Source organism: Leptodactylus fuscus, chromosome 6 (assembly GCF_031893055.1).
Source record: "Leptodactylus fuscus isolate aLepFus1 chromosome 6, aLepFus1.hap2, whole genome shotgun sequence".
NCBI lineage: Eukaryota > Metazoa > Chordata > Amphibia > Anura > Leptodactylidae > Leptodactylus > Leptodactylus fuscus.
The window spans coordinates 23,684,084-23,945,584 of NC_134270.1; the positions used below are offsets into that span (position 1 = coordinate 23,684,084).

Consider the following 261,501-nt stretch of genomic DNA (forward strand, 5'->3'; position numbering starts at 1 on the left):
TACACCACCATACCTGTATATAACACCCTTAGTGCCTGTATATACTATCTCTCTCTGTATATATATATATATATATATATATATATATATATATATATATATATATATATCAGCTCCTGTCTCAGTATACACCACATACCTGTATATAACACCCTCAGTGCCTGTATATACTATCTCTTTGTGTCTATACGGTATATACCAGCTCCTGTCTCAGTATACACCACATATCTGTATAGAACACCCTCAGTGCCTGTATATACTATCTCTATATATAACAGCTCCTGTCTCAGTATACACCACCATACCTGTATATAACAGCCCTCTCAGTGCCCGTTACATGGTTTCTTCCGGTTTAGTTTCGGGTGTCCCAGTGACCCTGCAGTGGGCGGGGCGGTTGCTTCAGCTACGCACAGGGGGCGTGGTTACTCAGCGGCTTGTGCGCCTCTGCGGCTACGTCACTGCACATGATGGCGGGAGAGCGGAGCGTGAGAGACGGAAGGGAGGGGGTGAGGAGGACAACATGGGGCTGACTGAGGGCACAGAGGGGGGGCTGAGCAACACACGGTATAGACTGGCAAATCAGTATACAGTATATAGACTGTCCCGCTGCTGCCTCACTGAGTCCTCTATGTGGTAACTAGCATAGGGGCGGACACAGGCTAAGCACAGCCTGAGGGAGCCGGGGATGAGTGAGGGGACTGAGGGGAGGATAATGGGAGGGAGTGATGGATGAGCCTGACTGGTGGGGCTGAGCCTGACTGAGGGGTGACAGGGGCCTGGGGTGAATGAGAACTGACAAAGTGAAAGCAGGGCCGGCTGAGGGGTGACAGGGGATTGACTGGCAGACATTAGGAGGTCTTGTGTGACCCCGGGGGGGGGGGTGTGACTGGAGCTGACCAGGGACTGTGTTAGACATGGCCGTGATGGACTGAGGAACACCTGACACTGGGTTCACACCAGCACCTGAACTCCATTTTCAGGTTTCCGTCTTCCGGATGCAGAAGACGGAAACCTGTCCGGCCGTGTGCGTTTTCTGCTCTCCGCGGCTAAACCGTTTTTTGTTTTTTTTTTAACCGGACACAAAGTCCTGCATGTCCGACTCTGTGCCCGGTTTAAAAAAAAAACGGTTTTGCCGCGGAGAGCAGAAAACGCTCACCGCCGCTCACAGCCGAAGACTTTTCAAGCCCATTCAAATGAATGGGCCTGAAACATGCCGGCAGGTTTCTGTACCCTGCCCCTGTTTTGTGCAGGAAACGGAAACCTGCAGAACGGAGACCGGGCGCAGATGTGAAACGAGTCCTGAAATTGACTACCAAATAATCAAGTGCACAGAGACCCCACCCCCATTCCTTTCCCTCCTGTGCTCTATCCCAGGACTCAGTTCACACATAGTACCGCATAGAGAATATTTCACCAATGAAAGGTAAATAAATAAGTTTTATATGTAAAGCTGTGGCCAAAAACGCACAATAAAACTGTCGGCCTGGTTCGGATCTGTATTTGGTAATACGCTCGGGGAGTCTGCATGGGTGGGACCCCCCCGAACAGACTACCAAACGCAGTGTGCAGTGAAAGCACATGGACCCCATAGACTATAATGGGTTCCGTGTGTTTACCACGCGGTTTCTGCACGAGTCGTGTGGACAGGAAAGTAGAGAGTGAAGAAGTATTTTCTGTCTGCGAGTTCCATGCAGACACCGCACGGAAAGCACACGGACCCTGTTATAGTCTATGAGGTCCGTGTGCTTTCATAAGCTCACCACTTGTCAATGTGTTCGGTAGTCCATTCGAGGGGGTCCCAATGCGGACTCCCCGAACTCAGCTATGAACCAGATGTAGTAAAGGTGTAAGCACACAATTGCAGGTGTGAACACAGTCTGAGGGACTAGAGGAGACGCTGAGTCAGAGCGCTGAGAGTGACGGGACGGTGTTAATGTTCAGTGAATGGACTACAACGCAGGAGGAATTGACTATCTGGATAGATAAGGTGGGGGTGTTACTTTCTTAGTTTAGGGTTCCCCCCAGCTCTTTCTACATTGGTTTCTTCTATGGTCTTCTGCAGGCGGATATGGTGGAATTACCTGAGTGGAGCAACGCTATCCTGATGGGTAAGGCGTGAGGGTTAGTGATATAATGTGCCTGTATTATGTGAGTAGTATTTATTCCAGCCTACAGTCCCATGCACATGCTGGGGGTTGCAGGCTATAAAGCGCTGTTCACATGACTGCTTAGCATGCATGTTAGCTATGTATACCTTGGTCATGCGCCTCTGATTTATCATATGACATGGGGTCACATGTTCCTCACAGATGCCTGTCTGTATGAACAAGACTGCCGGACCCCACATGAAGAATGTTCTGGAGACCAGGAAGATGGGGAGAGCGACGTCTCAGAGGCCTCGTATGAAGCCTGGGTGGTGGGCCGCAGCCTTTACTGGAGAGACCACCCAGAGGACGAGACAGACGTCACTCACTCCATCCCAATGAGCAATCGGGAGCCGGAGGATTGGGACGCAGAATTAATGGAAGATGAGAACCCCTATGGTAAATAGTGAAGGTCCTGCATGTACACCCCCACAACAAAGCATGATGGGAATCCGAAGAAGAAAAATATATGGCAGGAACTACTGCTCAGGAACAACAGCTCTCAGTAGTGCAGCCTCAGGGTTTGGTCCTGTAGTGATGCCCCCTATATGCAGCAGTGTGGGTGGTAGTGGATGAAGCCCCCTGTATGTCTGTGGGGGTAGAAATGGATGACACCCCTTGTATGTGGTAGTGGGGTGAGGGGATGAATTAATAGATGTTGCCCTCTGTATATAACAGTGGGGGTGGGAGGCAATAATTGATGACGCCTCTCTATGTGACGGGAGGTGGGGTGAGATGTTTGATCCCCTACACTGCTCCTCTTTCTGACTGTCTCTTTTTTTGTTTGTAGATGCAGATGATCTGGTGGGCTTGTGTGACCTGATCAGTAGTATCGGGGGCTCCCAGTGGGGGAGTGAGGATTCCTATGAGCCTAGTTTACATCACGCCCCATCTATAGAGTGGAGCAGGGAGGATATATCCAGCACGGGTCACATTGTGGTCGGGCAATTTGAAGATGCCGAGCAGTGACAATGAATGTAGAATGGACTGAAAGTATTGCTCCAAGCTTAGTGCTGCCCCCTGGAGGACTTTGCCTGCCACTCAGTAATGCCTGACTTGACTGATCATGTCACTTCTGTCTGTTAGTCTTCCTATGGGTCTGAGTGAATGTCACCCCATCAGCAGGCACTCTAATAAACTGCGTGTTACTCGTACATGTAGACGTGGGGTCGTCTTCTTATGGTAAATCCTTCTGTATATGCCATGACGGTATCAGTACTGTATACAATGTGCCCATGTTATATCAGTTCCCTGTGTGCTCTCAGAATGGGCTTGTCCTGGAGAAATCTGTTTTTCTAAAATAGTGCCACATTTGTCACATGGGCTGTGTGTGGTATTGCAGCTTTCCTCCATTCAACTGTATGGGAATGAGGACAACACCAGACACAGTCCATGGAAACACAGCAGACCCCTATATCCTGGATCCAGTGATGTGCCATATTGTCCTGTAAACCCCACAAAGCCACTTCCTGAGCCTGTAGGGACAGCCCACCTCTGACATGTCTGTAGCCTGGCGTGTCTGTACAGGAGAATTCAGTCTGTAGTTGACGTGTCTGTGTTTAAGAGACTGCCTGTGTTCCTCACGTATAGACGTGTCCGCTGCAGGTCATATCTTACATACAGACACTGTCGTTTATAAGGCGACTATAGGAGCGCTCAAGCTTCTGGTTATAGCCAACATCAGCTATGATCTGCCATGAGTGGTCCCTCATATAGGAATATGGCAGATACATCTGTAGGTGTATGACAGCTGGCAGGTGCGTCTATACATGGGGGTGGCTGTCAGCGGGATATGTCTGTACATGGAGGACAATCTGCGGCTGACAGGTCTACATGTGGACTGCCTGTGGTTGAAGTGGCCATGTGTGAGAAACCGCCTGTGGCAGACCTGTCTGCATGTAGGTGATGTGACCATATGTTATGGTCTGTCTGTGAATGACATGCCTGAGACAAAATCTGTGGTTGAAGTGTCTGTACATGAGGGACAGGCTGCGGCGGATGCGTCTGTGAAGTATAGCATGCGACTGCTGCATCTATTACAGAGGGCGGTCACACGGCTGTAAGAGATGATCATCGGCTAATGTGTCTGATTTATTTGGGGTATTGTATTATCTGGTTATAATCGCAGTAATTCACACACATTGGAAACACATATAGAAGCAGAAGAGGCTCCTGTAGTCAACCTATAAACTACAGCAGCAGGAGGTGTCTGTCATAACTCCGCCCCCTTTTATTACATGCACTGACCGATCCCTGTTCACTTACACATTTATATTGCCTTATAACCAACTTTTTTATTATTGTATGATTACCTCTTATGTGTTATTACACTTGTAGCGGATACAGACCCACAGTGTGTCACTGATCGGCTTGGAAGCAGTTCACCCTGAATGGGATCTAGACTTCAATGCAGGAAACACTAGATTGCTACCTCTTGAAGTAGTTTTCGTGCAATGACAGCTGACCCTGGCAGGTTGAGGTGTGGTACCAAAGGGACAGACAGAGATGTGGACAGGCTAAGGTCAGGACAGGCATAGATGTGGTCAGTTGACAGGCTAAGTTCAAGACAGGCAGAGATGTGGACAGGTTAAGGTCAGGACAGGCAGAGATGTGGACAGGCTAAAGTCAGGATAGGCAGAGATGTGGTCAGTTGACATACTAAGTTCAAGACAGGCAGAGATGTGTACAGGCTAAGGTCAGGACAGGCAGAGATGTGGACAGGCTAAGGTCAGGACAGGCAGAATGTGGACAGGCTAAGGTCAGGACAGTCAGAAATGTGGACAGGCTAAGGTCAGAACAGGCAGAGAAGAGGACAGGCAGAGATGTGGTCAGTGGACAGGCTAACGTCAGGACAGGCAGAAATGTGGACAGGCTAAGGGCAGGATAGGCAGAGTTGTGGACAGGCTAGAGTCAGGATAGGCAGAGATGTGGTCAGTTGACAGGCTAAGGCCAGGACAGGCAGAGATGTGGACAGGCTAAGGTCAGGACAGGCAGAGATGTGGTCAGTTGACAGGCTAAGGTTAGGGCAGGCAGAGTTTGTCAAAACTATAGCAGATACATATACCGAGCATGTATTGCTCAGGCACCTTCTCTTATTATTATTTCTTCTACATTATTATGAACATTTACTTACCAGAATGTTTGTTGTCTGAAGTCAGCATAGAAGGGGTTAAGTTCTAATGGACAAAATGTAGGCTGACCCGCCTGTAAATGACTCTGAGACAGTAACCACAGGCATTTTTATGCAGCAATGAACCCAAATCTTATAGTTGCTGCCCTTGGACTAGAGGGAACAACATTTTGGCAAGTAAATATACATTTTCCTGGATGTTTCCCACAACACCGAAGGGAATTTCAAAGTAGTAAACTTAAGGTTGGGAATTATGCTGAGCCCATCGCAGAAGGTGAACCTATAGAGGATAATGCTTCAGGATGGTCCTAGACTGGACCGTGCCACTGCCTTCTAGATTTCATCAAGTGATATACACTCCTCCATGCTTCCTCTGCTGCCCTAAAATGGCTTTCAGAGGCTACTTCTGGGTTATATACCTCTGGGTGAGAGATTGTTGACTGCTAGACATGTCTTTACAAGGCACTCAGACATTTTGCCCAGTTAATAGACTTGGGAGGGGGGCACAATGTTGTACTGAGATAAGCAGGATGGTCATTTTGACGAATTGCCCGAATTGCATTTTTTCTGCAGGATAATGCTCACTCCCACACACAAGGGTTTCCCAGGTAAGATATATGCCGAGCAGTTAGGGTTCTATTGAAATATCATTGAGACATCCACTAAAAATTGCATTAAAAATTGTTCTTCTCAACCAGGATGACTAGTATAGAAAACTGACTGAAAATGTGGCCTGGGTCTGTATGAGAGGTTTCACTGTATATTGCGGGCAGTTGTGGATATATTTGGGTATATAACGGACAGCGAAGAATATATCAAAGTTAGTGTTGGACAGTGAAGAATATATTAAGGTATATACTGAACTGTTGGGATATATTGAGGTATATGCTGGGTATTTGGGGACATATATGATTGACAGTGGGGGATATAGTGAGGTATATTCTGGATAATGGGATACATATACACACACACATACAATGTACAGTTGGACATATAGTGAGAAATATCCTGCACAGTGGTGGAAACATTGAGGTATATGCTGGACAGTAAGAGGTATAGTGATGTATATGCTGGATACTTGGGTATATATTGAGATATATGCTGGATTGTGGGGGAATATGTTGAGGCATTCTTCTGGATAGTGAAGGATATAATGATGTATATGCTGGAGCCATATACAGTATATAGTGAGGATATATAGAACTATATACTGGATAGTGAATTATATACTGAAGTACATGGAGGACACTGGGTGATATATTGTGTTGTATGCTGGATAGTGGAGGATATAATGATGTATATGCTGGAGGCATATACAGTATATACAGCGCCGCACCTCCCATGAGGCGACCTGAAGCTACCGCTTCAGGCGGCGCTATGCCAGGGCCACGGGGAGGGCGGCAAGCTGTCCTGGACTGGCTTAGGGTCACCGTCACTGAGTGGTGGATTGGGGAGGCCGCTGAAGCAGCGCTGCTCCAGCGGCCGCCCCTCAGGCAGAGAGCAAGTCCTCTCCATGCCTGCTCTCTGTCTGCTAAAGATGCTCGCTCTGCTCGGCCCCGCCACCTCCGTGCGGCCCCGCCCCCTCCCGCTCCCGGGGGGAAGGGGGGGCAGCTTTCTGACGTCTGCTTCAGGCGGCAGAAAGCCATGGTTCACCCCTGAGTATATAGTGAGGATATATAGAACTATATACTGGATAGTGAATGATATACTGAGGACACTGGGTGATATATTGTGTTATATGCTGGATAGTGGGGGATATATAGAAGTATATGCTGGGTAGTGAGAAATATAGTGTGACATATGTTGTACGGTTGGGGCTATAGAAAGATATGTGGTGGACAGTGGAGTAAGTTATTGTAAAATATTTACTTAACATTGGGGGATGTAGGAAGGTATATGCTGGATAGTGGGAGCTATAATAAAATATATGCAGGATATAATATAGGGGAGTTTTAGTGAAACTTACTGTGCAGTGGGGGTTGTAGTGAGGGAGAGGTTAGATACAGTGACCTATCACCAGCAATAAAATAAAGCATGGTTATACTGAAGGTGACAGATAGGAGGCGCTCTCTGCAATATTGGTGAGGTGATTGTGTTATTAGTGAGGTGATTCTCGGGTTAATCTCTCCCTCTCTCGGTTTATAATCTCTCCCTAACATTTATGTACTTAAAATATCTCTCCATGTATCAGGCACGGACGGGGATCGAACCCGTGATCTTCGGTTTACGAGACCGACGCCTTACCACTTGGCCACCGCGCCTCCCTGACCGATAAAAAAGTAAGGGGTATGCGGGCTGCGGGACAGATACGGTGCGCGGCTATACTATACGGAGACTGGATATAATGTATAGGAGAGAACCTCTATCCTGGATGTGTGGGATACGGAGAGCGAGGATATACTATACGGAGACCGGATATAATGTACAGGGGAGTCCTGCTATATATTGGATAGGTTGGGTATGGGGGAAAGGCTGCAATATACGAAGGTTGTACATCATGTGCAGGGGACTCCTATATACTGGCTATGTGAGGTATGGGGTCAATGCTCTAATATACAGAGGCTGTATATAATAATGTACAGGAACGTCCTTCTATATACTGGATATGGGGAGCAAGTCCATAATATATGGAGACTGGATATAATATATAGGGCAATCCTACAATATACAGGATATGTGGAATATGGAGCGCGAGACTGTGATATATGGAGATTGGATACAATGTAAGGGAGAGTCCTGCTATATACTGGCTGTGTGGGTTATGGGGTAATATATTGAGGCTGTATATAATGTACAGGAGAGTCCTGCTATATATGGATATATGGGATATTGGGCAAGGCTGTAATATACAGAGGTTGTATATAATGTACAGGAGAGTCCTGCTATATACTGGATGTGGGGTGCGAGGCTGTAATATACAGAGGCTAGATATAATATACAGGAAATCCTATAATATACTGCCTATGGGGTGTGTGATAGAGGTCATAATATACAGGGGAGTGTTGTATTAAATAAGATGGGTTAGTACACCAGATACCCCACTACCAATAGGGGGTGATAGTGGTTATAAAGTACAGTTATGTGCTGCAGTATATAGATTAGGGGTAATGGTATATATAGGGTTCGCTCTCAGTCGCGGCTCATGTATTGTATACAAGTGATCTGTCTATTACACGTTTATAATATTACTAATACTTAAAATCTCCCTCTAAAATCTCAGGCACAGACGGGGATCGAACCCGCGATCTTCGGTTTACGAGACCGACGCCTTACCACTTGGCCACCGCGCCACTACGACCGGCGAAGACGTGAGGTGTATGCGGGCTACAATATACGGAGACTAGATATAATGTACAGGAGAGCCCTGCTATATACTGGATATATGGGGGATACTGGGAGTGAGACTTATATACGGAGACTGGAAAGTCCTGCTATATACTGGATAGGTTGGGTATGGGGGCAAGGCTGCAATATACAAAGGTTGTATATAACGTACAGGGGACTCCTATATACTGGCTATGTGAGGTATGGGGTCAATGCTCTAATATACAGAGGTTGTATATAATAATGTACAGGAGAGTCCTGCTATATACTTGATATGGGGAACAAGATTGTAATATACAGATGCTAGATACATTGTACAGGAGAGTCCTGCTATATATTGGTTATGTAGGGTATGGGGTCGATTCTCTAATATACAGAGGTTGTATATAATGTACAGTAGATTCCTTCTATATACTGAATATGTGGGATATGGAGAATGGGGCTGTGATATATGGAGATTGTAAGGGAGAGTCCTGCTATATACTGGCTGTGTGGGTTATGGGGTAAGGCTGTAATATATTGAGGCTGTATATAATGTACAGGAGAGTCCTGCTATATACTGGATATGTAGGATATTCGGAAAGGCTGTAATATACAGAGACTGGATATAATGTACAGGAAAGTTCTGCTATATACTGGATATGGGGTGTGAGGCTGTAATATACACAGGGTAGACATAATATACAGGAAAATCCTATAATATACTGCCTATCGGGTATGTTATAAGGGTCATAAAATACAGGGAGTGTTGTATTACACTAGATGGGGTAGTACACTAGCTACCCCCATACTGTCTAGGGGTGATAGTGGTTATAAGGTACAGTTATGTTTTATATATTATTATATAGTTTATAGGTATCACGAATCATGTATCCATTATACGTTTACAATATTTACATTTTTAAAAATCTCTCCCTAAAATCTCAGGCACAGACGGGGATCGAACCCGCGATCTTCGGTTTACGAGACCGACGCCTTACCACTTGGCCACTGCGCCTTCCTGTGAGCTGTAGAGAGTGGGCGGCGTCGCCTCACGTGTCAGTGCGTCTGCCATATATGGAGAAGGTTCCGGTCTGTAAGTGTGAGGGGCGGGGCTTATTCGTTCGTAACTTTCCTGTGTGATTGATATGTGTATTGTATATATGGCGTGTGATAGCAATGATGTATATATATATATATATATATATATATATATATATATATATATATATATATATATATATGTGTGTGTGTGTGTGTTTGTGTGTGTGTGTGTATACAATATGTCATAGCAATGATGTATAGTGATGATGATATATATATATATATATATATATATATATATATATATATATATATATATATATATATGTGTTATATACAGTATGTGATAGTACTGATGTGTAAGTTACCTGATAATACCTGCGCTGACTATTATTACATAGGGGGCGAATAAACCATCTCTAAGGACACTACACTGGAATTCTACCCTGCTTCTTATACTATATATATATATATATATATATGGTCTGTATGAGATACAGATACAGCAGTGATAGTACTGATGTGTCACCTGATAATGCCTGCGCTGACCATTATTACATAGAAGTGCTGCTTCTTATACTGTATATATGGTATATATGGTCTGTATGATATATATATATATATATATATATATATATATATATATATATACAGTATCTCACTAGTCAGTGCCCCTCATATTTCTGTAATTATGCCATTGTATATTTCCACGTGACAGCGCCCTGATACAATGGACAGTAGTCGGTGTACGGTTTGTGTAGCTCTCGGCACACGGCCAATAATGTCTGAACCCCTGGCAACAAAAGTGAGTGCACCTCTAAGAGAAGCTGGACAGATTGTGCCTCAGGTGTCCTTATTTTCTAGCACTGCCTGAACCCTCTCAGACATGGAGGTCACTTGAGCGTCACCGGCTGTCACTGGCATCCTCTCCCTCTCCTCCAGGATGACATCACGAGGCTGCGGGATAGTGAAGACCTTGCGCCCCTCCACCTCCACCCTTGAGGATACCCCACAGATGCTCCATAGGGTTTAGGTCTGGAGACTTGCTTGGCCAAGCAGCCCCAAACTATGGCACTCCCTTCACCATGCCTGACTGTAGCCAGGACACACTTTGTACCACCATACACAACTCCCCGTGACTCCCCGCTGACCAGCTGTATGAGGGGGCTATGGCGCCTGTGTATATCACACGCTGTCTGTTTATAGTGACCGTGTGATGTCACTCCAGCCTTATCACATAGACGTGTATAGGACCAGGCTGTAGTTACATGACATGGCCACTATGAGATGAATAACACTGTAAACAGAGGAGGGGTCCCAGCGCCTACACAGGTACCATGGTTCATTTAATCAGCTGATCCTGGGGGCAGGGCCGGCGTCAGCGCACGGCATAGTCGGGCAAGTGCCGGGGCCCCAGAGCCTCTGGGGGCCCCCCGGCACTTGCCCGCCCTAGTACTTGCCTGTCCCGATTTCAGCTCATCGGCGTCCGACGGACGCGATGAGCTGAATAAATAGGCGTTTAAAGCAGGAGCTGTGAGCTCAGCTCCTGCTTTAAAGCTGCGGCCCGGCTTGCGTGTGTAGGCGCGATGACGTCATCACATCGCGCCTACACACGCACGCCGGGCCGCAGCTTTAAAGCAGGAGCTGAGCTCACAGCTCCTGCTTTAATCGCCTATGTGAATGGAGTGAGAGAGCGGAGAGAGGAGCGTCGGGGAACGATGGAAGGTGAGTGTAAGTGTTTGTTTTGTATTAAATATTAAGGTGGAACATAATGAAGGGGGCCCATGAAACTGGGGGGCAAATGAAGGGGAGGGAACGGCATGACACTGGGGAAGATGAAGGGGGTGGGGAGAGAACGGCATGAAACTGGGGACAGAGATGGAGGGGGCCCAATGAAACTGGAGGGGGGGGGCAAATGAAGGGGAGGGGGGAACGGCATGACACTGGGGAAGATGAAGGGGGTGGGGATGGATGGGGCCCAATGAAACTGGGGGGCAAATGAAGGGGAGGGGGGAACGGTATGACACTGGGGAAGATGAAGGGGGTGGGGAGAGAATGGCATGAAACTGGGGACAGAGATGGAGGGGGCCCAATGAAACTGGGGGGCAATTGAAGGGGAGGGGGGGGAATGGCATGACACTGGGGAAGATGAAGGGGGTGGGGATGGAGGGGGCCCAATGAAACTGGGGGAAAATGAAGGGGAGGGGGGAATGGCATGACACTGGGGAAGATGGAGGGGGCCCAATGAAACTGGGGGGCAAATGAAGGGGAGGGGGGGGAATGGCATGACACTGGGGAAGATGAAGGGGGTGGGGAGAGAACGGCATGAAACTGGGGACAGAGATGGAGGGGGCCCAATGAAACTGGGGGGCAAATGAAGGGGAGGGGGGAGAACGGCATGACACTGGGGCAGATGGGGGGTGGAACAGCATGCCACTGGGGCAAACACGGGGGACATGAAACTGTGGGCAGATGAAGGGGGAGAACGTGATGAAACTGGGGACAGAGATAGAGGGGGGGGACATGAAACTGGGGCAGAGGAAGGGTGTATATGAAACTGGGGGAGAGATGGAGGGGGGGCAGATAATTTACGGGTGACTGTAGGAGGATTATACTGTGTGGGAGCACATGATAAATGAATGAGAATGGGCAGAGTCAACATAAAAGTGGGTGGTGCCATTTTGCCCCTCTTTCCACTCTTTAAAAATTGGGAGGTATAGCGTTGGTGACGCCACACTCCTGCGTGACATCACTCGCTTCATCTGCAACGCACAGTGTCTCGACTCCCCCGCCTCCTTTACAAGGGGGCCCACTGAGCCTCTGTCGCCCAAGGGCCCATAAAAACCTGGAGCCAGCCTTGCCTGGGGGTCTCGAGTATTGGTACCCCAATATTTTTTTTTCCCTTTTAACTAGGAAACACCTGGGACATTATTAATAAGGGGAATTATTTATGGGGTGCACATGGAAGTTATTAATGTAAAGATGCACTTGGGGTATTATTTATTATGGGGTGATATATTGTATAATTGGGGGAGCAGCAGGATGGGTGTGCAGGGGAGGACAATACGGGTCGGGTGCCTGGAAAAGTGAGAAGGCAAAGATGTCTGTGCTGCAAACTTTACAGAGACTGGAAGAAATGGCAACGGCCATCCAGACGGAAGAGAAATGGATGGAAATGTGAGCGGCTAGTCAGAGGAGCCACCTGGAAGTCACTAAATGTTACTGCCATGTATCCACTTACGGTATTTCCGGCGTATAAGACGACCCCCAACTTTTCCAGTTAAAATATAGAGTTTGGGATATACTCGCCGTATAAGACTACCCCTTTTCCAACGCACTTCATGCGGTACCCAGTATACAACAACTAGCCAATCACAGCAAGCGATGTACCTTACCGGCGATTGGCTGGTTGTTGTATGCAAATTCTGCTTGGTTTGGTCAGCTCTCCCTGCCTCCCAGCCTTCCCTGTCTCCAAGACTTATCAGAGCGGTAGCGTATCCCTCTGGCCCGCCCTTGTATCCTACTACCCCTACCTCATTCTCAGGAGCAAGATCTGAGAGCAGTGGCATAACAAATGTCTTTTGGGCCTGGGTGCAAACTTTGCTCATCTACAATCTGGACTATGCTGCACTACAACCTTTCACCAATTTTTCTCCTCCGTCCAAATCCAGGGAGATTAGCTACAGTGCCATGGGTTGTAAACTTCTTGATTATGTTTTACACCATGGACCAAAGAACATCAAGATCCCTGGAGATGGAATGTCAACCTTGAGATTGTTGATAGTTTTCCACAATTTTGGTTTTCTAGTCCTCAGGCAGTTCTCTTCTCCATTGCTTAGTGATTGAGTCAACTTCTCTCCTTTTTATCTGGTTTTAGGTGTGATTTTTATATTGCCCACACCTGTTACTTGCCACAGGTTAGTTTGAATGAGCATCATATGCTTGAAACAAAGTTATTTACCCACAATTTTGAAAGGTGCCAACTATTTTCTCTGGCAAATCTTTGGGTTTTGTGTGAAATTAAGTCCAATTTGCCCTTTTTTCTCAGTTTCTTTTTTACACACAAAGGAAATAAACGTGCGTATAACAAAACATGTGTAACTGCAATTATTAATTTTCTGGGATAAGTTCAGTGGAGGCCAACACTTACAATCATGACTATATATGTACGGTGCACTGACCATCATTACATAGGAGTATATAAACCATCTCTAAGGATACGCCGGAGTGCTGCGCTGCTTCTTTTGAGGTTAATGTTGAGCTGCAGTACCAGCGCCTGACCACTATTCAGGGACTGCAGTCTACTGCATTCAGATCAATGCACTGTAAGGGCCCCTTCACACGGCGTAAGCGCGCCGCTCATTTAGACACGTATGCACGTGTCCGAGTGCAGTGCTTCAAAACAGAGCCCATTGATTTCAATGGGAAGCGCGCGTATATGCCGATATACGCGCGCTGATTCGAACGGCTGATCCGAACAGTGTTCGCTCATCTCTAGTGGTCATGTATATATTATATAGGAACTCTGTCATATTGTACCTAGAACTGTATTACAGGAGGTCAGGTGGGTGAATGTTGTCTTGTCCCTCAACCTACCGGAGAAATGAACCAAGGTCATCAGATTGTGCTAGATGTGCACCCAAAATTATGGTCTTCCAAGCTGTAGTCATCTCATGTGTGTGACATAGGACAATACCCTCAGAGTAACCATTGTCGATTTTTAAGGCCCCATTTGGTCTTCCCGAATGGTTGTGGAGATAACCTTAGATATCCTCAGAAGCCTTTTAGAAATGTTATGATCGGATATATGAAGATAATTGTGGCCTCCACCATCAACAGGCTGAAGCCTCCATTCTCCAGTGGACCATTCCCAGCAGCCATGATAGGAGGTCTTCACCTTATCGACACCTGCAGAACTTATCTGGAGATGGACACCGCTTCATATTATCCTATCTGAGGTGATAATTTTAGGGTCCCTTAGATTATTAGCTCTCACTTACCAGGATAACCCGTGACCTGACATGATGACCCTTATTTCTAAAGAACAGAAGCTTTCTACCATACTGTCATATACAGCCAGGGCAGATACCACTAGCAGTCTATCTTTAGTGTCACATCAGTGCTGGACAGCTCCCCCTACAGACCCCTATCTTTGGTGCTTCCCAAGGACCAGGCCATATATTATGACCATTCTGTCCCCATCTCTGTCTCTTATAGGACTAGGGAAAGGCATGCGCCTCCTAGTGAGACTTTCATTTGGGGGAGACCTTGCGAAGGCAACTTTGAGTATTGAAGGTGGCATCAAGTATGGACACTATAGTGGCAGCCGTATTGGCTGTCACCTTACTACTCTAAGACTGATATCATCACTTAAAGGGACACTATCACTGCTGTGTTGAAGAGGAGTTGTCACTTCCGGCCCCTACTAGTGTTACCAGTAATGGGGCAGAAGACAGTGTTATGTTGTGGGAGGAGTTGCCCTTTAAGAACTCAGACAAGACTCATCTGGTAGACTACAGACACAAAAAGACAAAACGGTGATGATCATGTAATTTATTTACGGTCATGGCTCGTACACATGGCAGCTGCATAGCGTTGGCACCATCCGCTGCTCAATCCTTTTTTTTTTTTTTCTTACGTCTTAAGATTTTTTCCACAATTTTCTTCAGATCATTAATTAAAAAAATAAATAAGTGGCGTCCACATCCGAGCACTGGAGACGTACAATATCTGTACAAAGCAGTAACAAAATAATCGGGGTGACCCTGTGCGCCCCGACATCATACAACATAGAAGCTCATCATATGTGACATCAAACTGGACCGCTAAAAAGATGGCAGCTGCGCTGCTCTTAAATTATTCACGTGGCACAAAGTGTACAAATCGCTGTGTATTTACACCTATTTACAGTGATCAGAGATGGCGCCGAGTCACCAGGGCGGGCTTAAAGGCACAGCGCCATCAAGAAGCAAGGTCGCTCAAGTAAAATTCGCTTTACATTCAGTATCTAAAACATACTGCCCCCTATAGGTTGTATACGTGTGGTGTGAGCCCCTCTAGTGGTGACTATGTGCATTAGTGAGGGGGCGGGGGACCCCCATATTTCTTACCACATCAGTGCAGAGTGATACAGTACAGAGACCCCCCGTAAACATCTGGAAATCCGTGGTGGAGGGCAGGGCCCCCTTACTATATGTAACAGTGGGGGTGGACAGCACCCTCTTACTATATGCAATAACCGTATACCCCGGGGTAAGACGCCCAGGTGAGCGCAGCGCTATGTGCAGGTCACTGGCTCTGCGGACACCTCAAATCGTTATCAATTACATGGTACCGCGATGGATGGGAACGAGATTTGCAATTTTCAGCACAATTTTCCACAGAAGAATCATCCTGAGCACTGCAGATATCTCAGGTGTGGCTCCAGGCTCAGGGGGCCACAAGACGTCTTCTAGGGAATCCTGCCATATGGGCTGTGCAGTGCAGAGTGGGCTGCAGTTGCCATCTTGTATCATTGCAGTAATGGAGTCCTGACGAGTGAAGTCTCCAGTGAGTCCGGTCACACGCTCCGCTTCTGCAGCGCTCACATTTTCCAGTTTAATCCAGTTCTGCTGTAGCAGCATCAAGTCTTAAGATAAAAGGGAAGAGGAGGAGGAAGAAGGTCCAGAGGAAGGCCCATAGAAAAGAGTCAGAGTCTAGGAGTGGCTGGTCAGTGCTTGATCTCCAGGATGGACGGGTTGTGGTCCAGGATGGCCAGGATAATCTTATCCATGTACTGGCGCAGGCGAAGGTTAATCTCCTCCTGCTCCTTTAAGGCTTCCATCAGCTACAAGGAAAGCAGCAAGAAAATGCATAAGTATAAAAGCACTACAACTACCAGCAGTCCACTACAATTATTTCCACGACTGCCACCATCACTACTAATACCGCCATCACCACTACTGCAACTAGTATAACCACATCTACTAGAACCATCATCACTGTCACCACTACTACCTTCACCATCATCACTACTAATACTGCCATCACCAGTACTGCAACTAGTATAAGAACATCTACTAGAACCATCATCATCATCGCTACAACGACTGCCATACCCATCAATAACACTACTACACCAACCATCGTCATTACCATAATCACTGCTATAATTACTGGCACTACCACCACCACCACTGCCCTCATCACCACCCCCATAGTTACTGAAGATGAAGGCTCCACAGTTGCCAGGGCCCCTGCTGCTGTCTCCATGCGACCTCTCACCTCATCCTTGGAGGCGGTGTCGATCTCTGCGGCCAGGGACTGAGCCTTGGTCTGGGTGGAGAAGAGGTTCTTGGCCTCGTACAGACTGAGGCTCAGGATTTGCCCGTTCAGGTCGTCATTCTGGTCCCTTAGCTTCTGGTTATCCTGGAGGAAAAGAAGAGGGAAAGCTGGTAATGAGACCACAGAAGCCATGCTCTAGTCACATGTAGAGCTGTACTCAAAATTCTACATCTGTCTCTTAGAGATGAGCGAGTACTGTTCGGATAAGCCGATCCAAACAGCACGCTCGCATAGAAATGAATGGATGTAGCCGACACGCGGGGGGGTTAAGCGGCCGGCCGCCATCAAAGCGGAAGTACCAGGTGCATCCATTCATTTCTATGGAACGTGCTGTTCAGATCGGCTGATGCGAACAGTACTCGCTCATCTCTACAGTCATGGCCAAAAGTTTTGAGAATGACACAAATCTTCTATTGTCACATGATCTCCTGCCCTCTGGTTTTTGTGTGTTTGTCAGATGTTTTTATCACATACAGAAATATAATTGCAATCATATTATGAGTAACAAAAGCTTATATTGACAGTTAGAATGAGTTAATGCAGCGTTGCAATATTTGCTGTGTTGACCCTTCTTCTTCAGGACCTCTGCAATTCTCCCTGGCATGCTCTCAATCAACTTCTGGACCAAATCCTGACTGATAGCAGTCCATTCTTGCACAATCAATGCCTGCATTTTGTCAGAATTTGTAGGTTTTTGTTTGTCCACCCGTCTCTTGATGATTGACCACAAGTTCTCAATGGGATTAAGATCTGGGGAGTTTCCAGGCCATGGCCCCAAAATCTCTATGTTTTGTTCCCTGAGCCATTTAGTTCTCACCTTTGCTTTATGGCAAGGTGCTCCATCATGCTGGAAAAGGCATTGTTGATCGCCAAACTGCTCTTGGACGGTTGGGAGAAGTTGATCTTGGAGGACATTCTGGTCCCATTCTTTATTCATGGCTGTGTTTTTAGGCAAGACTGTGAGAGAGCCGATTCCCTTGGCTGAGAAGCAACCCCACACATGAATGGTTTCAAGATGCTTTACAGTTGGCATGAGACAAGACTGGTGGTAGCGCTCACCTCGTCTTCTCCGAATAAGCTGTTTTCCAGATGTCCCAAACAATCTAAAAGGGGATTCATTAGAGAAAATGACTTTACCCCAGTCCTCAGCAGTCCACTCCCTGTACCTTTTGCAGAATATCAGTCTGTCCCTGATGTTTTTTCTGGAGAGAAGTGGCTTCTTTGCTGCCCTCCTTGAGACCAGGCCTTGCTCCAAGAGTCTCCGCCTCACAGTGCGTGCAGATGCACTCACACCTGCCTGCTGCCATTTCTGAGCAAGCTCTGCACTGCTGGTAGCCCGATCCCGCAGCTGAAACACTTTTAAGAGACGGTCCTGGCGCTTGCTGGTCTTTCTTGGGCGCCCTGGAGCCTTTTTGCCAACAATGGAACCTCTCTCCTTGAAGTTCTTGATGATGCGATAGATTGTTGACTGAGGGGTAATCTTTCTAGCTGCGATACTCTTCCCTGTCAGGCCATTTTTGTGCAGTGCAATGATGACTGCACGTGTTTCTTTAGAGATAACCATGGTTAACAGAAGAGAAACAATGATGCCAAGCACCAGCCTCCTCTTAGTGTCCAGTGGTGTCATTCTTACTTAATCATAACAGATTGATCTCCAGCCCTGTCCTCATCAACACCCACACCTGTGTTAATGGAGCAATCACTGAAACAATGTTAGCTGGTCCTTTTAAGGCAGGGCTGCAATGATGTTGAAATGTGTTTTGGGGGATAAAGTTCATTTTCTAGGCAAATATTGACTTTGCAAGTAATTGCTGTTAAGCTGATCACTCTTTATAACATTCTGGAGTATATGCAAATTGCTATTAGAAAAACTGAAGCAGTAGACTTTGTAAAAATTAATATTTGTATCATGCTCAAAACTTTTGGCCATGACTGTACTGTCTCATACTCCAATCACACACAAAGCTGTCTTCACAATCCTGGAAGAGGTCTACTGCTCCATGTACCTTGCCAGCTGCATTTATAATTCAGTATGATGTGTTCTGTGACCTGTAAGATGGCAGCTATGACCAGTATGTCATCTGCTACCTGCCTGCAGGGACTTTTCTCACCTGTTTGAGGCGCCTGATCTCCTGCTCCAGCTCTGATTCTCGGGTTTTGGCATTAAACTCATAGAGTCCGGTAGATGAGCTACGCCCTCGGCCAGATCGCTCACAGTCTAGGCGATAAATCTGCAGATGTTCCAATTCCTTACGTAAATCTTCAATGAGCTGAAAGAGAGGTAAGAAGGTGAGGATCTGCAGTACGTACATGAGGAGGCAGGCACAGCGCCCCATGTGGCCACATGACACGCACCTCCTGGGTGGCCTCCCGCTCCTGCTGGAACTTCTGGCGGTTCTGTCGTAGTTTGTCCATCATTTTCTTGTACAGATCCATCTCATCTTTAAGGCGCAGACTAGTGTCCTCCAGCTTATCCGACATCCGCTGCCGCTCCTGAGCACGGAGAGAAGAAGATCAGGGACACGGCATATACACATGTAGTATACAATAGACACGGTACATATATACACTCACCGGCCACTTTATTAGGTACACCTGTCCAACTGCTCGTTAACACTTAATTTCTAATCAGCCAATCACATGGCGGCAACTCAGTGCATTTAGGCATGTAGACATGGTCAAGACAATCTCCTGCAGTTCAAACCGAGCATCAGTATGGGGAAGAAAGGTGATTTGAGTGCCTTTGAACGTGGCATGGTTGTTGGTGCCAGAAGGGCTGGTCTGAGTATTTCAGAAACTGCTGATCTACTGGGATGTGGTGGAACGGGAGATTCGCATCATGGATGTGCAGCCGACAAATCTGCGGCAACTGTGTGATGCCATCATGTCAATATGGACCAAAATCTCTGAGGAATGCTTCCAGCACCTTGTTGAATCTATGCCACGAAGAATTGAGGCAGTTCTGAAGGCAAAAGGGGGTCCAACCCGTTACTAGCATGGTGTACCTAATAAAGTGGCCGGTGAGTGTATGTACTATACACATCACATATAATAGACATGGTACATACTATACATAGTACATACCTATATGCCGTCACAAACAAATGTACTATACATCACAAACAATAGCCAATTTATATACAGTACAAGGTGCACAAATATACCGTATACTGTACACATCAACTATACAGATCACATACATATAGAATCGTAACAGTGCCGCACCTCCCATGAGGCGACCTGAAGCGAGCGCTTCAGGCGGCACTATGCCAGGGCCTCAGGGAGGGCGGCATTTTTGCTAACCTAAGCCAGTCCAGGACAAGCTGTCCTGGACTGGCTTATCACCGAGCGGTGGTTTGGGGAGGCCACTGGAGCAGCGCTGCTCCGGCAGCCTCCCCTCACGCTCAGGCAGAGAGCAGGCAGTCTCCGGGACTACTCTCTGCCGGCGAACGGGGCTAAGCCCCGCCCCTCCACCCGGCCACGCCCCCGATCCACGCCTCCAATCTACCAGCCACGCCCCCGATCCACCCGGTCACGCCTCCAATCTACCAGCCACGCCCCCGATCCACCCGGTCACGCCCCCTCCTCCCGGCCCCGGGGGGGGGGGGGCGGCTTTCTGCAGTTAGCTCGGGCGGCGAAAGGGGAAGGTTCACCCCTGATCGTACAGATCAGATATAATATTCAGGTCACATTCTAGATATCACAAACTGTGCACACATGACACATGTGGAATTACACCCATGACATGTACAACATATAAAATATATACTATTATGTGTCACATATACATACGTTACATATACAGTATACTTTACATGTCACATACTACTGGTCACATATACAGAACCCACATAGAATACACATCACATATACCTCACACACATAGTACACAAATAAAATACATATCACACACACATCAGCTATATAGTACACATATAGAATACATATCACACACATCAGATATACAGTACACATAGAATACATATATACACACACAGATATACAGTACACATATAGAATACATATCACACACATCAGATATACAGTACACATAGAATACATATATACACACACAGATATACAGTACACATATAGAATACATATCACACACATCAGATATACAGTACACATATAGAATACATATCACACACACACAGATATACAGTACACATATAGAATACATATCACTCACATCAGATATACAGTACACATAGAATACATATATACACACACACAGATATACAGTACACATATAGAATACATATCACACACATCAGATATACAGTACACATATAGAATACATATCACACACACACAGATATACAGTACACATATAGAATACATATCACACACATCAGATATACAGTACACATATAGCATACATATACACACGCACATTATATGTCCAGTATATATAGGCCTCACCTCATCCATTTTCTCGGTGTGCGACTTCAGTCTGGTTATGGATGTCAGTAAGTCATCGTTCTCCTCCTCCAGCTCCTGAACCCTGAGAATTAGACAGGGGACCCCATCAGTTGCCGCTCCCCCTGAACCCCCTCCCTGCAGTCCTAACACCCCCTGTAATCTACCTGACAGCTATGCTCTCACACCAGATAACCAGGTGTCAGACTCCACCACATCATGTATTTCTCCCCACACCAGGGTTATTTGCCAGAGACACGCAGTCATGTGACCAGTAGCCCCCCCCCCCCCTCCCATCCTCAGGGATTTCGGCAGGTCAGGTCCTCACTGTATAATCTGTACATTGTGGTCACTCTACTTACTAATCCCTCTGTCAGTCTGGGATGAGGCCAGTCGGTCCACTAGGGTGACTGCACGTGGGGTTAATCTGCTCCTACAGGTTATTCCAGTAGGGTCTGCATATCAGCAGAGAGACATAGGCTGGAGGAGAAGAGTCCTAGACGTTGCCTCATGTTAGTGGGCTTGTGTCCCCTTGTACGATAAACCTGTAATGTAGGACCTAAGCTGAGGAGTCTTCTAGTGTCTGGAGACATACCTAGCATTCAGCAGCTCCATCTCAACGTTCTTCTCCTTCTCAAGGCGGCTGTAGGTATCTCTGTGACGCTTCAGCTCATCGTCCAGGATCTGCTCCGACCTCATCTCTTGGTCCTTCAACATTTCCTCCAGCTCATGGACCCTAAACACACAGAATGGGGGGTGGTCACCGTCTATACCTTATAACATACATGCTGGGGGGGTGTGGTATAAGGGAAGGAGGGTATATACAGGTAATATATGTGCAACAGTGATCTATCCACAAGGAGCGTAGCATGCGGCCGGTGTATTCACGGCGAGGGCAGCGTACATGAAAGGCTGGATAAAAGTGATACATATAGACTGGCAGGTTGGATACAGGCGATATATATAGACCAGTGGGGGGACACAGGTGGTCCTTATCGACCGTCAGTATCTGTGGTCAACCCCTCACCTCAGCACCAGCTGCGTATTCTCCAGCCTCAGTTTACTCTTGACGTCTCCGCTCGTCTGGTTGTCATTCTCCAGTTCTGTCACCTTCTTCTCCAAGAAACTGACCTGTGGCAATAAGGAACAGAAGGAATAAGTCACCAGCAGGGTGGAGACTGTCACACTAACCCCCGATCACTGTCTGGTCATGTGATCACCTTCTCAGTGATGTCATTGTCACAGGAGTCTATGCTGTCACGGAACAAGTCCTCGGTGCTGCCATTACTGCTGCTCAGGTTACTGGTGTTCATCAGCTGCCTGCAAAAGACAGTCATTTTATTGAGACTGCACCCCAAAACCAGCACCCCTCACCTCATGGACCCTAATACTCTCTATATCACCCAGCAATCCCTTTTATCCGTTACTACATTACCAGACACTACATCGTCCAGCGCCCGCTATGCTGTGACTACTTGTAGGGCCAGTCAGCTGCACACGAGCCGGACATTAATAATGTGCTCTGATATCTGGACATCACATTTACCTGCCAAATGCCGTGCTGGAGATCTTCCTGTTGGGGCTGTAGAAACAAACAAAAAACAAATCAAAAAAATAATCAATGTGCTGCTACTTTTCTCATTGTTAACTCTTGTAATGCTGAACACCAGATCACAACTCATTAGAGGCTTCTGGTCGCTCTGGTCTTTCAAGAGAGAACTGGCCAACATCATGGAGCCAGAGGAACATCCCCTACAGCATGGGTGGTGCCCCAGCTCAGGATGGCTCCATGCCCTTCCCCATGAATAAACCTACTGACCCCTCCCCCCCTTATCAAACAAGAGAGTGAAGAGACACAAGGACCCCTATACATGACACAACCTCAAAGGTCACACCGCTATTCTTCTCCTCTATATGGCACACACCAAGGTCACACCGCTCTTCTCTATATGGCACACACCAAGGTCTCACCGCTCTTCTCTATATGGCACACACCAAGGTCTCACCGCTCTTCTCTATATGGCACACACCAAGGTCACACCGCTCTTCTCTATATGGCACACACCAAGGTCTCACCGCTCTTCTCTATATGGCACACACCAAGGTCACACCGCTCTTCTCTATATGGCACACACCAAGGTCTCACCGCTCTTCTCTATATGGCACACACCAAGGTCACACCGCTCTTCTCTATATGGCACACACCAAGGTCTCACCGCTCTTCTCTATATGGCACACACCAAGGTCTCACCGCTCTTCTTCTCTACATGGCACACACCAAGGTCTCACCGCTCTTCTTCTCTACATGGCACACACCAAGGTCTCACGGCTCTTCTTCTCTATATGGCACACACCAAGGTCTCACCGCTCTTCTCTATATGGCACACAGCAAGGTCACACCGCTCTTCTCTATATGGCACACACCAAGGTCACACTGCTCTTCTCTATATGGCACACACCAAGGTCTCACCGCTCTTCTCTATATGGCACACACCAAGGTCACACTGCTCTTCTCTATATGGCACACACCAAGGTCTCACCGCTCTTCTCTATATGGCACACACCAAGGTCACACCGCTCTTCTCTATATGGCACACACCAAGGTCTCACCGCTCTTCTCTATATGGCACACACCAAGGTCTCACCGCTCTTCTCTATATGGCACACAGCAAGGTCACACCGCTCTTCTCTATATGGCACACACCAAGGTCTCACAGTTCTTCTTCTCTACATGGCACACACCAAGGTCTCACCGCTCTTCTCTATATGGCACACACCAAGGTCACACCGCTCTTCTCTATATGGCACACAGCAAGGTCACACCGCTCTTCTCTATATGGCACACACCAAGGTCACACCGCTCTTCTCTATATGGCACACAGCAAGGTCACACCGCTCTTCTCTATATGGCACACACCAAGGTCACACCGCTCTTCTCTATATGGCGCACACCAAGGTCACACCGCTCTTCTCTATATGGCACACACCAAGGTCACACCGCTCTTCTCTATATGGCACACACCAAGGTCTCACCGCTCTTCTCTATATGGCGCACACCAAGATCACACCGCTCTTCTCTATATGGCACCCAGCATGGTCTCATCGCTCTTCTCTATATGGCACACACCAAGGTCTCACCGCTCTTCTCTATATGGCACACACCAAGGTCTCACCGCTCTTCTCTATATGGCACACAGCAAGGTCACACCGCTCTTCTCTATATGGCACACACCAAGGTCACACCGCTCTTCTCTACATGGCACACACCAAGGTCACACCGCTCTTCTCTATATGGCACACACCAAGGTCACACCGCTCTTCTCTACATGGCACACAACAAGGTCACACCGCTCTTCTCTATATGGCGCACACCAAGGTCACACTTGCTCTTCTCCTCTACACAGTATAGGTGGACATGTACAAGATCTGGGCCCCCCTGACCTAATTTGCGGTAGTCTATAATCAGAACCTGAGGGCGACCCATCTCATATTTCACTACTTGTAGACCATTCGGCAGGTAACTTCCAGGAATTATCCATGAACAAATGTCACACAAGTCACCTGTTGGCCTTGAGGTTCTTGAGCCGGGCCTCCAGGTCATTGAGGAGAGTGATCTTCTTGGAGCACTGAGTGCAGTACATGTCTAGTAACTCGCTGTTGTACAGGTGTCGCATCTTACGTGGCGTCTGCCCAGCACTGTGTGGAAATATGGGGTCAGAGGGTGACATGGGTGGAGACGGGGCAACCAGAAGCTACATGACACAGAGGGACGCCTACCTGGACGAAACAGAGGAGCCCAGGTCGGAGAAGGCATTGGTCCTGCTCTCATCATCTGGGCAGGGGCTGCTTGGGGTGTAATCAACGTCATCACCTTCACCATAGTCCTCAAACTGCTCCTCATTGCTGATCAGGGAGGCGGTGGAGTGGCTGGAGAAGTCCGACGAGGCCGAGGGATGGAGAAGGTTCCTAGAGAGATAGAAGAACGACATTAGTATAGACTGGAAATAACTAGTCATATTTCCAAGGACAGTTGAAGGTCACGCCCAGAACATCTTCCCCTCAGTCATTGGCCCTGTGGCAACTGCACTAGACAGGACTATGGTACTAAATTCACTTACTGGTCTCCAGGGAGGTAGAGCGCCCCCAGATCCTTGCCATCCCCCTGACATTCATCAGAGGCCTCAGAACTCTGGGGGCTCTCAATGGCACTGTCCAGGTCAGATTCATGGTGGGCACTTTGCTGGCCGAGGGTTAGACCGTCCTCATCCGGGAAGAGCTCAGAGTCGCTGTAGGTTCCTTCTGTGTCCACAAACATCCCATGTGTGAGGTCAGAGCTCTGCAACCACAAAGAGGAAGATGATCATGTCTACGCGGCTCCTGACCTGGCGCACAGGGAAATACTGTCTGCTGAGCTGTGTATCTAATCCTACCATGTGTGATACTGTCTGCTGAGCAATGTATCTAATCCCATCATGTGTGATACTGCCTGCTGAGCTGTGTATCTAATTCTATCCTGTATGATACTGTCTGCTGAGCTGTGTATCTAATCCTACCATGTGTGATACTGTCTGCTGAGCAATGTATCTAATCCCATCATGTGTGATACTGTCTGCTGAGCTGTGTATCTAATTCTATCCTGTATGATACTGTCTGCTGAGCTGTGTATCTAATCCTACCATGTGTGATACTGTCTGCTGAGTGATGTATCTAATCCTATCATGTGTGATACTGTCTGCTGAGCTGTGTATCTAATCCTATCATGTGTGACACTGTCTGCTGAGCGGTGTATCTAATCCCATCATGTGTGATACTGTCTGCTGAGCTGTGTATCTAATCCTATCCTGTGTGATACTGTCTGCTGAGCTGTGTATCTAATCCTGTCATGTGTGATACTGTCTGCTGAGCTGTGTATCTAATCCTACCATGTGTGATACTGTCTGCTGCACTGTGTATCTAATCCCATCATGTGTGATACTGTCTGCTGAGCTGTGTATCTAATCCTATCCTGTGTGATACTGTCTGCTGAGCTGTGTATCTAATCCTATCCTGTGTGATACTGTCTGCTGAGCTGTGTATCTAATCCTATCCTGTGTGATACTGTCTGCTGAGCTGTGTATCTAATCCTACCATGTGTGATACTGTCTGCTGAGCTGTGTATCTAATCCCATCATGTGTGATACTGTCTGCTGAGCTGTGTATCTAATCCCATCATGTGTGATACTGTCTGCTGAGCTGTGTAACTAATCCTATCCTGTGTGATACTGTCTGCTGAGCTGTGTATCTAATCCTATCCTGTGTGATACTGTCTGCTGAGCTGTGTATCTAATCCTACCATGTGTGATACTGTCTGCTGAGCTGTGTATCTAATCCTATCATGTGTGATACTGTCTGCTGAGCTGTGTATCTAATCCTATCATGTGTGATACTGTCTGCTGAGCTGTGTATCTAATCCTACCACTATATATATATATATATATATATATATATATATATATATATATATATATATAGTGATCCGTATTTCTGCACCCCCTATAGTAAACCCCCCAAATCTATATGTATACCCATTCCCCAGTGGACACAGCGTTCAGTCTGCAGTGTACGCTCCAGGATTTCCATCACTGCAGTCATGTAGCAGTCGGGGCAGTGTATATATATATATATATATATATATATATATATATCTGTATACACACATTCACAAAAATAAATCCCGCCCCCCGATAGAAGTGTCAGATTGCTGGTAAACTCGTCCTGCAGTTTTGCCTCTGGCAGATAGGTCTCGGATTACAGATGTGATCGGGCTTCGGCATAAAAGTGCTTCCTCTGCTGTGTGGTAAAGGCTCCTGGATGCTACTTTTGGGTAGTGTACCTCTCGTCGAGAGATCTTGACTGCTGGAAATTCCTTTCCATGTTCCCGAGGGGCGAGTCATTGGCCTGAGAAGAGCAGGATGGTCATTTTGATGAATAGCCGCCATCTTGGCCAATCTGACCCCGCTGTTAGGAGGTTTTTGGGCAGTGGTTACGTGAGGGGGTGAACACATGGTGAACAGGCTCTGGACAGCTCAGACAGACGCCCGTAGAGAAGATCATTTGATTCGCTGACAAGAACAAAAAGTTCCCAATTTCCTTGTTCACCATCCAGATTTAGGTGGCGCCTTCATTATACGCCCTGCCCGTGCCAGGTGCTCAGCAGAAAAAAAATTTGGCATCATTGTGCCTACTACGTGTTGTGACAGTGTGTCAGCCATTATTGCTTTAGTTTGCAGTGGTGTCATCCTTAGAGATGTAGCCAGTATCTTTTGGGGTTCAGACGACGCTTAGGTTGGAGTATCGAGGTCTCGTGGTGACGCTTCAATCCTGCCCTCGCCGTGGAGCGACACTGTCCCATGTTGTCCCTCATGGCAGGGCGGACAGCTGGCATCTACAGCAGGCTCTGGATAGTGAGGTAACAGCTGCTGAGGAATGGCAGTAACAGGACAACTTGGCAGGACACAGGAGGTCAATGATTTGGAGTGAGGAGAGGTGGCACCAAGGAGGAGAGGGGCCGGGGGGCTGAAGAGCCCGGGGAGAGGTCATAGGGGATCTTGTGTCAGCCTGATGGCCGAGGTCACTGTAGCAGAGTTCTTACTACCTCAGGAGATGAAGCAGAAGGTACCAAGGGGCAGCAGAGCCTTACACAGCAACGTGGGTCACATGATGACCAAAGGGGAGCTGACAGCCCCCCATCTCTAGTTGGGAGGTCAATTATGACTCTGAAGCCGTGGACATGGAGGAAGAGGAGGAAAACACTGGAGAAACCCGAAAGGACACAAATATGGAGCGCACACTGGAGCCTACACATGAGAAGAGGAAGCAGGTGCCCAAAGTGAAGCCTTACTGGATGGTGGGCCTGTTAGCCACGTTAGGATACCTGGAGCAGCCAGTGATAGAGCGCCCCCCTGGGGCTCAGAGTATGTAGGTGTAGGGAGGACCTGTTGGTTGGGCCAGGAAGTGCCCAATGCAGTAGCCGGCACATAGTATCACATATACACAACGGGCCAGGCACCCGGGTGACTATACAGAATATATAGTGAGTGCACCAAGTGATTACACAACATAACAATTATCTGGGTAATTCTACGCTATATACCAAGTATCTGAGTATATCCAGTATCTGGGATGTTATATGCAATGTATCCAGTATCTGGGATCTTATATGGAGTGTATCCAGTATCTGGGATGTTATATGCAGTGTATCCAGTATCTGGGATGTTATATGCAGTGTATCCAGTATCTGGGATGTTATATGCAGTGTATCCAGTATCTGGGATGTTATATGCAATATATCCAGTATCTGGGATCTTATATGGAGTGTATCCAGTATCTGGGATGTTATATGCAATGTATCCAGTATCTGGGATGTTATATGCAATGTATCCAGTATCTGGGATCTTATATGGAGTGTATCCAGTATCTGGGATGTTATATGCAGTGTATCCAGTATCTGGGATGTTATATGCAGTGTATCCAGTATCTGGGATGTTATATGCAATGTATCCAGTATCTGGGATCTTATATGGAGTGTATCCAGTATCTGGGATGTTATATGCAATGTATCCAGTATCTGGGATGTTATATGCAATGTATCCAGTATCTGGGATCTTATATGGAGTGTATCCAGTATCTGGGATGTTATATGCAATGTATCCAGTATCTGGGATGTTATATGCAATGTATCCAGTATCTGGGATCTTATATGGAGTGTATCCAGTATCTGGGATGTTATATGCAGTGTATCCAGTATCTGGGATGTTATATGCAGTGTATCCAGTATCTGGGATGTTATATGCAATGTATCCAGTATCTGGGATCTTATATGGAGTGTATCCAGTATCTGGGATGTTATATGCAATGTATCCAGTATCTGGGATGTTATATGCAATGTATCCAGTATCTGGGATCTTATATGGAGTGTATCCAGTATCTGGGATCTTATATGGAGTGTATCCAGTATCTGGGATGTTATACGCAGTGTATCCAGTATCTGGGATGTTATATGCAATGTATCCAGTATCTGGGATGTTATACGCAATGTATCCAGTATCTGTACGACTAACCTGAATGTATCAAGGACCCGGGTTACTGTATACCACATAACAAGTATCCGGGTAATTACACACTATATACCAAGTGTCATCATACACAACGTACCCAGTACCCGGGCGACTATACACAACGTACCCGGACGAATATACAAAATGTACCCAGCACCCAGGCGAATATAGACAACGTACCCAGCATCCGTGCAACTATACACAACGTACCCAGTACCCGGGCGAATATACACAACATACACAGTAGCCGGGCGACTATACACATCATACACAGTACCCGGGTGACTATACACAGTACACACAGTAGCTGGGCGTTTCTATATACAACACACACAGTACCCGGGTGACTGTGACTATACACAGAACACACAGCAGCCGGGTGACTATACACAGCACACACAGTAGCCGGGTGTTTCTATACACAGTACCCGGGTGACTATACACAACATACACAGTACCCGGGTGACTATACACAGCACACACAGTAGCCGTGTGACTATACACAGCACACACAGTAGCCGGGTGTTTCTATACACAGTACCCGGGTGACTATACACAACATACACAGTACCCGGGTGACTATACACAGCACACACAGTAGCCGGGTGTTTCTATACACAGTAGCCGTGTGACTATACACAGTAGCCGGGTGACTATACACAGTATACACAGTAGCCGGGTGACTATATACAGTAGCCGGGTGACTATACACAGTATACACAGTAGCCGGGTTACTATATACAGCACACACAGTAGCCGGGTGTTTCCACAGCAGTTGTCCTGGAGACTGGCCGGGGTATTAGCACTCCTGCAGTGTATGATGAGCACTAGGGGGCACACTCCGGGCCGGGGCTCTTACCTTGGGGTGGCGGGGGCCTGCAGCATACATTGGCGGCGGGCACAGGACACGATCAGCCGCCTGCAGCCTCTTTGTATTGGAATCTCCAGCCGGACCACCCCGAACACACTGCAGCCGGGCCCCGCCCCCTGTTACCTAGAGACAGCAGAGGAGGCGCCGCCTCACCAGCATGATGTCATCAGCAGTGAGGGGGAGGAGGGGGGAGAGGAGAGTTTCGGTTACTGCCCCCCCCCCCTCTCACAGCAGCGTCACCAAACACAGCACCTTAAAGGGGCCACACACAGCCTGCTGCTATCTAATCCCTGTATCCTACACCCTAACATGGCCTATATACCCCAGGGCTGACAATCTGATCCTTGTATCCTACACCCTGTGTATATATCATATATATATGATCTATATACCATAGAGCTGACAATCTAATCCCTGTATCCTACACCCTAACATGGCCTATGAACCCCAGGGCTGACAATCTAATCTCTGTATTCCACACCCTGTGTATATACAGACTATACATGATCTATATACCATAGAGCTGACAATCTAATCCTTGTATCCTACACCCTAACATGGCCTATATACCCCAGGGCTGACAATCTAATCCTTGTATCCTACACCCTGTGTATATACAGCATATACATGATCTATATACCATAGAGCTGACAATCTAATCCTTGTATCCTACACCCTGTGTATATACAGCATATACATGATCTATATACCATAGAGCTGACAATCTAATCCCTGTATCCTACACCCTGTGTATATACAGCATATACGTGATCTATATACCATAGAGCTGACAATCTAATCCTTGTATCCTACACCCTGTGTATATACAGCATATACGTGATCTATATACCATAGAGCTGACAATCTAATCCCTGTATCCTACACCCTGTGTATATACAGCATATACGTGATCTATATACCATAGAGCTGACAATCTAATCCTTGTATCCTACACCCTGTGTATATACAGCATATACATGATCTATATACCATAGAGCTGACAATCTAATCCTTGTATCCTACACCCTGTGTATATACAGCATATACATGACCTATATACTCCATGGCTGACAATATAATCCTTGTATCCTACACCCTGTGTATATACAGCATATACATGACCTATATACTCCAGGGCTGACAATATAATCCTTGTATCCTACACCCTGTGTATATACAGCATATACGTGATCTATATACCATAGAGCTGACAATCTAATCCTTGTATCCTATACCCTGTGTATATACAGCATATACGTGATCTATATACCATAGAGCTGACAATCTAATCCTTGTATCCTACACCCTGTGTATATACAGCATATACATGACCATTATACTCCAGGGCTGACACTCTAATCCCTGTATCCCACACCCTGTGTATATACCGTATATACATGATCTATATACAGCAGAGCTGACAATCTAATTTCTGTATACTACGTCCTGTGTATATACAGCATATACATTATATTTATACCACAGAGCTGACAATATAATCCTTGTATCTGACGTCCTTTGTATATTCAGCATATACATGATCTATATACAACAGAGCTGACAATCTAATCTCTGTATACTACGTCCCGTGTATATACAGTGTATACGTTATAATTATACCACAGAGCTGACAATCTAATCTTTGTATCCAATGTCCTGTGTATATATAGCATATACATGAGCTACAGTGTTGGCCAAAAGTATTGGCCCCCCTGCAATTCTGTCAGATAATACTCGTGTCCTTCCAGATAATGATTACAAGCACAAACTCTTTGGTAATATCTTCATTTATTTTGCTTGTAATGAAAAAAACACAAAAGAGAATGAAAAAAAAGTCACATCATTGATCATTTTACACAAAACTCCAAAAATGGTCTGGACAGAAGTATTGGCCCCCTCAGCCTAATACTTGGTAGCACAACCTTTAGACACAATAACTGCGCACAACCGCTTCCGGTAACCAGCAATGAGTTTCTTACAAGGCTCTGCTGGAATCTTAGACCATTCTTCTTTGGCAAACTGCTCCAGGTCCCTGAGATGTGAAGGAGGCCTTCTCCAAACTGCCACCAAGAGATCTCTCCCCCTCCCCCACAGGTGTTCTATGGGATTCAGGGCTGGACTCATTGCTGCCACTTTACAAGTCTCCAGTGCTTTCTCTCACCACCATTTTCTAGTGCTGACCTGAAGTGTGTTTTGGGTCATTGTCCTGCTGGAAGACCCCTGACCTCTGAGGGAGACCCAGCTTTCTCACACTGGGCCCTACATTATGCTGCACAATGTGTTGGTAGTCTTCAGACTTCATAATGCCATGCACACGGTCAAGCAATCCAGTGCCAGAGGCAGCAAAGCAACCCCAAATTATCAGGGAGCCTCCGCCATGTCTGACTGTAGGGACCGTGTTCTTTTCTTTGAAGGCCTCTTTTTTTTCCTGTAAACTCTATGTTGAGGCCTTTTCCTACTTTTGTCTCATCTGACCAGAGAACTTTCTTTCAGAACGGTTTTGGCTTTCTCAGGTAAGTTTTGGCAAACTCCAGCCTGGCTTATGTCTCTGGGTAAGAAGTGGGGTCTTCCTGGGTCTCCTACCATACAGTCCCTTCTCATTCAGACACTGACGGATAGTACGGGGTGACACTGTTGTACCCTCGGACTGCAGGGCAGCTTGAACTTGTTTGGATGTTAGTCGAGGTTCTTTATCCACCATCCGCACAATCTTGCGTTGAAATCTCTCATCAATTTTTCTTTTCCGTCCACATCTAGGGAGGTTAGCCACAGTGCCATGGGCTTTACACTTCTTGATGACACTGCGCACAATAGACAGTCAGATAGACTGTCTAGATAGACAGGTCTTTGGAGATGGACTTGTAGCCTTGAGATTGCTCATGCTTCCTCACAGTTTTGCTTCTCAAGTCCTCAGACAGTTCTTTGGTCTTCTTTCTTTTCTCCATGCTCAATGTGGTACACACAAGGACACAGGACAGAGGTTGAGTCAACTTTAATCCATTTCAACTGGCTGCAAGTGTGATTTAGTTATTGCCACCACCTGTTAGGTGCCTCAGGTAAGTAACAGGTGCTGTTAATTACACAAATTAGAGAAGCATCACATGATTTTTCAAACAGTGCCAATACTTTTGTCCACCCCCTTTTTTATGTTTGCTGTGGAATTATATCCAATTTGGCTTTTTGACAATTCTTTTTGTGGTTTTCCATTGAAGACAAATCAAATGAAGATATTACCAAAGAAATTGTGATTGCAATCATTTTCTGGAAGAAACTGAGTATTATCTGACAGAATTGCAGGGGGGCCAATACTTTTGGCCAACACTGTATATACCTCAGAGCTGGCAATCTAATTCTGTATCCTACGTCCTGTGTATATGCAGCAGATACATGCTCTATATACCATAGAGCTGACAATCTAATCCCTGTATCTTACACCCTGTATATATACAGAATGATCTATACCCGCAATATCACAATCACCACCATCATCATCACCGCCATTCACCAGTCAGTCTCTCAGCATTCTGATACCCTTTACCACCTGCCCCTTCTACCACCTGCCCCTTCTACCACCTGCCCCTTCTACCACCTGCCAACATCTTCACCCCCATTCACCGATCAGCCTCCTGCCACCTGCCCCTCTTTTCATTCTTCCCCCAGCACTACTGCTGATAATGGCTGGAGTCACAGGGTTTACTCAGCTGAATGGTGGTGAGGGATGGCCTGTGTCTAATTCCTTCCCCCCAAAAGCTGACCCCCATTTGGACATCTGTCCCCTCTTAACATCTGCCCCTTCTAACACTTATCTCCTACCCCTAACATCAGCCTTCTCCCGACGCTTGTTGCCTCCTAATACCTACCCCATCCTGACACCTGCTCCCTTCTTACACCCCCCATATATTATATTGTATTATATTATACATCCCCCCCCATATATTATATTATAGAGCGCCCCCCATATATTATATTGAGTCATTACGAACAGAGGGAACTTTTCCAAGTGTTTCTTTCTGGTAATATTGATGCTTATGGCTTACAGCCAAGGAAAACCCAAAAGTCATTATCTCAGAAAATTAGAATATTATATAAGACCAACTGTAAAATAATGTTTTAACACAGAAATGTCGGCCAAATGAAACATCTGTCCAGTAACTCCCCTCAGTACTTGGTGGGGGCTCCTAGTACACGAATGACGGCATCAATGTGGCCTGGAGGGATCGGCCTGTGGCCCTGCAGAGCTCGTGTTATGGAAGCCCAGCTTGTGTGATAGCAGCCTTCAGCTCGTCTGCATTGTTGGGTCTGGGGTCTCTCATAGATTCTCTATGGGGTTAAGGTCGGGCCAGTTTGCTGGACAATCTCACACAGTGATACTGTGGTACTTGGTACTTTTGGCAGTGTGAACAGGGGCCAAGTCCTGTTGGAAAATAAAAATTCCATCTCCAAAAAGCTTGTGGGCAGAGGGAAGCCTGAAGTGCTCTAGAATCTCCTGGTAGAGGCTGCGCTGACTTTGGTCTTGATAAATCACAGTGGGCCAACACCAGCAGATGACATGGCTCCCCAAACCATCAGTGATAGCAGCTTGGATTGTGTACAGCGGCCGCTCCGCTCTCCCTCCAGACTCAAACTAATGACCACTGAGTAACAGTCCAGCTCTTTCTCTCCTTGGCCTAGGTAAGATGCTTCTGGCGTTGTCTATTAGTCATGAGTGGGTGGACACATGGAGGTGACACTTGTAGCTCATGTCCCGGATACGTCTGTGTGTGGTGACTCTTGCAGCACTGACTCCAGCAGCGGTCCACTCCTTGTGAATCTCTCCTATGTTTTTGAATGGCCTTTTCTTACCAATCCTATCACGCCTGCGGTTATCTCGGTTTCTTTTGCACCTTTTTCTACCATACTTTTTCCTTCCACTCAACTTTCCATTAATATACACCTGCCCCCTACCTACGATCTGCCCCCTACCTACGATCTGCCGCCTACCTAACAACTGCCCCTCATAACACCTCTACCCTCTTAATTCCTCCTTCTCTGCTGTCTCATACAGCTGATCTGCGGGGGTCCCAGTTGTTGGACTTGGGTCTAATATCAATGGTTTACGCTAAGGATAGCCCCTTTAAGTTAGGATGGGTTAGGCTACACACACATGACCATGGGCATCAGTCGGATCCGTGGGGTGGGAAAATGGCATAGACGGCACATGGATTATATTTGTGTGCCACCTGCGCCTCCATGGTCCCATTCATTGCCGTCAGTGAGTCCAGTCCAGGCCAGATTTCATAGGCCGTGTCCTAAGTTTTCCCCCAAGCTCACAGTGTGCTACCTGTGAAAAAATTGGCTAATACACTAACCGTGCACACGTGTGTATGAGCCTTAGTCTGTATTCAGTAACAGCAAGCAGTGACCGTGTCCTATCGCCTCCATGTAACATAAAGACTGAGGTGCCATGCTAGGTATGGGCAGTGCACAGTACTACTTCTCCTGTAGACTTAGGCAGTTAACAGTACTACCTCTCCTGTAGGCTTAGATAGTGCACATCTTTGTACTGGTTCTTGTCCTGGTGATGAATCTGTAGTCTGGGTCCTCCCCCTCCTCCTGCCTTGTCATCCTATCCTATCCTACAATTAATTAATTAATTAATTAAACATTTAATTTAATTTTAATTTTTGGGATGTTTGTTCCTCAATCACACATAAACGGCTGAATGGATTTGGATGAAATTTGGCACATAGATAGATTGTAACCTGGATTAACACATAGGTGACTTTTATCCCGGTAAATGACATGGCTTCACAACTGTTATGAATTTATGTTCATATACTATATTACACTGCACCTGCAGCAGCTTATCTCAGCCAGGTCTGTTATCCCTCTATGTAAACACTCAGCTAACCCTCAGTCCATTCTGTACATGTCTTTGCATATTATCTGATCTGCTCCAGGCAACATGCTGACACACTGGATGGGAAAACACCTTTAATCCAAATTGGCAGTTTGCCAATTTGGAAAAAGAAAATCTAATTTGTTGCAAACAACGAGAGCTATGAAGGTAGCCAGAAATCACAGAGTTCCCCTCAAGCGGAGCCGCCAACAACACGCTCATTATATGGTGTCCCAGCGAACTGCTGAGATGCCGCAACAATCACAGGCACGGTGCAAGAAACAAGTTCAGCGGCAGGCCAGCTTCACGGTTGCCAAAATGCCGAAGCAAGCGGTTGATCAACACCAACAACACGCTCATTATATGGCATCCCAGCGAGCTTCCGAAATGCCGGAACAATCACAGGGACAGCGTGAAGAACAAGTTCAGCAGCAGGACAGCTTGAGAGCTGCCGAATGCCGGAGCAGGAAAACCATTGACGGCAGCAATTTGCTGAATATAGGCGGATCATGGACACCAACAACACGCAGATGAAGTCGCAGGCAGAGGCTAGTGTCTTTATAAAATTCTGAGGTTTTGACTTTGTGTTCTTGTTATTCACATCTCACTCGATGATTGCCGAGTGCCATATCTATTAACCATTTGCTGTGTGTCTGGTAGTTCACTGGAGTGGGCCTGGTTAGGGCTGTGTCAGCAGTTTTCCTCCTCCAGTACATGCAGTGTTTGGGGTTGAGCTGGGGAGTGAACCCCAACTTACCTGATAGTAGTAGCCATCGTAGCGGGGCGAGTAGGGTGGAAACTTTCTGCTGTTAACCTGGAGGATGCCCTTCAAGAGCTCATTACACCCTGACATGAGAGAGCGAGAGAAGAGGCCATCAGGGAAAGCACAGAAAAAATCCATCATTATTATCATCCCCCATCACCATCATCACCAACATCATGACTATCATCATCTCCTCATCACCCCCATCATCAATATCATCATCCCCATCTTTATAAACACCACCACCATCATCATCAGCATCATGATCACTACCATCACCACCATTACTACCATTATCATCACCACCAGCCTTGTTATCACCAACATCATCTTCATTCCCATCATCATCCTCATCATCACCACTACCATCATCATCGAGCAGCCTCAGAATAGAGGGGTTGACAGTCCTTTGTGCTGTGAGGTTTCCTTTAGAAGGGTTAGAGGAAGCCTCAGTAGTCACTGGCCCTTATGGGGTTATGTGTTGGCCATATATGATATCTGAATAGTAAAGTGAGGGAGTCGTGTCCCCCCCCCCCCCCCCCCCGACTCCAACTCCCCCCCAAACACACTTTACTAGCTTTGGCAATGCCAAATATCTATTCGGACGTGCCAATAAAGCCTGTTTGATTTGATTTGATTTGGGAGTCAGTGAGGAGCACTATTGGGATGGGGGGTCTAGAGGTAGAACTGTCACTGTCTTAGAGTACTAGGATTGAGGGCAATGAACACAATATTGAGCAGCGATCAGTCACATGACACATAGTATTACCTTTCATGGCCAGCACCCCCTGACAGAAGTCCTTAAAGTTTATCCGTCCCAGGTCCTGGGGGTCCAAATATTTAACCAGCTTTCCCACCTGAGAAGAAAACGCTAAATTGTAAAGAGGGAACAGAACACCCTAATACTGTAACAATATATGGAGATTATATAGCACCCCGATATTGTAACATTATATGGAGATTATATAGCACCCCGATATTGTAACATTATAGGGAGATTATATAGCACCCCAATACTGTAATATTATAAGGAGATTACAGGACACCTCAATACTATAACATTATAAGGAGATTACAGGACACCCCAATACTGTAACATTATATGGAGATTATATGACACCCCAATACTGTAACATTATATGGAGATTATATGGCACCCCAATACTGTAACATTAGAATAATAATAATAATTAATAATACATTTTATTTATATAGCACCAACATATTGTAGGGTTCAAATACAGACAGATACATTACAAAGAAAATCATTTCACACAATGGGACTGAGGGCTCACAAGAGCTTACAATCTATGAGGTAGAGGGGGTGACACAAGAGGTAGCAGGGGCAGCATTGTAATAGAAGGAGATTACAGGACACCCCAATACTGTAACATTATAAGGAGATTATAGAACAAGCTGTAAGGTTGCACTATAGAAGGAGCAGGCAGTAGGATATGAGATATATGTGACCTCTGCTTATATATAGCCACATATAGGGATGAGATACTGTACAATCCTCACACTAAAACTGCAGCACCAAGAAGAACAAGCTGTAAGGTTATGGAAATGGAGGTGTCGCTAAGGCTAGATTTACACGATGGTTCCGTGTGTTCCCCAGATTCAGGCCCAGAGCAGGACTTGTAGTATCTTAGTCTCTATGTCAGCCCTGTTCAGTGTTGTGTGTCTGATGACCAGTTCATCAGTCTTCAAGGCCTACCAGTGCACCCTTTATTTATGACATGTGGGTGTATTGTGCACCCCCCGAGTGATCTGCAGGATAGCCTTGATACAGAGCAGGTTTACACAGGGTCGGCGTCAGCGCACGGCGTAGTCGGGCAAGTGCTGGGGCCCACAGAGCCTCTGGGGGCCCCCGGCACTTGCCCGCCCTAGCACTTGCCTGTCCCGATTTCAGCTCATCGGCGTCCGACGGACGCCGATGAGCTGAATACATAGGCGATTAAAGCAGGAGCTGTGACAGCTCAGCTCCTGCTTTAACGCTGCGGCGTGTGTAGGCGCGATGTGATGACGTCACATCATGCCTACAACTATGTGAATGGCGTGAGAGCATAGAGAGGAGCGGCGGGGGAGCGATGGAAGGTGAGTGTGTTTGTTTTTTGTGTAAAACATTAAGGTGGAACATAATGAAGGGGGCCAATGAAACTGGGGGGCATATCAAGGGGAGGAGGGGAACGGCATGACACTGGGGCAAAGAAGGGGGGGGGAACGGCATGACAATGGGGGCAGAGACAAGGGGACATGAAACTTTGGGCAGATGAAGGGGGGAGAACGGCATGAAACTGGGGACAGAGATGGAGGGGGGACATGAAACTGGGGGCAGAGGAGGGGTGTATATGAAACTGGGGGAGAGATGGAGGTGGGGCATATAATTTACTGGTGACTGTAGGAGGATTATACTGTGTGGGAGCACACGAAAAATTAATGAGAATGGGCGGAGTCAACATAAAAGCAGGCACAGCTAAATTTGCTGCGGCGCACAGAGCGTGCCGCACATTTTATCCCTCTTTCTACTCTTCAAAAGTTGGGAGGTATGGCGTTGGTGACGCCACACTCCTGTGTGACGTCAATCACTTCATCTGCGACGTGCAGTGTCCCGACTCCCCCGCCTCCTCCACAAGGGGGCCCACTGAGGCTCTATCGCCCAAGGGCCCTTAAAAACCTGGCACCAGCCCTGGGTTTACATATTGCCACATCCATATGTCAGATTTCTCTTCTTGTCCATATTAATGCCTTTACTTTAGGTTTAATGTCTTGTCACTCTCAGGCCGAAGCTCCAGATCTTTAGTGCTAAATCTACCAGTAATAATAATGATGGAGTTTTGGCTCTTCTGAGCCGTCTTCTTCATGGCATCTTTTTGCGGTACGCTTCTTGGCGTTCTAGTATCGGATCATTTGCTCAACTACAAAATCTTGTAGAAAAACTCTCAGAAAAGTGGAAGATGTACAAGCCTCAAAGGTGGGACCAGCTTCATATTGATGCTTGTGGAATAAAGGGATTATCCATTTTATAATATTGATCAATATTAGGTATGGGATGATCCAACACTGTAGCACTGCCCTTAGACTTCCATAATAAGGTGCTGCAGTACCTACAAGCCCGGCAGCCATGGTGAATCTCTGCAAGGATGGACCATCTGATTGGAAGAATGGCGCATAGTAATCCACTCTGTACAGCAGGTGAAATGGGATATCACATCTCAAGCCTAGGGTGGCACAAACCATCAGAAGGCATTCACATAACATTGGGCTACGAGCCAAACATCCAGTTACAGGGGCTCCAAAGTCTATCATGGTGCACAGCAGGAAAACAATGGGGTTGGAATGGAGGTCCATCCTCTTCAGCCATGAGTCCTGCTTTAGCCTTGGATTGATTTGGAGACCACGTGGGCAATGCTATGAAGTAGGAAATCTCATATAGGTTGACACTGTTGTACCCTCGGACTGCAGGGCAGCTTGAACTTGTTTGGATGTTAGTCGAGGTCTTTGGAGATGGACTTGTAGCCTTGAGATTGCTCATGCTTCCTCACAATTTTGCTTCTCAAGTCTTCAGACAGTTCTTTGGTCTTCTTTCTTTTCTCCATGCTCAATGTGGTCACACAAGGACACAGGACAGAGGTTGAGTCAAATTTAATCCATTTCAACTGGCTGCAAGTGTGATTTAGTTATTGTCACCACCTGTTAGGTGCCTCAGGTAAGTAACAGGTGCTGTTACTTAAACAAATTAGAGAAGCATCACATGATTTTTCAAACAGTGCCAATACTTTTGTCCACCCCTTTTTTATGTTTGGTGTGGAATTATATCCAGTTTGACTTTTTGACAATTCTTTTTGTGGTTTTCCATTGAAGACAAATTAAATGAAGATAATAATACCAAAGAATTTGTGATTGCAATCATTTTCTGGAATAAAATGAGTATTGTCTGACAGAATTGCAGGGGTGCCAATACTTTTGGCCAACACTGTATATCTGGTACACTAACAGCTCAGTATTACGTTGATCTGATGGTAGAACCAGCGGTATGGTCATTTTGTGTAGCTTGTGTGGCCTAAATGTGCTACCACGGCCTGTAGGGTCTCCGTTTTTGGTCTCTCGACGTTATTGGTCGGCCATTGCAAAGGGAGCCGCCAATCCTGATGATTTGTGTGCCCAAGTGCCTTCAGCGTGGCAGAACATTGCTCAAAGATCCATTAATAACCTCAGAGCTAACAAGCCAAGGCGTGCAGGTCCGGGAATTTCTGCGTCTGGTTCTCATAGTCGGTACATTGAGATGTTTTGAATATTTTGTCGCATTTCTATCATTTCTGTCATTACCATATCTGTCCATCTTGGGATTTCCAGAATTCAAGACTTTTCCTTCTTGGTGTTGCAATTTCGATGTTGAGTGTTGGTGACCTCGGCTTGTAGTCAGCCACGTACAGGAATGGTATATATGTGACTAGGGATGAGAGAGCTATTTTGGGGTATATAATCTGAGGCCTAGTAGAGGCGCTCCTGAGCTCTGCTGTGATGTCCAGTTTTCTTTCTCGGGTGTCCCCATTGTCTTCCAGAGACGTCATGATAATTTCTTTAAAGTGTCATGATGTCAACGCACCCCTCCATGTGACCCCTGGGGCCCAATCAAAGACTTCACCAAGGCCAGGGCCGCTCACATCACAGAGGAGGCAATAAAACATCCAGGAAAGACCACTGACCACCACAGCCCAGCAATGGAGAGGTGAGAAACGTTGAGGATGAGCTGTTTTTTATTTTTCGGCACCTTCCCTGGGCCTCCAACTACTCCACTATGGAGACTGAAGAGACCCCAAAGAACAATAGTAGCATTTCCCATTCAGAAACCTTCAGGTGAACCTCACAGATATTCAGGAGACAAATCTTGTGAAGTTTGACCATCACTCTATGTAACCTCCAATTGCAGATAGCCATGTACAGGAATAAGATACTGTATATGTGACCTCCACTTAGAGACAGCCACATATAGGAATGAAATGTATGTGACATTCCCCCTATTTCTTCCATTGCTGCATTTTTGATATTCATTTGCCAAGTGGAGATGATTCTGGTGTTGGACAGGGGTCAGTATGGACGCTTTGACCAGTCTATGACAACACCACCTATATACACAATCTGTGATGTCCTGTGTGTACGGACACCTTATATCATAGTCAGCAGGGTACAGGGGTCAGTATGGACGCTATGACGGTCCTGTGACTACCTCATATACACAAGCTGTGATGTCCTGTGTGTACGGACACCGTATATTATAGTCAGCAGTGTACAGGGGTCAGTATGGACGCTTTGACCAGTCTATGACACCATCACCTATATACACAAGCTGTGATGTCCTGTGTGTACGGACACTGTATATCATAGTCAGAAGGGTACAGGGGTCAGTATGGACACTTGACAGGTCTGTGACTACCCCATATACACAAGTGATGTCCTGTGTGTACAGACACCGTATATTATAGTCAGCAGGGTACAGGGGTCAGTATGGACGTTATGACGGTCCTGTGACTACCCCATATACACAAGCTGTGATGCCGTGTGTGTACCGACACTATCTATTAGTCAGCAGTGGACAGGGGTCAGCATGGACATTATGACGGTCCTGTGACTACCCCATATACACAAGCTGTGATGTCCTGTGTGTACGGACACTGTATATTATAGTCAGCAGTGGACAGGGGTCAGCATGGATGCTATGACGGTCCTGTGACTACCCCACCTATATACAAAAGCTACAATTTGCTGTGTGTAGTGACATGACAAAGAGACAATGGCGGCACAAGAGGGACCTACCCAATATTACGTAGGTGGTTTTAATATTATGGATGATCAGTGTATATATAGATATAGGGAGGGGGTGGGTACATGTTTCTATTAATATCCACCCCTCCCCCACCTCAGCCTTCTTCAGTAATAAATCAACCTGTAGGACAATAGATGTAACTACAATCCCCAATCATTGCTGAGCCTTGTAGTTCTGTTACAGCTGAACATGACGTAGATCAGTCCATGGACCATTTCTGAGCTGTTCACCGTCAGTGACAGGCGAGGATGCCGGGGGGGGGGGGGGGGAGTGATATGGTGCGAGGGATGCGGGATGTAAGGGTTAATTACATATGATGATAAGACAAGGGGGGGGGGGGCGACATATATTCTATCCATTAATTATTTTCTCACCTCATCTCCTTGAGCAAACTGCTGCCCCAGATCCACAAAATCCTCCACCCTGATGAAGCCATCAGCATCCTCATCACAGACATCAAAGACCTCACGCAGCTTGTGGAGCAACTGCTGGACATGACCCTGCGCCTCCGGCTGGATGCTGTCCATCAGGGAGACTACAGAGAGCAGAGGCTGCCAGCTGCTGCCGCCATCTCCATCCCCTCAATAATACAATGACAGAGGAGGGGGCCGCGGAGAGAGAGAAGGAGGGAGGGGAGAGAGAGAGAGAGAGAAGGAGGGAGGGAGAAGACAGGCAGAAGAAGGGAGCAGAGAGAGAGAGAGAAGGAGGGAGGGAGAAGACAGGCATAAGAAGGGAGCAGAGAGAGAGAGAGAGAGAGAGAGAGAGAAGGAGGGAGGGAGAAGGAGGGAGCAGAGAGAGAGAGGGAAGCAGAAGAAGGGATAGAAGAAATGGACCAGTCTCCAAGGAGATAGGCAAAAACCAGCGCTTACCCAATTGCACAGGTAGAAAAGGCAATTTTATTGAGCACGACGCGTTTCAGGCTTCACAGCCCTTTCTCAAGTGCAAGACAATCTTTAAAAAACATATATATTCAAACAATAAAACCATGTTTACAGAAACAATAAAAAAATATACATATACCAAAGCATGTATAGAATGTAAACGGAGCATATAATGAAATTGATGAGCAACCCAAAGTTGTAATGATAAATGTTAATTTCCAATTTATACTTTTAGTCTATAAAAAGATTTTATGAATTTATTTGTCCAATAATTTATGGGCTCATTGTTCTTTTTATAAACTAAAAGTATAAATTGGAAATTAACATTTATGATTACAACTTTGGGTTGCTCATCAATTTCATTCATAAAGTCGAACCTGCTTATATTTTGTGGAATAATAATTTTATCAATTCATTAATCTATCGGGCTATTAATTTAATCTATCGGGCTATTGATACACTATCTTACAAATAAATGCTCAGTTTCCATTCTATACCTGCTTTGATATATGTATACTTTTTATTGTTTCTGTAAACACGGTTTTATTCTTTGAATATATATGTTTTTTAAAGATAGTCTTGCACTTGAGAAAGGGCTGTGAGGCCCGGAACGCGTCGCGCTCAATAAAATTGCCTTTTGTACCTGTCCAATTGGGTGAGTGCTGGTTTTTGCCTATCTCCATGGAGGCTGGTCCATTTCTTCTATCTGTTCGGACGTCCCTGTACCGCTGCCCTTCTTCACCTTATTGATTGTTACTTCCATTGGTTGTTGTGTCTCACACAACCTGATCAGGTGAGCAGTCACCTGTTGTCCATGCTTGTCCTTTCATATACTGAAAGTATTACACCAGGAACGGCTCGGTGCCCTGTTCTTCTCTCTTTTGAGGCAGAAGAAGGGAGGAGAGCGCGAGCGAGAGTGAGAAGAAGGGAGCAGAGAGAGAGAAGAAATACACCCAGGATTTTTCACTCTGGCTGTATTTAGAGTACAGCAGAATAGTGACTGCACTATGAGACTACACACACCAGGCGGCGCCCAGACATTTTGCCCCTTATCAGCCAGATACAGAACATTTATGTAAATTATACCTTTATTTCCAATTTCACATAAAATCTGTCCATGCATCACCACATCATGTGATACATTTGCGGCTGTAGCGCCAACCAGTGGCTATCTACATGATGATCCACAGCAAAGCGTCCTGGAGCCCGATGGTGGAAGGAGTTGGTGACTACCTGTAATCACGTCTGCTTCATGATCATTTTCAACATCTGCAGCGAGGTCAATGGCTGATCAGCTGGAACCTGAAGGATGAGAACAAAGCCCCCTGCTGGTCATATGTTGTAACTAATGTCTATAGAGGAGAATGTTGCTCCTGCTTGATACACAACAGAATTGCAAACTAGGGAGGAGGACACTGCCCCTGCTGGTCATACAATGTAACAAGTGTGTACAGAGGAAGACTCTGCCCCTGCTGGTCACACACTGCAACTCTTATGTATAGAAGAGGACGCTATCTCTGCTGGTCACACACTGTAACTATTGTCTATGGTGGAGTATGCTGCCTCTCCCCACTGGTCACATGATGTAACTGTTATCTATAGAGGAGGAGGACACTGTCTCTGCTGGTCGCATACTTTAGTTCCTGTCTTTAGAGGAGAGCACTGCTTTTGCTGATCACATACTATAACTGAGGTTTAGAGAGAAGGATGGTGACCCTACTGGTCACACATGGTAACTGCTGCTGGCCTCACACTGTAAAGAAGGAAACTGCCCTTGCTGATCACACAGTATAACTGCAGACTAGGGAGGAGGACACTGTCCCTCCCTGTTGGACATGCCCTTTAACTGCTGTGCTTACAGGAGGACACTGCCCCTGCTGGTCACATACTGTTACTGCTCTCTATAGAGGAAGATGCTGTCCCTGCTGGTCACACACTGTAACTACTGTATACGAAGGAGTACGCCGTTTCTGTAGGTCCAACACTGTAACTCTTGTCTATAGAGGAGGATATTGCTTCTGCTGCTCACACACTATAGAGGATGATATAAAGGATGTTACAGATGTGGCAGTAGCACCACATAACCAGCGATCTCGGCAGCGCCTGCACTCACCATGTGTCCTGCCTTCAGGATCCAGTAGAAGCTGAAATTCTCCCAAATCTTGTAGAAGGCCGCCGTCTCCTCCTCATCTAGACGCAGAGGCTTCCAGCGCAGGTTCCTGAACTCATCAAGTTTCTTCCATTGTAATTGTTTCACCCAAGTCTCTTGCCCTAAAAAAGAGGCATGAGGTACAGCAAACATCGGACACTGATGTGTAATGGCCATAGTGCTGGTCACTCACCCACTGTGTCCACGATGAGGTCCAGCTGGCCATTATACACCGTGACGTTGATCCCAGCAGACAGCAAGGCATCCACCACGTCTACCACAGGCTTCATGAAGTCACCAGCCATGTTGGTAAAGACTTGTCCTGCCTGACCTGGAGGAGAGAAGAAGAGTAGCCTGGCCGATGGCTCTCCTAGCGCTCCCTACAGGCAGACACTTACCTCCCCAGCGCACAGAGTCCGGGATGATCTTCAGCTTGGCTCTGATTGGTCCATTCATAAGCTCATCTAGAATATCATTGTGCAGGGGTTGAACGTGACGCAGGAACAATCGCCCTGTGTACAGCAGAGTGAGAAACGTCAGGTTACAAACCTTACAGCCCAAATATCTGGAAGGGTCTAGAACATCCCGAGATTTCTGGTGCAAGAACAGAATACCATAATCACAGAGGAGACAAACAGAGGAAACAGGGGCATGGGGATCATTCCTCCTCCCCCTGTCAAATGTGTGCCCCTAACAGACTGTTCACAGGGTGGGTGACACCTCCCCCCAGCCATGTGGTCTCACCGATATAAGGACTCTTGAATTTTGCCACATTTTTCGCAGCATCTCTGGTCATCAGTGACTCCTTGGTCAGGATATTGTAGAAGTTCACACCATCTGTGTTCTGACATCAGAGGAAAATATTTTCTGTGGTTATAATCACAGCAAGGACAGAAAATACGGAACTCCCCCCCCCATACTGCCACACCTCCAGAGGAGGAGCCGACAAAAAGGGAGGAGCTGAGACTACTGTGACACCAAATATACACAAGAGATTCGTACACCTTATATACTACAGTAACTGACTACCAGCCTATAGCTCTGAAATGTTGCCAAAGCCCTGCCCCCCTTATACTACATTACAGCTATTCATCTATTACTACTGACAACCAGTCTGTATATCATGTCTGAGAGGTTGTCACAATCCCGCCCCCTGTTACCGATATCACATATATATATAGCAATATAATAACATTGTGATCAGACACGACATCCACCACCACAATTCATCCATTATTATTGACAACCAGCCTATGGATCACATCTGAGAGGTTGTCACAGCCCCGTCCCCTAGTGGACCTACTCAGTACTGCCTCTGACTCACCTTCTCAATCACGTCCTCAGTCTGGGACCACAATTCGGTGGCTAGTGTGAACTGTCCTTTACTGAGGGCATCCTGGACAGCGTCGGCCACTGCCTGGACCTCCTTTAACCCACTTTCATCCAGAAGAGACTAGAGAACATTAGAGATAATGCATGACTAGTAACCACAGCACTAGAATAGATGACATGGACCCCATATGACGAGGGTGATTGGAGCCATGTTACAATATAGATCTACTTACAATGCTGTACAGGTACGGTCCCCAGGACAGAACGGAGTCTGTAAAAGAAAACAGAGATCACTATTGTCTCCTGCATGGTACTGACTTAGATGAGCCCCAACCATCCCCTCAGCACCCATACACTGGAGAGCAAAAGGCTCCTTTACACACGCACTATGTGTTCTCCAATTACCCACCGATGGGAGAAATCCACGAGTCACCCAGAGCCACTCCTCCAAGGGTGCACTTAATACTTCCCGCCGTGATGGCCTACAGGTGGAGAGACAAAGACCACCATCAGATCCAGGAGAAGAAGGAGGAGGAGGGACAATGACTTCATGAGATACAGGAAGAGAGGAAGTAGAGACAATGACATCATCAGAGACAGGAGGAGAAGGAGGAGGGACAATGACATCATCAGATAAAGGAGGAGAGGGAGTAGAGACAATGACATCATCTGATACACAAGGATGAGAAGTAGAGACAATGACCTCATCAGATACAGGAGGAGAGGGAGGAGAGACAATGACATCATCAGATACAGGAGGAGAGGGAGGAGAGACAATGACATCATCAGATACAGGAGCAGAGGGAGTAGAGACAATGACATCATCAGATACACAAGGATGAGAAGTAGAGACAATGACATCATCAGATACAGGAGGAGAGGAAGTAGAGACAATGACCTCATCAGATACAGGAGGAGAGGGAGGAGAGACAATGACATCATCAGATACAGGAGGAGAGGGAGGAGAGACAATGACATCATCAGATACAGGAGGAGAGGGAGTAGAGACAATGACATCATCAGATACACAAGGATGAGAAGTAGAGACAATGACATCATCAGATACAGGAGGAGAGGAAGTAGAGACAATGACCTCATCAGATACAGGAGGAGAGGGAGGAGAGACAATGACATCATCAGATACAGGAGCAGAGGGAGTAGAGACAATGACATCATCAGATACAGGAGCAGAGGGAGTAGAGACAATGACATCATCAGATACAGGAGCAGAGGGAGTAGAGACAATGACATCATCATATCCAGAAGAAGGAGGGACAATGACAGCAGACACAGGAGGAGTAGGGGCAATGACATCATCATATACTTCTTACCTTGTGTAGTGCCAGTGCTATAGCAGCCGCCATTTTGCCTCCATAAGACTCTGAGAAGATGTAGAATGGGATTTTCTGTGGAAAGAAGAACGTCAGCAGCTGCGGTCTACACTGACAGTGCGGTGCAGTATGTGCAGCGTACGTGGACACTCACCTGGAATTCTGGTTTGGCGTTGAAGAAAACGTTCAGAAGAACCAGCATATCACTGGCCACTGTGTCTACATCCTTGGCGAATGCCTCGCTGTTGGTGGTGTAACTGTATCCGGTTCCCACAGGATTGTCCACAAATAGGAGGCTGGCCAACTGAGTCTACCAGATAAGAGCAGGGGAGCAATGTGACCAAAACTCCAGTCATATCCAAAGGAGTAGCAGTAGCAGCTCTGGATGTGACTGGAGTATAACACTAGGTGTACCAGGAGAATTGTGCAGGCAGATCTGGATGTGACACCTCTGCTGACACTAACAGTCACCGACATCAGAGCGCCACCTAAAGAACACATTAATGCTATACGCACCCAGCTGCTCTTCCTGGGAATGAGCTTCGTGTCCCGGGGACCAATCTCTTCAAAGTTTCCAAATCCACAGCCGGAGGCTCCAGGACCCCCCTAAGAAAGCGGAAGAGAAGGAAGGAAGGAAGGAAGGAAGGAAGGAAGGAAGAAGAACAAAGGAAAGAAAGATGGAAGGAAAGAGCAGAAGAATAAAAGGAAATGTGGAGAGAAGGAAGGAAAGGGGAGATGGAATGAAAGAGGAGGAAAAGGTGGAGATATCAAACAGGAGGGAGAGAAAAAGGAAGGAAGGAAGGAAGGAAGGAAGGAAGGAAGGAAGGAAGGAAGGAAGGAAGGAAGGAAGGAAGGAAGGAAGGAAGGAAGGAAGGAAGGAAGGAAGGAAGGAAGGAAGGAAGGAAGAAAAAGGGAGATGTAAGGGAAAAAAAAAAAAAAGCAGGAGAGAGGAAGGGGGAGGAAGAAAAAGGGAAGGAAAGAAATAGAGGAATGAAGGAAAGTAGGGATGAAAGGAGGAAGAAAGAAGAGGGGAGTAAGGAAAGACAAAGGTGGAAAAGATGAAAGGGGGAAAGAAGAGGAAAATGAGGATTATTATACTGGTAATTTGGTTGCTCTACACCATTAGTGGCTCTCATAGACTGTACAACATCTTCACAAAATAACGCAAATGAACCAAAGTCCCGTCCTCCGGTGAATATAATTACTGGTCCAAAGTCATACAAGAAGAAAATATGGTTGGTCAACTTACAGGTGGTCATTTCAAAGAAGAAACAGAATACACAGCATGTGCAGCAATAAAGGCACCCCTAATTAATACTTGGTTGCACCCCCCCTAATTAATACTTGGTTGTGCCCTCCTAATTAATACTTGATTGCACCCCCCTAATTAATACATGATTGCGCCCTCCTAATTAATACTTGGTTGCACCCCCCTAATTAATACTTGGTTGCGCCCCCTTTGGCATTGCTGACAGGCTCCATCAGTTTCTTGTAGCCATCTAGAAGTTTCCTGCACTTCTTATCTGGTATTTTCTCTTCCTTTTCAAGCTCTTGAATGTTTTCAGGGTTCCCTATTTAAGCGCACCACAAAGATGTTCAATGGGATTGAGGTCAGGACTCATTGATGGTCCATTTTTTATTTCTCCACCATTCCTGGGTATTTTGGATGTGTATTTCGGGTCATGGTCTTGCTGGAGGACCCACGATCTTTCTTACACTGGGCAGTGACAGACTGTTCCACGTTGGTCTTCAGGTCTTTGGATGTTTGACCTGATGTTTTTTCCACCATTCACACCAACCTTTGAAGACATCTCTCATCAATGTTCCTGTTTCCACCATCAAAGGAGGTTCTTGACGGTTCCATGCTTGGCAAACTTCTTAATAACATTGCGCACTGTTGAAACTGGAATACCAAGATCTTTGGAGATGGCCCGATACTCTTTAGAAGTCTTGTGTTTGCTAATAATAGCAGTCCTGATGTCCTTAGACACTTCCTTTGTCTTCACCATTGTGACTAAGGAACAGGCTTTAAACACTTAAGTCATCGTTCATTGGCTAATTCATGTCACATGAGCACTGACAATTTATCAGAAGTGATTCTCATTTACCAGGGTCAATCCAAGCTTTCCCAGGATCATATGAAGGTTTAGGTTTTTTTTATTTTTCACTCCCATTGTTTTTTTGTTTTAAATTGTTGTCTATTGTTTGATTTTTTAGTATTTAACACAAGTGCTCGAAACAAAAAAGCTGTTTCACTTGATTCTTTTTTTTCAGAAGATATTCCACATCATTTACTTAATCTTCATGGGTGTCAATACCGAGAAGCAGGACTGTGGGTGGCAAGGCAGTGGGGTAGAGAGGAGTGTCAGAGCTTGAGGCCAGTGGGTGGAACATGATGTCACAGGTAAGGTCATGGCTGGAGGACAGTGGGTGCAACATGATGTCAGGGGGTGAGAGGTCAGGGTTGGAGGACAGTGGATGCAGCATAATGTCAGGGGGTGAGAGGTCAGGGTTGGAGGACAGTGGGTGCAGCATGATGTCGGGGGGGGGGGAGAAGAGGTCAGGGCTGGAGGACAGTGGGTGGAGAATATCAGGGGTGAAATATCATGGGATGAGGACAGTGGGTGGAATATGATGTAAGGGGTGAAAGGCTAGTGGGTGGAGCCTGGTGTTGGGAGTTCAGAGAGTGGGGGACAGTGGGTAGAGTGTTATGTCAGCTGGTAGGGGATGAAGTATACTGGGTGAAGCATGATGTCAGGGGTGAAAGGTCAGGTAATGAAGGTGTACCAACCTGCAGCCACATGATCAGTGGCACCTCAGTGTAGTTCTTGGTGGGGTGATCAGCATAGTAAAGCCACCAGAACATGTGGGCATCCTTCCTGACCGTCACATAGTCCCAGTCTTGCTTGGAGTCACTCACCTCTACCGCCCGACCTAAAACAGGACACAGTGACATAAGGACCATGCCATTTGACCAGTATATGGGGGTATCTGTACTCCGGGAGGTATAGTCGCTATCTTCACTCTCCTGGCTCAAAGTAACGCAACAAAAACGTGCTATAAACATAGTCTAAACAGCGTAGGGATATATCAGATGTATCAACCAGAATCAGACACTGAGACACATCTGGTGTATTGTCCGACCACTGGGCTAACTATTAGTAAGTCTGGGCTCATAGCTATCTATCTATCTATCTATCTATCTATCTATCTATCTATCTATCTCCTATCTATCTATCTATCTATCTCACATCCATATCTATTTATCTATCTTCTGCCTCCTATCTAGGTCATATCTATCTACTCTATCAGCTGTATCTATGTCCTACCTATTTATATTATATATATTCACACAGTGAATCTTGATGGAAGTCCTAGCTATGCCTCTGTACGCTGCAGTGTTGTAGTGAGGATGCAGGTCTTCTGGAATAAGTCCACCATGCGATAGTTACTTTTATAGATCAGCATTGTTTATTCCATGCTCCATCATGGCTCCCTGTCTAACAACTTCTCCCCCTCCACTCAGCTCCTGCTCCATTACTACCTCACTGTTACTAGGCAGACAAAGCAGAATAAGTAAGCAGAACAGAACATACTTATAAGAACATCACATACCCTATATAGCAGGGGTGCTCACACTTTTTCAGCATGCGAGCTACTGATAAAATGACAAAGACAAAATGATCTACGACCCACTGCTGTGTGGGTGGGGCCTGGGCCGCAGCATTGTCAGCCCCGCCTAGTTTCCGTGTCAGACTGGGGAGCGCGTCATCCCCCGGAGCTGCTGCTTCTGTCCCATGTGGAGCAGAGGGAAGAGGTCTGCGCTCTTGGCCTGTTTCTGGAATGAACGCTTCTGGCTGCCACAGAACATCACCTGGGCGGACCTGGCGGACATAGGCTGACATCTATTTTTTTTTATGTTACGCGATCGACCGGTAGATCGTGATCGACGTATTGGGTACCCCTGCTATGTAGTGTAAAGGGGCATCTGTACTCACCCCAAGCAGGTGAAGACAAGGGGCATCTACTGGGCAGGCAGTCAGGGGGTATCTGTGCACACCCCAGGCAGGAGACAATTACTCAGGGAGGAGGGGGTCTCAGTACTCACCTCCAGCTTTGGGCTGGTAATTAGGGGTTTCCATACTCAACCCAGGTGGAGGTTTGGTATTCAGGGGTTCCAGTACTCACCCCTGGCAGTGGGCTGGTAATTAGGGGGGTCTCAGTACTCACCCCTGGCAGTGGGCTGGTAATTAGGGGGGTCTCAGTACTCACCCCTGGCAGTGGGCTGGTAATTAGGGGGGTCTCAGTACTCACCCGTGGCAATGGGCTGGTAATTAGGGGGGTCTCAGTACTCACCCAGGACAGGGGACAGAGGGGTCAGGGAGTCTTGGCACTTAGGACAGGGGGTGAGCAGAGTTTGGAGGTCTCAGTACCCACCCCTGGCAGTGGACTGGTAATTAGGGGGGTCTCAGTACCCACCCCTGGCAGTGGACTGGTAATTAGGGGGGTCTCAGTACTCACCCCTGGCAGTGGACTGGTAATTAGGGGGGTCTCAGTACTCACCCGTGGCAATGGGCTGTTAATTAGGGGGGGTCTCAGTACTCACCCAGGACAGGGGACAGAGGGGTCAGGGAGTCTTGGCACTTAGGGGTGAGCAGAGTTTGGAGGTCTCAGTACCCACCCCTGGCAGTGGGCTGGTAATTAGGGGGGTCTCAGTACTCACCCCTGGCAGTGGGCTGGTAATTAGGGGGGGTCTCAGTACTCACCCCTGGCAGTGGGCTGGTAATTAGGGGGGTCTCAGTACTCACCCCTGGCAGTGGGCTGGTATTTAGGGATGGGGGGGGGGGGGGGTCTCAGTACTCACCCCAGGAGAGGGCTATGAGGGCAGCAGTAACAATTCCTATCAGGGTCCCCGTTGCAGTCATGTCGGGCTCCTCGGGTCATGTGATGATCAATCACGAGCTCGGAGTTTTCCTCCCTGGGTCACGTGACTGCTCTGCCATCACCTGACCAGGGTCACCCGGCAACAGCGCCGCTTAGTGACATCAGTAGAGTGCGCGGGAAGATGGCGGCGGCGCCGGGCAGTGGTGGGGAGATCCGGGTGAAGCTCATGTTTGACTATCCGCCGCCCGTCGTCCCGCAGAGCCGCCAGCTGTGGTTCATGCTGGACACCGGGCTGTGCCGGGCCGTCACTGACGTCAGCGCCATCATCCAGGAGCGCTTCTACTACAGCCGCCGGGGGGCGCTCTCCCTCTACCTGGACGGATGTCTGCTGCCCCCTGGGGAGAGCGTGCGCCTCATCCGCGACAACGATGCCATCAGGTACGCGGCACGCCATCAGGGGGCGCTGTAGTTACACGTGAGTGCACGTTATGGCATGATCCTGTGGATGGCTTCCATATTGCCTCATGCCCCTGGTTGTTTGCGGTTTGTAATACTGACCCATTCATTTCTGGGGCCCCATGCACACAGCTGTAGATTATACAGATCCAGTGGGGGCCACAGAAATATGGAGCAGCCGGTATACCGCCTAGTCTAATGATGGTATACTACTATGCTAGTGTGCGTGATGTCTGGGCGGGCCCCCATGGGCTGATCTTGACCTCTGGCGGGGCCCCATGGGCTGATCTTGACCTCTGGCAGGGCCCCCATGGGCTGATCTTGACCTCTGGCAGGGCCCCCATGGGCTGATCTTGACCTCTGGCGGGGCCCCCATGGGCTGATCTTGACCTCTGGCGGGGCCCCCATGGGCTGATCTTGACCTCTGGCGGGGCCCCATGGGCTGATCTTGACCTCTGGCAGGGCCCCCATGGGCTGATCTTGACCTCTGGCAGGGCCCCCATGGGCTGATCTTGACCTCTGGCGGGGCCCCCATGGGCTGATCTTGACCTCTGGCGGGGCCCCCATGGGCTGATCTTGACCTCTAGGCGGGCCCCCATGGGCTGATCTTGACCTCTGGCGGGGCCCCATGGGCTGATCTTGACCTCTGGCGGGCCCCCTACAGGCAGGCACTGATCTGTAGCTTCTTCTCTTTACAGTGTGAAATGGGAAGAGAGTGGTGGTCCGCATGACAGTCCACCCTGGGGGCCCAGGAAGAAGGTGGCAGAGGAGGACTGTGGAGATTTCAGGAACAACATCAAGGAGGTCCACACAGAGGCCACTGAGAAGAGCAAGAAGAAACGGGACAAGAGGAATCGGCCCCTGGAGGAAGAGGTGGTCAATGAAGGGCCCAAGAGGAAGAAGAAAGATGTGACCCCAGAGAGTGAGGAACATGAGGTCAGCCAGCGACCCAAGAAGAAGAAGAAAAAGGAGAAGAAGAAGGAGGTGACTTCAGAGGAGGAGGCCAGTGAGCAGCCCAGGAGGAGGGTGACCCTGAAGGAAGACGAGGTCAGCAAGAGGTCAAAGAAGAAGGGGGTGACCCCAATGGATGAGGTTAAGGAGCGGCCTAAGAAGGGGAAGTTGAGGGACCCGCAGCGTGTCTCTGAGCAGTCAGCAAAAGCTTCAGAACAAAGTCCCAAAAACAATAAGATCTCCAAGGACCCGGGGACCAAGAAGCCTCAACTCCAGAAGGAGGCTCCTCCCCCGCTCAGCTCCTCCAGGAAGGAGACATCATCATCATCCAGCTCTGACCAGGAGGATACAGAGAGGAGCAGGAGGGAGGAGCCCGGACCTCCCACGAGGATGCAGCAGCGGGACGGCTCCTCCAGCCCAGATACTCTCATCATAAAGAAACCGCTAACGGCCGGCCTCTCCCCTCCTGTGTATAATGGACGTGTGGCCAGAGGGGGCGCTCAGCACAGATCTCCACTGAAGTCTGCAGGGCGGGGTGTTAGCAGAGGACGGGGCATACCAAACCTTCCATGGAGGGGGAGGGGATTCCGAGGCCAGGGAGAGGCGCAGCTCCAAAATAACTTCTTCTATAACTACAGCCCTGAAACCTTAAAAGAGCAGCATCTGAATGAAGACGTGAGCAACGTATCTGTGCTGATCCAGGTGAGGACCTGCCCACTGCCACATGCATCGGTAGTGATCTGGGGGGCTCAGTATAATTGGGTCGTCTGCAGCCCACACTGGAACCCAGGACAACCTGTCTATCATCTGTAGCAAGATCCACCTTCTCTATAGTGGTACATCCCTCTGTATCTTTACTAGTTATGCTGTTTATCGCTCTTCACTATATAATGGTACACCCCATGAGTGATCACTGGTTATATATTACCCCCTCCCCCACTCCTGAGGAGCCTCCTGTAATATCACTGGTTATATATAAATCCCCCATTATGTAATGGTACCTATCATTGTAACATATCCCCTCCCTCCCAATGTAATGGTACATTCCAATTACGTAATATACACTTTAGGGCCCAGGTTGGTCATCTATTATGGCCCCCGGTATGTGGGTGATTTATGATCATTTTGATCTTTTTCTTTTTTTTTCCAAGAATCCTCCAGAACTTCCGAAAAAAGACTACAGCGCTCTCCCACTCCTTGCTGCGCCGCCACAGCCTGGGAAAATCATAGCGTTTAAAGTAAGCTGTGACCCCTGAGTCTGGGGGTACGGGTGACTCCCACACTGCCAGAAATCCTATCAGCATGGATATATCTGTTTCTGGGAAAGTTTGGTGGTAACGACTGTCACAGCTGCATGGGGGTTGTCACCCAGCTTTCCTAGGGATCAGCTGTGTTAGGCTAGGGATACATCTGCGCTGGAGTCTCTGTTGGAGATCCCGCTTATAATCGGCAGAGAGAAAAGTCCTCAGTATATAAACGTCAGAAACATGATGAACCGCCATTATAGTCTATGGAGTCCGTGGTTAACCGTTGTCTTAGCGGTCCGGCTCTCCGTTGTTTGGGTTCCCCCAGCACAGGTGTGAAGCTAGCGGTATGTGAAGACACATTGGGTTCACTCTTATATTGCATGTTCTTTATTCCTGGTAAAGATGAGTGGCAGTCACTGTGTCAGCCATATTGGTAATCGCCCAATATAACAGAAGAGGGGGATGCTGATGGTTCCTGGGGTGTTACGGGGAAAATGTGGGTAATGTACAATGGGCGGCGATGATAACCATCTTCTGTTCTTGCAGCTGCTGGAGCTGACGGAGAATTATACCCCGGAGGTGTCTGACTACAAGGTACAGAAGAGAGTCCACTATATGTGACTGCTTATACAGTATAGACTCCGTCCCTCACAGTATATATAATATATACCTGTATTATTGTCTCCCGACAGGAGGGTCAGATCCTGAGCTACGATCCGGTCACTCAGCAGGTTGAGGTGGAAGTCCTGTCACAGCCAAAGAGTGAGTACAGGTTGTTCCCTGTGTCAGTTTCCCTTTGTGATGTCTACCTGGGGTAGGTGCGTTGCCATTTCCTCTGACTGTTTCCCTGTAGGGTAGTGTGATGTGCCCTGTAGCACTTTTGCTTGGCCAGGTGGGTTGATATCCTACTGAGCGGGTGCGTTGGACTTTCCTGGACGGGTATCCTGTCTCCTGGCACTGATTTATAATTTTGTTCCCTTAGAGAAGGAGCCCGGGAAGTTTGACCTGATCTATGAGGGAGAAGATGGGACGGACATTGTGGAATATGCTGTACCCCAGGAGTGTAAGGTGTGGAAGATAGGGTTGATGTCGCTAGTCTAAGAGGAGGAGGGGCTCCATGTCTGGGAGGTGTACTAGAGCAGTATATGGAGGGGGGGGGGGGTGTATGCATGGGTGGTGTAATGGGGATGTATGGCAGGGAGGTGTAGTAGAGCTGTGTGTGTGGGATGTATAGCTGAGAGGTGTAGCAGAGCTGTGTGTGTGGGATGTATAGCTGGGAGGTGTAGCTGAGCTGTGTGTGTGGGATGTATAGCTGGGAGGTGTAGCTGAGCTGTGTGTGTGGGATGTATAGCTGGGAGGTGTAGCTGAGCTGTGTGTGTGGGATGTATAGCTGGGAGGTGTAGCTGAGCTGTGTGTGTGGGATGTATAGCTGGGAGGTGTAGCTGAGCTGTGTGTGTGGGATGTATAGCTGGGAGGTGTAGCTGAGCTGTGCGTGTGGGATGTATAGCTGGGAGGTGTAGTAGAGCTGTGCGTGTGGGATGTATAGCTGGGAGGTGTAGCTGAGCTGTGTGTGTGGGATGTATAGCTGGGAGGTGTAGCTGAGCTGTGTGTGTGGGATGTATAGCTGGGAGGTGTAGTAGAGCTGTGCGTGTGGGATGTATAGCTGGGAGGTGTAGCTGAGCTGTGTGTGTGGGATGTATAGCTGGGAGGTGTAGCTGAGCTGTGTGTGTGGGATGTATAGCTGGGAGGTGTAGTAGAGCTGTGCGTGTGGGATGTATAGCTGGGAGGTGTAGCTGAGCTGTGTGTGTGGGATGTATAGCTGGGAGGTGTAGTAGAGCTGTGCGTGTGGGATGTATAGCTGGGAGGTGTAGCTGAGCTGTGTGTGTGGGATGTATAGCTGGGAGGTGTAGTAGAGCTGTGCGTGTGGGATGTATAGCTGGGAGGTGTAGCTGAGCTGTGTGTGTGGGATGTATAGCTGGGAGGTGTAGCTGAGCTGTGTGTGGGGGATGTATAGCTGGGAGGTGTAGCTGAGCTGTGTGTGGGGGATGTATAGCTGGGAGGTGTAGTAGAGCTGTGTGTGGGGGATGTATAGCTGGGAGGTGTAGTAGAGCTGTGTGTGGGGGATGTATAGCTGGGAGGTGTAGTAGAGCTGTGTGTGTGGGATGTATAGCTGGGGGTGTAGTAGAGCAGTGGGGATGTATAGCTGAGAGGTATAGCCGAGCAGTGGGGATGTATGGCTGGGGGTGTAGTAGAGCAGTGGGGATGTAACTTTGTGTATTATAAGATATTACATGCTCATTAATATTGTGTCCGTAGATCTCACAGGCCTGGAGCTCACTCATTGAACCAAGACTGGTGACAGAACATGGACCCCAACTACATGTGGCAGCAGGCCTCTGAATTGCCATAGTGACTATGGTGGACATGCTATTAAGCTTCTCCCAATGGGAGAATTTTCTATGGTCCTCGATGCTCCCGGGGAACAAGGGTTTTATTAGAAGAAATGTAATAAATGTGACTTTGTTAGAAGGTCTTGTCTCCTGTGTGAGGGGAATGGAGGGAGGGGGAGGGGTAATTTATCAGTGTCATGAGGGGTGGTATAAGGAAAAATATATCTTTGTACCGTATGAGCCAGTGGATATGAAATATAAAGATTGAGAGGCTTCAGTTCCTTTTTAATGGCTAACAAAAATGATGACAGATTGCAAGCTTTCCAGACTACTGGGTCTGCCTGATGGAAGAGATCTAGTAGTCTCAAAAGCTTGCAATCTATCATCATTTTTGTTAGCCATTAAAAAAATCATAGTAGTTAAAGGGGTATTCCCATCACACTTGTTCACCAACCTGCAGGCTCTGTGCTCTTCACTTCCTGGTTTTCTCAGTACATTGGTGGGTGGGGTTTCACTTGCTCTGCTATGTTTGCAGTCAGTAATGAGGGATTGGTTGTAAATGAATAACCACAGTATGAAGCTGATGTAGAGGCTGATGTAGCAGAGCTGGATTTGAGTCGGTTTGTAATACATACAGAGGTAATGGACTCCCTATCTCAGCCCATATCAGCCAAATTCAATTAAACTGAGTGATAAGTGGGAGATAAGAGCTCAGAAATCCCGGAGCTCTCACCTCCCCCCCTCCTCTATCTGAGGAGCTCTGTTGCTTGTCTGTGGCAAAGACATACACAGCTCAGAGCTGCTCCCAGCACTCAGCCCCCCCCCGAGAGCAGGCAGATACATCACTTGGGAACTGAGCAGATAAGCTCAGAAAGGGCCCCGTGGTCATAGAAACCATTGTAAACAATGAAGTGAATAAATGAAGATAGCGGCCAAACAAAGCAGTTGTGATGAAGCAATGTATTTAGAAAAAGTCTTATATTCACATAAACTAGCAGTATAGATAGGATCCTTGTTATGGGACAACCCCTTTAAGGACAGCTGAAATTCTAGTCTAGTGGAGTCCAGGCATGGAGGGGTCATATAACACAAGACACATGAAGAGGTCTAGTTGTGTGACCCCTGCATTCTCCTCTATCCTAACATTACCATGCTCAGTATTTATTTTACTGATATAGCGCTTTAGAGATATTGTCAGTACAGTCCTATATATGGAGCTTACAATATACAGTATATTCCCTATCAGTATGTCTTTGGAGTGTGTGTGTGTGTGTGTGTGTGTGTGTGGGGGGAAACCGGAGGAAGCTCTCACAGACACTAGATGATATTATACAGTCATGGCCAAAAGTTTTGAGAATGACACATCTTATATTTTCACATGATCTGCTGCCCTCTGGTTTTTCTGTGTGTTTGTCAGATGTTTTTATCACATACAGAAATAGAATTGCAATCATATTATGAGTAATAAAAGCTTATATTGACAGTTAGAATGAGTTAATGCAGCGTTGCAATATTTGCAGTGTTGACCCTTCTTCTTCAGGACCTCTGCAATTCTCCCTGGCATGCTCTCAATCAACTTCTGGACCAAATCCTGACTGATAGCAGTCCATTCTTGCACAATCAATGCTTGCATTTTGTCAGAATTTGTAGGTTTTTGTTTGTCCACCCGTCTCTTGATGATTGACCACAAGTTCTCAATGGGATTAAGATCTGGGGAGTTTCCAGGCCATGGACCCAAAATCTCTATGTTTTGTTCCCTGAGCCATTTAGTTATCACCTTTGCTTTATGGCAAGGTGCTCCATCATGCTGGAAAAGGCATTGTTGATCGCCAAACTGCTCTTGGACGGTTGGGAGAAGTTGATCTTGGAGGACATTCTGGTACCATTCTTTATTCATGGCTGTGTTCTTAGGCAAGACTGTGAGAGAGCCGATTCCCTTGGCTGAGAAGCCACCCCACACATGAATGGTTTCAGGATGCTTTACAGTTGGCATGAGACAAGACTGGTGGTAGCGCTCACCTCGTCTTCTCCGAATAAGCTGTTTTCCAGATGTCCCAAACAATCGAAAAGGGGATTCATCAGAGAAAATGACTTTACCCCAGTCCTCAGCAGTCCACTCCCTGTACCTTTTGCAGAATATCAGTCTGTCCCTGATGTTTTTTCTGGAGAGAAGTGGCTTCTTTGCTGCCCTCCTTGAGACCAGGCCTTGCTCCAAGAGTCTCCGCCTCACAGTGTGTGCAGATGTATTCACACCTGCCTGCTGCCATTCCTGAGCAAGCTCTGCACTGCTGGTAGCCCGATCCCGCAGCTGAAACACTTTTAAGAGACGGTCCTGGCGCTTGCTGGTCTTTCTGGGGCGCCCTGGAGCCTTTTTGCCAACAATGAAACCTCTCTCCTTGAAGTTCTTGATGATGCGATAGATTGTTGACTGAGGTGCAATCTTTCTAGCTGCGATACTCTTCCCTGTCAGGCCATTTTTGTGCAGTGCAATGATGACTGCACGGGTTTCTTTAGAGATAACCATGGTTAACAGAAGAGAAACAATGATGCTAAGCACCAGCCTCCTTTTAAAGTGTCCAGTGGTGTCATTCTTACTTAATCATGACAGATTGATCTCCAGCCGTGTCCTCATCAACACCCACACCTGTGTTAATGGAGCAATCACTGAAACTATGTTAGCTGGTCCTTTTAAGGCAGGGCTGCAATGATGTTGAAATGTGTTTTGGGGGATAAAGTTCATTTTCTAGGCAAATATTGACTTTGCAAGTAATTGCTGTTAAGCTGATCACTCTTTATAACATTCTGGAGTTTATGCAAATTGCCATTAGGAAAACTGAAGCAGTAGACTTTGTAAAAATTAATATCTGTATCATTCTCAAAACTTTTGGACATGACTGTACAGATGAGTTTCTGTAGTAGCATATCATAAATAGTATATCGTACAGGCTATGTTTTAGAAAAGATATGATATTGGTTGATATAATACAGATGATATAATAGATGATATTCAGTATCGCATCTTGCAGTAACAAGTCATCTACAATATTGTACATAGTGTCAAATTGTCAAAATTATATAAAAGATATGATACAGATTGATATCTGATTATACTGTCATCCATATTACATCATACGGTATTCTATCACTTACATATGTTGTAACTTCTCCATAATGTATCAGCTGGTATCATATTATCCAAACTACAAGCCCCAAAAATTGGTTGTTGGACGGGGTGAAGCTTTCTCTATGTGATGTAATGCTGATATATGGAGGTGACTGCAATATTACAGCTAAACGAGAAGTTTATTTTGGAAAACTGTACAATTGAGTGTAGGCACTAGGACCCTGATGGGCACCAAGGAAGTGTTGTAATCTGGTGGAGACATTCCTAGGAAACTCGCTGTGTGGGGGGGGGTGAGCATTATCCTGCTGAAATATACTGTACTCTGCCCTGCCATGAGAGACAACACATGTGACTGCAGGGTGTCCTATACATGTCACTGAGTGATAGAGTCCCTTGTATCACTACTAGGGGTGACCGACTGTCATGTGATGGCTGAACAGATCACCATGAGGCCACCATAATCCAACCCAACTTGTATCCCAAACAGAAACTGGATTCATCATATAGTTCCATTTCTTGGCAGCGCAGCGTCCTCGATTGCATCACCACTGCAGATGAAGGCGTTGGGGTTTGGCAGGCAGAGACAGGGATGTGTAATGAAGGTGTCTCCTGTGTATGGATAAGAAAACTGGGAGCTGCGTGTCAGCAGATCAAATATGAGCAGTCCAGAGCCTGTTCACTGTGTGCGCCTTCAACCACTGCCCCAACTCCCTGTGTTAGGACACCCTATAGGGGCGCAGTTCATCAAAATGACCCTCCTGCTTCTCCCTCTCTGTCCAATGCGGCTCCTCCTCTCAAAAGTCTGTCAACTGGGCAAAATGTCTTCAAGTCTGTCAGAGAAACATGTACAGCAGTCAGCGCTCTCTCACCAAGAGGTACACTACCCAAAAGTAACCTTTTATAGGGCAGCGGATAAAGCACTATTGTATTGTGGTAAGAGCCAGCACCTTTCCAGATTACACCGGTTACCATGTACACATCTGCCTGAGACATAAATAAGTGCAGGACCAGTTTTACAGCAATCCGACATTTCTGTCTGGGGCGGGAGTCAGTGAGTGTGTAATCCGCTATGCTAGTATCCAGTAACGTCACCCATATTCTATTCAGATCGTAACATTCATGTTCTCATTTGGGTATATAATATCAGGTGATAGGTTATCATCATATGGGGCACAAGTACTGTGAGATCAAATTCCTGTAAGAGAAGCAGCACAGAGGATTACAGCAGTCAGTTGTCATTCACTGCGTCCTCTCCATTATCTAGCTGTCTCTTCCTTCCTAAGTGATCTCTTTCTTACCTCTTGAAAGGTCTATTCCTCTAGTCTAAACCATCTATGTTGATCTGTGTCAAGGGCAGGCAGTGGCTGATCTAATTAGTGTCCTAGTCGTTCGTTAGGTGGATTCCGACTGAGATTCCCATTGAAATGAATGAGATGGAAAATACTCCCTCTCATCAGTATGGAAGTGGCTGCTGAATTTGATGCAGAATTTGTCAAATTCCACAAGAAAATCTGCCTGTGGAATATGATCCTTACCCAATATAGGCAAATACATTGGCACGCTTCTCCAAATTGGTGTAGTAGAGCAGTGGGGATGTAACTTTGTGTATTATAAGATATTACATGCTCATTAATATTGTGTCCGTAGATCTCACAGGCCTGGAGCTCACTCATTGAACCAAGACTGGTGACAGAACATGGACCCCAACTACATGTGGCAGCAGGCCTCTGAATTGCCATAGTGACTATGGTGGACATGCTATTAAGCTTCTCCCAATGGGAGAATTTTCTATGGTCCTCGATGCTCCCGGGGAACAAGGGTTTTATTAGAAGAAATGTAATAAATGTGACTTTGTTAGAAGGTCTTGTCTCCTGTGTGAGGGGAATGGAGGGAGGGGGAGGGGTAATTTATCAGTGTCATGAGGGGTGGTATAAGGAAAAATATATCTTTGTACCGTATGAGCCAGTGGATATGAAATATAAAGATTGAGAGGCTTCAGTTCCTTTTTAATGGCTAACAAAAATGATGACAGATTGCAAGCTTTCCAGACTACTGGGTCTGCCTGATGGAAGAGATCTAGTAGTCTCAAAAGCTTGCAATCTATCATCATTTTTGTTAGCCATTAAAAAAATCATAGTAGTTAAAGGGGTATTCCCATCACACTTGTTCACCAACCTGCAGGCTCTGTGCTCTTCACTTCCTGGTTTTCTCAGTACATTGGTGGGTGGGGTTTCACTTGCTCTGCTATGTTTGCAGTCAGTAATGAGGGATTGGTTGTAAATGAATAACCACAGTATGAAGCTGATGTAGAGGCTGATGTAGCAGAGCTGGATTTGAGTCGGTTTGTAATACATACAGAGGTAATGGACTCCCTATCTCAGCCCATATCAGCCAAATTCAATTAAACTGAGTGATAAGTGGGAGATAAGAGCTCAGAAATCCCGGAGCTCTCACCTCCCCCCCTCCTCTATCTGAGGAGCTCTGTTGCTTGTCTGTGGCAAAGACATACACAGCTCAGAGCTGCTCCCAGCACTCAGCCCCCCCCCGAGAGCAGGCAGATACATCACTTGGGAACTGAGCAGATAAGCTCAGAAAGGGCCCCGTGGTCATAGAAACCATTGTAAACAATGAAGTGAATAAATGAAGATAGCGGCCAAACAAAGCAGTTGTGATGAAGCAATGTATTTAGAAAAAGTCTTATATTCACATAAACTAGCAGTATAGATAGGATCCTTGTTATGGGACAACCCCTTTAAGGACAGCTGAAATTCTAGTCTAGTGGAGTCCAGGCATGGAGGGGTCATATAACACAAGACACATGAAGAGGTCTAGTTGTGTGACCCCTGCATTCTCCTCTATCCTAACATTACCATGCTCAGTATTTATTTTACTGATATAGCGCTTTAGAGATATTGTCAGTACAGTCCTATATATGGAGCTTACAATATACAGTATATTCCCTATCAGTATGTCTTTGGAGTGTGTGTGTGTGTGTGTGTGTGTGTGGGGGGGGAAACCGGAGGAAGCTCTCACAGACACTAGATGATATTATACAGTCATGGCCAAAAGTTTTGAGAATGACACATCTTATATTTTCACATGATCTGCTGCCCTCTGGTTTTTCTGTGTGTTTGTCAGATGTTTTTATCACATACAGAAATAGAATTGCAATCATATTATGAGTAATAAAAGCTTATATTGACAGTTAGAATGAGTTAATGCAGCGTTGCAATATTTGCAGTGTTGACCCTTCTTCTTCAGGACCTCTGCAATTCTCCCTGGCATGCTCTCAATCAACTTCTGGACCAAATCCTGACTGATAGCAGTCCATTCTTGCACAATCAATGCTTGCATTTTGTCAGAATTTGTAGGTTTTTGTTTGTCCACCCGTCTCTTGATGATTGACCACAAGTTCTCAATGGGATTAAGATCTGGGGAGTTTCCAGGCCATGGACCCAAAATCTCTATGTTTTGTTCCCTGAGCCATTTAGTTATCACCTTTGCTTTATGGCAAGGTGCTCCATCATGCTGGAAAAGGCATTGTTGATCGCCAAACTGCTCTTGGACGGTTGGGAGAAGTTGATCTTGGAGGACATTCTGGTACCATTCTTTATTCATGGCTGTGTTCTTAGGCAAGACTGTGAGAGAGCCGATTCCCTTGGCTGAGAAGCCACCCCACACATGAATGGTTTCAGGATGCTTTACAGTTGGCATGAGACAAGACTGGTGGTAGCGCTCACCTCGTCTTCTCCGAATAAGCTGTTTTCCAGATGTCCCAAACAATCGAAAAGGGGATTCATCAGAGAAAATGACTTTACCCCAGTCCTCAGCAGTCCACTCCCTGTACCTTTTGCAGAATATCAGTCTGTCCCTGATGTTTTTTCTGGAGAGAAGTGGCTTCTTTGCTGCCCTCCTTGAGACCAGGCCTTGCTCCAAGAGTCTCCGCCTCACAGTGTGTGCAGATGTATTCACACCTGCCTGCTGCCATTCCTGAGCAAGCTCTGCACTGCTGGTAGCCCGATCCCACAGCTGAAACACTTTTAAGAGACGGTCCTGGCGCTTGCTGGTCTTTCTGGGGCGCCCTGGAGCCTTTTTGCCAACAATGAAACCTCTCTCCTTGAAGTTCTTGATGATGCGATAGATTGTTGACTGAGGTGCAATCTTTCTAGCTGCGATACTCTTCCCTGTCAGGCCATTTTTGTGCAGTGCAATGATGACTGCACGGGTTTCTTTAGAGATAACCATGGTTAACAGAAGAGAAACAATGATGCTAAGCACCAGCCTCCTTTTAAAGTGTCCAGTGGTGTCATTCTTACTTAATCATGACAGATTGATCTCCAGCCGTGTCCTCATCAACACCCACACCTGTGTTAATGGAGCAATCACTGAAACTATGTTAGCTGGTCCTTTTAAGGCAGGGCTGCAATGATGTTGAAATGTGTTTTGGGGGATAAAGTTCATTTTCTAGGCAAATATTGACTTTGCAAGTAATTGCTGTTAAGCTGATCACTCTTTATAACATTCTGGAGTTTATGCAAATTGCCATTAGGAAAACTGAAGCAGTAGACTTTGTAAAAATTAATATCTGTATCATTCTCAAAACTTTTGGACATGACTGTACAGATGAGTTTCTGTAGTAGCATATCATAAATAGTATATCGTACAGGCTATGTTTTAGAAAAGATATGATATTGGTTGATATAATACAGATGATATAATAGATGATATTCAGTATCGCATCTTGCAGTAACAAGTCATCTACAATATTGTACATAGTGTCAAATTGTCAAAATTATATAAAAGATATGATACAGATTGATATCTGATTATACTGTCATCCATATTACATCATACGGTATTCTATCACTTACATATGTTGTAACTTCTCCATAATGTATCAGCTGGTATCATATTATCCAAACTACAAGCCCCAAAAATTGGTTGTTGGACGGGGTGAAGCTTTCTCTATGTGATGTAATGCTGATATATGGAGGTGACTGCAATATTACAGCTAAACGAGAAGTTTATTTTGGAAAACTGTACAATTGAGTGTAGGCACTAGGACCCTGATGGGCACCAAGGAAGTGTTGTAATCTGGTGGAGACATTCCTAGGAAACTCGCTGTGTGGGGGGGGGGGTGAGCATTATCCTGCTGAAATATACTGTACTCTGCCCTGCCATGAGAGACAACACATGTGACTGCAGGGTGTCCTATACATGTCACTGAGTGATAGAGTCCCTTGTATCACTACTAGGGGTGACCGACTGTCATGTGATGGCTGAACAGATCACCATGAGGCCACCATAATCCAACCCAACTTGTATCCCAAACAGAAACTGGATTCATCATATAGTTCCATTTCTTGGCAGCGCAGCGTCCTCGATTGCATCACCACTGCAGATGAAGGCGTTGGGGTTTGGCAGGCAGAGACAGGGATGTGTAATGAAGGTGTCTCCTGTGTATGGATAAGAAAACTGGGAGCTGCGTGTCAGCAGATCAAATATGAGCAGTCCAGAGCCTGTTCACTGTGTGCGCCTTCAACCACTGCCCCAACTCCCTGTGTTAGGACACCCTATAGGGGCGCAGTTCATCAAAATGACCCTCCTGCTTCTCCCTCTCTGTCCAATGCGGCTCCTCCTCTCAAAAGTCTGTCAACTGGGCAAAATGTCTTCAAGTCTGTCAGAGAAACATGTACAGCAGTCAGCGCTCTCTCACCAAGAGGTACACTACCCAAAAGTAACCTTTTATAGGGCAGCGGATAAAGCACTATTGTATTGTGGTAAGAGCCAGCACCTTTCCAGATTACACCGGTTACCATGTACACATCTGCCTGAGACATAAATAAGTGCAGGACCAGTTTTACAGCAATCCGACATTTCTGTCTGGGGCGGGAGTCAGTGAGTGTGTAATCCGCTATGCTAGTATCCAGTAACGTCACCCATATTCTATTCAGATCGTAACATTCATGTTCTCATTTGGGTATATAATATCAGGTGATAGGTTATCATCATATGGGGCACAAGTACTGTGAGATCAAATTCCTGTAAGAGAAGCAGCACAGAGGATTACAGCAGTCAGTTGTCATTCACTGCGTCCTCTCCATTATCTAGCTGTCTCTTCCTTCCTAAGTGATCTCTTTCTTACCTCTTGAAAGGTCTATTCCTCTAGTCTAAACCATCTATGTTGATCTGTGTCAAGGGCAGGCAGTGGCTGATCTAATTAGTGTCCTAGTCGTTCGTTAGGTGGATTCCGACTGAGATTCCCATTGAAATGAATGAGATGGAAAATACTCCCTCTCATCAGTATGGAAGTGGCTGCTGAATTTGATGCAGAATTTGTCAAATTCCACAAGAAAATCTGCCTGTGGAATATGATCCTTACCCAATATAGGCAAATACATTGGCACGCTTCTCCAAATTGGTGTAGTAGAGCAGTGGGGATGTAACTTTGTGTATTATAAGATATTACATGCTCATTAATATTGTGTCCGTAGATCTCACAGGCCTGGAGCTCACTCATTGAACCAAGACTGGTGACAGAACATGGACCCCAACTACATGTGGCAGCAGGCCTCTGAATTGCCATAGTGACTATGGTGGACATGCTATTAAGCTTCTCCCAATGGGAGAATTTTCTATGGTCCTCGATGCTCCCGGGGAACAAGGGTTTTATTAGAAGAAATGTAATAAATGTGACTTTGTTAGAAGGTCTTGTCTCCTGTGTGAGGGGAATGGAGGGAGGGGGAGGGGTAATTTATCAGTGTCATGAGGGGTGGTATAAGGAAAAATATATCTTTGTACCGTATGAGCCAGTGGATATGAAATATAAAGATTGAGAGGCTTCAGTTCCTTTTTAATGGCTAACAAAAATGATGACAGATTGCAAGCTTTCCAGACTACTGGGTCTGCCTGATGGAAGAGATCTAGTAGTCTCAAAAGCTTGCAATCTATCATCATTTTTGTTAGCCATTAAAAAAATCATAGTAGTTAAAGGGGTATTCCCATCACACTTGTTCACCAACCTGCAGGCTCTGTGCTCTTCACTTCCTGGTTTTCTCAGTACATTGGTGGGTGGGGTTTCACTTGCTCTGCTATGTTTGCAGTCAGTAATGAGGGATTGGTTGTAAATGAATAACCACAGTATGAAGCTGATGTAGAGGCTGATGTAGCAGAGCTGGATTTGAGTCGGTTTGTAATACATACAGAGGTAATGGACTCCCTATCTCAGCCCATATCAGCCAAATTCAATTAAACTGAGTGATAAGTGGGAGATAAGAGCTCAGAAATCCCGGAGCTCTCACCTCCCCCCCTCCTCTATCTGAGGAGCTCTGTTGCTTGTCTGTGGCAAAGACATACACAGCTCAGAGCTGCTCCCAGCACTCAGCCCCCCCCCGAGAGCAGGCAGATACATCACTTGGGAACTGAGCAGATAAGCTCAGAAAGGGCCCCGTGGTCATAGAAACCATTGTAAACAATGAAGTGAATAAATGAAGATAGCGGCCAAACAAAGCAGTTGTGATGAAGCAATGTATTTAGAAAAAGTCTTATATTCACATAAACTAGCAGTATAGATAGGATCCTTGTTATGGGACAACCCCTTTAAGGACAGCTGAAATTCTAGTCTAGTGGAGTCCAGGCATGGAGGGGTCATATAACACAAGACACATGAAGAGGTCTAGTTGTGTGACCCCTGCATTCTCCTCTATCCTAACATTACCATGCTCAGTATTTATTTTACTGATATAGCGCTTTAGAGATATTGTCAGTACAGTCCTATATATGGAGCTTACAATATACAGTATATTCCCTATCAGTATGTCTTTGGAGTGTGTGTGTGTGTGTGTGTGTGTGTGTGTGTGTGTGGGGGGAAACCGGAGGAAGCTCTCACAGACACTAGATGATATTATACAGTCATGGCCAAAAGTTTTGAGAATGACACATCTTATATTTTCACATGATCTGCTGCCCTCTGGTTTTTCTGTGTGTTTGTCAGATGTTTTTATCACATACAGAAATAGAATTGCAATCATATTATGAGTAATAAAAGCTTATATTGACAGTTAGAATGAGTTAATGCAGCGTTGCAATATTTGCAGTGTTGACCCTTCTTCTTCAGGACCTCTGCAATTCTCCCTGGCATGCTCTCAATCAACTTCTGGACCAAATCCTGACTGATAGCAGTCCATTCTTGCACAATCAATGCTTGCATTTTGTCAGAATTTGTAGGTTTTTGTTTGTCCACCCGTCTCTTGATGATTGACCACAAGTTCTCAATGGGATTAAGATCTGGGGAGTTTCCAGGCCATGGACCCAAAATCTCTATGTTTTGTTCCCTGAGCCATTTAGTTATCACCTTTGCTTTATGGCAAGGTGCTCCATCATGCTGGAAAAGGCATTGTTGATCGCCAAACTGCTCTTGGACGGTTGGGAGAAGTTGATCTTGGAGGACATTCTGGTACCATTCTTTATTCATGGCTGTGTTCTTAGGCAAGACTGTGAGAGAGCCGATTCCCTTGGCTGAGAAGCCACCCCACACATGAATGGTTTCAGGATGCTTTACAGTTGGCATGAGACAAGACTGGTGGTAGCGCTCACCTCGTCTTCTCCGAATAAGCTGTTTTCCAGATGTCCCAAACAATCGAAAAGGGGATTCATCAGAGAAAATGACTTTACCCCAGTCCTCAGCAGTCCACTCCCTGTACCTTTTGCAGAATATCAGTCTGTCCCTGATGTTTTTTCTGGAGAGAAGTGGCTTCTTTGCTGCCCTCCTTGAGACCAGGCCTTGCTCCAAGAGTCTCCGCCTCACAGTGTGTGCAGATGTATTCACACCTGCCTGCTGCCATTCCTGAGCAAGCTCTGCACTGCTGGTAGCCCGATCCCGCAGCTGAAACACTTTTAAGAGACGGTCCTGGCGCTTGCTGGTCTTTCTGGGGCGCCCTGGAGCCTTTTTGCCAACAATGAAACCTCTCTCCTTGAAGTTCTTGATGATGCGATAGATTGTTGACTGAGGTGCAATCTTTCTAGCTGCGATACTCTTCCCTGTCAGGCCATTTTTGTGCAGTGCAATGATGACTGCACGGGTTTCTTTAGAGATAACCATGGTTAACAGAAGAGAAACAATGATGCTAAGCACCAGCCTCCTTTTAAAGTGTCCAGTGGTGTCATTCTTACTTAATCATGACAGATTGATCTCCAGCCGTGTCCTCATCAACACCCACACCTGTGTTAATGGAGCAATCACTGAAACTATGTTAGCTGGTCCTTTTAAGGCAGGGCTGCAATGATGTTGAAATGTGTTTTGGGGGATAAAGTTCATTTTCTAGGCAAATATTGACTTTGCAAGTAATTGCTGTTAAGCTGATCACTCTTTATAACATTCTGGAGTTTATGCAAATTGCCATTAGGAAAACTGAAGCAGTAGACTTTGTAAAAATTAATATCTGTATCATTCTCAAAACTTTTGGACATGACTGTACAGATGAGTTTCTGTAGTAGCATATCATAAATAGTATATCGTACAGGCTATGTTTTAGAAAAGATATGATATTGGTTGATATAATACAGATGATATAATAGATGATATTCAGTATCGCATCTTGCAGTAACAAGTCATCTACAATATTGTACATAGTGTCAAATTGTCAAAATTATATAAAAGATATGATACAGATTGATATCTGATTATACTGTCATCCATATTACATCATACGGTATTCTATCACTTACATATGTTGTAACTTCTCCATAATGTATCAGCTGGTATCATATTATCCAAACTACAAGCCCCAAAAATTGGTTGTTGGACGGGGTGAAGCTTTCTCTATGTGATGTAATGCTGATATATGGAGGTGACTGCAATATTACAGCTAAACGAGAAGTTTATTTTGGAAAACTGTACAATTGAGTGTAGGCACTAGGACCCTGATGGGCACCAAGGAAGTGTTGTAATCTGGTGGAGACATTCCTAGGAAACTCGCTGTGTGGGGGGGGGGTGAGCATTATCCTGCTGAAATATACTGTACTCTGCCCTGCCATGAGAGACAACACATGTGACTGCAGGGTGTCCTATACATGTCACTGAGTGATAGAGTCCCTTGTATCACTACTAGGGGTGACCGACTGTCATGTGATGGCTGAACAGATCACCATGAGGCCACCATAATCCAACCCAACTTGTATCCCAAACAGAAACTGGATTCATCATATAGTTCCATTTCTTGGCAGCGCAGCGTCCTCGATTGCATCACCACTGCAGATGAAGGCGTTGGGGTTTGGCAGGCAGAGACAGGGATGTGTAATGAAGGTGTCTCCTGTGTATGGATAAGAAAACTGGGAGCTGCGTGTCAGCAGATCAAATATGAGCAGTCCAGAGCCTGTTCACTGTGTGCGCCTTCAACCACTGCCCCAACTCCCTGTGTTAGGACACCCTATAGGGGCGCAGTTCATCAAAATGACCCTCCTGCTTCTCCCTCTCTGTCCAATGCGGCTCCTCCTCTCAAAAGTCTGTCAACTGGGCAAAATGTCTTCAAGTCTGTCAGAGAAACATGTACAGCAGTCAGCGCTCTCTCACCAAGAGGTACACTACCCAAAAGTAACCTTTTATAGGGCAGCGGATAAAGCACTATTGTATTGTGGTAAGAGCCAGCACCTTTCCAGATTACACCGGTTACCATGTACACATCTGCCTGAGACATAAATAAGTGCAGGACCAGTTTTACAGCAATCCGACATTTCTGTCTGGGGCGGGAGTCAGTGAGTGTGTAATCCGCTATGCTAGTATCCAGTAACGTCACCCATATTCTATTCAGATCGTAACATTCATGTTCTCATTTGGGTATATAATATCAGGTGATAGGTTATCATCATATGGGGCACAAGTACTGTGAGATCAAATTCCTGTAAGAGAAGCAGCACAGAGGATTACAGCAGTCAGTTGTCATTCACTGCGTCCTCTCCATTATCTAGCTGTCTCTTCCTTCCTAAGTGATCTCTTTCTTACCTCTTGAAAGGTCTATTCCTCTAGTCTAAACCATCTATGTTGATCTGTGTCAAGGGCAGGCAGTGGCTGATCTAATTAGTGTCCTAGTCGTTCGTTAGGTGGATTCCGACTGAGATTCCCATTGAAATGAATGAGATGGAAAATACTCCCTCTCATCAGTATGGAAGTGGCTGCTGAATTTGATGCAGAATTTGTCAAATTCCACAAGAAAATCTGCCTGTGGAATATGATCCTTACCCAATATAGGCAAATACATTGGCACGCTTCTCCAAATTGTCAGTGTCAAAATCGGTGTCAGTTTTTGCAAGCAGAAAAAAATATTTTTAGATTCCTGAAGCAAATTATTTTCTGCTTGACAAATTCAACGTCAAATTCCTCCTTGTGAGCAACCCCCTATCTCTACTGAACTGTGTCTTTCTATGTTGTCTCCTGCAATCTCTGCTGGGCCATTTCTTCTATCTCTGTTGTGTTTTCTCTTTCTCTCTCTGCTTGGCTGATCCCGAACTTCTCTTTTCTGCATTGTCTTTCCCTGTTCTGCCGTTCATTCTCTGTCCTCCCCTGTCCTCTTCTACTTTCTCTGTCTTTCCCTGTTCTGTCCTCCTTTCTCTTCTTTCTCTGTCCTCCTATATTCTAAACTTTTTTTTTCTCTCCTGTCCTTCTATTTCTATCTTCCCCTGTTCTGTCCTGTTCTTTTTCCGTCCTCCTCTCCTCTGTTCATTCTGTCCTCCCCTATTCTGTCTCTGGCCTCCCCTGTACTGTCTCTGGCCTCCCCTGTTGTGTCTCTGGCCTCCCCTGCTCTGTCTCTGGCCTCCCCTGTTCTGTCTCTGTTCTCCCCTGTCCTGTCTCTGGCCTCCCCTGTCCTGTCTCTGTCCTCCCCTGTTCTGTCTCTGTCCTCCCCTGTCCTGTCTCTGTCCTCCCCTGTACTGTCCTCTTCTGTCTCTGTCCTCCCCTGTTCTGTCTCTGTCCTCCCCTGTCCTGTCTCTGTCCTCCCCTGTTCTGTCTCTGTCCTCCCCTGTACTGTCCTCTTCTGTCTCTGTCCTCCCCTGCTCTGTCTCTGGCCTCCCGTCCTGTCTCTGGCCTCCCCTGCTCTGTCTCTGGCCTCCCCTGCTCTGTCTGTGTCCTCCCCTGTCCTGTCTCTGTCCTCCCCTGTACTGTCTCTGTCCTCCCCTGTTCTGTCTCTGTCCTCCCCTGTACTGTCCTCTTCTGTCTCTGTCCTCCCCTGTCCTGTCTCTGTCCTCCCCTGTCCTGTCTCTGTCCTCCCCTGTCCTGTCTCTGGCCTCCCCTGTCCTGTCTCTGTCCTCCCCTGTCCTGTCTCTGTCCTCCCCTGTTCTGTGTCTGTCCTCCCCTGTACGGTCTCTGTCCTCCCCTGTCCTGTCTCTGTCCTCCCCTGTCTCTGTCCTCCCCTGTCCTGTCTCTGTCCTCCCCTGTCCTGTCTCTGTCCTCCCCTGTCCTGTCTCTGTCCTCCCCTGTCCTGTCTCTGTCCTCCCCTGTCCTGTCTCTGTCCTCCCCTGTTCTGTCTCTGTCCTCCCCTGTACTGTCCTCTTCTGTCTCTGTCCTCCCCTGTTCTGTCTCTGTCCTCCCCTATACTGTCCTCTTCTGTCTCTGTCCTCCCCTGTCCTGTCTCTGGCCTCCCCTGCTCTGTCTCTGGCCTCCCGTCCTGTCTCTGGCCTCCCCTGCTCTGTCTCTGTCCTCCCCTGTCTCTGTCCTCCCCTGTACTGTCTCTGTCCTCCCCTGTTCTGTCTCTGTCCTCCCCTGTACTGTCCTCTTCTGTCTCTGTCCTCCCCTGTCCTGTCTCTGTCCTCCCCTGTCCTGTCTCTGTCCTCCCCTGTTCTGTGTCTGTCCTCCCCTGTCCTGTCTCTGGCCTCCCCTGTCCTGTCTCTGTCCTCCCCTGTTCTGTGTCTGTCCTCCCCTGTACGGTCTCTGTCCTCCCCTGTCCTGTCTCTGTCCTCCCCTGTCCTGTCTCTGTCCTCCCCTGTTCTGTGTCTGTCCTCCCCTGTCCTGTCTCTGGCCTCCCCTGTCCTGTCTCTGTCCTCCCCTGTTCTGTGTCTGTCCTCCCCTGTACGGTCTCTGTCCTCCCCTGTCCTGTCTCTGTCCTCCCCTGTCCTGTCTCTGTCCTCCCCTGTCCTGTCTCTGTCCTCCCCTGTCCTGTCTCTGTCCTCCCCTGTCCTGTCTTCCCCTGTCCTGTCGCTGTCCTCCCCTGTACTGTCCTCTTCTGTCTCTGTCCTCCCCTGTTCTGTCTCTGTCCTCCCCTGTACTGTCCTCTTCTGTCTCTGTCCTCCCCTGTCCTGTCTCTGGCCTCCCCTGCTCTGTCTCTGGACTCCCGTCCTGTCTCTGGCCTCCCCTGTACTGTCTCTGTCCTCCCCTGTTCTGTCTCTGTCCTCCCCTGTACTGTCCTCTTCTGTCTCTGTCCTCCCCTGTACTGTCTCTGTCCTCCCCTGTCCTGTCTCTGTCCTCCCCTGTCCTGTCTCCGTCCTCCCCTGTCCTGTCTCTGTCCTCCCCTGTCCTGTCTCCGTCCTCCCCTGTCCTGTCTCCGTCCTCCCCTGTTCTGTCTCTGTCCTCCCCTGTACTGTCCTCTTCTGTCTCTGGCCTCCCCTGTCCTGTCTCTGGCCTCCCCTGCTCTGTCTCTGGCCTCCCGTCCTGTCTCTGGCCTCCCCTGCTCTGTCTCTGTCCTCCCCTGTCTCTGTCCTCCCCTGTACTGTCTCTGTCCTCCCCTGTTCTGTCTCTGTCCTCCCCTGTACTGTCCTCTTCTGTCTCTGTCCTCCCCTGTCCTGTCTCTGTCCTCCCCTGTCCTGTCTCTGTCCTCTCCTGTCCTGTGTCTGTCCTCCCCTGTCCTGTCTCTGGCCTCCCCTGTCCTGTCTCTGTCCTCCCCTGTCCTGTCTCTGTCCTCCCCTGTCCTGTGTCTGTCCTCCCCTGTCCTGTCTCTGTCCTCCCCTGTCCTGTCTCTGTCCTCCCCTGTCCTGTCTCTGTCCTCCCCTGTTCTGTCTCTGTCCTCCCCTGTACTGTCCTCTTCTGTCTCTGTCCTCCCCTGTTCTGTCTCTGTCCTCCCCTATACTGTCCTCTTCTGTCTCTGTCCTCCCCTGTCCTGTCTCTGGCCTCCCCTGCTCTGTCTCTGGCCTCCCGTCCTGTCTCTGGCCTCCCCTGCTCTGTCTCTGTCCTCCCCTGTCTCTGTCCTCCCCTGTACTGTCTCTGTCCTCCCCTGTTCTGTCTCTGTCCTCCCCTGTACTGTCCTCTTCTGTCTCTGTCCTCCCCTGTCCTGTCTCTGTCCTCCCCTGTCCTGTCTCTGTCCTCCCCTGTTCTGTGTCTGTCCTCCCCTGTCCTGTCTCTGGCCTCCCCTGTCCTGTCTCTGTCCTCCCCTGTTCTGTGTCTGTCCTCCCCTGTACGGTCTCTGTCCTCCCCTGTCCTGTCTCTGTCCTCCCCTGTCCTGTCTCTGTCCTCCCCTGTTCTGTGTCTGTCCTCCCCTGTCCTGTCTCTGGCCTCCCCTGTCCTGTCTCTGTCCTCCCCTGTTCTGTGTCTGTCCTCCCCTGTACGGTCTCTGTCCTCCCCTGTCCTGTCTCTGTCCTCCCCTGTCCTGTCTCTGTCCTCCCCTGTCCTGTCTCTGTCCTCCCCTGTCCTGTCTCTGTCCTCCCCTGTCCTGTCTTCCCCTGTCCTGTCGCTGTCCTCCCCTGTACTGTCCTCTTCTGTCTCTGTCCTCCCCTGTTCTGTCTCTGTCCTCCCCTGTACTGTCCTCTTCTGTCTCTGTCCTCCCCTGTCCTGTCTCTGGCCTCCCCTGCTCTGTCTCTGGACTCCCGTCCTGTCTCTGGCCTCCCCTGTACTGTCTCTGTCCTCCCCTGTTCTGTCTCTGTCCTCCCCTGTACTGTCCTCTTCTGTCTCTGTCCTCCCCTGTACTGTCTCTGTCCTCCCCTGTCCTGTCTCTGTCCTCCCCTGTCCTGTCTCCGTCCTCCCCTGTCCTGTCTCTGTCCTCCCCTGTCCTGTCTCCGTCCTCCCCTGTCCTGTCTCCGTCCTCCCCTGTTCTGTCTCTGTCCTCCCCTGTACTGTCCTCTTCTGTCTCTGGCCTCCCCTGTCCTGTCTCTGGCCTCCCCTGCTCTGTCTCTGGCCTCCCGTCCTGTCTCTGGCCTCCCCTGCTCTGTCTCTGTCCTCCCCTGTCTCTGTCCTCCCCTGTACTGTCTCTGTCCTCCCCTGTTCTGTCTCTGTCCTCCCCTGTACTGTCCTCTTCTGTCTCTGTCCTCCCCTGTCCTGTCTCTGTCCTCCCCTGTCCTGTCTCTGTCCTCCTCTGTCCTGTGTCTGTCCTCCCCTGTCCTGTCTCTGGCCTCCCCTGTCCTGTCTCTGTCCTCCCCTGTCCTGTCTCTGTCCTCCCCTGTCCTGTGTCTGTCCTCCCCTGTCCTGTGTCTGTCCTCCCCTGTCCTGTCTCTGTCCTCCCCTGTCCTGTCTCTGTCCTCCCCTGTCCTGTCTCTGTCCTCCCCTGTCCTGTCTCTGTCCTCCCCTGTCCTGTCTCTGTCCTCCCCTGTCCTGTCTCTGTCTTCCCCTGTCCTGTCTCCGTCCTCCCCTGTCCCCGTCCTCCCCTGTCCTGTCTCCGTCCTCCCCTGTCCTGTCTCTGTCCTCCCCTGTCCTGTGTCTGTCCTCCCCTGTCCTGTGTCTGTCCTCCCCTGTCCTGTCTCTGTCCTCCCCTGTCCTGTCTCTGTCCTCCCCTGTCCTGTCTCTGTCCTCCCCTGTCCTGTCTCTGTCCTCCCCTGTCCTGTCTCTGTCCTCCCCTGTCCTGTCTCTGTCCTCCCCTGTCCTGTCTCTGTCTTCCCCTGTCCTGTCTCCGTCCTCCCCTGTCCCCGTCCTCCCCTGTCCTGTCTCCGTCCTCCCCTGTCCTGTCTCCGTCCTCCCCTGTCCTGTCTCCGTCCTCCCCTGTCCTGTCTCCGTCCTCCCCTGTCCTGTCTCCGTCCTCCTCTTCGCTATTCTGCCGGTAGATGTTGGGATAGAGGGTCAGTTCAGGTGCTGCCGGCCGTGATGTGGATCCAGTAGGTGGCGCTGCCTCCTATGACTGTTAGTATGAGGCACTACCTGCAGTATCCACATCATGCGAGGCGGGTTAGGGTTGTATATAGGGCAGTTATATATGGGGCAGTTACATATAAGGCAGATATATACAGTATAGGGCAGTTAAATATAAGGCATATATATATGGGGCAGTTACATATAGGGCAGTTACATATAGGGCACATATATATGGGGCAGTTACATATAAGGCAGATATATACAGAGCAGTTATATATAGGGCAGTTACATATAGAGCAGATATATATGGGGCAGATACATATAGGGCATATATATATATGGGGCAGTTATATATAGGGCAGTTAGCCAGTTATATACGGGGAAGATATATATAGGGCAGATATATATGAGGCAGTTACATATAGGGCAGTTACAGATAAGGCAGATATATACAGAGCAGTTATATATAGGGCAGTTACATATAGAGCAGCTATATATGGGGCAGATATATATAGGGCAGTTAGCCAGTTGTATACGGGGAAGATATATACAGGGCAGTTATATATAGGGCAGTTAGCCAGTTATATATAGGACAGTTATATATAGGGAAGTTATATATGAGACAGTTATATATAGGGCAGTTACATATAGGGCAGTTAGCCAGTTATATATGGGGCAGATATATAGAGGGCAGTTATACATAGGGCAGTTACATATAGGGCAAATATATATGGGACATATATATATACAGGGCAGTTATATATAGGGCAGTTAGCCAGTTATATATGGGGCAGATATATACAGGGCAGTTACATATAGGGAAGTTATATATAGGGCAGTTACATACAGGGCAGTTACATATGGGGCAGTTACATATAGGGCAGATATATATGGGGCAGATATATACAGGGCAGTTATAGTATATAGGGCAGTTACATATAGGGCAGTTACATATAGGGAAGTTATATATGGGGCAGTTACATATAAGGCAGATATATATAGAGCAGTTATATAAGAGCAGATATATATAGGGCAGTTACATATAAGGCAGATATATACAGGGCAGTTATATACAGGGCAGTTAGCCAGTTATATATGGGGCAGTTACATATAAGGCAGATATATATATAGGGCAGTTACATATGGGGCAGATATATACAGGCCAGGCCAGTTATATACGGGGCAGTTACATACAGGGCAGTTATATATAGGGCAATTAGCCAGTTATATATGGGGCAGTTATATATAGGGCAGATATATATGGGGCAGTTATATACAGGCCAGGCCAGTTATATACGGGGCAGTTATATATGGGGCAGTTACATATAAGGCAGATATATATATAGGGCAGATATATATGGGGCAGTTATATACAGGCCAGGCCAGTTATATACGGGGCAGTTATATATACAGGGCAGTTACATATAAGGCAGATATATACAGGCCAGTTATATACGGGGCACTTACAGTAGAGAATTACGTCTGCCCTCCGGTTGTGTTGGCAGTGACGGGCAGGTGGGCGGGGCTTAGCTCACACTCTCGGGGCCTCGGCAGCGCCACCTGCCGGCTCTCGGCTTCTCCTCCCACTTTTATGAGTCACAGAGTAAGAAACGAAACTTTGGCCGCCCGCCCCGGTGTGTCTCGTTGTCTGCATTAGCGGCTCTCATTAGTGCGGGCGATGTCCATCATGGCGCAGTCCCTGGCTGACATGGCGGAGGAGTTGACCTGTTCCATCTGCCTGAGTCTCTTCACCACGCCGGTCACTCTGCCCTGTGGCCACAACTTCTGCTCGCAGTGCCTGGACCTGAGCTGGAAGGGGCAGGAGGGCTCGTACAGCTGCCCGCAGTGCCGCTATGTCTTCTCCAGTAAGCCCGAGCTCATGAAAAACACCCTGCTCAGTAACCTGGTGAGCCAGGTGGTGGCGGCCCGGGGGAATGGTGAGGAGCCGGACCAGGCAGCGGCGGAGGACCGAGAGGACGAGGACGAGGAGGAGGAGATCCCGGACAGGAGCGCCGTGCTGTGTGACAGCTGCAGGAAGGTGGCGGCCTCCAAGACCTGCCTCACCTGTATGGCGTCCTTCTGCCAGGAGCACCTGATGCCTCACCTGCAGAGCCCGGCCTTCCTGGACCACCTGCTGAGCCAACCCCTGGGCGACCTGCAGCAGAGGAAGTGCCCGGAGCATGGCAAGCTGATGGACCAGTACTGCTGCGACCATGGCCAGTGCCTGTGCTGCTACTGTGCCCTGAGCCACAAGACCTGCAAGACGTACACCCTGCAGGAGGCCAAGCAACTCAAGGAGGTGAGCGCCACACACAGGGCAGGTGCCGTATTCTCTCCTGGGGGTGTCGGACCCCCCTATATATATACGTGTATGTCAGACCCCTCAATCTTCTATGATAAATCTCACCAGTGTGGCAAATCTCTTGTGACACTTGCCACCCTTAAGTCCAACCATAAAGCCTCGGGCTCACCAGTCACCGCTTCTTCCCATGATCTTCTATCTGGCCCATGTATGCCACATTCGCCAAAACATCCAGTTCTCCTCTGGGCCAGCCAGAACACTTTCCGGGCCAGCGATGCTGTCTGCACCTACCCGGCCTCTGACCATACCAGCATCGTCCAACAAATGTGTGAAATCCTCTGTGATCAGTCTGGAGCTTTCCTGGCTCTTGTATGTCATGTCCGTGGCCACGTTAAGGCTCCACCACTTCCCAAGTGACTCCTATAGGCGCACAACATTCTGCAAGTCGCCGTATATTCTAGGTCTTTCCCGCTTATGACATTTCGGGTGTACTTTGTAGTTCTAATATTTTGGGGACTGTCTATTGCTTTGATTTTTTTTTTTTTTTTTTTTTTTTTTTTTTTTTTATTCAAATTTTTATCAGAGACAAAACAGTGAAAAAATGGCGGTTTGGCACTTTTGACCTTTCTTCCTGCTGCGGCGTTTATCATACAGGAAAAATATTTTTACAGATTTGTAGAGCGGGCGTTTTCGGACACAGGGATACCTAACATGTAGGTGCTTCACAGTATTTAACTACTTTTATATGTGTTTTAAGGAAAGGGGATGATTTGAATTTTTTTTTTTTATTATATATATAATATTATATATAATTACATTTATTTATTTATTTTTTTTTTGTATTTATTAGACCCCCTAGGGGGTCTTGAACCCCAGGGCGTCTGAACACTAATGCAATGCATTACAATGCTAGTGCATTGCAAAAAATCGTCACTTCTTTTGCAGGCTGCATAGAGCACTGCAGATAGACCGGGGCGCCTTCACAAGGCTCCCGGCTGTCGTGCCAACGTGACGTCAATCACCGACAAAATCACAAGCTGTCGGGAAAATGGTGCCTCGGTCAGCTTTGACCGAGGCGCCGGAGGGGTTAATGCTCCTGATCGGTGAGAGTAAGGACTGGGGGCGTTAGCACTGGGTCTCTACTGTGTAAATCAGTAGACACCCCGCAGATATGGTTGCCGCTCGACTCCCAGGTGGCCGCCATAATTAAACACCTGGCGTTGGATCTCAGGAAGGGATTAAAGGGGTTGCTACTATTCAGGTGGCCATCTAGTGGATAGGTCATCAGTATCAATTCTCTTCAGGTCCTGGACAAATCCTTTAACACTTATTTCAACACTAGATAAAATGAACAAGCTCAGCTCTTAATCCAGGGTTAAGGAATCCCATGTATGCCCCTGGCCTCAGACACGTCCTCCAGATCCTAGGATTTCCATGGTCACATGTACCATTTGCCTAAATTCTTCTGTCTGTGACAGAGCAGAAAACACTGGAGAAGTCGGCATAAAGAGTGAAACTATCTGACAGGCCTAAATGCAGTATATCCACCAGTGCCCTCACCTTCTCCCATGTGCCGACATATCGCGGGCATCTACGATATCCCTAACAGTATACATTTTAGGGATTCGCGAACAGATTTGGATCCAACTGGATTTAACCCTAATTTTCCAAAATTTTCTGAAACTTGGGACCTCACCTATGAAACTCTCTCTTCAGACCCCAGAGTATAAGTGAAGGCCCAGGGTAGGATCATGAATATAACACCCTGTTATACTCGCCTCACCTCACCGCTCCTGGGCGTTCTCGCAGTATCTGACAGTCCCCCGATGTCTTTTTCCAGCCTCTGGATGACATCACGCACCCCGGGGTCACCACTAATGCCTGTAATTGGGCTTCAGCCATTGCGGGAAGAGACCCCCAGAGTACAGTAATACACTTCTGGTTCATGTTGAACATGTTTGTTGCAAAACGAATCAAAGGGCTGAACCTCACAAATATTCGTTGAAAACCCAATCTTGTGAAGTTCGCCCATCTCTAATAGAGTGTGTAGCCTGCATGGGTGTCAGTCACATGACCTTTGTCCCTGGGTAAGGCATGTCTGTCACATCCTGGTATATTATTCTATTTATCAATGTCTCTTTTGAATATGGAATATGCAAATAAGATCTCCCTGGTAGAAAAGAGGAACTTGCTCTAGCGCCACCTTCTGGAAGGAAGTTATCTATAGATCAATACTGATTTCAGAGGCAAAACTTGAAGCCTGTGGGCCCCAATAGAACCCCTTGTGGTATTTATATAGGTAAGGAACTTTTGAGGCCCCCCCCCCCCTTCAGTGCCCAATAGCAACTGATACCTCTAAACCTGTAATGGCTTCGCCCTTGCCTATGAATTGTGGATAAGGAATATGTAAATAAATCCTCTTGGTGGAAAAGCGGAACTTGTTCTAGCGCCATCTTTTGGGAGGTGGTACCCTAGAGATCAATGCCGGATTTTCCAAAGGCCTAGTGATTTTTACGCCCAGATTATGCCACTAGGTTTCTGGAAAACAGGCATTAATCGATAAGTCTTCCTTGTATATTACTTACCCAGAATTCTCAGCAGGGCATACATTGTCTAATATGTCCCTGTACACCTAATGTTGGCCTCTTTGAGGTGATGTCTCCTGAATGAGATATAGCGCCCCTTCTGACCATTTCATATACAATATTCTAACACCTTCCAGCCTTATATTTTTGGCCATTCCATTCTGCTTTCATCTTCTCCACACTACTTCCTCTTTCAGGCACATGGTCCTAGATATCATGAGGAGAAGAGGAGCGCGCACGCTAGATATCATGAGGAGAAGAGGAGCGCGCACGCTAGATATCATGAGGAGAAGAGGAGCGCGCACGCTAGATATCATGAGGAGAAGAGGAGCGCGCACGCTAGATATCGTGGGGAGGAGGAGCGCGCACGCTAGATATCGTGGGGAGGAGGAGCGCGCACGCTAGATATCGTGGGGAGGAGGAGCGCGCACGCTAGATATCGTGGGGAGGAGGAGCGCGCACGCTAGATATCGTGGGGAGGAGGAGCGCGCACGCTAGATATCGTGGGGAGGAGGAGCGCGCACGCTAGATATCGTGGGGAGGAGGAGCGCGCACGCTAGATATCGTGGGGAGGAGAGAAGTGATCTGAGGTCTTCCTGCTTCTTATCTGCAGATGAATGCAGCAGGTCTTCAGCAGACATTACTAGCTTACGCCTAAATAATAGAGCAGGAATCTAAAACCTTCCTGCTACTCGACTATTCAACTACTTCGGTATCCTAAGATAAAAGGGGACATGCAGCCATTTCCCTGCCGGATTGTCACGGCACCCCTGGGAGGTCTCCACAGTACCCTGGTTAGAAATCGCTGACTTAGAGGATAGGAGATGCGCGTGCGAACACACACACACACACACACACACACACACACACACACACACACTCTCTGTGTAGAAGAAAAGGTGCACACATCTGTATTCTCACAATTTGATCACTTTCTTTCCAGCTGCATTATACAAACTTGCTGAGATCTGTAAACCAGAAGATCGAGAAGGCGCTGAGCACAGCAGAGGAGGTGCAGTGTGAGCAGAAGCGTGTTCTGGTGAGTGCACAGATCCTCAGGGGCGGAGCCAACCACTGCATGCCAACCCACTCCTCACATAATCTACTCTTATCTATTCAGGAAACTACCAAGAAGAAAAAGGAGCTTCTGGAGGCCGAGTATGAAGAGATCAAGAGCCTGATCGATGAAGAGCGGTGCAGGGCCATGGCAAAGATCGAGGAGGAAGAAAAGAAAGTCACTGGAAAATTCAACTTCACACAAAGTGTCCTGAGTAAGAAGCGTCAAGAGTATGAGAAAATGCGCAATAGGGTGCAGAGCCTCCTCCAGGAGCAGGACGACCTCCAATTCTTGAAGGTGAGAACTTAAACCTCATCCATACTGGAGCTACAGCTGTATAAATAGTGCAGCTCTGGAATATTATACAGGATGTAAAACAGAAGTAACATATGTACACAGTGACTGTACCAGCAGAATAGTGAGCGCAGCTCTGGAGTATAATACAGGTTGTAACTCAGGATCAGTACAGGATAAGTAATGTATGTACACAGTGACTGTACCAGCAGAATAGTGAGCGCAGCTCTGGAGTATAATACAGGATGTAACTCAGGATCAGTACAGGATAATTAATGTATGTACACAGTGACTGTACCAGCAGAATAGTGAGCGCAGCTCTGGAGTATAATACAGAAGACGTAATAATTTATTCTATAGGTGACCTGTATTGAGGGTCAGGGGTGACTGTGTTTTATCATGTCTTCCATCCATGCAGAGAGCGTCTAAGCTGAAGGATACTACCTCCAAGGAACCATACAAGCCAAAGACAGAATTTGATGACAAATTGCTGCAAGGCATCTATAAGTCTGCTGTGGCCCTCAAAGAGACTGTTAAGTCCAGGATTGGTCAGATAGGTAAGAGCACCTCTGAGATGTCTGGGGCATGCTGGGAGTTGTAGTCTCACCAGCTGACTCCTGATAATGTCATTTCTGCCTCACACAGCAGGAACTCCAGAATGGAGATCCCAGACCTCACCAAAGTCACCAGGAGCAGAGCCGGTGGTGGAATCAGGTAGGATGAGCCGGAGCCCGGCACGTAACACTCTCCATATCAGCATTACCTGAAGCTTGTGGTGGGAGGATACTTTCATGTGCACATCACTTTTTACCCAGTCTATTACCCTCATCTCTTAAACTTGTGTCTAGAGGGATGTAAATTTGGGAATATGGGGTCAGGGCCAGCAGATTTCTGTTGTATAAGATCCAGAGAGGAATCTGCTTTATGTATTACAGAGGAGGCTAGCGACTGGTGGAGACCCACATCACCTAATCCTGGAAAATCAGGGGAGAAGCCCCAGACCAAGAGTAAGTCATCTCATGGGAGTCTTATAATAAACCCTATAATAGTTAATCTCCTTATAATAGTATGGGTGAGGGGTCTTGTATTACACCAGTGTATTATATGGGCTGCCATCACCTTATAATAGTACAGTAAGGGGAAGGGGCTCGTGGTTGCACTGCACTGCTGATGTACAGATCATAAAGACTCAGAGACCGGCCATATTGTCTTTCAGTTAAACCCAAGATAAAGAAAACGCCGAACACGCCACCGGCAGCTGCCAGTGCGCCAAAGCCTGAAGGTATGTACTTCTTTCTATACATAGTAGGGTTAGATGGTGGTAGTGAAAAGATGGGAGGTATAGATGGTGGTGGGCAGCAGATAGTTTGGAGGTATAGGTGATAGTGGGCATGTGGTGGTAGCAGATAAAAGGTATACAGGGCGGTGGTGAATAGGTAGTTACAGCAGATAGGAGGTATACATGACAGTGGGGGGCAGGTAATGGCAACAGATAGGAGGCGTAGATGTCAGTGACAGCAGAAAGCGGGTACAGATGGTGGTGGACACGTGATGGCGGTATCTCTGACATCTTGCACATCTTTGTCTTTATTTTACAGAAAGGCCACAGAGGTCGCCACGATCAAAATCAGTCACAAACATCCCAGACTCCAGGGAACAGCTCATTATGCGTAAGAGAATCTGTGCTGAATAAGTCGCATCCCAGATCCTACCCCCAAGGATCAGACAATAAGTGTATTAACCATGTGCAGGGGGAGAGGCGTAATAATAACCATGGGAAAGGTGGATGCGTAATAACCATGGGAAGGGTAGACGCGTAACAATAACCATGGTGAGGGTAGATGCGTAATAATAACCATGTGAGGGGAGAGGTGTAATAATAACTATGTGAGGGGAGAGGTGTAATAATAACCATGGGAGAGGTGTAATAATAACTATGTACAGAGGGAGAGGTGTAATAACCATGGGAGGGGAGAGGCGTAATAATAACCATGTGAGGGGAGAGGTGTAATAATAACTATGTGAGGGGAGAGGTGTAATAATAACCATGGGAGAGGTGTAATAATAACTATGTACAGAGGGAGAGGTGTAATAACCATGGGAGGGGAGAGGCGTAATAATAACCATGGGAGAGGTGTAATAATAACTATGTACAGAGGGAGAGGCGTAATAATAACCATGTGCAGGGGGAGAGGTGTAATAAGAGAGGAGATGTAATGATGATATAACAGTATTCACAGAGGGGATATGGAATGATATAATGGTATTCACTGGACAGATATGTAATAATGATATAGCGGTATGAAGGCGGGGTTACATCATTTGTGCGTTTAGTTCTCCAATCTGATGAGCTCCATTGTTGTCCTCAGATGCTGTGAGACTGACTGCGGACCCCAGCACTGTCCACAAGAAGATTGTCCTCTCTGACATGTTCACCAGATTATCGGTCAGCGACTTGCCTCAGAACTACAAGGAGAGTCCGCAGAGGTTTATCAGCTGCTCCCAGCTCCTCTGCTCCCAGGGCTTCTCACAAGGCGTCCATTACTGGGAGATCCTAAAAGAAGGCGGGAACTTCAGCGGGTTGGGTGTGGCCTACCAGAGTATCGCCCGCACTGGAACGGAGAGTCGTCTCGGCCGCAACAAGGTGTCCTGGTGCATCGAATGGTGTAATGGGAAGCTGCAGGCCTGGCACGATGACAAACAGACCGACCTCACCACCCCCAACACCAACAAGTACGGGGTGCTGCTGAACTGTGACCAAGGCTTCATCACTTTCTATTGCATTGGGAAAAGGTTCAGTGAAATTTATAAATTTCGGGCCAAGTTTACGGAGCCGGTGTACCCGGCCTTCTGGATGTTCTCCAATAAGACCGTCCTGGTCCTTAATGCATTCCCGACAGAGGCCACTTTCACCAAGTGACGTGGTCCTCCAGTGGGGAGGAGGGCGTTAGAGAGGGTTTAATGCATCTCCACAGAATGCTGTTTATGAACCACTCTAGTCACATCCAGAGCTGCATCCAGCACCAAGATGTTTTCTTGGGGTGTTTTTATGTGATTCTTATCTCTTTTGTGATTAATGTATTCCTAAATGTATCCCTCACCTCAAGGCAAACGTAATCCCATAATCCTCTTCACCATCAGGGTACGCCATCGTTTTAGTGAGGGTTGTAATTTTTTTTTGATGTCTCATCCAGGATATCCTGGATCTTGAATATTGTGTTCAGGGTCTTGGCCTTGTTACGATTCCTGCCACCATATTGTTTATTGGCCTCCATTTGTCAGTGGCAGATCCTGCAGATCTTTGGCTCTGGAATCTTTTGGATCCGATGCTTGGATACTAATCCATACCAAGCGGGGTCATGGGCAGGGGTCTGCATGACTGATACATTGGGGAGGATGTATTAACCCATTACTCCAGTTTTCTGGTATAAGTGGGTGATAATGTGATGCATCTCTGGCCCTTTTTTGGGTCAAAGATGGACTATACCCCCCGTATTTGCCACTTTCTGCAGATATGGATCGAGCAGGGCGTATTTGCCGCATTGTGGCCCTCCTCATGGTTGTGTCCGGAGCCCCGATGTCACTGTGGTCGGCATCTTGGCCTCTCTGGTAATTGGTTGTACGTTATCTCAGGCTTCAGTGTTCCTCTATTGTACGATGGATGATATGGGCTCTGAGCCGGCAGGACTCTGGTCTATATATACAGTCGCTCCTGGTTGTCTGAGACAGGCTTCCTTCTTATATTTGGAGGTTAGGGGGCTTCCTCTCCAGTTGCTCTAGGTTAGATTTATTGATTTCTCTTACTTTGTCCATGATGGAAGTGCTGCAGTTCTCATCTTGGCCATTAGGTGTCAGGACTGTAGTCAACATTGGTCAAAAAAGTAGCCCTTTACAGCATGTAGTAAAAACTAGTAACCGAGGGTAACAGACAGACTGAGAGCTCTGGTGTATGACATGGGCATAGAGAAGGCCATGTCAGGTAATGTACTAAACACTGAGCTTTCTGGAGAGGCCTGGTGACATCACACTGAGGGGGAGGAGCTATGTGGACAGATCTGGTGACATCACAGCGAGGAGGAGGAGTTATGGTGATCACCTTGAGGATAGGGCCGGAGTGTGCTTAGGGTGGGATTGGTGGTCATGACCTAGGTGGTCCGGTCACCTGCAGTGACTATTTGTGCCCATATCCCCTATCTTTAGGTTTGGGGGTTCAGGACCGAGTGGTGTGGTCGCTGGGTGTGAGCTTGTATTATAGCATTTACTCCCGGGGTCCCCACTATAGTAACACTAATGTCTGCCGAGACCCCTGAGATGGGGCTGAAGCCGCTGAGCTCTGTGTGGACCTGTACAGGGGGGTCTTATAGACTCCATGCTATATTTAAACATGGGGTCTTCTTGCTGCAAATCCTCTGTTGTGCTGTGATTGCAAGGATTTCTCCTATTATGATGTTTTAGAATAAATCCAGGACCTTCATGTAATAACAGAAGGTAGCAGTGACCTGTTGTGCAGCAGGGGCCGCCCATGTGATAACTGTCATGTGACACAAAGGGGGCTGCCTAGTTAGTGTAACGATCTGACATTATGGCGGCCAACCGTGTTATTGTCATGTAACAGAGCAGGATTGCCTGTGTGATAACATTGTCATGTAACCAACAAGGTCATGCATGTTATTGTTATGTGACACGGGAAGGGCCAACCATTGTGTATGATTGCCCATGTTGTATCACTCCCATGTGATATCATTTTTTTTGTGACACAGTGAGGGCTTCCCATGTTACATCCTTGTCATATGACGCAACAAGTGCCAGACATGTTATCATTTTCATGTGGTACAAAGGGGCTGTTCATGTTGTATTATTGTCATGTGACTGTTCATGTCATATCATTATGTGATGCAGCAAGGACCACCCATATGACATTGAGGACCATCCATGTGATATCATAGTTATGTGACACAATGGGTGCTGTTCAGGTCACATCATTGTCATGTGACTCCACAGGGGCCACCCATGTCATATCATTATTTGGAGGCATGGCGATGACCATCCATGTGATATTATGTGACACAGCTAGGGCTACCCTTGTTATATCACTGTCCTATGACACAATGGGGCTGTTCATATCAACATTGTCATGTGACACGGCAGGGGCCACCCATATGATATTGTCATGTGACACAGTGAAGGCTACCCATGTTATATCCCTGTCAATTGACACATGTTATATTATTGGGACACAGCGAGGGCCACCCATGTGATATCTTTGTCATGTGACAGTTCACTGAGGACGTCCGTCCCTGATCTAGACCAGTAATGAACGCTGTGTGTGGTGTCTGATACTTGTCATTCATCATCCCATAAACTGTAGATCATCATCTTATTCATTACACATAATCTGTAGTCATCATCCATTATATTTCACATGCATCATCTAGAATCCTCATCTATAATCATCCATATTCATCATAAATCTGCAATCATCTTCCATATTCATTATACACTTCTATATCATCTATATTCATCAGATCTATAATCATCTTTCATATTCATCTTACATCTATGATCATAGTCATCATCCATTTTCATTATACACCATCTATAATCACCATCCATTACACATTTTCATGCACAGCCTTGTGATATGAGTAGTTTGGAGTTCTCTGACCATCAGGTAGAGCAGGATATGTGAGGTAATTGGGGTGATTAGTATGAATTCGTATGTTAATGTTTTGGGGGGAGGGGGGTTACGAGGGGCTGGGGTTATATTGAATTGTATTTCCTGCATGTCTGCAAAATAAATTAAAATAAAGTATCCCTTGTTGTGAAGATCCCTTACTGCGTCAATCACCATGTCCACACGGGGGCAGCGCCGTCAAACGCCCCCTTCTGAGTTTTTCCTTTAAGCTGATGGCAGATGTGTGTATGTGTGTGTGTGGGGTGGGGGGTGACAACCATCTGATTGGTACGAGTTGTACACTTTTTCAGAGGGTATATCAAAATAAAGAAGTGACAGGATACAGTGTTGGCCAAAAGTATTGGCCCCCCTGCAATTCTGTCAGATAATACTCTTGTTCTTCCAGAAAATGATTGCAATCACAAATTCTTTGGTATTATTATCTTCATTTAATTTGTCTTCAATGGAAAACCACAAAAAGAATTGTCAAAAAGCTAAATTGGATATAATTCCACAGCAAACATAAAAAAGGGGGTGGACAAAAGTATTGGCACTGTTTGAAAAATCATGTGATGCTTCTCTAATTTGTGTAATTAACAGCACCTGTTACTTACCTGAGGCACCTAACAGGTGGTGGCAATAACTAAATCACACTTGCAGCCAGTTGAAATGGATTAAAGTTGACTCAACCTGTGTCCTTGTGTGCACCACATTGAGCATGGAGAAAAGAAAGAAGACCAAAGAACTGTCTGAGGACTTGAGAAGCAAAATTGTGAGGAAGCATGAGCAATCTCAAGGCTACAAGTCCATCTCCAAAGACCTGAATGTTCCTGTGTCTACCGTGCGCAGTGTCATCAAGAAGTGTAAAGCCCATGGCACTGTGGCTAACCTCCCAGGGGTGCCAATACTTTTGGCCAACACTGTATAATTTATTTATAAAAAAACAAAAAAAAAACCTGACATAAAATGGCAATTTGTTTCGGCAGAATAACTGCAGCTTGAATGTATGGTCATGGCCAAAAGTTTTGTGACTGACACAAACCTTTTAGGGTTAGTTCACATGGACTTTATTTGGCAACAGCTTTTGAGGCGGAATCCGCCTCAAAATCCACTGCCAAAAACTGCTTCCATTGACTTCAATAGAAGCTGCTTGCGTTTTTTTTTGTTTTTGTTTTTTTTTCTTCCATCTAGCTAGTAGTGGGGAAAAAAGCGATATGCCCTATCTTGCGCGTAATTTTGCTGCAGCTGCAAAATTACGCGCGTTATATGATCATAACCTGCATTGAAATCAATGGGATCTTTTTTGAGCACGCAAACTCTGACACGTGTATACGTGCCAGATTGCGCGCCAGTTTATTCAGTGTGAACTAGCCCTATAGCTGTAAGCACTGTTTGTAGCTGTGAGTGTAGATTAGAGCACAGTGTGTAGCAGTGAATAGTACAGTGTGCAGCTGTGAGTATAGTTCAGAGTACAGTGTTGCGCTGCGAGTACTGTTTGTATCAATGAGTGTAGTTCATATTACAGTGTGTAGCTGTGAGTAATTCAGAGTACAATGTGTAGCTGTGAGTGCAGTTCAGAGTTCAGTGAGTACTGTTCGTACCGTACTTGTAAGTACACCTGTGAGTGGCTCCTCACACCCTGGAGTATAGTAAGTGGATCCCCAGGGAAGGTACAGAAACTTGATAAACACTTATACTCACTTCCCTCACCTTTCCAGGGCTCTCCCACCACTGAGACCTGTGACTTGTAATAAAGAGCTATGATGTCAATGCACCCCATGTAATCACTGAGGCCACATCATGTGTGATACCGTCTGCTGTATCCAATCCTATTATGTGTGATACTGTCTGCTGTATCCAATCCTATTATGTGTGATACTGTCTGCTGTATCTAATCCTATTATGTGTGAGACCGTATTTATTTCCTATCATATTGGATAGTATCTAATCGTGTCATGTGTGACAGATACAGTGTCATAGGGGTGGGCAGCACTACACTCCTCATCATGTGATGGTACAGTCACTTACCTGTACACCCTGTTGGGTGGAGTATTCCTGGTGGATTGATGGCCTGGTCACCTCCCAATTCACTCTCTTCACGCTGCACTTGGTTCAACATTCACGCTATTGCCATATCTTCCTCCTCTCCTAGGGGAGATCACCTAGCTTTCCACACACCCTGAATGGCAGACATATGTAATCACTGCAATGTTTGTGAGTCAGTGTTCACTGCAGTTCTGACATTCTATTCTTGAAGCAGGAAGCTCAGGATGAACAGAACTTTAGTCTCCTAGTGTGGCTGTGCCAGGAGTCTCTGACATGTAATGCGCCCCCTACAGGCAGCTGGAGCATTGGGTGCCCTCCGCCAGGACTCCCCACATCAGTGCAGAAGACATGTAGACCTCAGAATCACTCAGGATTTGGGCTTGTATTTCTGGTCAGAAGGGTCAATGAATTGGGACCTTACTGTGCTGTGACCTGTGGAGGACTCGTGTACTCAGACTGTGGGGACACCGTGGCAGGGGTCTCCTGTGCAGGAAGCTTGCAAGGTGTCGGGGGTAATAGTACACAGCACACAGAGAGTTAATTATCTGTTTATTACAATTATCCAGAATATTCCAGAAACATCTCATCAATAGAAGTGATCAATGACAGCAGATGACCTGCACCCCCTGGTGTCTGATATCTGGTACTACAGCCTCTCCCGATCCATTCACAGTCTCATCCTGTGCTCAGGTGTTGGCAGTGGCAGTATAGGTGGTCAGTAAAGAGGAAACGCTGTATCTAATCCTGTCATGTGTGATACTGTCTGCTGAGCTGTGTATCTAATCCTATCATGTGTGATACTGTCTGCTGAGCTGCTGTATCTAATCCTATCATGTGTGATACTGTCTGCTGAGCTGTGTATCTAATTCTATCATGTATGATACTATCTGCTGAGCTGTGTATCTAATCCTATCCTGTGTGATACTGTCTGTAGATTTGTGTATCTAATCCTATCATGTGAGATCTGTCTGCGGTATCTAAGTCTATTATGTGTAATACTGTCTGTTGTATCTAATCCTATCATGTCTGCAGAGTTGTGTATCTAATCCTATTGTGTATGATACTGTTTGCTGTATCTAATCCGATCATGTGTGAGATACTGCCTGTGGAATAGACAGATGTTCTGAGCCCCCTGGTGTTTGATATCCGGTACTACAGTTTGGGACATTTCACCCCTCCCCCACCCATGGATATTCTCCTGTTATTCTCCAGGTGTGCATGGCGGCACTATAGCCGGTCAGTCAGCCATTGGCGCTCCTAGCCCTTGACGCGCACCCAGGATTTATAAACACTGAAGGCCACATGTAGGGGCTCGATGAAGGTGACAGTAAATGTGTGTAAGTGTCTTATCGGCTCGCGGAGCTCATAGAAGGAGAGCTGGCCAGCTTCATAGTCCAGGTAGATCCCGAGTACATGGCAGGACACACTGTGAGGTAACTGCACCCACTTACCATCATGTATCACCGAATACTGGACATTATCGTATCGCCGTAAACACCATGACTTGTTATTATCTCCGATCCATGACTGGCGCCCCTTGCGGTCTATACTTGGGTAACACATCCCCATAAACCAGACTCCTGTCTCGCTTGTCTCCACCTCCCAAAAATGTCTCCCTGAGGTGAAGCTCCTGGTGCTGAGGACCTGATCATACTGGAATCTTCCGGCCTTTTCTGGGTGATTCTGGTCAATGTGTGACCAGGACGCAGCTTTTAGGTCCCCAGATATGTGGATGTCATTCCCAGCTGTGTTTACGTCCAGTAACAGATCTCCCTGCATATTGATCCCCTTCTTTATGATGTCCATGATGTCACATAGTCCGGTGTGTAAAGTCACTGAGATCAGCCCCTCATCCATAGTGGTCCCTCTATAGATCTGTCTGTCACGCTGGTCCCTGGCGTCGGCCACTCCTTCCTCTAGGTCACAGAAGTCTTCTCTCTCAGATTCTTGTTCCTGTATGACAAAGAGAGGATCTGTCTTGGTACACAGCTCTTCCAAATAAGAAATCCTCTGAGACAGCTCGTCCTTCTGGAGCTCCAGTTGCTGGATTAGCTTAGAGACTGAGAGTGACAGCTGCTCCTCCTGCCTGGAGATTTCACTGAGGACTCTCTTCTCCAGGGCATCCAGCTGTCTCCTGATGTCTCTGAACAAGGCAGTCACTCTGTCCCTCACATCACTCGTCTTTTCTTCTGCTTCTCCCGTACGACTATGCAGAGTTTGGATTTTCTTCTCCATATCTACGTTCCGCGAGTTGAGCTTTTTCAGGTCACTTTCCAGTCTTTTTTTCTTTCTTCCAGAGACTTCCTCCAATGTCTCCACTCGATGTCCTCTGTGATCTCCAAAGAGAATGCAGGACACACAGACGCAGGTGGCATCGGCAGGGCAGTAATACTCCAGGATCTTCTTGTGGACAGTACATTTGCGGTTGCGTAGGGCAGTGGTGGGCTCGATCAGCACGTGTTCTGGCGACTTGCTGTGGACGCTCAGGTGGGTGTCACAGAGAGACGCTTCACACATGACACATGACTTGACAGCTGGGACGGAGGAGTGAACGCAGTATGTGCAGGTGATGGCGCTGCTGTGTCTCCCCACGTCCTGGATTCTCCACTCCTGAACAGTGCGCTCTCCTGCTCTACAGTCATGATGTGTGTGGACTCCCTTCTGCTTATCCAGTACACAGTCGATACACACCCAGCAGAAGTTGTGCTCGCATTTTAAGGTCGAAGTGTCTGTGCTTGTGTTCTGGCAATTAGGGCAGGTAAGAGTTTCGGTGGGATCAGCAGACGCCATCACGGTGAACGGGTCGTCGTAGCTGACTGAACCGCTTACAAGCTGTATCTGTTCTCAAAAGTCGATCAATTGGACTTTAGATCTTTGCGCAAGTACAGGCGAGCTCCACCTATAGTATCTGTTGGTACATTCGTGTTGTCCATGGATACAGATAAGGTCAAGAACATTTGAGATATTATCAGTTCCGGGAGGAACTTCCAGCCATAAAGGTACCTCATGACCGTGTCACAGCCAAGCACTTACTGACTGTAATAGTGTGCGAGTGTGAAGAAGTGAAGGGGTTAATGTCCCTTACCTGGAGACACAAATATTTATTAGGTTTCCAGCTCAATAGTTACATAAGAGGCGTAACCTGTACTCAGCCAAAGTTCACCGCCAACCACCGCTTCTTAAAGGGGAAGTAATCAATAATAATCTGACAAACAGTCAGCCTGAAGAAATCGACACACCCAACAGACTTAATCCCTTTAAGATCAAGGTGTGTGATCTAGAGGAGAAAACGCTGCATTTCACGGTGACCAGTAATAAAAATTGTTATTGTCCCGCACAGCAGTGAGATCCCCCTACTGCCCCTCCAGCACCCACCGACATCAGTAGCTACTAGAGATGAGAGAGGGTCTGCTCACACAAAGTTTTTTGGCAGCGTATTTTGACAAGGAATCCGCTGCCAAAAACGGCTCGTATCGACTTCAATGCTAGTAGCGGAAAAAAGAAGCGAACTGCCCCGGAACATACCCTGAACAAGCTGCTGTGTTATACAATTTCCAAAATCTCTCTGGTCCTGCCAAACCAGTATGGCTAACCAAGAATCATTATTATAGTCTGGGGTCTCTCCAGACACATATAACAATGAGAGGTCCACAGGAGGTGTGGGGATATAATGAAGGCTAATACTCACTTTCTCTCATCTCTCCAAGTGCCCTGATGTTGGTGCACCCCATGTGACCACTGTGGCCCAATTACAGGCTTCACCTGTACCTGGGAACTGTGAAGTCACAGAAGAGGCCAGAAAAGGACCATTGAAGAGCATAGCAGAATAACAGAAAGATGTCTTCTGTACCTACAGGCATCCTCTGTACACATAACTATTGGTGCTCCTGCACCCTCAAGGAGGCGGGAGAAGAAAGAATATCCAGGAAAGAAAAAAGGTTGGGGGAATAAAAGTGGTCTCTCTCAGTCAGCTACCTGGTACCCTCAGAGTCTCATAAGGCCTCAGTAGTTTTGCGAGCCTTGGAACATTATCCATGGGGTCCAGGCTGAGATAAAGGAGTCATGTGTATTGCGCATGCCGACCGGCCACAAGAAAATGGTGGCTTACAATACTGTGTAAGCGGCCATTTTCCTGTGGCCATTCGCAGTCGGCTTTGCCCTAGGCCCGAGCTCTAGAAGTTTGAAGCCAACCCCAAGAGGAAGACCAGTTCCTGAAGAAGATGGAGGCGGCGCTGGAGAGTTCTCTGGCAGCATTGGGGATGCCCCCAGTGCTGTTTGAGCGCTAGGGCCCGCCCCCAGTGCTGCAAGAGAATTCATTTGCATACCGGCGAAAGTCGGGATTTCTATGGAATGGCGGCGTGGTGAAGACATCTAAAGGTAGGAGACAAATAGCCTTTCTTAAAGGTATTCCTACGTGTTAGGGACAAAAAATTTGATTTTAATGATTGGATCCCTTTAACATAGAAAGCCATCCACAACCTGTCCCCTCCATATATCTCTGACCTAATCTCCCACTACCTGCCCACACGTAACCTCAGATCCTCCAATGACCTCCTACTCCGCTCTGCTCTCATCCGCTCCTCACACAACCGTCTCCAAAATTTCTCCCGTGCATCCCCCATATTCTGGAACTCCTTACCACGACACATAAGACTGACCCCCACAATCACAGGATTCAAGAAGGCCCTGAAGACTCATCCATTCAGGAAGGCCTACAACCTCTAATAACACTACTGACACCTCACCACCATCTGAACCACGTCCGCTTCCCCTTCAGCCCTCCAGGGAGCCCTTTGTGTCCCATATCACATTACTGACGCTGAACAGCGTGAGGACATCGCTGACAGCAACATGATATGAGATGCACGGGACCCCCTGTAGGGCTGAAGTGGAAGTAAAGGCGGCCGTGTGCAGGAAGAGGGATCACTAAATAGGACGATGGTTCTGTGCCAAGAGTATTTGTTGCGCGAACCTAGTGAGATTCTTCTCATGAAGATTGCCTTGCAGTTTCTTTCGGACTTACTCTTCAGTCCCCCGAGTATAAGGCACAGGGAAGGTGACAAACATAAAACCAGTGTTACTCAGCTCTCCTGGGCTCTGATGTTACTCCTTTCAGTCTTCAGGCTTCTTTAGTGACATCATGTGAGTAAGGCTGTTGTCACAATGCATAATGACGAAGGGTTAACTCACATCTGTGACATCACTGAAAAGGGCCGAGGACAGCAGGAAATCACACTGGAGCCCCAAACTATAATAATAGTTCGTGAGAGGTGAACCCCAAAAATTTGGGTGTTTTCCAAAACCAAAATGTTTGCAATTATAGTGTGAGGCGGGGTCACTATAGGACATTATACTGTATGGGACCAGTGTGGGACATTATACTGTGTATAGGGGCCACTATAGGACATTATACTCTGTGGGGCCACCATGGGACATTATACTGTGTATAGGGGCCACTATAGGACATTATACTCTGTGGGGCCACTATGGGACATTATACTGTGTAAAGGGGCCACTATAGGACATTATACTGTATGGGGACAGTATACTGTGTATAGGGGCCACTATAGGACATACTGTAGGGGGCGGTACGGGACAGTATACTGTGTGGAGGCCACTTTGGGGCATTATACTGTGTTAAGGGGCAGTGGTGTAAGTACCACGGTAGCGGCTGCCACAGAGACTGCGACCTTAGTGGGGTGGAACATAAAGAGGAAGGATGTCGCCTCAAAATCTTCTTAACCTTCCAATGTCTGGACAGGTTGTATCTACTCGTACAGGATTGATTGTATTACACTCCCGTCAGTCCGGCTCAGCACAAAACACCCAATTTCAGTTATTTTGTTGCTGCTGTACATGAGTTGCTCCAATAGGGGGCCCACTGAGGCTCGGTCACTTGGTGGTACACGTCACATGCACACGATGTCCACAGCATTAGGGGGCGCCGCTGCCATACACTGGTACTTTGGTTACACGCCACATCCATATACCGCCTGGACCATTACGCAGTCATGTGACCTTCATACACTCAGGTTGGGCTGCATTCAGACAGGCTTTATAACTACTTGCTGTTTTGATGCGGATTTTATTGCAGTTTTTTTTAATTATTTTAACACATGTAAGAGATGTAACATAAATACAAAACGCATCTGTAGTATAATAACAGATAACCTACAACAAAACCGCCTCCAAAACGGGGATCCTCTGTCTGAACGAGTCTCTAGGTCTGGTCCATGACGGTGGGCGTGGCAAGTGACGTCACGTTACTGGTGGAGCTTCCCTATGCGCCTTCTTGCCGCGCCCAGTTACGTCACTGAGTAGTCGCCGCCCCGGAGTCCGCCATGTTGATGGCGGGGAGATCCTGTTAGGTCCGTCCTGCCATTTCACTGTAACGTCCCGAACCGCAGTTTCTGAGTTCCCGCTTAGTGTGTACATTGATATAACAAGCACCCGGCTCTCAGCTGCGGTATCACTGAGAGATAGCGGTCCGTGAGTGCGCGTGCGCAGTGATAAGACCACGGCCGGCGTCCGCCATATTAACCAGAGCTCGGTAGTGACGGTGGGAGAAGAAACCGAGCGGGTAGGTGCGATAGTAGTCATCCTGGTCCTAGTGCACACTGGTAGGAGAGGAGACGGATGTGTGAGGGGCACTACCGCAATGTGTGACCAGGGTTATGGCAATAACACACAACTGTCATGGGGGAGGGGAGGTCAGTGTCCTCCATGTAATGGTTATTATATACCTGTGCTATGTTATTGTAGCCGAGGTGCTCGGTGGCGGTAACAGATCTTCTATATAACGGTATAGCGGGCACCAGGTCAGTAATATCTATATAACATGGTATAGCGGGCACCAGGTCAGTAATATCTATATAACATGGTATAGCGGGCACCAGGTCAGTAATATCTATATAACATGGTATAGCGGGCACCAGGTCAGTAATATCCTCCCAGCACTTGGTGGTCACAGATTTACCTCAGCAGTCCCCAACCTTTTTTGCACCAAGGACCAGATTAATTGAAGACCATTTTCCATTGCCTGGCGGAGGGTGGTGCTGTTTGGGGGTAATAGTCCCCTTCCCCTCATACCATTTAAAGGGATCCTATCATTGAAATTAATTTTTTCGATGTCTTCTCTGCGCCACTGTTCACTTGAAATCCCATTTTTTGTCGGTATGCAAATGAGTTCTCTTGCAGCACTGGGGGCGATGCCAATGCTGCAAGAGAACTCTCTCCAGCGCCGCCTCCATCTTCTTCAGCAATGGCGTCTTCTCCCGGCACGGGGGGTTGTCAAAATTCAACACATGCACAAGTTGGCTCTGCCAGAGCCGACTTCAGATGCAGGCAAGCATTTTTTTTCTGGCTGCTTACGCGAGCAGGCGCAGTACGCTCCTGTAGTTCTATGGAGTACAGAGCGTATTGCGCCTGCTCGTGTAAGCTGCCACAAAAAAATGCCCGCCTGCATGTGAAGTCCAACTTGCGCATGTGTTGAATTTTGACCCCTCCCCACGTGCCGAAAAAAGAGGCCGTTGCTGAACAAGATGGAGGCGGCACTGGAGAGAGTTCTCTTGCAGCATTGGGGACGACCCGAGTGCTGCGAGAGAACTCATGTGCATACCGACAAAAAACGGGATTTAAAGCGAACAGTGGCGCGGAGAAGACATCGAAAGGTAGGAGAAGAATAGCCTTTCTTTAGGTTATTCTGACGTGTGATCGAGAAAAAAAATGTGATTTTAATGATAGAATCCCTTTAAAGCCCTATGATGGCAGTACCTCTTATCAGAAAGTACAGGTGAGCCGTGCTGTACCTTCTTCAAGCCAAATATATCTATTTCATTCTGTTGTGTCCGTCCAGCCCATATTAGCTGAGTGTACCTTCTTTTTCCTCCATTTACGCTTTCGTGGTTATATGATGTAATTAGAGATGAGCGAACACCGTTCCAAACAGCACGCTCCCATAGAAATGAATGGACATAGCCGGCACGCGGGGGGTTAAGTGACCGGCCGCCGGAAAAGTGTACGTGCCAGCTGCTTCCATTCATTTCTATGGGAGCGTGCTGCGCGGAACGGTTGATATGAACAGTGTTCGCTCATCTCTAGATGTAATATTTTGGTGATTGATCTGCCTTTCTTTATATTTGCAAGTCCTGATACTGAAATAAGCGGCAGATATCAGGTACAGGAATTATCGTCTAATAAAGAAGTGTAGCTGTAAAGTGTATATGTATGTGTGTGTATAAATATGTTTATGTTTAGTAGTTCAGTCTTGGGACTCTGTGCTCCTCCAAGAATGGTGCTGTCTGCTTCAATCCTAGCCTTTCTCTCCAACTATAGGGGTGGTGTGTGATGGTTCAGTCCGGAGCTCTGTGCTAGTCCTGAGACCTACTGTCCTAGAGGGGTTGTATGTTGTCTTCTGACATAGTGTAATTCTCTTTGTCCTACTTGATCGTGATGGCACTCATACATATCTTTCTTCTAGGTTGAATTGCCTCGGACCCGGAGATGTCTTGCATCGTCCGTCTGCAGGGTCTTCCTGCTGTAGCAACTTCTCATGACATCCGGCAGTTCTTCTCTGGACTGAATATTCCCAGAGGAGGGGTATATATCACTGGTGGAAAGTATGGCGAGGCTTACATTGTGTTTGCTACCTATCAAGAAGCTCAATACGCTGTGAGCCTGAATGGTTATCTTCTGAGAGATTCATGTGTCCATCTGACCCACAGTAATGAGGAGGAAATGAAACGTGCCATGGAGGTCTACCAAATAGGTCTAAATCCATCCATCAGTTCTTCCTACAACCTAGACGTCAGTCTGAGTGGTCCCTCCAAACTAGACGTTAGTCCTAAGGATCCCGAAAAGAAAGAGTTTTCATATTTGTGCATCCGAGAACTGTCCTGGAGAGCCAGAAGAAAAGACATAGAAAAGTTCTTCAAGGGCCTGGATGTGGTAGGAATCTTGCATGTGCAGACTTGTATGAGTGAGTACAACTCTGGAAAGGCCATTGTCAAGTTTGGGAAAAAGACAGATGCCAGTGAGGCGGTGAAACTGCACTTACAGTACCTGTGCTTCTCACAGGTGATCCTCCGGATATCTGATGAGGATGAATGGAAATACTACGGTGGGGATGCTGCCGCAAAGAAGCAGAGGTCCCCGTCACGTTCACGTAGTCGCGAAAGGTACCGGAGCAGATCTAGATCGCCTGTAAGAAGACGGAGATCTAGATCACCAGTAAGAAGACGGAGATCCAGATCACCAGTAAGAAGACGTAGATCTAGATCGCCAGCGAGAAGACGGAGCAGATCTGGATCACCCTCGCGGAAATACTACGTCCATCTCATTAACCTGAGCCACAGAGCTGAGAAAAAAGACATCAAGACGTTTTTCCATGATAGCACTATGGAGGACTCTCAGATCACCTTCCTGGTGGATAAAGAGGGCAAAAGGACAAGAGAAGGCTTTGTCACGTTCAATCACGAAAAAGATTATATGAGGGCACGTAACCTGGACAGGGCCCCCTTCAAGGGCCACACCATCAGTATTTTACCGATCTCCAAGCGGGGCATGCAGGAGTTAATTGATCGTATGAAGGTCAGAGTCTGCAAAGACATGACAGTCTCTCCAACCCGGTCTTCTCAAGAGCGACGCTACCTATATCTGCGAAACTTTGTATCTGAAGTCACCAAAACCGATGTCCAAAAATTCTTCACTGGGTTGACTGTAAAAGAAGACGACATTCATCTCTTATGTGATGGTAAAGGGGTTGGGCTTGGCGAAGTCTTGGTGACATTTTCAGATGAAGAAGACGCGTCCAAAGCTGAAAAGAGTAATAGTAAGACACATCTAGGGATTAATATCCTCCTGAGCCGTGTTACTGAGGATCAAGTGAAGGCCCTAAAGCAGAACAATCAAGTAAATGATGCCATGGTCTCTGAAGAAGACAACAGGCCTGATTCTACTTCTGATTCAGTTCCCAGTATGGCCCCCGCTAGTGTGGAGATTCCTTCTGTGCAAACCAATGAAGACTCTTTGGCTCCAGACTCCAGTCAGATAGATATAGGCTCTCATTCAGAAGGTCCGGTGACTGTAAATGAAGATCATTCAGAAGGTCTGGTGACTGTAAATGAAGATCATTCAGAAGGTCCGGTGACTGTAAATGAAGAATCTGAGGTCACTTCAGAATCCAATCTTCAACAGAGCGCTCCATCGGATCAAAGCAATACTACAAAGCAATCTCCGGGCAATGTCGGTGGTTTTGATGAGGGTGATGGCACATTTTTGTACATCAGGAACCTGCCGTCTTCTGTCACCGCTGTCGAAATTCTAAACTTTTTTCATAATTACAAAGTGAGTTCTATGAACTTGAAAAACATTGAAAGAGGCGTCGCCATCGTACGGATGCAAAACCCTGCCGAAGTCGCCTCTGCGATAAACGCCCTCAACAACCAGGAGCTGGGCTTCAGGCAGGTGGTCCTCAGCGCAGAGTGACTCCTGGGGTCTTCTCATTGGTCTCTGGTGATGTCCTACACCTGGAGATTATAAAGGCTAGACTGACACACCTTTATTGGAGAAGAGTCTCTAGAATCAGTTTCCAATGTTATATCTGTGTATAGACTTCTGTATAGACTTCGTTTGTTGTGAATAAAATGTCTTTCTGATAACTGGATGCCATGTTGGGGAGTTCATACCTCATGTTTGGAGTGATGGATTGTGTGGACAGATGCTGGTTATTAGTCAGTAGTTGGTATTAAAACACATTAGACTGATTTTAGCCATGATGAACATTGGCCAGGCATTAGTCTACAGGTGACATCATCATCTTCTGAAAGAAGACGGCCATGTATATGACCATGAAATATCCAAAAGAACTGTGGTCCATGAAGGGCCTGAGAATATTCCCAGCCGGGCCGGTGCCTAAGTAATGTCAGTAATATCACCTCCATCTACATCTAGTATGAACACTGCAGCCAGCAGGTGGCAGTATCGCCCTAGACAGCGGCAGGCTCTGATGTTGATGCTGCTTCTTTAGTCAGGGCTCAGTCTTGAAGGAGAAGATCCTGGAAGAGGCGACTAATGCTGGGCCCTGTTATGGGAGCTATAGGGGATCCGCTAGCTGTATGTTATGAGGGGAGTGTGATCTGGAGCTGTGACTGCTAATGGGTGGCGATTGCTGGTATTGTTATGGGGGATACGTTATCTAAAAAGATACAGCAAAATGAGAAACTGCGTGAGGTCACCATATAGTCCTTACTGTAAGGGACTTATGTACATGAAAAATGGCGTCGGACCTCTCAAAGAAAAAAGTATGCAGACTGTAGTTTAAGCTATCGTTCACACTACCGTTGTAAATGTCCATTGTTTTGCATGCAGGACTTTATCTCCTATTACAAAGGTAAACACAAAAGAAGCGCCTCCGTCACGTTTACAATAGTGTCAATTGGAACGGACACAGAATCGGTCTGCGACCGTTTAATGTCCGTTGCTGTCATCCTATGATGGAAGACGGCAATGGACATTTACAACGGTAGTGTGAACGCCCTTCTTCTAGTGGTAGCAAAGCACATACAGCCCCCCCCCCCAAATAATGATGAAAAAAATCAAACAAGCTTCAATAGTTGTCATGTGTGTGTATATAAATAAATATATATAGCAAGGTTCCCAGATGTCATTGTAATAGGATGGCTCCTGTGATAACAAAAGTAGCAGAGCGGGGGCAACATGGTGGCTCAGTGGTTAGCACTGTAGCCTTGCAGCGCTGGAGTCCTGGGTTCAAATCCCGCCAGGAGCAACATCTGCAAGGAGTTTGTATGTTCTCCCCGTGTTTGCGTGGATTTCCTTCCATTCTACAAACACATACTGATAGGGAAAAATGTATATTGTGATCCCTATATGGGGCAGAATAAAAGTAGCAGAGCGGTGGGGGCAGTGGGGTGTAAAGTAACAAAATGCCAGCGATCAGAGAGAACTTAGATCCCAGGCATTAGGTCAGGTCTCTGCTGTGTGAGACGCGGTGGATGCGGCCATATTTAAAAAGCAGACGTCTGCTGTAATGGTACAATGGATGTTGGTAGGGGGTTAAGGAGGGGTCGTCTTGAGAGGTTTAACTGTATGTACCAGCAAACCCTGCTCACAATCAATTTACATTCCCAATATAACATACCCACAAAAAAGTACGCTCCCGATATAAGCCACATCCTAACATACTATGATCACAGAAAACCGTACCCCTAATATACCTTACCGAAATCAAGCTATACACCCAATATACCACCCCAGTGTCCCTAGAAACACTGGAGTAGGCATGGCTCAACATCCCAGTGATCATCATCACAACATCCACTCTCTTCCTGCACGTCTCGCAGCGGTCCGCTCGGCCAAAGGTGGCTATTCTGGATTTTGACAGGTGGTCACATTAATGTGACTGGACTGTGTATAATATATATTACTCATCTACTCAGATCATGGCTGGTTGTCTTTTGGCTTGGTCTGGACACCTTTGGGGCAGGGGGTTGGGGCTGTGCCATTACTGCGCACAGTAAAATGTCATGACCATGCCCCATATACACAGATGTATACAAGCCGTGGCTATGTAGGAGTGAATGGCTGACTATGTTCCTTCCTTCTTGCCAGGGAGTGGTGTCTTAGGCATCTGCTTACCTTTACCTGGCACTCGTGTAAGGTGGGTGGATTTTTGGGCTTTTTACATGGACAGCATAGTGATGGCTAGTACTGCTGTGAATTCACCTGGGCTCTGGCATTGTCCAGGACTGATTTCTTGACTGATTATAATCTGTTGTTGCCTGTCATTAGATGGACATAGTATCTGCCATTACAACCTCCTGGGGTAGGGATTTCCATACTGTGACCACTCTAGCCATAAAGAATCCTTTCCTATATACTGTAGATATCTCCTCCGTATACATGGCCCTGGCTGGTACCTCTGTGGGCCCAGAACTTAGTACGGTAGGTAGTGTCAGGTGCGCATGCGCCCGTAATCCTACATAATCATGCCCTCTGTATTATTACATAACATATACCAGGCCGTCATCACAGTTGAAGCTGCAGAAGAGAAGCGTCTTGTATGATCGGGGGTCACATCTGAAAAACATCAAATTTCTATTATTGTGTAATCTGGAGCAGGATTGAAGCGGATGTGTGGAAATTTGGCCCAAGACTGAGCCTTGTGGGCGTATTTCCCAGAAGTGGGGCAATGATATTGTATTTTAATTCTAAGAATGAGGGGGTGCGGAGGGGGTGAGGGCAGGTTGAGGCGGGGTCATGTATTGATTTAGTCGACAGGGGCTGGAACTCGCCTCCAGCCATTCTCTGCAAAATCTTCAAGTCCCATGTTAGCTTTGCCTGCTCCTGTCTTCTACCCATCCTGTCCCCTCCCAAACTAAAAACCCTCCAGGGGAGGGCAGATTTTCAGGGCAGGCCCTCATTTCTTGATTCACTCACACAGAAGCCGTCAGGAAACTAAATATCTGCATTCCTACTTGTCATTCTCTTCTGTGCAGCGCTGCTGGGGGAGATTTAGTATGGCGTCTGTATCTGTATATGGCTGTTGCTTTAGAGTTACTTTGACTCCTATTCAGTGCCACCACCGCTACAATGTGCAGAGCTCTGCACACTGTATATGGCGGTGATGGTGAACCTTTAGAGATAAAGTGCTCAAATTGCAACGCAAAGCCCACTAAATTATTGTGAGTGTCAACACAGCAGCTTAACCTTAATACTGTGCGGATCCACAATTGCGGACAGTTACAGACCCACAAATTATATTCGTGTGAATGGGGCTTTACAGAACTTTCATTAATACAAGCAACTTTGTACTGAAAGGTTCAGGTCTCTGAATTCTGTACTTTTGAACAATTAGTGTTCACTATTTACATTGCACAGGATCTGTTTTATAGTAACCGAGCCATGTTATTACGGCCTGTACTAATGTCACGTCTGCTATAGAACAGATACTGTGTGATATAGTGAGGGGACACCAGACAGTATTATAAGCTCCGCAGTGACCCCCAGAGAGTATTATATGCTCCACAGCAGCCCCCCCTACAGTATTATATGCTCCTCAGTACCCCCCCCACACAGTATTATATGCTCCTCAGTACGCCCCCCACAGTATTATATGCTCCTCAGTACCCCCCCCCACACAATATATGCTCCCTAGAAGGCCCCTCCCTCCCACACACAGTATTATATGCTCCTCAGTACGCATCCCTCAGTATTATATGCTCCTCAGTACACATCCCCCCCAGTATTATAGGCTCCTTACTATGCCATGCTCCCCACAGTTTTATATGCTCCTCAGTACCCCGTCCCACACACAGTATTATATGCTCCTCAGTACGCATCCCCTAGTATTATATGCTCCTCAGTACACCCCCCACAGTATTATATGCTCCTCAGTACCCCCCACACAATATTATATGCTCCCTAGAAGGCCCCTCCCACACACAGTATTATATGCTCCTCAGTACGCATCCCTCAGTATTATATGCTCCTCAGTATGCATTCCCCCAGTATCATATGCTCCTCAGTACTCCTCCACACACAGTATTATATGCTCCTCAGTACACATCCCCCCAGTATTATAGGCTCCTTAGTACGCCCCGCTTCCCACAGTTTTATATGCTCCTCAGTACCCCGTCCCACACACAGTTTTATATGCTCCTCAGTACGCCCCGCACAGTATTATATGCTCCTCAGTATGACACACACACTCTGACTGATTGACACTCTATTATAGTTACCCATGAAGAGCCACCGCTGCGCGTCCTCCTTTTGACTGCGGGCACTGATTACTTACGTTATCGCACATGCGTTGCGGCCTATACACTGACAGGTTTCATCTGTATGATCATTAGCACATACAGCTGAAAGCAGTGATCACTCATCAACGGGGAATCATGTACCGGATTCCCCTTTAGTGAGAGATCTGGGTGACCACATGCGTGCCCTCTCTGGTATGCGTGCCATAGGTTCGCCATCATGGGTATACAGCTTCTTGTCCATACAATGTAGCTGCAACTCCTGGAGCTGCTGTTCTTCTCCCATTTACTTGTATAGAGGTAGAGCTGTCTCTGACCGTATACCTGGTATACGGATTCCGTATTAGAGAACAAGTTTCCATGATAAGGTTTTAGCTGGACGTAATACTGCACTTGAGGACAGAGAGGGGACTTGGAGAATGACGTTCACCACTGCAAAGAGATATGAGAAGTCAAACCAGCCCCACTGATACTCTGCACACCCGTATTACCATTACATACACTATGTAGATGTCCCTATATCTACAGGGCTGTGCAAAAACTTTAGACGGGTGTGGAAAAATGCTGCAAAGTTACGTTATTTTTGTGTGACTTTCCCCTTCCATCACTTCTCGGTACTTGCAGACGGTTTTTGAAGAAATTCAGCAGGGAGGTTGTTCCCGCCATCTTGAAGAACTAAGCATAGACCTGTGGGTGTAGGCTTTCTCCAGTCCGTCCGTCACTTCATGTAATCCCAGACAGACTGGATGATGATGAGATCACGGTACTGTGGGGGCCATAAAGTCACTTCCAGGACTTCTCCAAAAGGCAACGGTCACACCAAACATTGATGGGTTTTATATTTCTCTTTTCTTCATTAACTTTGATCACTTGTTCAACTCCCCTTATCTGTATGTGTGTAATATTGGGACCTATGTAACATGTATAATACTGGTCCCCCACATATGAGAACCTATGAGGACTAAATAGTTAGTCCAGGGACTTGACCTGAATATGGGCTGAGAATGGGGGAGGGGACATCACGCAATACAAGAACTGGTCTGGAGAAAAGCCCAAAAACACAAACCCCTCACATCTGCCTCTGACACAACAGATCCACACAGAACACAGGACTCGGGGAGTGGAGAAGATCAAGAGCCCAAAACAATAGGTGCATCAACTTACCCTGTGACTCCCCCTCATCTCATGGTAAGTGACCCAACAGGCTCACAAATGGCTTGTCAGGGCTGGATGGAGACAACGTGTGACTCCTGTCGTTTTCCATCTGGACTGTGTGTGAATCCAGCACTGCCTGCAGGGGGGGACAGAAACTGGTTAAAGAGAAACACCCGAAGACTGACTGTGAATTTGGAGGATTTGGGGGAACAAGAAGAATAAAAGGGAACCTGTCACATGGTGGGTTGTTCACTCTGTAAGCTGCAGGTTATAGAGCAGGAGGTGCTGAGCAGGTAGTGCATAGTGTATTATCTGTAGGCAGCAGGTTATAGAGCAGGAGGAGATGAGCAGGTTGTACATACTATACTATCTGTAGGCAGCAGGTTATAGAGCAGGAGGTGCTGAGCAGGTTGTACATACTATACTATCTGTAGACAGTAGGTTATAGAGCAGGAGGTGCTGAGCAGGTTGTACATACTATACTATCTGTAGGCAGCAGGTTATAGAGCAGGAGGTGCTGAGCAGGTTGTACATACTATACTATCTGTAGGCAGCAGGTTATAGAGCAGGAGGTGCTGAGCAGGTAGTGCATACTATACTATCTGTAGACAGTAGGTTATAGAGCAGGAGGTGCTGAGCAGGTAGTGCATAGTGTATTATCTGTAGGCAGCAGGTTATAGAGCAGGAGGTGCTGAGCAGGTTGTACATACTATACTATCTGTAGACAGTAGGTTATAGAGCAGGAGGTGCTGAGCAGGTTGTACATACTATACTATCTGTAGGCAGCAGGTTATAGAGCAGGAGGTGCTGAGCAGGTAGTGCATACTATACTATCTGTAGACAGTAGGTTATAGAGCAGGAGGTGCTGAGCAGGTTGTACATACTATACTATCTGTAGGCAGCAGGTTATAGAGCAGGAGGTGCTGAGCAGGTAGTGCATACTATACTATCTGTAGACAGTAGGTTATAGAGCAGGAGGTGCTGAGCAGGTTGTACATACTATACTATCTGTATAGAGCAGTGGGAGATGAGCAAAATGTACATACTGTATTATCTGTAGGCTGCAGATTGTGCTATCTCTAGCCAGCATGTTATAGAGCAGGGGGAGCAGATTGAGCATAGAGTCCTATCTGTAGGCAGCAGGTTATATAGCAGGGGAAAATGAGCAGATTTTACCGAGTGTCCTACCTGCAGGCCACAGGTTATAGAGCAGGAGATGCTGAGCAGATTGTACATAGTGTCATATCTGAAGACAGCAGGTTATAGAGCAAGAGGAGCTGAAGGTTAAAGGTTATAGACTTGGAGATGCTGAGAAGATTCTACACATTGTACTGTCTGCAGGCCACAGGTTATATAGAGCAGGAGGAGATGAGCAAATTGTACATACTATACTATCTGTAGACAGCAGGTTATAGAGCAGGAGGAGCTGAACAGATTTTGCTTAGTGTCCTATGTGCAGGAGCGAGGTTATAGAGCAGGAGGAGATGAGCAAAATGTACATACTGTATTATGTGTAGGCTGCAGGTTATACATAGTGTCCTATCTCTAGCCAGCATGTTATAGAGCAGGGGGAGCAGATTGTGCATAGTGTCCTATCTGTAGGAAGCAGGTTATAGAGCAGGGGAAGAGGAACAGATTGTACCGAGTGTCCAACCTGCAGGCCACAGGTTATAGAGCAGGAGGAGCTGAGCTGAGTGTTTTCATCATCTCCTATTTGGAGATGACAGGTTATAGAGCAGGAGAAATGGAGAGGATTAAAGGATTATCTCTTATTTTATAGAGCAGAAGGAGCTGAGCAGATTCTATATAGTGTCCTATAGGCAGGTTATAGAGCAGAAGGAGCGGAGCTGATTGTACATAGTGTCCTATCTGCAGGTTATAGATCAGGGGAGATGAGCAGATTGTATATAGTGTCTTATCTGCAGGCCGCAGGCTATAGAGGAGCATATTGTACAGAATGTTCTACCTGCAGGCCATAGGTTATATAGAGCAAGAGGGTGCTGTGCAAATTGTATATAGTTTCCTATCTGCAGGTTATAGAGCAGGAGGTGCTGAGCAGATTCTACATAGTGTCCTATCTGCAGGAAATAGGTCTGGCCAAGAGATGTAGTTTAGAGGTCGGATTGTAAGGATCAACTGCAGCAAAGGTCACTAGGAGGAGTCCTTGGTCTGAGTCTATTTCTCCATTGCACTTGTTATCTTCATTACCCACATGTGATAAATATCTCATCCTGTGCTGTAGATGCCAAAAGGGTCTGTGAGGATGACTAGTCTGTGGCAGCAGACCATTGCTCTCCTCCGGAAAAACCTGCTCCTCAAGTGGAGAAGAAAATGGCACAGTGTCCTGGTGAGTAGCCACCATAATAATAATAATAATAATAATAATAATAATAATAATAATAATAATACATTTTATTTATATAGTGCCAACATATTCCGCAGCGCTGTACAATTTGTAGGGTTCAAGTACAGACAAAAAGAAACATTACAGAGAAATAGTCATTTCACACAATGGGACTGAGGGCCCTGCTCACAAGAGCTTACAATCTATGAGGTAGAGGGGGTGACACAAGAGGTAGCAGGGGCGGTATTGCTTATACAGTGGTCAGACAATATTGTAATAGAGGTGACTGTCATTATACAAACATAAAGCCATCACCAGTCGTGTCCTTTAATGTGGAGATGGTGCCTGGACATATAAAGTTAGTCTGAAACGGCATCTTATCCTTTGGGGTAATGTCCAACATGAACGATCTCACCTTACCAAGCTGCTTGGCAAACCTGCGGTCACCTTTCTTAACTTTCCACTCACGCCCCATTAGTGTCTGGGCTCATAGGATAATATGAAATGAGCTAAATTTTATATATTTATTACCCCGGGAGGGTCGGTACTAGCCACTGTCATATACAGAAATACATATCAGTCAATGTCAAGCAAATACAGATAAAAGCACAATACAATACATAAAATAAAATGGGATTCACAAATAGCCTCACTGCTAGTCCTCACTGCTAGGTCTCAGGACGCGTCCTTCTTCCGTTAGTAACCGAGCATGTGTTCTCTACATGCTGTCTCCTTGCCGAGTCTTTGCTTCCATCATCTCCTCCCAGCTTTACATAGCTTTGTCCCCCCCCACAACAATGACCACACGTATACCACTATACTTCCACATGTAAGAGGTTGGTGTCTCAATGACATGATGTCATCAGAATCAGACAGGAGTGCAGCCTCGGGTACTGACATTCATATTCTGCATACCTACATGGTGGCCAGCTGCCAATGGAGTACAGACTGGGTGATGTGCACCTTCCTGTACATAGTGATATCAATGATAATGGGATGTTCCCTGATTTGTGTTTACCCCTCAGGAATGGCTCCAGGACTTGGCATATGTCCTGCTGATGTTCATGGTGGCATATATGTCACAGATGGCACCAGAGAATGACCACTCGCCATTTGTGCCACTTGGGCGAGTAGATGATTTCAAATCGATAGACTTCACTGTTGGATACGACAACACCACGCCGACTACCAGGGAGATCATGAAGAGAGTGGCAGAGGGTGGGGACCTACGAGGTAAGTCACAATGAGGGGGCACTAACCTGGACTCTATGCATTTCTTTACTGTATGACACCCCTCATGATTTGGTTTGTTGCAATCGGGAACTTGATGCCCCCATACAGTAAAATGTTGGTCTCGGCAGCTGGTGACTTTTTGTTTTAATTTTTTTTACTAAGGACCCCTCTTGTGTCTGCAGGGATAACAGTCCAGGAATTTGAGGATGAAGACTCCCTTCTGAGGGCGGTGGAGAACCACACGGCTGCCGCAGTCGTATTCCATCAACCATTCCAGTATCACATTCGATTTTCTATTCAGAACATCTCCAGTCCCAATGATTATACATCACACCAAGGTAAGACTCATGGCGAGTGGAGGCAGCATCAGCACAATTGCTTCCATGTAGCGACTACTGAGGTTTGCGTCTTTTCTTTCTATAGGATACTGTACCAATACTTCCGAGAATTGTATTCCCACTTATTACTGGTCGACCGGTTTTCTGTTCCTTCAGGCAAGAATTGACTCTGTTATAATTGAGGTATGTACACAGACAGTCATTGGTTTGGCTCAATCCGTCCTCTTTTAGTGACAGCCACAATGTTTAGGGCTCACAGCTATATTACAATGTGTATAGTCATTGAGTCGTCAGGTTTCTGTCTTAGCCGGGTGGCGTCCCCTCGGATTGGGGTGATCGCTGCTGCCTCCAGAATTAGCTTGTTTGTGCTGGGAGTTATCACTGGCTATGGTTGGTTTACACAGAATACCCCGCACTCCTGTGTAGTCAGTCCTGATCATATGTCTCTGCAGATGACTACCAGTCACAAGGTGAAGGACCAGCTGACGTCCATCATGGTATTAAGGATGAGCTCCACACAATACTTTAGCAGACTGGCCATTAATGTTGGGACATTTGTCTTCGGGATGTGCTTGTCATATGTGTCCATGACTTATCTCCTGTCGCTGTATGTCACTCGGGAACGCAGGGAGATGAGTGTTATCATGAAGACTATGATGCTGAAGGACGGCGCCTTCTGGTGGGTTTTGAGACGTGGACCCAAAGTCAATGGCACCACCGTACAACATCCTACCCAGTGCCACCAACCTACAACCATCCTACCCAGTGCCACCACCCAGAAACCATCCTCCTAAGTGCCACCACTCTCCCTCCAAATCTTGTACCCAGTACCACCATTTTACAACCTTCTCCCTAGCGCCACTGTCCTACAATCATGGGACTTTCCTCATAGCTCTTCTTCAGTGTGATCTATAATCTAGATGCTGTCCTGAGTACCATCACCCAGCCCACATCTCTACAACCATTATTCTCAGTACCACCACCCTAAAACCTCCACCCTCAGTACAATTACCTCTCCAATTCCTCCCCAGCACCATAAACCTTCAATCCAACATCCCAGTGTTATCACCCTACAGCCATCATTTCAGTGCCCCCACCCAACAGCTATCATTCTTAGTGCTACCACCCTATAGTTTTATTCCCAGTGCCACCATGTACCATCTTCAGTGCCACCACCTTATAGCCTTCATCTCGAGTCCCATCACGCTATAGCTTTCAACACCAGTGTGTCTCACCTCCTTGGAAGATGCAGTTGTAACCATGTCTGAAATAGAATATTTTGGGGGGACTTGATGTTGGTTCGCAGTCTGAAACTATTTGTTTTTTACCTGTCAGGCTGTCCTGGGGACTGCTCTACTTGTTCTATGCTATCATCATCGCCAATCTGATGACCCTGGTTACAAAATACCATGTGTTCAATGAAAGCTCTTATGGGGTCATCCTCCTTCTCTTCATCCTGTATGGTGTAGCATCGGTAGGTACATGGGGTCATCCTCCTGCTCTTCATCCTGTATGGTGTAGCATCGGTAGGTACATGGGGTCGTCCTCCTGCTCTTCATCCTGTATGGAGTAGCATCGGTAGGTACATGGGGTCATCCTCCTGCTCTTCATCCTGTATGGAGTAGCATCGGTAGGTACATGGGGTCATCCTCCTGCTCTTCATCCTGTATGGTGTAGCATCGGTAGGTACATGGGGTCATCCTCCTGCTCTTCATCCTGTATGGAGTAGCATCGGTAGGTACATGGGGTCATCCTCCTGCTCTTCATCCTGTATGGTGTAGCATGGGTAGGTACATGGGGTCGTCCTCCTGCTCTTCATCCTGTATGGAGTAGCATCGGTAGGTACATGGGGTCATCCTCCTGCTCTTCATCCTGTATGGAGTAGCATCGGTAGGTACATGGGGTCATCCTCCTGCTCTTCATCCTGTATGGTGTAGCATCGGTAGGTACATGGGGTCGTCCTCCTGCTCTTCATCCTGTATGGTGTAGCATCGGTAGGTACATGGGGTCATCCACTTCCTCTACATCCTGTATGGTGTAGCAACAGTAGGTACATGGGGTCATCCTCCTGCTCTTCATCCTTTATGGTGTAGCATTGGTAGATATATTAGGCCATCCTCCTTACCTTCATCCTGTATGGTGTAGCATTGGTAGATATAATGGGCCATCCTCCTGCTCTTCATCCTAGCTGGTCTAGCATCTGTAGGGCCCTCCTCCTGCTCTTCATCCTGGAAGGTGTAACATTGGTAGGTATATAGAGCTAACCTCTTGCTCTTCATTCAGTATGGTATACCACCAGATTGCGTAGTCAGATGTGCATATTCCACATATTCCAATTTTCTATATGGGTCACATGATGTTTTCTTGCCTCAGATCTGTCTCACCTTCACGTTGAGTGCCCTCTTCAGGAATCCCCGTGTCACAGCCATAGCAGGATTCTTTATCACTCTCGTCATGTCAGTGTCAAGTATCTTCCTTCTTATGAAGAACCTTCCAAAAGTGGTGGAAGTTATACTGTGCATCTTCCCTCCATTTGCATTTGCTGTTGGACTAATGGAGGTGAGTGCTGGTTCTGGTGTAGGAGTGAGCCTCGTCCTGGGCAACCTTGGCACACTACAAGGATTTAGGTAGAACCAGTTACTGCAGGGCACACTACAAGGTATGAGAAGGTGACAGGCAGAGTGCTGGAGTGCAGATATATCAGCCCCAGGTTTCTGACGTATGTGTGGTCCAGGGTGGATCTGGAGTAGGCCTTGGTCCAAGTACAGATCCTTCGCTCGGTTCTGTCCTGTAACCCTGAGTCTGGTGAGACAATATTTCTCCTGTTTTGTTCATGTGGCTGGAAGTAAGCCACAGTTACAGTTAGGTTAAACTACTGTCTAGTTAGTTGCTCAGACGAGCAGGTTTTTTTATTTTGTTTTTTTGCCTGAAGTTAAGGCTGTATTTTGTTTTATTTGTTTTGTGCCTGAAGTCAAGGTTTATTTATCTTCCTGATTTTTCTAAATAAACCAGTTTGCTGCATATTTTGTGTCCCTGTCTTGATTGTTTTACAAAATCCTCTATGCTGGTGATCTCCTTTTAATCTCTCATGCAGCTTTCACCCAGGACATAGGAGAGAAAAAAAATTGTGCATGTCTCTTTAAGACTGTTTAACTTGGGTATGTTCGCATCCTAAGCAACATATGTGGGGAAGTTAGCTCGGTAGAAGCAGTGGTTCGGACCCAAACAGTCAAGACAGGGACAAAAAATATGCAGCAAACTGGTTTATTTAGAAAAAAACAGGAAAATAAATAAACCTTGACTTCAGGCGCAAAATAAACAAAACATAAAACAGACTTAACTTCAGGCAAAAAAACCCAAAAAAACCTGCTCGTCTGAGTGACTAACTAGACAGTATGATAACCTAAGTATATGTGTGGCTTACATCCAGCCACAAGAACAAAACAGGAGCAATATAGGTAGCACTAGTAATTGTAGGGTGCACTACCAGGTTATACAGTAGGTTGCCAATGCCGTTCAATTAAAAAAAAAAAAAAAAAATTCAGTATTTTTTCCCATAAAATGATTGGATTTTTATTTGCGTTTTTTATTAAAAGATGTTTTAAACCTATATATTACGCTTTTTGGTAAACTTTTTTTTTTTACATTATATTATATATTTATATATATTTAAATTTTTCAAGTATTTTAGTATTTTTAAAATACTTTTGAAGTAGTATTTAGTATTTTGTATTTAAAATACTTTCTCAAAGTATTTTCCCGAACACTGGTGGTGGGAGTATGATGGGGAGGGGGTAAATATTAGAGATGAGCGAGTACTGTCCGGATCAGCCGATGCGAACAGCACGCTCCATAGAAATGAATGGATGCACCTGGTACTTCCGCTTTGACGGCGGCCGGCCGCTTAACCCCCCGCGTGCCGGCTACGTCCATTCTTTTCTATGCGAGCGTGCTGTTAGGATCGGCTGATCCGAACAGTACTCGCTCATCTCTAGTAAATATCCTTGTTTTATTACTTACACTGGTGTAGGGACTGCAGGAACATTTCTTTCCTAAAACATCAGATACAACTTCTAGATCATCAGTTGTTGGATCCATTTTGCAAAGGGGACAATTTTAACCACAGAACTGCCCTCGTGTGTACACCGCTGGTGTACAAGGGCTAAGATCAGGACCGTAAGGATGTCCACAAGTTACTTCTTCCCTACATGACAGCTGGGAGCCCTATTACATATTTAGTATTTTGGCCTGGGAACTTCATGTTACCCCTGTTATACAGAGAGCGCCCCCTGACAAGAATTGAGGTGCAGGTTAACGTGTCTTCTGTGTGATTTTAGACTGTCCACCTAGAAAACGATTTCCAAGGAGTCTTCTTCTCAGACGTGATGGGCAGCTCGTCACATATCTTATTCTCCTGCGTCAGCCTAGTCCTCGACTCTGTGTTTTACGCTCTCCTCACCCTCTACTTTAGTAAGATTCTGCCAGGTAAGTGACTGATGGAAAATGGAAGCAGCTAATACCTGAAAAACGTGCATCACTGCCTGCTGCTGAATGTGGTACTCCCAGGGGTCTCTCTGCTGCATGCTCCCTCACCCAAGGTCTCCTTCTGCAGCATGCTCCCTCACCCAAGGTCTCCTTCTGCTGCATGCTCCCTCACCCAAGGACTCCTTCTGCAGCATGCTCCCTCACCCAAGGTCTCCTTCTGCAGCATGCTCCCTCACCCAAGGTCTCCTTCTGTTGCATGCTCCCTCACCCAAGGTCTCCTTCTGCTGCATGTTCCCTCACCCAAGGTCTCTTTCTGCTGCATGCTCCCTCACCCAAGGTCTCTTTCTGCTGCATGCTCCCTCACCCAAGGTCTCCTTCTGCTGCATGCACCTCCACCCCAGTTCTCCTTTAGCTGAATATTTCTCAACCTCAGGTTCTCCATCTACTAAATGTTGTGCCTCCTATACATCCTTCTATTGCATGCTTCCCTTTCCACATGTCTTTCTGCTGTATGCTCTCATCTCCAGGTCTGCTAAATGCCCCCAGGTTTCAATCTGCTACTTGCTCTTTCAGCCCAGGTCTCTTCCCTCCATCCTGTTTTTAGTTCTGTTGAAGGTTATGGTATAATGAGAGCTCAGTCTTATAACAAAGAGCCAGGACTGCAGACCTAGCTATGTAGTATATAGAGGACCCAAACTGACTAACCAACATCAATGGCAAAGTTGGCCCCGAAAACCCAACTTAAATAGGAAAGATAGACACAGACCAGTGATGTGCGGTCACTCTTGTATTGGCCTTGGCATTTACTAAAGGGGATGTCCAACCCCAATATTTAAAAAAAAAAAAAACATCTACCACCCCCTTCCATTGGCTATACTTGTGATCATCCCCATTGTGCCCAGTTACTGCACTACATCGTACATTTCATATCACTGGCCTGCTCATCATGGATGTAATAAATCTTGTCCATCGCAATCTCTGCAGAAAGACTATGCTGTCTGACCCGCAATGACGTCACCAGTACCTGTCCAATTGGTCAGCCCATCTTGTGCACGTTGTCATGTCTCTTCTTATTGTTATATGTCTCTCTTATGTCTACCCAGATAAGAATGGGATGAGGTATGAACCACTGTTCTTTCTGAGGTCCTCTTACTGGTCCAAGAAGAAGGAAGCCCTCCCGAGACCACAGACTGCAGGAAGAGCAGAGACCAACTATGGGGAAAACATTGAGAAAGTTCCACACACATTCGAGGGAAGAGAAGTCATCAGGTATATTCCAGGAGAGAGAAGTCATCGGGTGTATTCTAGGATAGAGAAGTCATCAAGTATATTCTGAACATGGGAAGAATATGCAAATCTGTCTTCCATGATGTAATTAGGAAGACAGTGCCTCAGTCATGCAGCCCAATAGAGGGCGCTCCCTTTAACATCATGCCCAACCTTCCCAGAGGCCTTTGCTGCAATGATGTGGGATTTTACCAAGTACAGTCTCTCAGCTGAGGACAGCTGTTTCGATCTGATTGGATCTCTTCAGCCCGGCGCAGAGAAGACTGACTTGGCAGAAGTGAGAGGCTTCTAGACAGGGTTAAGGGGATATCGTCACTCCTTAGGGAGAGACCACCATTTAGGTGTGTGGCGTCTTATTAAGCCATTTGCGCTCCACTGTGTAAAGGAACATGGGAAGAATATGCAAATCTGTCTTCCATGATGTAATTAGGAAGACAGTGCCTCAGTCATGCAGCCCAAATGGTGGTCTCTCACCTAAGGTCTCCTTCTGCAGCATGCTCCCTCACTCAAGGTCTCCTTCTGCTGCCTGCTCTCTCACCCAAGGTCTCCTTTCTGCAGCATGCTCCCTCACCCAAGGTCTCCTTCTGCTGCCTGCTCCCTCACCCAAGGTCTCCTTCTGCAGCATGCTCCCGCACCCAAGGTCTCCTTCTGCTGTATGCACCTCCACCCCAGTTCTCCTTTATCTGAATATTTCTCAACCTCAGGTCTCCATCTGCTAAATGCTGTGCCTCCCATACATCCTTCTGTTGCATGCTTCCCTTTCCACACATGTCTTTCTGCTGCATGCTCTCATCTCCTTAGGGAGAGACCACCATTGGGGCTGCATGACTGAGGCACTGTCTTCCTAATTACATCATGGGAGACAGATTGGCATATTCTTCCCATGTTCCTTTACACAGTGGAGCGCAAATGGCTTAATAAGACTCCACACACGTAAATGGTGGTCTCTCCCTAAGGAGTGACAATATCCCCTTAACCCTGTCTAGAAGCCTCTCACCTCTGCCAAGTCAGTCTTCTCTGCGTCGGGCTGAAGAGATCCAATCAGATCGAAACAGCTGTCCTCGGCTGAGAGACTGTACTTGGTAAAATCCCACATCATTGCAGCAAAGACCTCTGGGAAGGTCGGGCATGATGTTAAAGGGAGCGCCCTCTATTGGGCTGCATGACTGAGGCACTGTTTTCCTAATTACATCATGGAAGACAGATTTGCATATTCTTCGCATGTTCCTTTACACAGTGGAGCGCAAATGGCTTAATAAGACTCCATACACCTAAATGGTGGTCTCTCCCTAAGGAGTGATGATATCCCTTTAACTATATTCCAGCATAGACAATTCAATGAGTATATTCCAGGGTAGAGAAGCCATTGGGTATATTCCAGGGTAGAGAAGCCATTGGGTATATTCTAGGGTAGAGAAGCCATTGGGTATATTCCAAGGTAGAGAAATCATAGGCTCTATTCACACAGAGTAATGCCAGGCGTCATTTGTGTGTAATTTGTGTGTCTTTTACGGCCGTCATAAAACGTTTACATAGAGTTCTATAGGAAAAGACTTCCGTAATTTACAGCCGTCATTTACAGCCGTCATTGTAATGATGGCCGTAAATGACGGCTGTAAATTACAGACGTCTTTTCCTATAGAACTCTATGTAAACGTTTTATGACGGCCGTAAAAGACACACAAATTACACACAAATGACGCCTGGCATTACTCTGTGTGAATGGAGCCATAGAGAGTGTTCAAGGTAGAGAAATCATTGGGTATATTTCAGGGTAGAGACGTCCATCGAGTGTATTCCAGGGGAGGGAAGTCAACAGGTGTATTCTAGAGAAGAGAAGTCATTGAGTCTATTCCAGGGTAGAGAATTCATTGGATATATTCCAAGGTAGAGAAGCCATCGGGTGTATTTCAGGGTGGAAAAGTTATTGGGTATATTCCAGGGTTGAGAAATCATTGGGTATATTTGCAGGGCAGAGAAGTCATCTGGGATATTCCAGAGTACAGAAGTCATGGGCTATATTCAAGGTCTCAAGGTCTCAAGGGTAGGTAAGTCACTGGGTATATAAGCTTGGAAGAGAAGTCATTAAACTGGACCTGAGTGGAAACTAAATAACAATGGCTTTGATCCAAGATCGTCCATGCTGTGAGACTAGATGACTCTGCTGTCAGTAAGGACAACATGTTCACCAGTCAGATCAGAAACAAATCCAGAGTAAATAGAATTTATGTATAGTAAACAACCATAAATCCAGATCAAGTAACTAAGGATTGAAAATATCAGGATAAGTGGGCCTATAATACTCACCTGTCACTTGTATCTTCTCGGTGATGAAGATTCTTCTGTTTTTATCCAGGATCCACAATGTCAGGAAGACATATCAATGTGAAGACCAGAAGGTTGAGGCGCTGAGAGGTGAGATATGGCTAAGATGGCTAAGTACACTGACCACACAGCCTAGTAGTAGAACCAAATGCCCAACTTTTCTGACACATAGTTACATAGTTAGTAACAGATGCCCATTGAGTTCTAGCTAGGAATTGGAAGGATGTGAAAGATGAGATGGGTATAGCTAACTTCAGAAAGTTATTTCCCTTTTTGATCCAGAAAAATGTAGGAAACCCATAAAGCATAGAAATTCAAGGATTTTACAATAAAAACCATCTCCTGAAGTGACAATTCCACAGTGACAATTCTTACAGCAAAGAACCAGCTCCTGGAGTAGGCTATTCCACAGATTCACAACTCTTACAGTAAAGAACCAGGTCCTGGAGTAGGCTATTCCACAGATTCATTGCTCTTAGAGTAAAGAACCAGCTCCTGGAGTAGGCTATTCCACAGATTCACTGCTCTTACAGTAAAGAACGAGCTCCTGGAGTAGGCTATTCCACTGATTCACAATTCCTTCAGTAAAGAACCAGCTTCTGAGGTGTCTAGCCCACAGATTTACCTCTCTTATAGTAAAGAGTCAGCTTTTAAAAGTGTCTGTTCCGGTGATTTCCTATAGAGGTTCGGTGGCCATCACTCCTCATTTCAGCGGATCAGTAGGGGTGTTGGACTCCCACTAATGCTAAGAGTGGGTCATTAGTATCCAAGCCCTTTTAAGCTTACTGATCTATAGTGACCATGGGAGGATCTACAGCCTACAAGTCTCTGGGTCATTTGATTGAGGCGGTCTTCACAACAAATTATTCTGTTCAACTATCTGATAATAGAATCCCCTATAATCACTAAGTTTCTTGACCTGTCATCTCCCCATCTACTAGCTGCCCCCCCCCCCCCAAATACTAGCAAGCCTAACTGTCTGTCCTACCATTCCTTCAACTACTAGTTGGGCCACCTGCACGACCGACTTCCCAATTACTACCTGAGCAGCCTGCACCATCATCTCCCCAACTCCTAGCTAAGGTGTATGCACGACCATCCCCCAACTACTAACTGACCTACCTACCATTTTCCTGAATACTAGTTGGAATACCTGCACAACCATCCCCCCATCTACTATCGGGCTTACCTCCCCGTGTTTTCGTGGATTTCCTCCCATTCTACAAAGACACACTGATAGGAAAATAAATGTACATTTTGAGCCCTATATGGGACTCACAATCTACAAGAAAAAAAAAAAAGAAGTCAAACCGTCTGGATCACCAGCCACACAATGATGTGCTAGTTAGTGGCCGTCTGTACTCAACTGATCTCCTTTTTCATGGCTTGTTTATTGTTCACGTTACGCCGGAGCTGTACTGACACATTGACCCAAAACCTCACTATGACAATTAACACAAAAGTCAAAACATAACTGGACACATCACTCGGACATTATAAGATTTACAAATTATATCAGGTGGAAACAGAGTGATAGAACAAGGTATTCTGTTTCCTGGGAGCTGTAGCTGCCGGGATTGCTGAGACTACTTATCTCACCCTGGTTTATGTTATGGGGCTCAACAAGAGGACTATGAAATGGAGACCTCAGCTGCCTACATCCAAAAACTTCAATCTCACATGTAGGTCTTCTCCTCTATCTACTCTTAGGTCTTGATTTTGACATTTACGAGGGACAGATCACTGCTTTGCTCGGCCACAGCGGAGCAGGAAAGACAACGCTGTTGAATATATTAAGCGGGATGAGCAGTGCGACATCTGGTAGGATATTATCTGCTCGTTGGGCTCTGGGGACCTCGCCATGCCAAAAGGTAGAGATTCCAGTCAACCGTGTAGAAGCCTTTAGATAATTTACCAATAAATTGGGTGAACTTGGCCTTTCCCGAGGACAACGGTCCAAGTAATATTGGTGAAGTAGGAGATTGGTGAGTGGGTGACTGATAGTTATATGGTGACTGGTCAGATGATAACGGGTTACATAATAATTGGTGAGATGGTGAACGACGAGATGATGACTGGTTAGATAATAATTGGTGAAATGATGACTGGTTAGATAATTGGTGAGATGATGACTGGTTAGATAATAATTGGTGAAATGATGACTGGTGGGATAGTGACTAATAATGGGGACTGAGGGATTGGGGCAATAGTGTTAAGTTGTGTGTTTGTCTTTGTGCCTTCACATACACTTCTCATGAATTCTCCAAGGATCGGCCTTTATCTACAACTATGACCTCTCGGACATGATTGACCTGGAGCAGATACACAAGAGGGTTGGAATATGTCCGCAATTTGACATCAAGTTTGACCCTTTGACCGTGAAAGAAAACTTGAAGGTGTTCGCTCAAATCAAAGGGATTCCTTCTCGTTCTGTGGATCAGGAGGTAAGAAGTGCTGATGCGATGACAGAAACACCTGACATTCATCTTCTAGACCATTCCATGAGCACCATGCAATGTGATGAGTGAGACTGTGTCTTGTAGTGACCCCCTCTGAGACCACCACTCATTCTCTGATTCATTTTTCAGGTCCGGAAGGTGATTGGAGATCTGCAGTTAACAGATGTGCAGAACCTGGAGGCTTCCAAACTTAGTGGAGGCCAGAAGAGGAAGCTGAGTCTTGGAATTGCAGTTCTGGGAGACCCTCAGGTAAAGATGCTCATTAGGAGATCACTCATGGACACCAGGGCTGTAGCTTGTAATGGATGATAGACTGTAATAGACTAGTCTGTGGAATATAGACTGAAAGATGGTGCAGTAGAATTCTGTCCGATTCCTGTCCCGAATATGTCTAAAGTGCATGCTATGATTAAAACGCTTCTCCTGTATCCTGTGATTATAAAGTGAGGAGACTGTCAGAGCTTTAGTGGGCTTTCTGGAGGTCATCCTATCCTATCCTACTAATATCCTATCCTATCCTACTATCCTACTAATCCTACTTCCTATCCTATCCTATCCTATCCTATCCTATCCTACTATGTGAAAGTTTGTTTGTTTGTTCCTCAATCACTCAAAAACGTCTGATTAGATTTGAATGAATTTTGGTACATAGATAGATTGTAACCTCGATTAACACATAGGCTACTTTTTATCCCGGTAAATGACATGGCCTCACGACTGTTATGAATTTATGTTCACATATTATATTACACTGCTCCTGCAGCACCTTATCTCAGCTTCTGATAACGCCAGGTCTGATATCTCTCTGTGTAAACACTCAGCTAACCCTCAGTGGATTGTGTACATGTATTTGCATATTATCTGATCTGCTCCAGTGCTGACACATTGGATAGGCAACAACCTTTAATCCGAATTGGCAGTTTGCCAATTTTCAATCATCCCAGGAAAAAGAGAATCTAATTTGTCGTAAACAATGAGAGCTATGAAGGTAGCCAGAAGTAACAGAGTTCTCCTCAAGCGGAGTTGAGGAGGATCATCAACGCCAACAACACGCTCATTATATGGTGTTCCAGCAAGCTGCTGATATGCTGGAACAATCATAGGCACAGTGCGAGAAACAAGTTCAGCAGCAGGCCAGCTTGAGGACTGCCGAAACGCCGAAGCATATGGATCATCAACGCCAACAACAAGCTCATTATATAGCTTCCCAGCAAGCTGCTGAGATGCTGGAACAATCACAGGCACGGTATGAGGAACAAGTTCAGCAGCAGGACAGCTTGAGAGCTGCCGAAATGCCGGGGCAGGCAAACCATCGACGGCAGCAATTTGCTGAATATAGGCGGATCATCGATGCCAACAACCCGCAGATGAAGTCGCGGGCAGAGGCTAGTTATATATAACTAAGGCTACATTCACACCTTTGCCTCGGTCTCTGTTCGGGGATTTGAATACCAAATCCACTAGAAAAATGCAGAGAGAAACCCGGCGGACCCCATTATAGTCTTTGGGTTCCTTGGGTTTTTGGGATTTGTAAATCACCCTATGAAGCGCTCTCCAGGTTGACATCTCCGCATCTACTCCATCACCAACATCATCCATTTGAATCATCATCCACTTGAATCATCATCCACATGGTTCCGATTATTTATTTGGGCATTCCCATTTCCTCGCATTATCTGTTATTTGCTGTATATATATATATATATTGCACAGTGCTTAGCACTGCAGCCTTGCATCTCCGGAGTCCTTGGTTTGAATCCGACCAAGGACGACATCTGCATTGAGTTTGTATGTTCTCCCCATGTTTTGGTGGGTTTCCTCCGGGTCCTCTGTTTTTTTCCCATGTGCCAAAATTATACTGATAGGGAAATTAGATTGTGAGCCTTATATATGGGAAAGTGACCACAATGTCTGTACTCTATATGACACATAGGAAGTATCTACTGGATTTGAGGAAGACGCCTAGGCAATATAATGATAAAACCATAATATATCTATGGACAATGTACAGTCCTCAGTCAGATGTCTATTTGTCTATTTTCCAGGTTCTGCTTCTTGATGAACCCACTGCTGGTCTTGACCCGTGCTCTAGACACCATGTCTGGACCATGCTGAAAGAGAGAAAGGCAGATCGGGTTACGCTGCTCAGCACCCAGTTCATGGATGAGGCTGACATCTTGGCTGGTGAGATCCTCCATGTTTATTCATGAATATACAGATATTATATGTTGTCCTTATAAAGGGGTCCATGGCAAACTAACTCCTCTATTATTCACAGTAATGCTCCTTTGTAAATCCAGAGTAGAGATAGGTGAAGCAATGTGTTACAAGAAGAGTTTGACCCAAATATTTAAAATTGTTTGGTTTTTAATAAAACCGAATACTTTGTCATTCGTCTCAGGTCAACTAAGAGGGTGATGAGCATTGAACAATGAAAATACAGAGGAGGTGTTATCTGTGACATTACTTGTCAGCCTCTCAGCCTGTAGTCACTGGTGGAGGAACAACTTACAGGGTTTACATCACATACAGTATATAAGATGCTATTGAAAAGAAGGTTTTGTTAAGAGTAGGGTTGAGCCGATCTTGACTTTTCAGGATCGATTTTAAAATCCGATTTCCGATCATTTTTCATTCAAACCCGATCTCGATCCCAATTCCAATCCCAATGCAAGTCAATGGGATTTTTTTTTATTAATCGGAGATTGGATTTTAAAAGCAATCCTATTCATTATACAGCATGGAATCTAACAACTGAACGGTTTAATTATTAGAATCCACACTGTGTAGTGAATCACTAAGTAGCCAGAGGATTTTTTTTAATCCTCTGACTACTTAGTCCCACCTGGTGTCCACTTACCTGCAGAGATGGCTGCTCCGGTGTTCTTCTTCGCTTCGCTGCCGCTCCACGCTGCTCTTCTTGCCTCGCTGCCCCCTGCCTCCCAGGTTAGGATAGTGTGGGCGGGTACTGGGAGGGGAGACGTCACGTCGCCCCGCCCTGTACCCGCCCACACTTTCCTAAGACACAAGCCCCGCCTTCCTAGCTCTTTAAACACTAACCTGGGAGGCGGGGCAGTGAGGCGAGAAGAGCAGCGTGGAGCGGCAGCGAGGCGAAGAAGAACACCGGGACCGGAGCAGCCATCTCTGGAGGTAAGTAGCTACTAGAGATGTTAGTTTAGTCTCTCATTAGAATGAATGGAGGCAGCCGGCGCGCAGGGGGTTAAGGCTGTGTGCCGTCTTCTTCCATTCATTCCTATGGAACCGCAGCGGAGCCTTCACACTGAGTATACACTATATACTCAGTGTGAAGGCTAAGCAAAGCATTGTGGGAAATAGTAGCGATCTCGATCCCACCTAAAAAGGCTGTGTTCAGAATTGCGATCGCGATCGTGAAATTTTCTTGATCGTCAATCGGAATCTGATCTTTTCCGAACACGATCGCTCAACCCTAGTTAAGAGGTTTTGTATGCTCATCCAATAAACAGTGATGCACTCTGCTAATCTGAAAAATCTCACTTTGTTAAGAGGCTTATTTTTTGGTTAGCCAATGTACATAAAAACTGTTGCCATTGTAATGGAAAAAAAGCAACCCAACTGATGCAATTCTAGTCTAATACTCACTGACCAGGTCACCCTAGTGATTTGCTGTCTTTCTTGAACACACAGTGTCAGAATCATTGCAAATCATTATTATAATTAAACAGTGTGCAGTAAAATGCCCGGAAAAAAAAACAGGACAGTGGACAGTCGAAAGGAGGGGGAGGAGGAAACCCTTGTGCAAGTACTAACAATAAGAATGTGAATGGCAACAGTAACATTACTTCCGATCTTCACAACCCTGCCAGTAGCCGCAGTGTTGTCCTACTTCCTGAGAATAAAGATGTTTTTGAAAGCAGTGAAACCCAAATGTTGAGTCAGGTTCTGTGTGTCTTGTCTCCTCCTCTGTTGCAACAGTTAAATTATTCTTTATCTTCACTGACACAAATCTTATTCTCTAGCAGTCATGTGGCATCTGCTGAGAGAGATATTTGTCGACTCCCAAGACCTCCTTTTCTTGATGAGTTGGATGAGAATAGACAGTGTTTTTGGGATATAGATGAGTTAGAGGTGGAAGACCTGTGTTGGTGGAGGTAATAGTGGCAGGGGTTGTACAACTGGTAGTCGTTCTGGAAGAAGCACTAGAGAGAAATGTATTATGAATTGTGAGGGCATAGAGGAATCCCATTGCTAAGATGAGTCACCAAAAAAGTAGGAAAAAAATGACATGGAATCCACCACGTTTCACCAACTCCATGGAGAATTCCTAGCTGCCATTATTTCTCTAGCTGTCCCTGCTTGTTATCGCCATCTAAACCTATCCTTGTAAGTGTCCATGTCGGAAAAGGTGAATGCCACCGCCAACACATGGAGCAGCAAGTATGGGCAAGGACCGTACACTGCTTTCATGGCCCACTGGGTCAATGTTTTGCGCATCAATGATTACCTCATTGGTGCAGGCCTAGTTTCAACACCAGACGGGACCCATCAGTTTCTTCCAGTTCCTTCACACTAGACCATTTCCTGCTACCAACTTCACCATGGCAAGCCATTGCTTACACTCCCGCTACCTCAATTCATGGCTGTAAGATGAAGTGCACATGAAGTGGGAGTGTGGCATATACTGGAGCGTCAGTTTGAGCTGCAGTATATGGTGAAAGATATCTAACCACAGGCACAATGGAGCAGATAACTGTGAGAGGAAGAAGTAGAACAACTTCTACCTTAAGATCACTTTCGGAAGAAAGTCCACCATTTTCAGCTGGCAGGCTAGGCACACTGATGGTATGCCACAATTATTTCGTGAAATTCTGTAAACTGTCCCTACTTGGTGCTGCATGTGCTTACCATTAGTTTTACATAACTTTGGCTGTGTTTGCATTAGAGAGAGAAATTGGTGAGATAGGTTTTGAAGAGCCCTAAGGTTATTCTACATTATGTTTTATAGATAGGTTCCTAGGAGCCCTGACAGTGTTCTACACCAGGGGTGCCCAATACGTCGATCACGATCTACCGGTCGATCGCAAAGGACGTATGGGTCGATCGCGGAATGCAGCCAGGGATCGCTGGTGTCTGCTTGTTCACAGTGCAGGCTGAGAGTCGACTTTCAGCTTGCACTGTGAACAAGCACTCCGGACACTTGCAGGCCGGGCAGCAGCAGCTCCGGAGGATGACTCGCTGCCCGCTCTTAGGGATGCCGGGATCCTCGGTGTCTGCTTCTTCACAGCGCAGGCTGAGAGTCATCTCCGGACACTGGCAGGCGGGGCTGCCGCAGCCCCAGCCTACCAGTGTCCAGAGATAACTGTCATCCTGCAATGTGAAGAAGCAGACACCGGGGATCCCTGGGCGGCCACAGAACGCCGCTCTCACGCTCCATCTGACCCCACCCACATGCCCACCACGACCCCGCCCACAGGCCTGCCCCTGCCCCGCCCACATGAAGTGGGTAGTAGATCTTTTTCCTTGCCAGTTTATAAAGTAGCTCACATGCTGAAGAAGTGTGAGCACCCCTGTTCTACACTATGTTTTATAGATAGGTTGCTAGGAGCCCTATGAGTGTTCTACTCTGTTTTATAGATAGGTTCCTAGGAGCCCTGACAGTGTCCTACACTATGTTTTATAGATAGGTTCCTAGGAGCCCTGACAGTGTCATACACTATGTTTTATAGATAGGTTCCTAGGAGCCCTGACAGTGTTATACACTATGTTTTATAGATAGGTTCCTAGGAGCCCTGACAGTGTTCTACACTATGTTTTATAGATAGGTTCCTAGGAGCCCTGACAGTGTCATACACTATGTTTTATAGATAGGTTCCTAGGAGCCCTGACAGTATTCTACACTATGTTTTATAGATAGGTTCCTAGGAGCCCTGTGCAGTGTTATACACTATGTTTTATAGATAGGTTCCTAGGAGCCCCGACAGTGTCATACACTATGTTTTATAGATAGGTTCCTAGGAGTCCTGACAGTGTCATACACTATGTTTTATAGATAGGTTCCTAGGAGTCCTGACAGTGTTATACACTATGTTTTATAGATAGGTTCCTAGGAGTCCTATGAGTGTTCTACTCTATGTTTTATAGATAGATTCTTAGGAGCTCTGAGAGTATCATACACTATGTTTTAAGCCAATTTAAGCTGTGGTTGGTAACAAACTTGTTTGACCCAAAATAAATCTTGGGACCAACTGGACCCAAAATGGAATGAACTTGGAAGGTTAACACATCTTTAGTCCTGATTCTTTGTGGCTGACCCTAAAAAACTCCAACTCCCATTTGCTTTGCTAAGTTTCCTAGTCTACAGTGCCCATAGAATCGGTAATACACTAATTCCCAGTACTATTATGCTTGTTTAATGGATTGTACATGGTTATGATTCACACAGTCTGCTCTTTTATCTGCAGATCGGAAGGCTGTGATCTCCAGTGGAAGGCTGAAATGCGTGGGATCATCTCTCTTCTTGAAAAAAAAATGGGGAATTGGATATCACTTAAGGTCATTAGAGCATGGGGGGCAATTGCAATAGTAGGGTTTTTATCGTATTTGGTATCTTTGTATACGTTGGGTATGGCCTGTAAAGTTCTCTCATCTCCTGGTTTTAGGATGTTGGTTTCTCCATCATGTGACCCTGAGGTGATAATGTCCCTAGTACAGCAACACATCTGTAGTGCTAAAATCTCTTCCAAGAGGGAACAGGAGCTCACCTTCACCCTGCCATTTCAGGATATAGAAGCCTTCCCAGGTAACTTCTCAATGAATATGAAAGTGTTTCATGGTTGGGTCTTCTCTCATCTCTCATGTGGTTGTGTCTTCATTGTCCTGCCTTGTAAGTGAGTCTCCATTGCCCTATCTTTAGGGTGTTAGGATGTGTTTAGGGTGTGTTTGTGTCTTGATTGTCTTATAGATGGTCCTTTATCCCACTGTCTTGTAGATATTTATTTATAAGCCATTTGTGATTGGATCTTTATTGTCCGGTCTACTTATTGGGGTTTCAAAGTCCTCTCTTGTGGGTGCGTCTTCTCTGTCCTGTCTTATATTTGTGTATTCAATGTAGTACATTGGTTTTTTTTTATTGCTCTGTCTGGTGTTTGGGTGTTATAGTGTTTGGGCCTTCATTGTTCTGTATGTAAGTTGGGTGTTGGGTATTCATGTGTTTGGATTTTCATCCTTCAGTCTCGTAGTTGAGTGTTTTCATGCCTGGGTCTTCATTATTGTCTCGGTGGGTTGATGTTTTTACATTTGTGTCTTCATTCTTCTGTCTGGTGGTTGAGTCTTCATCATCCTGTTTTGTACATCTTTAAAATATTGTCTTGTGGATGGGTCTTCAATCTCCTGTCTTGTGATTGGGTCTTTACTGTTCCATCTTGTAGCATCTAGACTTGTGTTTGGGTCTTCAATGTTCTGTCTTGTGTTTGGTTCTTTATTCATCTGTCTTTTAATTTGGTCTCCATTTTCAAGTATTGGATCATTAGCTTTTCATTGCACTTGTAATTCCTTCCTTTCTCTGTCTCGTGGTTGTTGGGTCTTCATTGTTCTGGTGGATGAATCTTCATCATGAAATCTCTAGGTTAAGTCTTTAATGTCCTGTGTTGTACATGGCTCCTTATTCTGTTGTCTTGTTATTGAACGTACTCTGCCATACTATGTGGTTGGGGTTTTATTGTCCTCTCTTGTGTCTGGGTCTTCACTTTTATGTCTTGTAGTTTGTCCATTCTTGTGATTGAGTCTTACTTGTCCTGTGTTGTGTTTTGCTCTTTATCACCTTGTTTTGTGGTTAGGTTTTATCTGTCCTACCTTATGACTGGATCTCCATTGTCCGGTCTTATTATTTAGTCCTTATTGCTAAGTTTTGTGGTTGGGTCTTCAATGACTTGTCTTGTGGTTCAATGTACATTGTCCTACCTTGTGGTGTGGTATCTTATGGTCTGGCCTTCTTTTATTGACTTGTCATGCTTATGGTTGGGTCTACATTGCTATTTCTTTTTTGGTTGAGTCTTTACTGTCCAGTCGTGTGGTTGGATTTTTATTTTCCACTGTTGGGCTTTCATTGTTCTGTCTTGTAGTTTGGTCCTCAACTCTTTAGTCCTGTCTTGTGGTTTGACTCTATTGTCTTGTCTTATGGTTCTGTCTTCTTTCTCCTGTCTTATGATTTAGCCTGCATTGCTTTGTTTTGTGGCTGGTCCTTAATGTCCTGTCTTCTGATTTGGACTGAACTATCGTGTATTGTGGTTGGATCTCCATTGTCCTGTCTTGCAGATTGGTCCTTATTGTCCAGTCTTGTGGTTTGGTATCTGTTTTCTTGGAAGAGTCTTCCTTTTGACTTGGTTGTCATTGTAGTGTTTGTTGCTGAGTCTTCATTGCTCTTTTTTGTGGTCTTCTGGTTGAGTCTTTATTTTTCGGTATTGCCCTGACCCTGCAGTCTGCAAGTACTGTAAAATTAGACTGACTCCTTTAATCCCATCAATGTGCAGAACTATTCTCACATCTGGATGGTCTAGTGGGAACAGACATTTCAAGTTATGGTGTCTCGATGACTACACTGGATGATGTCTTCCTGAAGTTGGAAGGAGAAGCAGAGATTGAAGGAGGAGGTAATGTTTACTTGTGGGGTATGAGGGTCCTATCATGAAAGAGTGTGGGACCCTTCCATGTGTCACACCTCATGTATTTCCTGTACAGATTATTCTGTTTTCGGTCAGGAGATGATGAATGAGGAAGACAAAGATATTGTCAGCTCAGAAATGGAGGATTCTGTGCAGCTAATGTCAGACTCTGGTAATGCCACAGTCAAGGGGATGGCACTATGGAGGCAGCAGGTGTTGGCCATTGCACGCGTTCGCTTCCTGAAATTAAAGCATGACATGAAAGGCTTCCGTGCTCTGTGAGTGGTGACAATTCGGGACGTACTATCATCTCCAGATATGTGCTGTATTTTCAGTTGGTATGTTTTTTCTTCTTTAGTCATTATATATTTTCTGTGATTTCTTCAGATTGCTGCTGTTCTTCCTCTTCCTTATCCCATTGATTGCGTCCTTTGCAATATTACACAGCAGAAAGGCGTCTCACATATGGGAGTTGCGGCCGGACTTGTATTTTCTGAGCCCAGGACATAAAGTTCATAGATACTACTCTTCTCTCCTCATCAACAATAACACAGGTAATGGCTGAACTGCAAAACACATCAACCAAACTTACAACCCTATTATATGTCTTGGACTATACAGGCCCAGTGACCTCCAAAGAGCCCATCTATAAGAGGAAGGGACGTGGTAGTACACTCAATAACCAACAGGTGACAGTTTTGTCATTGGCTTCTAGGGTCCTCTGTAAACCGGTCATAGTTCCCACTGTCAGCACTTTCATGTATTTCATCTGCATATTTCCAGGTTCACCTATAGAAGACTTTATTGATGCAGTGAAGGCCCAAAACATTGTGATTGAAGTCAAGGATGGTCCATATGACACAAACACAACAACATACAAGGGAGCCATAGAGGTCTCTGGAAAGGATGAGGTGAGAAACCAACTGGCCGTACCATTATAAAATTCTGTATGGTTACTATTACCTCACTTCCACACTTGCCATCGTCAAGAACCTAAATGTCTAAGGTGGAGAACATGCTGCCATGGTCCACATTATAGGACTTGTAGCTCATATCGCCTTGTGCAACAGTGTTCTTCAACATCCCTTGGAGGCATCTAATGCTACCAGTCCTGCTGAGGACATCCTAGAGTTCTCATATGTTGGTCGGTTCCCAGAGAGGACTTCCGTAAAGTTCTCAAATTTTAGTTGATGAATAAGGACTACACTCCTGCAACTGCCACCATTTAGACAATGACATATTTCCCACCACAGGCCTACAGATTCACCATTGCAGGAAACCCACGAGCCCATAATGCATTGCCGGTGCTGGTGAACATCATCAGTAACTCTCTACTAAAGACCTTCCAATCCAATGGCCATATTCAGACGTGGAGTAATCCTGTCCTACCGGTGAGTGCTACAATGAGCATACTGACCAGGAAGATTGTATGGGACACTTCCACCAGATCCAATCGTTCAACAATTTCCAGTCATTTAATGATCTTACTAAGTCCAGGATAGTCCTTTTATTCATATGATACTTCTATAGGTCCAGGATAATCCTGTCATTGATATGATACTTCTATAGATCCAGGATAGACCTGTCATTGATATAAGACTCCTCCAAGTCCAGCATAGTCCTGTCACTAATAGGACCCTACTATCCATCCCACAGACGTTACTCAGTGACAGGTTGTGGCTCAGCAGGTGGAGAGTTTCATTGTTCTCTTATTTTGCTAGGTTAATGCACAGGACATCTACCTATTTTTTGTAAGTCTATCATTCATGACCTACGCAACTGGCTTGGCGCCCCACTTTGCGATGAGCAGCATTGAGGACAGTAGGGTGAGTGTCTATCAGCTTTTGCCTAAGCTGCAGAATGGAAACGTATCTTACTGCTTATTCCTTTCTTCATGTATAGAACAAGGCTCGCTCCCAGCTGCGGATCTCTGGACTCTTCCCCTCGGCATACTGGTGTGGACAGGCACTGGTGGACGTTCCCCTGTACTGGTTCCTGCTATTTTTCATGATTGCCATACTATTCGCATTCAACCACACAACCTTTCTTGACTATCGGGCAGTATTTTTACTGGTGAGCAGGGTCATAAGACAGGGCATAGATGCTGGAATATCACAGTCCAAGTGTCAGCATGTCACCCCAAGTGTCACTGTTGGGGTAGTAGATTCTGGGACACTTCTTGGATCCTCATGCACAGGTTCACTATGAGTTACCACCTTTAGATCAGTGTCTTCACTTCAGTTTTTCTACCTTCTGATGTCCTCTTCTTCTCGTGCTGTTGGTATCCCTGGACCTCTCTCTAATCCCTATTATAATCCACTCTGTAATCTCTAATATAATATCTCGTAGATCATTGATGTTCTGGGGTATGGGCTCGCCATTGTCCTCTACGTCTATGTTATCTCCTTTTTATTCAGAAGAGGGAAGAGTCACCATGATCGCTGGTCATTCTTCTTTGTCATGGTAAGTGCCGCTTCTCTTCCTTAGCCAGGTTGCTCTTCGTCTCTGCAGAAAGTACTTCTCTTCTCTCTTCCTACAGACCAGTTTCATCCCGATGTTCCTGATAGAGGTCATTTCCCGTTATATCCCGTTTTTTTTATTGTACATGTTCATCTTTCCACCCAGTGTGCTCAACAACATGCTGGACACCATTGTGAGTAGTGCTCTGAAGTCTCCTTTATGTTGGGTGAAGATTCTCTTGTGTCTTCTGCTAATAATTTCTGGTCAAGTTGGTGATTTTCATCTGACTCCATATTTTCTGCAGGCTGATTTTGAAGGAGATAAATTCTATAACACGGAGAAGGAGTATTTTCCTGAGATCTATCTGACCACCCTGCTGGTGAGTGATCACTCTGCTCCATCAGCCATTGTGTAGATAGAGGAAACTAGTAAGACCAGATAGATGAGACTGGGCAATCAGTCAAGTTCACACTCCAGGCTCCTCAGCTGGTTGTGTAACAGTCAGTTGTGTTCTCCATATTAAGAGATTTCCATCACTTGTGGCCACCAGTTGGCCTCTTTTAGCAACCCAAATAGCTGCGGTCATTGGAAATGTACGGAAAGACATCCAGAACATAAAGCAAGGCAGGAGGCCCCATCCAAGACATAAACCAAGACAGAAGCCCCTGCCATGACAAAGAGCAAAGCAGAACCCCCCCCATCCCAATCCAGGATTGAGAGCAGGACAAAAGGTCCATCCAGGACATAGAGAAAGGCAGAAACTTCACCTAGAACATAGAACAAGACAGAGGCTCTTCACAGGATAAAGTACAAGGCAGAAGCCCCACCGAGGGCATAAAATGAGGCAGAAGCCCCTCATGAGGTATCTCTTTGCTCTAGATGAGGGCAGGTTCACACCTGCGCCCAGTCTCCGCTTTGCAGGTTTCTGTCTCCTGCCTGAGAAACTGGACTGGAGACGGAAACTTGCGTCTTCTGCCTCTCCGTGGTGAAACCGTTTTTTTCAACTGGACACAAAGTCGGACTTTGTGTCCGGTTTCGCCGGTTCCAGTTTCGCCGCGGAGACCAGAAGACACTTACAGGCACTAACAAGCAAACACTGACTACCGGGTTTCCGTCTCCTGACCAGGTTCTCGGGCAGAAGATGGAAACCCACAAAATGGAGACTGGGCGCAGGTGTGAACCCGCCTTGACTGAGGTATCTCTCTGTCCCCCACATGATTGAGGTGTCTTTCTCTCCTCTAGATGACTGAGGCGTGTCTCTTCTAAATGACTGAAACATCTCTCTCCTCTAGATGTCGGAGGCATCTCTCTCTTCCCTAGATGGCTGAGGCATCTCTCTTTCCTTTATGTGTCTCTATCTCTCCTCTAGATGACTGAGGAGTCTCTCTCTCTTCTAAATGACTGAGGAATCTGTCTCTCCTCTAGAAGACTGAGGCATCTCTCTTTTAGATGACTGAAGTATCTCTCTCTTCTAGATGACTGAGGCATCTCTCTCTCTTCTAGATGACTGAGGCATCTCTCTCTCTAACTTCTTGATGGCTGAGGTGTCTTCTCTCTCCTCTAGACGGCTGAGACATCCCTCTTTGCTCTAGGTCTTTATCTCTCCTACAGATGGCTGAGACATCTCTCTCCTCTAAATGTCTGATGCATCTCTCTCGCCTATAGATGGCGGAGGCATGTCTCTCCTATAAGTGACTGAGGTGCTCTCTCTCTTTGGAAAATGAGACAGTTGCCACCTACAATCCATTGCAGATCAATAACATATGATAATATTTCTGGGTTGCCCATAGTTCATTCCTTGCTGATAAGTAACGGAGACAGGGCCTTTGAAAACCATCTATTATTAATAAACAACGCAGTCTGACTGTTTTTGTGTCAGGATGCCTCATCTGAAAAATATCCTGGGGTCTGTTCTTCATAGTAACCCTTTTGTCTTCTTCCAGTCCTTTGTGCACATATTCCTATTTTGGGGACTCTTGTGGTTTCTGGAGTGGAGATATGGGACGAGGAGCCTGACCAAAGACCCACTCTTCAGGTTTGTGGCTGTATTGATGGAGGTTGGGCATCTGTTTTGGGGTGCCGCCCCTTCCTCGTGTCCAATATGGGGAGGCATCCAGGTGTGAGCACCCATATACCATACATTGAGATTTCTTAGCTGTGTACTTCACTGTGTACTACATGTCTTGTTACTGTGATATTGTGGTGTCATCTCCATTCACCTGACACCTTCTCAGCCAATAGTAAGTGGTAGGTGGACACCTTATGTTCTTGATGTCACATACAGTATATAAGATCCTAGGTTCAAATCCTGCCAAGGGCAACATCTGCAAGGAGTTTGTATGTTCTCCCCGTGTTTGCCTGGGTTTCCTCCGGGTACTCCGGTTTCCTCCCACACACCAAAGACATACTGATAGGGAATGTAGATTGTGAGCCCTATATGGGAGAGTGACTGACAATATCTGTAAAGCGCTGCGGAATATGATGGCGCTATATACAGTCCTATGAAAAAGTTTGGGCACCCCTATTAATCTTAATCATTTTTAGTTCTAAATATTTTGGTATTTGCAACAGCCATTTCAGTTTGATATATCTAATAACTGATGGACACAGTAATATTTCAGGATTGAAATGAGGTTTATTGTACTAACAGAAAATGTGCAATATGCATTAAACCAAAATTTGACCGGTGCAAAAGTATGGGCACCTCAACAGAAAAGTGACATTAATATTTAGTAGATCCTCCTTTTGCAAAGATAACAGCCTCTAGTCGCTTCCTGTAGCTTTTAATCAGTTCCTGGATCCTGGATAAAGGTATTTTGGACAAACAATTCGCGTTCAGTTAAGTTAGATGGTCGCCGAGCATGGACAGCCCGCTTCAAATCATCCCACAGATGTTCAATGATATTCAGGTCTGGGGACTGGGATGGCCATTCCAGAACATTGTCATTGTTCCTCTGCATGAATGCCTGAGTTGATTTGGAGCAGTGTTTTGGATCATTGTCATGCTGAAATATCCATCCCCGGCGTAACTTCAACTTCGTCACTGATTCTTGAACATTATTCTCAAGAATCTGCTGATACTGAGTGGAATCCATGCGACCCTCAACTTTAACAAGATTCCCGATGCTGGCATTGGCCACACAGCCCCAAAGCATGATGGAACCTCCACCAAATTTTACAGTGGGTAGCATGTGTTTTTCTTGGAATGCTGTTTCTTTTTGGACGCCATGCATAACGCCTTTTTTTTATAACCAAACAACTCAATCTTTGTTTCCAAAATGAAGCTGGCTTGTCCAAATGTGCTTTTTCATACCTCAGGCAACTCTATTTGTGGCGTACGTGCAGAAACGGCTTCTTTCTCATCACTCTCCCATACAGCTTCTCCTTGTGCAAAGTGCGCTGTATTGCTGACTGATGCTCAGTGACACCATCTGCAGCAAGATGATGCTGCAGCTCTTTGGAGGTGGTCTGTGGATTGTCCTTGACTGTTCTCACCATTCTTCTTCTCTGCCTTTCTGATATTTTTCTTGGCCTGCCACTTCTGGGCTTAACAAGAACTGTCCCTGTGGTCTTCCATTTCCTTACTATGTTCCTCACAGTGGAAACTGACAGGTTAAATCTCTGAGACAACGTTTTGTATCCTTCCCCTGAACAACTATGTTGAACAATCTTTGTTTTCAGATCATTTGAGAGCGGGCTGTCCATGTTCGGCGACCATCAAACTTAACTGAACTTGAATTGTTTTGTAGAAAGAAATGGTCCAAAATAACTTCATCCAGGATCCAGGAACTGATTAAAAGCTACAGGAAGTGACTAGAGGCTGTTATCTTTGCAAAAGGAGGATGTACTAAATATTAATGTCACTTTTCTGTTGAGGTGCCCATACTTTTGCACCGGTCAAATTTTGGTTTAATGCATATTGCACATTTTCTGTTAGTACAATAAACCTCATTTCAATCCTGAAATATTACTGTGTCCATCAGTTATTAGATATATCAAACTGAAATGGCTGTTGCAAATACCAAAATATTTAGAACTAAAAATGATTAAGATTAATAGGGGTGCCCAAACTTTTTCATAGGACTGTAAGTAAGCATAATAATAATAAATACCGTGTGCCATATACAAGGCATTTCGCTGATGGTGGATGTAGAGGATGGATGTGTTATTCATCACTGCATGATCCAAAGCAAGTACTCAACCTTCTTCTGCAATACACAGCACTGAGTGCATCAAACACTTCAATAGAGCTAGAGAATTTAGGAGTAGGAGAAGTAGAACAAAGTTTAGTCAGATTTAATCAATTACCGGCAGATAGTCACAGAAATCATAGATAGTGAGGGAGAATATCTGTGCTGCATGAGCCAGACTGCTGCAATAATGCAGACAGACAACGTAAATTTTACACTTTCATTGCCAATAATCTAATTTTGTGAAGTCTGTTTTGCGGTAGAGCAGTTTGATCTGTGACTATCCACATTGTTTTTGTTGACAAAGTAAGTCCTGTTAGTGAAGGATCTTTTCCTGAGGATTTCTTTTGGTAAGAGTTAAAAGTTTTTTTTTCATTAAATACATACAAACTGCTGTTCTATCAGCAAAACACTGATTTTACTTGTGCTAAAATTTTCCTTTTCTTAAGGGTTCTTGTTTACTCACCTACCAAGCAATGTGACTCAGTCTGCTAATCTAACACAAATCTCCATTTGTAAAGGGTTTTCTTTTTGGTTACCCAATATAGATACAAACTGCAACCACTGTAATGGCAAAAAAACAAGTTAATTGATGCAGTTCTTGTCTAGTACTCACTGACCATGTCACCTTTTTAGTGTTTTTCTACTTTTCTTTACCTTTTTTTTAGTAAAAAAAAAAAAAAATACTAAAAAAGGGGAAGGAATCCTGCAAGTACTAACAATAAAAATTAGGGTGGCAACAGCAACACTACTTCTAGTTTTGGAGCATTGTTGTACTTCCTTGAGAATGAAGATGAAGTCTTTTTATTTTTTACTTTGCTCACTCATCTCGGTCACAGGAGGATATTGCATCTGAGAGTGATGTGATCTTGAGTCAGGCTGCAGTGTGTTCCTATTTCTCCTCTAATGTTTTTTCCACCTAATTTACTGCAGGGCATTTCTGGGTGGTCAGCCGTGTCTCTTTCATCTTCTTCACTGACATAGGTCCCATTCCCTGGTAGTGATGTGGCAGCTGCATAGAAAGCTATTTCTCCTAATCAGAGCTGTCTTCATCTTCTTTTTGATGAGTTGGATAAGAACAGTCACTATTGTTTGCAAGTAGATGAGGAAGACATGACTGTTGGTAGTGGAGATACTAGTGGCACGGTGTGTTATACTATTATTACTGGAAGTCATTCTGCTAGGGGAGCCAAGGGGAAATATGGAGGTGGAAAGTCTGAAGATGTGCATGGCAATGATGTGTTAGAAAAAAAGCAGGGAAGATGATAATTATTTTGTCGATGATGATTCTCTGGACCCTTATTTCTTTCAAGAGGATGATAACAATGACCATACTGGCTTAGAAAACCAACCATGACAGGTCCTTTGGCCCATGCGCATACTTGCAAGCATTGTAGGCTGGATTCTCCACTGCGTACACAGCAATGAGTATATAATAAGTATCATACAGAGGGATGAGTACTGGATGGCAGTGCTCTTAGACCCTCATGTAAAGCCAAAATGGGGGAAGAAGTAGAACACTGTCAGGGCTCCTAGGAACCTATCTATAAAACATAGTGTAGAACACTGTCAAGGCTATAAAAAGGGTTAATATACTGTATCAGCGGTATAAAAGGGGGTCATAAATTGTGAACGGGCCATGAAAAGGGGTCATATACTGTATGGGTCCAGAAAGGGGGTCATATACTGTGTGAGATCCAAAAAGGGGGTCATATACTGTGTGGGGTCCAAAAAGGGGGTCATATACTGTGTGGATGGCATAAGAAGGGGGTCAAATACTGTGGGAGGGCCATGAAAAGTGGGGTCATATACTGTTGGGGCAAAAAAGGGGCTCATAAATTGTGTGGTGGGTCAGAAAAAGAGCATGATATAGCGTGTGCAGGGCCAGAAAAAGTGGCTCATATACCATATTGGGGGGCCAGGTTGGGTTTTTTTTTGTGGGGGGGAGGGTGGCCACCTTTCTTTAGTTTTCCTCAGGTAGTAGAGAGGCTAGGTTCACCTCTCCATAAAGTATATACATAAATATATATACAGATATACACACATATACAGTCCTATGAAAAAGTTTGGGCACCCCTATTAATCTTAATCATTTTTAGTTCTAAATATTTTGGTGTTTGCAACAGCCATTTCAGTTTGATATATCTAATAACTGATGGACACAGTAATATTTCAGGATTGAAATGAGGTTTATTGTACTAACAGAAAATGCGCAATATGCATTAAACCAAAATTTGACCGGTGCAAAAGTATGGGCACCTCAACAGAAAAGTGACATTAATATTTAGTACATCCTCCTTTTGCAAAGATAACAGCCTCTAGTCGCTTCCTGTAGCTTTTAATCAGTTCCTGGATCCTGGATAAAGGTATTTTGGACAAACAATTCAAGTTCAGTTAAGTTAGATGGTCGCCGAGCATGGACAGCCCGCTTCAAATCATCCCACAGATGTTCAATGATATTCAGGTCTGGGGACTGGGATGGCCATTCCAGAACATTGTAATTGTTCCTCTGCATGAATGCCTGAGGATTTGGAGCGGTGTTTTGGATCATTGTCTTGCTGAAATATCCATCCCCGGCGTAACTTCAACTTCGTCACTGATTCTTGAACATTATTCTCAAGAATCTGAGATTCTGATGCTGATACTGAGTGGAATCCATGCGACCCTCAACTTTAACAAGATTCCCGATGCCGGCATTGGCCACACAGCCCCAAAGCATGATGGAACCTCCACCAAATTTTACAGTGGGTAGCATGTGTTTTTCTTGGAATGCTGTTTCTTTTTGGACGCCATGCATAACGCCTTTTTTTATAACCAAACAACTCAATTTTTGTTTCCAAAATGAAGCTGCCTTGTCCAAATGTGCTTTTGCATACCTCAGGCAACTCTATTTGTGGCGTACGTGCAGAAACGGCTTCTTTCTCATCACTCTCCCATACAGCTTCTATTTGTGCAAAGTGCGCTGTATAGTTGACCGATGCACAGTGACACCATCTGCAGCAAGATGATGCTGCAGCTCTTTGGAGGTGGTCTGTGGATTGTCCTTGACTGTTCTCACCATTCTTCTTCTCTGCCTTTCTGATATTTTTCTTGGCCTGCCACTTCTGGGCTTAACAAGAACTGTCCCTGTGGTCTTCCATTTCCTTACTATGTTCCTCACAGTGGAAACTGACAGGTTAAATCTCTGAGACAACGTTTTGTATCCTTCCCCTGAACAACTATGTTGAACAATCTTTGTTTTCAGATCATTTGAGAGCGGGCTGTCCATGTTCGGCGACCATCAAACTTAACTGAACTTGAATTGTTTTGTAGAAAGAAATGGTCCAAAATACCTTTATCCAGGATCCAGGAACTGATTAAAAGCTACAGGAAGCGACTAGAGGCTGTTATCTTTGCAAAAGGAGGATGTACTAAATATTAATGTCACTTTTCTGTTGAGGTGCCCATATTTTTGCACCGGTCAAATTTTGGTTTAATGCATATTGCACATTTTCTGTTAGTACAATAAACCTCATTTCAATCCTGAAATATTACTGTGTCCATCAGTTATTAGATATATCAAACTGAAATGGCTGCTGCAAACACCAAAATATTTAGAACTAAAAATGATTAAGATTAATAGGGGTGCCCAAACTTTTTCATAGGACTGTAGTTTACTGTATACATATACACACAGAAATACAGACATTGGTTGTTTCCCTTTGTATTCTTTTATACTTGTATGTTCTCCTCAGAACTACAAAAAGAAAAATAAGCATAAAACCAAATCCTGAGGACGTGGACGATGCGGAGGAGGAAGTTCTGGCTGAGCGAGAGGCAGTGAAACAAGCCAAAGCCAGCAAACATCTGGAGGAGGTAAGCCGCCAAACCAGGGGCTTCATCCTGTTATCTGTATGAGACCGGGGCCTGAGGGACCCCACTCTGCCAAACCATAGAAGGTCAATCACATGACCCTGTCAGTTATCAGTGGTCTGTTGTCTTTAGGAGCTTATCATTAGGGATTCCCACCCTGTTTCCCACCACTTGTCCATTATACTCAGTGATGAATAGGACCCCCGATTTCCCCTCCACCACTGGAACGTCGTATTAAAAAATGAATAGTTTCCTATCTTTCCCCCAACACTGATCCATTTTACATATATATATATGTATCAGATACCCCTAGACCTTCCCTTTATAGAGCCCCATATCACCGTCTCTCTCTTTCTCCATTCACTTCTCTCTTTTCTTCCTCATGTTTTTCCTCATCTCTTCTCTTCATTTTTTTTCTTTCTATTCTTCCCCCCCTTCCTTTTCTTCTTTCTCCATTTGTTTATTCTTCCGTATTTCTTCCTTTGCTTCCTCCTCCTTATGTTCATTTTCTTCTTCCTCTTCTATAGCCACTTCTTCTTTTTTCTCTCCTGTCTCTTCCTCCTCTTTTTACTCTTCTTCTTCTCCTTCTCTTCAATCTTCTTTCTTTTCTTCTTTCTTTTCCTCTAGTTTTTCTTCTTCATCCTTTTCTTCCCTCTTTTTCCTCCTTTCTTGTCTCCCTCTCTTTCTTTGTATCCTCCTTTTCCTCTTCTCCATCCTCCAATCTTTTCCTTCTTCTCCTCCTTCTTTTTCCTCCTTCTTTCACCATTTCTCTTTCTTCCTCTTCTCCTTCCTCCTCTCCACCCTCTTCTCCTTCCTCTTCAACCTCATCTCCTTCTTTCTCATCTTCTCCTTCTTCTCCTTCTTCCTACTTTCCTTCTTCTTCCTCTCCTTCCTTATACTCTCCTTCCTCTCTTTCTCTTTTTCATCCCTTTCATCTTCTTCCTATTCTCCTTTATTTTCTTCTCTTTCCTCCTCACCCTCTTCTTTCTCTCTATCATATTCTCTTTCCTCCATTTTGCTTTTCCACTTCTTCCTCTGTTTTTTTTATCCCTTCACCTTCTTCCTCATCTCCCTCCAGATGCCAGCCATCATGGTGGACAGTCTACGTAAGGAATTCAGAGAAAAGTCCAGTGTGTTTAGTTGTAAGAAGAAGAAGAAGAGAGTTGCCACCAAGAACATTTCCTTCTGTGTGAAGAAAGGTGAGGGTCAGAAGACTCCCCCAATGTAGAATGGCAGCATTTCAGTTACAGATGGTTTACGTGGTGTGACAAAAATATGAGGACTTGCGTTATCTGATAACTCTGGTGGAATTTTTCGAAGTCAGCTGCCATTGAGACGGAATACAGTAAGGCATGTCAGTTCTTCGCTCCGTTATTGCATACTGGTCTACGTGGTGAAATGTAAGGGGGCAATTCCATAAAGTATGTGGGGGCAATGTGAGGGTGTCACTGATGGAGCACACTGTATGGGGACAGTGATGGGAATTATTATACTGTATGAGGGCAGTGATGGGGGCCATTATATTGTATGAGGGCAGTGATGGGGGTCATTATATTGTATGGGGGCAGTGATGGAGCCATTATAGCGGCCTTATACTCTATGGGGCAGTGATGGGACCATTATACATTGTAGGCACAGTGATGGGACCATTATACTTTGTAGGGGCAGTGATGGGACCATTATCCCTTGTGGGGGCAGTGATGGGACCATTATACCTTGTAGGGGCAGTGATGGGACCATTATACCTTGTAGGGGCAGTGATGGGGCCATTATATTGTATTAGAACTCTACTGGAGCCATTAAACTGTGTAGGGGCAGTAATGAGAGTCATTGTACTATAGTAATGGCCATCAATATTCCAAAGGTAGATGATCCATTAACTACTCATGGGCATACTTTATATAAGGGACCATTCTTGGTGATTGAGGAGCTGTGGGGGGCTCCAAAAGATGGGAGATTTGGCGGTAAAGGGTGGATAATTATCATGGCATTCTGTGCACGCTGCCCCACCACTCCCCTTGGAAGTTTTTAGGGCACTTCACCCTTACTCCTTCTCACCCCTGAATACATTTGCACTAGGCTGTTTGTTCCTCTCCTTCCCCCTGCCCCCTCCCACAGAACCTTCTCCCACCCCTGCAGTTCGGTGTTATTACACCATAGCCTGGGGGTTTATCAGATGACTGATGGTTTCCAGATCTTATTGTCCTATCTATGATGCGCTGCCGTGTATCTCAGTGAAGATTTTTGTGATCGTCTAGGTGAAGTTTTGGGGTTATTAGGCCCCAATGGTGCAGGGAAAACCACAACCATCTTCATGCTGGCAGGAGAGATTAAAGCAACAGCGGGGGAGGTGAGCACAATGTCTATGCAGTATGTAGTACGATGTTATCTTGGCCATGGTTGTTTCCCCCGTAGTTGTAACTGTTACCCCCATATCTGTATCACAGTTGTCTTCATGGGAGGGAGCTCTGTAGCTATCGCTTGTAGTCACTTACCATCATGACTGGTGTCTCCACCTCCAGGTAGTGCTGTGTGATTCACAGTCCTCTGACAACTCTACCACATTCCTGGGTTACTGTTGTCAGGACAATTCCTTGTGGTCAGACATGACAGTGAAGGAACACCTGGAGATATACGCTGCGGTGAAGGGAATGAAAAAGGAAGATGGAGCCCTGGCCATCAGGAGGTACAAATTGTATCTTCTTCTTCTGCCAGGACCTCAAGTGAGTCCCCCCACCATTGAATCCTCTAATGGTGTCTTTCAGAGTGTCCGAGGCTCTAGAACTGAAGGAACATCTTAATAAACAAGCCAAGAAGTTGTCAGCAGGAGTCTCCAGAAAGGTGGGATGATTTTTTTTTATAGTGCCCAATCATACCCTGGTTCTGTCCTCCACCCTGTCACTCACCAGTCACTTGATTCCTAAGCTCTGAACAATTTCTATGATTCAGGTGTGCTTTGCTATCAGCATGTTGGGGAACCCAACCATCGTCCTCCTGGATGAACCTTCCACTGGTCTGGACCCCAAAGGACAACAGCGTCTGTGGTGAGGGTCTTCCTGACTTCTCGCACATCCTGCCCACTGTCTGTTACTAAGAAATAGTCAAAATCTTCTGTCATTCAAAGGAGAGCCATCCGTGCGGCCTTCAAAAACAAGGAGAGAGGAGCCATTCTGACCACACATTACATGGAGGAGGCAGAAGCTGTGTGTGACCGTGTGGCTATCATGGTGTCTGGAAAGCTCAGGTAAAGATACAGACTAGAATATCTGCTGGTCTTCTAATGAAGATACTCAGAAGACTGTTGTCCATGTCCTGCAGACACCATGGTCTTCTTAATGCTATTTCATGGAAGCCTTCTTAGGTCTTCTGAAGTCCTCTCAAGTTTTCTGAGATATTCTTATTTCTTCTAAAATCTTCTCGGGTTTCCTGAGGTCTTTTGATATCTTCCCAGTTTTTGAAGAACTTATTAGGTTGGGGGTGTAGCTTGGCACGCACGAAGTATGGCCCCATCTCTGTAGTGCTCCGGCACAGAAGTCCTTACCGCGGCTCACAGTGGCAGCGATCCCATCCAGATTGACCCCGGGAGCTCTCTACACAACATGGGTCCTGGAGGTATGGCCAAAAGGGGCAAGAAATGAGCCCCAAAGCAGCTCACTGACTTTCTCAACCAAGATGGCGCCGACGAGTCCTCCCGTTGGTCAATTATAGCAGTAGATAGACGGCAGCAGCTCTGATGATGTTAGCGCTGGAGGGGAGCTCACATACTGACTCACCCCATCACCCCAAGTGTCCCCCGGTGACAGCAATGACTCCCAAAAGAGTCAGAACATTATTCCTGGAGGACAGCAGCACTCAAATAAGGGGGGATTTCAACCCACATCCTCATACCCTGCGGAGTAGCACATGGCTTCTACTTCTACAACACCAACCTCCCAAGCAGACACCAATTCCCCTGCCCAAAAAAAGCAAAGCAAACAATGAGGTGGGAAACGACTTTCTGCTTTGATTCCCACCTGGCTCTGGATCTGCTCTGAAATCTTATTTTACCCTATGCCAGTGTAGAGTTTTATCTTCTATTCGTAGCCATAGGTGTTAAAAATGTCTCATATAATGTAAGGAGAATAAATAGCCCCTTCTAGAGGTCTATGCTATGGAAAGAGGCTCATAGTTCTGCGGCAAATGTCATTTGTGTACAGGAGACGCACTTCTGTTGTGCAAATTCTGCAAAGACTAGTCCCTCCAGGTGTCACATGTCTTACAGGACCCTAAAGGGCGCTATGTAGCTATTGTGTGTCTTATGGATAACTGCCCCTATACTATTCTAAATGTGTACTGCCCCAACTCATCTCAGGTATCTTTTCTCAACTCAGTAATGAAGAGAGTCAGGAAAATTGCTCCAGCTCATCTCACAGTGTGTGGCGATGTTAATATCACGCACGATGTGGCCGCTGATATACAAATACACCTCAACAACTGGGACCTTGGCTCCGGCAGTAGGAACTGTACGTTGTCTAGAGATGCTTCCATGCTTCTCAAAGAGATTTAACATACTATTCAGCTAGACACTGCTCGTATTCTAGAATAGATATGTCCCTGGTCCCCAATGATTTGCTTCCCAAGGTACAAAGTTGTGACATTGGTAATATCACATGGACTGACCATGCGCCTGTCACTCTCACTATCCATTCTTGTGTTACTACTTCCCCTCCGGTGACATGGCGTAACAACACATTCGTTATGTCCATAAAATCAGTAACTGAGAAATCATTGGCTGATATAACCGAATGTATTAGTATTAACGTCCCATTTGTAGATAATAATTTTAGTCTTTGGAACGCTCACAAGGCCTTTGTCAGAGGTCTATTGATCCAGCGTACCTCGCACTTTAAGCGTAAAAGAATGCAATTAATGAAAGAATTACTGGCCTCCATTGCCACCTTAGAGAGTCAACACAGAGCTAACCCTAATCCTTCCCTTGTGGTTGCATTGCAGAAGGCTAGAACTGACCTGAGCGCCCACCTACTGCTGGATTTTGAGATTCAAAGCGGATGAAAGGACCTTATTATTGTTCGTTCAATAAGGCGAACAAATAATGGCACAGCGTGTTACGCCGGCTAGGATCAAGTCAAGAATCCCTTTTATTTTCACTAAGATGTTCGACCTGCAGCACATGGTTGACAAGTTCAGAAACTATTACCAGGGATTGTATGAGGATGACTTCGCCCCCTAACCTAGTTATCAACCAGTTTTTGCAACTTCCTTCTGTTACACAATCACAACTACAATCTCTTAATGTTCCTATATCTGGTCACGAGGGTACCAAGACCATAGATGGTTAGAAGATAATAAATCCACTGGTCCAGACGGGTTCTCTGGGGAATATTAGAAATTGTTCAAAACGTATATTCTTACTCATCTCACAAATGTATTCAATTTAGCCATGTCCATCAGTGCATTCCCTCCTGAGATGTTGTCTGCTACAATAGTGACCCTACCTAAGCCAGGCAAGGACCCTACTCTCCCCTCCAACTTCCGCCCTATCTCTTTACTGAATACGGACATTAAACTGCTTGCTAAGGTCATTGTGAACCGACTCCTTGATGTTCTGCCAACACTGGTTGGACGGGATCAAGTAGGATTTACTAAAGGGAGACAGGCTGTAGATGGCGCAAGAAGGGCGATCACATTGATCGCTTCCGCTCGTGCCCAACAAACGCCTTCCCTGCTCCTCTCGTTGGACGCGAAGAAGGCGTTCAATAGAGTACATTGGCGGTATTTGTTTGAAGTTTTGCGTAAAGTTGGCTTTACACGTCCCATCGCGACAGCTATCTCTAAACTGTACTCTAGCCCTTAGAGCCTGAGTGTTGGTGAATGGTGTCCTGTCTCGCCCTTTCTCCATTACCAATGGAACGAGGCAGGGATGTCCGTTGTCCCCTTTGATATTTTCTTTAATGATGGGACACTTAGCAGAATCTCATCCAGGCCTTGCTGGGATCTACAGTATGTAAGATCCGTGATACAGTGATCTATGTAAGAGCAGGGACTACAGCTCCCTGTTCTATAATAGATCTTCATGTCCATAGTAGCACGCCAATACACTTGTAACTAGGGCTCCCCTGATCCGGAGCACCACACTAAAGGTCTGGTGCTGTGAATCCCGGGGCCTCTTTGGAGTCGGGGGCCCTGAGCATTTTCCCAGTTTTGCCCCGCCTCCCCAATGCTGGCCCTGCTTATGGTATAAAATGTGTTTCTGATATACTCAGGGGAGATGCTGTAGTGCTGGTGGAGAAATATCATCTACCTCACAATGAACTGCTCACCTATACTAGATTGGTCTCCTTTACGGATAATCCCTTGACTCAAGTGTGTTTGCCGCAACTGGCTGCGGCCTTGTTACATCCCCAGTCCCCTTAGGCTGCATGTAGCACAAAAACCTTGTATTGTACTCTTAATCTTGATGGTACTTTCTGTAAGACCAAACAGATGAGTTTATGGGAAGAAGACCTGGGCAGCAGATTGGTTACTAACTGCTGGTGAGAGGCGCTAAATTGGGCCAAGAGGTCTACCATGTGTGCCTCGCACTGGGAGCAGTACAGTAAGCTACTCCTGAGATGGTATTATCCCCCCTCAGTCTACCCAAGATCTTGTTGTTGGAGGGAGTGTGGAGGAACCGGTTCGCTGTTCCATGTATTTTAGCACTGCCCCATTATTTAGCCCTTTTGGGTGTCGGTGTTCTCCCTGATTAATATGCGGTGTGGAGGAGGGGTAAGATGTTTGCCGAGAATGGCATTACTCTTGATAGGTATCCACAAGCTACGTGCCATATACTGGGGGCTGCTCGCCTACTCATAGCACGCAGTTGGACGTCCACCTCCTGCCCATCCCTGACTGAATTAATTTCAATGAATTTCAATTTGAACGAATCTCTGCATGCAACGGTGATAATGTAGATGAATTTAGGAAGAACTGGGAGATCTGGTCGATACTCTTCCCTCCCATCAGTGGCCCACTGATCGTACATATCTGCATAGGTCTTACTTATGGAGAGCTTAGTTCTGGGCTGAGTTCTCTGGACCATATTGTAATATTGTATGATTCCACCCTTGCTGATTCTCGGTCCTCAATTCCATAGATACTTGGTATCTGGCATGGAGGGTCTGCTGCAGTCTTGGGTGGGAGATCATCTCACCCAGTACCATTCTATTTCTGTGTCTCTTCAACAAGATTACGAGCGCTCCTCTCCTTCCCTTTTGCTTGTAGGCCTCCTGTTGTTATTATTGCTGTTGTTTCTATCTGTGTTTCGGCGCACAGCCATAATTTGCACATTTTTTCCCCGAGTCTCTACATAGTGACATATGTTCGCATGTTATAATGTAATACTGACTGTGTGCCGTACACGTGTTTTCTTCTAATTAAGCATAAATGTCTGTTTTCTCAGTGTATTTTATCGGACCATGTGAACCTTTCTTATTTTTTGCACTGACCCTTTGTGTTGTATTCTAAAAACTTTCAGTAAAAACTATTGTTATAAAAGAAAAGAAGAAGAACTTATTAGGTTTTTGCTGTCACTTGCAGGTGCATTGGCTCCATCCAGCAGCTGAAGAGTAGGTTTGGTAAAGGATATTTCTTGGAAATTAAAGTGAAGGATTCTCAGAACGTGGATGAGATTCACCAGGAGATGACGCGGCTCTTCCCAGATGCAGCCAGGCAGGACAGGTGATCGATGGGCAGAAGAAGAGATTGACAGGCGACTGAGGGACAGGAAATATGATTGATTGACAGGGATATTGATCGACAGGCAGGACAAGTGATTGACTGAAAGGAGAAGTGATTGACAGCTATGCCAATTCATTGAACGGACATGTGACTGACAGGGCAGGCTATTGACAGGCAAGACAAATATTGTCAGGATATGTTACTGACAGGACAAGCAACTGATAGACAGGACGTGATTGACAGACAGGACAAGTGATTGACAGGCCAGTCGTGACAGTAAGCGGCGCGAGGATGTAGCTGAATTCCGCTTTCTGCTCTGGATTCTTGTACTTCCTCTCTCCTGTTTATAGTCTGTCGTCTCCTTATGAAGCCTCCTTACCTCCCCAGGTTCTCCACCTTACTGGTCTACAAGATCCCAATGGATAATGTGAAATCCTTATCCCAGGCATTCTTACAGCTTGAGGAAGGTAAGGGTCTGCTGACAAGGTTGGGGGCAGGTGTCAGTATATATATATATATATACTAGAGGGAGGACCCGGCTTCGCACGGGTATATTACAATTTATGTTTGTGTAGTGGCCCCATAAGAAATGTCCAGTTTTGCACTGGTGTATTTTGTATGTGGTTTGTGTGTATGTCCATAAGCGTCATGTGATTATGTGTATCTCATTTTGGATGTCAGTGAAAAACCTGTGATCAGTTGTTATGGATACCTGGAGTAAAGCTGTATCTAATCCTTCCCCGTGTAGTACTGTGTTTAGATGCAAGTGTCTAATCCTTGTTGGTGTGGTACTTTGTGCAGATGCACATATCTAATCCTCCCCATGTGATATTGTGTGAAGAGGCGCATATCTAATCCTCCAGTAAGTGAAACTGTGTGCAGACGCGCGTATCTAATGACTCTGGCGTGTGGTACTGTGTGCAGATGCGCATATCTAATCCTCCCCCATGTGGAACTGTGTGCTGAGATGCGTATCTAATTTTCTGGCATGTGGTACTGTATGCAGAGGCCTGTATCTAATCCTCCCCTGTGTGGTACTGTGTTCAGATGCAGGTATCTAATCCTCCCCTGTGTGGTATTGTGTGAAGAGGCGCGTATCTAATCCTACGGCGTGTGGAACTGTGTGTAGACGCGTGTGTCCAATCCTCCGGCATGTGGTACTGTGTGTAGACGCGCGTATCTAATCCTCCCCCGTGTGATACTGTGTGCTGAGACGTGTATCTAATTCTCTGGCTTGTGGTACTGTGTGCAGAGGCATGTATCTAATCCTCCAAAGTGTGATACTGTGTGCACACACGTATCTAATCCTCCCCTGTGTGGTACTGTGTGAAGAGGCGTGTATCTAATCCTACTGCATGTGGTACTGTGTGCAGACGCGTGTATCTAATTCTATGGCGTGTACAACTGTGTGCAGATGCGCGTATCTAATCCTCTGGAGTGTGGAACTGTGTGTAGACGTGTGTATCTAATCCTACGGCATGTGGTACTCTGTGCAGATGTGTGTATCTAATCCTATGACGTGTACAACTGTGTGCAGACGCACGTATCTAATCCTCTGGGGTGTGGAACTGTGTGTAGACGCGCGTATCTAATTCTACGGCATGTGGTACTGTGTTCAGACGCGCGTATCTAATCCTCCCCCATGTGGTACTGTGTGTAGACGCGCGTATCTAATCCTACGGCATGTGGTACTGTGTGCAGACGCGTGTATCTAATCCTATGGCGTGTACAACTGTGTGAAGACACGTGTATCTAATCCTCCCCTGTGTGGTATTGTGTGAAGAGGTGCGTATCCAATCCTACAGTGTGTGGTACTGTGTGTAGACGCGCGTATCTAATCCTCCCCCATGTGGTACTGTGTGCTGAGACGCGTATCTAATTCTCTGGCTTGTGGTACTGTGTGCAGAGGCATGTATCTAATCCTCCAAAGTGTGGTACTGTGTGCACACACACATATCTAATCCTCCCCTGTGTGGTATTGTGTGAAGAGGCGCGTATCTAATCCTTCGGCGTGTGGAACTGTGTGTAGACACGCGTATCTAATCCTACTGCATGTGGTACTGTGTGAAGACGCGTGTATCTAATCCTATGGCACGTATCTAATCCTACGGCATGGGGAACTGTGTGTAGATGCACGTATCTAATCCTACGGCATGTGGTACTGTGTGCAGATGTGCATATCTTATGCTCTGGTGTGTGGAACTGTGTGCAGATGTGTGTATCCAATCCTTTGGCATGTGGTACTGTGTGCAGACGCATGTATCCAATCCCCCGGCGTGTGGTACTTTGTGCAGACGCGTGTATCTAATCCTTCGGCATGTGGAACTGTGTGCAGAAGCGCGTATTTAATTCTCTGGTTTGTGGGACTGTGTGCAGACGTGTGTATCTAATCCTCTGGCGTGTGATACTGTGTGCTGATCTGTGTATCTAATCCTCTGATGCGTGTATCTCAGTTTGGATATCAGTGTTGGGTTGTGTATGTGGAGTGACCATGTGTATTGCAGTTGGAATATGAGTGAAAGACTTGCAGGTTTGTATTGCTAAGGGGGGGGGGCATTGTGTTTGGAATGCTGTATCTCAGCAACGGTACGTCCAAGCGAGTTGGAGTCTCGTCTTAAACCTTCCCGGATACCTGAAGTATCTCTGTGCCAAATTTGGTGAAGATCGGTCCAGTCGTTTGGTTCGCATTAGAGCACAGACAGACAGACAGACAGACAGACAGACAGAAATTCATTTTTATAATATACTAGAGGGAGGACCCGGCTTCGCACGGGTATATTACATTTTATGTTTGTGTAATGGCCCCATAAGAAATGTCCAATTTTGCACTGGTGTATTTTGTATGTGGTTTGTGTGTATGTCCATAAGCATCATGTGATTGTGTGTATCTCATTTTGGATATCAGTGAAAAACCTATGATCAGTTGTTATGGATACCTGGAGTAAAGCTGTATCTAATCCTTCCCCGTGTAGTACTGTGTTTAGACTCAAGTATCTAATCCTTGTTGGTGTGGTACTGTTTGCAGATGCACATATCTAATCCTCCGGCGTGTGGTACTGTGTGCAGATGTGTGTATCTAATCCTCCCCTGTGTGGCATTGTGTGAAGAGGCACGTATCTAATCCTCCGGTAAGTGAAACTGTGTGCAGACGTGCATATCTAATCTTATGGCATGTGGTACTATGTGCAGATGCGCGTATCTAATCTTCTGGCATTGTGGTACCGTGTGCAGACAGGTGTATCTAATCCTCTGGCGTGAGGTACTTTGTGCAGATGCGCGTATCTAATCCTCCCCAGTGTGGTACTGTGTGCTGAGACGCGTATCCAATTATCTGGCATGTGGTACTGTGTGCAGAGGCATGTATCTAATCCTCCAAAGTGTGGTACTGTGTGAAGAGGCGCGTATCTAATCCTACGGCGTGTGGAACTGTGTGTAGACACGCGTATCTAATCCTACAGCATGTGGTACTGTATGCAGACGCATGTATCTAATCCTATAGCGTGTACAACTGTGTGAAGACGTGCGTATCTCATCGTCTGGCATGTGAAACTGTAAGCAGACGCGTGTATCTAATCCTACGGCATGTAGTACTGTGTGCAGACGTGCCTATCTAATCCTCTGGTGTGTGGAACTGTGTGCAGATGTGCGTATCTAATCCTCCCTTGTGTGGTATTGTGTGAAAAGGCGCGTATCTAACCCTACGGCGTGTGTAACTGTGTGTAGACGCGTGTATCTAATCCTACGGCATGTGGTACTGTGTGCAGATGCGCGTATCTAATCCTCTGGCGTGTGGTACTGAGTGCTGAGACGCGTATCTAATTCTCTGGCTTGTGGTACTGTGTGCAAAGGCATGTATCTAATCCTCCAAAGTGTGGTACTGTGTGCAGACACACGTATCTAATCCTGCCCTGTGTGGTATTGTGTGAAGAGGCACACATCTAATCCTGAGGCATGTGGTACTTTGTGCAGACGCGCGTATCTAATCCTCCCCGTGTTGTACTGTGTGCTTAGACACGAATTCGTATCTAATTCTCTGGCTTGTGGTACTGTGTGCAGACACACATATCTAATCCTCACCTGTGTGGTATTGTGTTAAGAGGCACGTATCTAATCCTGCGGCATGTGTTACTGTGTGTAGACGCGCGTATCTAATCCTACGGCATGTGTTACTGTGTGCAGACACGTATATCTAATCCTCTGGCGTGGGGTACTGTGTGCAGACGCACGTATCTAATCCTCCCTGTGTGGTACTGTGTGCTGAGACGCGTATCTAATTCTCTGGCTTGTGGTACTGTGTGCAGAGGCATGTATCTAATCCTCCAAAGTGTGGTACTGTATTCAGGCACACGTATCTAATCCTCCCCTGTGTGGTATTGTGTGAAGAGGCGTGTATCTAATCCTATTGCGTGTGGAACTGTGTGTAGACGCGTGTATCTAATCCTACGGCATGTGGTACTGTGTGCAGACGCGTGTATCTAATCCTCTGGCGTGTGGTACTGTGTGCAGATGTGCGTATCTAATCCTCTCCTGTGTGGTACTGTGTGCAGATGCGCATATCTAATCCTCTGGCATGTGGTACTATGTGCAGATGAGCATATCTAATCCTCCCCCGTGTGGTACTGTGTGCTGAGACGCACATCTAATTCTCTGACTTGTGGTACTGTGTGCAGAGGCATGTATCTAATCCTCCAAAGTGTGGTACTGTATTCAGGCACACGTATCTAATCCTCCCCTGTGTGGTATTGTGTGAAGAGGCGCGTATCTAAACCTACGGCGTGGGGAACTGTGTGTAGACACACATATCTAATCCTGCGGCATGTGGTACTGTGTGCAGATGTGCATATCTTATGCTCTGGTGTGTGGAACTGTGTGTAGACACGTGTATCTAATCCTATGGCGTGTATAACTGTCTGCAGACGCGTGTATCTAATCCTCTGGAGTGTGGAACTGTGTGTAGACGCGCGTATCTAATCCGACGACATGTGGTACTGTGTGCAGACGTGCAAATCTTATGCTCTGGTGCGTGGAACTGTGTGCAGATGCGTGTATCCAATCCTTTGGCATGTGGTACTGTGTGCAGACGCATGTATCCAATCCCCCGGGGTGTGGTACTTTGTGCAGACGCGTGTATCTAATCCTTCGGCATGTGGAACTGTGTGCAGATGCACGTATCAAATCCTTCAGTGTGTGGAACTGTGTGCAGAAGCGTGTATTTAATCCTCTGGTTTGTGGGACTGTGTGCAGACGCGTGTATCTAATCTTCTGGAGTGTGATACTGTTTGCTGATCTGTGTATCTAATCCTCTGATGCGTGTATCTCAGTTTGGATATCAGTGTTGTATTGTGCATGTGGAGTGACCATGTGTATTGCACTTGGAATATGAGTGAAAGACTTGCAGGTTTGTATTGGCTAAGGGGGGGGGCACTGTGTTTGGAATGCTGTATCTCAGCAACGGTACGTCCGAGTAAGTTGGAGTCTTGTCTTAAACCTTCCCGGATACCTGAAGTATCTCTGTACCAAATTTGGTGAAGATCGGTCCAGTCGTTTGGTTCGCATTAGAGCACAGACAGACAGACAGACAGACAGACAGACAGACAGAAATTCATTTTTATAATATAGGGAGATATATATATATATATATATATATATATATATATATATATATATATGTTACCATCCTATATAATGGGGGTTAGCTCAGCATCAAAAACTGTCCATCAGAACTTCCAGTTAAATCTTCCGGTGACGTTCTCATATCTGTGTTTTCTCCACAGCAAAGCGTATGTATAACATTGAAGAATACAGCTTCTCACAGTCCACGCTGGAGCAGGTACCCCAAAGTGTGGGTGGGGGATTAGATTGTCAGCTCCTGGGCTCACATATAATGAGAGTGATATAATTGTGTGTGTGATAGGAAGATTAGATTGCGAGCTGCTGGGGTCAGAGATGATGGGAGTGATACAGATTGGGAGTCAGGGATGATGGGAGTGATGTTGCTCCTCTTGTCTTGTCCCTATACCTTGCTGTGTCTCCTGCAGGTGTTCCTGGAGTTGGTGAAGGAGCAGGAGAAGGAGGACTATGAGTTGGACTCCTCTTTCCGTTGGAGGCAGCTGCGCACAGACAGCATCTGAGGATTTCATGAACTCCATGTTGTGTTCTCCATCAGATTCCTCTTAATGCGGGTTATTTATCATCTGCTCCTTTTTTGGCCATATTTTTCGCAGCTGCGCCTTTCTATAGACTAGTTTTATTGTGGTGCCTATTATGATGTGGATGCACCACCCTGCTAAATGCCGTGTACGTGTTTTATTTTAGATGCCAAAAAAAGGCAAAAGTAGCTTTAAAAATGTGCCCCAATGTCTCTCTGCGGTCAAGGTGTCTCATTCCCTGCACTATGAAATCTCGTGCATGCGCAGTAACGCCCCCTTCTGAGCGCTCCTGCACATGCCCAAGTCCCATTTTCTTGTGCGCTTTCTTCCATTGTCCACAAGAAAGTGGCCCTGGGGCTCAGAAGGGAGCGTTACTGCGCATGCCCGAGATTTGAAAGGCATATCACTATCTAAAACATTTCAAATGATAGAGCCCCTTTAACTTGAGTCCAACTAAACTGAATCAGCAGAAATGTCTTTTTTTCTTTTCTTATGTAAGAAATACAAAGTATCTCACATGTAGCAGATGTACATTGTGTGTTTTGGATTCTCCCCTGTTGTTACCCCCTCCTGGTGTTATATCTGAGCTGGGACTTTTGTAACACAAGTTTTATACATAGTAAACAGTGATGATCCTGCACCGTTGTGTCTTTGTATTCTTGGGTCCTTGTTTCCTAACAGCTAAGTGCCTTATGTCCTCATGTCCCTCTGTCTTCGCAGCCTTGTGTCCTTCTCTCCTTGCGTCTTCGTCTCCTCATATCCTTGTGTCCTTGCATGTCTTTGTATGCATCCTCATATCCTTAAGTCCTGAAATCCCCGAGTTCTCATATTCTTGTATTCTCAGGACATTGCGTTCTCACATCTTTGTGTCTTCCTTTCTTATGTCCTTGTGTCCTCACATCATCTACTCACATCCTTCTATCCTCAGGTCTCTGTGTTCTCATTGCCTTGTGTGCTGACATCCTTATATCTTCATATCCATGTGTCTGTGCCCCCCTGTGTTCTCGTGTCCTTACATCCGTGTGTCCTTACATTCTTGTATCTTCATATCTTGTGTCCTCACATACTTGCGTCCTTGTGACATCTTGTCTTTGGGCTCTCAAGCCATTGTTTCCTCCGGTTTTTGTATCTTTACAATCTGTCCTTACATTCTTGCTTCCTCTTGTTCCTGTCTTCTCACATTCTTGTGTCCTGCTTCCTTGTCTCCTCACCTCCTTGTATCCTGTTATCCTCATGTCCCTGTATCCTTACATCCCTGTGTCTTTGTGTTTCTCTCTAGGTTTTGTAATGGACAGGTGGAAACAAAGAAGTAACATGAACAGAGGCGTAACTTAAAACTTTTGGGCCTCAATGCAAAATCTAGGAGGGGGCCCATACCTGCTTTGTGCCATTTAGAATAGTGGTAGTGGGACCTCTGGGACCCCTTAGTGTCCAGGGCCCAGTAATGACGGCTACCGCTGCACCCCCTATAGTTACGCCTCTGAGTATAAAGTTCCTGGGCCTCAAAACAAAATCTGTAGCAAATGCTCCCCTGCAATGTACCCGCTACTAAGTGCCACTTACATGTAATACTGGCTGCTATAGGGAACAGAGGCAAATGTCACCAGAAATGTCATGTGATAATGAAAGATCCAAACTGAGGATGGAGCTCAGAAGTGATGCAGCCACTCAAGACAGGTCCCCACTGAAGCCCCAAGATGCCTGTCCTTCTCTTCAAGACATGTATACTGACCCCCTTGTAGAAGTGAGGGCCCATAGTGTAACATGTAAAAGAGAGGGGCCAGAGGGTCACAGGTAGAGAAGAGGGTCCCATAGTGTGACATGTAGAAGTGAGGGGCCCATAGTGTGACATGTAGAAGTGAGGGGCCCATAGTGTAACACGTAGAAGTGAGGGGCCCATAGTGTGACATGTAGAAGAGAGGGTCCCATAGTGTAACATGTAGAAGTGAGGGGCCAGAGGGTGACATGTGGGGGGTGAGGATGGGAATTATCAGAGGGTGCCGCTTCTAATCTTCTGACCACTGTCCAGCTCTGTAGAGATGTCCAGTTTGGTTCTGGGGTCACTGAGGGACAAGGGGGAAGGGTAAATAATTCTGGAATGATGTAGCTCCAGCTGAGGGGGGCTAGGGGATATGGGGGCACTGGAGCTACACAGGTCACTTCAGGCTGCTCAGGCCCTGAGATACAAGACCTTCAGTAACAACCTCTGACAATAGAAGCTCTGTCCGCTCCTCCAAATATCAAGGGGCATTCTCCATGGGAAGGGGGAGGGCCTGTCCTAGAACAATGTGTGAACACAGGAGCCCCAGTGCAAGGACACAGATGGCAAATGTGTCCCAGGGTCTATAATACCCAGCACTGGAGCCGTCCCAAACATCACCCTCTGAATGAAACGGCTCTGCTGCAAAACAACCACATCCAGTCTAGGGGTAGAACCCAATGATGAGGGTACCTGTCACTGTTATGGGGGCGCTGTGTCTGTCATTGTAATGGGGTCACTGTGTTTGTCCCTGCTCTGCCCTCTGCTGGTCATTGTTCTCCTTGCACTACCCCTGCTGGTCACAGGGTGTAAATAACAAAATCACTATCCTGGATGCACTGCCGGTCACAGGATTGTTTATTATGTGATCACTGTGCTCAATGCAGTGCCCCCTGCTGGTCACAGGTTTGTTTATTATGTGATCACTGTCCTTGATGCTCTGCCCCCTGCTGGTCACAGGTTTGTTTATTAGGTGATCACTGTCCTTCTTGCACTGCTCTTGCTGTTCACAAGATCATAAAATGGCATCACTGTCCGCCTGCTGCCCCCTGCTGGCCATAATGTGGTCTCAGTCCTCCCTGCTGACCCTGCTGCTCACAGAGTGTACATGTATATGTGTGATCACTGTTCTCCTTGCACTGCTTTTGCTGTTCACAAGATCATAAAATGGCATCACTGTCCGGCATATTGCCCCATGCCGGCCATAATGTGTTCACAGTCCTCCCTGGTGACCCTGCTGATCACAGACTGTATATGTGTGTTCAAAGTTCTCCCTGCACTGCCCTCAGCTGGTCACAAAGTGTATATAATGTGATTGCTATCTTCCCTGTCATTCAGCTGCACAGATACACCTCTGCTTGAGCAGCATGCCTGCGGGCAGGGGGTCTCACTCTCCTCTTCCATGAGTTCTCTTAGTGTTATCTTGACCACCTCATACCAGAAGTATCACCCGGAAACAAGATACATACAGGTATATTTTGACAGGCAGTGACATCAGTATTAGCTTGATGTATTTACAGAAGGTTAAATACTCAGATATCCGTCACTGGCAGACAGACTGAGTGAGTGAGTCTGAGTCCTGCAGCAAACACCCTGCTCACTTGTGGGTTCTGCTCAATTCTACGGGTCCTGCGCCTACAGCCCTCTGAATTCTGTACTGATGAGCCCTTGACTCTACAGGTCCCACCACCTTAGGCTTCCACCGTCTCTCCAAAGTCAGTCTACAATGTCAGATCCAAGGACGTTTAGTCTTACTGGGAGGATATATATACACACTTACTATACCTCATGCTAGGACCCCTTTATATAGACCCCAAGCCAGAACCCCTTGCATACAAACTGCAGGCCAGAGCCCGCTGTATACAGACCACTGGCCAGTACCCTCTGTATACAGATACCATGTCATAACTTCATATATAGACCCCAGGCCAGAATCACCTGTATGCAGTATAAAGTCATCCCTCTATCACATAGGACTAGTATTATATATATATATATGTATATGGTAGCTGGGGCCTTGGCACAATTATACACTGGGGGCCCCAGAGCCCAGGACACATAGGACCCCAGTATTATACATGGAAGGTGTGGCCCTGGTACAGTTTATACACTGGGGCCCCAGAGCTCAGGACACATAGGACCCCAGTATTATACATGGAAGGTGTGGCCCTGGTACAGTTTATACACTAGGGGCCCCAGAGCCCAGGACACATAGGGCCCCAGTATTATACATGGAAGGTGTGGCCCTGGTACAGTTTATACACTGGGGCCCCAGAGCCCAGGACACATAGGACCCCAGTATTATACATGGAAGGTGTGGCCCTGGTACAGTTTATACACTAGGGGCCCCAGAGCCCAGGACACATAGGGCCCCAGTATTATACATGTAAGGTGTGACCCTGGTACAGTTTATACACTGGGGCCCCAGAGCTCAGGACACATAGGACCCCAGTATTATACATGGAAGGTGTGGCCCTGGTACAGTTTATACACTGGGGCCCCAGAGCCCAGGACACATAGGACCCCAGTATTATACATGGAAGGTGTGGCCCTGGTACAGTTTATACACTGGGGCCCCAGAGCTCAGGACACATAGGACCCCAGTATTATACATGTAAGGTGTGACCCTGGTACAGTTTATACACTGGGGGCCCAGAGCTCAGGTCACACCTCTGTCATGGTGGATTGATGAACTTGCTCTGACCACGCCATTATTTGCTCGGTACTTATAGGCGCATGCACAGGCAGCTGATTTGATGTATGGCTCTGTTCGGACCTTGCTCAGGGCGATGCAGTTTTTCTGCTTCAGCAACTGAACACAATAGAAAGTCGTCGAGTAACAACGTTTCCAACAACGCCGGAGATCAGAACCAACAATGGGCAATAACAGTGGGAGAAGTCACCGACAGCCATAACGACCAGACCATCCAAAAACCAACATAGGAGCAGTAACCTCTTCTCAACCTGTAGCCCTCTGCCCCGTGAGAGTCACTCTATAGCTATAGAACCCACCGTCATACCCCTGGCCCCCCATTGTGCCCCTCTCCCCAGGCTCAGAGCAGAAGATGCCCCTTCCCTCTCGTGTACAGAAGAGGGCGCCGGCTTTGCAGAGGAAGCTTCTGTCCGCCTCTGTGCTGCAGGAGCTGGAGCTCTTCCTAAAGAGACAGGTAAGACCAAGAATGTCTACAAGTAGGTGTCCTGGTCCTGCTCACACAGCTGAGGGCTGGTCACAGTGTATCTCCAGGAGATAAACCTCCCGACCTCACAAATCCTCTCCTGACCTGACCTGGTCCTGCTCACACAGTTGAGGGCTTGTTACAGTGTACCAGTGTAGGGCATCCTGTATGGGGTAAACAACACAAGTCTCTCTTCTGTGCTGACATTTTGTTACAATGTATCAGTCTGCTTACCTGAGGTCATCCATGTGTCTCCATATTGTTGTGCTGGAGGGATATTAGCTGCATCTCTGCCCCATACCATTGTATGAGGATGAGCTGCAATACCACACCTAGCCTATGGGTGGAAATGGCGCTGTTTCTACTCTTTATTTATATACTTGTAAAAACCTCCGTTTTTTCCTCATTCTATAGAGTAATGCTAGTCACAGGAGCCGATCTCTTATCCACACAGTGCACCATGTAACACATTAAAGCTAAAATCAGAACCTGGTTCTAAATACCCTAATCCTACTAACCATGTCCCGAATACCCTAAACCAGGGGTAGGGAACGTACAGCTCTCCAGGTGTTGCAAAACTACAACTCCCAGCATGCATACTTGCTCTGCTGTTCTTGGAACTCCCATGGAAGTGAATGGAGCATGCTGGGAGTTGTAGTTTCACAGCAGCTGGAGAGCCGAAGGTTCCCTACTAGAGATGAGCGAGTACTATTCGAAACGGTAGTTTCAAATAGCACGCTCCCATAGGAATGAATGGGTGCAGCCAGCACGCAGCCGGGGCCAGCGTCCTTCCTCTTAACCCCCTGTGTGCCGGCTGCTCCCATTCATTCCTATGGGAGCAAGCTATTCGAAACTACTGTTTCAAATAGTACTGCTCACCTCTATTTCCTACCCCTGCACTAAACCCTAACTAGAAACCAAGAAAAGGTGACAAAGCACTCAACATATAAAAAAGTACAAAAGTTTTATTTCAATCATAAAAATAACACATACATGATCATATACAACATGATCACAATGTTGCAAAATAAATATAGGGTCAGCAAAACAAACAGCAAACTCGACCATGACTCCCTCTATAATCGAGTGAAATTCACATAGCCAGTATATATATATATATACATATAAGGGTAGGTACAGTGATGGCCAAAAGTATTGGCCCCCCTGCAATTCTGTCAGATAATACTCAGTCTCTTCCAGAAAATGATTACAAGCACAAACTCTTTGGTAATATCTGCATTTATTTTGCTTGCAATGAAAAAACAAAAGAGAATGAAAAAAAAGTCAAATCATTGATCATTTTACACAAAACTCCAAAAATGGGCCGGACAGAAGTATTGGCCCCCTCAGCCTAATACTTGGTAGCACAACCTTTAGACACAATAACTGCGCACAACCGCTTCCGGTAACCAGCAATGAGTTTCTTACAAGGCTCTGCTGGAATCTTAGACCATTCTTCTTTGGCAAACTGCTCCAGGTCCCCCCTGAGATGTGAAGGGGGCCTTCTCCAAACTGCCATCAGGAGATCATTGCTGCCACTTTACAAGTCTCCAGGGCTTTCTCTCACCACCATTTTCTAGTGCTGACCTGTTGACCTCACATTTTCTCTTTAATTCAGGGAGTCCAGAAACCTGATGGCCAACGTCTGAGCTTAAGCCAAGAAGAGACTATAATGAGGTGAGTGTACTGAACTGCTGGGGACCCTAGAGGGGACCCTCGACCTTCTGGGGGCCGACGAGCTGGCGGCAATATTCAGAACCCCCAATCACACTGTAGCTGACGGAGAAGTAAAGGAGCTTGGCATGGAGGTCACAATAGTATGGCTCCATCACCAGCTGATACTTCCTTGGGAAGGGCTTTGTTCTCTGAAGGCTCCTGCTGTACTTCGGCTGCACCCCGATTCTCCTGACCTCCTGCCCCTTCTTCTAATGTCTCACATTCATTATTATGCAATGACCAAGCTGCTCATCTGTGTGAGAAGGACTAGTTATAGTCAGGGAAAGAGTGGGTAAGGCTAGATCTCCAATGGAGACTCCATCACAGAGTCCGTCGAAAACTGGAGGAGGAATAGTCTTGTATGGAAGACTTTCCTCCATTGATTTCAGTTTAAAACGATGGACACCACTATAGTGAACCTAATATAAGTTTTCACTAACAACAAGTTGATAGAATACTGATTTCCCAGTGGATTGTCAGCTCTTCTGTCTAGTTGCTCACCACCTACCAACTGGTTAATGGAGAACTAGATTGGAATGTGACATCCTTGCCACAATCATCAAATTAATGGCCCATAACGGCAAGCTCCATCAACAGCCTGAAATACACGGTGGTTACTAGGGGCAGCCAATATAAATGGAAGGCTATTGAGGAGAGCGACACATGACATGTCCAAGAAGAAGACCACAGATGTTTGAAGAGGAGCTCCCGACAACCCTGACACGGTTAGTATGACAACACCGTCTGATGAGGAGAGCCCCACGTTAGGTCCATTAATTCATGAACACCCGAGTCATTCATATATCTCTGGAGATGAGCTGCATGAAATTAGATCAGTTATCAGCTTCTTGCTGATGGTTTCTGCCTAGTAATTCTGTTTAGGGCTTGTCATGTTGTGGAGATGACCAGCCTTTGATGTCTCCATACTATGCACCGTAGATGTGACGATCTATTCAGGTATGTCTTTGCTCTTCTAGTTTCGATCCGTCTGGGAACACACGTCTGGAGGAGAGGTTCTGTCTGGAGGATTTGCGGATGCTGGAGGAAGTCTTCACCAACCACAGCAAAAAGGATGAGAACATGGAGGACCCTCGCAATCTGTCCCTCAAGATTAGGAAGCAGGAGATGTCTCGACGGCCGGGGAACATGACTCTGAAGGAGTTTCAAGAGGTTCTGGTTGGGATCTTTGGGTCGGAGTCCTGGGACGATAATTTGGAGCTTCTGTTTAACAAGGTACAAAGAGTCCACATTGTCCCAAGATTGCATGGCGGTGGCCACATACTGACCAGATCCTATACCAGGATATCATGGCTGACTTATGGTCAGTGGTGTCTCTTGTCAGGTGGACACCTCGTGTGATGGATTCATTGACTGGAGCGAGTTCTGTACCTACCTGCTACTACAATACAAGGAGAGAGACTACATGGCAGTACAAAGAGCGACGTTCATTGGGGAGCCCATTATAAGACTGTGCACACGTAATAAGGTCAGTGGCACCAAACATTACTCCATGACTAGTTGACACCAGTTGGCTGCTGGTCGGTGGCTTCCATGTACACTCAATGTTGCTCACTTCATTCTGTAATCTGTCTGTTTCCTCAGCAAGAGCCTACCTGCCGGATTGTAGCAGTCAGCTGCCCCCCATCACTCTGGTTTATGAGCTTCAGTAAAGGAGGAGTCCTTACTATATGGGATGGCACCCTACAACTCCAGAAATCCTATGAGGTTTGTAACAAGGAGACAGGTGGATGCTCATGGCGGACTATTTATGATTGTGTAGGAGACAGGATCATATATAAAGACATGGGATATGATAGGACTCACCATATTTCCCCCCAAGATATTCTTTAGGGGCTTCCAGTGGTTCCTTCTATCGAATGGGGTTACTAAAGCCAATAAGCAATGTCATCTCTGTTGGTTCGTGACTATGTGATCTTCTATCTCTGAGGAGCTTTGGTGGGGTTTCTGGTTTCTCCTAAGACCCTCCATTTTACTCACATTTCAGATCGATTCTATGGACTCATGGGTAGAGAAGAGGAGGTTTAAGTCCTGGGTGACGGATGCAGTGTACATGCCGAATGTGCAGAAAGTGGCTGTGGCCACCACCGGCCGTGACATCCATTTCTTTGATGTGTCTGCAATGACCATAATAGAGGAATTTCACCTGTTCGGTAGGCTGCTTGGATCTGGGGATAGAACTTCTCCATACGATTGATCGTGGGTGTAGGTCCAAATATTTGGTATGACTAATCTGACCCTTCTTTTGCAGCATTGACCCATGTTGTCACCTGTTTCTTCTACTGGTACAATGTGCAGGTATATAAATATATATGTATGTACTGTATGTATGTATGTATGTGCATGTCTCTCCTCCTGATGTTTGACATCCAGACGTTCAGAATTGTCACCATCATCTTTTTCCAACAGTCTCCTGGAAGCCGCTCACTGCTTTTATGGGGTGATGACAAGGGTGGCATAAGTCTTCTGTGGTTGCTGAAACCGAACTCTGGATTGTTCGAGAAATCATTCAGTCACCGGGATGGTCCACACAAGGTCTACATGCAGGTGGGTATTGTCCTCACGTCTCTGTCGTTGATGCCAAGGAAGATGTATGAGGACCAGTACTGGTCATCCATGGAATGGTGAAGATCTGATGCTTCAGCAGGTCACTGCTATTTACTGTAAGGACCACTGTAGTCGCTGAGGCTCATTGGTGTTTATTGTCAGCACCACCATGGCTGACGAGGGTCATTGATATTTACTGTCAGAAGCAACGTGGTCGATGAGGGTCACTGGTATTTATTGATAAGATCACCGTAACTGCTAAGGTTACAGGTTTTACTGTCAAGAGTTACTGTTACTGTCAGGACCACCATGGTTGAGGGTCACTGATATTTATTATCGGGACCTCAGTGATTGATGAGGACTTACTGTGAGGACCACTGTGGTCACTGGTACATGTTGACAGCTGAGGGTCTCTTCTCCCTTTTATCTTGTCACTCAGGATCTCAAGCTCCACAGCAATTTTCTTAGTTTTCAGTCCTTTCCTGATGTCCACACAGAAGCCATCACTAAAATCATGTTCGTGGCTGATCAGGAACTGGTAGTCACATCCTGTGGCAGCTCTCACGGCTCGGTAGTCATCATGGATGTCCACAGAAGAGGGAAGGTTTATACCTGGCACATCAGTAAGGTGGGTGGTGGTCCTTCTATGGACTGTTGTTTAGGTTCATTCCTTGTTTCCTACATCACATATGGTACATTCTATGACAGGGGGTACAATGCTTCGACTTCTGCAAGACACTGAACCTGCTGGTCACTGGTGGGCTAGACCACAAGGTCAGACTATGGAACCAGTATGTCCCAAGCCGCCCCACAGCCGTCCTCTTGGAGCATACAACATCCATCATAGATGTGGCTATCTACAAACCCCTGAACCAGATCTTCAGCTACTCTAAGGACTCGGTAAGTGAAACATGGAGGATGGAGATAAAATAACCCTCATCCTCTCCGACCAAAAAGTTGTGTTTGTCCCTCGCCTCACACTTAGATCACTAGTAGGATGGACATCCATCAGATCTTCGCTCACTGACTGCTCTTTACTACAGATGAGAGAACTTTTTAAAATTCATTCAATTTCAGATTCAGGTGATTTGGGCCAAAAATTAATTTTGGTCAAAATAAATTTATCTCAAATTAGATTCCTTTAATTCCTTTCTGACACACGAGGGCTCTCAGTAATCTTTCAACCCCCTTTATAGCTTATTAATGTCATCCCAGCCCTAATAATATCAAAGTGACAACCACATATACGGCCATGGGTAAAGCGATTTATTATGGACTGTTATTTTTGGCTACTTTTTTCTACCAACTTCGAGAAGTTTGTAGTTTTTTTTGTTATTGGTATGTTTTGTTGCTTCTTTCCACCAGGTTCTGGAAGTTCTGGATGACTCTATTCTGAGCTGATATCTTTAGACGCTTCTCTCCACTAGTCTCTGGTGATTTGTTTGTTTCCATTATCTGTTGGTCACATTCATTGCTTCTCTCCACCAGGTCCTGGGGCTTTAGGATCTGTCTAGCATAGGTGGTTATCATTGGCTGGTATCTTCTCTCCACTAGGTTCTAGAGGTTCTGGCTGTCTCTATTCTGGGCTGGTACTGTATCTTCAGCTGCTGTTCTCCATCAGATTGTGGACGTTTGTCAATTATCTATTACAGACTGGTATATTTATCCACTTCTCTCCAATAGACTCTAGAAGTTCTGTGGTTGTCTATTCTGGACTGGTATCTTTGGCTCTTTTCTTCACCAGTTTCTAGAGGTTCAGGGTACCTCTAATATGGGCTGGTATTTTTGACTGGTTCTGTCCATAGGGTTCTGAAGGTTCTAGGTGAGTCTACTCTGGGCTGATATCTTTGGTTTCTTTTCTCCACCAGGTTCTGTGTCTCCATTATGAGCTAGACACATTGATAGCTTTTCTCTAACAGGTTCAATAGATTTGGGATTCGTCTATTATGGACTGGTTTCTCTGGATACTTTTCTCCACTAGAATCTAGAAGTTCTGAATGTATCTATTATGGGCTGGTATCTTTGGCTGCTTTTCTTCACCAGGTTCTGGAAATTCAGGGTGTTTCTATCACAAGCTGGTATGCTTTGTTGTTTCTTTCCACCAGGTTCTGGAAACTTTGAGTCTAACTGTTCTTGGCTGGTACCTTTGGTTCCTTCTCTACATCAGGTTATGGAAGTTCAAGTGTCTATTTTATGGGCTGGTCACAGTGATTGCTTCTCTCCATCAAGTTCTGGAGGTTCTGGATGTCTCTGTTCTGTGCTGTCTCTGTGGTGGCCATCCTGTTGCTATTATGAATGGCTCCTTGACTGCTTCTCTCCACCAGGTTCTGAAGGTTTGGGACATCTCCTCGCACAGGTGTCTGCAGACAATGGTGTTAAAATTTCCCAATATCCAACCAGGACGCTTGCAAGAACACGGCAGTTTTCCTTTTTTACTGACTCCATCTCCCCCCCAGCGCCTGTTGGTCACTTATGCTGACCACATTGGAATGCTAAAACTAGCCCAGATTGCCCCCAATGAGGAGACCTTGACCACACATGAAGCCCCTCTATCTGCACTTCTCTACAATGGTTTCTTTCATCAGGTGAGTGTTTGCTATGTGTTCTTGAGAAATGGTCCTAAGTGTGGTCCATATGGATGAGAGATGTGACCCAAACTGGTCCCATGTATGGATGAAAGAACGACCCCTATGCTGGTCCTATGTCTGGATGAAAGAGGGGCCCTAAGGCTGGTTGTATGTGTGGGTGAGAGAAGGGCCCCAAGTCTGGAGATGTTATATTGCTCCATGTTTTCAGCACGTGAACCTACTGATGACTATATCTTTAATTGTTATACTTCAGAGCTGCACTCACTATTCTGCTGATTCAGTCGAAATCTCACACTATTTCCTGCTTGTTCAGAGTTTGCACCGGGCTCTGTTTCCTAAACCAAATGTGTCTGTCCACAAGCATGCTGACAGTTTCCAAAGACAAGCAGCAAAATAATGAAAATCTGTAATTTATGAGGCATGCTGGTGACTGTAGTTTACACCCGACAGGTGGTGACAGCGAGTGAGGACTCCTCCGTCATAGTGTGGGATGTGGAAACAGGGAATAAGTCCCTGCTGCTCAAAAATGTACACGGAGAGGAAGAAATCACCTGTATGGCACTGGACATGTCCCAGAGGAAGTTGCTGACTGGAGCTAGGAATGGGACTATTAAGGTACAGCCAAGGCCACTCAACCAGACCACCAGGGCCATCCAATGACTTACCTAGACCACCAGGTCCAACCAATCCCTCATACAGACCACCAGGGCCATCCAATCACTCAACTAGACCACCAGGTCCAACCAATCCCTCATCCAGACCACCAGAGCCAGTCAATCACTAATCCAGACCACCAGGGTTAGGCACCTGCTCATTCTCACCACGAAGGCCAGGCGCTCACTTATCCTCACCACCAGGACCAGGAACTCATTCATCCTCACCACTCACAAATCTTCACCACCCGGGCCATCCATTCACTCAAGGTACTGCCAAGGCTACACAACCAGGACACCAGGGCCAGCAAACACTCATCTTCACCAACAAGAGCAGCTTCTCACTCTTCCAGACCACCATGACCAAGCAAACACTCGTCCTTACCATCAGGATCAGGCACTCACTCATCTTAACCACCAGGGCAAGGGACTCAATGCTCCTCATCACCAGGGCCAGGCATACTCTTCTCCTTACCACCAGGGCTATATGTTATATGTTCCCCTCCATTTTTTTTTCCCCAGATGTGGAACATTCAGAATGGCCACCACCTGCACAGACTGCAGGCCCTGGAAGAGTCTGAGGTCACCCGGATATTGCCCCTGAAGGAGCACAGATTCCTGAGTGTTGGCTGGAACAGGAAGATCATCGTATATGATGTCACCAAAATAGAGGTGAGCCCCTGTCTGCACTGACATCAGGGGGCCTACACCCGCCTGCGCCTCCGTACACTGACATCAGGGGGGCTCCATCCGCCTGCGCTTCCCTACAGTGACATCAGGGGGCCTACACCCGCCTGCGCCTCCCTACACTGACATCAGGGGGCCTACACCCGCCTGCACCTCCTTACACTGACATCAGGGGGCCTACACCCGCCTGCGGCTCCCTACACTGACATCAGGGGGGCTCCATCCGCCTGCGCCTCCCTACAGTGACATCAGTGGGCCTACACCCGCCTGCGGCTCCCTACACTGACATCAGGGGGGCTCCATCCGCCTGCGCTTCCCTACAGTGACATCAGGGGGCCTACACCCGCCTGCGCCTCCGTACACTGACATCAGGGGGGCTCCATCCGCCTGCGCTTCCCTACAGTGACATCAGGGGGCCTACACCCGCCTGCGCCTCCGTACACTGACATCAAAGGGGGCTCCATCCGCCTGCGCTTCCCTACAGTGACATCAGGGGGCCTACACCCGCCTGCACCTCCCTACACTGACATCAGGGGGCCTACACCCGCCTGCACCTCCTTACACTGACATCAGGGGGCCTACACCCGCCTGCGGCTCCCTACACTGACATCAGGGGGGCTCCATCCACCTGCGCCTCCCTACAGTGACATCAGTGGGCCTACACCCGCCTGAGGCTCCCTACACTGACATCAGGGGGCCTACACCCGCCTGTGGCTCCCTACACTGACACCAGGGGGCATGCACACTGACAGTAGACGGCTTAGGGGGCATTCATACGGAGTAACGCCGGGCGTGTATCACAGCCGTACACGCCGGCGTTACGGCAGACTGCAGAACACTTCCCATTCACTTCAATGGGAGCGCTTGTAAACGCCGCTGTTACGAGCGCTCCCATTGAAGTGAATGGGAAAGTGTTCGGCAGTCTGCCGTAACGCCGGCGTGTACGGATGTGATACACGCCCGGCGTTACTCCATGTGAATGCCCCCTTACACTCCATCTCTCTGCACTGACACCAGGGGGCCTCCACCCCCATGCACTTACACCAGAGGCTCTACAACCCACTTGGCCACCCTGCATTGACATCAGTGGGCCTATACCCTGCCACCTCCACTACTACCTCTTCTGTGGGGTGTTAGTTGGATTGCTGCTGCCAGTCTGCACAGTCAGTCTTTACTGCAGTCCTGTCATTCTGTTCATAAGACCCCACTCATACAGTGGTGCAGGGAGCTGTGGGCAGACACGGCGTTGTTGTGGGGGGCATCTTAGCGGTAAATGACTACCTGTTTGTGTCCCCCAGAACACATATGTGCCTGCGGATGAGTCCTGGCGCGGTGGACACCTACACAAGGAAGACATTCTGGACGCAGATTATTGCCCCTTGCTGGGGCTCCTGGTGACCGCAAGCTACGATGGCGAAATCATTGTGTGGAATACGGAGACGCAGAGGATGTTCCTGTATCTAAGGAGGTGTCCGCGGAGGAGGTATCTAAGCGGGAGGTACACTGCGCCTCATGCCTCACACTTGGACTGCTTAGTCCCATATGTCACCTCATGTCTTTATCCATAGGGCCGGTCACACGCCGCGGCCGCCGAGCCGTTACCAGAGACAGAGCGCTGAGAGCAGGTGACATGGGGATCTCATAATCCACTGAGCGAAGTGACCATCATGTGACCTCACCGTTGTTGTCTCGCAGGTGTCAGCCTCCAGTGGACAGAGTCTACTTTCTACAGCAACGAGCAGCAAAGAAGGACACAGCTGTCGTGGTCAGCTCCGAGGACGGGACGCTGCGCTGGTGGAGCGTGTACTCACCGCACAGGAAGTATGGTAAACTGAGGGTAAGGGGGAGGGGTCAGAGCAGTGGGTGGGTGCTCCCTAAGGCGCAGCAGCTCTAGGTGTGACTGGAGTATAAGACATAATGTAACAGCAGAATAGTGAGTGCAGCTCTGGGTGTGACTGGAGTATAAGACATAATGTAACAGCAGAATAGTGAGTGCAGCTCTGGGTGTGACTGGAGTATAAGACATAATGTAACAGCAGAATAGTGAGTGCAGCTCTGGGTGTGACTGGAGTATAAGACATAATGTAACAGCAGAATAGTGAGTGCAGCTCTGGGTGTGACTGGAGTATAAGTCATAATGTAACAGCAGAATAGTGAGTGCAGCTCTGGGTGTGACTGGAGTATAAGACATAATGTAACAGCAGAATAGTGAGTGCAGCTCTGTGTGTGACTGGAGTATAAGTCATAATGTAACAGCAGAATAGTGAGTGCAGCTCTGGGTGTGACTGGAGTATAAGACATAATGTAACAGCAGAATAGTGAGTGCAGCTCTGGGTGTGACTGGAGTATAAGACATAATGTAACAGCAGAATAGTGAGTGCAGCTCTGGGTGTGACTGGAGTATAAGTCATAATGTAACAGCAGAATAGTGAGTGCAGCTCTGGGTGTGACTGGAGTATAACACATTCACATTCTCATCCCATGACAGCGCCCTTCACACAATTATTGTGACCCCTTTTGTGCCACAGCCCCCTACAGAATCCCTCCTTGACCCAAATTGAGAGTTATAGTCCCGGACTCGAGGTTCTGTCCTGGGCAGTATGTCCTGGCTCATCCAGAGGAGCTGAGTGAGTCTGTCTGTCCGCTCCCTACTTCATCACGCAGCCCCCTGTCTACTCCCAACAGCTTGGATACAGGGGATGCAGATAGAGGACTGTGAAGAAGCCGGGCAATGGGGGTATGGACATTTTATTATTCTTCATTTAATTTTTTCTTTTCATTTTAATTTCATTCACATGGTGCATTATACTGTGGGGTCACAATGTGGGGTGCATTTTACTGTGGGGTCACAATGTGGGGTGCATTTTACTGTGGGGTCACAATGTGGGCTGCATTATACTGTGGGGTCACAATGTGGGGTGTATTATACTATCGGGAACACACAAAAGGTGCATTGTACTGTGACCCTTACAGTGGGTAGGACATCCCCCACATATATAGGTTCTAACAGCCTCCAGGGGGGTGCACAGCGGCGCTCCTATACATAGTGGTGGTCCCGGTGAACTGCAGCACCGCTCCTATTCCTTCCATAAGAGCAGCACTGCTTGCACTGCCTGTCCACTAGTAGCTTCCGGCACCCAGAGGCGGCTAGAACAGATGATCTGTGCAGGGTCCGGTTGTCAGACCCCACAAATCACATATTGATGACCTTTCCTTGGGATATATCATCAGTATGAAAATTCAATTTGGGGCAGGAAAAGCAATTTAAAAGGTTAACTCTTTCCTTTATAACCTATTAGTGTTCTCCTTCTATACAGTCTATCACTATTCCCTCATATACACTGTACATGTCAGTCCGCTCATGTGCAATACTGCAGGTAATAAACATGCAGTCTATGATATAGATGGTATATAGTATGTGTAGAGTATATAGTGTACTAGCTGGTACCCGCGACTTCGTCTGCGGTGATTGTAGAAGTGGGTATCTACAGGCGCGGGTAAGGTTTTCGTAGTGTGTATAAGGTATGGGATATGAAATGTAAGTTTGTATCTTGTTTTTTCTGTAATTCAGAGAATACGTGAGACTTTTGTGTTGAAGTTTTTTTGTATTTGAGCTGCTATATATACGGTGTTGTGAGAAACTTTACATAGTGACTTTGGGACAGAAGTATTTGAAGTTAACCCTTTCCCGCCGATGGCATTTTTTGATTTTCGTTTTTGACTCCCCTCCTTCTAAACCCTATAACTTTTTTATTTCTCCGCTCTCAGAGCCATATGAAGTCTTAATTTTTCCTGGGACAAATTTTTCTTCATGATGCCACCATTATTTATTCTATATAATGTACTGGGAAGCAGGGAAAAAATTCAGAATGGGGTGGATTTGACGAAAAAATGCATTTCTGCGACTTTCTTACGGGCTTTGGTTTTACAGCGTTCACTGTGCAACGAAAATGACATGTCCCCTGTATTCTGTGTTTCGTTACGATGCTGGGGATACCAGATTTATATGGTTTTATTTACATTTTGAACTCTTAAAAAAATCCAAAACTGTGTTAAAAAATGTTTTTTTTTTAAAAGTCGCCATATTCCGACAGCCGTAACTTTGTTATACGTGCGTGTACGGGGATGTATAGGGCGTCTTTTTTTGCGGGACTGGGTGTACTTTGTAGTTCTACCATTTTCGGGAAATGTTATTGCTTTGATCACTTTTTATTAAAATTTTTATCAGAATCAAAACAGTGAAAAAACAGCGGTTTGGAACTTTTGACCATTTTTCCCGCTACGGCGTTTACCGAACATGAAAAATATTTGTATAGCTTTGTAGAGCGGGCGATTTTGGACGCGGGGATACCTAACATGTATGTGTTTCACAGCTTTTAACTACTTTTATATGTGTTCTAGGGAAAGGGGGGTGATTTGAATTTTTAATCCTTTTTATTTGTTTTTATATTTTTTTTACTTTTTTTAAACTTTTTTTTTTGCATTTATTAGACCTCCTAGGGGTATTGACATGGGTGGGCGGTGTCGCGGATTGTCAGAGCGGTGGGGGTCGGCAAACATGGCTGCTCCGGAGCGTTAAAGAGAATCTCCTGGAGTATCGTTAAGGTGAGGGGCAAAGTGGTAAAGTCTATGTATATGTGATTGTGTGGGGTTAGGGGCGAGGCTGTAGAGGGCAATATGAATTTTGTGGCTTGCTATGGTCCAAAGTGTGTGAGATTGCAGAGATGGTGGTGTGAGTTCGGGTTTTGTGGGGGTCCTGGGAAAAACGTATGTGCGCTGTTGTGACGAAAAGTAGCCTATTGTGCAATGGGGTGTATTAACTATGTTTGTGGAAACTTTCAGCCAAATCAGTCAAGCGGGTTTTGCGTGATTGACTAACAAACATCCGAACATCCAAATTCACAAACTTTCACATTTATAATATTAATAGGATAGGATATAGTATCACAGGTGAAGTATTGCTATGACATGTTATGACTAGAGATGAGCGAACAGTGTTCTATTGAACACATGTTCGATCGGATATCAGGCTGTTCGATGTGTTCGATTCGAATCGAACATCACGTGGCAAACTCCAAAAAAATTCGATTCCCCTCCCACCTTCCCTGGCGCTTTTTTTGCACCAATAACAGCGCAGGGGAGGTGGGACAGGAACTACGACACCGGAGGCATCGAAAAAAATCAGAAAAAGTCATTGGCTGCCGAAATCAGGTGACCTCCATTTTAGACGAATAGTGGATTTCAAATCCGGGTCATATGAGAATGTGAACTTTGTGACTAAGAGACAGGGATAGCTGTACAGGCAGGGATAGCTAGGGATAACCTTTATTTAGGGGGGAATGTTATTAAAAATAACTTTTTGGGGCTCTATCGGGTGTGTAATTGTGATTTTTGTGACATAAACTTTTTCCAATAGGAATGCATTGGCCAGTGCTGATTGGCCAGAGTACGGAACTCGACCAATCAGCGCTGGCTCTGCTGGAGGAGGCGGAGTCTAAGATCGCTCCACACCAGTCTCCATTCAGGTCCGACCTTAGACTCCGCCTCCTCCGGCAGAGCCAGCGCTGATTGGTCGAATTCCGTACTCTGGCCAATCAGCGCTGGCCAATGCATTTCTATGGGGAAAAGTTAGCTTGCGAAAATCGCAAACTGACAGGGATTTCCATGAAATAAAGTGACTTTTATGCCCCCAGACATGCTTCCCCTGCTGTCCCAGTGTCATTCCAGGGTGTTGGTATCATTTCCTGGGGTGTCATAGTGGACTTGGTGACCCTCCAGACACGGATTTGGGTTTCCCCCTTAACGAGTATATGTTCCCCATAGACTATAATGGGGTTCGAAACCCATTCGAACACTCGAACAGTGAGCGGCTGTTCGAATCGAATTTCGAACCTCGAACATTTTAGTGTTCGCTCATCTCTAGTTATGACCACTAGGTGCAGATAGAGCGACGCTCAATTGAATCAGTTGGTTTTTCAGCTGCAGGATCTGACTCCAAGGCTCTTCCTATCTCTGTTCATCTCTCTGTCAGACCCTCAGACCACTTTCCTATGGGATAGTAGGATACGGTCTCTTGGAGTCTGTACACACTCAGCCGCACTGTTCTTACTACAGATCATTTCCTTCAGTGAAATCTCAATTAGTGTGAGAATCCGGAGATTGTGATATTGCAAAATTCAAAGTAGCTCTGGATGTGACTAGAGTATGAGACATGATGTGGCAACAGAATTGTGAGTGCAGCTCTGGATGTGACTAGAGTATCAGACATGATTTGGTAACAGAATTGTGAGTGCAGCTCTGGATGTGACTAGAGTTACAGATATGATGTGGCAACAGAATTGTGAGTGCAGCTCTGGATGTGACTAGAGTATAAGATATGATGTGGCAACAGAATTGTGAGTGCAGCTCTGGATGTGACTAGAGTATCAGACATGATGTGGCAACAGAATTGTGAGTGCAGCTCTGGATGTGACTAGAGTATCAGACATGATTTGGTAACAGAATTGTGAGTGCAGCTCTGGATGTGACTAGAGTATTAGATATGATGTGGCAACAGAATTGTGAGTGCAGCTCTGGATGTGACTAGAGTATCAGACATGATTTGGCAACAGAATTGTGAGTGCAGCTCTGGATGTGACTAGAGTATCAGACATGATTTGGCAACAGAATTGTGAGTGCAGCTCTGGATGTGACAGGAATATAAGAGTAAGACATAATATAGCAGCAGAATTGTTTAGTTGTTCTGGATGTGACGGAAGTATAAGACATCAAAGGCTGCAGAACTGAATGCAGCTCTGGATGTGACTGGAGTAGTATATGTCAGCAGTATAATTTCTGGAGGTTTTCCCAGTGTGACGGATCATTTGCACAAAGAGCTGTCTAAGGGGTTCTCTGGATGAAGGGTGACCTCAGGAGGGTATTTTGGGGCAGCGCCCTCCATTATCCACTATCTCTCATGGTCTCCTCTTTTTCCACAGATTTCTTCTATGCCCCACATAGAGCAGATGAGTCAGTGTTTGGCTTGAGCAGTGACCAGAGTAACCAGGTTCTGGTGACAGGTGACACGGCCGGATTCCTCCAGGTCTGGGACATCTCACAGTACGGCCTCCAGGCCAGTGACCAGGTAACGCAGTGTGAGTGAGTCTGGGGTCCCAGATGGGTAGAGGCTGGGAATGACAGCAGCCATTACCCCTCATACCTCACCCACAGCTCTATTTCTGGTGCTCAGCAATAACATGAGTATCACATTCTCTGCTCTGATGTTGGTGACCTTTCTTGATCTATTCCCCATAGGGGTCGCAGTAACTATAGGGGGAGCATTTACTCCAGTGGCACTTCCATTGAGGACGGCAAATGGGGTCAATATTAGGAGAACTTCTTATATTACACATTCACCCGGTCTTCTTCCTTCTTCCAGGCTGTAAAGGAGAAGCCACCTTTACTCTTCTCTTGGGCAGCTCATGGCGGAGCAGTGGTCGCTGTGGAACACTTCTTCTACGGCTCCGACCCCTATATAATCAGTGGCTCATTGGACCGCACAGCCAGGTTGTGGACACATGACGGACGGCTTGTGGGCACATTTGGCCAATCCAGACCTTGGAACTTGAGGAAGGTGTCAACAAGCAAACAGAGGTAATACCTGCCACCATGCGGGACCTGAATACACAGCATCTTGCCTTTTTGGGCATTCTTCTTACCTCTACAGAAATCCTTCTGTGCTGCGCTAGTTCTCTGGAGCTCTCCTCTCTCTTCTCTAGTACTTATGTGCTGTACCAGTACCTTGGAGTTCTCCTCCATTTTGTCTCTTACCTTTCTAAGACTTCTCCTGTGCTGCACTAGTCCTCTGGAGCTCTCTTTTCTCTTCCTACCTATCAATCATTTTTCCTGTTTTACACCAGTTCTGTAGCGCTCTCCTCTATGTTCTTACCCTTCTCTAAAACTCCTCCAGTGCTGCACTAGTTCTCTGGAGCTGTCCTCTTTCTTGTCTTACCTCTCTAGGACTCCTATTGTTATTCTTTGCTTCACAATTTATTTGGCGCCCTCTTGTCTCTCTAGGACGTAGCTGTACAAGTTCTCTGACTCTCTCTCCTCTGTCTCTCTTCTCTCTCCTATTTCTATCTCTCTGCTTGCCCTCTCCTCTCTCTCCTCACTGTCTGTCTCGTCTTTCTTTTCCTCTCTCTGTCTCTCTCTCCTCTATCTCTATTTATTTTTCTCCGTCCTTCTCTCCATTCTTTCTCTCTTTCCATATGTCTAGATCAGCTGACTGCTCACATCTATACCTGCCCCTGTCTATGGCGTTCCGTGGCTCAGACATGAGATCCCTCGTACAATCCCAGACGCTGCAGAAGATTCTTGAGCCTTTAATTAAACATTAAGAAAACAAAAACAATAACAAAGTATAATTAACAGCAGACAGAAAAAAATGTTGGCAAAGGAGAAAACAACATGAAAATTAACCCCATAATAGCTGCGCAACTGCAGGGCATGCAAAATAATCTATCTTGTATATGAGGTATAGTGTACATACTGCTCTATATACTCCAGACCATCGACATCTTCAGAGAAAACAAGGCCCAGCCAAGGGGGCACTTATTATCTGGACAGCCATGTTTGCTCTGTGTATTATCTCATATACGTGGCTGCCCATCTTCCATGTTTGCTCTGTGTATTATCTCATATACATGGCTGCCCATCCTCTTTGTTTGCTTTCTGTATTTTCTCACATCCGTGGCTGCTCATCCTCCATGTTTGCTCTGTGTATTATCTCATATACATGGCTGCCCATCCTCTTTGTTTGCTTTCTGTATTTTCTCACATCCGTGGCTGCTCATCCTCCATGTTTGCTCCTTATATTATCTCATATACGTGGCTGCCCATCCTCCATGTTTGCTCTGTCTTATCTCACATATGTGGCTGCCCATCCTCCATGTTTGCTCTGTCTTATCTCATATACGTGGCTGCCCATCCTCCATGTTTGCTCTGTGTATTATCTCATATACGTGGCTGCTCATCTTCCATGTTTGCTCTGTGTATTATCTCATATACGTGGCTGCCCATCCTCCATGTTTGCTCTGTCTTATCTCACATACGTGGCTGCCCATCCTCCATGTTTGCTCTGTGTATTATCTCATATACGTGGCTGCCCATCCTCCATGTTTGCTCTGTCTTATCTCATATACGTGGCTGCCCATCCTCCATGTTTGCTCTGTGTATTATCTCATATACGTGGCTGCCCATCCTCCATGTTTGCTCTGTGTATTATCTCATATACATAGCTGCTCATCCTCCATGTTTGCTATGTGTATTATCTCATATACATAGCTACTCATCCTCCATGTTTGCTATGTGTATTATCTCACATATGTGGCTGCTCATCCTCCATGTTTGCTCTGTCTTATCTCACATATGTGGCTGCCCATCCTCCATGTTTGCTCTCTGTATTATCTCATATTCGTGGCTGCCCATCCTCCATGTTTGCTCTGTGTATTATCTCATATACGTGGCTGCCCATCCTCCATGTTTGCTCTGTGTATTATCTCATATACGTGGCTGCCCATCCTCCATGTTTGCTCTGTGTATTATCTCATATACGTGGCTGCCCATCCTCCATGTTTGCTCTGTGTATTATCTCACATATGTGGCTGCCCATCCTCCATGTTTGCTCTGTCTTATCTCACATACATGGCTGCCCATCCTCCATGTTTGCTCTGTCTTATCTCATATACGTGGCTGCCCATCCTCCATGTTTGCTCTGTGTATTATCTCATATACGTGGCTGCCCATCCTCCATGTTTGCTCTGTGTATTATCTCATATACGTGGCTGCCCATCCTCCATGTTTGCTCTGTCTTATCTCATATACATGGCTGCCCATCCTCCATGTTTGCTCTGTCTTATCTCACATACATGGCTGCCCATCCTCCATGTTTGCTCTGTCTTATCTCATATACGTGGCTGCCCATCCTCCATGTTTGCTCTGTGTATTATCTCATATACATAGCTGCTCATCCTCCATGTTTGCTATGTGTATTATCTCATATACATAGCTGCTCATCCTCCATGTTTGCTATGTGTATTATCTCACATATGTGGCTGCCCATCCTCCATGTTTGCTCTGTGTATTATCTCATATATGTGGCTGCCCATCCTCCATGTTTGCTCTGTGTATTATCTCATATACGTGGCTGCCCATCCTCCATGTTTGCTCTGTGTATTATCTCATATACGTGGCTGCCCATCCTCCATGTTTGCTCTGTGTATTAGCCTACATTTTTGTTTTCCTTATTTCTCTAATGATCCTATGTTTTTTCTGTTCCTTGATCAGGACGGGAGATCTAAAAGAAAAGCAAAGTGATTTCCATAAAATTGTCCCAGATTCAGATGATGGGTTTGGGCCCCAGAGCCATAAGGGAGCTGGTGCCACAGTATCTGCAGATGGAGCAGAACAAGGTTGGTGATAGTCATTGTATATTGCACAAAATAACAACAAGAAAAATTATAGTCCCGAACCTTATTCTGGAACTTCTCTGAATTCACTGACCCCATAAAACCTATGGCCCCCCCTTCCCCGGCACTTTGGACACCCTACACCGCCTCTTCTCTGCTGCTGTGAGGATGTGGTTTTATTCCCCGGCACCTGATGACCTCATCTGAAGGCTACAATTAGTGGTGTGAGGACCCGGCCAGACAATGAGGTCACTGCGGCTCCTGTGGTCAGTCTGGATGGTTGTAGAGACCAGGGATGAGCTACACTCATTGACGGACAAGTAAAGTGCAGCCCCAAAAACTTGTTGAAATGAGTGTTACATAATGTGAGAATGCAATGGTGATATATAAGTGGACTAATATTAGAGCAAAAGGAGAATTTGTTAGGGAAATCTGTACAATTGGGCGGAGGCCCTCGGACCCTGTTGTGTCTCCTATAGCCTGGATATAAGATACGGTTGGAAATGGAGATATACGGGTTCTAGATAGAACATCAAAGCGACCATTTGCCATGGCTTCCCGTGTCTATGATTTTTACTTGTATTTGGAGAGGTGATCATGTGATGTGAGGGTTAGCTGCCATATTTGGCCCCAGCATTCTCACTCTTAAAGGTTAATCCCAATTAGGAAAGTAGCAGAAAAAGAAAAGAGGATGGTGCCCTGTCTAATATAGCCAAAAATGGAGGAATTTCATAAATTTAATACAAAATAAATATTCATTAACCCAATCTTGCCTATAATATGTTTTACAGATGGGTCCTAGGAGCCCTAAGAGTGCTCTACAATATGTTTATAGATAGGTTCCTAGGAGCCCTGACAGTGTCATACACTATGTTTTATAGATAAGTTCCTAGGAGTCCTGACAGTGTCATACACTATGTTTTATAGATAGGTTCCTAGGAGTCCTGACAGTGTTATACACTATGTTTTATAGATAGGTTCCTAGGAGCCCTGACAGTGTTATACACTATGTTTTATAGATAAGTTCCTAGGAGCCCTGACAGTGTCATACACTATGTTTTATAGATAGGTTCCTAGGAGTCCTGACAGTGTCATACCCTATGTTTTATAGATACAGTGTTCTACACTATGTTTTATAGATAGGTTCCTAGGTGCCCTGACAGTGTTATACACAATTCAGAATCCAAATCACCCGAACCTGAAAAAAAATGATTCCTGAGAGGTTTGTTTGCCTCTACTTGTACCAGTGACCACAGCAGATGGCTTGTTGGTGCATGTACAAAGTTTGTTAAGCTTCTAAAACTGAATCAGGAGGTTAAACACACACTGTCACAACCCTCCCTCCTCATAATATGTACACAGCTCACATGTTAAGTACACAAAAGTTCCTAAGGTTCATGGTTCAGCTAAGTCCTGAGGAAGAGCAGAGCCTGGAAGGAAGGGATCTCAAAATGGCTTCCAGGCCATTAACAGATCCATAGGAGCTGCTCAATTTATAAGGCCTGATCAAGTGGCTTCCAGGACCAACCATGGCAGCACTTGGATCATAATAGGAGGTGGTAGCAAGATCTTGGTAGAGTGACATACTGGTAGCTAGATCTTGTCCAAGTGCAAAGACATAAGTCACATTTGTCAAAGTGGTGTATGGACCTGTGGCAGGATGAGCAGGTGCCATGTCTGTAAGGAACACACCTACAACATGGTGGTTGTGCTGCCGCTGTTCTTTGGTTGGGGGACATATTTGCTAATTGTACAGGTAGTATATTGGGTTTCTGGAAAAGTGATCTTGAAGTGGGTCGCCAAGGGCTTGCTCTTAGAAAAGGATTCTACAAGTCCTCTATAGACTTGACTTGACTTTGAGTCACTACATCCACAAAATGTCATAGTAAATCTGCAGGCAGTCCACTCATCACGCCAACTGTGCTTCGTTTCGCTCCAAACCCATAGTCTAGCTCCAACTAGTTCTACATTAATTTCCAGTCTTTGCTCTACAGCTTCTGGCCGAGCTACCCAAGGGTCAGGTAGGGTAAGAAAGCTATGAGCACAACAAATTTCTTGCCCTCCATCATGGCCTCCTGCAGGTGCTTACTCCAGGGATTTGAGGAACCTGTTGTTGTAGAAGTAAACCATACACTCCGGATGATGGAACAGCCAAGTCAGAGCTACTTGTCAACTCGTCTAGAATGGATGTTGGCTGCTACTTCTCTGGTCTTCCTTCTAGAAAGTAAATAGGTCCAGTTAGTGCAGGGCATCTCCTTTTTTGACTAGCTAGTCAATTGACTTTCAGATGCCCATGTTGCCCACACCCATAAAATCTTCACTTTGCAATTATTTTCCTGACAGTCACATCCTATATAGGTGGGTGGAGGTGGAGGCTGAGGGAACCTGGTGGGGACAGATGGGGAACAGCTTAGTAATTGTGCCCTTCTCCCAGCAAATTCTTCCATTATGGCTTAACTGTGAAGACGTCTCCAGCCAAAGCTGCTGCATGGGTTACTGACGCAGAATTCCTCTCATGCGCCCATTCCTTGACCTCGGCAGGAATTTGCTAATAACTGATCCTTTATGATGACCTGAAATGAGCTTTGGGTCTGAATTAACCAAATCCAAAAGAATTTTGAAAATTTCGCAACAGTAAGTAATGAGAAGAAGTAATGGAAACTAGTATGGAGGCTGAGGAAGGAGGATGAAGATTCAGGAAATGGTATGGAGAGAATCAGGGGATTGTAGGGAGGCTAAGGAGGTGGGATGGAGGTTGAGAAGGTGTAATGAAGGCTGAAGAAGGGAGATGAAGGCCGAGGAGGTAGGATGAAGGTTGAGCTGAGGAATGGCAGATGATGAAATGAGATGAAGACTGAGGACGTGAGATGAGCACTGTGGAGGTGGAAGGAAGCTAAGAAGGTAGAACAGCAGCTGAGGAGGTACTATGGATGAAAGGAAGTTGAGAAGGTGTGATGGATTCCAGCTTTGACCGTTACTCTCAGGGTCTCATTTAGTTATTGTTTTGCAGACACATCTCTGAATATCTCAGATTGTCCTCATTTTCAAGCAGAAATTCCCGATGTCTTTCTGGGAGAGATGGAGACACCTAATAAGGAGGTAAACCTCATCCTAGAAGTAAGAAAATGAGAGATTGGGCCTTGAATTGCAAATTATGATCTACAACCTCCCTTTACAAAGGAGAATGGATCATAGGTGTATATCATTGGGGACTTAAGACTGGACGTGTCTCTCTGACCATAGGTGTGTATTACCAGGGCCTGAGGACTGAACGTGTCTCACTGACCATATATCTGTGTTTCCGAGGTCGTAAAACTTGATGTTCCACATTGTACATATGTGTGTATTATCGGGATTGAGATGTAGATATGTCTCACTGACTGTAGGTGTGTATTATTGGGGTCTGAGGACTGGTCATGTCTCATTGACCACAGGTATGTGTTACCAGAATCTGAGGACTGGACATGTCCTACTAACTACAGATATATATAACTGGCGTCTGAGGAATGGACTCGTTTCACCGACCGTAGATGTGTATTACCAGAGTCTGAGGACTGGACCTTCTCACTGACCATAGATGTGTATTACCAGAGTCTGAGGACTGGACCTTCTCACCGACCGTAGATGTGTATTACCAGAGTCTGAGGACTGGACCTTCTCACTGACCATAGATGTGTATTACCAGAGTCTGAGGACTGGACCTTCTCACCGACCGTAGATGTGTATTACCAGAGTCTGAGGACTGGACCTTCTCACCGACCGTAGATGTGTATTACCAGAGTCTGAGGACTGGACCTTCTCACCGACCGTAGATGTGTATTACCAGAGTCTGAGGACTGGACCTTCTCACCGACCGTAGATGTGTATTACCAGAGTCTGAGGACTGGACCTTCTCACTGACCGTAGATATGTATTACCAGAGTCTGAGGACTGGACCTTCTCACCGACCGTAGATGTGTATTACCAGAGTCTGAGGACTGGACCTTCTCACCGACCGTAGATATGTATTACCAGAGTCTGAGGACTGGACCTTCTCACCGACCATAGATGTGTATTACCAGAGTCTGAGGACTGGACCTTCTCACCGACCACTGTTCTTTCTATATAATTTAGGAAAATCAAACAATAAAGACTTTGGCCCGTCAGGGGCGCAGGCACCACATCACTGGCATCAGTCTCGAGAAATGCAATCGAACTGGGCAATTGTGCTCCCCATTCCAGGCCCTCACAATGATGGTAGGTCCTGGGAGCAGCCACCACTGTTGTCAGAGGACTACAATGCTCCTTAGTAAGAGACTCCTGCTTTGTATAATTGGGTGTGCTGGAGGTTAGTGCTACACAGCTAGTCATCCTAGGGCAGCTGCCCACCCCAATGTGGAGAGAGATGATCATCATGTCTTCCCTGAGGTCTGTGAATGGAGCAGACAATTAAGTTTTTTGATTAGTGCCCAACCCCTTTTCATGGATGACCCTACAAGTCATGATCCACTCTGCTTCACGTCTGATTCATTGTGGAGCACAGGACTCATTTTAGGGTAAAATTTGGGTGAACAATGGATCAGCTTCATGCTCAGGAGAAGTCCGAGAATTCTCAGGAGATCTGTTGGGGTTGTAGTCTGTGGTCCAGTTTCCCTGACAAACCTTCTTCTATATCATTTAGGATATGCAGGATATAACACACAGTGTGGGGGACAGGATCCAGAACTGGCAAAACCTGAAGAACCTGGAGGTGGACTGAGGGAAGAAATCTGAGGCTCCGCGGCTCATCACTGGGCTCCATCCGAGTATCCCCTGGAACAGCTCATTGTAGCATGGCAGGACAAAGCAACAACCACAACTTCCTATATAATGGGGATGATGAGACCCTCACCCTGGAACACTAATTGAGGATATCAGGAGGCATCATCCATAAAGCAGAAGAAGCACCATGCATGCTCACTACATCTCCCTAGAAATAAATAGGTGATGTAGACAGCTCTACTCCTCCTCCTCCCTATACAGTGACCTCTACGCATTTCACAGAGCATGCTCACTACATTCTCCTATAGAAGTAAACAGATAATGTAATCAGCTCTGCTCCTCCCCTCCCTGTACAGTAATCTCTGCACAAGTCACTGAGCATGCTCACTACACCATTCCATAGATATTATGCAGTTATATACACATGGTGTGCTCTAGATATTACAGAGCATGCCCACTACACTGTCCAATCGAATTCATAATGGGATGCAGACAACTCGCCTTTTCCCCTGTTGTCACTGTGAACTCTACACGTGTCACAGAGCATGCTCAAACCATTATACAATAGCAGTCATAAGATTATGTAGGCAGCCCTGCTCCCCCCCACCTTGTACAGTGACGTCTACACGTCTCAGAGCTACACATGTCACAGAGCATGCTCACTTCATGCTCCCATTGAAGTCATAAGATGATGCATTCTCCACCCCTCCCTTTACTTCATAGCGATGTCTACATGTCATAGAGCATGCTCACTACACTCTCCTATTGTAAGTCTATAGGAGATGTAGACATCTCACATCCCCCCCCCCCACACACACAAAACTTTACAGTGACCTCTAGTTTTTACACTACTTAAGGGGTGTTCACACATGTGCCTCTGTGCGCCCTGTGTCATTCTGCTGGGTTTCCATTCTCAGCCCCGCAGAAACTGGACAGGGGACGGATTCCCAGTGATCAGTTTTAAGACCCATTCACATGAAAAGCAAACCGCCGGTGTCCGTACGCGGCCTCTCCGTGGGGAAACCGTTTTATTTGGCCGGACACAAAGTCGGTCATACCGGACTTTGTGTCCGGCCAAAAAAAAAAAAAAAAACGGAGAGGCCGCGTACGGACACCGGTGGTTTGCTTTTAGAAGTTGTCCCCAGTCCGGTTTCTCCGGGATGACACAGGGCACAAAGAGGTACAAGTGTGAACGCCCCCTTAGAGATAAATGAATGCTCTCCACATTCACAGGGGTGCACGGACTAAAGACTCCATGTCAGTTGTGGGTGTAACATGAAGTTGTGTCCTGCGCTCATCCAGGCAGGAGTTAAGAGTAACTCCTAAGTCAGGAACAACTGTGAGACATCCTGGAAAAACACCATGGTCTTTTTCCAGGATGAGTTTCATACTTCTTGTTAACTTTTTTTTTTTTTAACAAAATGTGAGTTTCTTTAACTGATCCCTGGAGGAGCACTGGGCACATTGCGTCTATCTTCACCTCTACATATATCATAGAGCATGCCCACAAGACTCATCCATAGACGTCTATATGCGATGTAGACAACTCCACTCCTTCCCCTCTCAATGACCTCTGCACAAGTCACAAAGCATGCCCACTGCTTTCTGTAGATAATTCAGCTTTTACCCCCGTAACCTCTGCACAGGTACGCATATGTCACAGAGCACGCCCACAACATTCTCCCATACAAACCATGATTATTTTCTGACTAAACCTTTATAATCACCATTATCATGTAAAGAAAACAGAATAAAAACGTCTGCGATCTGAAGAACATCAAATCTGTCACTGTGGGTATATCTGACGCTCACAGCTCGGCCATTCTAGAGACGAGTCAGCCTTTCAATGTTTTTTTTGGATTTTGACATGCCAGTTAAGACCAAAAATTGTATTCAGTGCAAACCGTACTGTACCGTACTACCGTAGTGTAGTAGCGTGTGATGACTAAAGCTGCGGTCACACTAGTGATTTTGGTGGACCCCATCATAGTCTATGGGGAAACCCAAATTCTAGTGTGAAGTTAGCATAAATTATCTGTTGGTCTTGTACAAATTGTAGTTGAATGTTTTGACCCTGAGAATTGTGAGGGAGATTAATGTATCTGCTGCTCTCTCTCCACACTGTATCACCTGGGGATTATTTCTTATCTTTCTCAGTCTGACTGTCTGAGTTTCTATCTCTCTAATCTCCCCCTACATTGTATTATCTGTGTATTATTGCTGTAAATCAGAGATGATCTTATCTCTCTAACCTCTCCCCACATAATGGACAATGCTTGCCTATGATTTATCAGTGACCTCTGACTATATGGTCCCTCATCATCGCTTGCAAGGTGCAAGGTATTATGGGGAAGTCCAACTGATCTCTAAGGATATGTGATCCTTCTTCTGTGTTTTCTCTATACTTTCACATGGTGGTCAACATTTAGTCAGACCATGTGAATTAAGCCACAAAAAGTTTGGGTCTGTTCAAAATCAAAGTTTTTGTAGAGTTCACGTCTGACTGTGACTGTTACAAACCAGCTCCATTATCTCTGTTCCATTAACTTGAAGGGTCTCACTATCAGATTAAAAGGCACTATCAGATGAAGGGTCACATTGTTAGATCAAGGGTCACACTAACAGATGTAGGGTCAAGCTATCAGATAAAGGGTCTCATTGTCAGATGAAGGGTCACACTGTCAGAAGAAGGGTCACACTATCAGATGAAAGGTTACACTGTTAGTTGAAGGATTACACTGTCAAATAAAGGGTCACACAGTCTTAGATGAAGTGTCTCACAATCAGATGAAGGGTCATGTTATCAGATGAAAGGTTTTACTATCAGATGAAGGGTCTCATTGTCAGATGAAGGGTCACACTGTCAGAAGAAGGGTCACGCTATTAGATGAAAGGTCACACTATCAGAAGAAGGGTCACACTATCAGATGAAAGGTTACACTGTCAGGTGAAGGATTACACTGTCAAATAAAGGGTCACAGTCTTAGATGAAGTGTCTCACTATCAGATGAAAGGTCTCACTTTCACTGTTAGATGAAGTGTCTCACTATTAGATGAAGGTTCATGTTTTTAGATGAAAGTTCTTACTATCAAATGAAGGGTCACATTGTTAGATGAAGTGTCTCACTATCAGATGAGGGGTCACACTATCTCCTCCAGGCAGACAGCCTCTAAATAATTGCATTGACTGAGGTAAATATAATTCCAACAACAGGAACGTGAAAATGGGAGATGAGACAGACTAGTAATTACACCCCTGCCATATGAGCAGTGACAGCAGAGGTGAGACAGAGCGCTGCCCTCTTATTAGTGAGCGCGCCCGGGAGAAGGAATAGGAAAGGGAGAAGAGAAAACATCCAGAATAGGGGAGAGAGGGAAAGAGGAGGGGAAGAAAAGGGGAGAAGCAGGAAAGAAGGGAGAAGGAGGAAAAGAGAGAAAAGGAGAAGGATAAGAATGGATGGGAAAGGGAGGAAGGGGAAATAGTAGGAAAACAAGAGGTAGAAGGAATAAAAGGGGGGGGGGATGGGTAGGAGGAAGAAATGGGGAGAAGCAGGAAAGAAGGAGGAAATCAGAGAAAGGAAGGAAAGGAGGAATAAGGAAGAAAATGAATATTATTTGTATAATATACGGTGTATTATTTGGGTACTGTATGGTTATGACTTGGGCACTGTGCGGTGTGCTATATGAGTACTGTACGGTGTATTATTTGAGCTGGATGGTTTGGAGTATTGAGCATAGCATTATACAGCATATGTAGGTATAAGGTATGGTACTGTACAGTATGGGGAGGAGTCAGCAAGAGGTATGAGGCACTGTACAGTATGGGGAGGAGTCAGCAGGAGGTATGAGGCACAGTACTGTATAGAATGAGGAGGAGTCAGTGGGAGGTATGAGGCACAGTACTGTACAGTGTAGTGTTGTAGAACATCACATACAGTATGGGGAGGAGTCAGTGGGAGGTATGAGGCACAGTACTGTTCTGTATGGAGAGGAGCCATCAGGAGGTATGAGGTACAGTACTGTTCTGTATGGGGAGGAGTCAGCGGGAGGTATGAGGCACAGTACTGTTCTGTATGGGGAGGAGTCAGCAAGAGGTATGAGGCACAGTACTGTACAGTATGGGGAGGAGTCAGCGGGAGGTATGAGGCACAGTACTGTATAGCGGAGGTATGAGGCACAGTACTGTATAGCAGAGGGATCAGCAGGAGGTATGAGGTACAGTACTGTATAGCAGGGGGATCAGCAGGAGGTATGAGGCACAGCACTGTATAGCAGGGGGATCAGCAGGAGGTATGAGGCACAGCACTGTATGTATAGCAGAGGGATCAGCAGGAGGTATGAGGCACAGCACTGTATAGCAGAGGGATCAGCAGGAGGTATGAGGCACAGTACTGTATAGCAGAGGGATCAGCAGGAGGTATGAGGCACAGTACTGTATAGCAGAGGGATCAGCAGGAGGTATGAGGCACAGCACTGTATAGCAGAGGGATCAGCAGGAGGTATGAGGCACAGCACTGTATGTATAGCAGAGGGATCAGCAGGAGGTATGAGGCACAGCACTGTATAGCAGAGGGATCAGCAGGAGGTATGAGGCACAGTACTGTATAGCAGGGGGATCAGCAGGAGGTATGAGGCACAGTACTGTATAGCAGAGGGATCAGCAGGAGGTATGAGGCACAGTACTGTATAGCAGAGGGATCAGCAGGAGGTATGAGGCACAGCACTGTATAGCAGAGGGATCAGCAGGAGGTATGAGGCACAGTACTGTATAGTAGAGGGATCAGCAGGAGGTATGAGGCACAGCACTGTATAGCAGGGGGATCAGCAGGAGGTATGAGGCACAGTACTGTATAACAGGGGATCAGCGGGAGGTATGAGGCATAGTACTGTATAGCGGAAGTATGAGGCACAGTACTGTATAGCAGAGGGATCAGCAGGAGGTGTGAGGCACAGCACTGTATAGCAGAGGGATCAGCAGGAGGTATGAGGCACAGTACTGTATAGCAGAGGGATCAGCAGGAGGTATGAGGCACAGTACTGTATAGCAGAGGGATCAGCAGGAGGTATGAGGCACAGCACTGTATAGCAGAGGGATCAGCAGGAGGTATGAGGCACAGTACTGTATAGTAGAGGGATCAGCAGGAGGTATGAGGCACAGCACTGTATAGCAGGGGGATCAGCAGGAGGTATGAGGCACAGTACTGTATAACAGGGGATCAGCGGGAGGTATGAGGCATAGTACTGTATAGCGGAAGTATGAGGCACAGTACTGTATAGCAGAGGGATCAGCAGGAGGTGTGAGGCACAGCACTGTATAGCAGGGGGATCAGCAGGAGGTACGAAGCACGGGACAGGGAGGAGTCCGCGGGAGGTATGAGGCACAGTACTGTATAGCGGAGGTATGAGGCACGGGACAGAGAGGAGTCAGCAGGAGGTATGAGGCACAGCACTGTATAGCAGGGGGATCAGCAGGAGGTATGAGGCACAGTACTGTATAGCAGGGGGATCAGCAGGAGGTATGAGGCACAGTACTGTATAGCAGGGGGATCAGCAGGAGGTATGAGGCACGGGACAGGGAGGAGTCAGCGGGAGGTATGAGGCACAGTACTGTATAGCAGGGGATCAGCGGGAGGTATGAGGCACAGTACTGTATAGCAGGGGGATCAGCAGGAGGTATGAGGCACAGTACTGTATAGCAGGGGGATCAGCAGGAGGTATGAGGCACAGCACTGTATAGCAGGGGATCAGCAGGAGGTATGAGGCACGGGACAGGGAGGGGTCAGCGGGAGGTATGAGGCACAGTACTGTATAGCAGGGGATCAGCGGGAGGTATGAGGCACAGTACTGTATAGCAGGGGGATCAGCAGGAGGTATGAGGCACAGTACTGTATAGCAGGGGGATCAGCAGGAAGTATGAGGCACAGTACTGTATAGCAGGGGGATCAGCAGGAGGTATGAGGCACAGTACTGTATAGCAGGGGGATCAGCAGGAGGTATGAGGCACAGTACTGTATAGCAGGGGGATCAGCAGGAGGTATGAGGCACAGCACTGTATAGCAGGGGATCAGCAGGAGGTATGAGGCACGGGACAGGGAGGGGTCAGCGGGAGGTATGAGGCACAGTACTGTATAGCAGGGGATCAGCGGGAGGTATGAGGCACAGTACTGTATAGCAGGGGGATCAGCAGGAGGTATGAGGCACAGTACTGTATAGCAGGGGGATCAGCAGGAAGTATGAGGCACAGTACTGTATAGCAGGGGGATCAGCAGGAGGTATGAGGCACAGTACTGTATAGCAGGGGATCAGCAGGAGGTATGAGGCACGGGACAGGGAGGAGTCAGCGGGAGGTGTGAGGCTCGGTGGGTGCAGCGCTCTGTACTGGGAGGAGGCGCAGGAAGAGATCGCAGCTCGCTCAGTTCTACAGCTGCAGCCCCGGGAGAAGACGCGCGTGTGACCGGAGCCGAAGATCCAGCAATTCCGGAGCAGGAGCCGCAACTTCCAGGAGATATCTGCCCCCTGCCCCTAAATAGCCCCCAGCCCTGTGCCCCTACATACCCCTGCCCTGTGCCCCTACATACCCCAGCCCTGTGCCCCTACATACCCCAGCCCTGTGCCCCTACATACCCCTGCCCTGTGCCCCTACATACCCCAGCTTTGTCCCACTAGATACCCCAGCCCTGTGCCCCTACATACCCCAGCTTTGTCCCACTAGATACCCCAGCCCTGTGCCCCTAGAAATCCCAGCCCTGTTCCACCACATACCCCAGCCCTGTGCCCCTACATACTGCAGCCCCGTGCCCTTGGCACTTTTAGCCCTGAACACCTGAAATATCTCTAACTACACCCCTGTTTAAATTGCATTTATATAAACACTTGTAGCCTAGCACCAGCTTGTCTCCTTATATACCCCTTATAAGCCTAATGCCAAGCTGTGCCCTTATATACCCCTTATAGTCTTGTGTCACTATATAGTTCCCCATCCTGTGCCACCATCAGCCCCATATAGTCCTGCCACTTATGTCCCTGCCTCCTGCCATGCTTTAGCTCCACAGATTTGCATTACCTTCTGCATATGGGCACTTACAAAGCAGGGTATGAATTCAGTCTTAAGGTGGCAGCCAGTATAGCATCCAGTGACATCTATCTGCCCTGACTGCTCTGTGTCACCCTGTGGCTCATCTGGCATCCATGCCACCAATATCTGCCCAAGCCATAACCCAAAGGCTCCAAGACACTGCATCCAGCACTTTCACTTGTCAATGACACTGCACCCACTGGATTCACTTGCCTAGGTCACTGTACCCAACACTGTAACCTGCCAGTACTCTGCGTATAGCTCCGTCAGCACTGTCACCTGCCCAAACCACTATGTCCACTGACCTCACCTGCTCAAGACACAGTACCCACTGACAACACCAGCCCAGAGCACTGCACCCAGCATTGTCACCAGCCCAGAGCACTTCATCTAGCTTTGTCTCTTGCTCAGGACACAGCACCCAGCATTGTCACTAGTCCAGGGCACTGCACCCAGTAGTCACCTGCACAGCACACTGCACCCAGCACTTTCACCCGCCAAGGACACTGCCCCCACTGATGTCACCTACAAAGGACACTGTTCCCAGAACTCTCACCTGCTCAGGATACTGCCTACTGCAGTCATCTGCCCAGGACACTGTACCCACTGGCGTCACTTGCCCAGGACACTACACTCACTTCTGTCATCAGCTCAAAATACTGCAACAACTGACTTCACCAATCCAGGGCACTGCACTCAGCACTGTCAACTGCCCAGTACATTGCAACCACTGATGTAACCTGGCCAGGGCACCCCATCCAGCACTATCACCGTCTAAGGGCACTGCACCGCACCCAGTACTGTCACCTGCCCAGGATGCTGCACTAAACACTGTAACCTGACCAGTACACTGCGCCCAGCACTTTCACCTGTTCCCAGTGACGCAACTTACCCAAGACACTGTACCCTGCATCGTCTCTTGTCTAGGACACTGCACAAAACACTGATACTTGCCCAGGACACTGTGCACACTGACATCTCTTGCCTAGGATACTGCACGCAGCACTGTCACTTTCCTAGGATACTGCACCCAACACTGCTACCTTCCTTGTACACTGCACCCAAGACTGTCACTTTCCTTGGACACTGCACCCAACAGCATCAGCTGCCCACAACACTGCACCCAGCACCATCACCTGCCTAGGTAATTCCACCCAGCACTGTCTCCTGCCCAAGATACTGTGTCCACTGACGTCACCTGTCCAGGGCACTGCTCTGTTACCATCTACCTCCCAGGACACTGATCTCCACACCATCACCTGCCTAGTGCACTGCACCCAGGACCATAACTTCCCCTGAACGCTACACTCTGCACCCGCACTTCACTAGAGTACTGCCCCTATTACCATTAATCATTCAGGGATCAGCACTGCACCCAGCATTGTCAGCCTCTCAGGCACTGCGCCTATCACTGTCATCTGTCCAGGACATTGTACAGAACAGTGTCACTGGTAAAGATACTGTGCTCAGCACCGTTACCTGGCCATGATGCTGTGCCCATCAACATCATAGGACACTGCTGTCAGCACTATCACCTGCCCAGAGCCTTGCAGTCATCACTGTCACCCATCCAGGACCCTTTTGCCCAGTGCCATCACCTGCCCAGAACTTTACAACCCTCACTGTCACCCAACCAGGTCACTGCATTTAGTGCTATCACCTATCCAGGACACTGCTTCTATTACTATCAGTTTCGCAAGACTCTGTGGCAACTGACGCCTCCCGATCAGGACACTGTGCCCATTGGCTTCATCTTGTCTAGGGCACTGCTTCCATTGCTATTAACTTCACAGGACACTGCACCCAGCACCATCACCTCCCCAGGACACTGCTTCCATTACTAGCAACTTCCCTGGACCCTGTGCTCAGAACTGCACCCAGCTTTATAACCCACACCAGACACTGCGTCTATCACATTCACCTGTCCAAGGCACTACACTCAGGACCATCACAGGTAAAAGACACTGCACCAAGTACTATCACTTGCCCCAGAACTCTGCAACCATCACTGTCATCCACCCAGGGCACAACTCCCAGCACAGTTACCCATCCAGGACGCTGCACACAGCACTGTCACTCACCCAGGACGCTGCACACAGCATTGTCACTCACCCAGGACGCTGCACACAGCATTGTCACTCATCCAGGACACTGTCCATTCTTGACACCCATCCAGGACACTGTGCCCAGTGCTGTCAACCATCCAAGGATCTGTGTCCAGCACTATCAACCATCAAGGACACTGTGCCCAGCACTGTCACTCATCCAGGACACTGCACCCACGATCATCATCCATTCAGGAAACTGCAGCCAGTACTGTCACCCATCGAGGAAACTGTGCCCAGCACTGTTACCCTTCCACAGTATTGTTTCCAGCACTGTCACCCATCCAAGACGCTGAACTCGGCACTGTCACTCTTCCATTTCACTAGGTACACCTGTTACCTGCCTAGGACCCTGTGCCCAACACTGTCACCATTTCAGATCATTGCACCCAGCAGTCACCCTCCCAGATCTCTACACCCAGCAGTCACCCTCCCAGATCACTGTATCCAGCAGTGTTACCTGCCCAGGACACTGCGCTCAGCACTGTCACCCATCCAGGACTAAGAAGCAAGTGTAGCTTGCCAGTTTCTGTGCTGCCTTAGCTTGGCCCCTTGCTGGCATGTTGCTCTTCCGTAGGGATCGGCTGCTGTTGGTGCTGGCATTGTCTGCTCTCCTCGGGGTTGATATTTACTTCCACTTGTGGCCAGAGATCCAGAATCGACTTAGCCGGAATTGTGACTGTGATGGCTCTGCACCCAGGGTGGAAAATGCCACCATATTTGGCGCCACCACCACTGCCACCACCACCCTCCATTACAGCGGCTCAAAACTCCAGCACCTCTTCTCTCACCCCCTGTACCAGGCACCGGCGACCAAACCTCCGGCTCAGGACTTGCTGCTCAATGCCCACGAGACCATCCGCACCCACAGAAAGAAAGTGGTCAGCTTCAACCGGTAAGATGGGGTGACCGCCCCCAGAACCATCCCCTGCTACACCCCACCAGCATGTCCCCCCTCCCCGTACATAATACTCTTCCCCTATCATCCCACATGCACCCCCACCCTCTACACAAAACTCTGCCCCTATCTTCTGACATGCACTCTCCACTCTATGGATAATACTCTGCCCCGTCTGTCCACTTGCACCCCTCACCCTATAATAATACATTTCCACCTCTGTACATAATACTCTGTCCCCTGTCTGACCACTTGCCCCCCTGTTTTGACCCTGCCATGACTCTGCCTCATGGCTCCTATTAGTCAGAGCGGAGTCCTGGATGTGGTCAGTGGGGACTTTCTGATGATAAATCTCTGGAATGTCTGCGGCTCCATCACAAGCCAGAAGTATAAGCCTATATCCAAGCTCACCCCCCCGACTGGATCCGACCCCCTCATATCTGTGTATAACACCCTCATATCTGTATATGACACCTCTCTGCACCTGTATATAACACCAACTGTATTCGTATACAACCTATATATTTGATTTATCCCCATATCAGTATATAACACATACATATCTGTATATAACACTGCTCTATACCTGTATATAACATACCAAATCTGTGTTTAACCACCCCCATATTAGTATACAACCCATCCATATCTCTGTATAACATATCATATTTGTATATAACAACTCCCATGTTTGTATATAACACCAACTGTTTTCTTATATAACCTATATATTTTTTAAATCCCCATGTCTGTATATCAGCCCTCCATATCAGTATATAACAATCCTCATATCTGTATATAACGCCTCTCTGTAACTGTATATAACATGACTATATTTGTGTATAACCGATGTATTCGATATATCCTCATATCTGTATGTCAAACCTCCATATCTGTATATGACATTCATATCTGTATCTATCAACCCCCATATCAGTATATAACACATCCATATCTGTATATAATAGCCCTCATATCTGTATATAACTCCTCTCTGTAACTGTATATAACACCGACTATATTTGTATATAACCAATATATTCTATATATCCTCCTATCTGTATATAAAACTTCCATATCTGTATATAACAGCCCTTGTATCTGTATATTACACATCCATATCTGTATGTAATCTCCACATATTTGTATATAAAACCCCCATATCTGTATAGAACACACCATATCTGTATTTCAAACTTCCATACTTGTACTTGAATATAACACCCCTTTCCAACTACTTTAAATTTGGGTGTCTTCTGCTGGACTATTATTTTGTTAGAGCCTGAACCCCAGGAGGATCCTCTGTTTATCTCTATCTGTTTATAACCCCCTCCCCCCATTTCACCTGTGTATAACATCTCCTGTATCTGCATATAACACCCCCTTTACCTGTACATAACACAAACTGTACCTATATACAACACCCCACTGTATCTCATCCCGACTCACAGACATAAGAGGGTCCTAGTCCAGGCAGCAACTACTGTCGGGGCCCCCAGGTTAGGGCCAGGCAACAAGATACCAATGAAAAACAAGTGCAGGTCAGAACATTGCAGGAATTTGTGAACGAGTGTCAGGTAATATTTGGAATATTTGCATTAGCTGTATAGGCACCCCAATCTGACACCACCTCCAATATCAGTATATAACACTCACTATATGTATATAACCCCTCCCATCTGTATGTGAAACCTGCAATATCTGTATGTAACACCCATATCTATATATATAACACCTCCAAGCCTGTATCTTTACCTGACACCTCCAATATCCATATATAACACCTCCATATCTGTATATAACACCCTTCTGTATGCAATATTTCCAATATCTTTGTATAACCTCCCATATCTGTGAATAACACCTCCATATATGTGTATATAACCCCCCATACAGAGCAGGACTGCAGTAAGTGTAGTATATACAGTATGTATAATTGGTAGGACTGTGGTCCTGATGTCCAGACATTTTGGGGTTAACTGTTTTCTGTGCCCTGCGCTGTTTGTCTAAGGATGTTCTGTTTATTCTTTCATTAGCTGTTGAAGAAGCGCAATAAGTTACCAGGGGGGAGCAGAGCCTGGATGTCAGGTGTACAGGGGTGTAATAACACTATACCAGCAGATCACAGCTATCCCACCTTCCTATCCCACTAATCTGCAGTATGAGCACTTACCCACTGATCTAGTATCACCCTATCCCACTGATCTGCTGTGTGAGCACTTACCCATTGATCTAGCACAACCCTATCCCATTGATCTTCCATGTGAGCACTTACCCACTGATCTAGTATCACCTTATTCCACTGATCTGCCATGTGAGCACTTACCCACTTATTTATTACCACACTATCCCACTGATCAGCCATGTTAGCACTTACCCACTGATCTAGCACAACCCTATCCCACTGATCTGCCGTGTGAGCATTACCCACTGATCTAGTATCACCCTATCCCATTGATCTGCCATGTGAGCACTTACCCACTGATTACCACTACCCTTACTCACTGATCTAGCACAACCCTATCCCACTGATCAGCCATGTGAACATTTAAAAACTGATGTAGCACCACCCTATCCCACTGATTTGCCATGTGTGCACTTACCCACTGATCTAGCACCATGATAACCATGTGATCTACCATGTGAGCACTTAATGATCCCTATCCACTGATTTGCCATGTGCATACTTACCAAATGACCTGACACTATCTTAATCCACTTATCTTTCATGTGAGCTCCTGCTCACTGATCTACAGCCATCTAAGCACTTACCCACTGATCTACTACCACCCCACACCACTGATTTGCAATATAAGCACTAATATGGTATCCTAACCCACCAGTCATTTATGCACTTACCCACTGATCTATAAATCCAAAAAAGGGCCACACAATCAAAAATAAACAATTGTTCCCCAAAAACTGTAAATTCCAAAAGAACAATGGACTAATAAAACATAACCTTTAATAAACATGCCAATAAAAACCTGTAATATAAATATTAATAGTCCCACACAATAATAAGCAACAGGGCCAAATAGAACCCCCTGTACATAATGTGAGAACACCCCAAACTGCACAGTACTACTTCTCTTCAGCCCTGGTTCACACCAATATATATGTGGAGACCGCACAGTACCACTTCTCTGCACTCCTGGTCCACACTGATGTATATGCTATTCTCTGCTATGACTATACACCAGTCTAAGTTGTGGGGAGGGGGCGCTATATTGTGCATTAGCCATACAATCGTCTCAGTTGTGGGGAGGGGGCGCTGTATTGTGCTTTTGCCATATATGTATCTCAGTGTTGTGGGGGACATGTGCACTATTGTCTTCTCTGGCCGTACACCCGTCTCAGTTGTGGGGTGGGAGCTCTTGTCTGGCTATACACCCATTTCAGTTGTAGGGTGGACAGGGGCCTGTCTTTTGGACGTACACCCGTCTCAGATGTAGGGCGGGCAGGGGCCTGTTTTCTGGCCGTACACCCGTCTCCTGTCGGTGCCAACATCACATAGTTTGGGAAATTCATCATCTCGCACCGGGTCTCCTGCACCCTTTAGCTGCTGAGTGTGGTGTGCAGGGTCCAGTCGGAAAATGGGGTCAGTAGGATTTAGGGGCTTCTGGGATGTCTTTAACGCTTCATTGTCAAGGGGTGGTGAAATTTCTGGACAGAGCGAAAGGTGACAGAGGTTAACTACTTGTTTGCCAAGAAAGATGTGACTGATCCATATCCCTAGTAGGAAACCTCCGAATACCCGGACCTGTGCAGCTCGTGCAGAGTTCTGTGCCCAGCACATCAAGGGTTAAGGATCAACCCTGGCAGCCGCAAACAGAGACATGAGAGTGGATGCATAATATCATTGGAATGCACAGTACTACTTCTCTTATCCTGCATATAGACAATGCACAGTACTACTTCTCTTATCCTGCATATAGACAATGCACAGTACTACTTCTCCTATCCTGCATATAGACAATGCACAGTACTACTTCTCTTATCCTGTATATAGACAATGCACAGTACTACTTCTTTTATCCTGTATATAGACAATGCACAGTACTACTTCTCTTATCTTGCATATAGACAATGCACAGTACTACTTCTCTTATCCCGTATATAGACAATGCACAGTACTACTTCTCCTATCCTGCATATAGACAATGCACAGTACTACTTCTCTTATCCTGCATATAGACAATGCACAGTACTACTTCTCTTATCCTGTATATAGACAATGCACAGTACTACTTCTTTTATCCTGTATATAGACAATGCACAGTACTACTTCTCTTATCTTGCATATAGACAATGCACAGTACTACTTCTCTTATCCCGTATATAGACAATGCACAGTACTACTTCTCTTATCCTGCATATAGACAATGCACAGTACTACTTCTCTTATCCTGTATATAGACAATGCACAGTACTACTTCTCTTATCCCGTATATAGACAATGCACAGTACTACTTCTCTTATCCTGCATATAGACAATGCACAGTACTACTTCTCTTATCCTGCATATAGACAATGCACAGTACTACTTCTCTTATCCTGCATATAGACAATGCACAGTACTACTTCTCTTATCCTGCATATAGACAATGCACAGTACTACTTCTCCTATCCTGCATATAGACAATGCACAGTACTACTTCTCTTATCCTGTATATAGACAATGCACAGTACTACTTCTTTTATCCTGTATATAGACAATGCACAGTACTACTTCTCTTATCCTGTATATAGACAATGCACAGTACTACTTCTCTTATCCCGTATATAGACAATGCACAGTACTACTTCTCTTATCCTGCATATAGACAATGCACAGTACTACTTCTCTTATCCTGCATATAGACAATGCACAGTACTACTTCTCTTATCCTGTATATAGACAATGCACAGTACTACTTCTCTTATTCCGTATATAGACAATGCACAGTACTACTTCTCTTATCCTGCATATAGACAATGCACAGTACTACTTCTCTTATCCTGTATATAGACAATGCACAGTACTACTTCTCTTATTCCGTATATAGACAATGCACAGTACTACTTCTCTTATCCTGCATATAGACAATGCACAGTACTACTTCTCTTATCCTGCATATAGACAATGCACAGTACTACTTCTCTTATCCTGCATATAGACAATGCACAGTACTACTTCTCTTATCCTGCATATAGACAATGCACAGTACTACTTCTCTTATCCTGCATATAGACAATGCACAGTACTACTTCTCTTATCCTGCATATAGACAATGCACAGTACTACTTCTCTTATCCTGCATATAGACAATGCACAGTACTACTTCTCTTATCCTGCATATAGACAATGCACAGTACTACCTCTCCTATCCTGCATATAGACAATGCACAGTACTACTTCTCCTATCCTGCATATAGACAATGCACAGTACTACTTCTTTTATCCTGTATATAGACAATGCACAGTACTACTTCTCTTATCCTGCATATAGACAATGCACAGTACTACTTCTCTTATCCTGCATATAGACAATGCACAGTACTACTTCTCCTATCCTGCATATAGACAATGCACAGTACTACTTCTCCTATCCTGCATATAGACAATGCACAGTACTACTTCTCCTATCCTGCATATAGACAATGCACAGTACTACTTCTCCTATCCTGCATATAGACAATGCACAGTACCTCTTCTCTTATTCGGTATATAGTGTGAGAAGGTGACAGGCAGAGTGCTGGAGTGCAGATATATCAGCCCCAGGTTTCTGACGTATGTATGGTCCAGGGTAGATCTGGAGTAGGACTTGGTCTAGGTGTAGGTCCTGGACTCATTACTGGGACAGAGAAGGCTGCAGCTCCTGCATTGTGAGAAGTTCCATGAGGTGAAAGGGGATGTATGGTTCTGTCCTGTAACCCTGAGTCCGGTGAGACAATATTGCGCCTGTTTTCTTCGTGTGGCTGGAAGTAAGCTACACGTATATCCGTGGTGTGGCCGGGCCGCAACCGTGGTCCGCAATTTATAGAACACGTCCGTAATGGCCATGAATTGCGACACTGCACGGACTCACCCATAGAACTCTATGGGCAAGTGCGGCAGGACACGGACGTCTGCGGAGTCTATGTCTATGTTGCCGATCAGCAACTTGCGGACCGTACATTCAATACGGCCGTGTAAGACCAGCCTAAGGTCTCCGCTTTGTAGGTTTCCATTTCCTGCCTGAGAAACTGGACAGGAGACGGAAACTGGCAGGCAGTTTTCAAACCCATTCACTTGAATGGCTTTGTAAAGTGTCCGCCCGTGAGCATTTTCTGGTCTCCACGGTGAAACCGTTTTTATTTAACCGCACACAAAGTTGGACATGCAGGACTTTGTGTCTGGTTAAAAGAAAACGGTTTCACCGCGGAGACCAGAAGACGCTCACAGGCGCTCAGGCCGGACACTGGATGCCGGGTTTACGTCTCCTGTCGGCAGAAGACGGAAACCCACAAAGCGGAGATCGGGCGCTGGTGTGAACCCACCCTTACAGGACAGAACCACACACCTCCTTTCACCTCATGGAACTGGCCACAATGCAGGAGCTGCAGACTTCTATGGCCCTGTAATGAGCCCAGGACCTACACCTAGGCTGAGGCCTACTCCAGATCCGCCCTGGACCACAAACATGTCAGAAACCTGGGGCTGATATAATCAAATCAAATAGGCTTTATTGGCACGTCCAAATAGATATTTGGCATTGCCAAAGCTAGTAAAGTGTGGGGGGGAGTTGGAGTTGGGGGGGGGGGGAATGGTGGGTATGGGGCGGGTGATTTGGGGTATAACAGTCCGCGGAGTCTCATCTTCCTCTTGTTTGGTGACAGCTGGACACGTATTGGGCAGCGATCTCCACAGTGGCCTCTTCTTCTCCCAGTAGGATGTAGAGTTTCCTCTTCTCGTCTGCAGATATGAAGTCTGGGATGTGGGCAGAGAGTCTTTGGTAGTAGACGGCCCTCACAGCTGAGTATTTGGTGCAGTGTAGCAGGAAGTGGGCCTCGTCTTCTAGGGCCCCCTGGTCACAGTGCTGGCACAGTCTGTTCTCCCGTGGCTTGTACGTCTGCCTGTATCGCCCCGTCTCCATCTCCAGGTTGTGGGCATATCTGGACTCCAGCACTCTGCCTGTCACCTTCTCACAATAGACAATGCACAGTACCACTTCCCTTAAGTCTATTGCTATTGCACAGTACCACTTCTCTTAGTCTATTGCTATTGCACAGTACCACTTCTCTTAGTCTATTGCTATTGCACAGTACCACTTCCCTTAAGTCTATTGCTATTGCACAGTACCACTTCTCTTAGTCTATTGCTATTGCACAGTACCACTTCTCTCTTAGTGAGGGTATTCTCCTGTGGTTGATCCTAGTACAGCCGCCCTTCCCTGCTAGGTGACACGTATGTGGGGAGGGGGCTGGCGTGTGCTTGCCGTGTAGGGCTGTAGACATTAGTAATGACAGATCCGTTTGTCTCCGTCATGGGTGAGCATCTACATGACTGGTTGGATGTGCTTTGGTGACAACAGACGTGCGCTCATGCCTGCCATGTAAACACACCAATAATCCGCCTGACGTGTCCCTCAGTAATCAAAGGTATCAGCAAACATTGCGACATTTCACCAAGGTCACCGTGTCCCCGGGCAGGTGGAACAACAATCTGGAGGGGGAATTAGTAATAGTAATTCACAGCCCCCCACATGATCAGGACACAGTCATCCTGAAGTACTCTGTGCTGCTGAGGAGCCTGCACATCTACGTTCTGTTTGTTCTCATCTCTCTCCTACATGACATTGTTCTCCTGGAATACTCTGTGCTGCCGTGGAACCTGCATCTGTTCATTCTGTCCTCCTACATGACATTGCTCTCCTAGAATACTCTGTGCTGCTGTGCAGTCTACTCTTCTACTTTGTGTCAACATTCATTCCTCTCCTTGAATACTCTGTGCTGCTGTGGAGCTCACTTCTATTCATTCTGTCCTCCTACATGACATTGTTCTCCTGGAATACTCTGTGCTGCTGTGGAGTCTCTGCTTTCCCTTACCCCAACATGACATGGCTTGTGTCAGGTGATGGGACAGGGTGGTTGACCACAAGGTCATTTGTCCAGAGATCTTCACTCACTGATCCCACAGGACAAATGTTTTCTCTTAACCCTTCATGCAGCAGGTTTGTGTGTGGATTGGATGCGGCATCCATGTTCCAGGGTGTCCAAAACTTCTATACTTTATCCCATGTTTGGCACTGGCTGAGGTGCTGTGGTCATGTGATCTGTGCGCCAATCCAGCGCCTATGACATCATCACATTGTTACCTAATAATAAGATAAGATAATCCAGCATATATAGATATAGCAACATTGATAATACAGTAATATATTACAAGAGAGAACACATACAAGCTCATAGCAGATAGAAATATACTAGGAGTCATAGCAACTAAAAGAAAGACTCAGGATGATTTAGTTTTCTGTGCGGAGTGATCTTCACTTGGTCTGATGTAGTTTGTACAGCCTGACTGCAATTGGGAGGAAAGATCTCCGATAGCTCCTTCTCACACTTGGGGTGATGCAGTTGGTCACTGACTACTGCCCAGTGCCCACAGTCTCATACATGGGGTGGGAGTTATTCTCCTGCATGGAGGTCACCACAGACAGTATCCTTCTGTCACCCACCACCTGTACTGGGTCCAAGGGGGCTCCACAGGACAGAGCTGGCCCTTCTAACCAGCCTCTTAAGTCTGTCAAATTTGTGAACCTCTCACCATCTATGTTTCTGAGAGAGTCTGTCTCTCTCACATGCTCTTTTTATGCACAACCTTTTGTTAACCCTTGAGATGTGTTGTTTCCATCAATTTCTAAACAAGTTAATTTTTCCGAACGAGATTAAGAAATGTGTAACTTTCACCTTCTGATATGTGTTCTGTGTTCTGTTGTGAATAAAATATGGTTAGCTGAGATTTCCAAATCATTGCGTTCGTGTTTTCTTTACACTTATACAGTGCCCCAACTTTTTTGGAATTGGAGTTGTACTAAAAAGTTTATTAGTTGGGTTTAATCTAAAACTGCTGGTGTAAGATGTACCAAAGAGGCCACAGAAACCGACATCAGGAGTAGATTATGCTAAAAGTGTAACCTAAGAAGGTGTAGACTAAGGGCCTGTTCACACGGGCACAGAGGAGGCGGATTACGGCGCGTAATCCACGTCATAATCCGCCCCCTCACCATGGTGGTCTAGGTAGACCACCAGGCTATATTTTTCCGTGAGCGGAATGCTGCCGCTCACGGAAAAAAAGAAGCGGGCTGCCCTTTCTTCAGGAGGATTCTGCGGCTTGTTGAGCCATGGCGTCCGCCTGGTGGCTGCAACCTCTGGAGTCGGCCCATTCATTTGAGCCTACTCCGGAGGGGGAAGCCGCGACGTGGCAGGCGGGTTTTGACCCGAGAGTGACGCGGCTCCCTGCGTCACTCTCCGTGCCAAGATCTGTGCTTCCGCTCCCCGTGTGAACTTAGCCTAAAGGTGCTCATTGCAGTTACAGGTTCCCACTCCCAGTCACCGCTCTGCCCCATGCTTCTTCTCCGCTTCAGGGCCTGCTGTGACGACAGTAGTGGATCATAGAGGTAGTGGGGAGCAAAGTGGTCAGTGATGAATGCAGTAACGTCCATGAACTGGATCACGTATCAGGTAACCATGTGCTGGCATCCATGCAGGGTATGGAGAACCTGCAAGCAGTGCAGTATATAATATAGACCATTGGTTCTTAGTGGCGGCACATACCCCAGGGTTATCTGTACCACTAGTTGAGAATGACTGGTGTAAAGCACATTGTGACTAGGCTCTGGACCAGTTACACACAAGCCCACGGTCAGTAGGTGTTATGTGGCTGATGGTATGGTGTAAAGCATGCCACTAATCTCTGGGGTAGATACACACAATCCTACAGTCAGTATGCCCAGTGCTGGCATAGTATAAAGCACGTCACTAGATTCTGGGGCAGCTACCTGGACACAAGTCTGCAATCAACATGCTCAATGCCAAGTAACTGTTGGCATGGTGGAAAGCACGTTGTCACTAGACTCAGGAATAGATTCATACAAGTCTACAATCACCATGCTATACCACCTTGTATAGATGTGATGGCTACAGGTTTACATACTTCTTCCATATAGTATATTAGTCTCCAGGCTTCACAGGCTGTGGAAATAAATGGGTTAAACTTATATAGATAATAATATTGCTGATGAGGTTGATAGTGGAGACAACAGTGATGATGATGAGGGTGACGGTGGAGGTAACAGTGATGATGAGGGTGAAAATGGAGATAACAGTGATGATGAAGGTGACGGTGGAGATAACAGTGATGATGAGGGTGAAAATGGAGATAACAGTGATGATGAAGGTGACGGTGGAGATAACAGTGATGATGAAGGTGACGGTGGAGATAACAGTGATGATGAGGGTGACAATGGAGATAACAGTGATGATGAAGGTGACGGTGGAGATAACAGTGATGATGAAGGTGACGGTGGAGACAACAGTGATGATGAAGGTGATGGTGCTGATAACAGTGATGATGAAGGTGATGGTGGAGATAACAGTGATGATGAGGGTGACGGTGGAGATAACAGTGATGATGAGGGTGACGGTGGAGATAACAGTGATGATGAAGGTGACGGTGGAGATAACAGTGATGATGAGGGTGACGGTGGAGATAACAGTGATGATGAGGGTGACAATGGAGATAACAGTGATGATGAAGGTGACGGTGGAGATAACAGTGATGATGAAGGTGACGGTGGAGACAACAGTGATGATGAAGGTGACGGTGGAGACAACAGTGATGATGAAGGTGATGGTGCTGATAACAGTGATGATGAAGGTGATGGTGCTGATAACAGTGATGATGAGGGTGACGGTGGAGATAACAGTGATGATGAAGGTGATGGTGCGGATAACAGTGATGATGATGAGGGTGACGGTGGAGATAACAGTGATGAGGGTGACGGTGGAGATAACAGTGATGATGAAGGTGATGGTGCGGATAACAGTGATGATGATGAGAGTGACGGTGGAGATAACAGTGATGAGGGTGACGGTGGAGATAACAGTGATGAGGGTGACGGTGGAGATAACAGTGATGATGAGGGTGACAGTGGAGATAAGAGTGATGATGAGGATGCTGGTGGAGATAACAGTGATGATGAAGGTGATGGTGCTGATAACAGAACATTATCCTTACTTTTCCTTTGTATCCGTTTGTGTTCCCTGCAGGCGGCACCGCTCCCATCACAAGGCTCAGAACCACACCAGTGCCTTCACCGAGGCCTCCTTTGACTTCCACACCCCATGGCTACAGTTCCAGTTGGGGATCAGTAAGGAAGCCTTGTACCCTCGCTCCAGTCCAGTGGTCACACAGCTCCTGGAACACATGAGCAATGAAACCGTGGTTGATGCTGGTAAGTGCCTTTGAGCTCTCCACATCTACAGAGCACAGTAACATTTTCACCCCTCCATCTTCTCCATCGGTGCAAATTTCCCGACACTGAACACTGCTATGGCCCATCCCCAGTTGTCTCATGTATGGAGCAGTTGTTTCGTCTTTTCTATACTTTGGGATTCTCATCCATTTATTGAGGTTGTATTGTGATGTTGGCAATATGGGCAGACGTACAGTAGAGGCTGGATAGAATTGAAGTTCGGCAGTGATGTTGGTGATGAGGTCGGTCTCACAGTTGGGTTTTGGATGTGATTGAGAGTTATGGGTGATGTTGGTAATGAGTTTGGTCACATAGTTGGGTCATGTTGGGATTGGTCAGTGTTGTTGATGATGAGATCAGACTCACAGTTGGGTGTTGGAGTTGTGGGTGTTGACAAGGTTGTACATATAGTTGAGTGTTGGATGGGGTTGTGGTTGTGCACTGATGTTGGTGAGTATGTTGAGCAGAGATGTTGGTGATGAGGTAGGGCTTACAGTTGAATTTTGGGTGGAGATGAAGTTGGCTAGTAATTTTGATGTTGAGGTAGGGCTGACAGTCGGGGTTGGATGGGGTTGAGGTGGGGCAGTTATGTTGGTGAGGAGGCAGGGCTTACAGTTGGGGGTTGGATGGGGTTGAGGTGGGGCAGTGATGTTGGTGAGGAGGCAGGGCTTACAGTTGGGGGTTGGATGGGGTTTAGGTGGGGAAGTGATGTTGGTGATAAGGTCAGGCTTACAGTTAGGGTTGAGGTTAGGCAGTGATGTTGGTGAGCAGGCAGGGCTTACAGTCGGGGGTTGGATGAATTTAAGATTAAACAGTGATGTTGGCGAGGAGAAAGGATATACAGTTGGAGGTAGGATAGGGCTGAGGTTGAGCAGTGATGTTTGCACTGAGGTTGGGATCACAGTTGGAGGTTGGATCGAGTTGAGGTTGGGCGGTAATTATTGGTGATGACAAGTTTGGGAACATAGTTGGGTGTGGGATGGGTTGTTGGGTGATGATGTCAGTGAGTATGTTGGGCAGTGATGAGGCAGGGCTTGCAGTTGAGTTTTGGATGTTTTTGAGGCAAGGGAGTGATGTGGGTAACGAGGCAAAGCTTACAGTTGAGTTTTGGATGGGTTTTGTGATGGGACAAGGTTTACAGTAGAGGTTAGATTGGGTTGCAGTTGCGCAGTGATGTTGTTGATAAAATTAGGTTTACAGTTGGGGGTTGGGGAGGTTGAGATTAAGCAGTGATATTGGTGAGAAGGCAGGACTTACAATTGAGGGTGGAAGGGGTTGCAGTTGAGCAGTGATGTTGGTGATGAAGTTGGGGTCACACTTCATAGTTGGATGGGGTTGAAGTTGGGCAGTGTTCTTATTTGATGAGGCAGGACTTACAGTTGTGTTTTGGATGGGGCTGAGGTTGTGCAGTAATAATGGTGATGAGGTTCACCTCACAGTTTAGTGTTGGATGGGATTGCAGTTGGGTAGTCATGTTGGTGATGAGGTTGAGCTCACAGTTTTGTGTTTGATGGAGTTGCAGATGGGCAGTAATGTTGTAATAAGGTCAGGCTTACATTTTGGGTTAGGTTGTGGATTAGGTCAGGCAGTGATGTTAGTGATGAAGTCAGGCTCACAGTTGATTTCGGAGGGGTTTGAGGTTGAGCAGTGATGTTATGAGGCAGGGCTTACATTTGGGGTTGGATACAGTGATGAGGTCAGGCTCACAGTTGGGGTTTGGATGGAGCTGAGGTTGGATAGTGATGTTGGTGAGGAGGCAAATCTTACAGTAAAAGTTCGATGGGTTTGTAGTTGGGCAGTGTTGTTAGTGATGAGGTTTGGCTCACTTTTGGGTCTTGGATGGGGTTGTGGTTGAGTAGTGACGTTGGTGATGAGATTGGACTTCCAGTTGAGTGCTTAAAGAGGTTGTGGATGGGCAGTAATATTGTCCATAATGTCAGGTTTACATTTAGGGTTTGGTTGCCCAACTTTCACTTCAGTATTATGGAGTGTGACGCTGTCACATTTAACCCTGGGGTGGGGTACCTTCATGCTCAACCTTCACTTTGGTATTAATCTCTTGGGTATTATGGAGTATGGGGTCCTCACCTCCTGCTGACATCTCCTCCACTCTGCAGTTCTTTCCATTTGAGTGGACATTTCCTATTACTTCCATAACCAGACATTTCTTATCTTCAGATTACACTCCAGATGAGAAAGCTCTGAGTGGGGAGTGCGACTGCCGTCAAAGTAAGTGACCCCTCCTCATCCTATATGTGCTACTGTTATCTGATTATTGCTGTGCTATATGTGCCCCCCCATTCCCACCAGTATTAGGGTAAGCAGAAGATTCATCTTCCTGGAGAGGTCACACCTTACGGGGTGGTGGTGCTTCTAAAATCTCATTGACTCCTGTGGGTTGCTACAATCTTTGGGAACTTCTACACAGGAGGGCTCTCTCTGTCATAATATAGGGAACTCCTGAGGGGGGGGGGGGGTTGGTCTGTTTTACAATTTATTTGGGCTCCTGCAGAAGACTATCTTAAATTTTGTGAGGCTCCTGTGATGAGTCCCTGTAATGTCTCTATGCCGTTTGCAGTTGTGAAGCCAAGTGGAACGCACCTGAAGTTGATTTTGTACTTCCAAGACTTTGGGAAAGCCATGTTTAAGCCCATGAGGTAGGTGAGGAGGAGTGTGGAGCTGGGGGGGGTCTCCTGGATGGACACTTATCCCATCCAGTGTCTCCCTCCCCATCCTGATCACAACTTCTTCTATGATAAGGCAGAAGCGAGAGGAGGAGACGCCTGAAGATTTCTTCTACTTTGTGGACTTCCAGAGACACAACGCTGAGATTGCTGCCTTCCACCTTGACCGGTAAAAAGAGATTTCCCCCCGTCATCTGTAATGAGCGCACTAAAGTCTGCTTCATCTGTATGGAACATTGTCTTGTTCTAGAAAACTGGGGTGTAGGGGCAGCAGTCATTGAATACTGGGGTACACAAGCTGTAGTCACTGAAAACTGGGGGAACCCAGGCGTACACAGGTGTAGACCACACATGCACACCCACATGTCTCAGGAGTAGTAATCCCAATATGACTGTATGTTCCCTTTCTATCTGTGCTGTAGGATCCTGGATTTCCGGCGTGTGCCCCCCGTCTCTGGACGCCTTGTTAATGTAACACAAGACATTCTAGAGGCGACGCAAAACTCAGACTTGCAAAGCGTCTTCTTTGTCTCACCAGGTATTGGGGGGGGGGGGGGGGGCACTTCTTAATTCTGTATATGAATGATGAGAAAAATGGGGGATTTATCAAGCCCTGCATAGCAGAATTCTGGTGTCAAAAAGTTAAAACATGCGTTTTATGGCATCACTTTATCCATTTACTTTGCATCCACCCAAGTGACAGCCGACCATCACAGATTGCTAGAAAGTCTGTAACGTCTTACTAAAGTTCCTAATATGGATGGCCTATCCTTAGAATAGAGAATTAATATTAGATCTGTGGGTGGTGACCCTGCAAATCAGCGGCTCCCAGTAATGTTTATTTGCTGTATGATGAGTAATGGCTGCTTTAGGTACTGCAGTGTTACCCCATAGATGTCAGGGTTAAGGGGATATCGTCACTCCATAGGAAGAGACCACCATATAGGTGTGGAGTCTTATTAAGCCATGAGCGCTCCACTGCAAAGGAACATGGGAAGAATATGCAAATGTGACTTCCATGATGTAATTAGGATGCCAGTGCCTCAAGTATGCACACCAATAGAGGGCGCTGACTGAGAATGTGCAAGTCTGTCTTCCATGATGTAATTAGGAAGACAGAGTCTCAGTCAAGCAAACCAATAGAGGGCGCTCCCTTTAACATCATGCCGACCTTCTCAGAGGCCTTTGTTTGCAATGATTTTGGAATTATACCAGATACAGTCTCTCAGCCAAGGACAGCTGTTTCAATGTACTTGCATCTCATCAGCTTGGCGCAGAGAGGACTGATCTGGCAGAGGTGAGAGGCTTAGACAGGGTTAGAATCGGAGCCAAGACCACCCCTGTGCGCCACCAATATTACTCAACAACTTACCTGAAAAACTTGTTCCCAACCAAAATACTTGTGGTTTGTTCATAAGATTATAAGTCACTTACCCAATTCACCATAAATCCCACTACTGATGTTCAATGTCAGTCCTTCCAGATGCAAATACACTCCATGCAATAGGTGAACAAAGACTTCCTCTACCCCACCTTAGACGGCACAATACGCTTAGGCACCTTCATAACCTGAGAGATTAGGAAACTTACAAGATAGTCCTTCATAACACAAGACCTGTTCTTCTAAGGTATTGGAATCAACTGCAACATCACAATACCCTGTAAGTGTCTACCTAATTTAAAGAGGTACGCAAACCCTCCACAGAATTGAGCACAACAATACTTTAATACTGTAGTCGCCCGCCCTTCAGCCCCTGACACCTTCCCCAAATTTCACTCAATTAGATGGTGGAGTAACAACTAGGGTTAGAAGTGTAAGACTTAAAGGGGACTTTTCACCACCTCCACCAACCCCATTTCTTTGCATCCTGTAGTTGGTGCCGCTCCATTGATTCTGGAGCAGTTGGTATTTTTTCTCTAGCCCCTACCAGTCCGGAGTAATTGATGCTGTTACTTTCAGCACAGTTAGGTGGGCGGTGCCAGGCCGATACAGGCAGACAAGGACCGCCCACCTATCGGTAGAACACCTAACTGTGCTGAAACTTACAGAATTGATTGCACTGGAATGGTGGGGGCTAGAGAAAAAATGTCAGGTGTTCCGGAATCACTGCAGGGGTGGCTATCATTATTATTATCACAACAGCAACAAAACTTTGATTTTGATGTTTTTTTGTGTAAATGACTAGAAAATATATTTTTTTAAAAGTAGATGTCATTGATGCCATTATACTAGTACTGGTGATAGAGGAATAATGGGGTCACTTGTCACCCCCTGACTGTGCATTGGGCCCGATTCTTGTTCTAATCGCTCTGCTTTATTCTTTTGTCAGCAAACAACACGTGTTTCTTCTCCAAATGCCTGTACATGTGTAAGACGGAGTATGCCGTGTGCGGGGACCCCCACATGTTAGAGGGGTCGCTGTCAGTCTTCCTGCCCTCACTGGGCTCTGCACCCCGACTCTCTGTCCCTAACCCTTGGATCAGATCCTACACCTTCACCGGAAAGGAGGAGTAAGTACCAGGTTTTGTCTGGGGGATTGAGCTGCTGAGACCCCCTTGTCACTGTGGAATACAATGCAATGGTCTTACCCCCACAGTGTGATGTCATTGGTCGCCAGTATAGCAGAGGGACCCAGCAGGTATATAGTACAGTATATAGCGGCTGCCATTCTCAGGGATGTGTGTTAGAAGGGCCCCGTGAATCCAGAGGCAGCGCCGCACATTTCTGTGATGAGACTATTGTCTCTTGGGTTACATTGCTTAATGTTTTACACATGGCCAGAAAAAAACAACATTCTGAGCCAAACATCTGGAGCCGCGGGCAGAACCGGAGACTCAACGGGGCCATCCAGTGGTAATAAAAGAAAGAGCAGTCGTCATTGCTGGGCCTCACTCACTTATGTCCATGACAGACGTAGAGGCGAGGGTGCTGGAGAAATAGAACAGAGCAGGATGGAAGAGAGGAGGGCGGAGGGAGCATAAGAGGGGAATGTGTGGGGCAAATAGAAGAGGGGAGGGTGTGGGGCAAATAGAAGAGGAGAGGGTGTGGGACAAATAGAAGAGGGGAGGGTGTGGGACAAATAGAAGAGGGGAGGGTGTGGGGCAAATAGAAGAGGGGAGGGTGTGGGGCAAATAGAGCACAGGGCAAAGAATAGAGGGGAGGGTGTGGAAAATTAGATATGGATGGGTAAAGGGTAAAGAGAAGATCGGATGTGATGTCATATACATAAGTGGATACTGTGACATGTGGTGTCATACTCATATCTTTATGAAGATATGGCATCCTGTGATGTCACATGCTCTGTGTATGTGGACATTGTGCCATGTGGCGTCATACTGTATATCACATCCATGTTGTTACTGTGTCATATTCCTACATCTATGTGGATACTGTATCATGTGATGTCATTGATCACGTCTGTGTGATTTCACGTGTTTTTGGGGTCACTTTATTTTGTGTCTCTTCTTCAGGTGGGAGACCAATCCTTCTTACTGTGACTCTGTGAAGCAGCTGCACCCGTACAGCAACACACGGCGTCTCCTCAACATGATGGACCTGGCCATATTCGACTTCTTAATTGGTAACGGGTGGTCTATAGGCCCAGGAGCCCACTACTCCCTGCCCCGCTGAATGGAAAGCATGGTGGCGAGTGTCAGCCATAGATAACATGGTGTGAGCTGCACATCTCCCTTTGGTTAGGCCGGTCATCTCCACCATGTGTTTATCTTCGCCATGCCTTGTTGGTCTGGGGTTGGTGGGTGTATGAGTGAGGGCTGGAGGGGCAGACATTTTGTATAGTTCTCTCTTTTCATCTCGGTTTCTAACAATGTCTTACTTTCTCCCCTCCCCCAGGAAACATGGACCGCCATCATTATGAAATATTCACAAAGTTCGGAGATGATGGGTTTCTGCTGCACCTGGACAATGCCCGAGGGTGAGGGACATTATGGGTACTTAGCGTCTGCAGGGTGTAGGGACTCTGCATACAGCGCCCCCTATCTCAGATTCCATGAGTGTGACTGTGGGGCAGATGTTTGTTCTCCTTTGCCACTGTGATCTTCTGTACAGAGGTGACGTTAAGGGGAAAGCTGGGCATTTGCCTGGGGAAGGGGGGAATATCTTTATTGTGTGGACATATGGGTTGAGTAGATGTGCGGGGCCTTGTTTGGAGCAAATATGAGATTTCATTAATAAAAATAACTTCTTTTTGCTCCATAAGATTAATAACCGCCCCCTTGTGCCCCTTTTATTGTTTTCTAGGGGGCATTAGGTTGAGCATTGTTACTGTGTTCAAGCACAAAGGACATATTATGTGCGGCGGTATTACGGTATGTTCACACAGAGGTTTTTGCTGGCTGATTTTGAGGTGGAATCCGCCTCAGAAAACACCTCTCCTTTATTTCAATGTCAGTGGAAGATTTTTCAGAGAAAAAAAAGCAACATGACCTATCTTCAGGCGGCTTCAGCTTTGAAAAAGCCATTAAAGTCAATGGGAGGTGGAAAAAACGCAATATATTGTTTAAATGCGGTTTGCGCTGGAGAAAGAAACTGCAGCAAAGACCGCAACTAAAAAATGCAATGAAAAAATTTAAAAACAGTTTCCTAATTCCTGAAGCAGATTTTTTTAGCCTACAAAAAAACCTCTGTGTGAACATACCCTGAATGAGTTGCTAGATAGTAGTCATAGTGTGGCAGTATTATTGCGTTACTATGTAGTGGTCATGATGTGACAGTATTATTGAGTTACTATATAGTGGTAATCATATGACAGTATTATTGCGTTACTATGTAATGGTCATCATGTGACAGTATTATTGAGTTACTATGTAGTGGTTCTGATGTGACAGTATTATTGAGTTATTATTGTGGGGAATCGCTCAGGTAGATGCTTGTAGCAGTGCAGGAAACAGGGACACTGGATTGCACACAGGTTCAGGCTTTATTCACATGTAACCCATACACTGCTTTAGCAAAGCCACAGGATAAACAAAACCCTTCTCGGCTGAGAAAACTAACTGAAACGTAAGGAAACTTTTCCCTGACTATACAGGAGACTGGCTACTAGTCTCCCACCTTGGCAATAACAACAGGTGGCACAGTAACTGCTTTGGAGGTCCGGTCTGGACAGTTCATCTCTGTCAGTGTGGTGCCACCCTGCTAGTCTTCACACTCTGTTATTAGGGCCTGATTAGTCAGCTGACCTCCCTGGTATGAGTCTTTACCATACACCCTTTAGGTGCCTGGCTGGAATGTACCTGTCTTCCCAGACCACACCCTTCACTCTCTCACACTATGTAGTGGTCATCATGTGACAGTATTATTGCGTTACTATGTAGCGGTCATGATGTGACAGTATTATTGCGTTACTATGTAGCGGTCATGATGTGACAGTATTATTGCGTTACTATGTAGCGGTCATGATGTGACAGTATTATTGCGTTACTATGTAGCGGTCATGATGTGACAACACTACCTCTTATCCTGGCATCACTCCAGTATCAATAAGGTTATTGTAGTTCTAGGGAATTAAGTTAATATTTTTGATTTTTTGGCTTTCTCATCTCGGTCTCAGCAGCTTGAGATAAATCCCTTGTATTCAGCACCAAACCATTGTAGTTGGAATAAACCTATTTTGTGTTTTTTTCACTATATTGGAATACTGCCCTTTTCTACTAATATATACACTGAGTGGCCAAAAGTCATGGGAAGGTACCGGATGCAGCTTTAATAGCAGGTCGCCCCTCCGCACGCCCTGATAACTGCAGCAAGACAACGATACATGGACTCCACAAGGTGTTGGAAGAGTTCTGGAGGGATACTGATCCACGCAGTCTGCACTGCAGCCCACAATTGGTCTTGTGTAGTTGGTGCTGGGTCCATGGAGCGGACACTGATATCCACAGCATCCCATAAATGCCCTATGGGGTTGAGACCAGGCGAGCGGGCAGGCCAGTTGAGGGGTCACTGGTGTGTTCATTAAGCCAGTCCTGTACCACCAACAAGCGATGACTTGTTGCATGGTCCTGTTGGTACACAGCATTCCCATCAGGGAACTCCAACACCAGAAAGAGGTGCAGATGTTCTGCCATAAGTTGCATATATCGAGCAATGGTCATTGATCCCTGCACCCAGACAACGAAGCCCAATTGCAACCATTTGAACATGGCTCAGATCATGACGGAGCCACCTCCCACCTGGACACGTCCCTGTTGGCATGCAGGATCCATGGCTTCATGGGGCTACGCCGCACTATCACACACCCATCGGCTCTGTACAACTGGGACTGTAATCCATCAGACCATGTCAAATGCCACCACTGTTCCATGGTCCAATGACGATGGTCGCCATCCCATGCCAGTCTTCGTGCTCTGAGTTGCGGCGTCAGCAAAGGGACACGGATTGGGTGTTTACTGTTGAAGACTATGTGGTACAGTTCAGTTTAGTCCTGGTGGAAATGGGGTCCTGGCGCCCCACATTCAAATTGGCGGCAATTTGACCCACAGTAGACCGTCAAGAGCCCCATATGACTCTGCAGAGGTGACGTGACATCTGTTCATTGAATACTCGTGGTCAACCAGTGTGCTGGTTTACACGGCTGCCAACATTGTCTCTGTGATATTACAGGTCCACCTGAGACACTGTTGACCTTGGAAACCCAAATTCCAGGGTAATCTCCAAAATGCTATGCCCCCACGCATCTTGCACCGATTATCATCCCACGTTCAAAGTCACTTAACTCATGACGTGCTGCCATGTTCACGAGACACTGGTCTGCATCAGACTGCTCAGATATTCTGGCGACACTAGCGCCATAGGCCGCATCGCATCACATTGTTTGAGCATCATATCCGACACAACCGGCACTGGGACATGCCCTCCCGTGACTTTTGGCCACTGAGTGTGTATGTTTTATAGATAGGTTCCTAGGAGCCCTGACAGTGTCATACACTATGTTATATACAGTCATGGCCAAAAGTTTTGAGAATGACACAAATCTTATATTTTCACATGATCTGCTGCCCTCTGGTTTATGTGTGTTTGTCAGATGTTTTTATCACATACAGAAATAGAATTGCAATCATATTATGAGTAACAAAAGCTTATATTGACAGTTAGAATGAGTTAATGCAGCGTTGCAATATTTGCAGTGTTGACCCTTCTTCTTCAGGACCTCTGCAATTCTCCCTGGCATGCTCTCAATCAACTTCTGGACCAAATCCTGACTGATAGCAGTCCATTCTTGCACAATCAATGCTTGCATTTTGTCAGAATTTGTAGGTTTTTGTTTGTCCACCCGTCTCTTGATGACTGACCACAAATTCTCAATGGGATTAAGATCTGGGGAGTTTCCAGGCCATGGACCCAAAATCTCTATGTTTTGTTCCCTGAGCCATTTAGTTATCACCTTTGCTTTATGGTAAGGTGCTCCATCATGCTGGAAAAGGCATTGTTGATCGCCAAACTGCTCTTGGACGGTTGGGAGAAGTTGATCTTGGAGGACATTCTGGTACCATTCTTTATTCATGGCTGTGTTTTTAGGCAAGACTGTGAGAGAGCCGATTCCCTTGGCTGAGAAGCCACCCCACACATGAATGGTTTCAGGATGCTTTACAGTTGGCATGAGACAAGACTGGTGGTAGCGCTCACCTCGTCTTCTCCGAATAAGCTGTTTTCCAGATGTCCCAAACAATCGAAAAGGGGATTCATTAGAGAAAATGACTTTACCCCAGTCCTCAGCAGTCCACTCCCTGTACCTTTTGCAGAATATCAGTCTGTCCCTGATGTTTTTTCTGGAGAGAAGTGGCTTCTTTGCTGCCCTCCTTGAGACCAGGCCTTGCTCCAAGAGTCTCCGCCTCACAGTGCATGTAGATGCACTCACACCTGCCTGCTGCCATTCCTGAGCAAGCTCTGCACTGCTGGTAGCCCGATCCCGCAGCTGAAACACTTTTAAGAGACGGTCCTGGCGCTTGCTGGTCTTTCTTGGGTGCCCTGAAGCCTTTTTGCCAACAATGGAACCTCTCTCCTTGAAGTTCTTGATGATGCGATAGATTGTTGACTGAGGTGCAATCTTTCTAGCTGCGATACTCTTCCCTGTTAGGCCATTTTTGTGCAGTGCAATGATGACTGCACGTGTTTCTTTAGAGATAACCATGGTTAACAGAAGAGAAACAATGATGCCAAGCACCAGCCTCCTTTTAAAGTGTCCAGTGGTGTCATTCTTACTTAATCATGACAGATTGATCTCCTGCCCTGTCCTCATCAACACCCACACCTGTGTTAATGGAGCAATCACTGAAACGATGTTAGCTGGTCCTTTTAAGGCAGGGCTGCAATGATGTTGAAATGTGTTTTGGGGGATAAAGTTCATTTTCTAGGCAAATATTGTCGTTGCAAGTAATTGCTGTTAAGCTGATCACTCTTTATAACATTCTGGAGTATATGCAAATTGCCATTAGGAAAACTAAGCAGTAGACTTTGTAGAAATTAAAATTTGTATCATTCTCAAAACTTTTGGCCATGACTGTAGATAGGTTCCTAGAAGCCCTGACAGTGTTCTACACTGTTTTATAGATAGGTTCAGAACAAATTTACTCAACCCAAGAGATCACCTAAAAAGATCCAAGTATTCAGATGTTGACCTCTGTCTACTATTGACTTGTACATATAATTGAGGCTACACTCCTGACATGACTTGTACATATAATGGAGGATTTCATCTGGTTTCTCTTACAGATTTGGGCGGCATTCACACGATGAGTTTTCCATCCTGACCCCTCTCCACCAGTGCTGTGTGTGAGTAATGGATGGAGGTGGGAGGAGTCTATAGCACCACTTTGGGGGGGGGGGGGGGGGGGGGGGGAGATTCTTTCCTCTACATTTTCAGACATGGACACCGTGCTAATTTGGGGGTCCTTCAGTTTTCATACAACACTTATTATCTTGCAGAGTGAAGAAAGACACGTGGCTACGTCTGAATCTCCTTGCGTTACCAGAGTACCGGCTGAGTGATGTCATGAGGGAGTCATTGAGCGCAGATCCCCTGGACACCGTCCTCACTGAGCCACACTTGGCTGCCCTGGACAGACGGCTGCAGAAAGTGCTGGAGGTGATAGACCAGTGTGTGCAGACCTATGGGGAGGAGGCTGTGCTAATAAAGGACATGTGGCGCTCTCTGCAGCGCTCCCACTGACAAACCCCAAGGGCTTACTCTGCCCGATGGGCAGGATAATGTATACTGGCTGTAATATGGTCACACGACACGATGTAGAGGAGGCAACTGAACAGCTGGAGGACACTAATAAAACATCATGACTTTATAGATTTCTCCATGTGAATGATGATCTGACCAGAGAGTCACATACCGACCAGGGAGTCACATACCGACCAGGGAGTCACATACCGACCAGGGAGTCACATACCGACCAGGGAGTCACATACCGACCAGGGAGTCACATACCGACCAGGGAGTCACATACCGACCAGGGAGTCACATACCGACCAGGGAGTCACATACCGACCAGGGAGTCACATACCGACCATGACACCTCATTACCTCCCCCACCCCAACAAGGTTCTAGCAGAGTTATGAGGTGCAGGCCAGACATGAAGAAGATCGAGCTCAATCCCATGAACTCTCCCATTACCGCACGATGGTCAGAAGAGTGGCGGTAACTCTACAGGTTATATCTCGAGAATAAACACCAACAACTCCTGCGTGTACTATGAACCAAGGCCAAAGTTATGACACCCTATAAGGTTGCAAAGATGGCGCCGGGTGTCCGCTGTAATAAAGAGTCACAACTGGTGATAGCATTAACTGCAGCCACTTCACGCCTCAGATGCTACAGCCATGACAAGGGGGGGGGGGGGGGGTGTCTTACTGAGGACAGAGCCTTATAGGATTTCTGACAACCTTAGGGCCACAGTAAACGCTGTGAAAACTAAAGCAGAAAGTTCTATATACCCATATACAGGTCATCCTCCAAAACACAGCACAGCACACCCACAAGTATCCACCTTTCATATAACACACTCTCAAAACATCCGTATCATACACTACTAGGCTTCGAGGGTCTCTCTTACCAGCTGGGGTCACTTCTCGAGGCATGGCGCCATTATCCTGCGGAGCCCGCCGTGTCCTCGGCTGAAAATCACCGCCATATCTGATGCTGCTGTAACTATAAACCTTCTTCTGTCCTATACATTAAGTGGGCACATTCGCAGTATCAAAGATTAACTATTTGGGAGCAAGATGAAAATTGTTGGGGTCTGACCCTTACACTCTAAACACCCTAAAACAAAGCACCCCCATTCTTGTGAACAGTCAGGGTTCCTGCGGACAGGAGTTACTTAAAAAAATCCAAAGAATATCAACCTAAACATTAATTGACTGATTTACAGCGTTCCACAAAAAGTGACACCCCAGAACAGGGAGACATCGGCAAAAGTGTTTTCCATACCCCTGACCAATTTTAATACTAATCTCCGGATAGCCCATCAGAATCCGACAACTATTCCTATTGCATTTGGGTGTCAGAAGCAGAGGCAAACATCCACTGTATCCATGCTCCTACTGAAGTGAATAGGTCAGAGGTGCAGTACCCCACCCGGCCACTAAACAGCTGATGGCGCCTTCTGCGACCACCCACTGTATAGTTTCCAACACCAGAAAGCAATTGAACATCTCAATGGTGTCTGCCTGCCATCAGATACTGATGAACTACTTCAAGTCATTAGTATAACAATTAGTTAACAAGTCCAGGGGGGCCCGAAAATCCCTTTTAGGATGTTAAAGGGGTCACCTAGACAATGACCTATCTTTATGCATTAAATTTGATCGTCACAATATACCAGAACTACTGTACAGCTGCTAGGACAGATAGCAACCCCCCACTCAATATCATGTTGTGCCCCCCCATTAGACAGGATCCGTGCACATACTGCCACCTGCTGGTGACTTGGGAAATGGCAGTTGCGTACACAAATGATCTCGCAGTAAGAAGTCAAATCATTTTATTGCTGAACGGCTTGTGAGGAGAATCTATAAGAAAAGGAATCTTTATTATTTATAGAGATCTGAGCACATACAGGAAATGATCAGATAACGATACAAAACTGGTCCTCTGAATGTGACGAGACGGACGGAGCCTGCACACAAGTAAATGCTGGAGGAGGCTACAGAGCGCACAACAAACTACCCCCCAGCCCGACCCCAGCGCCAAACGCTCCAAGGTCACCAGTAAAATCGCCTTTATTATTAGCATCACATTAAAAAAATAGCGGATAAAATCAGGGGCGGAGCCTGTGGAGAGTCCACACAAGACAAAATGCCGTGGCCAGCGATGGCAATGGGCTGGGGTCCGGAGAAACACACTCCCACCCACATCACAGAGGCGGGGGAGCAGAGCGAGACAGACAGCCCGACATCCTGCACACCCCCCAGCACCGTGCCACCTGACCCCAGGGCAGAAGTAGATCACATGGCCGCGTCCAGCCGTTTCCTTGTGTGCAGAGACGCGAGGTGGACATGACACCCAATTCATTTCCTACCAGCAGGACCTGAGTAAAGTCCAGCGACCGAGGCCTCGGTCACCCAATAAGCAGACACCCCCCTCTCCCAGCTCACTCTAGCTCTACATGGGCAGCACCAGGACCTCCATCAACAGCCACAAGGTACTGGCAACGCAAGGGTTAATGGGGAGTAGAAAACAACCCTAAAATTAAAAAAGGGGGTGAGGCTTTCAAGCTTGTCCTCGTCTTGAGGCTGACGGGAGTGATGGTGGCAGCGTGGAGCACAAGCTATCTGTGGAGGTAAAGCGGTGCGGTGGTGGAGGGTGCGGGCACGAGGGGGCTCACACAGACAGCGACACAAAGCTGTTGTACTGCTGGATATTCCTCTTCAAGATGTCCGAGCAGGGGCCCAGGACCCGCTCAAAGCGGGGGCGATCCAGCTTCACACACTTCAAAGGGCCACGGGCAACCACAGTGGCCGCTCGGGGTCTGTTCATCAGCAGCGCTATCTCACCTGTAGGGAACAGAGAACGTCAAGGTGACGTGCGATACAAGGGGTGGGTGCTGCCACCAGAGAGCAGAGGCCGGCTTCAGTACTACTAGCCAAACACTATAAGACTTACCAAAGTAGTCGGAGGGCCCGAGCCGTCCAACCTCCACAAACTCCTCAACCTCTGAACGGCGCTGGAGCACAGCAGCTGTACCCTGCAGGGAAACACATAACCGGTCATAATGGGGCAACATCCTCAGCACTGCGCCCCCTGCTGGTATCCGCAGAATAATCAGTCACCTCCAGAATGATGAAGAACTCGTCTCCAGGTTCTCCCTGCACCACAATCTTCTGTCCATCTTCAAACTGCACCGGCTCTAGAGCGTCCGCCACCGTCAGCCGCTCCCACTTATCCAGAGATTCTGGGGGGACAGGAGGAAGGAAACCTCAAGACCCGAAACCACAGATCACGCTGCATGAAGATCATATATAACATCCAAAATGCAGAGTCCCACGTAACACCCCAGATAATAGCAGATGAACTGCTCACCCAGAATGGAGACTTTGCTCAGGAATTCCTCGTACATCTTCCGTTTCCGCAGAGTGCTCCCCTGTAAGCAGACATCATGGAGTTACCATTACATGAGCCTTCACCTGCACGACATCCTCGCCCCTCCCATTCACCTACCATAAGGATCCTCCTGTAGCTGTCCCTGTCGATCCCCCACAACTTCACGTTAGTTTTGGCTTTCACGGTGGCAGCTCTTGGAGTTCCATAAATCAGAGCCAATTCCCCGAAACTGCCGCCCTCCCCGATGCTGGTCATCCACTCATTGCTGACATACACCTGGAAGGCAGAAGCTTGGTGACTCGCTCCAGCACAGTATGCGCCCCACCCCCTCATACAACGCCCCTCATACTTACATCCATCTCTCCCTGGTCAACCACATAGAAGTTATCGCCTTCATCCCCTGCAAAAGGCCAGAACAGGATTAATATGGAGCCCCCTCTCCTCCTCCTGGTACCTGCCTTCACCCCAAGATCCTCCTACCCCAACCAGTATCTGCCCTCGCCCCAGAATGCTCTGGACCCTCAGGTACCTGCAGCCTCTTTCTACTCCATCTGGTACTTGCTGTCACCCAGATCCCTTTCCTAATCCTCCTGATATCTGGTGTAACCCCAATACAAGACCCCTGTTCCTACAGTTGTCGCCCAGATGCACGGTCCACTTTCTTGTGTTGAGGTTTTCCAGAATGTATCCATTTATTTCTCTTACATATATGGCGCCATACTCTATAAGATATTGTCCCATATGGGGCTCACAATCTAAACTCCCTACTAGTATCTGACATGTGGAAACCCACACAAGCAAAGGGAGAACATACAGAGCAGAGCAGCAGGACAATGGTGCTAACCACTGAGCCACCTGTATACAGTGCCTAGTGGCCATGCCTGGTTACTGCAGCTCACCTACTATTCACATGATGTCCTGCAATCTGATATCAAGAGCCAAGTTTAAGGATAATCAATAGCTAAATCCTGGTAAAAACCCTTTAACGCCTCCTGTCATGCTAATATTTTGGACTCCTGACCTGCTTCAGTCCACTCCACCAGCAGCCTCCCATCCCCCACCCCTCTTCCATTGCTACCTTGCTGTATTACGGTCTCTCCAGCGATGTAGGTCACAGAAAACATGGCATCAAAGATATCACTGAAACAAGAAGATGACAAGAGACAATGAGCTTAGATACAGCCAACATGGACCGAGAAGCTGAGATACGAAGGTCTGTATGTAGGTAGCGCACTCCATGAGGGGAAAATGGGCACCATGGAGAGAAGTGCCCCCCCCCTCCTCATTATAAACATACTGTATATAGACTGCGTGGAGAGAAGTATGTGCCCCCTCCTCATTATACATGTACTGTATACAGACTGGATGGAGAGAAGTATGTGCCCCCTCCTCATTATACACGTACTGTATACAGACTGGATGGAGAGAAGTATGTGCCCCCTCCTCATTCCACACCTAGATGCTTTCCTGACCTAAACCCCTACATATCAGTGTTGAGTTGCTATACCTTTCTTCCGCCCTTCTGGGAAAGCTTTAGAAGAGTTTTGGGGAATTTTCCCCCAATTTGTGAGGTCAGACACTGATGTTGGGAAGGGAGTACTTGACTCACCATTTCTGTTCTGGTTCCTCCCTTGAGTTAGTCAGGGATCTGTGTAGACTTGTTCCTTCACACCAGAGGCCCCTACACCATAACTTTGTGGACCTTACTTTTATATACTCGGTGGCGCCCCCACTTTGTAACTGGACGTGGTCTGCCTCTGCCTATTACAGGACTATGCTCCAAAAAACAGGCCATTCTGTCACTGGAGGTGACCTCAGGGCGAGGGGCTGCATTTTATACACCGGGACAATGAGGACTGAAGGAAAACACTGGAATTTGAGGATTACGAGCTCCAGACCAATAAGCTCTCTCCATATAGTGTATCTAAGCTTCATGACTCTGTAGGACACTTATAATCTATACAGACACCTAGAGCTATCCATAACTTGGGAGTTCCTGCCAGATTCAGCAGCGCACCCACCTACAGCAGCTCACATCTCAGCTTCCAGAGTTACCCCCACTCAATCTATTCAGCAGCTCATATCTCAGTTACCTCCTCTCATTATCATCTAGATGAGCGAAGAGCACGTTCTTCTCGATGGCCTTGGCCAGGGCAGCCATAGTTTTGTAGTCTTTGGGGATGACCTGAGAAGAAGAGTGCAGACATGAAGCACTTGCTCCTGCTGGGGAGGACATGGCATAGTGTAGCCCACTTGTTAACCCCTTCTTGTTGCATTTACCTTCCGCACATAGGAGGCAGCATCTTCCTCTGTGTACACCTCAGCACTGATGGCTCCGCGGCGTCTCCGGCCCTTGACCACTGGGTTCATGGGGGGTGGAGGGGAGATCTCATCTTCACGGGAGTCAGAACGGGAGCCCGACTTCTGCTGGTTCAGGGATTGCCGAGCTTCTTCCTGACGATAGACATGAAGAAAAAGTGGCTAAGTGATAATGGGGCCCCACCGTGGAAGAGTAATATCATTAGGTTATGGACAAGAAGAAGTAGGCTCAGTGGCCGTGTGACATGAAGAATTCTTAGTGAGCTGTAGATAGGTGCGTGATGAGGAGCTGGCTCAGTGGTTATGTGCTGTAGGCAGATTTGTTGAGAAGCTGAGCCATTAGTATGTGCTACCAGAGTAGGTGTAGTGAGAAGCTTCTCCAGTAGTGGGCAGTAGGTATGTTTATGACTACTGGCTGACTGGTGGTTATGTGATGAGATGCTAGCTTAGTGGTTATGTGCTACAGGTAGATTTGTGATATAGTTGGCTCAGTAGGTAAAGTGCTATAGGTAGATGCAAAACTGGATCAGTGGGTAAAGTATTGTATTTAGATCTGTGATGTGAAGCTAGCTCAGTGGGTAAAGTGCTGTAGGTAGATTTGTGATGTGAAGCTGGCTCAGTAGTTATGTGCTGTAGGTAGAATTGTGATGTGAAGCTGGCTCAGTAGGTAAAGTGCTGTAGGTAGATGCAAGTTGCGAAATTGGATCAGTGGGTAAAGTATTGTATTTAGATTTGTGATGTGAAGCTAGCTCAGTAGTTATGTGCTGTAGGTAGATTTGTGATATGAAGCTGGTTTAGTTGGTAAAGTGCTGTAGGTGGAGAGGTGGCAATAAGACTCTCCTTCTCTGCAGCCTGAGGGGCTCCAGTGCCTCTAAGGGACTTACCTTCTCCAGACGCTCAAAGTACTCTCTGAGGAAGGCCATGGGCTTGTCGGGCCGGGCAGTGCACAGCTGCACGATGCAGTCCTTGAGCAGCTGCTGGATGTTGTACTTCTGTACATAGTGCTCACACTCGCGGAGGCTGCGGTCCTCCTCGCTGCTGGTACTGCACGACGCCATGACGCTGGGCTGAAACAAAGAGACAGCTATTAAGGAGGGAGGGGCCTAGATGAGACCACCCCCCATACAATGCTTACATGGAGCCAGCCACGAGTGGTTACTGCAGTGGCCTCCGTAGGTGAAGTGGAGCATTACATCAGAGAAGACACTAGTGGGGTACAGTCATCCAGCCATGGGTGTCACACATCAAAGAGGGCGTAGTTAGGAGAAGTTACCCAAAATATGTCATTATTAGCCTAATCCATAACCATCAGCAACAAAACTGGCAAAACGCACCATAGAGGGTCTGGAGCGGTGTGTGTGTGTGTGTGGGGGGCATCATGCCATGAAACTGGCACCAGAAGATGTCACTGCTCTCTCTCCTATGTGCCATGTCCTTCCCAATTCTTCATTTACATCTGTAACACTTCCCTTTAAGAGAAGCCCGGCCTGACTCTCAGAACCAGCTGAACGAGTCTCCTACTGACAGTGCCGGGCGCTGCGCCAGAAGCCCAAGACAAAGCATCACTGAGCCACATGAATGGTGGCATTCACCCCAAACACAAAGACCCACGAGAATGACTGACACCAACATGACACGCCTCATACTACATACCCCGAGCAGCCACAACAACACTAAGTAACATGACCCTGCCTCCACACACGTGGCTGCCACCACATAGGACCCGCCCTCTGTTCACATGTTACGTGTGTTATGTACATACAATCTCAGGACACAGGTACATGGAGATCCCGTGTCCTCTGAGCCAGGTAATCCGCCTCCTTACAGCAGCTTACAGCACAGGGGACAACTAAGCTCATTATATGAAGACTGAAGGAGAAGATAAACCCCAGGAGCGGCCAGGATCCCCCCCAGCAGTCACACAAGAGTGACAACCCCTCCACCAACCAGACCAGCGACTCCTCCTCTAAATCACAGCTCAGCAGCGCCACCCAGGGGCTCAGACCATCTAGCTCAAGACATGCAGGAGACAAAAATAATCACCTCCACTTATAAAGAGAAACAAAAGTACAAAAACCTCCCCTTTTCAGGTCTCTCTGGTACTGACCCCTCCTCCTACAATCTCTCCAAATCTCCCCCCCCCCCCCCTCAGGTTTCTCTCTTTCTCCCTCTCTCTATTGTAGAGTCAACACTGAATTTGGACGTAATTGGAAAACAGTTATCAGCTCAGAGTCAAAATAAAAAGATTCATTATATTTACTGATATTATAGATTAACATTGTACAATTAGATTTATAATCTGTTACATAGTCACTGGCCAGCACTAGTGATAATAAATTAGAGGATCTGTACGGCTACTGACGGGCCACGGCAATCAGCCACTTATAAGGGAGTCAGAGCCGGTTCAGTAGTTGAACTGTGAAAAAATGGAGGAGATGGAAAGTTGGCAACTCCATAGCCCTGCACTCCGATGTAGTCACCCCTGAGAAAGGACTCTCTTACTGGTACTGTCTCCCCCTCCTCACGTCTCTCTCTCCAGTGTTGTCACCCTTTTCCCAGATGTCTCTCTTCAATGTTGTCTCCCCTTTCTCAGGTCTCTCTAGTGCAGTCACCTCCTCCCTCAGGTCTCTTCCTCTCTCCAATACTGTCTCCCATACTCATCAGGTCTCTTGCCTGTGCTGTCACCTGTGCTGTCTCCCCCTCCTCAGGTCTCTCTCCAGAACTGTCTCCCCTTTCTCAGGTCTCTCTCCTGTGCCGTCTCCCCCTCCTCAGGTCTCTCTCCAGAACTGTCTCCCCCTCCTCAGGTCTCTCTCCTGTGCCGTCTCCCCCTCCTCAGGTCTCTCTCCCCCTCCTCAGGTCTCTCTCCTGCGCCGTCTCCCCCTCCTCAGGTCTCTCTCCTGTGCCGTCTCCCCCTCCTCAGGTCTCTCTCCCCCTCCTCAGGTCTCTCTCCTGCGCCGTCTCCCCCTCCTCAGGTCCGTCTCCCCCTCCTCAGGTCTCTCTCCTGTGCCGTCTCCCCCTCCTCAGGTCTCTCTCCTGTGCCGTCTCCCCCTCCTCAGGTCTCTCTCCCCCTCCTCAGGTCTCTCTCCTGTGCCGTCTCCCCCTCCTCAGGTCCGTCTCCCCCTCCTCAGGTCCGTCTCCCCCTCCTCAGGTCCGTCTCCCCCTCCTCAGGTCCGTCTCCCCCTCCTCAGGTCCGTCTCCCCCTCCTCAGGTCCGTCTCCCCCTCCTCAGGTCCGTCTCCCCCTCCTCAGGTCCGTCTCCCCCTCCTCAGGTCCGTCTCCCCCTCCTCAGGTCCGTCTCCCCCTCCTCAGGTCCGTCTCCCCCTCCTCAGGTCCGTCTCCCCCTCCTCAGGTCCGTCTCCCCCTCCTCAGGTCCGTCTCCCCCTCCTCAGGTCCGTCTCCCCCTCCTCAGGTCCGTCTCCCCCTCCTCAGGTCCGTCTCCCCCTCCTCAGGTCCGTCTCCCCCTCCTCAGGTCCGTCTCCCCCTCCTCAGGTCCGTCTCCCCCTCCTCAGGTCCGTCTCCCCCTCCTCAGGTCCGTCTCCCCCTCCTCAGGTCCGTCTCCCCCTCCTCAGGTCCGTCTCCCCCTCCTCAGGTCCGTCTCCCCCTCCTCAGGTCCGTCTCCCCCTCCTCAGGTCCGTCTCCCCCTCCTCAGGTCCGTCTCCCCCTCCTCAGGTCCGTCTCCCCCTCCTCAGGTCCGTCTCCCCCTCCTCAGGTCCGTCTCCCCCTCCTCAGGTCCGTCTCCCCCTCCTCAGGTCCGTCTCCCCCTCCTCAGGTCCGTCTCCCCCTCCTCAGGTCCGTCTCCCCCTCCTCAGGTCCGTCTCCCCCTCCTCAGGTCCGTCTCCCCCTCCTCAGGTCCGTCTCCCCCTCCTCAGGTCCGTCTCCCCCTCCTCAGGTCCGTCTCCCCCTCCTCAGGTCCGTCTCCCCCTCCTCAGGTCCGTCTCCCCCTCCTCAGGTCCGTCTCCCCCTCCTCAGGTCCGTCTCCCCCTCCTCAGGTCCGTCTCCCCCTCCTCAGGTCCGTCTCCCCCTCCTCAGGTCCGTCTCCCCCTCCTCAGGTCCGTCTCCCCCTCCTCAGGTCCGTCTCCCCCTCCTCAGGTCCGTCTCCCCCTCCTCAGGTCCGTCTCCCCCTCCTCAGGTCCGTCTCCCCCTCCTCAGGTCCGTCTCCCCCTCCTCAGGTCCGTCTCCCCCTCCTCAGGTCCGTCTCCCCCTCCTCAGGTCCGTCTCCCCCTCCTCAGGTCCGTCTCCCCCTCCTCAGGTCCGTCTCCCCCTCCTCAGGTCCGTCTCCCCCTCCTCAGGTCCGTCTCCCCCTCCTCAGGTCCGTCTCCCCCTCCTCAGGTCCGTCTCCCCCTCCTCAGGTCCGTCTCCCCCTCCTCAGGTCCGTCTCCCCCTCCTCAGGTCCGTCTCCCCCTCCTCAGGTCCGTCTCCCCCTCCTCAGGTCCGTCTCCCCCTCCTCAGGTCCGTCTCCCCCTCCTCAGGTCCGTCTCCCCCTCCTCAGGTCCGTCTCCCCCTCCTCAGGTCCGTCTCCCCCTCCTCAGGTCCGTCTCCCCCTCCTCAGGTCCGTCTCCCCCTCCTCAGGTCCGTCTCCCCCTCCTCAGGTCCGTCTCCCCCTCCTCAGGTCCGTCTCCCCCTCCTCAGGTCCGTCTCCCCCTCCTCAGGTCCGTCTCCCCCTCCTCAGGTCCGTCTCCCCCTCCTCAGGTCCGTCTCCCCCTCCTCAGGTCCGTCTCCCCCTCCTCAGGTCCGTCTCCCCCTCCTCAGGTCCGTCTCCCCCTCCTCAGGTCCGTCTCCCCCTCCTCAGGTCCGTCTCCCCCTCCTCAGGTCCGTCTCCCCCTCCTCAGGTCCGTCTCCCCCTCCTCAGGTCCGTCTCCCCCTCCTCAGGTCCGTCTCCCCCTCCTCAGGTCCGTCTCCCCCTCCTCAGGTCCGTCTCCCCCTCCTCAGGTCCGTCTCCCCCTCCTCAGGTCCGTCTCCCCCTCCTCAGGTCCGTCTCCCCCTCCTCAGGTCCGTCTCCCCCTCCTCAGGTCCGTCTCCCCCTCCTCAGGTCCGTCTCCCCCTCCTCAGGTCCGTCTCCCCCTCCTCAGGTCCGTCTCCCCCTCCTCAGGTCCGTCTCCCCCTCCTCAGGTCCGTCTCCCCCTCCTCAGGTCCGTCTCCCCCTCCTCAGGTCCGTCTCCCCCTCCTCAGGTCCGTCTCCCCCTCCTCAGGTCCGTCTCCCCCTCCTCAGGTCCGTCTCCCCCTCCTCAGGTCCGTCTCCCCCTCCTCAGGTCCGTCTCCCCCTCCTCAGGTCCGTCTCCCCCTCCTCAGGTCCGTCTCCCCCTCCTCAGGTCCGTCTCCCCCTCCTCAGGTCCGTCTCCCCCTCCTCAGGTCCGTCTCCCCCTCCTCAGGTCCGTCTCCCCCTCCTCAGGTCCGTCTCCCCCTCCTCAGGTCCGTCTCCCCCTCCTCAGGTCCGTCTCCCCCTCCTCAGGTCCGTCTCCCCCTCCTCAGGTCCGTCTCCCCCTCCTCAGGTCCGTCTCCCCCTCCTCAGGTCCGTCTCCCCCTCCTCAGGTCCGTCTCCCCCTCCTCAGGTCCGTCTCCCCCTCCTCAGGTCCGTCTCCCCCTCCTCAGGTCCGTCTCCCCCTCCTCAGGTCCGTCTCCCCCTCCTCAGGTCCGTCTCCCCCTCCTCAGGTCCGTCTCCCCCTCCTCAGGTCCGTCTCCCCCTCCTCAGGTCCGTCTCCCCCTCCTCAGGTCCCTCTCCCCCTCCTCAGGTCCGTCTCCCCCTCCTCAGGTCCGTCTCCCCCTCCTCAGGTCCCTCTCCCCCTCCTCAGGTCTCTCTCCTGTGCCGTCTCCCCCTCCTCAGGTCTCTCTCCCCCTCCTCAGGTCTCTCTCCTGTGCCGTCTCCCCCTCCTCAGGTCTCTCTCCTGTGCCGTCTCCCCCTCCTCAGGTCTCTCTCCCCCTCCTCAGGTCTCTCTCCCCCTCCTCAGGTCTCTCTCCCCCTCCTCAGGTCTCTCTCCCCCTCCTCAGGTCTCTCTCCCCCTCCTCAGGTCTCTCTCCCCCTCCTCAGGTCTCTCTCCCCCTCCTCAGGTCTCTCTCCCCCTCCTCAGGTCTCTCTCCCCCTCCTCAGGTCTCTCTCCCCCTCCTCAGGTCTCTCTCCCCCTCCTCAGGTCTCTCTCCCCCTCCTCAGGTCTCTCTCCCCCTCCTCAGGTCTCTCTCCCCCTCCTCAGGTCTCTCCTGTGCTGTCTCCCCCTCCTCAGGTCCCTCTCCCCCTCCTCAGGTCTCTCTCCTGTGCCGTCTCCCCCTCCTCAGGTCTCTCTCCTGTGCCGTCTCCCCCTCCTCAGGTCTCTCTCCCCCTCCTCAGGTCTCTCTCCCCCTCCTCAGGTCTCTCTCCCCCTCCTCAGGTCTCTCTCCCCCTCCTCAGGTCTCTCTCCCCCTCCTCAGGTCTCTCTCCCCCTCCTCAGGTCTCTCTCCCCCTCCTCAGGTCTCTCTCCCCCTCCTCAGGTCTCTCTCCCCCTCCTCAGGTCTCTCTCCCCCTCCTCAGGTCTCTCTCCCCCTCCTCAGGTCTCTCTCCCCCTCCTCAGGTCTCTCTCCCCCTCCTCAGGTCTCTCTCCCCCTCCTCAGGTCTCTCTCCCCCTCCTCAGGTCTCTCTCCCCCTCCTCAGGTCTCTCTCCCCCTCCTCAGGTCTCTCTCCCCCTCCTCAGGTCTCTCTCCCCCTCCTCAGGTCTCTCTCCCCCTCCTCAGGTCTCTCTCCCCCTCCTCAGGTCTCTCTCCCCCTCCTCAGGTCTCTCTCCCCCTCCTCAGGTCTCTCTCCCCCTCCTCAGGTCTCTCTCCCCCTCCTCAGGTCTCTCTCCCCCTCCTCAGGTCTCTCTCCCCCTCCTCAGGTCTCTCTCCCCCTCCTCAGGTCTCTCTCCCCCTCCTCAGGTCTCTCTCCCCCTCCTCAGGTCTCTCTCCCCCTCCTCAGGTCTCTCTCCCCCTCCTCAGGTCTCTCCTGTGCTGTCTCCCCCTCCTCAGGTCTCTCTCCCCCTCCTCAGGTCTCTCTCCCCCTCCTCAGGTCTCTCTCCCCCTCCTCAGGTCTCTCCTGTGCTGTCTCCCCCTCCTCAGGTCCCTCTCCCCCTCCTCAGGTCTCTCCTGTGCTGTCTCCCCCTCCTCAGGTCCCTCTCCCCCTCCTCAGGTCTCTCTCCCCCTCCTCAGGTCTCTCTCCTGTGCCGTCTCCCCCTCCTCAGGTCTCTCTCCCCCTCCTCAGGTCTCTCTCCCCCTCCTCAGGTCTCTCTCCCCCTCCTCAGGTCTCTCTCCCCCTCCTCAGGTCTCTCCTGTGCTGTCTCCCCCTCCTCAGGTCCCTCTCCCCCTCCTCAGGTCTCTCTCCCCCTCCTCAGGTCTCTCTCCCCCTCCTCAGGTCTCTCTCCCCCTCCTCAGGTCTCTCTCCTGTGCCGTCTCCCCCTCCTCAGGTCTCTCTCCCCCTCCTCAGGTCTCTCTCCCCCTCCTCAGGTCTCTCTCCTGCGCCGTCTCCCCCTCCTCAGGTCTCTCTCCGGGACTGTCGCACTCTCCGCGCCCCCCGCTCCCTCCCGTCACACCCCGGGGTTCCTCCACCTGCAGCCCCGCGTCCTCTCCCATCTCGGGCAGTTACCGGAGGTCGCTGAGCTTCGTGTCACAGGTGTTCGGGCCACTCTCCCGGGTGATCCGGGCGTCCTGGGCCTCCCCCTCCGGGTGTCTTCTCCGCGCACTCACCGGAAATTCACGAGTCCACCAATCACAGCCTCTGGTGACGTCAATCGGCCTCGATCTGACAGGAAACCGTTACTAGGCAACGCTCCGCCCTCCGCACCCCTTCATTGCCTGTCTGTTTGCTCCCTTAGATTACCCGGATGTACAGCGCAGCGTAACCGACAGACGTGGAGAGACCCGCGGGGGCCCCGACTGAGAGAGACCGTGTGTGTGTGTGTATATAGCTATACACATCCCTCTCTCTATATATACATAGCTCTACACCGCCTCCTGTGTACTGTGCAATGTACTGCACTCTACACCCCATACTGCCCCCTATATATCATATAATAAACTACAACTATTATATACACACACACACAGTATATACACACACTAGCCTCTGTCCACAACACGTCTGCGTGTTCTTAGCATTGATCCGCCTATATTCAGCAAATTTCTGCCGTCCATGGTTCGCCTGCTTCAGCGTTTTGGCAGCGCTCACGCTGGGCTGTGGCTGAATTCGTTCCTCGTGCTGTGCCCATGATTGTTCCGGCATCTCAGCAGCTCGCTGGGAAGCCATATAATGAGCATTTTGATGGCGTTGATGATCCACCTTTTTCCGTAGCTCTCAAGCTCTCCACTGGATCTTCGCGTTGTGCCTGTGATTGTTGCGGCATCTCAGCAGCTTGCTCTGACACCATATAATGAGCGTGTTGTTGGCGTTGATGATCCGCCTGCTCCGGTGTTTCGGTAGCTCTCAAGATGGCCTGGCGATGAAGTTGTTCTTTGCACCGTGCCTGTAATTGTTCCGACATCTCAGCAGCTCGCTACAACGCCATATAATGCATGTGTTGTTGGCATCGGTGATCCCCCTCAGCTCTGCTTGAGGAGAACTCTGTGACTTCTGGCTTCCTTCATAGCTCTCGTTGTTTTTGACAAATTAGATTTTCTTTTTCCAGGCATGTTTAAAATTGACAAACTGCCAATTTGGATTAAAGGTGTTTACCCATCTAGGGTGTCAGCACTGCCTGGAGCAGATCAGATAATATGCAAATGCATGTGCACAATGGACTAAGGGTTATCTGAGTGTTTACATAGAGATAACAGACCTGGCATTATCAGAAGCTGAGATAAGCTGCTGCAAGAGCAGTGTAATATAGTCTGTGAACATAAATTCATAATAGTTGTGAAGCCATGTCATTTACCGGGATAAAAAGTAGCCTATGTGTTAATCCAGGTTACAAACTATCTATGTGCCAAATTTCATTCAAATCCATTCAGCCGTTTTTGCGTGATCGAGTAACAAACATCCAAAAACACAAACTTTCACATGTATAATATTAGTAGGATAGGATTAGTAGTAAATATAAAAACGTATATGTAAATCATACTTACCATGCACGATGGGCGTTTCATGCACCCCTCCACGTCGTCCATCATTGACGCCCTCCTCTGGTTTCTTCTTGGTGAGACGTCCTCCTTCTTTTGCGATCTTCCACCTCCATCTTCCTTTCTTCTGGCGGTTTTCAGTGAAATCCCTAAGAACTACACAAAAATGGCGCCAGAGCGTGCGCAAGTTCCTGGGATGAGTTATAGGATATAGCAACACAATGGTCAGGTGAGGGTCGCAATCACTCTGGCTAACCGACTGGAGTCGGTATCGAAACTGATATGAATACACATACAACGGAAAACAGCAAAAGCTCACTAACAGGGAATCCTGTACCAGATAGTGAGTGATCCGGGCAACGGTGTGCGGGCCACATGCAACGGGCCGGACAAATGTCCTTGGTGGGCCTCATGTGGTCCACGGGCTGTAGTTTGAGGACCCCTGGTCTAAATTTTCTTCTTGGCTCAGCAATTCAGAATTTAAGACAGTAGAAATACCTTCTGTTCTACAATTCCTGCAAGATGCTCCTGTGTCCTCTTGGCGCGTTGCGGTCCTTCTGCTCGGGCATCTTCTCAAAGTAAAACTGTTAACTGGCTGTGTCGTCATGGATCCCTTCCGCTGAAGCCGATGATTGGCCTCAGCGGTGACATGCTCAGGAAGAGACCTATGATGTTACAGGTAGTGACATTGCAAGCCCTTCGCTGAGGCCATTGAGTGGATTTTGTCAAACGTATGTGTTGCGTATAAATTGAGCCCCTGCAGATGATATGTGTACCTCCTACTACGAAATTGACTGAAAAATGTCACGTGACATGTACAAAATTGCCAAATACTCGTCATCCAGGAGAGAAGAGGATAGAACTGGAAAAAAGTCAAGGAAACATTTTAGCTACAATCATTACATTTTGTGAAATGGTGTGGGTTTTTTTTGGCCACCCCTGTATAACCCTACAATCCAGGGGAAGGCAAAAAACCCCCATGAGGCTCATGCCAATTGCCCCAATTCAGGGAAAAAATTCCTTCCCGACTCCAATCTGGCAGTCAGTATAAAACCCTGGATCAACGTGTCCTTAAAATCTAGAGACCATAACCCATTATACTTTTCTCTTCAAGAAAGGCATCCAGTCAGTGAATCCGCCATCACCACTTCCCGGGGCAGAGACTTCCAGAGCCTCGCTGTTCTTACTGTGAAGAATCCCCTTCTATGTTTCTGGTGAAACCTTCTCTCCTCCAGACGTAGAGGATGTCCTCTTGTCACGGTCACTGGCCTAGTAGTAATAAGATCCTTAGAAAGTTCTTTGTATTGTCCCTTCACGTATTTGTACATTGTTATTAGATCTCCCCGTAGACGTCTTTTCTCTAAACTGAATAACCCCAAGTTTGTTAACCTCTCATTGTCCTCCAGTCCCCCCATTCCCCTAATCATTTTGGTTGCCCATCTTTGCACTTTTTCAAGTTCACTTATGTCTTTATTGTATATCGGGGCCCAAAATTGTGCACAATTTTCTAAGTGTGGTCGTACCAGTGATTTGTATAGAGGCATAACTATGTCCTTGTCATGAGAATCTAGACCTCTTTTGATGCATCCCATAATTGTATTTGCCTTGGCAGCAGCTGCCTGGCACTGGTCATTAAAGGTAAGCTTGCTGTCCACCAAATCCCTAAGCCTTTTTCATTGACAGTCTTACCCAGTAATTTACTATTTAGTACATAGTCATACATTTTATTACGCTGACCAAAGTGCATTACCTTACATTTGTCAACATTAAACTTCATTTGCCAAGTCTCCGCCCGAGATGAAGTGTCGTGAAGCGGACGCCGAGGCTGAATCAGCTGCGGAATCCGCCTGAAGAAAGGGCAGCTCGCTTCTTTTTTTCCGTGAGCCAGAACATACCGCTCACACATAAAAGGAAGCTAGCGGTCTACATAGACCTCTATTGTGAGGGGGCAGATTCTGAGGTGGATTCGTCGTCAAAATCCGCCCCCACTTGCCCCATGTGAACGAGCCCTTAGATGCCCCTGTAATATTCTACTATCCTCCTCATTATTGATTACCCTACAAAGTTTAGTATCATCTGCAAATATAGACATCCTGCTCTGTAAACCCTCTACCAGGTCATTAATAAAGATATTAAACAAGAGAGGACCTAAAACTGCCCCCTGTGGCACCCCACTGGTGACTGTGGCCCAGTCTGAGTATTTACCATTAACAAGTACCCTCTGTTTCCTATCAGTGAGCCAGTTGCTAACCCAAATGCATATGTTTTCCCCCAGTCCCAACATTCTCATTCTCATGCCAACCTTTTATGTGGAACAATATCAAAAGCCTTTGAAAAGTCCATATACATTATGTCCACTGCATTAGCCATGTCCAGATATACCACATCCACCGCATTACCCATATAACATACAGTACAGAACAAAAGTTTGGACACACCTTCTCTTTCAAAGAGTTTTCTGTATTTTCATGACCATGATAATTGTAGATTCACACTGAAGGCATCAAAACTATGAAGTAACACGTGGAATTATATACTTAACAAAAAAGTGTGAAACAACTGAAAATCTGTCTTATATTCTCGGTTCTTCAAAGTAGCCACCTTTTGCTTTGATTACTGCTTTGCACCTTCTTGGCATTCTCTTGATGAGCTTCAAGAGGTAGTCACCGGAAATGGTTTTCACTTCACAGGTGTGCCCTGTCAGGTTTAATAAGTGGGATTTCTTGCCTTATAAATGGGGTTGGGGCCATCAGTTGTGTTGTGCAGAAGTCAGGTGGATACACAGCTGATAGTCCTACTGAATAGACTGTTAGAATTTGTATTATGGCAAGAAAAAAGCAGCTAAGTAAAGAAAAACCAGTGGCCATCATTACTTTAAGAAATGAAGCGAACTTGCGGTGTCGGCACTATGGCAGCGGGCATGCGCAGTACGTTCGGCAAAGTTCGCCGAACAGAGCGTACTGCGCAGGCGTCCGACGTCAAGCCGAAGAAGGAAGGAGAGGATGCAGAAGAAGACAGAGGCAGCACTGGAGTAAGTTGTCGAGCAGCAATGGGGACGCCTCCATCGCATCTCCTGCGCTGGGGGACGCCCCCATCGCTGCGAGAGAACTAATTAGCAAACCGGTATTTCGAACGAACGGCGCGGCAGAGATCACTTCCAAAGGTAGGGGACGAATAGCCTTTCTAAAGGCTATTCCGACGTGTTACCTAGAAAAAAAAGCGTTTTAATGGTAGAATCCCTTTAACAGCAGCTCAGACTAGAGACCAGGTCAATGCCACACACAGAGTTCTAGCAGCAGACACATCTCTACAACAACTGGTAAGAGGAGACTTGCAGCAGGCCTTCATGGTAAAATAGCTGCTAGAAAACCACTGCTAAGGACAGGCAACAAGCAGAAGAGACTTGTTTGGGCTAAGGAAAACAGAGAATGGACATTAGACCAGTGGAAATCTGTGCTTTGGTCTGATGAGTCCAAATTTGAGATCTTTGGTTCCAACCACCGTGTCTTTGTGTGACACAGAAAAGTTGAACGGATGGACTCTACATGCCTGGTTCCCACCGGGAAGCATGGAGGAGGTGGTGTGATGCTGTGGGGGGGCTTTGCTGGTGACACTGTTGGGGATTTATTCTAAATTGAAGGCATACTGAACCAGCATGGTGACCACAGCATCTTGCAGCGGCATGCTATTCCATCCGGTTTGCGTTTAGTTGGACCATTATTTATTTTTCAACAGGACAATGACCCCAAACACCTCCAGGCTGTGTAAGGGCTATTTGACCAAGAAGGGGAGTGATGGGGTGCTACACCAGATGACCTGGCCTCCACAGTCACCAGACCTGAACCCAATCAAGATGGTTTGGGGTGAGCTGGACCACAGAGTGAAGGCAAAAGGGCCAACAAGTGCTAAGCATCTCTGGGAACTCCTTCAAGACTGTTGGAAAACCATTTCAGGTGACTACCTCTTGAAGCTCATCAGGAGAATGCCAAGAGTGTGCAAAGCAGTAATAAAAGCAAAAGGTGGCTACTTTGAAGAACCGAGAATATAAGACAGATTTCCAGTTGTTTCACACTTTTTTGTTAAGTATATAATTCCACATGTGTTAATTCATAGTTTTAATGCCTTCAGTGGAAATCTACAATTGTCATAGTCATGAAAATACAGAAAACTCTTTGAATTAGGTGTGTCCAAACTTTTGGTCTGTACTGTATATATTATGCCCCTGTCTTATGGTGTTAACAATTAATTTTATCATACAGGAAGAGTTTTTGAATTAATCAAGATTTCCTGAACCGCCAATTGACCAGTTGACCTATGAGGAATATAAATCCTGAGCTGAGGGGCTGCGCATTGGAAACTCCAAGTTATTGTTAGGGAATTGCTTAGATGACAATTCCCCAGTAGCTGCTGGAGGAAGGGGCACACGAGACAGTGAGCCCTAAGCTGAAGCCCCCCACTGTCCCTTACTCTTTCCAGGCCCTATCTTATGTAATAGGGGGCAACTTGGAGACGATCCCTACCTATATATGTGATACACAAAATGCAGACAAGACAAACAACAATAAAGGGAGGTCAGCTAGCCAGGGTTCGGTAACAGTAGAGCGATGCAGAGACAAAATCAGAGTCCAAAAGAATTGTCAGTAGGGAAGCCAGAGGTCAGGATAAGAATACAAGTAAATAACAGCAAGAGAAAGCCAGCAAGCACGAGGCAATAACAGGCACCAGTGTGAATGTGAGCCAAGACTAAATAAGGAAGGAAGAACCCGTCCTGGACCTGACAGGAAGGCAGGCTGTCAATCACAGGCAAGACAAAATTTAACTACTTCATGGACTGAGGCAGACAAGGGCAGAAGACGGGTGTGCTGCAAATTCAATTAAAGAACTAGAGCCGTGTTCACACAGTGCAACCAAAAACTCTAAGCAAGGAACTAAACTGCACACGCCTCCTGCACCGCCGCATGCGAGCAGAGGGTGGCGCAGTGACCTGAACAGGCAGAGATGTTACAGTTATGTTAATCTTTTCATTGGGCTATTCAAGTCCCCCGATATCACACAGTCCCTCTTCTGCAACTCTATCCTTTTTTCAAGATTTTATGTGTCCTCTGCCTCTGCCACATAAAATATAGCAATATTCTAAATAACACAAAGTAGACAGGGGCCCAAATACAGATTTTACATTGGAGCCCCTGCCTCTGGCCGGTATGTCCGTACCCAGAGGAACTGTAACCTGGAAAGGGATTTTGTAAAACAAGCTTGTGTTCTGTGGAAAAGATGAAATACTAGTTTGTTTCCATGAGTTTGATGAAGTGGAGAGAATCTGCGAAACGTGCGTCGTGCTGAAGCTGAATAAATCCATTTTCCTGGACCTGCAGCGACCCAATCAAACTTCTTTCTTCCTTGTTGATTTATCAATGTTTTGATCTGTCTATGTGTATAAATACTGTCTACTGTTATAAGTGTATAAATAGTTAATATTGTCAAATGAAATGGAAAAAATGCTAACTTTCACCTTCTTATATGTGATTTATGTTCTATTGTGTAACTTTCACCTTCTCATATATCTTCTATTGTGTAACTTTCACCTTCTCATATATCGTCTATTGTGTAACTTTCACCTTCTTATATGTGATTTATGTTCTATTGTGTAACTTTCACCTTCTCATATATCTTCTATTGAGTAACTTTCACCTTCTTATATGTGATCTATGTTCTATTGTATAACTTTCACCTTCTCATATATCTTCTATTGTGTAACTTTCACCTTCTCATAGATCTTCTATTGTGTAACTTTCACCTTCTCATATATTTTCTATTGTGTAACTTTCACCTTCTCATATATCTTCTATTGTGTAACTTTCACCTTCTCATATGTCTTCTATTGTGTAACTTTCACCTTCTTATATGTGATCTATGTTCTATTGTGTAACTTTCACCTTCTCATATATCTTCTATTGTGTAACTTTCACCTTCTCATATGTCTTCTATTGTGTAACTTTCACCTTCTCATATATCTTCTATTGTGTAACTTTCACCTTCTCATATATCTTCTATTGTGTAACTTTCACCTTCTCATATGTCTTCTATTGTGTAACTTTCACCTTCTTATATGTGATCTATGTTCTATTGTGTAACTTTCACCTTCTGATATGTCTTCTATTGTGTAACTTTCACATTCTTATATGTGATCTACGGTATTTTCTGTTGTGTAACTTTCACTTCCTGATATGTCTTCTATGTTCTGTTGCGAATAAAATATGCTTAGATGAGATTTCCAAATTATTTAATTCCTGTTTTCTTTAGATCTTACATAGAATCCCAACTTTTTTGGAACTTCGGTTGTATATAGGAAACAATGTCCTGTACTTTCCCTATATATTTATATTATATGCTGCTCTGCACCATGTATATCTTACTACTGTGATCAGCTCCCCCCCTTACAGATCTCATCCACAGGGCTGTGTCCCTCCTCCCCCTGCATACCTGAGCCCCGAGCAAAGTGAATACCTGAGTGCCCCCACCCAGATTACATCGGAGCCTGAGCCATATCTATATCATTCCCTGCTTCTTATCATCAGGTAGGTCTGATATTCTGCATATTATTACACCTCTGACCTCTATAGACCTGTAGAATATTGTTCCCACTACACCCTGACAGATACATAGTGATATATCTTGCAGATTTTTACACCACTGACCTCTCTAGAGATCTGAAGAACATTGCTCTCTCCTCACAGATACATAGTGATATATCCTGCAGATTATTACACCACCAACCTCTCTAGAGATTTGTAGAACATCTACCTTATAACAGATACATAGAGATATATATCCTGCAGATTATTACACCACTGACCTCTCTAGAGATTTGTAGAACATTGCTCCCTCTCCCTCCTCACATATACATAGTGATATATCCTGCAGATTATTATACCATTGACCTTTTTAGAGATCTGCAGAACATCTACCTTATGACAGATACATAGAGATATACAGTATATCCTGCAGATTATTACACCAACAACCTCTCTAGAGATCTGCAGCTTTTTTTTTTTACTTGATATAAAAGTGGAAAACATATCAGAAAAGATGCAAGAAACAAATCTAATAAAACATGAAAGACAATATGGACAACAAACACAACAGAACAAGAGAATTGTCATGATCTGAGACTTAATGGAGGGAGATAAAACCCTGTCCAAACCGCCACTCGCACCGCGGCAGAAATCTGCCAACCCTAACACCCAATATACACTGTAAAAGAAAGCTTTAGGAAAGGCAACGACAAAACACTGGAATCATAATGGACAGATCAGCTACAACTAGTAGTAGTCTCAGATACTGAGGAATACACCCAGTATACAGGGTAAGGGAAGTGGTACCGTGCAGTGTCCATATACAGAATAAGAGCCAATACTGAGAATTACACCCAGTATATAGGACATGAGTAGTACTGTGCAGTGTCTATATACAGAATAAGAGCAGATACTGAGAATTACATCCAGCATACAGGACATGAGTAGTACTGTGCAGTGTCCATAAATACAGAATAAGAGCAGATGCTGAGGATTATACCCAGCATACAGGACATGAGAAGTAGTACTGTGCAGTGTCCATAAATACAGAATAATAGGAGATACTATAATTACACCCAGTATACTGGACATGAGAAGTAGTACTATGCAGTGTCCATATATACAGAATAATAGGAGATACTATAATTACACCCAGTATACTGGACATGAGAAGTGGTACTGTGCAGTGTCCATATATACAGAATAAGAGCAGATACTGAGAATTACACCCAGTATACGGGACAAGAGAAGTAGTACTGTGCAGTGTCCATATACAGAATAAGAGCCAATACTGAGAATTACACCCAGTATACAATACAGGAGAAGTAGTACTGTGCACTGTCCATATATACAGAATAATAGGAGATACTGATAATTACACCCAGTATACTGGACAAGAGAAGTGGTACTGTGCAGTGTCCATATCAGTTCTGATCGATCTTAAGTTTTGGGTATTTCTTGATTAATCTCCGAGCCCTACTAGCATCTATCATACTTTTCAGTGCAGCAGTCCTCACAGCTGTCTCCTTAAGGTTGCCATGCTCACAAGTCAAACCTTGGCTGGGTCTGCAGCCGGTCAGAGCTCTGAGACACTGAGCCCACCACAGTGCTGCCATACTGTCTGATCCTGAGCTGAGGCGGGGTATTTAGACTCTGCCCTGAGACTACTCAGATACCTGCTATTGATTGTGGTTAGGTTCTGGGAACACAACCTGTCTGCTTATCTGGTGTATCTCTGGTTATTTTGGCTTACTTCCTTGGTTACCTAATTTTGTACTCATTTGGCATAGCCATGTGACATGCCAAGACATTTTGGGTGACACACGTCAGCAGCTAATTATTTTATTGAAATAAAGAGCTGCTGATAATTTTTACTCACCTGTCCATGCTCCTGTCCTGGCTGCCCCCCGCGGTCTCCTCTAGGCGACGCTACACTGACGTCACGGCGCTATGAACAGCGTCCCGGGATTCTTCATTATCACCTACAGCACACCCTGGAGGAGCCAGGACTGGAGTGTGGACAGCTGAGTAAAAAATATCGCCCACTGCTTTGTGTGGGGGTGGGAGGATAAAAGAGGGTCAAATATTGCGTGTGGGCTTTAAAATATATATATAAAAGATATAACTCTTTTTTTACTTGCCCCCCATGATCCTGTCATTTTGCACTTGATAAAGGGCTTACTCATAGCCCAAAAGGCGTAGTGCAGTACTGTTTATTACCTACTCCAATAAAAAGGTCTTCAACTCCTCAACCTGTGTCTCAGCTTCATTACCATAGAGCGCAGAACTTCTGTTACGGACCTCTGGTCCCTGCTGTTGTCCATTACATAGTGTATCCAAGAAAAATGTGTGATCAGAGAGCCCATGCGTATATAGTGTCTAAACATGGAGGATACGGCGCTATCCTGGTGTGCTTGTCAGTGTTCTTACTTCTGTGTTTTTTGCAGTGACCACAGACTCATGGCATTCTATAGTTTTGGCACAGATCCTATATCTTGTCATGCTTGGAACAAGGATCGATCTCGTAAGTATTAGGATATATATTTGCTGCAGAGGGTGTGTACTGCATGCACTGCAAGAGCAAAAGTAAGTGCACCTGCCTTATAATTGGGAGGTTGAGTGATACTGATGAGCTCCTTACAGCTGGGTTCACGGGTTCTGAATCCGTGTCAGAATCAGACTAAAAAAAACGCCTCCCATTGAATTCAATGGGTTCCTTTTTCCGTGACCAGGAACAACCCTTTCTTGAGGCGTAATGCGGCGCGACACTCCCTCCTGACTAGGCGGTCTCTGCCTCAAAATCCAGTCCAAACCCCCCCCCCGTGTGGACTCGGCTTTAAGCAACACCCTGACACATGCATACCTCCCGACTTTTGAAGAACTGAAAGAGGGACAAAATGTGCGGCGCGCTAAGCGCGCCGCGGAAAATTTAGCTCCCCCTACTTTTGTGTTGACTCCACCCACTCGTTAATTTTTCATGTGCCCGCACACAGTATAATCCTCCTACAGTCACCCGTAAATTATATGTCCCCCCTCTATCTCTCCCCCAGTTTCATATACACCCTTTATCTGCCCCCAGTTTTATGTCCCCCTTCCATCTCTGCCCCCAGATTCATGTCCCTCCATCTCTGCCCCCAGATTCATGTCCCCACATCTCTGCCCCCAGTGTCATGCCATCCTCTCCATCTCTGCCCCCAGTGTCATGCCGTCCTCTCCATCTCTGCCCCCAGTGTCATGCCGTCCTCTCCATCTCTGTCCCCAGTGTCATGCCGTCCTCTCCTTCATCTGCCCCACGACCTCCACATTAAACTTACCTTCTCCTCCGCTCCCTTGCCGCTCTCTGCGCGCCTCTCTCGCTGACACATATGCGGCTGAAGCGAGGACCTGACCTGTGTCAGCTCCTCGCTTCGCCGCTGCCGACGGTCTCGCTGACACAGGTCAGCTCCTCGCTTCAGCCGCATATGTGTCAGCGAGACCGGCGGCAGCGGCGAAGCGAGGAGCTGACACAGGTCAGCTCCTCGCTTCAGCCGCATAACTGTCAGCGAGACCGGTGGCAGCGGCGAAGCAAGGAGTTGACACAGGTCAGCTCCTCGCTTCAGCCGCATTTGTGTCAGGGAGAGAGGCGCGCAGCGGCGAAGCGAGGAGCTGACCTGTGTCAGCTCCTTGCTTCAGCCGCATATGTGTTCAACTCAGAACATACCTCCCTCCAACTGGGACTGCGGGACATGTCACCCAAATCGTGACTGTCCCTCGGAAATCGGGACGGTTGGGAGGTATGCACATGTGGTGTCGATCTGACTGCTTGTGACATCACTGGGTTAGGTAGAGCACAGCCATCCAATCTCACAGCTCTCTGTCATCCTGGTACTTGACAATTGGGGGGGGGGGGTCACATGCTTCCTGTAAGTATTTCATGACCATCTGTAATTAACCCTAGAACGCATACCTGGGGCCTTTTAGGCCTGCATGCTTAACTTTTTGCTCCATTATAATAAAAATTTTGCCCACTATTCAGATTTCAATTTACAATTTTGAAATAAACTTGTGAAAGTAATTTAAGTGTGTTTTTCTATATTATTTGCATGGGGGATAAAAGGCCCCCAATACGTTAAAATTTATGTATTTTTAACGTCATGCGTTCTAGGGTTAAAGGGTTTTCCTTTTTTAAAAAAATAGAATATTAAAGGGATTTTCAGGGCAAAAAACTTATTTTAATATAATTCTGTTAGTGCTATTAATGAGTAAATAAGTGCACCCAAATACCTTTAGCAGTGTTTTGAGTGATTTCTGGCTTTCTCTGGGAGCTCCTGGGATCCTCTGCATTTGTTTACATGGGTAGCTTCCTGCTGTTCTAGCCTACAACTACCATGATGCATTGCAGTTCATTCAGATCTCCCCTTTCTCTTCCTCCCTCACTCCCTCTTCCCCGTTTCCCTAGCTTGCCCTCGGATTACAACCCCTATCTACCTAACTAATTCATTTCCCCAATCCCCTCCCCACCCCATCATACTTACCTGTCTTCTCGTCCTGGAGATGACTTTGGGATGCCGCTGTCCCCTCTTCTGCCTCTTCACTTGGGTCCGAAACTGGCACCTGCCCAATAGAACGCCGGCAGAAGCGACGCATGCGCAATGGAATAAATTTTTGCTTCTGTCGGCATTCTATTGCTCAGGCGCTGTCTCCGACTCCCTCGTGAAGGAAGCGATGGCCAGCAGAAGAAGAAGTCAGCGTTGGAGAGTATGAGGGGGATGGGCGGAGGGAGAGAGGAGAACTGGTGGGCATTTTTAAATGGAGTATATTAATGGTTAGGTAGGGGGAGGGGGTGTAGTTTAGGGTTAAAGTTTTAATTTATCCTGGACAAGCCCTTTAAGTCTCCATATAAAGGCAGTCTACACAAGAAGACTTAGTGCCCCTTCAAGTCCTGACCTATAAAAAGAAAAGTTTTCTGCATTTATTCCTTAGGACATCTTTGAGGTCATTTTCTGGATCAGCTCAGAGCTTTTCATTTCAGGTCCTGATCTTGGAGATCATCTCTGCTTTCATTTCTCTGAGGCCATTTCTGGGGTCATTATTTTATTTTAATCTTTTTGGTCATTTCTTGGATCGCCTCATAGTTCCTCATTGGGGCTCTGAGCTCTTTATCTCTTCGACCATCTATTGGGTAATTTCTCTGGTCATTTCTGTGCTCTTTACTCAGGCTCCTGATCTCTTAGGTCATTTCTTGGGCCATCTTGGAGCTCCTCACTTGGTCTTCTGATCACTTGAGATACCGTCTGTGTCTATCACTTGGGTCATCTCTGGTGTCATTTATGACCTAATTTCTAAGGCTCTTTATCGCCTTGGAGTTCATTGGGCCTTCTCTAGTCATTTATTTGCTCTTTACTTAGGCTTATGATCTCTTGGGTTGTCCTTACAGTCTTTTCATGGGTCATTTCTGTGGTCATTTCTTGATTCATCTTGGAGCTCCTCACTTGGGCTTCAGATCTCTTGACTTACCTCTGCTGTCATCACTTAGGTCATCTCTGTGATCATTTCTGACCTCATGTCTTAGGTTCCTGATCTCATGGGTCAGCTCTTGGGTTATTATGTGGGCCCCTGCTCTCTATAGTCACCTCACTCCTCTCATAGCCTAAGGTTTATGACAATTTACCAGTGTTGTATTTAAACTTCTTATGTCCTAGGATTTGTGACAATGTACCACCAGTGTTGTATTTAAACTATGTTGATTCTTCCTTCCTTGTGTAGAAGTCGCCATCAGTCCCAATAATCACCTTGTACAAATCTACCAGAAGGTGGACGACACATGGAGCCTGATCCATGAGCTGCGAGAACACAACGGCCGGATCACTGGTGAGGATGGGGAGCCAGTTGTGTATACATGTGGAGGGAGGGATACACCATGGACACTATATATATCATACCGTTCATGAGGTAGGGGTCGCTCATAACACCTGACAATGATGTCGACAAGGCAGCCATAAAGAAAGTTACGTAAAGTCATAGATCCAATCTACCACCTTCTATGTGAGTTGAATGTAACAAGGGAACACTAATATTGAGAGCTGCTCAGATTGTGGAGGACTGTCAGGGACCATAGACATGGCGTTTCATGTTCCTCCTATCTTCCAGGGATTGACTGGGCTCCAAACTCCAATCAGATTGTGACGTGTGCTGTGGACCGAAATGCCTATGTGTGGAACCTCAGGGACGGAGTGTGGAAGCCAACGCTTGTCCTGCTGCGAATCAACCGAGCTGCAACATGTGTCAAGTGGTCACCCCAGGAGAACAAGATTGCGGTGGGCAGTGGCTCCCAGACTATTTCCATCTGTTACTTTGAGAAGGAGAATGACTGGTGAGTATAAGACAAGGACAATGATACTGCACTATGGTCTCTTGTCTACTGATCTCTGTGCTCACTTGCATTATCACATATCGCTTGGGTCATCTGTACTGATCTCTTGGGTCTTCTCTGTAGTCATTTTTGACCTTGCCCCTGAGGTTCCTGATCTCATGGGTCATGAATTGGCACATTATGTGGGCTTCTGCTCTTGGGTCATCTCACTCCTCTCATAGTGTTGGGTTTATGACGATGTTTTAGTGTTGTATTTAAACTTCTTAAAGCCTTATCTCATGGGACATCTCTGGTTCATTACTTGGGTTATCTCTGTTCTCCTCATCTCTTGGGTTATCTCTGAGGGTCATTTCTTGAGACATCTCTACATCTATTGGGACATCTTTGGTTCATCTTTTGGATCATCTCTGCAGTCATCTATGAGCTTCCGGCTTTGATCCCCGTCAGTTCATCTCCACCTTCAATTCCAAGAGTAACACTCAGATCATCTGAAAGTTCATCTTTGAGGTCTTCTCGGGGTCATATCTTAAGGTGCTTGACTTCTGCATTAACCCTAAATCTTCCGCATTATTTTCGGTCTCTGGACTGACTGATGGGTTCGCGTGTCTACTTGCCTTACATAAACAGGTGGATCAGCAAACATATTAAGAAATCTATTCGTTCCACTGTCCTCAGCCTGGCCTGGCACCCAAACAACATCCTGTTAGCTGCTGGCAGCTGTGACTTCCATTGCAGGTACTGACCGGTGTGGGGGTAGGGAAGTGCTGGACTTCAGGGTCTAACAATCAACTATACAAAATTACTCTAGACATCCAAATAATATTCAAAATGGGCAATCTTTATTGACTTCACAGATCATCTGGATTGAGAACATTTATAAGCAGTCCCGTGAAATAATATAGACGGCGTAGTGGGTGCCATAATTGCAAGCACCTATTCTCCCTCGCCTTGTGTCTTATGGACCTAGTGGTGTCACAGTACAAAGACAGAACATGAAACAACAAATTTAGATAAAACGATGTATCACAGTACCATGCCACTGAAGGGGGACGAGCGAAACCGCACGAGTATCGCCACTATATTCTGGCGCAGATTCACCATAAAAGAAGCACGTCCTCCGTCACTCCATGGACCAAGAATGAGATCTACGCCAGCTTCTCCCCGACACACATTGCAGCCTGTATGTAGGCCATAAAACTGTCATACATGATGATAAATATGCTGAGACTCGCGGCTCTGACACACTTCCTTTTCATAAAATGACGAGGACGGAGAAATAACCTATTTAATTGCTGAAAGTGACATCTGTTGTGAGGCCTTTGAGGTTCCTGTAATAGGAGTGGTCACGGTCAGTACCTGAACACGCTGCTCACCACTGGTCCGATTGTCATCATGTCACACGCACATTATAGTCACAGGCATAGGGTGGCATAATGACCTAGACCAGAAAAATATAGAAGTCTTATATCTTATGCCCCTCGGTAGCAGCAGTGGTGCAGACCCAACCAGTCAGAGACAGGGACACAAAATCTGTAGCAAACAGGTTTATTTAGAAAAAACAGCAAAATATATAAACCTTCACATCAAGGACACAATGAGCAAAATAAATTACAGCCTTAACTTCAGACAGAAGAATGTGAAACGACACCCTGCTCGTCCGAGCACTAACTAAACAATAAGTATGGCTGGGTGGCTTACTATCAACCACCTGAATAAACAAAATGAGCACAATACAGTCTCACCAGACTCTGTGTGTGTCAGGACAGACCCAGGCACTTCTTCTAGCTCCCAGTATCTTCCCTGAATTGCAGCCTTCTATGGCCTAGTAACGAGCCCAGGACCCACATCTGGGGCTGAGGCCTACTCAAGACCTGCTCTGGACCACACGTATGTCAGAAATCTGGGGATGATATATTGGGACTCCAGCACTCTGCCTGTCACCCCCACACAGACCACATGCAATTCCTCTCTGTAGGGTGAATAAAAATATACCAATGTATACAACACATACATTACCTAAACAGGTATAAGACCATAGTCAAGAAAATGTTGCAAAGGATCACCGTAGTCAGTAAAGATTGCCCATTTTTGGATATACTGTATATACCTTCTGTAGCATGGAAAGATTGTTGGCATCTATTGGCTGTAGTATGACTGAGCTACGCACGTTTCTTGGCTGAATCTCTTATATGACTGATCTCTGTATGATCCCTGGATGATTCTGTTGTATGACTGATCTCTGTATATTTCTGCATGCTTTGTCTATTATGTCTGATTTCTGAATGTGTTCTGACTGATACTATAGTTTGATTGATCTTTGTATGTTTCTGGGCTGATTCTGTATTATGACTTCTCTGTGTTTCTGGGATGATTCTATAGTATGACTGATCTATATGTTTCCAGGATGATTCTATAGTATGACTGATCTATATGTTTCCAGGCTGATTCTATAGTATGACTGATCTCTATGTTTCCAGGATGATTCTATAGTATGACTGATCTATATGTTTCCAGGCTGATTCTGTATTATGACCGATCTCTATGTTTCCAGGCTGATTCTATAGTATGACTGATCTATGTTTCCAGGATGATTCTATAGTATGACTGATCTCCGTATGTTTCCGGGCTGATTCTATAGTATGACTGATCTCTATGTTTCCAGGATGATTCTATAGTATGACTGATCTATATGTTTCCAAGATGATTCTATAGTATGACTGATCTCCGTATGTTTCCTGGCTGATTCTGTTGTATGACTGATCTCTATGTTTCCTGGCTGATTATGTTGTATGACTGATTTCTGTTTTTTCCTGGCTGATTCTGTTGTATGACTGATCTCTATGTTTCCGGGCTGATTCTGTATTATGACCGATCTCTGTGTTTCCAGGCTGATTCTATAGTATGACTGATCTATGTTTCCAGGATGATTCTATAGTATGACTGATCTCTGTGTCTCTGGGATGATTCTATAGTATGACTGATCTCCGTATGTTTCTGGGCTGATTCTATAGTATGACTGATCTCTGTTTCCAGGATGATTCTATAGTATGACTGATCTCTGTGTCTCTGGGATGATTCTATAGTATGACTGATCTCTATGTTTCCAGGATGATTCTGTTGTATGACTGATCTCTATGTTTCCTGGCTGATTCTGTTGTATGACTGATCTCTATGTTTCCAAGATGATTCTATAGTATGACTGATCTCTATGTTTCCAGGATGATTCTATAGTATAACTGATCTCTATGTTTCCAGGCTGATTCTATAGTATGATTGATCTCTATGTTTCCAGGATGATTCTATAGTATGACTGATCTCTATGTTTCCAGGCTGATTCTGTATTATGACCGATCTCTGTTTTTCCAGGCTGATTCTATAGTATGACTGATCTCCGTATGTTTCCTGGCTGATTCTGTATTATGACTGATCTCTATGTTTCCAGGATGATTCTATAGTATAACTGATCTCTGTGTTTCCAGGCTGATTCTATAGTATGACTGATCTCTATGTTTCCAGGCTGATTCTATAGTATGACTGATCTCTATGTTTCCAGGCTTATTCTATAGTATGACTGATCTCTATGTTTCCAGGCTTATTCTATAGTATGACTGATCTCTATGTTTCCTGGCTGATTCTATAGTATAACTGATCTCTATGTTTCTGGGCTGATTCTATAGTATAACTGATCTCTATGTTTCTGGGCTGATTCTATAGTATGACTGATCTCCGTATGTTTCCAGGATGATTCTGTATTATGACCGATCTCTGTGTTTCCAGGCTGATTCTATAGTATGACTGATCTCTATGTTTCCAGGATGATTCTATAGTATGACTGATCTCTATGTTTCCAGGATGATTCTGTAGTATGACTGATCTCCGTATGTTTCCTGGCTGATTCTATAGTATGACTGATCTCTATGTTTCCAGGATGATTCTATAGTATGACTGATCTCTATGTTTCCAGGATGATTCTGTAGTATGACTGATCTCTATGTTTCCTGGCTGATTCTATAGTATGACTGATCTCTATGTTTCCAGGATGATTCTATAGTATGACTGATCTCCGTATGTTTCCAGGCTGATTCTGTATTATGACTGATCTCTATGTTTCCAGGATGATTCTATAGTATAACTGATCTCTGTGTTTCCAGGCTGATTCTATAGTATGTCTGATCTCTATGTTTCTGGGATGATTCTATAGTATGACTGATCTCTATGTTTCTGGGCTGATTCTATAGTATGACTGATCTCTATGTTTCCGGGCTGATTCTATAGTATGACTGATCTCTATGTTTCCTGGCTGATTCTATAGTATGACTGATCTCTATGTTTCCTGGCTGATTCTATAGTATGACTGATCTCTCTGTTTCCAAGATGATTCTATAGTATAACTGATCTCTATGTTTCCTGGCTGATTCTATAGTATGACTGATCTCTATTAGAGATGAGCGAACACTAAAATGTTCGAGGTTCGAAATTCGATTCGAACAGCCGCTCACTGTTCGAGTGTTCGAATGGGTTTCGAACCCCATTATAGTCTATGGGGAACATAAACTCGTTAAGGGGGAAACCCAAATTCGTGTCTGGAGGGTCACCAAGTCCACTATGACACCCCAGGAAATGATACCAACACCCTGGAATGACACTGGGACAGCAGGGGAAGCATGTCTGGGGGCATAAAAGTCACTTTATTTCATGGAAATCCCTGTCAGTTTGCGATTTTCGCAAGCTAACTTTTCCCCATAGAAATGCATTGGCCAGTGCTGATTGGCCAGAGTACGGAACTCGACCAATCAGCGCTGGCTCTGCTGGAGGAGGCGGAGTCTAAGATCGCTCCACACCAGTCTCCATTCAGGTCCGACCTTAGACTCCGCCTCCTCCAGCAGAGCCAGCGCTGATTGGCCGAATTCCGTACTCTGGCCAATCAGCACTGGCCAATGCATTCTATTAGCCCGATGAAGTAGAGCTGAATGTGTGTGCTAAGCACACACATTCAGCACTGCTTCATCACGCCAATACAATGCATTAGCCAGTGCTGATTAGCCAGAGTGCGGAATTCGGCCAATCAGCGCTGGCTCTGCTGGAGGAGGCGGAGTCTAAGGTCGGACCTGAATGGAGACTGGTGTGGAGCGATCTTAGACTCCGCCTCCTCCAGCAGAGCCAGCGCTGATTGGCCGAATTCCGTACTCTGGCCAATCAGCGCTGGCCAATGCATTCTATTAGCTTGATGAAGCAGAGTGTGCACAAGGGTTCAAGCGCACCCTCGGCTCTGATGTAGCAGAGCTGAGGGTGCACAAGGGTTCAAGTGCACCCTCGGCTCTCCTACATCAGAGCCGAGGGTGCGCTTGAACCCTTGTGCAGCCTCGGCTCTGCTACATCAGAGCCGAGGGTGCGCTTGAACCCTTGTGCACACTCTGCTTCATCAAGCTAATAGAATGCATTGGCCAGCGCTGATTGGCCAGAGTACGGAATTCGGCCAATCAGCGCTGGCCAATGCATCCCTATGGGAAAAAGTTTATCTCACAAAAATCACAATTACACACCCGATAGAGCCCCAAAAAGTTATTTTTAATAACATTCCCCCCTAAATAAAGGTTATCCCTAGCTATCCCTGCCTGTACAGCTATCCCTGTCTCTTAGTCACAAAGTTCACATTCTCATATGACCCGGATTTGAAATCCACTATTCGTCTAAAATGGAGGTCACCTGATTTCGGCAGCCAATGACTTTTTCCAATTTTTTTCAATGCCCCCGGTGTCGTAGTTCCTGTCCCACCTCCCCTGCGCTGTTATTGGTGCAAAAAAGGCGCCAGGGAAGGTGGGAGGGGAATCGAATTTTGGCGCACTTTACCACGCGGTGTTCGATTCGATTCGAACATGGCGAACACCCTGATATCCGATCGAACATGTGTTCGATAGAACACTGTTCGCTCATCTCTAATCTCTATGTTTCCAGGCTAATTCTGTATTATGACCGATCTCTGTGTTTCCAGGCTGATTCTATAGTATGATTGATCTCTATGTTTCCAAGATGATTCTATAGTATGACTGATCTCTATGTTTCCTGGCTGATTCTATAGTATGACTGATCTCTATGTTTCCAGGATGATTCTATAGTATAACTGATCTCCATGTTTCTGGGCTGATTCTATAGTATGACTGATCTCTATGTTTCCAGGATGATTCTATAGTATAACTGATCTCCATGTTTCTGGGCTGATTCTATAGTATGACTGATCTCTATGTTTCCAGGATGATTCTATAGTATGACTGATCTCTGTGTTTCCAGGATGATTCTATAGTATGACTGATCTCTATGTTTCCAGGATGATTCTATAGTATGACTGATCTCCGTATGTTTCCTGGCTGATTCTGTTGTATGACTGATCTCTATGTTTCCTGGCTGATTCTGTTGTATGACTGATCTCTGTTTTTTCCTGGCTGATTCTATAGTATGACTGATCTCTATGTTTCCTGGCTGATTCTATAGTATGATTGATCTCTATGTTTCCAGGATGATTCTATAGTATGACTGATCTATATGTTTCCAAGATGATTCTGTAGTATGACTGATCTCTATGTTTCCTGGCTGATTCTATAGTATGTCTGATCTCTATGTTTCTGGGATGATTCTATAGTATGACTGATCTCTATGTTTCCTGGCTGATTCTATAGTATAACTGATCTCTATGTTTCTGGGCTGATTCTATAGTATGACTGATCTCCATGTTTCCAGGATGATTCTGTAGTATGACTGATCTCCGTATGTTTCCTGGCTGATTCTGTTGTATGACTGATCTCTATGTTTCCTGGCTGATTCTGTTGTATGACTGATCTCTGTTTTTTTCTGGCTGATTCTATAGTATGACTGATCTCTATGTTTCCAGGATGATTCTATAGTATAACTGATCTCCATGTTTCTGGGCTGATTCTATAGTATGACTGATCTCTATGTTTCCAGGATGATTCTATAGTATAACTGATCTCCATGTTTCTGGGCTGATTCTATAGTATGACTGATCTCTATGTTTCCAGGATGATTCTATAGTATGACTGATCTATATGTTGCCAGGATGATTCTATAGTATGACTGATCTCTGTGTTTCCAGGATGATTCTATAGTATGACTGATCTCTATGTTTCCTGGCTGATTCTATAGTATGACTGATCTCTATGTTTCCAGGATGATTCTATAGTATGACTGATCTCCGTATGTTTCCTGGCTGATTCTGTTGTATGACTGATCTCTATGTTTCCTGGCTGATTCTGTTGTATGACTGATCTCTGTTTTTTCCTGGCTGATTCTATAGTATGACTGATCTCTATGTTTCCTGGCTGATTCTATAGTATGATTGATCTCTATGTTTCCAGGATGATTCTATAGTATGACTGATCTATATGTTTCCAAGATGATTCTGTAGTATGACTGATCTCTATGTTTCCTGGCTGATTCTATAGTATGTCTGATCTCTATGTTTCTGGGATGATTCTATAGTATGACTGATCTCTATGTTTCCTGGCTGATTCTATAGTATAACTGATCTCTATGTTTCTGGGCTGATTCTATAGTATGACTGATCTCCATGTTTCCAGGATGATTCTGTAGTATGACTGATCTATATGTTGCCAGGATGATTCTATAGTATGACTGATCTCTGTGTTTCCAGGATGATTCTATAGTATGACTGATCTCTATGTTTCCAGGATGATTCTATAGTATGACTGATCTATATGTTTCCAGGCTGATTCTGTATTATGACCGATCTCTATGTTTCCAGGCTGATTCTATAGTATGACTGATCTATGTTTCCAGGATGATTCTATAGTATGACTGATCTCTATGTTTCCAGGATGATTCTATAGTATGACTGATCTCCGTATGTTTCCTGGCTGATTCTGTTGTATGACTGATCTCTATGTTTCCTGGCTGATTATGTTGTATGACTGATTTCTGTTTTTTCCTGGCTGATTCTGTTGTATGACTGATCTCTATGTTTCCGGGCTGATTCTGTATTATGACCGATCTCTGTGTTTCCAGGCTGATTCTATAGTATGACTGATCTATGTTTCCAGGATGATTCTATAGTATGACTGATCTCTGTGTCTCTGGGATGATTCTATAGTATGACTGATCTCCGTATGTTTCTGGGCTGATTCTATAGTATGACTGATCTCTGTTTCCAGGATGATTCTATAGTATGACTGATCTCTGTGTCTCTGGGATGATTCTATAGTATGACTGATCTCTATGTTTCCAGGATGATTCTGTTGTATGACTGATCTCTATGTTTCCTGGCTGATTCTGTTGTATGACTGATCTCTATGTTTCCAAGATGATTCTATAGTATGACTGATCTCTATGTTTCCAGGATGATTCTATAGTATAACTGATCTCTATGTTTCCAGGCTGATTCTATAGTATGATTGATCTCTATGTTTCCAGGATGATTCTATAGTATGACTGATCTCTATGTTTCCAGGCTGATTCTGTATTATGACCGATCTCTGTTTTTCCAGGCTGATTCTATAGTATGACTGATCTCCGTATGTTTCCTGGCTGATTCTGTATTATGACTGATCTCTATGTTTCCAGGATGATTCTATAGTATAACTGATCTCTGTGTTTCCAGGCTGATTCTATAGTATGACTGATCTCTATGTTTCCAGGCTGATTCTATAGTATGACTGATCTCTATGTTTCCAGGCTTATTCTATAGTATGACTGATCTCTATGTTTCCTGGCTGATTCTATAGTATAACTGATCTCTATGTTTCTGGGCTGATTCTATAGTATAACTGATCTCTATGTTTCTGGGCTGATTCTATAGTATGACTGATCTCCGTATGTTTCCAGGATGATTCTGTATTATGACCGATCTCTGTGTTTCCAGGCTGATTCTATAGTATGACTGATCTCTATGTTTCCAGGATGATTCTATAGTATGACTGATCTCTATGTTTCCAGGATGATTCTGTAGTATGACTGATCTCCGTATGTTTCCTGGCTGATTCTATAGTATGACTGATCTCTATGTTTCCAGGATGATTCTATAGTATGACTGATCTCTATGTTTCCAGGATGATTCTATAGTATGACTGATCTCCGTATGTTTCCAGGCTGATTCTGTATTATGACTGATCTCTATGTTTCCAGGATGATTCTATAGTATAACTGATCTCTGTGTTTCCAGGCTGATTCTATAGTATGTCTGATCTCTATGTTTCTGGGATGATTCTATAGTATGACTGATCTCTATGTTTCTGGGCTGATTCTATAGTATGACTGATCTCTATGTTTCCGGGCTGATTCTATAGTATGACTGATCTCTATGTTTCCTGGCTGATTCTATAGTATGACTGATCTCTATGTTTCCTGGCTGATTCTATAGTATGACTGATCTCTCTGTTTCCAAGATGATTCTATAGTATAACTGATCTCTATGTTTCCTGGCTGATTCTATAGTATGACTGATCTCTATTAGAGATGAGCGAACACTAAAATGTTCGAGGTTCGAAATTCGATTCGAACAGCCGCTCACTGTTCGAGTGTTCGAATGGGTTTCGAACCCCATTATAGTCTATGGGGAACATAAACTCGTTAAGGGGGAAACCCAAATTCGTGTCTGGAGGGTCACCAAGTCCACTATGACACCCCAGGAAATGATACCAACACCCTGGAATGACACTGGGACAGCAGGGGAAGCATGTCTGGGGGCATAAAAGTCACTTTATTTCATGGAAATCCCTGTCAGTTTGCGATTTTCGCAAGCTAACTTTTCCCCATAGAAATGCATTGGCCAGTGCTGATTGGCCAGAGTACGGAACTCGACCAATCAGCGCTGGCTCTGCTGGAGGAGGCGGAGTCTAAGATCGCTCCACACCAGTCTCCATTCAGGTCCGACCTTAGACTCCGCCTCCTCCAGCAGAGCCAGCGCTGATTGGCCGAATTCCGTACTCTGGCCAATCAGCACTGGCCAATGCATTCTATTAGCCCGATGAAGTAGAGCTGAATGTGTGTGCTAAGCACACACATTCAGCACTGCTTCATCACGCCAATACAATGCATTAGCCAGTGCTGATTAGCCAGAGTGCGGAATTCGGCCAATCAGCGCTGGCTCTGCTGGAGGAGGCGGAGTCTAAGGTCGGACCTGAATGGAGACTGGTGTGGAGCGATCTTAGACTCCGCCTCCTCCAGCAGAGCCAGCGCTGATTGGCCGAATTCCGTACTCTGGCCAATCAGCGCTGGCCAATGCATTCTATTAGCTTGATGAAGCAGAGTGTGCACAAGGGTTCAAGCGCACCCTCGGCTCTGATGTAGCAGAGCTGAGGGTGCACAAGGGTTCAAGTGCACCCTCGGCTCTCCTACATCAGAGCCGAGGGTGCGCTTGAACCCTTGTGCAGCCTCGGCTCTGCTACATCAGAGCCGAGGGTGCGCTTGAACCCTTGTGCACACTCTGCTTCATCAAGCTAATAGAATGCATTGGCCAGCGCTGATTGGCCAGAGTACGGAATTCGGCCAATCAGCGCTGGCCAATGCATCCCTATGGGAAAAAGTTTATCTCACAAAAATCACAATTACACACCCGATAGAGCCCCAAAAAGTTATTTTTAATAACATTCCCCCCTAAATAAAGGTTATCCCTAGCTATCCCTGCCTGTACAGCTATCCCTGTCTCTTAGTCACAAAGTTCACATTCTCATATGACCCGGATTTGAAATCCACTATTCGTCTAAAATGGAGGTCACCTGATTTCGGCAGCCAATGACTTTTTCCAATTTTTTTCAATGCCCCCGGTGTCGTAGTTCCTGTCCCACCTCCCCTGCGCTGTTATTGGTGCAAAAAAGGCGCCAGGGAAGGTGGGAGGGGAATCGAATTTTGGCGCACTTTACCACGCGGTGTTCGATTCGATTCGAACATGGCGAACACCCTGATATCCGATCGAACATGTGTTCGATAGAACACTGTTCGCTCATCTCTAATCTCTATGTTTCCAGGCTAATTCTGTATTATGACCGATCTCTGTGTTTCCAGGCTGATTCTATAGTATGATTGATCTCTATGTTTCCAAGATGATTCTATAGAATGACTGATCTCTATGTTTCCTGGCTGATTCTATAGTATGACTGATCTCTATGTTTCCAGGATGATTCTATAGTATAACTGATCTCCATGTTTCTGGGCTGATTCTATAGTATGACTGATCTCTATGTTTCCAGGATGATTCTATAGTATAACTGATCTCCATGTTTCTGGGCTGATTCTATAGTATGACTGATCTCTATGTTTCCAGGATGATTCTATAGTATGACTGATCTATATGTTGCCAGGATGATTCTATAGTATGACTGATCTCTGTGTTTCCAGGATGATTCTATAGTATGACTGATCTCTATGTTTCCAGGATGATTCTATAGTATGACTGATCTCTATGTTTCCTGGCTGATTCTATAGTATGACTGATCTCTATGTTTCCAGGATGATTCTATAGTATGACTGATCTCCGTATGTTTCCTGGCTGATTCTGTTGTATGACTGATCTCTATGTTTCCTGGCTGATTCTGTTGTATGACTGATCTCTGTTTTTTCCTGGCTGATTCTATAGTATGACTGATCTCTATGTTTCCTGGCTGATTCTATAGTATGATTGATCTCTATGTTTCCAGGATGATTCTATAGTATGACTGATCTATATGTTTCCAAGATGATTCTGTAGTATGACTGATCTCTATGTTTCCTGGCTGATTCTATAGTATGATTGATCTCTATGTTTCCAGGATGATTCTATAGTATGACTGATCTATATGTTTCCAAGATGATTCTGTAGTATGACTGATCTCTATGTTTCTGGGATGATTCTATAGTATGACTGATCTCTATGTTTCCTGGCTGATTCTATAGTATAACTGATCTCTATGTTTCTGGGCTGATTCTATAGTATGACTGATCTCCATGTTTCCAGGATGATTCTGTAGTATGACTGATCTCCGTATGTTTCCTGGCTGATTCTGTTGTATGACTGATCTCTATGTTTCCTGGCTGATTCTGTTGTATGACTGATCTCTGTTTTTTTCTGGCTGATTCTATAGTATGACTGATCTCTATGTTTCCAGGATGATTCTGTATTATGACCGATCTCTGTGTTTCTTGGCTGATTCTATAGTATGACTGATCTCTATGTTTCTGGGCTGATTCTATAGTATGACTGATCTATATGTTTCCAGGATGATTCTATAGTATGACTGATCTCTATGTTTCCTGGCTGATTCTATAGTATGATTGATCTCTATGTTTCCAGGATGATTCTATAGTATGACTGATCTATATGTTTCCAAGATGATTCTGTTGTATGACTGATCTCCGTATGTTTCCTGGCTGATTCTGTTGTATGACTGATCTCTATGTTTCCTGGCTGATTCTATAGTATGTCTGATCTCTATGTTTCTGGGCTGATTCTGTTGTATGACTGATCTCTATGTTTCCTGGCTGATTCTGTTGTATGACTGCTCTCTGTTTTTTCCAGGTTGATTCTATAGTATGACTGATCTCTATGTTTCCTGGCTGATTCTATAGTATGACTGATCTCTATGTTTCCTGGCTGATTCTATAGTATGATTGATCTCTATGTTTCCAGGATGATTCTATAGTATGACTGATCTATATGTTTCCAAGATGATTCTGTTGTATGACTGATCTCCGTATGTTTCCTGGCTGATTCTGTTGTATGACTGATCTCTATGTTTCCTGGCTGATTCTATAGTATGTCTGATCTCTATGTTTCTGGGCTGATTCTGTTGTATGACTGATCTCTATGTTTCCTGGCTGATTCTGTTGTATGACTGCTCTCTGTTTTTTCCAGGTTGATTCTATAGTATGACTGATCTCTATGTTTCCTGGCTGATTCTATAGTATGACTGATCTCTATGTTTCCTGGCTGATTCTGTTGTATGACTGATCTCTATGTTTCCTGGCTGATTCTCTATTATGACTGATCTCTGTTTCCTGGCTGATTCTGTTGTATGACTGATCTCCGTATGTTTCCTGGCTGATTCTGTATTATAACTAATCTGTATAATTTCTGGCTCATTCAGTGATATGAATTCTCTGTATGTTTCCTGGCTGATCCTGTAGTATGACTGACGGTATTACACCATCTTTAAGTGAAGTCTCTGATCATTTATTTTCTAGAATTTTCTCCACTTATGTGAAGGAAATTGAAGAGAAGCCAAGTGCAACGCTGTGGGGAACCAAGATGCCTTTTGGGGAGCTCCTTTTTGAGAGAGGGAACAATGGCGGCTGGGTGCACGGAGTCAGCTTCTCTCCCAGTGGTCAGTGCCTGGCCTGGGTTGATCACAACAGTTGTGCCAACGTAGCCGACTCCGCACATAACAAAGAGTGAGAAACCCATAATATGTGACACTTACTGTAACTATATTGTGTGGAATGTATCTCTTTACTGCAGCAAGTGATGGGTATCCTGCATCTGCCTGTAATGGTACTGTACTGGGGTGTCCTGTAATCTCCTTATAATGATATAGTATTGGGGCGTCCTGTAATCTCCTTAGAATGTTACAGTATTGGGGTGTCCTATAATCTCCTTATAATGTTACAATATTGGGGTGCCCTATAATCTCCTTATAATGTTACAATATTGGGGTGTCCTGTAATCTCCTTATAATGTTACAGTATTGGGATGTCCTATAATCTCCTTATAATATTACAGTATTGGGGTGTCCTATAATCTCCTTATAATATTACAGTATTGGGGTGTCCTATAATCTCCTTATAATGTTACAGTATTGGGATGTCCTATAATCTCCTTATAATATTACAGTATTGGGTTGTCCTATAATCTCCTTATAATATTACAGTATTGGGGTGTCCTATAATCTCCTTATAATATTACAGTATTGGGGTGTCCTATAATCTCCTTATAATATTACAGTATTGGGGTGCCCTATAATCTCCTTATGTTACAGTATTGGGGTGTCCTGTAATCTCTGTATAATATTACAGTATTGGGGTGTCCTATAATCTCCTAATATTACAGTATTGGGTTGTCCTGTAATCTCCTTATAATATTACAGTATTGGGGTGTCCTGTAATCTCCTTATAATGTTACAGTATTGGGGTGTCCTGTAATCTCCTTATAATATTACAGTATTGGGGTGTCCTGTAATCTCCTTATAATGTTACAGTATTGGGGTGTCCTGTAATCTCCTTATAATGTTATAGTATTGGGGTGTCCTGTAATTTCCCTATAATACTCTAGTAGGGGGTAGCCCACCGCTCTCTCCCTGAGCTCTTGCAGCAGGTGGCATGCTCCTGGGGTCCGGCACCTGTTCACAGCTTTCCTGTCGTCTCTATTGCAGGGTCTCGGAGCTGCGGACGGACCGTCTCCCCTTCCTGACTGTTCTATTTGTGAATGAGTGCCGGCTGGTTGCGGCTGTAAGTCGATCTCCTGGAATGGCACTGACGCGGACACTATTTTGGATTCGCTCCTCTGTCTTGTCTGTGACATCAGTACAAAGTTCCGGGTCACTCCGGCTTTAACCCCGCAACTACTGTAGCCTACTCCATTTCCTAAACATGATAAGATGGAGGCTCATGGGATCAGTCCTGAGTCTCATAGACTTTCCATCCCACTAATGCTGAGGGGCTGTTACAAGGTGCCAGTGCAGATTAGGCTGGCACATTGTAACAATGCTATCATGTTGGTGTGATATGTCTGTGTCTGATCCTCTCCTGCAGGGACATGACTGCACCCCTTTCCTGGTTTCCTACACTGGCCCAGGGAAGTTGGAGCTCCTGGGCAGAATGGAGTCTGAGAAGCAAGTTTCCCGCTCCGCCACCTCCGCCATGCAGCATTTTCGTAACCTGGATAGAAAGGCCGCCCAGGAGAGTGAGGGCTCTGACCCTGGCACCCTGCACCAGAACAGCATCAGGTGTGTGGCACACAATGGAGAGTGTCCAAGCCTGTGGATATGACCCCACAGAGAAGAGCTCGCCCACTTTTATGTAGGATTAAATAGTCTGCTGTTCGTATCCCCAATCCACAGGGGTGACCGCTGGGATCCTTAGTGGTCCCTGGATGAAGTGTAGGCTGCACACTACTCCGCTATCTTTGGCAGTGACCTCCATTCCTTTCACACAGGGGCATGAGGGGTTCCAGTGATAAGTGGGGGTCCCAGTGGCGACAAATTTGGCCTTTTCCTGAGTGACAAATTTAACACCTCTCGGTTGGCTTACTTTACACCATTTTTCGTGCCAATACTTTTATACCCCTTGCAGAGAGTGCTTTATAAAAGTGGTGCACAACATGTACCTATGACCTCTGCCGCATTTCCTTTTGTGTTTCGGTCCTTCGGTATTTTCTGCTTGAGTCAAAAACCTAAACCTAACACTTCCCACAGCTGAAGGTTTGCTACAGTGTATCCATGCAGGGAACCCTCAGTAAGCCTCTCATGGCAGCCGCACTGTATAGGCCAATTTACAATTGTCTGGACTAGTACATTGTAACAAACTGTCAGGATGACAGCTAGCACTGACAGTAAGGCAGATGGCTCGTTCAGACATTGTCAGCAGTAGACATGGCGGAGGCCTGACAACCTTTCTCCTTTCCTGCAGCCAGTTGTCAGTGGTGGACAGGGACCTGAGCAGTATCTCCACGTTCAGCAGCAGCGGGATGGACGGAGCCCTGGTCATCTGGTCCTGCCAGGTGGGATGTATTTCTTTTTTTGCCCCGCAGCCGCTCTTTGAGACTGGGAGGGTTAATTTTAGCGCTTTCTCTCATACAGAACTGAGCAGCTTCCTGGGGTCTGGCAAAGACTGCAGCGGATGTGGACGTGTGACCGCGAGAAACCCGAGACGCCTGTGAAGTGGTTGTGAATGTCAAGAAGATTCCTGGCAGCTTTTAACTTCCTCCTCACATGTGAGCCGTGTCCATTACACAGGAAATACAGTCGTGTTTACATATATCAGTGTGTCAGCCGCGTCATTTCTCCCATCCGTCACCTGCACCTTTACATGGCCTGAACCAGACACCCTGGACACCGCCACACCTCTACATAGACTGATCCAGACACCCTGGACACCGCCACACCTCTACATAGACTGATCCAGACACCCTGGATACCCCCACACCTCTACATAGACTGATCCAGTTACCCTGGACACCCCCCACACCTTTACATAGACTAGACCAGTAACCCTGAACACCCCCGCACCTCTACATAGACTGATCCAGACACCCCCACACCTCTACATAGACTGATCCAGTTACCCTCGACACCCCCACACCTTTACATAGACTAGACCAGTAACCCTGTTCACCCCCACACCTCTACATAGACTGGACCAGTAACTCTGGACACCCCCACACCTCTAGATAGACTGGACCAGTAACTCTGGACACCCCCACACCTCTAGATAGACTAGACCAGTAACTCTGGACCCCCCCACACCTCTACATAGACTGATCCAGTTACCCTGGACACCCCCACATATTTACATAGACTGATCCAAACACCCTGGACACCCCCACACCTCTACATAGATTAGACCAGTAACTCTGGACACCCCCACACCTCTACATAGATTATACCAATAACTCTGGACACCCCCACACCTCTACATAGACTAGACCAGTAACTCTGGACACCCCCACACCTCTACATAGACTAGACCAGTAACTCTGGACACCCCCACACCTCTACATAGATTAGACCAGTAACTCTGGACACCCCCACACCTCTACATAGACTAGACCAGTAACTCTGGACACCCCCACACCTCTACATAGACTAGACCAGTAACTCTGGACACCCCCACACCTCTACATAGATTAGACCAGTAACTCTGGACACCCCCCCACACACACACACCTCTACATTGACTCGACCAGATGTATTATCTTATTTATTTTTAGAGCACCGTTATTTCCATGGTGCTGTACATTATTATATTATTTCCATGGTGCTGTACATTATTATAGTAATCCCATGGTGCTTTGCATTATTATATTATTTCCATGGTGCTGTACATTATTATATTATTTCCATGGTGCTGTACATTATTATAGTAATCCCATGGTGCTGTACATTATTATATTAATCCCATGGTGCTGTACATTATTATAGTAATCCCATGGTGCTTTGCATT

General features: G+C 46.6%; 10 protein-coding genes, 3 non-coding genes and 1 pseudogene across 16 annotated transcripts; 7 read left to right on the top strand and 7 right to left on the bottom strand.

Annotated features, from left to right (window-relative positions):
• Window positions 1-7,463: 7,463 nt before the first annotated feature.
• Window positions 7,464-7,535, bottom strand: TRNAT-CGU (transfer RNA threonine (anticodon CGU)). Its single transcript has one exon. It is a non-coding gene; the product is annotated as a tRNA-Thr (tRNA).
• Window positions 7,536-8,492: 957 nt separating this feature from the next.
• Window positions 8,493-8,564, bottom strand: TRNAT-CGU (transfer RNA threonine (anticodon CGU)). The gene has a single exon. It is a non-coding gene; the product is annotated as a tRNA-Thr (tRNA).
• Window positions 8,565-9,523: 959 nt separating this feature from the next.
• TRNAT-CGU (transfer RNA threonine (anticodon CGU)) lies at window positions 9,524-9,595 on the bottom strand. The gene has a single exon. It is a non-coding gene; the product is annotated as a tRNA-Thr (tRNA).
• A 5,573-nt stretch (window positions 9,596-15,168) lies between these two features.
• Window positions 15,169-43,434, bottom strand: RAB11FIP4 (RAB11 family interacting protein 4). 2 transcript variants are annotated; one of them, XM_075279576.1, is made up of 15 exons: window positions 43,176-43,434; window positions 37,744-37,831; window positions 36,969-37,057; window positions 25,485-25,702; window positions 25,144-25,332; window positions 24,928-25,062; window positions 22,913-22,948; window positions 22,587-22,686; window positions 22,394-22,497; window positions 21,962-22,102; window positions 21,370-21,451; window positions 19,300-19,437; window positions 19,056-19,214; window positions 16,885-17,028; window positions 15,169-16,447 (listed from the first exon to the last, which is right to left on the bottom strand). In XM_075279576.1, exons 1-15 carry the CDS (start codon window positions 43,326-43,328, stop codon window positions 16,331-16,333), a joined length of 1,893 nt encoding a protein of 630 aa, XP_075135677.1. In that variant the 5' UTR covers window positions 43,329-43,434; the 3' UTR covers window positions 15,169-16,330. The 2 variants fall into 2 exon arrangements, with proteins under 2 accessions (XP_075135677.1, XP_075135678.1); XM_075279577.1 differs by lacking the exons at window positions 36,969-37,057; window positions 37,744-37,831; window positions 43,176-43,434 and adding an exon at window positions 30,322-30,379.
• A 1,318-nt stretch (window positions 43,435-44,752) lies between these two features.
• SCPEP1 (serine carboxypeptidase 1) lies at window positions 44,753-53,465 on the bottom strand. Its single transcript, XM_075279549.1, has 13 exons — window positions 53,359-53,465; window positions 51,286-51,428; window positions 49,011-49,100; window positions 48,649-48,804; window positions 48,495-48,569; window positions 47,573-47,645; window positions 47,397-47,434; window positions 47,156-47,284; window positions 46,576-46,675; window positions 46,230-46,343; window positions 46,025-46,162; window positions 45,796-45,953; window positions 44,753-44,984 (listed from the first exon to the last, which is right to left on the bottom strand). Exons 1-13 carry the CDS (start codon window positions 53,417-53,419, stop codon window positions 44,922-44,924), a joined length of 1,338 nt encoding a protein of 445 aa, XP_075135650.1. The 5' UTR covers window positions 53,420-53,465; the 3' UTR covers window positions 44,753-44,921.
• A 92-nt stretch (window positions 53,466-53,557) lies between these two features.
• COIL (coilin) lies at window positions 53,558-58,545 on the top strand. Its single transcript, XM_075278432.1, has 7 exons — window positions 53,558-53,816; window positions 54,533-55,487; window positions 55,937-56,023; window positions 56,579-56,626; window positions 56,725-56,794; window positions 57,015-57,100; window positions 58,349-58,545. The coding sequence occupies exons 1-7, from the start codon at window positions 53,560-53,562 to the stop codon at window positions 58,430-58,432; spliced, it is 1,587 nt and encodes a 528-aa protein (XP_075134533.1). The 5' UTR covers window positions 53,558-53,559; the 3' UTR covers window positions 58,433-58,545.
• A 20,577-nt stretch (window positions 58,546-79,122) lies between these two features.
• LOC142210428 (E3 ubiquitin/ISG15 ligase TRIM25-like) lies at window positions 79,123-89,426 on the top strand. Of its 2 annotated transcripts, none has more exons than XM_075279550.1 (9): window positions 79,123-79,824; window positions 83,356-83,451; window positions 83,533-83,766; window positions 84,182-84,320; window positions 84,409-84,477; window positions 84,699-84,770; window positions 84,980-85,045; window positions 85,362-85,433; window positions 86,133-89,426. In XM_075279550.1, exons 1-9 carry the CDS (start codon window positions 79,204-79,206, stop codon window positions 86,681-86,683), a joined length of 1,920 nt encoding a protein of 639 aa, XP_075135651.1. In that variant the 5' UTR covers window positions 79,123-79,203; the 3' UTR covers window positions 86,684-89,426. The 2 variants fall into 2 exon arrangements, with proteins under 2 accessions (XP_075135651.1, XP_075135652.1); XM_075279551.1 differs by having other exon boundaries at window positions 84,412-84,477.
• A 2,644-nt stretch (window positions 89,427-92,070) lies between these two features.
• On the bottom strand, window positions 92,071-94,308 carry LOC142210429 (tripartite motif-containing protein 75-like). The gene has a single exon (XM_075279552.1). The coding sequence runs from the start codon at window positions 94,271-94,273 to the stop codon at window positions 92,741-92,743; it is 1,533 nt and encodes a 510-aa protein (XP_075135653.1). The 5' UTR covers window positions 94,274-94,308; the 3' UTR covers window positions 92,071-92,740.
• Window positions 94,309-97,816: 3,508 nt separating this feature from the next.
• Window positions 97,817-102,146, top strand: LOC142210430 (RNA-binding protein 12B-like). Its single transcript, XM_075279553.1, has 2 exons — window positions 97,817-98,063; window positions 99,963-102,146. The coding sequence occupies exon 2, from the start codon at window positions 99,986-99,988 to the stop codon at window positions 101,966-101,968; it is 1,983 nt and encodes a 660-aa protein (XP_075135654.1). The 5' UTR covers window positions 97,817-98,063; window positions 99,963-99,985; the 3' UTR covers window positions 101,969-102,146.
• A 5,205-nt stretch (window positions 102,147-107,351) lies between these two features.
• Window positions 107,352-155,523, top strand: LOC142210439 (ABC-type organic anion transporter ABCA8-like). The gene is made up of 39 exons (XM_075279566.1): window positions 107,352-107,445; window positions 109,655-109,759; window positions 110,782-110,989; window positions 111,172-111,327; window positions 111,413-111,510; window positions 111,780-112,006; window positions 112,663-112,801; window positions 113,701-113,886; window positions 115,665-115,812; window positions 116,916-117,081; window positions 119,456-119,514; window positions 121,135-121,245; window positions 121,693-121,868; window positions 122,013-122,132; window positions 123,929-124,067; window positions 128,324-128,414; window positions 128,522-128,661; window positions 130,391-130,510; window positions 130,599-130,800; window positions 130,910-131,076; window positions 131,306-131,433; window positions 131,776-131,913; window positions 132,244-132,348; window positions 132,425-132,595; window positions 132,872-132,985; window positions 133,062-133,175; window positions 133,287-133,361; window positions 134,926-135,017; window positions 140,907-141,027; window positions 142,103-142,223; window positions 143,283-143,374; window positions 143,547-143,710; window positions 143,790-143,865; window positions 143,974-144,068; window positions 144,149-144,268; window positions 148,600-148,740; window positions 149,128-149,207; window positions 154,515-154,570; window positions 154,779-155,523. Exons 1-39 carry the CDS (start codon window positions 107,443-107,445, stop codon window positions 154,869-154,871), a joined length of 4,857 nt encoding a protein of 1,618 aa, XP_075135667.1. The 5' UTR covers window positions 107,352-107,442; the 3' UTR covers window positions 154,872-155,523.
• Window positions 155,524-159,713: 4,190 nt separating this feature from the next.
• LOC142209958 (cilia- and flagella-associated protein 337-like) lies at window positions 159,714-185,887 on the top strand (annotated as a pseudogene).
• A 3,760-nt stretch (window positions 185,888-189,647) lies between these two features.
• Window positions 189,648-216,786, top strand: FAM20A (FAM20A golgi associated secretory pathway pseudokinase). Its single transcript, XM_075279554.1, has 11 exons — window positions 189,648-193,293; window positions 204,589-204,773; window positions 206,973-207,023; window positions 207,373-207,451; window positions 207,555-207,647; window positions 207,901-208,016; window positions 209,809-209,989; window positions 210,950-211,059; window positions 211,332-211,413; window positions 216,213-216,272; window positions 216,426-216,786. Exons 1-11 carry the CDS (start codon window positions 192,959-192,961, stop codon window positions 216,667-216,669), a joined length of 1,536 nt encoding a protein of 511 aa, XP_075135655.1. The 5' UTR covers window positions 189,648-192,958; the 3' UTR covers window positions 216,670-216,786.
• Window positions 216,787-218,475: 1,689 nt separating this feature from the next.
• On the bottom strand, window positions 218,476-230,209 carry PRKAR1A (protein kinase cAMP-dependent type I regulatory subunit alpha). 2 transcript variants are annotated; one of them, XM_075279556.1, is made up of 11 exons: window positions 230,053-230,209; window positions 223,255-223,437; window positions 222,332-222,505; window positions 222,145-222,236; window positions 221,130-221,191; window positions 220,405-220,451; window positions 220,169-220,327; window positions 220,031-220,091; window positions 219,781-219,902; window positions 219,614-219,695; window positions 218,476-219,504 (listed from the first exon to the last, which is right to left on the bottom strand). In XM_075279556.1, exons 2-11 carry the CDS (start codon window positions 223,426-223,428, stop codon window positions 219,332-219,334), a joined length of 1,146 nt encoding a protein of 381 aa, XP_075135657.1. In that variant the 5' UTR covers window positions 223,429-223,437; window positions 230,053-230,209; the 3' UTR covers window positions 218,476-219,331. The 2 variants fall into 2 exon arrangements, with proteins under 2 accessions (XP_075135657.1, XP_075135656.1); XM_075279555.1 differs by having other exon boundaries at window positions 229,952-230,106.
• A 7,735-nt stretch (window positions 230,210-237,944) lies between these two features.
• Window positions 237,945-260,300, top strand: LOC142210450 (actin-related protein 2/3 complex subunit 1A-A-like). Its single transcript, XM_075279583.1, has 10 exons — window positions 237,945-237,995; window positions 240,440-240,516; window positions 243,738-243,842; window positions 244,122-244,344; window positions 244,972-245,079; window positions 257,530-257,736; window positions 258,714-258,789; window positions 259,093-259,286; window positions 259,969-260,059; window positions 260,139-260,300. The coding sequence occupies exons 2-10, from the start codon at window positions 240,453-240,455 to the stop codon at window positions 260,142-260,144; spliced, it is 1,074 nt and encodes a 357-aa protein (XP_075135684.1). The 5' UTR covers window positions 237,945-237,995; window positions 240,440-240,452; the 3' UTR covers window positions 260,145-260,300.
• Window positions 260,301-261,501: the final 1,201 nt, after the last annotated feature.

Coding starts and splice junctions, on each gene's coding strand:
- RAB11FIP4 (XM_075279576.1), bottom strand. CDS start 43,328: ATGGACAGCATCCAGCCGGAGGCGCAGGGTCATGTCCAGCAGTTGCTC. Junction 22,687..22,912: donor TCCAGCACGGCATTTGGCAG/GTAAATGTGATG, acceptor TGTCTTTTGCAG/GCAGCTGATGAACACCAGTA. Junction 22,498..22,586: donor ACAATGACATCACTGAGAAG/GTGATCACATGA, acceptor TTATTGCCACAG/GTCAGTTTCTTGGAGAAGAA.
- SCPEP1 (XM_075279549.1), bottom strand. CDS start 53,419: ATGACTGCAACGGGGACCCTGATAGGAATTGTTACTGCTGCCCTCATA. Junction 46,344..46,575: donor ATTCAAGAGTCCTTATATCG/GTGAGACCACAT, acceptor TGCTGTACACAG/GGCGATTGTTCCTGCGTCAC. Junction 45,954..46,024: donor CCTCATCGTGGACACAGTGG/GTGAGTGACCAG, acceptor CCTCTTTTTTAG/GGCAAGAGACTTGGGTGAAA.
- COIL (XM_075278432.1), top strand. CDS start 53,560: ATGGCGGCGGCGCCGGGCAGTGGTGGGGAGATCCGGGTGAAGCTCATG. Junction 55,488..55,936: donor ACGTATCTGTGCTGATCCAG/GTGAGGACCTGC, acceptor TTTTTTTCCAAG/AATCCTCCAGAACTTCCGAA. Junction 56,795..57,014: donor AGTCCTGTCACAGCCAAAGA/GTGAGTACAGGT, acceptor TTGTTCCCTTAG/AGAAGGAGCCCGGGAAGTTT.
- LOC142210428 (XM_075279550.1), top strand. CDS start 79,204: ATGTCCATCATGGCGCAGTCCCTGGCTGACATGGCGGAGGAGTTGACC. Junction 83,452..83,532: donor GTGAGCAGAAGCGTGTTCTG/GTGAGTGCACAG, acceptor TTATCTATTCAG/GAAACTACCAAGAAGAAAAA. Junction 84,771..84,979: donor GGAGAAGCCCCAGACCAAGA/GTAAGTCATCTC, acceptor ATTGTCTTTCAG/TTAAACCCAAGATAAAGAAA.
- LOC142210429 (XM_075279552.1), bottom strand. CDS start 94,273: ATGGCGTCTGCTGATCCCACCGAAACTCTTACCTGCCCTAATTGCCAG.
- LOC142210430 (XM_075279553.1), top strand. CDS start 99,986: ATGTCTTGCATCGTCCGTCTGCAGGGTCTTCCTGCTGTAGCAACTTCT.
- LOC142210439 (XM_075279566.1), top strand. Junction 130,801..130,909: donor ATGAAAGGCTTCCGTGCTCT/GTGAGTGGTGAC, acceptor TGATTTCTTCAG/ATTGCTGCTGTTCTTCCTCT. Junction 131,914..132,243: donor GGAGTAATCCTGTCCTACCG/GTGAGTGCTACA, acceptor TTATTTTGCTAG/GTTAATGCACAGGACATCTA.
- FAM20A (XM_075279554.1), top strand. CDS start 192,959: ATGTTGCTCTTCCGTAGGGATCGGCTGCTGTTGGTGCTGGCATTGTCT. Junction 193,294..204,588: donor AAAGTGGTCAGCTTCAACCG/GTAAGATGGGGT, acceptor TGTTCCCTGCAG/GCGGCACCGCTCCCATCACA. Junction 207,648..207,900: donor GCTGCCTTCCACCTTGACCG/GTAAAAAGAGAT, acceptor TCTGTGCTGTAG/GATCCTGGATTTCCGGCGTG.
- PRKAR1A (XM_075279556.1), bottom strand. CDS start 223,428: ATGGCGTCGTGCAGTACCAGCAGCGAGGAGGACCGCAGCCTCCGCGAG. Junction 222,237..222,331: donor CTGCCTCCTATGTGCGGAAG/GTAAATGCAACA, acceptor TCTTCTTCTCAG/GTCATCCCCAAAGACTACAA. Junction 219,903..220,030: donor GAGCAAAGTCTCCATTCTGG/GTGAGCAGTTCA, acceptor CTGTCCCCCCAG/AATCTCTGGATAAGTGGGAG.
- LOC142210450 (XM_075279583.1), top strand. CDS start 240,453: ATGGCATTCTATAGTTTTGGCACAGATCCTATATCTTGTCATGCTTGG. Junction 243,843..244,121: donor ACACAACGGCCGGATCACTG/GTGAGGATGGGG, acceptor CCTATCTTCCAG/GGATTGACTGGGCTCCAAAC. Junction 258,790..259,092: donor AGTGCCGGCTGGTTGCGGCT/GTAAGTCGATCT, acceptor CCTCTCCTGCAG/GGACATGACTGCACCCCTTT.